This window comes from Scyliorhinus torazame, chromosome 30 (assembly GCF_047496885.1).
Source record: "Scyliorhinus torazame isolate Kashiwa2021f chromosome 30, sScyTor2.1, whole genome shotgun sequence".
Classification (NCBI taxonomy): Eukaryota; Metazoa; Chordata; class Chondrichthyes; order Carcharhiniformes; family Scyliorhinidae; genus Scyliorhinus; species Scyliorhinus torazame.
Window position 1 is genome coordinate 22,194,507 of NC_092736.1, and position 288,358 is coordinate 22,482,864.

Genomic DNA, 288,358 nt, shown 5'->3' on the forward strand with positions numbered 1-288,358 from the left:
ACACTATGCCATTATCATCCATGCTGCTTTATAGCAGCAATCACAGGATAGGGGTCAGGAATGTCTGAATTGTTTCTTGTGTGCAGCCAAGAGGCAATAATTCCATTCGTGACATCCTTACCAAACTGACTTTGTAACTTTCTAAACTGCAGCTTTATTCAATCCATTAATTTTCTTTTTTTTTAAAAATAAATTGAGTACCCAATTCATTTTTTCCAATTAAGGGGCAATTTAGTGTGGCCAATCCACTTACCCTGCATATCTTTGGGTTGTGGGGGCGAAACCCACGCGTACACTGGGGAGAATATGCAAACTCCACACGGACAGTGACCCAGAGCCGGGATCGAACCTGGGACCTTGGGTGCCGTGAGGCAGCAGTGCTAACCATTGCACCACCGTGCTGCCCTTAAATCCATAAAATAAAAGTGATATAAATGCTGTATGCGGCTAATGTTGCTCACAAACAAGTATTTATGTTCCACAAGTATCCCAAACTTCAGCAATCAGTTATATACTTAGCAGCCATTTTGTATACAGTATTGTCCTAACACTGAGATAGGTACAGTACCTATGTTGTTTATGCTGGTGTTTGCTGAGGGTGCAGCTCGTTCCTTTGCTACCAGTTTGTGGCCTCCAATTAATTTTGATAATTGCTGAGTGGAACCAACACTTTACCCATTGTTAATACTTGCAATATTTCTTGATAGGAGGTTTGACTTTATCTGCCAAATATTTCTGACTTGCTTAGTCACCCGGGAGCTGGAGTTTTAAGACGTTATGGATGTAGAACGAAAGGGAATTTGGGCATCTTTTGTTCAGTAAGAATCAAATTGTGTTGCAGATTCTCAGTGGGGATGTAATATTTTAAAAAAGTAGGATTTTTATTGGTTAGAAAGTGGTGATAAGTTAGGTAAGTCTTCTGCTCAAACCTTAACTACTGTTGTTACTACCGATTTCTTTGACTTGGTTTGACTATAACTTTCTCCAAGACCTAACAATGTCTTTATTTTGTTTACAGTAGTATTCCTCCTTTGAGTGGTACATCTCAGCAACCGTACTGCAGGCACCTCAGTCCAGGGCCTCTGTGGTGCTCCTGATGCCCCTCACCCATCAGTGAAGATCCCAGGTGGGCGAGGGAATGGAAGGGATCACACTCTTACAGCTCTCTTACACACAGTAAGCATATTTATTGTATTCTCTTGTGCAACGGTAGAATGCTGACCAGTGCTGATAATGGATACAGAAGAGGAGTGGCTTGTGATCTAGGAACTAAAGTGATGGTTCTGGCTGCTCCTGTAAAATTGAAGCAAGTTATAACGTTCAACTTGTAATGATGATGCACGCACAAAGAAAATTGCGTCGGCTTGTGGACAAATTTAATCATTGGTAATCATCTGACCGCTCCTGTGCGCCAAGTGTGGAATTCATGACTGGTTATTGTTTCAAATGCTGTCACACTTTGGGATGCTGTGGGAGTGGTGAAAGAGGACACTGAAGGTTCAGCGTCTTGTCTGCCTTTCCAAAATTTCTATGGCAGTGAGAAGTCTGGGAGTGGGTTTAAAAGTTATTGAATATTTGAGTGCATCCAGTTGCTCAGGAGAAGAGGCATTTCAGCAGTGTGAGGCTTACAGCAGTCTGTTCAAACCAGTTAATGTATTTAATCACTTCCAACTTCTGTTCTTCCCTTGCCCTCCCTGCTTCCAGCATTGGCAGTATTTTGCTTTTGTAAATATACAAAGATGTTGACTTTCTTGCACTGAGCTTTTGCAGAATCTGTTATGGTGGCAGTTTACAAGTGAAATAGCCACACGATTGCCTGTTGCAGAGATTATCTTGAACAGGAATTGTTAAGAGTGTTGCCCCTACGCCAACCTTTTCTTTTCTCCTGGGTGATGTGGCCGTGTCAATGGCAGATTGCATTGTCTAGCTAGAGGAAATGTACAGGAAGATGTTAAACCTTTCTATTTGAATGGCCATTTAAAAATTATTTAAAAAAATATTTCACGAATCTTGCAGCAGTGTTCTTTTTGGAAGCATATATTAAGGATACATTTAAATTCGTAACCGTGTGACAAATGTAGTAAGGGGAGTTAAAAGTTTCATGTTACAGTTTTTCTAAAGTTGAGCATCCTTAACATACAAGACAAAGCAAAATACTGCAATGCTGAAACCTTAGTTAAAAACAAAAAGGCTGGAAATAATCTGAGTAAGTGTTTTGGGTCAATCAGGACCTTCATTGGGGCTGGAAAATTCAGGTACAGAGCCCAGGGGAAGGAGTCCGAGAAAGAACAAAGAGGAATAATCTGATGCCAGAGTCTCTGCTCTTCATGGTCTCCATTGCTGCCTCGGGTGGACGGGGGAGCTGACTATCCCTAACACTACCTCTGCATTCCCATAGCAACCTACACCTTGGAACCTCTAGATTCCGCTCAAATTGCCCTGTACTAGATCCCACTTTGATAACTGGGTAACTGTTGACTTTGCATTTTTCAATTCATGTTGCCCCTTGGAAAATGAGTTTTCCCTGCTTTGTTGCTGAATTTTGTGTTGGAATTGCTGTGTGCAGGCACTCTGGCTGCCAATATAGTAAGCACGTGCTATCCAGTGCTTGCCTCGATGGTTTGTATACATGGGCTAATAAAGTTGCAGATTTAATTTCTGATCTATGCTGGGTTAACTGCTTGAGCAATGTCTGGGTTTTATAATACAGCATGCCTGGCCAGTTCTGATTTCTGCTGATACACAATGGATGGAAAGTTCTGCGCCTACGCTTTTCACAATCATACTTGTCAGTTTATTGTCTGATTAGGATTTGCTACCTCGGTTCACAAATGAAGAGAGACAATAGGATGAGTTATTGGAGGGGCTGCTGATCCACAATCCCGCAGAAGTGATTCTCCGCTTCATGTCTTGGCCCTTGCGGTTGAACCCGGATCAGAACTGGTCGAACCGCACGTCTTGAGCAGGTTTTCTGAGTTCACCGATTTGCACTAGGGTGTGCATCAGAGTTGGATCTCTGGAACAGCATTATCACATAGAAACGGGGAGGAGGACCTCTACATACAAGCAGAAGGAGAGCAGTGTCATTGTGAAATGGAGAGGATTGGAAGGGAAAAACGGCTATGGACCAAGACGGGAGGGCGGCTAATTAATTAGGTTTGCTCATGGCACACTCGCACATCTGCTAAAGTCTGCAATTCCTTGATGAGAAATGTATTTCGTTTCGAACTCGGTTCTCTGTCCATGAGCACTGTGATCAAGTAGTTCTCTGCGGGTTTTGTGTGTTTGCAGAGGTTGCTAAGCTGAACCATGGAAATTTCTGAGTACATTTCACATTTGGCTCCTTTTCTTCTTTGCAGGATGAGAAGCTAACTGTAACGCAAGAGCCACCGGCAAATGGAAAGCAACATATTGTCCATTTTCAATACAAGTTAACAGACTCCAAGGTCTCCAAATGGGATGCAGTTTTCTCCAATAAGAATCTCTTTGTGGAAATTCCTAATGGCGTTTTGGCAGAAGGAAGCAAAGAAGGGTGAGTTATTTGAATGGAAGCCTGTTGGCACGTCCACCCTTTCCTCGCCTTTGAATCAAACTGGTTTTTTAACCGCAAAATATAAATGTAACTTTCAGCATCGTCACATCTTTCCATCCTGCTTCATAAAGTGTAGACTAGTGAAGGGGTGGTCACAAACTTAATTATCTTAGTAATGTGATACAAACTTAATTACTGAGAGCAAGGTATGTGATGATTGCAGTAGGATTGGTGAAATGAACTGTTGGATCCAAATAATTTGACTGAAGAAGCATCATGTCTGGCAGAGGGAAAGGAGGCAAAGGACTGGGGAAAGACTGAGCAAATGGTCTTTTGGATTCTAATCGCCACCGAAACGCAGTGGGTTATGATTATAACATTCTTATTCTTGCTTCACACATCACAGTTGCACAGACTACAATTAAATGTCGGTATATGCTCTTTACACTTAAATGACTGCAATTGCATTTCGGTGACCATTAGAATACTCATCACGTAGGAAGCGTCAGGTGCACGGCGGTAAATGTTTTCCCAAGTTGCTGTACTGCGCGAAATACCAAGTTTCCCTGTTGCAGAATGTTCTTTCTGCCTCGTATTGGCCTTGCTTCAAAAGCTTATTTGGTCTTCCATCCTTTGGTGGTTTTCCCCTCGTGTCCAGACAAGCCTGAAGTTGTTAACCTGTAACTTCACTTATTGGGTTCCACCCTGCTCTTCACAAAGCTATTCTCGATCAAAATTAACCCTGTTGTTTCTTTATTGCTCTCGCCAACCCTCCCCACTTCCCACTGTGCTCCAACTTTAGCAAAGTAATGAATTAACTTGTGGATTATTTATATAGGGGAGTTGCAGGTCTTCTAGCTGAAATGAAATTTGACTCCGTGAGGTCCTCTGTGTGCAACTTCTTCTTTGATTACAACCTGGGCATCTGCCACTATTTTCCATGCCTTCAAGGTGACACTGGTGCCATCAGTGTAAAAGCATTCAACCATCTTATCTCCACACTCTCACTCAAATGCTATCTAATCTTCACTGTCTTAGGGGCTGGTTTAGCACACTGGGCTAAATCGCTGGCTTTTAAAGCAGACCAGCAGCACGGTTCGATTCCCGTACCAGCCTCCCCAAACTGGTGCTGGAATGTGGCGACTAGGGGCGTTTCTCACTAACTTCATTGAAGCCTACTTGTGACAATAAGCATTTTTCATTTCATCTTGCCGTAATATCAATTACCTCTTTAAAATCTTATCTCTCGGGTGGCACAGTGGTTAGCACTGCTACCTCACGGCGCCACGGACCCGAGTTTGATCCCAGCCCCGGGGTGTCCATGTGGAGTTGGCACATTCTCCCAGTGACTGCTTGGGTCCCCTCTCAACCTAAAAAGGATCTGCAGGGTAGGTGGATTGGCCATGCTAAATTGCCCTTGATTGGAAAAATGTAATTGGGTACTCTAAATTTAAATAAATAAATAAAATCTAGCTCTCTAGCCACTTAACTCTTGTTAAGTTTGGTTTTAGAAAGGTATGCACTGCTTGCCTCATTCTTTAGCTTTCACTAGTTTGATATAACCAGTTGGTTTGATTATATTGAGCTGCTGAATCAAATTCATTCAAGCTAATTTAGGGGTGAGGTGGTTCCACCAATAGTCTTTTATGTCACTGTGCCACATCCAATTAACTTCCATCTGTGCTTTAAGACATAGGAGCAGAATTAGACCACTCGGCCCAACGAGTCATCTCCGCCATTCAATCATGGCTGATATTTTTCTCAGCCCCATTCTCCTGCCTTCTCCCCATAACCCCTGATCCCCTTATTAATCAAAAACCTGTCGATCTCTGTCTCAAAGGCACTTAGTAACTTGGCCTCCATAGCCTTCTGCGGCAAAGAGTCCCACAGATTCACCACCCTCTGGCTGAAGAAATTCCTCCATCTCTGTTTTAAGGGATTGTCCTTTCAGTCTGAGGCTGTTCAGTCTGAGGTTGTTCCCTCGGGTTCTGTTTTTTCCGACTAGTGAAAACATTCTCTTCGCATCCACTCGAGGCCTCTCCGTATACTGTAAATTCAAATAAGATCCCCCCCCCCCCCCTCATCCTTCTAAACTCCGAGTCCTCAGCTACTCCTCATGTGACAAGCTCTTCATTCCAGGGATCATTCTTGTGAACCTTCTCTGGACCCTTTCCAAAGCCAGCACATCCTTCCTTGATACAGGGCTCAAAACTGCTTACAATACTTCCAAAGGGGGTCTGTGCAGAGCCTTGTATACAGCCTCCGAAGTACATCCTTCCTCTTTTATTTGAGCCCTCTCAACATGAACGCTTGCATTGCGTTTGCCTTCCTAATTGCTGACTTGCATGTTAACGTTGAGTTAATTCGCCTAAGTCCCTTTGTGCTTCTGATTTCCGAAGCCTTTTCCCATTTAGAAAATAGTCTATGCCTCCATTCTCCCACCGAAGTGCGTAACCTCACAATTTTCCACATAGCATCCCATCTGCCATTTTACCCACTCTCCTAGCCTGTCCGTCCTTTGCAGCCCCCCTGCTTCCTTAATACTTTAAAAAAAAAAAAAAATTAGAGTACCCAATTCATTTTTTCCACTTAAGGGGCAATTTAGCGTGGCCAACCCACCTACTTTGGGTTGTGGGGGTGAAACCCAGGAAAACACTGGGAGAATGTGTAAACTCCACACAGACAGTGACACAGAGCCGGGATCGAAACTGGGACCTCGGCGCTGAGGCAGAAGTGCTGACCACTGCGCCACCATGCTGCCCCCACTTCCTCAATACAATCTGTCCCTTTACAGATCTTTGTATCATCTGCAAACTTAGCAACAGTGCCCTCAGTTCCTTTATTTAAAAATGTTTTTATTCTCCATTTTCACATTTTCCTTCAAAATTTACACCCCACCCACAAACAGTAAACGATAACAAATACAAAATCAATTCCCTTAATACCAACGATCCCATCCTCCCACCATCCCAAACAACGGCCCACCTGTCAATATATGCCTCCAATAAAACAAACCCACGGTGGAAACAAAAAACAAAGGAGTCCGGGACCGCCCATGGTCACCATTGACCTGTAGAGTCTACTTCTCTCTTCTCTCTCCCCCCCCCCCCCCCCCCCAGTCTCCAACTCCTCCTGTCCACTGCCTCTTGTAAAACTCCTCCCCCAACCTTGGTTCCTTCCCCCCTGGCTAGACCACTCTGACCCTGTTCTGCCAGGCTCTGATGGCTGCAGCCCCTCCCCCCACCTCGCTCCCGTTCACTGGCCGGCTTAAACCGGCCAGCGTGGAGGCCCCCGCCCGGGTCCCTTTCCCCTTTGCCCGGCCCTAGGAAAGCCCAGAAATCCCCTTTCAGCAAATAAACCCTGCATATCCACATACACCCCAAAGAGCCTTCATTTCAAGTGAAAGTCCCATCACTTACCTTGTCCAAATATATACAACATTGGCTCCTTTAACCCATATACCCGCACACAGTGAAACAAAAAGAAGTAAATACTGTATGAGGTTACATCGGCACATGGCCATTTCTCAGTTCTGCCACAGTCCTTCTGCCTTCGCAAACTCCTCCGCTGCTTCCGCCATTCCAAAATAAAAAGTCCCTGAGCTTGTAAGTCGCCCTCAGCTTCGCTGGATATACAACGCCACACTGCACCTTGCTAATGTACAGTGCCCTCTTCACCCGGTTGAAGGCAGCCCGTCTCCTCGCCAGCTCCACCGTAAAGTCCTGGTATACACGTATACCAGCTCCAGCCCACTGCACCTCCCGCTTCTGCTTGGCCCAGCTCAGGGCCTTCTCCTTCGCACTGTACCTACGGAAGCACAGAGTCACTACCCTTGGCGGCTCACTCGCCGTTGGTACAGGCCTCCACGACTGATGAGCCCGATCCAGTTCATATCGGGAGGGATCCTCCCCCTCTCCCAATAGTTTAGCCAGCATCACGGCAAAATACTCAGTCGACTTTGGTCCTTCAACTCCTTCGGGCAGCCCCACAATCCTCAAATACTGTCGCCTGGATCTGTTTTCCAGGTCTTCCATTTTTCCTCTCAGATCCTTGTTAATGTCCATCACCTTCCGCATCTCCTTTCCCCCATCGAGGCAAGTTGATCACCGTGCTGCAATAACGTCTCCTCCACTTCCTTCCGCGCCTCCCCTTGCTCTCGCACCTCCGCCACTGTGCTCACCACCGCCTTCGTCGCCGGGGAAATCGCCTCCTCCACCACACACAACCTCTCCCCTCCATTTCATTTCCTTCCTCATTGTCTCCATGTATTTTGTAAACTGCCTTTCGAATTCCGCAGCTGTCACCTTAGTTATTTCTTCAGCCATAAGCAATGCGGCCTCCCCTGGTGCTCCAGCCTCCATTTTCTTTACTGACCCCGTGGTGACCTTTCCACTCCCCGACGGACTTTCAGCTGCTTTGTTCACGGCTGTTTTTTTGCTGGTCTTCGACATTTCCCTCCTGAGCTGTCTCCTGACTTTTACTGCCTTCGCTGGCCCTAGGACCGGGCGTTAACCCCCGACAATGCCGTTCCCGAACGGGAGCCCTCCAACGGGCGGCTGCCTCCCGCCCGCCGTCACTGGAAGTCTCCTCCGTTCCTTCTTCCAGATCGTTAATGTACATTGTGAAACTAGTGTGGTGTGTGATCATTTTAATATTGATCCTTTGTTCTCTGTGTGTAACTTGCAACAAGGCCAAATCATTTTCTGTTAATTCAAGCTCACTGTTGTTTTAATATGGCAGGTTAACTGCACTGTTAGAATTTGCTGAGGAGAAGATGCAGGTGGAATATGTATTTGTCTGCTTCTACAAGAACAGAGAGGATCGAGGTAAGAGCTTCCTGTACTGTTTGTAATCATACACACTGCAGTGTGACTGGGTTGTGATCACATGCTGGTCAAGTGAAATCCTACATCCTTTAGTTCTGACAACTGGGCAAGTAGGCATGTGTTCAATCCTCATGTCTGCTGCATGTGGTTTTGTGGATCCAGTTACAATCAAGACTGGATACAACTCTCTTTCGTAGAGTGTTCCTCACAAAGGTTGGGCTGATTAATGAAATAAAGCGTTGGGTTGTTGGAGTATTAATCTTGGGTGATGATTCAGTTCCAAGTGCAACCTTCAGTTGAAAAGAGAAATCTAGGACAGACACTTTTCCCTTGCTCTCTTTTCTAAATTGAAGCGTTATATTCAGGAAAGCCGCTTTCTTTTTAAACTTGAACTGGAGGGAACCCTGGCTCCTGCTCTGGTAAGCTACTGCAGTGCCCAATAGAAAGTGTGGCATAACTGCACGGCATCAGAAATTACACAAGTAGTGGAATTCAGCAGTTCGCCCTATTAAGTTATTTTTCAGGGCTGGCTGTATTTGAGGTGGTTTGATACATTTGCTGCTGATATGTGTCACTATCGAAGCCGAGTGAGGAAAAGAGGCCAAACTGCAGAATCAGCGATTGACCGTTGTTGTGTTAAACAAGAGAAGATGTATTGATATACACAGCAGGCAGTAATCTTCACTGCCTGCTCTTAAGTTTATAAATCCAAACATATAAAAATTAATTTTCAGTCACAAAGGTACTGGAAGAAGTTCAGTTTAAATTTTATTTACAATCCCCATACATTGTATGAAAATATAATGGCAAACAGGATGATGAATGCAATTAGTGGTTATCCATTGTAAATGAGGTGTGGATATGCACTGAACATGTTATATATTCTACGGTGATGGCATTTCACATTGGAAAACCACTAGTCAAAAAAATGGGTGGGTGGGGGGTTGGGTGGGTGTGTAACACCTGTCTATTTGACAAGTTGTTTTCTAAACACAAATGAGGCAAGGAAGATGAACTGAAACATGGTGTGAGGCGAGTGGAGGCAGTAGTGAAGGACAAGTACTGTGAAGTAGGTGAAGTCATTGGGATTGCAGAGTTCATTCTCTGGAGCTATTTTGTAAAGCCTCTGATAGCTATAGCTGATGCAGGTATCTTTTTTTTCCACTAATGTTGGATTGTTCTTTCCTTAACAGCCTTGCTTCTGAGGACATTCAGCTTCATGGGCTTTGAGATTGTGAGACCAGGCCATCCCTCTGTTCCAGCTCGGCCTGATGTCCTGTTCATGGCGTACTCCATTGATCAGTCGTTGTCTGAGGAGGAGTAGTCAGCCGCATCAAGGAACATTTTACTGTTTCCCACTTTTTATCGTAGTGCTATTGGGAGAGGGTAGTCCTTAGTATAAATGCTGTGTAATGCCATAGCTATGGCCTGTAAAAGGTGCAGATTTTCGTTGTATTTTGCGTAAGCAAAATTTGATCATCTTGCCTAGATGTTCTTTAGGCAATCTGGGCTGAATTCAGCTTGGATTGATACTGAGCAGGAATAGTTTTGTCTCGAATTACAAAATTGTCAAGATTTTCTTTTGTCATTTGTTTCTTGAACTGTGTGACTATTTGTCATTGCCGTTTACAGAAAATGTTTGAAAGCCTGTGAATTCCTTTCACATACTGTGGTTTTTATGTACCTTCTAGAAAGCTGTTTAAAAAATAAAATAAAAGTATTTCAAATTTACCTCCTGCGCTGTGAAACATTTGTCTTGAGGATAAAAATGCCTTTTTCTCCCAGTTTGACTGGTCAATACGCCACCCAGAGTCATGAGGTGGTTCTTCCCCGAAATTCCTGTCCAGGAACGTATTGAAAACCTCCATTTTGAAATGTCCGCTGGATGATAAGAATGTAGGTGACCAAAGACGTGCAGGCTAGGTGGATTGGCCATGCTAAGTTACCCCTAGTGTCCAAAGATGTGCAGGTTAGGTGGGGTTATGGGGAGGTGGAGTGGGCCTAGGTAGGGTGCTCTTTCAAAGGGTTCGTGCAGACTCTATGGACCGAAAGGCCTTCTTCTGCACTAGGGATTCTATGACAGAATTTTACAGTGCGGCAAGTGGCCATTTGGTCTGTTAGGCCTGTGCTGTTTCTCTGATCGTTGCTGTCCACTTAGTTGCTTACCCCTTTTAAATTTCGGGTAAAAGCGGGTGCTGGAGTCTGAAACACAAACAAAATGCTGGAAAATCTCAGCAGGTCTGACAGCATCTGTGGAGAGCGAAGGGAGCTAACGTTTCGAGTCTGGATGACGCGTTGTCAAAATTTCACTACTTCAAACAGGTATCAGATTATCTTTTAATAATCAGCACGGTTTCTGATCAGACATTCCATTTCCTAGCTGCGTTCTGCATTTATAAAAGTGGTGATAAGAGTGCCCAATTCATTTTTTCCAATTAAGGGGCAATTTAGCGCGGCCAATCCACCTACCCTGCACATCTTTGGGTTGTGGGGGCGAAACCCACGCAAACACGGAGAGAATATGCAAACTCCACACGGACAGTGAACCAGAGCCGGGATCGAACCTGGGACCTCGGTGCCGTGAGGCAGCAAAGCTAACCCACTGCGCCACCGTGTTGCCCTAAAAGTGGTGTTCTTAAAAATTCTTTGCCAATTGCTGAAACCAATGGATTACTGCATTGGAATGATTTACAGGGCGTTACATGCATGATGAATGCACTTTGAAATCTGACATTTAAAGATGCAAAATAAAAGACCGTAAATGGTTGTAGCAGCTGTATTTCTCATAACCTCAACTCAGACAGCGAGCAGAAGAAATGGGGAGATAAATCCATTGTATAAATTGAGGTTCTGAATGTAAATGTTTGTTGAGCAAAATCCTCTTAGCACGGCTGATGCAAGCGTATTTGACAAGGAAGGGAAATGTTTTAACTGCTGGTGTTTTTCTTGTGCATGTCTACAAAGAATGGCTGGTACAAAGAATGGCTGGTACCTTTCAGCATTTTTGGAGCCTCACTAGAGCCAAAAAGCACAGGAAATTGGGCTGAGGTCAAGATACAGGCTGCTGCGTTGACAGCACTGTAGCACTGTTGAGCGAGACTGTGTTAACCGCCAGCCTGAACTTTGTTGAAGGCTTAAAATTTGCAATAGTGCTGGATTGCATGAGTGCTGGCAGCTGTCCATATGAAATGAATACGTGTCTAAGTCTTCCCCCTCGGCTGAGTTGTATTGTGGAGGGCAATTGATGAATTTCTTTCTCCTCCTCCATGCATTCCTATGCTATTGTTTGTTGCTCCTGCTCCGTGAGCGAAGTCTGCATGTTCTCCCTGTGACTGCGTGGGTCTTCACAAGTCCCGAGAGACGTGCTTGTTGGGTCATTTGGACATTCTGAATTCTCCCTCTTGTGTACCTGAATAGGTGCCGGAATGTGGCGAGGGGGGTTTTTCACAGTAACTTCATCGCAGTGTTAATGTCAGCCTACTTATGACAAAGATTATTAGATTATTATTATTAAACTATCACCTTTAGGCTGCAAACTGGAGTGCCACAAAGACCAATGCTGTGGCCGTAACCATTTAGAATCTAAAATAAGGACTGACTATTGGAGACAAATTTGCAAATCTGAATGAGGTGCAAGGAGGATGCAAAGAGGTTATGTTGTTGTAGTGTCCGCATATGAATCACCAAATGTTGGCATTCTGGTAATTAAAAAGTCAAATTACATATTGAGCTTTATCGTAAGGGGATGGAGAAGGGAAGTCTTGCTACAACTGGTTTAGGTCGTTGGTGAGACTGCACCTAGAGTACTGTATATAATTTGGGGCTCCTTAAGGGATACTTGCATTAGATCAGTTCGGAGAACGCTCACTGGACTGATTCCTGGGATGAAGGGATCACCTTATGAGGACAGGTTGGACCTATACCCATTGGAGTTTTGCACAATGGGAGGTGATCTTATTGAAACATACCTGATTGAGGGGTCTTGATAGGGTAGATGCCCGGAGGATATTTTCCAGACCGTTGGAATTCTCTTCCCCAGAGTGTAGTGGAGACTGGGTCATTGAATATATTCAAGTTAAGATGGATTTTGGATCAACGAGGGTGTCTAGGGTTATGAAGGGAAGGTTAAAGCCCACATTCTGATCAGCCATTACCTTATTAAATGGTGGAATAGGATTGAAGGGCCAAATGGCCGACTCCTATTTATGATCATCTTTATCTTTTCAGTGATATAAATGTAAATTAATCCGGGTTCAACCTTTCCATCTATTTAAGCTAAGCTAAAACTTGTGACATTCTACAAATTAGGGACTGACCCTAATGGTTTGTCAGACTTTATTGTTGGGATGTGGACAAAACGGGTGAGGGTGCATTTATTACCCAGTGGGAAGGTGGCATTTTGTCTTCAACTTTTATTTCCCATTAAGGGGCAATTTAGTGTGACCAATCCACCTACCCTGCACATCTTTGGGTTGTGAGGGTGAGACCCACGCAGACATGGGGAGAATGTGCAAACTCCACCAGGACAGAGGCTGGGATCGAACCCAGATCCTCGGTGCTGTGAGGCAGCAGTGCACCACCATGCTGCCTGCATGTCTTAAACTGATGGCTTGCGATGCTTCCACCAAACTGGTGTTAGATGGGGAATTCCAGGATTCGGACGCGGTGACTGAAAAATTCCTGTCTGAATCAGGCTTGTGTGACTAGGCCTTGTGCAAGCTGGTCTTGCCTACAGACGACTCTAGATCCATAGCAAGGCCATCAGTTCCACAGCAATTCGGGATGGGCAACAAATGCTGGCTTTACTAGCAATGTCCGCATTCCATGAAATATTTTTTTAAAAACTTGGAGCCGATGGTATACCAAGCAGAGTCGCTGCTTTTGTAGTTGTAAACACAAACATCCTTGGTATGATTTGTGACCATTTATTGTACAAGCGACATGGAGAGTCGCCTTGGGCAGTGAACAACTCGCTGTCTTAAATACACTTGCCGCCTTGTGGTTACACAAAATTTACCTTGCGTGAGTGCGGTTACAATGAATTCAAGCCCCCAGTGCTCAAGATAGAATTTTGGCGATTATTTATTTACTACATAATAGCCTGTGTTCCAAGATCAACACATTATGATTCACAGTGACATCTGATTCCTCATCTGTGTTAGTAGTAACAGGGTTGCATAGTTAGCCCTTCTAATCACTTTACATGGCAGTGGTCAACAGATTTCTTTTGTCACATTCTTAATTTTTGTACATTAATCATGTTGAATTGTAATTCTTGTGCATTATGTAGTGTTGCTTTTTCCATCTTAACCCTACAATTCGTGCACTGCTGTTCTTGGTGACGAAGGTCATAAGGGAGGGGGGTTCACACAGTATATCCTGCAGGTGGTACTGCAGCTGTAATAAAACCAGTGGTCAACTGGTGAATATTGAGTCTAACCCTGTGTCAGGTAGGTTGAGCAAAGCTGGTGCTTTCCATTGTGCAGGTAAGTCACTACAAAGTGCCAATCTGCCGCTGATTATTTGTAATTTTCAAATCCCATGAAGGGTTCATAGATTATCATAGAATTTACAGTGCAGAAGGTACAATGGTTATTGAAGTGATTGTAGGACACCGTACAATTCTCGGCTCTGCTATTTTCAAACTTGACCAGCAACTGCATAACTCGATATTCAAAAGCTGCAACGATGCAAACCCAATGGTGATTAGCATTCAACTGCTCCTGTCTCTTAGTCACCCCCTTGGGGTTCATTTTGACCTTCAGACCTATGGTATTTCTGCTTCCAGGCTGTCGCTAATGGGCTTACTCCCTTTATGGGGTGAGTTGTGCTTCAAGCTGCAGATTGCACGAAAACCTAATGTCCCTGGAAAGTAAGAATAATGGATAGCCTGTTTGTAACTTTGCTTTTAAGGAAGAGTCTTGCAGACCTTCCTCAAGGAGAGGTCTGTGTTTTATTACAAGTATTGGATGGTGTGAAACATGCAACGTAGTGGCATTGCATTTGATCTTTTATTGTGCACTCTGTTCCAAATAAATCTCTCCGGATAAAGCTTAATTGGCATCATCCTCGAGTACATTGCAAATGACAGTAACTGTGCAGAATTTAAGATCCTTACTTGTGGTGTCACACGTTTTCCCTGGCCATGTGGATAGTTCAAAAGATTAATCTTACAGGCACTATCATTAACTTGGCTTGTGGAGATATGGAGAAACATTTCACTGGAGCAGAGAATCGCAGAGTGCTCGACCATAAGATCATTAGAGACTGCTGTGGTTAAGCTCGTGCTTTATATTCATGGAAAATCGTTTAAATGTCAGCAATTGGCCCAGAAGCCTCCGCTCATTCCATTGTCATCCAAATGCTCTTCCAATGCTTACTTGGTGAAACCTCGATAGCAGCACATCAAACAGGGAACAATTGGAGAATGGCTTATGTTTTTTTTTTAAGGAATTCTAAAGGTTACAGCCCTACAATCGTGCCAAAAGTACAGTTATTAAAAATAAGGTTGGGTTTCAAGTTTGAAAACTAGCACAGCAATCTCGGGAAGCCCAGACTAAGCATCAGCCACAGGTCCATGAGTAACACTTGTGGCAGAAGGCTACAGGGCCACAATCCCACTCCAGAGATTTCACAACCAAATCAGGGCTGACCCCACAGCTTGAGAGAGAGAGTGCATCTCTATCTGAGGCCAGATGTGATGCAGCCAGTCTGTTTCCTTTAACTATACCCACCGTCTGGTGACTCAGCGTGAGATTGTGAACAGCACCACGAGCTGCCCAAGCTGGGGTAGAAGCATCTGCAAAGGCAGCAACCATTTCCAGCGTCTCCGGAAGACCCAGGCGGAGGCCAAAAGGAAGGAATGGAGCAAAATCCCAGCTCTCCCCCCCCCCCCCCCCCCCCCCCCCCCCCCCCGCCTCATTAAACATTGCCTGTGGCCGAGTGTGTGGGTCCAGCATTGGCTTTTTAGTCACCTGGGGACTCCCAGAGTGGAAAAAAAAGTCGGCATCGGTTCCCAAGTGACTGCTGAAGAACATTGAACTTACTTTCACTTTGGTGAAAGGAATGGGTGGCCCGGTAGTTGGCACTGCTGCCTCAGTGCCAGGGGCCTGGGTTTGATTCTGGGTGACTGGAGTGGGCTTCCTCTGGGTGCTCCGGTTTCCTCCCACAGTCCAACGGTGCGCAGGTTAGGTGGATTGGCCAGGCTAAATTGCCCCTTCGTGTCCAAAGATGTGCTGGTTTGGTAGTGTTACAGGGATGGGGCAGGGGAGTGGGCCTAGGTTAGGGTGCTCTTTCAGAGGGTCGGTGCAGAATTGATGGACCGAATGGCCATCTTCTGCACTAGGAGTTCTATGGAATCGCCAATCTCAACTAGGTTGGAAGAATCAAGAAGGACAATAAGACATAATATTCTGGCTAGTAAAGATTTAGCTTTCGATCAGAGGAACCAATATGGACCTGTGGATTGGTGACTTCAGTCGGTGCACATTTTGTGCTGTTCGGTGAGATGCGGGAGTGGGGAGTGATCTTTCCCTTGACTGGTTCTTTTTGAAAACGCTAGCGGATTTCTTTATCAAAGCCCACACAGTGCCGTTTATAAATACTCTTGACATTATGTTGTAAGCATGATTATGTAACACATATCAGTTACTACAAGGAATTAACATGATATAACATGCAATGCTAATGGTGAGAATGTGAACGTGGCAGGATGCTTGTATCTCACTTCCAGAATAGTGGTGTGAAGCAGGAAGCTATCCATTTTGGAAGGACATATGCTGTATACAAGAATAGGTCCGTTCTTCCCTATAACTGAATTGAAAGTTACCTCAATCACTGAATGTCACAGATCTATTGCAAAGCAGAAGGATGTCATTTGGCCCATCGTATCTACACCAGCTCTCCGAATCAGCAATTCCCCAAGTGCCCTTCCCAAGCCTTCTATAACCCTGTACGTTCTTCCTTCCCAGATCCAATTCTCTTTTGAATGCCTCGATTGCATGTTCCTCCCCACGCGTGCGTGCGCACAAACTTGGGCAGTGCAATCCAGACTATAGCCACTCGCTGTGTGAAAAGTTTTTTTTTTCTCATGGTCGCTTTTGCCAGTTGCTTTAAAATGTGTGCCATCTCGTTCTTGATCCATTCATGGGTGGGATCAAAGTTTCTCCATATATCCACTCTGTCCAGACCCCCCCCCCTCCCAAGATAAACTGCACCACATCAGGTTCTTGGAGGCAACCAGCTGGGGATGGGCTTCATGCAGAGTCTTAAGAGGCTGGAATGCCGAGGGAGCCAGGGCTTCAATTAGCACGAACGCTATGAAGTTGGTACACATAATGTGGAAGTTTTTTTAAAAACCACCCTACAGTGATGCACCCATCTTGAGAGAATCTATTGTGAAATGTGTAAACAATGGCCTTTATTGTCTTCATGCTGTGAAATCTTTGCAAGCAGGTTAGCAAAAGGTTTGGGAAGCTGAACCAGTTGTTTGCATTGCTCCTGTACACCAGTTCAGATAGATGCCAAAGGCACTACTGTATTGCATTATTTACTGTATTGCATTGCACTTCGTTCATTCATAATGGTGTTGCCATCAGCCACATGGGTCCTCTGGGGTGGCAACAATTAACTTCCCCGTAAACCTTGTAGATTACGAACCCAACCCCCCCCCCCCCCCCCAACATGAAGGAGATGGGGAACTCTGAACAATGTATAGTTGAATTGTATATAAATTCGGCCAGCTTTGGCACCAACAGGAGACACCCAGTTGGAATCGACCATGTGATGTAAATAGGTTATTGGAATAAAGATGAGTTTCATTTTGAACTGCTCGGTGTGGACTTTACCGTTGCCTTAAAACTGGCGATGAGGATAAAACTAGATTGCTATTGACGCTGCTACACCGTTGGATAAGCCAGTTCCCTGACTCTTGGATAAACGTTGGATTTTTTTTTCATCATGCTCCTCTCCAGAAGGTTAGACGTGTGTGTGTGTGATGCCAGCTTGGACCGGTGTGGACTCCCGCGTGGCCTTATAAAAGATGTATTTTATTTTGCAGGTTATTTCAGCTCTGCGTGCACAATGCTGCACCGTACTTGCACGTTGTTTCCCCCCCCCCCCCCCCCGGGTGAGGAATGTCCTAAGAAATCTAACTCTGGCTTTAACATGGATTCCTATGGGAACCAACGATTCACTTAAAGTCATTCCACTTAAAGTTGCAATTTTCAGAAATTCAACCACCAACTTTAAGTGAGGACTCCACATATTCAAGAACAGCAGAAGTGGCTAAGCCAACATTCCTCCTTCAAACATTAACTGGCGGGATTGTGCTTTGTACAAATTGGCTACCGCATATGCTTGTATAATGTTCACTTCAAAGGTGTTTGGGGTGCCCTCAAGAGTATGAGAGATGCTGGATAAATGCATCTAATTAAACAGAAGGATTTACTCATTTTTTCATGAAGGCATTGATATGAGCAGCACTGTGTTTTCCTGTTATCGGATTAGCATTGGTTACTGCATCTCAGTGGAGTGCAGGGTTAATGTTGTTTGCAAAGGAAATGTTAATGCAAAGCTTGCACTCAGTTGCTCAGCCTCCAGCCAATGAGCGTGCAAAGAACACTAAGACATGCTAATCCCCCCCCCAAAAAAAAAACAGAGTCAAGAAACTGCTGCGAGCAACTTGTCTTTTCCTCGAACTTATCCTAACCATCAAGTGCAGCTGCCGGGCCTCTTGTAACCTCGCCTAACAACAGCTCTATAAATAGACAGGGCAGCTGAGTGGTAGAGAGGACGGGAGGCCTGACTGTGCTGTGCTTGTTAAACCATAGGGATGAAAATCATGTCTGGAACAGTGTCTACAGTCCACTGACTGATTTCTTTTCCTCGCTTGCACGCATGGATATAGATTGTAATTAAAGTGGTGCAGAGTGATCTGGTTTCTCTCGATTATCCCTTCCTCTGTTATGTAATGTGTAGGAGCCTTCATCCTGGTGATGCGAATGGTGGAATGCCCAAACCCCCTTTTAAAAGGGGCATTGTGAGGACCTTAACCCTAAGCCTGACCCTTAATGCCAACCCTTCCCTGGCTTTGAGGGCAGCACGGTGGCGCAGTGGGTTAGCCCTGCTGCCTCACGGCGCCGAGGTCCCAGGTTCGATCCCGGCTCTGGGTCACTGTCTGTGTGGAGTTTGCACATTCTCCCCGTGTTTGTGTGGGTTTCGCCCCCACAATACAAAAATGTGCAGGCTAGGTGGATTGAACATGCTAAATTGCCCCTTAATTGGAAAAAATGAATTGGGTAGTTTATATTTTTAAAAATCCTACCCGGACCCCACCCTCTAATGATCTTGGATCCTATGGACACTAATCCTGACTACCCCCGACCCTATCCTGGAAATGTATCTCTGTCTCCTAACCCTAATTCAAATTTCTACCCTAATGGGATGTCCAATCCTGAATCATAACTAACAGGGCGAGGTATCACTGAGGAGGCTGCTGATGTAACGGGTTTATTGGAAACAATACTGAGGTTTAACTATATACAGGAACGGAGGTATATCCTACAGGTCCTTACTCCTCGACTCCTGGATCCACACTGCTCGCAGGGCCCCGCGCTTTTTCCTCATTGGTCGGAGTTCGCGTGCTCCCAGGCGATAGGCCCCGAGCGGGTCACGTGGCCTGGGAAAGATTGCCCCTTAATGGGGCCACGCTACCACAATAACCCTGGCTCCAACCATAAACCCAAGGACCCCAGTGAAGCAAAGGCTTCACAATGACTGAAGCCATTGTCGAACAGGAGTCTCACGATCGCAAGCTCCTGGCATTCGGAGAGTGTCCATTGGAGAAGGAAATCTACCTGACTCCAGTCCCATAACAACAATTTAAGATAGAACCTTGAACGTAACGAAAGGTGCTTTGTGGGGGGAGACATATGACACCAATCTACAGACGGAGATATTAGGTCAGATGAAAATCTTGGTCAAAGAGATGGGGTTTAGAAGTGTCTTCTAAAGGAGGTAGAGGGATGGAGAAAAGAGTAGTGAGGGACGTCCGGAGCTTGGGGCCCAGGCATTGGAGGGCGTGGCCAAAAGTGATGGAGCAATTGTGATTAGGAATGCACAGGAGGCCAGAGTTGACCATTAACTGGTGGTGTTATGGGGATATGGTGGGGCAGTGGGCTTGGGTAGGGTGCTCTATCAAAAGGGTCGGTGCAGACTCAATGGGTTGAATGGCGTCCTTCAGCACTAGAAATTCTATAGTTAGTGCCTGACACTCACGTGGAGAGTGTCATTAATCAGCCCAAGATACCATGCTGTCCAAATCTTCTTGCCTGTGGACATGGACTACTTACGCCACTAGGGGCGGCACGGTAGCACAGTGGGTAGCACTGTTGCTTCACAGCGCCACGGTCCCAGGTTCGATTTCCAGCTTGGGTCACTGTCGGTGAGGATTCTGCACGTTCTCACCGTGTCTGCGAGGGTTTCCTCCGTGTGTTCCAGTTTCCTCCTACAAGTCCCAAAAGACGCACTGTTAGATAATTTGGACATTCTGAAATTCTCCCTCAGTGTATCCGAACTCGTGCCAGAATGTGGCGACTAGGGGCTTTTCACAGTAACTTCATTGCAGTGTTAATGTAAGCCTACTTGTGACAATAAAGATTATTATCATACAGAAGCTGAGGTCTGAGCTTAACCTACCGTGACCGCCCTGCTCTGTTTCATTAATCTTCTCACATCCCGAGAAAGAAACTCTCAGTTTTGATAAATGTCCCATCCAGTGGCATTAGCAACACTCCCATAACCAGACCCTTGCACCCTTGACGCTCGAGGCATCAGTTTTGCTTTGCGATCTGCTTTACTGGGCCGTGTGCGTGACTCAATGCAGAAACTTGAACCCGTGGCCCATCTATCAGTCCCAGGACAAAGGCACAGAAGATAAGGCAACGGCATCTCAGAAATCTGGCTGTTACAACAACATCCTGGAGCAGTCTGACCTGGCCCTGGGGAGAGCTTCCCTTTTACACTCAGCGCAAGCGGACTGTTGTCTGGCTCAGTATCCAAACAAAGGCAAACTCCAATTGTTAACAAGTCCTTTGAGTTCCTAGGGGTGGGAGAATAAATAATCAGATGTTCCGCACTTGACTCCAGTCTCAGCTTGGTGGTGACTACTGTGTTCCAAAGGAAAGACCGGCTTGCATTAATATGACGCCTTTCATTATCACCTCGGGGTGGCCTAAAGCATATCCCCCCGTGCTAGACATCACCATCCGAGGAAAAAGGCTCTCACTGTCCACCCTATCCAATCCTCTGATCATCTTGTACTTTTTTCCCCTTCCTTCCGATATTGTTCTTTAAAAACTAAAATGTTCTGCCCACTTCCATATGTCCTACAGTCGATTGTGTAACTTCTGTCGCTCCCAACCCCATTGCTCCTCTTTGATGGACGTCACTTGCAGATTTTCTCACTTCCTACTGAGGTTTCTGCAGGTTATTGATGTGAGTTATGAAGAGCAGCGGTTCTGGCAGCACGGTGGCGCAGTGGTTAGCACTGCAGCCTCACGGCGCCGAGGTCCCAGGTTCGATCGTGGCCCTGGGTCACTGTCCGTGTGGAGTTTGCACATTCTCCCCATGTTTGCGTGGGTTTTGCCCCCCCCCCCCCAGCCCAAAGATGTGCCAGGTAGGTGGATTGGCCGCACTAAATTGCCCCTTAATTGGAAAATAAATTAATTGGGTACTCTAAATTTATTTTTAAAAATAAGTAAATAAATAAATAAAGAGTAGCGGTCACAGCATTGAACCTTATGTACCCTAACCAGTAACCCCCCACCCCAATATCCCTCCTCTCCTCAATCTAACATTAGTCTTGTAACGAGTGCTATTGCTTGCACTTTTGGTCCAGTTTCATAGTTTACCCTGGGGATAATTTAGTGTGGCCAATTCATCTACCCTACACATCATAGAATTTACAGAGCAGAAGGAGGCCATTCGGCCCATCGAGTCTGCACAGGCTCTTGGAAAGAGCACCCTACCCAAGGTCAACACCTCCACCCTATCCCCATAACCCAGTAACCCCACCCAACACTAAGGGTAATTTTGGACACTAAGGGCAATTTATCATGGCCAATCCACCTAACCTGCACATCTTTCGACTGTGGGAGGAAACCAGAGCGCCCGGAGGAAACCCACGCACACACGGGGAGGATGTGCAGACTCCGCACAGACAGTGACTCAAGCCGGAATCGAACCTGGGACCCTGGAGCTGTGAAGCAATTGTGCTATCCACAATGCTACCATGCTGCCCTGGGTTGTGGGGGTGAGACCCACGCAGACAAGGATAGAATGTGCAAACTCCGCACATACAGTGACCTCAGCATCATGAGGCAGCAGTGCTAACCACTGCGCCACCATGCCGCCCATTATGCTTTAACTCTAATGCCAACAGATTATATGTAGTTTCTTAACCTTAACACACTAGTTCCCATTAAACAGCACTTTACCAGAATATGCAGCTTTCATGCCACTTACACAGGCAGACAAAAGCTCTACTTGCATTGACAAAGCAATTTTTCTTAGGGTCATTCTTTCTGAATCTTTTTTCCAAACCCTATCTTGACGGCATCTTTCATTTTTTAAATATAAATTTAGAGTACCCAATTATTTTTTTTCCAATTAAGGGGCATTTTAGCGTGGCCAATCCGCCTAACCAGCACATCTTTTGGGTTGTGGGGGGTGAAACCCATGCAGACATGGGGAGAATGTGCAAACTCCACACGGACAGTGACCCAGGGCCGGGATTCGAACCCAACCAATCAGGTACAGCAGCAGGCTTCCAGAATTGGGAAGGCCAATCAGCGCAGTCTAGGGGCAGGGCCTGGTGGTGATGGACGATGTCTGCCCATCAGAGTGGCAGTGACACCATGGCGGCTACTTCACTGGGAGGGGAGTGGCTGCCATTGCAACAGGGCAAGCTTTGGTGGGGCCATCAGTCTCCAGGAAGTGGCTGGATACATGGGAACAGAGTGGGCCATTCATCCCATCGAGCCTGCTCCTCCGTTCCATTAGATCATGACTAATCAGCTACCTCAACAACATTCCTGCTGCCCAGGACTTTGAATTACTGCCACCAGCTGGATTTAAATCCTAAAACAAGTCACAACTCAGAACAGCGAAACTGCCTCTAAACCATTTTCAGCTCCTGTGTGATGTTGGAGACATGTTCTTACAGCCTGGATAGCTGGAGATAAGTGGCTCCATGCCATTCTTAACTGGACGCTCAGCCTTGCTGAATGGGTCATAGAATCATAGAATTTACAGTGCAGAAGGAGGCCATTCGGCCCATCGAGTCTGCACCGGCTCCTGGAAAGAGCACCCTACCTAAGCCCACACCTCCACCCTATCCCCATAACCCAGTAACCCCACTCAACCAACAGTAAGGGCAATTTTGGACACTAAGGGCAATTTAGCACGGCCAATCCACCTAACCTGCACATCTTTGGACTGTGGGAGGAAACCGGAGCGCCCGGAGGAAACCCACGCAGACACGGGGAGAACGTGCAGAGTCCGCACAGACAGTGACCCAAGCCGGGAATCGAACCTGGGACCCTGGAGCTGTGAAGCAATTGCGCTAACCACTATGCTACCGTGCTGCCCTCACTGTTGAACCCTCCAGGAAAGGCATTCGGAGATGGAAATGTGTCGAGGCACTGAGCCGACATATTCCATTCCAGATTTCCTCACCGCCCTGCCTCTAAAGATGCTCCCCTGGGGCTGGGAAAATTTGGCCTAGCTTGCGGGCATGGCTGTATGAAATGAAAATGGCTTACTGTCACAAGTAGGCTTCAAATGAAGTTACTGTGAAAAGCCCCTCGTCGCCACATTCCGGCGCCTGTTCGGGGAGGCCGGTACAGGAATTGAACCGTGCTGCTGGCCTGCCTTGGTTTGCTTTCAAAGCCAGCGATTTAGCCCAGTGCTAATCCAGCCCCTATCACAGAAACCCGGAGTCTGGATTTTCCATTCTCGTCAGTTAAATGTGGTGAGTGGTGCCATTGAGAGAGTGGCGCCGAGTAGTTTCTTTGGGGTGGAGGACAGATGTGGGAGGTGCTCAGGAAGTCCGGCGAACCATGTCCATATGTTTTGGTCATGCCCGGCACTGGAGGGGAGTGGCGGGAACAGTATCTAAGGTGGTGAAAGTCCAGGTCAAGCCAAGCTGGGGCCTAGCACTATTTGGAGTAGTGGACGAGCCGGGAGTGCAGGAGGCGAAAGAGGCCGGTATTCTGGCCTTTGCGTCCCTAGTAGCCCGGCGAAGGATCGTGCTAATGTGGAAGGAGGCAAAGCCCCCCAGCGTGGAGGCCTGGATAAATGATATGGCAGGGATTATCAAGTTGGAGAGGATAAAGTTTGCCTTGAGAGGGTCTGTGCAGGGGTTCTACAGGCGGTGGCAACCGTTCCTAGACTATCTCGCGGAGCGTTAGATGAAGGTCGGACAGCAGCAACAGCAACCCTTGGGGGGGGGGGGGTTTCTGGGGGGCATTTGAGCAAGAAAACACAAGAACGATCCGGAAAACTGATATGTACGGGAGGAATCCAATGTACAAAGTTCTGTATCATATTGATTTGCCATGTTTATGTCTTGCTATGCGAGCATTCTTTCTTTGTTGTTACGGGGGGGGGGGGGGGTTTGTATGGTTGAAATTTTGTTAAACATATTTTTACAACAAAAAGAGAGTGGCGCCCACTCTGCCGAGTGTGGCAGCTAACAGAAACAGTGATGTGTACTTACGTTCCACCTTTGATGTAATAAGTAAAGTCGCCATAGTCCCAGATGACCAAAGGCTGCTTTCCCCTTTGAAAGAGGAAAGTTGACTGGCGGTTATTTCACTTGAGGATCACCAGACCTTTGGCAAGGTTGAGAAGGCCTCCATGGATAACCTCAGCCGTTACGAGAATTTCATAGAATTTACAGTGCAGAAGGAGGCCATTCGGCACATCGAGTCTGCACCGGCTCTTGGAAAGAGCACCCTACCCAAGCCCACACCCCCACCCTATCCCCATAACCCAGTAACCCCACCCAACACTAAGGGCAATTTTGGACACTAAGGGGAATTTATCATGGCCAATCCACCTAACCTGCACATCTTTGGACTGTGGGAGAAAACCGGGGCACCCGGAGGAAACCCACGCAGACACGGGGAGGATGTGCAGACTCCGCACAGACAGTGACCCAAGCCGGAATCGAACCTGGGACCCTGGAGCTGTGAAGCAACAGTGCTAACCACGGTGCTACCGTGCTGCCCTTGAACCCGCGCTGCTGGCCTCGCTCTGCATCATGAACCAGCCGTCCAGCCAACTGGGCTAAACCGGCCCCCGATGTAATAAACAGTGTGAGAAAACTTAATTAGACCCTGAACCACATAAGGCAGAATGAGGGGAGATCGCTAAAAGCTTGGTCAAGGAACTAAATCTTAAGGAGTGTCTTAAAGGAGAAAAATGAGATAGAGAGGTGGAGGCGTGTCGGGTGGAAATGTTAAAGCTTGGAGCCCAGGCGCGGCCACTAGTAATTAACATCAGGCATTTTCAGGGATGGAGGAGTGAAGATATCCTGGAGGATCGAGGGGCTGGAGATTTCAGAGATAGCCAGGGGGCGGGTATGGCCATGGAGGGATTTGAAAACAAGGATGAGAATTTTAAAATGACAGTGCTGCTTGTCGCAGGAGCGAATGTAGGTCAGCACGCCCAGGGGCGGATGTAAGTCAGCACGCCCAGGGGCGGATGGGACGTTTGTATATTAATAACCCAGGAGGCAGAGTTTTGGAGTCCTTTTCTTTTTTTTTCTTTTAAATTCAGAGTACCCAATTAATTTTTTTCCAATTAAGGGGCAATTTAGCATGGCCAATCCACCCACCCTGTTGGAGTCCTTTCCAGAGGATAGCACGTAGAACCCTGGTCAGGGAAGGCCATTCTCCCCGAAAAGGCCAAGAGGAACGTTTGACCTTGCCTGCCACCAGCTTTGGAGGGGTTTTGGTCAACCCGGAGTTAAGATGACGAGAGCTTTTCCCTTCGGTGTGACAGGGGGCAGCTATTTTGTCTCTGTCTCCACATTTGCCCGGGGACGGGGCACCTCTCTAGAACCAGAGGATTGTCGGTCAAAATGGCGTGAGGCGTGAATGGTTTGGGAATTCCCCACAACCAGTGCTGAGATTAAGGCAGGAGGGAGGTTGCATTGGAGAGGGTTTAGTTGGGAAATTCTTCAGTGAGCCGAATGGTAATTAGACTCGCAACCTAATTGTTCCATAATTGCTCAAAGTGCCAACCTTGGGGACCTTGGGCGAGCGGCATTTGGTACTGGTCCTTTATCCCTTCACCGTGAGGTCAGATTACCTGAAGGTGCTGGTGATATGGTTCGGAGCGGCTGGGGCGTGCACCAAAAGCTGGGAGGAGCGCATCGCCAAAATAAGACAGAAACCGGGCATGTGGGAGCAACGCTCCCTCTCCATTGTGGGCAAAACCCTGGTCATCAGGTGTGAGGCACTCTCGGTGTTACTGCACGTAGCGCAGGTCTGGCCCATTACCCGACCCTACGCCGCAGCAGTCACCCGGGCCATCTTCAAATTCATCTGGAGATCCAAGATGGACCGTGTCCGAAGGGACACCATGTACAAATCTCTGGATAAGGGAGGGAGAAACGTACCCCAACGTCTCCCTCTTGTGACAATAAGTGATTTTCATTTCATTTTCATTCATTCTCGAAGCACCTGCAGCACGTGGACAGCCTTGAGTTAAGTTCTGACCAGTTAAACATCGTCAAGTGGCCTTCATCTGGTGAACAGATTTTGAAACCCAGCACCTTGGCCAAAAAAACTAGGCCCTGTGCTTCACTTGAGAACATTACTTCAAAGTAATGAGTTGGCAGCGGTTCACTTACCCAAGGGCTTGTTACAGCAACATCATTCCTTTCCCTTTCTCCGTATCAGCGTGAGAGAATTGGACATAGGGAGGAGTAATGAGCTGGCCTGGGTTTGGAGGCGGTGCCATTATTTCAGCATGCAGTGAGGTAGCAGGCTGAGAATAACCATTGTGACTACTTGTTAAACCACATTAAACTGTGATGTTCCTTGGACTCAACATGAGCGGGCAGCTTTAATGAACTCGCCCAGCACTTTTATTTATTCATCCATGGGATGTGGGCGTCGTTGGCACGACCAGCACTTATTGCCCATCCCGAGTTGCCCCTCAGAAGGCCTTCTTGAACCGTAGGTACACCCACAGTGCTGTCAGGATGGGAATTCCTGTCCAGGTTGTTGACCCAGCTGACTGAAGCAGCTCCCAGGGGCTTGGAGGGGAAGTCGCGCCCACCTGTCTGCTGCCCTTGTGGTAGAGGTCAAGGGTTTGGAAGGTGCTGTCAAGGAGCATCCTTGCCTGTGGTAGACGCTGTGCATTGGCAAGGGGGGGGGGGAGTGAACGTTTGCCCGAGGAGGCACGTGCTTGCATTGGAAACAGTGCAGAGACGGTTCGCTAGGCCGATTCCTGGGATGAAGGGGTTGTCTCACGAGGAAAGATTGAGCGGTTTGGGCCTATACTCATTGGGGTTTCGGGGTGCAATCTACCGGTCACATCCCGCCCGAACCGTGTGCCAGGAGAAGCATCTTCTGGGATTTACCCGGATCGGCACGCCTCACAAGATCTAACGGGATCTCACAGGACTTTGCAATCTTGATCCTTCCCTATTTGGGAAATCTGCATATTAGAGTGAACAGCTAGTCTTACTCTAATATGCTCTCGCCTGATCTACCCGAGGCTTTGAAATCTAATCCCTTTGCTTCAGAGGCCTTAGGCGAGCGCGGTTCAGTACTGGTCCCCACAAATCTGGTAGAACGTCTCATCACCAGAACTTACAAACAAGCACCAAGACCTAGCTTGGCTGGTGGTGAGAAGGGCCCTCCCCGTCAGATTCTTCATGTACACCCGAAGGCTCAGCGCCGTTGCAGGCTGCCCTCGGAGTGGCTGTGGGGGAAATGAGACGGTCACCCACCTCCTTGTGGAATGTGCCTTTGCAAAGAAGGTCTGGAGAGAGATGCAGTGGTGTTTGTCAAGGTTCATCCCGAGCAGCTCTGTGACACAGGACTCTGTGCTCTACGGACTGTTTCCAGGGTGACACACCGAGACAAACATCAACTGCTGCTGGAAGGTCATCTACTCGGTGAAAGACGCTCTTTGGTCTGCCCAGAACTTGCTGATCTTCCAGTGCAAAGAGCTGTCCTCGACCGAGTGTTGCAGACTGGCACATTCCAAGGTCCAGGACTACGTGCTGAGGGACGCACTCAAGCTTGGGGCAGCTGCCGCCAAGGCGCAATGGGGGAAAGACCACTGTGTAAGGTCTTTCCAGCAAATGTGCACCGAAGGGCGGGTAACAGTGTAAACCCCCCTCGGTCTGGGCCACCAACACTCCAATGTATAAAAGAAACATGACAATGTAAATGTTTAAGAAGGAATTGTAACGTAAAGAGCGATTGTAACGTAAAGAGCGATATGTGTGTACGGTTAACAAAATTGAATGGAAGAAAGTCAAGGGAATGTGTAACTCTGATGGAAATGTGCAGTCAAGACAATTTGAAATGTTCTGTAATGTTTATGATAGATTTTATGAATAAAGTATATTTTTTGGAAAAAAAAAACCCCAAAAACTGGTCCCCACAAACAAGCAACAGGTGGGACGGGATTTGGGGGGGGGGGGGTGTCTCCCACAGGGTGGTTGGCCTCCGGTGCCACCTAGACACATTAGCACTGCCAGCCTGGTGCCCTGGCAGTGCCACATGAACATCCTGGCATGCCACCCGGGTGCCAGCCTGGCACTGTCTGGATGCCCAGGTGGTGCTGGCAGGGGTACTACCAGGGTGACAGACCGGCATTTCTGCCCGCGCCGAAGATCGGGCCGGGGGCTTCCCTGCCCTGGTGGGGTGTGGCGAAGCCTGATGATCCTCTTATATGTGGGTTGGGACATCGGGGGGGGGGGGGGGGGGTCTGGGGATCGCGAGATCGGGGAGGCCATTTAAAAATGGTGTCCCAATCTCCGCCTGCATTGACGAGTTCCGGCGATCGGAGCTCCTCAGTGCAGGAAATGGGACTGAGTGCGCACGGGGTGGGGGTGGGGGGGCGGGGGGGGGGGGGGGGGGGCGTTCCCTGCTGGGCCTGCAAAAAAAACCCAGAGTGCCGTTCGATAGCAGGGTCGTTCCCAGCGCTATGCGTCCAAACGAGCACCGTGACTTAGCACCATTCCCCTGTCTTTTCCCCGGACCCCTGCACACTGTTTCTATTCAAATGATCACGCAACGCCCTCCTGAATGCCTCGATTGAACCTGCCTCCACCTCACTTCTGTCATGATATTCAAATACACATCACAACACACACATCATGATAGACAGACCAATTAGCACACATAACACGACAGCCAATCACAGACAAGAGCAGACACAGTATAAGACAAGAAACACAACACCTCCTGGTCAGTCCATCTGGAGACAGGACAAGGCCAGGACCTCATTAACAAGACACTCACACAGTCACCACGTGCTGAGTCCCAAGTCAGATGTGTAAATAACTAGTTGGAATAAAACTGCGTTGTACCAATCGCAAACCGTGTTGGTTCGTCTGTACCTCAGAGCACCCAACACCACAACTTCCAGGCCGTGCATCCCAGACCCCAACAATTCATTGATTGGAAACGTTTTTTTCTCTTGTCACATTTGCTTCTTTTGCAAATCACTGTAGTGTAAGTCTGCGCCCCTCTCGTTCTCAATCCTTTTACAAGCGGGAACAGTTTCTCCCGATTTACTCTGTCCACCCTCTCATGGTTTTAATTATCTCTGTCACATCCCCTCTTAGCCGCCTTCTTTCCAAGGAGAGCCGGCCCCACCTCGCCAATTTATCCTCACAACCAGGATGAGAATTAGTGTCACATTATGGTTAGGAAGTGGGTTAAAATTATGGCTACAATTACACTTAGTGTCAGGATTTGGGTTCGGGCAACTTGTAGGATTACTTTGTGGTTAGGGCTAGGTTTTTGTAGTGTTACTGTTGGGCTTCGGGCCAGGGTTCAGGAGTGGAATTTGGGCAGCTGTTAAACCTTTCCCTCCGACATCATGTCCCATTCCTTGATTTTCATTCCACCAGACTCTGCCACTCTACTCAGCTCATTCTCTGTGTTGCTGCTTGCCCAGTTATTCCTGCCATTACCCATACCCATCTGGATTAATGTTGAACTTCAAGGCATGTATTAATTACTGTCATGGGAGTGTATCCGGTTGAAAGAACATTCACATCCAGGGCCGGGATTGGAAACACCGTTTTAAGGGTGAGAGTTTTAGTGAGAATTTTGGAGCATAGTGTGGAAGGTGTGGTAAATCTGTTTTATAATAATAATCTTTATTATTGTCACAACTAGAGGGTGGCATGTGGTGCAGTGGTTAGCACTGGGACTCCGGTGCTGAGGACCCGGGTTCGAATCCCGGATCTGGGCCACTGTCCGTGTGGAGTTTGCACATTCTCCCCATATCTGCGTGGGTTTCACCCCCACAACCCAAAGATGTGCAGGTTAGGTGAATTGGCCACGCTAAATTGCCCCTTAATTGGAAAAAAAATAATTGGGTGCTCGAAAAAAAAATTTTTTTTAATTATTGTCACAAGTAGGCTTACATTAACACTGCAATGAAGTTACTGTGAAAATCCCCTCGTCGCCACATTCCTGCGCCTGTTCGGGTACACAGAGGGAGAATTCAGAATGTCCAATTCACCTAACAAGCACGTCTTTCGGGACTTGTGGGAGGAAACCGGAGGAAACCCACGCAGACACGGGTAGAATATGCAGAATCCGCACAGACAGTGACCCAAGCCGGGAATCGAACCGGGACCCTGGAGCTGTGAAACAACAGTGCTAACCACTGTGCTGCCGTGTTTTCCAGGGCGTTATGAAGGTTATTCAGTGTGCTGAATAGGTCTATCTAGAGACACATTTAAAATTAAGATTAGAGATTGGCGTTAGGATCTAGTTACCTGTGTAGATTAGGGGCTATTAGATTGAAACTGTTAAGATTTGTCAGGGACAGTTCAGGCTATTAGGGGCGGGATTCTCCAATCTGCCAGCCGCGTGTTTCTCAGAGCCACGCCGTTCACTGGTGGCGGGATTCCCTCTTCCTGCCGCTTGAAGGCCTCCCGATGCCTTCAGGAAACCCAGCGGGGCTGCGCTGCCAGCGGGAAAGAGAATCCCGAAAGCCGGAGCATTCATTAGGAACATTTAGATGTAGTCCGTTAGAGTTTTCCGGGGTCTCTTAGGTTTAGGTTATTAAGGTTTTATTCGGAATTATTAGAGTCAGCCTATTAGGGTCTGTTAGGGACTCGCAGCATTCAGCTATTAAGGGTTTATGCGGAGCTATTTGGTTTAGCCCAGTAGGAATTGTTAGAAAAGGGCGGTACGGTAGCACAGTGGTTGGCATTGTTGCTTTATAGCGCCAAGGTCCTGGGTTCGATCCCCTGCTTGGGTCACTGTATGTGCGGAGTCTGCACGTTCTCCCCGTGTCTGTGTGGGTTTCCACCGGGGTGCTCCGGTTTCCTCCCACAAGACCCGAAAGATGTGCTTGTTAGGTGAATTGGACATTCTGAATTCTCCCTCTCTGTAGCCGAACAGGCACCAGGAATGTGGCGACGCGGGGATTTTCACAGTAACTTCATTGCAGTGTTAATGTAAGCCGACTTGTGCCAATAAAGATTATTATTAAGACTAACAGGATTAGGGATTCGGGTTAGGATTAGGATTAGAGACACATGTTTAGACCAGTGGCAGGCCACATGCGGCCCATCTGCATTCTGAGTGCGGTCCACAGGACATTTTGTTGACTATCTTAAAATATATATTTTTATTAAGGTATTTGAAAATTTTAATAAAAATAACAATAACAATGACATCGACATGGTATAATAAACATTTCGCCCGCCCCCCCCATCCCAATCTTCACACATCCCAACCATAAAATAACAATGCGCCCCCCCCCCCCCCCCCTGCCCCTTGGAATCCTACTTCTGCTGACATTTTAATTTTCCCCGAGAAAGTTGACGAACGGCTGCCACCTCCGGGTGAACCCTCCCATCGACCCTCTTAAGGCAAACTTTATTTTCTCGAGACTGAGAAACCCAGCCATGTCACTAACCCAGGTCTCCACACTCGGGGGCTTCGCGTCCCTCCCCAGTAACAAGATCCGTCTCCGGGCTACCAGGGAGGCAAAGGCCAGGATGTCGGCCTCTTTCGCCCCCTGAACTCCCAGATCATCTGACACTCCAAAGATCGCCACCTCCGGACCCGGAACCACCCGTGTTTTAGCACCGTGCACATTGCCTTAGCGAAACCCTGCCAAAACCCTCTAAGCTTCAGACATGCCCAAAACATGTGGACATGATTTGCTGGGCTTCCCGCGCACCTCGCACACCTGTCCTCTACCCTGACAAACGTACTCATCCGGGCCACTGTCATGTGTGCCCAGTGGACACTTTAAATTGTATCAGGCTAAGCCTGGCACATGATGAGGCGGTATTAACCCTGCTTGGGCATCCGCCCCATAGACCCGCCTCTATCTCTCCTCCTAGCTCATCCTCCCACTTGCCCTTAAGCTCCTCCACCGAGTTACCTCCGCCTCCGAAAGCTCCTGGTAAATATCTGATACCTTCCCCTCTCCCACCCAGGTACTGGAGACTGCTCTGTCCTGTATACCCCGTGGTGGCAGCAGCGGGAAGGCCGGAACCCGCCTTCTCAGGAAGTCTCGCACCTGCAGATACCTAAACCCATTCCCTGCTGGCAATTCAAATTTATCCTCCAAGGCTTTCAAGCTGGGGAAGCTCCAGTCTATAAATAGATCCCCCATCCTCCTAATTCCTCCCTTTGCCATCTCCGGAACCCACCGTCCAGCCTGCCCGGTACAAACCGATGATTATTATAAATCGGGGTCCAACCGATGCTCCCTCCACTCTCTTATATCTCCCCCACTGACCCCAGATTCTCAGAGCCGCCACTACCACCGGACTTGTGGAATATCGGGCCAGCGAGAATGGAAGAGGTGCCGTTATCAGTGCTCCCAAACTGGTGTCTTTGCATGACGCCGCTCCATCCGCTCCCATAACGACCCCATCCCCACTACCTAATCATGGCACTATTAGCCGCCCAATAGTAATTGCAGGGGTTCAGCAGAGCCAACCCACCCTCCCCCCGACTGCACTCCAGCAACACTTTCTTCACTCGCGGGGTTTTATTCGCCCACACAAAGTCTGAAATAACCTTATTCACCCCACTTGAAAAAGGCCCTCGGGATGAAGATGGGGAGGAGCTGAAAGACAAACAGAAATCTCTGGAGGACCGTCATTTTCACGGTCTGTATCCTCCCCGCCAGTGATAGCGGGAGCATGTCCCATCTCTTAAAGTCCCCTTCCATTTGTTCTACCAGCCGGGAAAGGTTTAACTTGTGCAGTGCCTCCCATTCCCAGGCCACTTGATTCCCAGATACCGAAAGCTCTTCCCTACCATTCTAAACGGCAGCTCTCCCAGTCTCTTCTCCTGCCCTCTTGCCTGGATCGCGAACATCTCGCTCTTCCCCATGTTCAATTTATACCCCGAAAAATTGCCAAATTCCCCAAGGATATGCATTACTTCCCCCGTCCCTTCCAACGGGTCTAAAATATACAAGAGCAGGTCATCTGCGTAAAGCGAGACCCGGTGCTCTCTCCCCCCCCCCCCCCCCCCCCCCCCCCCCCCACCGCCCCCCCTCGGAACCAGCCCTTTCCAGTTCCTAGAGACTCTTAATCCATGGTCAATGGCTCTATGGCCAGGGCAAACAGTAACGGGGAGTGGGGGCACCCTTGCCTCGATGTAGTTTAAAGTACCCCGACCTCAGCCGGTTCGTACGCACACTCGCTACTGGTGCCTGATAGAGCAACCGCACCCAGTCAATGAAGCCCTCACCAAACCCAAACCTTCCCAGCGCCTCCCACAGGTAATTCCACTCCACCCGACCAAAAGCCTTCTCCGCATCCATCGCTACTACCACCTCCACCTCCTCTCCTTCTGAGGGCATCATAATAATATTTAAAAGCCTTTGAACATTGGCCTTGAGTTGCCTGCCCTTTACAAATCCCGCCTGGTAGGAAAAAATCGATAACGACAGGAATCAGGGGAATGTGGCGATGCTGTATGTGGATAACAGTCAACAAAATAACTTCCGCTGGCGGCCATGGAGGAGTAGGTCGCACATTTGATAGCTCCCGCCGTGACGGACTTTCAGACCTTTTTCCCAGGTTTTTTCCAGATTTTATGAGATAAATCGGTGAAGAGTGAGACGGTGAGGAGAAATCCCCCTCCGGCGTATGGAGAATTGGACCAGAAGTGGCTGTGTGAGAAGACAAAGTCGTACAAGGAAGACGCGCGCAGAGCTGGCAACGCGGGAAAGCATGGCGGAGAGCAAGGGCCATGGGGGGACGACACAGTGGTCGACGGGGCAGCTGGTGACGTTTTTTTGAAGATTGCTTCACCAAGCTGAAGAAGGACACGCTGGACCCGATTAAGGCTTTGTTTGATCAAGTTGTGCAGAATCAAGAGACCCACGGGAGAGCGATGCAGGAGGTGGAGAAAAAGGTGTCGGAGCATGAGGAGTACATAACCATGCTGGAGACCAAGGTGGAGATGATGAACGACCGCCAGAAAAGAATGCAGGAGAAGCTGGAGGACCTGGAGAACAGGTCCAGGAGGCAGAATCTTAGAATTGTCGGCCTCCCTGAAGGCAGTGAGGTATCGGATGCGAGGACATATGTGACGGACATGTTGGAGAAGTTGATGGGGGCTGAGGCGTTCCCTCGGCCCCTGGAAGTGGATAGAGCGCACAGAGCCCTCGCGAAGAAGCCCCGAGCGAACGAGCCGCCGAGGGCGATGGTGGTACGCTTTCACCAATTCCTGGACAAGGAACACGTTCTGCAGTGGGCCACGAAGGAACGGAGCAGCAAGTGGGAGAATTGTGAGCTGCGCATTTATCAGGACCTGGGAGCGGATCTGGCCAAGAGGCGAGCTGGGTTCAATCGGGTAAAAACGGCCCTCTTTAAGAAGGGGGTGAAGTTTGGGATGTTGTACCCAGCCCGTCTGTGGGTCACGCATGAGGAACGGGACTTCTACTTTGCAACACCAGACGAAGTATGGACTTTTATTAAAGAAAAGAGGCTGGAGGTGAATTAAAAGACACTGAAGCCTTGGAGAGTATTGTGGCGGCGATTTGTTGTGCTGGGCGTATAAGTATAAGTAGTGCTATGTGTAATAAGGGGCTGTTTGGATGGCTTAAGGTAACTTTGCCTTGCAGGGAGCTGGTTAGAGGGGGGATGGTCTTTGGGGCTGGTTCTGCTTTTTGGGCGTGGCTGTTTCTTCACTGTTTTTGTTTTCTGATGTTTGTTCACTGGGGAATGTGATGCCTTTAATATGTTTGTCCAAATGGGGGAAGAGGGGAGAGAACAATGGGGAGACAGACTGCTTGGTGCCAGGGGCGGGCGCTGTCAAGTCAGCATGGGTCAGCTGACTCTCAGAAGCGCAGTGCGGGGTGGGCAGGTGTTAAGCTGGAGCTTCACTTGAGGGGTTGGGTTCCTGGTGTTGTTGCTAGGGGGACGGGGGGACGGGGGGGGGGGGGCTGCTTTGCTGACAGGGGGGGGGAACTCTTACCAGGGGACAAATGGGAAGTCGGGAACGGCGAATGCCCTAAGGGGGGATTTTCTCCTCTCGGTTTGACTGACGTGATTCGCCCGTAAAGCGAGGGCGAGTGAAGTGAGATGCGTGCTGATTGCTCACAACATTGACCGTGTGTGAGGTGGCACGGTGCCGCAGTGGTTAGCACTGCTGCCTCACGGCGCCGAAGTCCCAGGCTCGATCCCGGCCCCGGGTCACTGTCCGTGTGGAGTTTGCACATTCTCCCCGTGTTTGCGTGGGTCTCACCCCCGTAACCCAAAGATGTGCAGGGTAGGCGAATTGGCCACGCTAAATTGCCCCTTAATCGGAAAAAACATTGACCATGCGCTCCCATTCCATCCAATCAAATGTAAATATTTATTTTGTTTTTAACCACTTGGATTTGATGACAGGCCCATGGATATATGAATGATTAAGCGTTTTCTACAACTTGCTAAATATTCTGCGTGTGTTAAATGTATGCAATCTTACTCAAGGATCGTAGTTAGTGAAATGAAAACAGAAAATGCTGGACAAACTCAGCAGGTCCTGCAGCATCTGTCGCGAGAGAAACAGAGCTAATGTTTCACGTCCGTATGACGCTTCAAAATCTGCAGTATTATCCGTTTAATTACAGTGAACATGCCCAATTTCAATCTAGCGGCCCACTCACCAGTTTAGGCTGCTTGTTGTTGGTTTAGACTCTATGGGGTCGTCAGGAGCAACTAGGATTAGCCTAATTGCATTTTTGAGAGCTCTTAGGTTAACACCAACAAGTAGGGGCTGTGAGCATTCTGGTTACGATTAGGGTTAAGGTTTTGTAGGTGTTTTGGGTCTGGGTGGAGAATTCGCCTGTGGCATAAAGGAGAAGTTAAAGGGCAGCGCGGTGGCGCAGTGGTTAGCACTGCAGCTTCACGGCGCCGAGGTCCCAGGTTCGATCCCGGCTCTGGGTCACTGTCCGTGTGGAGTTTGCACATTCTCCCCGTGTTTGCGTGGGTTTCCCAAAGATGTGAAGGGTAGGTGGATTGGCTACACTGAATTGTCCCTTAATTGGAAAAATGAATTGGGTACTCTAAATTTATTTTAAAAAATAAAGAAGTAGTTAAAAGATTCTGGGCGGGACTCTCGCCAGAATCGGGAAACTCGATTGGGCGGATAATTTGGTGTCAGCCGCAAATCGAGGATGGCGCCGGGCGACAAACGGAAGGCCATTCTCCGGTCCCTTGATAGCGTGAATGCGTTCTCCGCCACACACTGGTGTGTAAAGTGTATAGCAAAGGCCGTTGGCATATCATTAACGGGCCCGACCCGGCATTTTATCCGGGCCTTACGCGATGCTCCGCCTCCGCCAGGAGGAATTACCAACAGCGGGATTCTCTCGTGGTATTTCAAATCAGGACACCGTGGCTGCTGGGGGTGCGGGAGTGGGTACAACCAGTGTGCAACATCGCTATGGTGTGCTGACAGTTGTGCTGCTGGCCGGGAGGCGTCTGCCAGGGCCGGGAAGGAGTAGCAGGGGGCGGCTAGGAGTTGGCCGGGCACGGACCCTCATTGCCGCAGCCTGCAAGGCAGCCATGTCTCCGCCGCCGACTGCCCACTGGGAACCCAGCGCCATGGGTCGTATGGTTGCCCCCCCCCGCCACAGATCGGATGGGTGCCCCCACCTCCACCCAGGCCACCCTCTAGGCTACCCTCTGGCTCCAGCCGACCCATCAACGGGATGGCCAGTGCCATCATCTCGGCTGGGACGAAGGTCGGCAGACATTGGAATTGCGCGAGTTCTACGGGGCGCCGGTGCTAGCCCATTAACGGGATCTCAATCTCTACGGGACCGGCACCGCTTTCGTCCACGTGGAACACTCGCAATTCAGTCCCGGCATCAGCACTTAGTCTCTCAGACGGAGAATTCGCCCCTGTGATGGTGGGATGCTCCCTATTAATCACAAACCTATCATGGAGGTGATATTTGAGTAGGTTCAAACCCCCTCTGATCAATCTAATCCTCTCTCCAGCCCATAGGTTCAATCAGTATTCCAGCTCAAAATGAGATCTCCTATATTTCACTGTCTGTGCGGTGTCTGCACGTTCTCCCCGTGAATGCGTGAGTTTCCACCGGGTGCTCCAGTTTCCTCCCACAAGTCCAGAAAGACGTGCAGGTTAGGCGAATTGGACATTCTGAATTCTCTCTCTGTGTACCCGAACAGGCGCTGGAATGTGACGACTAGGGGCTTTTCACAGCAGCTTCACTGCAGTGTTAATGTAAGCCTAATTGTGACAATATTATTATAAAAGAGCTCCGTCAGGGAGAATGCCTTCATGGTGCCCCTCGAAAATGCTGTAAATTCCAAAATAAGGCAGGCTGACCTCACCCATCTTAAATTTCATTAAAGATAATGTCATAATATACACCAGTATATCATGGTGCAGACACACACTGATGGACACACAGTGGGACCAATCAACACACACAACACCGCAGCCAATCACCAGTGAGAGCACACGCACTATAAAGACAGGGGACATCAGAGTTCCCGCTCATTCGAGTAGCTGCCAGCAAAGAGCACAGAGCTCGCAGCCTGCAACACAGACATTCACCATGTGCTGAGTGCATCACCTGGTTAGGACTAGGCAAAGGTCTATAGTTAAAGCTGGTATCGTATTTACCCACAGTTCAAGTATGTGTAAATAGTTAACCTTGTAATAAAATAGAGTTGCACCACTTCAAGTGTGACCTGTTTGTGATCCAGAACACCCAACACGTCATGGTACCACGAGTGGTTGCGTACTAGCACTTCGTAGACCTACCTGCAAGTGATCTGCCTTCCGCCAGCATTCCGTCATTCTGCAACATGGATAACATCAGCCCGCCGCCGCCGCTCCGCATCGCCGGCAACCTCGGGGCCAACTGGAAGATTTTCAAACAGCGCTTCCAGCTCTTCCTCAAAGCCACCGACAGGGAGGGTGCCTCGGATACCAGGAAGATTGCTCTTCTCCTCTTCACGGCCGGGGACCATGCCAACCACATCTTCAACTCTCTCACCTTTGCAGATGACGAAGTCAAGACGAAGTTTAAGTTCTCCTCAAATTTGACACGCACTTCAGTGTGGAGTTTTGAACGCTACGTGTTCCAGCAGCGTTTACAGGGTAAGGACGAGCCTTTCCAATCCTTTTTAACGCACCTCCGCATCCTTGCGCAATCCTGCAGCTACGGGCCCACCTCTGACTCCATGATACGCGACCAGATTGTTTTCGGTATTCAGTCGGACCCCCTACGTCAGCAGCTCCTCAAAGCTAAGCAACTCACCCCAGCGACCGCCATCGAGACCTGTGTCCTGCATGAAAATGCCACCAGTCGGTACTCCCACATACAAGCGGCTGAAACGGCGCGGCAAGGTCCCCACGAGGCAGAACGGGTCCAAGTGATTGAACACCTCCCGGGCCTCAGCCTGGATGAAGGCGGCCATTTTGCGCGCTTTTCACGGACTCCCCCGCTTGTACGCACCAAACGAGGGGACGGCGATGTGGAGGAACGTAATGCGCAGGCGCGCACCACGCACAACCGCACCGCGCATGCACGGTGGCGCAGCGAACGTGATGACGTCACGACGTGCGGCAACTGTGGCTCCGCCCATTTAAAGCGGCCTACGATGTGACAGACCTGGCCACTATGCTGCCTGCTGTCGAGCAGCTCAGCCCTCCACTTCACATCGCTTCAGCCAGCCTCGCAGGAATGTTCGGGCAATTCAACCCACGATCACCGAGTCCGATTCCGACCTCCCACACAGCAGTGACACCGAGGACGCGGAGGCGCCTTTTCGAGTCGGTGTCGTCACGAAAAACAGGCTGTTCCCAAATCAAAGATACCAGCCGCTGTCAGTGCACAGCATTGATCCAGACGATGAGTAGTGTGCCACCCTCACGGTCAACCGGTCCCAAATACGATTCCGCCTGGACACTAGTACCTCCACCAATCTCATGACGTGGTCTAACTTCCAAAGCCTTCGGGTTAAACCAACGATTCTCCCATCGGCCTGCCAGCTATTGGATTACAATGGCAACATCATTCCTGCTACCGGCTCATGTCAACTCGAAGTGACGCACAACTTCCTTTCGAGATCATGGGCTCCTCAAAGGACTCTCTGCTTGGCGCACAGGCGTGCAAACTGCTAAACCTCGTTCAAAGAGTTCACTCTCTCTCTCCCGGTGACACGTCCGCGGACTTCACGGCGCAACTCGATGCCATCATCGACCAGCACCGCGACGTTTTCGAAGGCGTGGGCACGCTCCCATATACTTACAAGATCACACTCAAACAAAACGCCACGCCTGTGGTGCATGCACCCCTTAAGGACCGCCTCAAGCAGCAGCTGCAGGACCTCCAAGATCAAGGAGTGATCTCCAGAGTCACAGAACCAACCGACTGGGTCAGTTCCATTGTGTGCGTCAAGAAGCCTTCTGGCGAGCTCAGAATCTCCATTGATCCAAAGGATCTGAATCGCAACATAATAAGGGAGCATTACCCAATCCCCAAGCGCGAAGAGATCACATGCGAGATGGCTCGGGCCAAGCTCTTCACCAAACTTGACACCTCGAAAAGATTCTGACAAATTCAACTAGACCGGTCCAGCAGAAACATGTGTACCTTTAACACCCCTTTTGGCAGATATTGTTACAAAAGGATGCCGTTTGGGATCATATCGGCGTCAGATGTATTCCACAGGATCATGGAACAGATAATGGAGGGCATTAAAGGTGTTCGCGTCTATGTTGACGACATAATCATTTGGTCCACCACCCCGCAGGAGCATATCAGTCAACTCCAGCGCGTTTTCAAACGCATACGGGAGCAGGGCCTACGCCTCAACAGAGCCAAATGCTCCTTTGGCCAGATGGAACTCAAGTTCCTAGGCGACCACATGTTGGGTGTGCGGCCGGATGCGGACAAGGTGGCTGCCATCACGGCCATGAAAAAGCCAGAGGACAAAGAAGGCGGTCCTCCGCTTTCTGGGCATGGTCAACTTCCTAGGGAAGTTCATCCCTAACCTCGCCTCCCATACCACAGCTCTCCGGAACCTGGTCAGGAAGACGACTGACTTCCAATGGCTTCCTGCCCATGAGCGCGAATGGAGAGAACTTAAAATCAATCTTACCACGGCCCCGGTATTGGCCTTTTACGATCCAGCGAAGGACACAAAGATTTTGACAGATGCCAGCCAATCTGGCATTGGGGCAGTGCTCCTGCAACGCGATGAGGCCTCATCATGGGGTCCCGTTGCATATGCGTCACGTGCCATGGCCCCCACGGTAAAGCGCTACGCACAGATAGAAAAGGATTGCCTGGGCCTGTTGACCGGTGTCGTCAAATTTCATGATTATGTGTACGGCCTTCCCCAATTCACCGTCGAGACCGGCCATCGCCCGCTGGTCAATATAATACAAAAAGACTTGAACGACATGACGCCTCGCCTCCAGCGCATTCTGCTCAAACTACGACGATACGACTTTCAGCTCGTATATACCCCGGGCAAAGACCTGATCATAGCCGACGCTCTGTCCAGGGCAGTCAACACCCCGTGTGACCCAGCGGGATTCGTCTGCCAGGTTGACGTCCATGTGGCCTTTGTGGCCTCCAATCTACCGGCCACGGATGAAAGCCTCATCCAAATTTTCCGCGAGACTGCGGCTGACCCCCTGCTACAGCGTGTCATGCGCCACCTGACAGACGGGTGTCTCAAGGGCCAATGCCCGCAGTTCTACATCAGAGACGATCTGGCGGTAGTCGATGGTGTCCTCCTGAAGCTGGACCGCATCGTCATCCCACACAGCATGCGCCAGTTCGTCTTGGAACACCTACACGAGGGCCATCTTGGCGTGGAGAAGTGCCGCCTACGGGCCCGAGAGGCAGTGTACTGGCCCGGCATCAATGACGACATTGCCAACAGTGCTCAACTGCCCCACCTGTCAGCGGTTCCAGCCGGCCCAACCACGTGAGACCCTACAGCCCCATGAGTTGGTCACGTCCCCTTGGTCCAAGGTCGGCATCAGCCTGTTCCATGCGCTCGGCAGGGACTATGTTCTGATTGTAGACTATTTTTCGATATACCCGGAGGTGGTACGCTTGCACGACACCCAACACATCAGATAAATTCTCACCTCACCTGCAAACTCAGCAATCTTATGGGCCATTGGAAAGTTTTGTGGATACACTTAATCAGCATTATAGTCTGCTTTTGTTTGTAAAAACAACACTGACATCTAGTGGCTCTGTGCAGTGACTATCGAGGATTTGTAAATAAATCTATTTTAAAATCTAGAAATAAATGGGGGTTTGAATGAAATTAACTTACTTCTCTGAGACCAATGACACTTGGATTCTAAACTCCCCAATTTTTCTTTCCATCACCCCATCCTCAGCTGGTGTTACCATTAAAGGTCAAGCTATGTAATTCTTACTTTCTAAAGAATGGTTGGAGTTAGTGCAAGGGTTAGGGCTAGGGATAGCATTGCGGTTAGGATTGGAGCTTGGGTTTGCGTTCGATTTAGACTTAGGGTTAGGGTAAGAGTTGAGGTTTAGGGTCACGGGTAGGTCAGAGGTAAGGCAGCATGGTGGTTAGTACTGCTGCCCCACAGCGCCAGGGACCCAGGTGCGATTCCGGCCCTGGGTGACTGTCTGCATGGAGTCTGCACGTTCTCCCCGTGTCCGCGTGGGTTTCCTCTGGGTGTTCCGGTTTCCTCCCATGTTTAGGGCTCGGTTATGGGCTGGGCTCTAATTAGTGTCAGGGGCTGTTTAGCACAGGGCTAAATCGCTGGCTTTGAAAGCTGACCAAGGCAAGCCAGCAGCACGGTTCAATTCCCGTACCAGCCTCCCCGAACAGGCACCGGAATGTGGCGACTAGGGGCTTTTCACAGTAACTTCATTTGAAGCCTACTTCTGACAATAAGCAATTTTCATTTCATAGTGTTAGGGTTAGCCTTAGATTCAGGGCTTTGGTGAGGGTTATGTCCAGCATTAGGCTTAGTTGTTAGCGTTCGTGTTCTGACTAGGTTTAACTTTAGGCATAATTGAATTTTAGGATTCAGGCTAGTGTTAGGGTAAGGACTAACATTAGAGTTTCGAATACTGTTCGGTTTATGGTTAGGGTGAACGTTAGTGTTACACTGAAGTTTCGGGTTTGGGCTCGGGGTGGTTATAAGTCTAGGACAATTGTTCAGGTCAGAGTTAAGGTTAGGGCCGAGTTATAATGAAGTTTTGGATCAGGTTTGGCGTTAGCAGTAGGTTTAGGATTAGTGGCATGGTTAGCTCTAGGGTTACGAATAGCAAAGGTTTAGGACTGAGGCTATGGTTTGGACTATGATTAGTGTTGGGGCTGACCTAAATTGAAAATCAATCTTCGCTTGGTCTTTAGCCTAATGAAAACTAACTCTTAGTCTATATGGCTGTGTCCCTTAGACCTGGGAGCCTCTAAACGCTTTCAACTAGTATATTCTCTTGAAAGTAATAATTATATGCCTTGTATTCATATCGAGAGGGCTAGGATACAAGAGCAGGGATGTACTTCTGAGGCTGTAGAAGGCTCTGGTCAGACCCCATTTGGAGTAGCGTGAACAGTTTTGCTCCCCATATCTAAGGAAGGGTCCAGAGGAGGTTCACAAGAGTGATCCCTGGAATGACGAGCTTGTCATATGAGGAATGGTTGAGGACTCTGGGTCTGTACGCGTGGGAGTTTAGAAGGATGAGGAAGGATCTTATTGAAACCTACAGGATACTCAGAGGCCTGGATAGAGTGGACGTGGAGGGGATGTTTCCACTAGTAAGAAAAACTAGAAGCAGAGGACACCATCTCAGACTGAAGAGACAATCCTTTAAAACAGAGATGAGGAGGAATTTCTTCAGCCAGAGGGTGGTGAATCTGTGGAACTCTTTGCCACAGAAGGTCAAATCACTGAGTGTCTTTAAGGCAGAGATAGATAGGTTCTTGATTGATAAGGGGATCGGGGGTTAACATAGAACATAAAACATAGAACATAGAAAATACAGCACAGAACAGGCCCTTCGGCCCACGATGTTGTGCCGAACCTTTGTCCTAGATTAATCATAGATTATCATTGAATTTACAGTGCAGAAGGAGGCCATTCGGCCCTTTGAGTCTGCACCGGCTCTTGGAAAGAGCACCCTACCCAAACTCAACACCTCCACCCAACACCAAGGGCAATTTTGGACATTAATGGCAATTTATCATTGGCCAATTCACCTAACCTGCACACCTTTGGACTGTGGGAGGAAACCGGAGCACCCGGAGGAAACCCACGCAGACACGGGGAGGACGTGCAGACTCCGCACAGACAGTGACCCAAGCCGGAATCGAACCTGGGACCCTGGAGCTGTGAAGCAATTGTGCTATCCACAATGCTACCGTGCTGCCCTTAAGAACAACTAAATCTACACTATATCATTTAACCGTAATCCATGTACCTATCCAATAGCTGCTTGAAGGTCCCTAATGTTTCCGACTCAACTACTTCCACAGGCAGTGCATTCCATGCCCCCACTACTCTCTGGGTAAAGAACCTACCTCTGATATCCCTCCTATATCTTCCACCTTTCACCTTAAATTTATGTCCCCTTGTAATGGTTTGTTCCACCCGGGGAAAAAGTCTCTGACTGTCTACTCTATCTATTCCCCTGATCATCTTATAAACCTCTATCAAGTCGCCCCTCATCCTTCTCCGTTCTAATGAGAAAAGGCCTAGCACCCTCAACCTTTCCTCGTAAGACCTACTCTCCATTCCAGGCAACATCCTGGTAACTCTTCTTTGCACCTTTTCCAAAGCTTCCACATCCTTCCTAAAATGAGGCGACCAGAACTGTACACAGTACTCCAAATGTGGCCTTACCAAAGTTTTGTATAGCTGCATCATTACCTCACGGCTCTTGAATTCAATCCCTCTGTTAATGAACGCTAGCACACCATAGGCCTTCTTCACAGCTCTATCCACTTGAGTGGCAACTTTCAAAGATGTATGAACATAGACCCCAAGATCTCTCTGCTCCTCCACATTGCCAAGAACTCTACCGTTAGCCCCGTATTCCGCATTCATATTTGTCCTTCCAAAATGGGCAACCTCACACTTTTCAGGGTTAAACTCCATTTGCCACGTCTCAGCCCAGCTCTGCATCCTATCTATGTCTCTTTGCAGCCGACAACAGCCCTCCTCACTATCCACAACTCCACCGATCTTCGTATCGTCCGCAAATTTACTGACCCACCCTTCAACTCCCTCATCCAAGTCATTAATGAAAATCACAAACAGCAGAGGACCCAGAACTGATCCCTGCGGTACGCCACTGGTAACTGGGATCCAGGCTGAATATTTGCCATCCACCACCACTCTCTGACTTCTATCGGTTAGCCAGTTCGTTATCCAACTGGCCAAATTTCCCACTATCCCATGCCTCCTTACTTTCTGCAGAAGCCTACCATGGGGAACCTTATCAAATGCCTTACTAAAATCCATGTACACTACATTCACTGCTTTACCTTCATCCACATGCTTTGTCACCTCCTCAAAGAATTCAATAAGACTTGTAAGGCAAGACCTACCCCTCACAAATCCGTGCTGACTATCCCTAATCAAGCAGTGTCTTTCCAGATGCTCAGAAATCCTATCCTTCAGTACCCTTTCCATGATTTTGCCTACCACCGAAGTAAGACTAACTGGCCTGTAATTCCCAGGGTTATCCCTAGTCCCTTTTTTGAACAGGGGCACGACATTCGCCACTCTCCAATCCCCTGATACCACCCCTGTTGACAGTGAGGACGAAAAGATCATTGCCAACGGCTCTGCAATTTCATCTCTTGCTTCCCATAGAGTCCTTGGATATATCCCGTCAGGCCCGGGGGACTTGTCTATCCTCAAGTTTTTCAAAATGCCCAACACATCTTCCTTCCTAACAAGTATTTCCTCGAGCTTACCAGTCTGTTTCATACTGTCCTCTCCAACAATATGGCTCCTCTCATTTGTAAATAAAGAAGAAAAGTACTCGTTCAAGACCTCTTCTATCTCTTCAGACTCAATACACAATCTCCCGCTACTGTCCTTGATCGGACCTACCCTCGCTCTAGTCATTGTCATATTTCTCACGTATGTGTAAAAGGCCTTGGGGTTTCCCTTGATCCTACCCGCCAAAGATTGTTCATGCCCTCTCTTAGCTCTCCTAATCCCTTTCTTAAGTTCCCTCCTGGCTATCTTGTATCCCTCCAACGCCCTGTCTGAACCTTGTTTCCTCAGCCTTACATAAGTCTCCTTTTTCCTCTTAACAAGACATTCAACCTCACTTGTCAACCATGGTTCCCTCACTCAACCATCTCTTCCCTGCCTGACAGGGGCATACATATCAAGGACACGTAGTACCTGTTCCTTGAACAAGTTCCACATTTCACTTGTGTCCTTCCCTGACAGCCTATGTTCCCAACTTATGCACTTCAATTCTTGTCTGACAACATCGTATTTATCCTTCCCCCAATTGTAAACCTTGCCCTGTTGCACGCACCTATCCCTCTCCATTACTAAAGTGAAAGTCACAGAATGGTGGTCACTATCTCCAAAATGCTCCCCACTAACAAATCTATCACTTGCCCTGGTTCCTTACCAAGTACTAAATCCAATATTGCCCCTCCTCTGGTCGGACAATCTACATACTGTGTTAGAAAATCTTGCTGGACATACTGCACAAACACCACCCCATCCAAACTATTTGATCTAAAGAGTTTCCACGCAATGTTTGGGAAGTTAATGTCACGAGGGAGGGGGGAGGGAGGGAGAGGGAGTGAGGGGGGCTGAGGCAGTGAGGGGTTGAGGGTGAGGGAGGTTTGAGGCGGTGAGGATGAGGCAGAGGGAGGGAGGGTGTGAGGATGAGGCGGTGAGGGAGGGTGTGAGGATGAGGCGGTGAGGGAGGGTGTGAGGATGAGGCGGTGAGGGAGGGTGTGAGGATGAGGCAGTGAGGGAGGGGGTGAGGATGAGGCGGTGAGGGAGGGGGTGAGGATGAGGCGGTGAGGGAGGGGGTGAGGATGAGGCGGTGAGGGAGGGTGTGAGGATGAGGCGGTGAGGGAGGGTGTGAGGATGAGGCGGTGAGGGAGGGTGTGAGGATGAGGCGGTGAGGGAGGGGGTGAGGATGAGGGGTTCAGGGAGGGAGGGAGGGGGATGAGGGGGGAGGGAGTGAGGGGGGCTTGAGGCAGTGAGGGAGGGAGGGTGTGAGGATGAGGCAGTGAGAAGGGGTGAGGGGGAATGAGGGAGAGTGGGGGTTGAGGCGGGGAGGGAGGTTGAGGCAGTGAGGGAGATTGAGGGGGAGGGAGGGTGTGAGGGTGAGGCAGTGAGGGAGATTGAGGGGGGAGGGAGGGAGTGAGGATGGGGGGAGGGAGGGAGTGAGGATGGGGGGAGGGAGGGAGTGAGGATGGGGAGGGGGGAGGGAGGGTGAGGCAGTGAGGGAGATTGAGGGGGGGAGGAAGTGAGGATGGGGAGGGGGGAGGGAGGGAGTGAGGATGAGGCAGTGAGGGAGATTGAGGGGGGAGGGAGTGAGGAGGGGGGAGGGAGGGAGTGAGGATGAGGCAGTGAGGGAGATTGAGGGGGGAGGGAGTGAGGAGGGGGGAGGGGGGAGGGAGGGAGTGAGGATGGGGGAGGGAGGGAGTGAGGAGGGAGGATGAGGCAGTGAGGGAGATTGAGGGGGGAGGGAGTGAGGAGGGGGGAGGGAGGGAGTGAGGATGAGGCAGTGAGGGAGATTGAGGGGGGAGGGAGTGAGGAGGGGGGAGGGGGGAGGGAGGGAGTGAGGATGGGGGAGGGAGGGAGTGAGGAGGGAGGATGAGGCAGTGAGGGAGATTGAGGCGGGGGGGAGGGAGGGAGGATGGGGAGGGGGCGGGGTTTGCCGTTGCCACTCCCCCCCGCTGTGGCGCATGCGCGCGGCGCCTCGCGGCAATGGAGCGCGGCTATGATCATCTCTTCAAACTGCTGCTGATCGGCGACAGCGGCGTCGGCAAAACCTGCCTCTTGTTCCGCTTCTGTGACGATGCCTTCAACACAACCTTCATCTCCACCATAGGTGAGGCAGCGGGGAGAGGTGAGGGAGCATTGGGGAAAGTTAGGCGGGGGGGGGGGGTTGTGTAGGGGAGAGGGGGCTGGGGGGGGGGTGTAGGGGAGAGGGGGCTGGGGGGGGGGTGTAGGGGAGAGGGGGCTGGGGGGGGGTGTAGGGGAGAGGGGGCTGGGGGGGGGGTGTAGGGGAGAGGGGGCTGGGGGGGGTGTAGGGGAGAGGGGGCTGGGGGGGGGGTTGTGTAGGGGAGAGGGGGCTGGGGGGGGGGTGTAGGGGAGAGGGGGCTGGGGGGGGGGTGTAGGGGAGAGGGGGCTGGGGGGGGGGTGTAGGGGAGAGGGGGCTGGGGGGGGGGTGTAGGGGAGAGGGGGCTGGGGGGGGGGTGTAGGGGAGAGGGGGCTGGGGGGGGGGTGTAGGGGAGAGGGGGCTGGGGGGGGGTGTAGGGGAGAGGGGGCTGGGGGGGGGTGTAGGGGAGAGGGGGCTGGGGGGGGGTGTAGGGGAGAGGGGGCTGGGGGGGGGGGTTGTGTAGGGGAGAGGGGGCTGGGGGGGGGGGTTGTGTAGGGGAGAGGGGGCTGGGGGGGGGTTGTGTAGGGGAGAGGGGGCTGGGGGGGGGTTGTGTAGGGGAGAGGGGGCTGGGGGGGGGGTTGTGTAGGGGCTGGGGGGGTGGTTGTGTAGGGGAGAGGGGGCTGGGGGGGGGGTTGTGTAGGGGAGAGGGGGCTGGGGGGGGGTTGTGTAGGGGAGAGGGGGCTGGGGGGGGGGGTTGTGTAGGGGAGAGGGGGCTGGGGGGGGGGGTTGTGTAGGGGAGAGGGGGCTGGGGGGGGTTGTGTAGGGGAGAGGGGGCTGGGGGGGGTTGTGTAGGGGAGAGGGGGCTGGGGGGGGTTGTGTAGGGGAGAGGGGGCTGGGGGGGGTTGTGTAGGGGAGAGGGGGCTGGGGGGGGTTGTGTAGGGGAGAGGGGGCTGGGGGGGGTTGTGTAGGGGAGAGGGGGCTGGGGGGGGGTTGTGTAGGGGAGAGGGGGCTGGGGGGGGTCGTGTAGGGGAGAGCGGGCTGGGGGGGGTCGTGTAGGGGAGAGGGGGCTGGGTGGGGGGGTCGTGTAGGGGAGAGGGGGCTGGGTGGGGGGGTCGTGTGGGGGAGAGGGGGCTGGGGGGAGGGGCAGGGAATGGTTATGTCCTGGCATCTGTGACGAGGATGCGGTCAAGATGGATGAGTCTGAGATGGATCATCCATTCGGCAGTTGGTTGCAAATGTTTCAGCACCTCCGTTTTGGTTATACCTGGTGGTCTTCCTGGCATCGACTCCTAATTGAACCGAGGTTTGTGAGGTGGCAGTGCCACACCAGATAATTGTGGGTGCACTCAGTGTGAAGATGGGTCTAGCCGCTAGCTATTAATGTAAGTGTCTTTCCAGGCTCAACTTAGCACGGTGTGCCTTTCTCCTCCGATGCCTGACTCGGTGTTGGGTGGTCCAACATCTTCTACAACTTTTCTGCAGAAGCTTGATTCAACAAAGTGGCTTTGCCAGACCATTTTGGAGGGCAGTTCTGTCAACCATGTTGCTGTGGGGCTGGAGTCACATGTAAGGCCAGACCAGCCAAGGACAGCAGATTTCCTTCCCTGAAGGACATTAATGAAGCAGATAGGGTTTTACAACCATCCAGTAGTTTCATGCTTATGATTACTGAAGTAGCTTTTTATTCCAAATGTATTAAATAATCCTGGAAATGAACTTGCGTTTCTGCAGCATTAGTCCAGGCCTCTGGATTCCTAGTTCCACTAATGTTGCTACCTTTTCAGAGAACAAAAACATTCAAAAACCATCCAAGGGCTGTTATTAAACAGTGAGCACACTGTACGAATGATGAAATTGATTTAATCTGCGTGGTAACAGAACCTTGTGGGTGAATTCTCTATATCTGTGCCCGATTAGAATTTCTGGTGTAATAATTTCTTTCAATTTCAATGCAGTATTTTATATTCCTATCAATCGAATGTGTTTGATGACTTCATTGGGATGGGGCTTTTATTTTGAACCGTAATGAACACCCACGAGTGTTGACACCTGCCAGTTCAGCGGAATGCCCCTGAACGATCTATCTTGAACAAGCTTGTGACATTTCCTAGAGCTGGATCTTACTGCACTTTAACGTCTTATAGATAGCCACATCTGTCTAACTGGTTAATATGCAACTTGGATGCCATATTAATTTGCAAAGAGCACAGAGCTAACACTAAGTTAGCTGACAGGGATGCAGGAAGCTGTGAACTCATCAGACCTGTGATTCTGGCTGCAAGTGCGACTTACCACTTCCTGTAGATGTAGCTACATTTCCAACTCCTTAACTCCACAAATCTAACAGAGCACACCTCGCTTGTCTGCAGTACGTGAACGCACATTTATAGACAAGGATTAACCACTTAAAACTGCACGAGTGCCAGGCAAGAAAATATCTGACCATCTCCCCATGAAATTCAATGGCATTACCATTGCTGAATTGTCCACTATTAACACAGTACTATCACACGCTGGGGGATTACTGTTGACCAGAAACTGAGTTGCCCGTTGTGCAGGCTGTTGGTTCACTCTAGCCAATGTTACTTGGTGTGCAGGAGGTTAAAGAACAGGGAGGAAGTGAAAGGGAGTGCTCGCTCCCCTTTATTGTTCATCATATGGCACAGTGGCTACGCTGCGAGTGCCCGCTTTGTGGCAGGAAACAAAACAACACCGTTCAAAATGCACAAGCAACCAGATTAGTACTGAGCCAATCAGTACTGTAATCAGTACTGTAATCAGTACTGAGCCAATCAGTACTGTAATCTGGTTGCTTGTGCATTTTGAAACGTGTTTTGTTTCCTGCCACAAAGCGGGCACTCGCAGCGTAGCCACTGTGCCATATGATGAACAATAAAGGGGAGCGAGCACTCCCTTTCACTAATCTCTAATTAAACGCAACCAGTTCACAATTTCCCATAGCAGCACAGTAGCACAGTGGTTAGCACAATTGCTTCACAGCTCCAGGGTCTCTGGTTCGATTCCGGCTTGGGTCATTGTCTGTGCGGAGTCTGCACATCCTCCCCATGTCTGCGTGGGTTTCCTCCGGGTGCTCCGGTTTCCTCCCACAGTCCAAAGATGTACAGCTTAGGTGGATTGGCCATGATAAATTGCCCTTAGTGTCCAAAATTGCCCTTAGTGTTGGGTGGGGTTACTGGGTTATGGGGATAGGGTGGAGGTGTTGACCTTGGATAGGGTGCTCTTTCCAAGAGCCAGTGCAGACTCGATGGGCCGAATGGCCTCCTTCTGCACTGTAAATTCTAAGATGATCATAAATTCTATGATGACATGCTTGTTAGGTGAATTGGGCATTCTGAAATCTCCCTCCGTGTACCCGAACAGGCGCTGGAGTGCGGTGACTAGGGGCTTTTCACAGTAACTTCATTGCAGTGTTAATGTAAGCCTACTTGTGACAATAAGAAAGATAATTTTGATTATTAGATTCTTGGGGCAGCATGGTGGCGTAGTGGTTAGCACTGCTGCCTCACGGAGCCGAGGTCCTAGGTTCGATCCCGACTCTGGGTCACGTGTGGAGTTTGCACATTCTCCCCGTGTTTGCATGGGTTTTGCCCCCACAACCCAAAAGATGTGCAGGGTAGGTGGATTGGTCATGCTAAATTGCTCCTTATTGGAAAAAAGATGAATTGAGCACTCTAAATTTATTTTTTAAAAACATGAGCCGAAAATTAACATTATAATCAGTAGCACATGTAGTCCTGGACAGATGGTTGAAGCAGCTGAAGATTGTTAGGCCGAGAAGACCACTGGAGGAACTTGTGCAGTGATGTCCTGAATTCAGATCATTGGCCTAGAACCACAAACATCTTCCTTCGTGCTGGTTATAAATTAACCGGTTCGCCATCTGATTCCCATTAACTTCAATTTTGCTCGTGCACACTGAGTCAAATGCTAGCTTGATGTCAAGGGCAGTCACCCTCGCCTCATGTCATGAGTTCAACTCTTTTGTCCATGTTTGGACCAGGGCTGTAATGAGGTCAGGAGCTGAGTGACCCTGGTGGAACCCAAACTGAGTGAGCAGGGTATTGCTGAGTAGGTGCCACTTGATAGCGCTGTCGACGACATCGTCCATCACTTTGATGATCGAGAGTAGACTGATGGGAGTGCCAATTGGCTGCATTGGATTTGTCCTATTTGTGGACAGGAGACAATTTTCAAATTGTCGGAGAGAGACAAGCGTTGTGGCTGCACTGGAACGACTTGGCAAAGGCGGGGCTAGTACTGGAGCACAAGTCTTCCGTATTACTGCTGGGATGTTATCGGGGCCCATAGCCTTCGCTGTATCCTGTACCATCGGCCATTTCATGATATTACATGGCGATAATCTATGATTAATCTAGGACAAAGGTTCGGCACAACATCGTGGGCCGAAGGGCCTGTTCTGTGCTGTATTTTCTATGTTCTATGTTGAAGTGAATTGGCTGAAGACCAGCATCAATAATGCTGGGGGTGATGGGAGAAGCCGAGTTAGAACATCCTCCTGGCATTTCCAGTTGAAAATGGCGCAAATGTTTTGGCCTTCTAATTTGCAGTGATGTGCTGGACTTGTGTAAACTCCTCCTCTGCCTTAGTTGCTTAATTGTTCACCATTCATGATTGAATATCGAACTTTAAAATCAATTTATTCAGTGGATGTGAGTGTCGCTGGCTGGGCCAGCATTTATTGCCTATCCCTACTTGTCCTTGAACTGAGTGCTTCGCTCGGTCACTTCAGAGGGTAGTTCAGAGTCAACCCATTGCTGTGGATCTGGAGTCACATATAGACCAGACCAGGTAAAGGATGACAGATTTTATCTCCCCTAAAGGGTTTTTGCAAAAAATAGACAATGGTTTCATGGTCATCCGGAGGGCAGCACGGTGGCGCAGTGGGTTTGCCTTGCTGCCTCACGGCGCCGAGGTCCCAGGATGGATCCCGGCTCTGAGTCACTGTCCGTGTGGAGTTTGCACTTTTCCCCGTGTTTACATGGGTTTCGCCCCCACAACCCAAAGATGTGCAAGGTAGCTGGATTGGCCACGCTAAATTGCCCCTTAATTGGAAAAATGAATTGGGTACTCTAAATTTATTTTTAAAAAGACATCCGGATTTGAAGAAAATTGATTTCAAACTTCATCTGCCATGTTTTTGGAGTATTGTGTGCAGTTCTGGTCACCTCATTATAGGAAGGATGTGGAAGCATTGGAAAGGGTGCAAAGGAGATTTACCAGGATACTGCCTGGTTTGCAGGATAGGTCTTATGAGGAAAGGTTGAGGGAGTTAGGGCTTTTCTCTTTGGAACGGAGGAGGATGAGCGGCGACTTAATAGAGGTTTATAAGATAATGAGGGGGATAGATAGAGTGGACGTTCAGAGACTATTTCCTCGGGTGGATGTAGCTGTTCAGGGTGGAGAGATATAGGAGGGATGTCCGAGGTAGGTTCTTTACTCAGAGAGTGGTTAGGGTGTGGAATGGACTGCCTGCTGTGATAGTGGAGTTGGACACTTTAGGAACTTCAAGCGGTTATTGGATAGGCACATGGAGCACACCAGAATGACAGGGAGTGGGATAGCTTGATCTTGGTTTCGGACAATGCTCGGCACAACATCGAGGGCCGAAGGGCCTGTTCTGTGCTGTTCTATGTTCTATGGTGGGATTCAAATGTGGGGTCCCCAGAGCAGGGTCTCAGGATTACTAATCCAGCGACAATACCACTGTGCCACCGTACTGGATCTGATGGTTGGATGTGGGATAGCTTTGTTCTCTCTGTGGCGGGCTGTTTATCCTCTTGGGCATGCGTGTAGTCTTGTGTTGTAGCTTCACCAGTTTGGCCCCTCGTGTTTGGGTATTCCTGGTGCTGCACCTGACGCTCCTCTGCCTATAAAAACAAATTCACCCGAGGAAGGAGCAGTGCTCCGAAAGCTAGTGATTTGAAACAAACTTGTTGGACTTTAACCTGGTGTTGTAAGACTTCTTACTGTATAAAAACAAAGAAAGCTGGAAAAATTCAGCAGGCTCCTTGGAGAGAAACAAGAGCTTGTGTTTCAGGTCGAAATGACCTTTCATCAGAACTGCAGAAAGATTGAAATGTATGGGTTTTTAAGCAGCAAGAACAAAAGAGGAGGCCTGTGATAAGGTGGAGAGCAGGGGAGATCAAATGGCAAGATTTCATGATGCAACAGTAAAGAGGGTGGTAAAGAAACAAAGGCTGTGTCCAAATGTGGCGTGATTGGCTATGTAAAACCATCCGAATACAATCTGAAGGGATAGAGAAAGAAATTAGACTAGACCAAGTCAGCAAAACAGAGGTTATGATCTAAAGTTGTTAAACTTGTTTTTTATTCGTTCATGGGACGTGGGTATCGCAGGCTGTGCCCGCATTTATTGCCCATCCCTAATTGCTCTTGAGGGGCAGTTAAGAGTCAACCACATTGCTGTGGGTGTGGAGTCACATGTAGGCCAGACCAGGTAAGGGCGGCAGATTTCCTTCCCTAAAGGGACACTAAAGGACATTAGTGAACCAGATGGGTTTTTACGACAATCAACAATGGTTTCATGGTCATCATTAGACTTTTAATTCCAGATTTTTATTGAATTCAAATTTCACCATCTGCAGTGACCCCAGAGTACTCTTATTAGTCCAGTGACAATACCACTACACCACCACCTCTAGAAGGCTGTAAAGTGGCAAGGGGGTGTTTGCTTTGAGCTTCACTGGAACACGAGCAGGCCATAGACAGAAAGGTGCGAATGGCAGCAAGGTGGAGAATTTAAATAACCAGCAACCAGAAGCTCGGGTCATTCTTGTGTACTGAACGGAGATGTTCCACAAAGCAGTCACCCAGTTTGCATTTGGCCATCCCAATGTAGAGGAGACCGGATTGTGAACAGCAAATACAATATAATTATAATAATCTTTGTTAGTGTCACAAGTAGGCTTACATTAACACTGCAATGAAGTTACTGTGAAAATCCCCTAGTCGTCATATTCCGGCGCCTGTTCGGGTACACGGAGAATTCAGAATGTCCAAATTACCTATCGGCACGTCTTTCGGGACTTGTGGGAGGAAACCGGGACACCCGGAGGAAACCCACGCAGACACTGGGAGAGCATGCAGACTCTGCACAGACGGTGACCCAAGCCGGGAATCGAACCTGGGAACCTGGCGCTGTGAAGCGACAGTGATAACCAAGTATACTCAAATCCCAAATTGAAACAGGAACGAGTAAATAATTTTACACTTGAAATTCGTTACCATGTATGGCACAGCCACAATGCTAAATGTGATAGATTTTGAACATATGTGGTCTTGGACGATGGGATGGGAGAATGTGAAAGGTTAGGTGTTGCATAAGCTTTGAAAAGTACGGGTTTTTACATAGCAAGTTTAAAAGAGGAGGCCTGTGATAGGGTGGAGAGATCAAATGGCTAAGTTTCATGATGCAACAACCGAAGAGAATGGTAAAGAAGGTCGTAAAGAAACACAGGCAGTGTCCAAATGTGGTGTGCATGGAAAGGTGCCACGGGGAAGGGAGGGAGTGGTTGAGGAGTAGGTCAGAAGGAATGGACCCTTCGGAATGCTGAAAGGGGAGGCCGGGTGGTTTGGTGGTTGTATCACGCTGGAGCTGGCGGAAAAGCGGAGGATGATCGGTTGAATACTGATGCTGGTGGGGTGGAAGGCGAGGACAAGGGGAACCTTATCATGGTTCTGGAAGGGAGGGGAAAGGGTGAGAGCAGAAATGTGCGGAATGGATTGGACACGGTGGAGGGTCCTGTCAACCACGGTGGATACTTGAGATAAAAGAATACGTAACGGAAGTGCTGCTGTGGGAGGGTGCATCATCAGAACAGATGTGACAGAGTTGGAAAAACTGGGAGATTGTAATGGATTCCATACAAAAAGCAGGATGTGAGGAATTGTAGTCAAGGTAACAGTGGGTGTCCGCGGGATTGTAATGCATGTTAGTTGATAGCCTATCTCCAGAAAGAGTTGAGCGGTTTCTACACTCATTGGTTATGATAATGTGTGGTGTCTGCTGTGCCATGGATTGTAATTGAATGCAATTCTGTTGCTTCTGATGATCCACACACACTACCTCATGGATGCCCAGTTTAAGCTGCTAGATCTGTTCAAAATATATCACATTTAGCATGGCGGCTGTGCCACACCAGGTAACCTAATTTATCCTTTGTGCAAGGATGGGTATTTTTCTCTACAAGGACTGCATGATCGTCATGCTTGCCAGTCATGGACAGATGTTTCTGCAGCAGGTATATTGATGAGTGTGAGACCAGATTGGTTTTCCCCACTTGTTGGTTCAATCATCACCTGCTGCTGGCTCAGTCTGATAGATATGTTTTTCAAGACCCTGCCAGCTTGGCCGGTTACGGTGCTACCAAGCCACTCACGGTGATGGCCTTTGAAGTCCCCCGCCCAGAGTGCATTCTGTGCCCTTTCCATGCTCAGTGCTTCTTTCAAGTGTTGCTCAACATGGAGGAATACGGATCCATAAGCTGATGGGGGTGGCAGGTGGTAACCAGCAGGTGATTTCCTTACCCGCATTTGACCTGACGGCATGAGACCTTGTGGGGTCTGAAATCGTGTTGAGGACTCCCAGGACATTTCCCTCCAGACTCTCTGCTGCCACCTCCACTGGGTATGTCTAGGACATTGGTTCTCATGAGTATGAATGATTATGTCAGCCTGTTGCTTGACGCGACAGTGCTCTCCATTTGGCACAGGTCCCTTGATGTTAATGAAGGAGGGATTTCCAGGGCCAACTGGGCTCAGTGTGCCCTAGGTTGACACCAGGTTGTCCATCCAGTTTTAATCCCTTTATACTTTTCTGTTGAGGTTTGCCATAATTGAGTGGCTTGCTGATCCATGTTAAGAGTCAATCACTTTGATGTGGTTCTGGACCCACATGTAGACCAGACCAGGTAAGGATGGCAAATTTCCTTCTCTGAAGAACATTTAGTGACCCAGAGTAGCTTTTATGAATATCCAATAGTTTCATGACCACCATTATTGAGCTCCAGAATTATTAATTAAATAAATTTAAATTCCACCAGCTGATGGGGGTGGCAGGTGGTAACCAGCAGGTGATTTCCTTACCCGTATTTGACCTGACGGCATGAGACCTCATGGGGTCTGAAATCGTGTTGAGGGCCCCCAGGAGTCCGTATTGGTCTTAGAGCATTAGCCTGGATTACTAATTCAGTATTATTACCACTACGCCACCATTCACATGAGTAGAAGGGTTTTGCACACTCAACTACAGTAAGTCCCAGCTTTAAGTAATTCCGATTTCACATTTATAGGACCAATAAATAAATAAAGTTTGCGTCTTGATCTCAGCATTAACATTTTTTTTAAAAAAAATAATTTTTATTGAGGTTTTCACAAAATATCAACAACAAAATGAAAAAGGAACCCAATAGAATTAAATACAGAACAAAATAAAACAACCTCCGTGCCCCCCTCCCCTATACATAAATAATAAATTAACACCCCGAATTAACACATAGCAAATATATACACCCCCTCAGATCTCCCAGTGAAAACAAACAAAAATAAAGTAGAACCCCTCCCCGGTTGCTGGTGCTGCTGACCATTGTCTACCGTTCTGCCAGGAAGTCCAAGAACGCTTGTCACTGCCTGAAAAACCCTTGCACCGATCCCCTTAAGGCAAATTTCACCCCCTCCAATTTAATAAACCCCGCCATATCGTTGATCCAGGATTCCACGCTTGGGGGCCTCGCTTCCTTCCACTGAAGAAGAATCCTTCGCCGGGTTACCAGGGACGCAAAAGCCAGAATAACGGATTATTTCGCCTCCTGCACTCCCGGCTCCCCAGCAACCCCAAATATTGCGAGCCCCCAGCCCGGTTTGACCCTGGATCCTACCACCCTCGACACCGTCCTCGCTACGCCCTTCCAAAATTCCTCCAGCGCTGTGCATGCCCAGAACATATGGGTGTGGTTTGCTGGGCTCCCTGAGCACCTAACACACCTGCCCTCACCCCCAAAAAACCGGCTCATCCTTGTCTCGGTCATGTGTGCCCTGTGCAGCACCTTAAACTGTATGAGGCTGATCCTCGCGCACGAAGAGGAAGAGTTCACCCTCCCTAGGGCATCTGCCCATGTCCCCTCCTCGATCTCCTCTCCCAACTCCTCCTCCCACTTACCTTTCAACTCCACCACCGAGGCCTCCTCCTCCTCCTGCATCACCTGGTAAGTTGCCGAGATCTTCCCCTCTCCAACCCACCCCCCTGAGAGCACCCTGTCCTGTACTGTGCATGGCAGCAGCCGCGGGAATTCCACCACCTGCCGCCTGGCAGATGCCCTTTACCTGTAAGTACCTGAAGGTGTTCCCCGGGGGGAGCCCGTACTTCTCCTCCAACTCACCCAGGCCCGCAAACTTCCTGTCCACCAACAGGTCTCCCAACCTTCGTATCCCTGCCCTGTGCCACCATGTAAACCCTCCAGCGTTTGATAAGGTTCCCCACGGTAGGCTATTGCAGAAAATACGGAGGCTGGGGATTGAGGGTGATTTAGAGATGTGGATCAGAAATTGGCTAGCTGAAAGAAGACAGAGGGTGGTGGTTGATGGGAAATGTTCAGAATGGAGTTCAGTCACAAGTGGAGTACCACAAGGATCTGTTCAGGGGCCGTTGCTGTTTGTCATTTTTATCAATGACCTAGAGGAAGGCGCAGAAGGGTGGGTGAGTAAATTTGCAGACGATACAGAAGTCGGTGGTGTTGTCGATAGTGTGGAAGGATGTAGCAGGTTACAGAGGGATATAGATAAGCTGCAGAGCTGGGCTGAGAGGTGGCAAATGGAGTTTAATGTAGAGAAGTGTGAGGTGATTCACTTTGGAAGGAATAACAGGAATGTGGAATATTTGGCTAATGGAAAAGTTCTTGAAAGTGTGGATGAGCAGAGGGATCTAGGTGTCCATGTACATAGATCCCTGAAAGTTGCCACCCAGGTTGATAGGGTGGTGAAGAAGGCCTATGGAGTGTTGGCCTTTATTGGTAGAGGGATTGAGTTCCGGAGTCAGGAGGTCATGTTGCAGCTGTACAGAACTCTGGTACGGCCGCATTTGGAGTATTGCGTACAGTTCTGGTCACCGCATTATAGGAAGGACGTGGAGGCTTTGGAACGGGTGCAGAGGAGATTTACCAGGATGTTGCCTGGTATGGAGGGAAAATCTTATGAGGAAAGGCTGATGGACTTGAGGTTGTTTTCGTTAGAGAGAAGAAGGTTAAGAGGAGACTTAATAGAGGCATACAAAATGATCAGAGGGTTAGATAGGGTGGACAGTGAGAGCCTTCTCCCGCGGATGGAAATGGCTAGCACGAGGGGACATAGCCTTAAACTGAGGGGTAATAGATATAGGACAGAGGTCAGAGGTAGGTTCTTTACGCAAAGAGTAGTGAGGCCGTGGAATGCCCTACCTGCAACAGTAGTGAACTCGCCAACATTGAGGGCATTTAAAAGTTTATTGGATAAACATATGGATGATAATGGTATAGTGTAGGTTAGATGGCTTTTGTTTCGGTGCAACATCGTGGGCCGAAGGGCCTGTACTGTGCTGTATTGTTCTATGTTCTATCTGTCCTCCCTGGGACGAACCGGTGGTTCCCCCCTTTTGGGGTCCACACCAAGGCCCCAACTTCCTCCCCACCCCCCCCCCCCCCGTGCCGCCTCCACTGCCCCAGATTTTGAGGGTAGCCGCCACCACCGGGCTTGTGGTATACCTCATTGGAGGGAGTGGCAGCGGCGCCATTGCCAGCGCCTCCAGACTCGTACCCTCACAAGACGCCGTCTCCAGCCTCTTCCATGCAGCCCCCTCCCCCTCCATCACCCACTTGCGCACCATCGCCACATTGGCGGCCCAGTAGTACCCACAGAGGTTGGGCAGTGCCAGCACCCCCCCATCCCTACTCTGCTCCAGGAACACCCTTCTCACCCTCTGAGTCCCTCGCGCCCACACAAACCCCATTATGCTCCTGTTGACCCGCCTAAAGAAGGCCTTTGGGATAAGAATGGGGAGGCACTGGAACAGGAACAAAAACCTTGGGAGCACCGTCATCTTAACTGACTGCACCCTACCCGCCAGGGAAAGCGGCAACGTGTCCCACCTCTTAAACTCCTCCTCCATTTGCTCCACTAGCCTCGTCAAATTAAGTCTATGCAGGGCCGCCCAGTTCCTGGCCACCTGAACCCCCAAATATCTGAAGCTCCTCTCCGCCCTTTTTAGTGGGAGCTCGCCAATCCCCCTCTCCTGGTCCCCTGGGTGAACCACGAACCTCCCACAAGTACCTCCACTCTACCCTATCGAAGGCCTTCTCAGTGTCCATCGCCACCACTATCTCTGCCTCCCCCTCCCTCGCCGGCATCATCATAACGTTCAGGAGCCTCGTCACATTCACGTTCAACTGCCTCCCCTTCACGAACCCCGTCTGGTCTTCGTGGATCACCTGCAGCACACAATCCTCAATTCTAGTGGCTAAGACCTTCGCCAACACCTTGGCATCTACGTTTAACAACGAATTCGGCCTGTAGGACCCGCACTGCAGGGGATCCTTGTCCCGCTTCAGGATCAAGGAGATCAGTGCCCGAGACATCGTCGGGGGCAAAGCCCCCCCCCCCCCCTTGCCTCATTGAAGGTCCTAACCAGCAACGGGCCCAACAGGGCCACAGATTATTTGTAGGATTCGATCGGGAAACCGCCCGGCCCCGCCCGCATGCTCCCTATCCCTTTGGCCAGCTCCTCCAGCCCAATCGGGGGCCCCTAATCCCGCCACCAGTCACTCCACCTTCGGAAACCTCAATTGGTCCAGAAAGCGGCCCATCCCTCCCTCCCTCCAGTGGGGGCTCGGACCGATACAGTTTCTCATAAAAGACCCTGAAGACCCCATTGATGCCAACCCCACTCCGCACCGCACTCCCTCCCCTATCCTTAACTCCCCCGATCTCCCTAGCTGCATCCCGCTTCCGAAGCTGATGCGCCAGCATCCGGCTTGCCTTTTCCCCATATTCATAAGTCGCCCCTGGGCCTTCCTCCACTGCGCCTCCGCCATCCTGGTGGTCAATAGGTCGAATTCGGCCTGGAGGCTACGCCACTCCCCCAACAGTCCCTCCGCATACCTCCTGTCTACCCTCACCATCTCCCGGACCAGCCTCTCCCTCTGCTCTCTCCTCTCCTTGTGGGCCCTTATGGAGATCAACTCTCCCCTAACCACCACCTTCAGCACCTCCCAGACCATCCCCACTCGGACCTCCCCATTATCGTTCGCCTCCAGGTATCTCCCTATGCTTCCTCGGACCCGCTCACTCACCTCCTCGTCTGCCAACAGCCCCACCTCCAAGCGCCACAACGGGCGCTGGTCCCTCTCCTCCCCCAGCTCCAGGTCTACCTAATGCGGGGCTTGATCCGAAATGGCTATCGCCGAGTACTCGGTATCCTCTGCTCTCGCTGTCACCGTCCTACTCATAATAAAAAAGTCGATCCGGGAATAAGCCTTATGATCTTGCGAGAAGAATGAAAATTCCCTAGCCCCCGGCCTTGCAAATCTCCAAGGGTCCACCCCTGCCATCTGGTCCATAAACCCCCTCAGCACTTTAGCCGCAGCCGGCTTCCTACTCATCCTAGACCTGGAGCGATCCAGTGCCAGATCCAACACCGTGTTAAAGTTTCCCCCCCCCCCCCCCCCCCCCCCCCCATTATCAGGCCCCCCACTTCCAAGTCCGGGATCCGACCCAACATGAAATGAAATGAAAATCGCTTATTGTCACAAGTAGGCTTCAAATGAAGTTACTGTGAAAAGCCCCTAGTCGCCACATTCCGGCGCCTGTTCGGGGAGGCTTTTACGGGAATCGAACCGTGCTGCTGGCCTGCCTTGGTCAGCTTTCAAAGCCAGCAATTTAGCCCTGTGCTAAACAGCCCCATGCGCCGCATAAACATGCGCCGCATAAAACCCGCATCGTCCCAGTTCGGGACGTACACGTTGACCAGTACCACCCTCTCCCCTTGCAACTTGCCACTTACCATTACATACCTGCCGCCATTGTCTGTCACCATGCTCGACGCCTCGAACGACACCCTCTTACCCACCAAGATCGCCACCGCCCGATTTTTGGCATCCAGCCTCCTAATGGAACACCCCTTCCTCAATCTTACCTTGTCTGCCACCTTCAGGTGTGTCTCCTGGTGCATGACCACATCCGCCTTCAGCCCCTTCAGGTGCGCGAACACCCATGCCCGCTTGACCGGACCGTTCAGTCCCCTTGCATTCCAGGTTATCAGCCGGATCAGGGGGCTACCCTCCTCCCCCCCCCCGACTAGCCATAACCCCGCCTCGGCCAGTCACGTGCCCGCACCCCACGCCCGGCCCGTTGCCCACGGCGGCAGACCCCCGTCCCAACCCCCTCTACTCGCTCCAGCTCCCCCTTGACCATACCAGCAGCAACCCGGTTCCCCCCCAAACCCCACCTCCCCCCAGCTAGGACCCCTCCTAGTTGCTTTGCCCCCCCCCCCCATTGCACTCCCGCAAGTCAGCTGACTCCTGCTGACCCCGGCCACTCCAGCCTCTCTTTCGACTCCTCCCATTGTGGGACATATCCTCCTCCTCCATTACTCATCAGCAGGCTCTCCGCCTCCCCCTTCCATCCCAAGCGCGGGAAACAACCCTCGCTTCCCCGCCCCAGCCCCACCCCCTCCAGCCTTCAGCGTGGAAAAAATCCCGCACTTTCCACCTGCCCGGCCCCGCAGCTCCTTTTACAGGCCCAGACCAGATCCAGCAGAGGGCAGTAGAGCAGAGCTGCTGATTGGCTGTTGCAAGGGAAATTTGCATACCTCCATTGTGGTCACCCTAACTTGAAGGTGTACCTGAGCTAGAGACCCTAGCTGTTCAAGTGAAGACAAGCATCCAGCAGAGGGCAGTAGAGCGGAGCTGCTGATTGGTTGTTGCTAGGGAAATTTGCATACCTCCGTTGTGATCACCCTAACTTGAAGGTGGTTTGTGGAGGAGCTGTTGCCAAGTGACACTTAAACCCAAAACACTTCCCTCCCTACCTCCTCCTCTAACCAAAAAAAAAAACAACCACTGTAAAGATCAAGAGGAAGGCTCGAGGTCAGGTAGAAGTAGAAAGAAGTTGAACCGTGACGCCACAGCCTGCAGGTAAGGGATTGGCTGGTGACTGGTAAGTAGTTTTTCTTTTATTTTCCCTCAGGTGTTATCGTGCAGGGCGCAGAGGTTGCTGAGTGAGTGCTTGCTGAGAAGGGGAGTGAATAACAGGTATGGCAGGAAAGGTATGAATGTTTGAGGTGAGGGATGCCGACAGTGTCCCTGCTGATTTCATCTGTGGGAAGTGCACCCATCTCCAGCTCCTCAGAAACCGCGTTAGGGAACTGGAGCTGGAGCTGAATGAACTTCGGATCATTCGGGAGGCAGAGGTGGTCATAGATAGAAGCTTCAGGGATGTAGTTACTCCGAAGGGTAAAGATAGATGGGTGACGGTGAGAGTGGCTGGGAGGAAGCAGTCAGTACAGGGATCCCCTGTGGTCGTTCCCCTTAGTAACATGTATACCGTTTTGGATACTGCTGGGGGGGGACGGACTTACCAGGGGTAAGCCTTGGGGTGCAGGTCTCTGGCACAGAGTCTGTCCCTGTTGCTCAGAAAGGAAGGGGGGAGAGGAGTAGAGCATTAGTCATTGGAGACTCCATAGTTAGGGGGATAGGAGATTCTGTGGGAACGAGAGAGACTCGCGGTTGGTGTGTTGCCTCCCAGGTGCCAGGGTGCGTGATGTCTCGGATCGTGTTTTCGGGATCCTTGAGGGGGAGGGGGACCAGCCCCAAGCCGTGGTCCACATAGGTACCAACGACATAGGTAGGAAAAGGGATAGTGATGTAAGGCAGGAATTCAGGGAGCTAGGGTGGAAACTTAGATCTAGAACAAACAGAGTTATTATCTCTGGGTTGTTACCTGTCCCACGTGATAGCGAGACGAGGTATAGGGAAAGAGAGGAGTTGAACACGTGGCTACAGGGATGGTGCAGGAGGGAGGGTTTCAGATTTCTGGACAATTGGGGCTCATTTTGGGGTCGGTGGGACCTCTACAAACGGGATGGTCTACACCTGGACCAGAGGGGTACCAATATCCTGGGAGGGGGGGGGGGGGGTGTTTGCTAATGCTCTTCGGGAGGGTTTAAACTGGTTCAGCAGGGGCTTGGGAGCCAGAATTGTAGCTCCAGTATACAGGAGGTTGAAAGTAGTGAGGTCATGAATAAGGTTTTAAAGTTGCAGGAGTGTACTGGCAGGCAGGAAGGTGGTTTAAAGTGTGTCTTCTTCAATGCCAGGAGCATCCGGAATAAGGTGGGTGAACTTGCAGCATGGGTTTGTACCTGGGACTTCGATGTTGTGGCCATTTCGGAGACATGGATAGAGCAGGGACAGGAATGGTTGTTGCAGATGCCAGGGTTTAGATATTTCAGTAAGCTCAGGGAAGGTGGTAAAAGAGGGGGAGGGGTAGCATTGTTAGTCAAGGACAGTATTACGGTGGCAGAAAGGACGTTTGATGAGGACTCGTCTACTGAGGTAGTATGGGCTGAGGTTAGAAACAGGAAAGGAGAGGTCACCCAGTTAGGGGTTTTCTATAGGCCTCCGAAAAGTTCCAGAGATGTAGAGGAAAGGATTGCAAAGATGATTCTGGATAGGAACAAAAGCAACAGGGTAGTTGTTATGGGGGACTTTAACTTTCCAAATATTGACTGGAAACATTATAGTTTGAGTACTTTAGATGGGTCCGTTTTTGTCCATTGTGTGCAGGAGGGTTTCCTGACACAGTATGTCGATAGGCCAATGAGAGGCGAGGCCGTATTGGATTTGGTACTGGGTAATGAACCAGGACAGGTGTTAGATTTGGAGGTAGGTGAGCACTTTGGTGATAGTGACCACAATTCGATTACGTTTACTTTAGTGATGGAAAGGGATAGGTATATACTGCAGGGCAAGAGTTATATCTGGGGGGAAGGCAATTATTATGCGATGAGGCAAGACTTAGGATGCATCGGATGGAGAGGAAGACTGCAGGGGATGGGCACAATGGAAATGTGGAGCTACTGCGTGTCCTTGATAAGTATGTACCTGTCAGGCAGGGAGAAAGTGGTCGAGCAAGGGAACCGTGGTTTACTAAGGCAGTCAAAATCTGTCAAGAGGAAGAAGGAGGCTTATGTAAAGATGAGACATGAAGGTTCAGTTAGGGCACTCGAGAGTTACAGGTTAGCTAGGAAGGACCTAAAGAGAGAGCTAAGAAGAGCCAGGAGGGGACATGAGAAGTCTTTGGCGGGTAGGATCAAGGATAACCCTAAAGTTTTCTATAGATATATCAGGAATAAAAGAATGACTAGGGTAAGAGTAGGGCCAGTCAAGGACAGCAGTGGGAAGTTGTGCGTGGAGTCCGAGGAGATGGGAGAGGTGCTAAATGAATCTTTTTCGTCAGTATTCACACAGGAAAAAGACAATGTTGTCGAGGAGAATGCTGAGATTCAGGCTACTAAACTAGAAGGGCTGGAGGTTCATAAGGAAGAGGTGTTAACAATTCTGGAAAGTGTGAAAATAGATAAGTCCCCTGGGTTGGATGGGATTTATCCTAGGATTCTCTGGGAAGCTAGGGAGGAGATTGCTGAACCTTTGGCTTTGATCTTTAAGTCATCTTTGTCTACAGGAATAGTGCCAGAAGACTGGAGGATAGCAAATGTTGTCCTCTTGTTCAAGAAGGGGAGTAGAGACAACCCACGGTAGCCATACACCAGTGAGCCTTACTTCTGTTGTGGGCAAAATCTTGGAAAGGTTTATAAGAGATAGGGTGTATAATCATCTGGAAAGGAATAATTTGATTAGACATAGTCAACACGGTTTTGTGAAGGGTAGGTCGTGCCTCACAAACCTTATTGAGTTCTTTGAGAAGGTGACCAAACAGGTGGATGAGGGTAAAGCAGTTGATGTGGTGTATATGGATTTCAGTAAAGCGTCTGATAAGTTTCCCCACGGTAGGCTACTGCAGAAAATACGGAAGCATGGGATTCAGGGAGATTTAGCAGTTTGGATCAGAAATTGGCTGGCTGGAAGAAGACAAAGGGCGGTGGTTGATGGGAAGTGTTCAGACTGAAGTCCAGTTACTAGTGGTGTACCACAAGGATCTGTTTTGGTGCCACTGCTGTTTGTCATTTTTATAAATGACCTGGAGGAGGGCGTAGAAGGATGGGTGAGTAAATTTGCAGATGACGCTAAAGTCGGTGGAGTTGTGGACAGTGCGGAAGGATGTTACAAGTTACAGAGGGACATAGTTAACTGCAGCGCTGGGCTGAGAGGTGGCAAATGGAGTTTAGTGCAGAAAAGTGTGAGGTGATTCATTTTGGAAGGAATAACAGGAAGACTACTGGGCTAACAGGTGACTACTGGGCTAATGGTAAGATTCTTGGCAGTGTGGATGAGCAGAGAGATCTCGGTGTCCATGTACATAGATCCCTGAAAGTTGTCACTCAGGTTGAGAGGGTTGTTAAGAAGGCGTACGGTGTGTTAGCTTTGATTGGTAGAGGGTTTGAGTTTCAGAGCCATGATATCATATTGCAACTGTACAAAACTCTGGTTGGGCCGCATTTGGAGTATTGCGTGCAATTCTGGTCGCCGCATTATAGGAAGGATGTGGAAGCATTGGTAAGGGTGCAGAGGAGATTTACCAGAATGTTGCCTGGTATGGAGGGAAGATCTTATGAGGAAAGGCTGAGGGACTTGAGGCTGTTTTTGTTAGAGAGAAGAAGGTTAAGAGGTGACATAATTGAGGCATACAAGATGATCAGAGGATTGGATAGGATGGACAGTGAGAGCCTTTTTCCTTGGATGGTGATGTCTAGCATGATGGGAGATAGATATAAGACAGATGTCAGAGGTAGGTTCTTTATTCAGAGAGTAGTAAGAGCGTGGAATGCCCTGCCTGCAACAGTAGTGGACTCGCCAACACTAAGGGCATTCAAATGGTCATTGGATAGACATATGGACGATAAGGGAATAGTGTAGATGGGCTTTAGAGTAGTTTCACAGATCGGCGCAACATCGAGGGCCGAAGGGCCTGTACTGCGCTGTAATGTTCTATGTTCAGTCCCCTTACCCCCGACTCGGGCCTCACCCTCCCCCGCGGGGCCCATCCCCCCCCTACCGGCCATCCACCCCTACTCCATTTACTTACCCACCCTCCAAGAGCCCACCCGACAGACCCAATCAAAACAGTGCCCAACCCACCCTAACCACCCACACTGAACCAAAAAGAAACAAGAGCAAACCCCCCCCCCCACCTCAAAATGTAACACACCAACAGCAATCCCCGACCACCCATCCCGACCCTCAGTTTGTGTCCAACCTCTCGGCCTGCACAAAGGCCCACGCCTCCTCCGGGGACTCAAAATGATGGTGCCGGTCCTTGTAGGTGACCGACAGTTGCGCCGGCTGCAGCATGCCAAACTTCACCCCCTTCCTGTGCAGCACCGCCTTCGCCCGGTTGTACCCGGCCCTCTTCTTCGCCACCTCCGCACTCCAGTCCTGATATATTTGAACCTCCGCGTTCTCCCACCAGCTGCTCCTCTCTTTCTTGGCCCACCTGAGCACGCACTCCCAATCAGCGAACCGATGAAACCGCACCAGCACCGCCCGCGGCGGCTCGTTAGCCTTGGGCCTCCTCGCCAGCACTCTATGGGCCCCTTCGAGCTCCAGGGCCCCCTGGAAGGACCCCGCTCCCATCAGCGAATTTAACATGGTGACCACATAGGCCCCCACGTCCGACCCCTCCAGCCCCTCCGGGAGGCTCAGGATCCGCAGATTCTTTCGCCTTGACTGATTCTCCATCTCCTTGAACCGTTCCTGCCATTTCTTGTGGAGCGCCTCATGCGCCTCCACCTTTACCGCAAGGCCTAAGATCTCATCCTCGCTGTCGGAGATCTTTTGTCGGACCTCGCGGATCGCCACCCGCTGGGCCGTCTGGGTCTCCAGCAGCTTATCGATAGAAGCCTTCATCGGCTCCAGCAGGTCCGCTTTGAGCTCCCTGAAGCAGCGCTGGATAACCTCCTGCTGCTCCTGCGCCCACTGCATCCACGCTGCCTGGTCCCCGCCCGCTGCCATCTTGCTCGTCCCTCACACTTTCATAGAATCATAGAAGTTTACAGCATGGAAACAGGCCCTTCGGCCCAACCAGTCCATGCCGCCCAGTTTTTACCATTAAGCTAGTCCCAGTTGCCCGCACTTGGCCCATAACCCTCTATACCCATCTTACCCATGTAACTATCTAAATGCTTTTTAAAAGACACAATTGTACCCGCCTCTACTACTACCTCTGGCAGCACATTCCAGACACTCACTACCCTCTGAGTGAAGAAATTGCCCCTCTGGGCCCTTCTGAATCTCTCCCCTCTCACCTTAAACCTATGCCCTCTAGTTTTAGACTCCCCTACCTTTGGGAAAAGATGTTGACTATCTACCTTATCTATGCCCCTCATTATTTTATAGACCTCTATAAGATCACCCCTAAGCCTCCTACGCTCCAGGGAAAAAAGTCCCAGTCTATCCAGCCTCTCCTTATAACTCAAACCATCAAGTCCCGGCAACATCCTAGTAAATCTTTTCTGCACTCTTTCTAGTTTAATAATATCCTTTCTATAATAGGGTGACCAGAACTGCACACAGTATTCCAAGTGTGGCCGTACCAATGTCTTGTACAACTTCAACAAGACGTCCCAACTCCTATATTCAATGTTCTGACCAATGAAACCAAGCATGCCGAATGCCTTCTTCACCACCCTGTCCACCTGCGACTCCACCTTCAAGGAGCTATGAACCTGTACTCCTAGATCTCTTTGTTCTATAACTCTCCCCAACGCCATACCATTAACTGAGTAGGTCCTGGCCTGATTCGATCTGCCAAAATGCATCACCTCACATTTATCTAAATTAAACTCCATCTGCCATTCGTCGGCCCACTGGCCTAATTGATCAAGATCCCGTTGCAATCCTAGATAACCTTCTTCACTATCCACTATGCCACCAATCTTGGTGTCATCTGCAAACTTACTAACCATGCCTCCTAAATTCTCATCCAAATCATTAATATAAATCACAAATAACAGTGGACCCAGCACCGATCCCTGAGGCACACCACTGGTCACAGGCCTCCAGTTTGAAAAACAACCCTCTACAACCACCCTCTGCCTTCTGTCGTCCAGCCAATTTTGAATCCAATTGGCAACCTCACCCTGGATCCCGTGAGCTTTAACCTTCTGCAACAACCTACCATGCGGTACCTTGTCAAAGGCTTTGCTAAAGTCCATGTAGACAACGTCTACTGCACTGCCCTCATCTACCTTCTTGGTCACCCCCTCAAAAAACTCAATCAAATTTGTGAGACATGATTTTCCACGCACAAAGCCATGCTGACTGCCCCGAATCAGTCCTTGCCTCTCTAAATGCTTGTAGATCCTGTCTCTCAGAATACCTTCTAGCAACTTACCTACTACAGACATTAGGCTCACCGGTCTGTAGTTCCCAGGCTTTTCCCTGCTGCCCTTCTTAAACTAGGGCACAACATTCGCCACTCTCCAATCTTCAGGCACCTCACCTGTGGCTGCCGATGATTCAAATATCTCTGTTAGGGGACCCGCAATTTCCTCCCTAGCCTCCCACAACATCCTGGGATACATTTCATCAGGTCCCGGGGATTTATCTACCTTGATGCGCTTTAAGACTTCCCGCACCTCCTCTGTAATATGCACACTTCTCAAGACATCACTATTTATTTCCCTTAGTTTCCTAACATCCATGCCTTTCTCCACCGTGAATACCGATGAGAAATATTCATTCAGGATCTCACCCAACTCTTGTGGCTCTGCACATAGATGTCCTTGTTGATCCTTAAGAGGCCCGACTCTGTCCCGAGTTACTCTTTTCCCCTTTATGTATCTGTAGAATCTCTTTGGATTCTCCCTTGCATTATTTGCCAAAGCAATTTCATGTCCCCTTTTTGCCCTCCTGATTTCCCTCTTAACTCTATTTCGACAATCTCTATACTCTTCAAGGGACCCACTTGATCCCAGTTGCTTATGTACGTCATATGCCTCCTTCTTTTTGACCAGAGTCTCAATATCTCGAGTCATCCAGGGTTCCCTACTTCTACCAGCCTTGCCCTTCACTCTAAAGGGAATGTGCTTACCCTGCACCCTAGTTAACACATTTTTAAAAGCCTCCCATTTACCAGCCGTCCCTTTGCCTGCCAACAGTCTCCCCCAATCTACTTCTGCAAGTTCCTGTCTGATACCATCAAAATTGGCCTTGCCCCAATTAAGAATTTTAACTCTTGGGCCAGACCTATCATTCTCCATAGCTATCTTAAAACTAATGGAGTTATGGTCACTTGTCCCAAAGTGATCCCTCACTAGCACTTCTGTCACTTGCCCTTCCTTATTTCCCAAGACGAGGTCAGGTTTTGCCCCCTCTCTAGTCGGTCCATCCACATACTGAATGAGAAATTCCTCCTGAATACACTCAACAAATTTCCCTCCATCCAAGCCCCTAATGCTATGGCTGTCCCAGTCAATGTTGGGAAAGTTAAAGTCCCCTACTCCTACCACCCTATTATTCTTGCAGCTATCTGTAATCTCCTTACATATTTGCTCCTCAATTTCCCGCTGACTATTTGGGGGCCTGTAGTACAGTCCTACCAAGGTGATCTCTCCCTTCTTTGGGTTCACCACTTTTTTAGTCACCCTGCTCCTGGTCCAAGCCATACACTGTCGGGGGAATGTTGCAGTCTTCTTCCCACACCGGAAAATGTCAAAGAAATGCCGTTGGAGGCCCTGAAAAGAGCCCAAAAGTCCGTTCCAAGTGGGAGCTGCCGAACGTGCAACTTAGCTCTGCATAGCCGCAACCGGAAGTCTGCATTAACACCATTTTAGAACATGGAATAGAATGCAGAGTTCCTATAGTGCCGAAGGAGGCCCATCGGTTCTGAAAGAGCACCCTACCAGGCTCCGTAACCCCACCTAAGCTTTATACACTAAGGGGCAATTTACCACGGCCAATCCACGTAACCTGCCCATCTTTGGACTGTGGGAGGAAACCGGAGCACCCGGAGGAAATCGAAGCAGACACTGGGAGAAAGTGCAACCTCCACAGAGGCAATCACACCTGAGGCCGGAATTGAACATTGGTCTCTGGCGCTGTGAGGCAGCAGTGCTGACCACTGTGTCACCGTGCCGAGCCAGGTGTGATGTTGTGTGACCCCAATCGGCACCATTTTGGAGATACTGCAAGGAGAGGTGCTCGATCCCACTCAGTGATTTTATTTTTCCTCCCTAAACCTCTTCACAGTACTGTGTGAGGCATATCCGAACTAAATTAAGTTGAACATAAGAACATAAGAACTAGGAGCAGGAGTAGGCCATCTGGCCCCTCGAGCCTGCTCTGCCATTCAATGAGATCATGGCTGATCTTTTGTGGACTCAGCTCCACTTTCCGGCCCGAACACCATAACCCTTAATCCCTTTATTCTTCAAAAAACTATCTATCTTTATCTTAAAAACATTTAATGAAGGGGCCTCTACTGCTTCACTGGGCAAGGAATTCCATAGATTCACAACCCTTTGGGTGAAGAAGTTTCTCCTAAACTCAGTCCTAAATCTACTTCCCCTTATTTTGAGGCTATGCCCCCTAGTTCTGCTTTCACCCGCCAGTGGAAACAACCTGCCCGCATCTATCCTATCTATTCCCTTCATAATCTTATATGTTTCTATAAGATCCCCCCTCATCCTTCTAAATTCCAACGAGTACAGTCCCAGTCTACTCAACCTCTCCTCGTAATCCAACCCCTTCAGCTCTGGGATTAACCTAGTGAATCTCCTCTGCACACCCTCCAGTGCCAGTACGTCCTTTCTCAAGTAAGGAGACCAAAACTGAACACAATACTCCAGGTGTGGCCTCACTAACACCTTATGCAATTGCAGCATAACCTCCCTAGTCTTAAACTCCATCCCTCTAGCAATGAAGGACAAAATTCCATTTGCCTTCTTAATCACCTGTTGCACCTGAAAACCAACTTTCTGCGACTCATGCACGAGCACACCCAGATCTCTCTGCACAGCAGCATGTTTTAATTTTTTATCATTTAAATAATAATCCCTTTTGCCGTTATTCTTACCAAAATGGATAACCTCATATTTGTCAACATTGTATTCCATCTGCCAGACCCTAGCCCATTCACTTAGCCTGTCCAAATCCCTCTGCAGACTTCCAGTATCCTCTGCACCTTTTGCTTTACCACTTATCTTAGTGTCGTCTGCAAACTTGGACACATTGCCCTTGGTCCCCAACTCCAAATCATCTATGTAAATTGTGAACAGTTGTGGGCCCAACACTGATCCCTGAGGGACACCACTAGCTACTGATTGCCAACCAGAGAAACACCCATTAATCCCCACTCTTTGCTTTCTATTAATTAACCAATCCTTTATCCATGCTCCTACTTTCCCCTTAATGCCATGCATCTTTATCTTATGCAACAACCTTTTGTGTGGCACCTTGTCAAAGGCTTTCTGGAAATCCAGATATACCACATCCATTGGCTCCCCGTTGTCTACCGCACTGTTAATGTCCCCAAAAAATTCCACTAAATTAGTTAGGCACGACCTGCCCTTTATGAACCCATGCTGCGTCTGTCCAATGGGACAAATTCCATCCAGATGCCTCGCTATTTCTTCCTTGATGATAGATTCCAGCATCTTCCCTACTACCGAAGTTAAGCTCACTGGCCTATAATTACCCACTTTCTGCCTACCTCCTTTTTTAAACAGTGGTGTCACGTTTGCTAATTTCCAATCCGCCGGGACCACCCCAGAGTCTAGTGAATTTTGGTAAATTATCACTAGTGCATTTGCAATTTCCCTAGCCATCTCTTTTAGCACTCTGGGATGCATTCCATCAGGTCCAGGAGACTTGTCTACCTTTAGCCCCATTAGCTTGCCCATCACTACCTCCTTGGTGATATCAATCCTCTCAAGGTCCTCACCTGTCATAGCCTCATTTCCATCAGTCACTGGCATGTTATTTGTGTCTTCCACTGTGAAGACCGACCCAAAAAACCTGTTCAGTTCCTCAGCCATTTCCTCATCTCCCATTATTAAATCTCCCTTCTCATCCTCTAAAGGACCAATATTTACCTTAGCCACTCTTTTTTGTTTTATGTATTTGTAGAAACTTTTACTATCTGTTTTTATATTCTGAGCAAGTTTACTCTCATAATCTATCTTACTCTTCTTTATAGTTTTTTTAGTAGCTTTCTGTTGCCCCCTAAAGATTTCCCAGTCCTCTAGTCTCCCACTGATCTTTGCTACTTTGTATGTTTTTTCCTTCAATTTGATACTCTCCCTTATTTCCTTAGATATCCACGGTCGATTTTCCCTCTTTTTACCGTCCTTCCTTTTTGTTGGTATAAACCTTTGCTGAGCACTGTGAAAAATCACTTGGAAGGTTCTCCACTGTTCCTCAACTGTTTCACCATAAAGTCTTTGCTCCCAGTCTACCTTAGCTAGTTCTTCTCTCATCCCATTGTAATCTCCTTTGTTTAAGCACAAAACACTAGTGCTTGATTTTACCTTCTCACCCTCCATCTGTATTTTAAATTCCACCATATTGTGATCGCTCCTTCCGAGAGGATCCCTAACTATGAGATCCTGAATCAATCCTGTCTCATTACACAGGACCAGATCTAGGACCGCTTGTTCCCTCGTAGGTTCCATTACATACTGTTCGAGGAAACTATCGCTGATACATTCTATAAACTCCTCCTCAAGGCTGCCTTGACCGACCTGGTTAAACCAATCAACATGTAGATTAAAATCCCCCATGATAACTGCTGTACCAATTCTACATGCATCTGTTATTTCTTTGTTTATTGCCTGCCCCACCATAATGTTACTATTTGGTGGCCTATAGATTACTCCTATCAGTGACTTTTTCGCCTTACTATTCCTGATTTCCACCCAAATGGATTCAACCTTATCCTCCATAGCACCGATGTCATCCCTTACTGTTGCCCGGATGTCATCCTTAAATAACAGAGCTACACCACCTCCCTTACCATCCACTCTGTCCTTCCGAAAAGTTTGATACCCTCGGATATTTAACTCCCAGTCGTGACCATCCTTTAACCATGTTTCAGTAATGGCCACTAAATCATAGTCATTCACGATGATTTGCGCCATCAACTCATTTACCTTATTCCGAATACTACGAGCATTCAGGTAAAGTACACTTATGTTGGCTTTTTTACCTCTGTTCTGAATCTTAACACCTCGATCAGTAACCTCTCCTAAGTTATATTTCCTCTTAACCTTTCTCCTAATTTTCCTTGTCGTCGAACCCACATCTTCCTGTAACAACCTGCCGCATCGCTTACCATTAATGTTTTCACTTCCCATTTTATTTCTTTTAATATTCCTGGTCCTATTCACTGAGCTCCCCTCAGTCACTGTACCTTGTACTGTCGCCCTTTTTGATTTTTGACTATGGCTTCTCTGCCTTACACTTTCCCCCTTACTGCCTTTTATTTCTGTCCCTGTTTTACTACCTTCCAACTTCCTGCATCGGTTCCCATCCCCCTGCCACATTAGTTTAAACTCTCCCCAACAGCTCTAGCAAACACCCCCCCTAGGACATCGGTTCCAGTCCTGCCCAGGTGCAGACCGTCCGGTTTGTACTGGTCCCACCTCCCCCAGAATCGGTTCCAATGTCCCAGGAATTTGAATCCCTCCCTCTTGCACCATCTCTCGAGCCACATATTCATCCTCTCTATCCTGACATTCCTACTCTGACTAGCTCGTGGCACTGGTAGCAATCCTGAGATTACTACCTTTGAGGTCCTACTTTTTAGTTTAACTCCTAGCTCCCTAAATTCAGCTTGTAGGACCTCGTCCCGTTTTTTACCTATATCGTTGGTGCCTATGTGCACCACGACAGCTGGCTGTTCACCCCCCCCCCCCCCCCCCCCCCCCCCAGAATGTCCTGCAGCCGCTCCTTGACCCTTGCACCAGGGAGGCAACATACCATCCTGGAGTCTTGATTTTGTCCGCAGAACCGCCTGTCTATTCCCCTTACAATTGAGTCCCCTATCACTATAGCCCTGCCATTCTTCTTCCTGCCCAGCTGCGCAGCAGAGCCAGCCACGGTGCCATGAACCTGGCAGCTGCCGCCTTCCCCTGGTGAGCCATCTCCCTCAACAGTATCCAAAGCGGTATATCTGTTTTGCAGGGAGCTGACCGCAGAGGACACCTGCACTGCCTTCCTACTCTTGCTCTGTCTTTTGGTCACCCATTTACTATCTCCCTCAGTACCTTTCACCTGCGGTGTGACCAACTCGCTAAACGTGCTATCCACGACGTCCTCAGCATCGCGGACGCTCTAAAATGAGTCCATCCGCAGCTCCAGAGCCGTCAAGCGGTCTAACAGGAGCTGCAACTGGACACACTTCATGCACATGAAGGAGCCAGGGACAGTGGACGTGTCCCTGAGCTCCCACATCGCACACGAGGAGCATGACACGGGTCTGAGATCTCCTGCCATGTCTTAAACCTTCGGTTAACTTCAACAATTTCAATTTCCCCCAAAAAAAATTTAAATAAACAAATAAACAATGAAGAAAAAAATAAATAAATATACCAATGAAAAGAAACAGAAACACTACTTACCAGTCACTTACCAGGGATAAAAAGCACTTCCTCCCCACCCAGCTTTGAATTCCCACCTCGATTCAAATTCCCAAACTCACTCTTTGCTGTGTCTCACTCCTGGCTCTGTCTTCTCTCTGGCTCACTGGGAGAACTTGAAGTCTGGATTGCTCCCTTATTTGCAGAACAGGTCCATCTTTTGCCCCTACAAGCCAGTTTTAATTTTGAGATCCCAGGTATGCCTGCTGTGGGGCTCTTTATCGGGTGAGGCAAAGAGGCCATTTTAAAGTCTGTGCGAGAGAAGCATTTGCTCCTGTGCAAAGCTAAAATTGCTTTCCTTGTCTCGGGGCTTGTTTGGGTGAAAAATACAGGGTGAGTACTCTCCCTTCAGGAGCCTGACTCTGTAATCTATTGATTGATCAAGACCTGGGTTTATTGGGAAACCAAAACAGAGCGCAAAGTGCCAAAATGAACACTGGCATCAGCTGCTACAAGTAGATCTACCGCCAGGAAAAAAAACTTGTCCCCTTGACAAAGACATTGATGATGATAAATCTTAATTGTCGCCAACTTAGCCTTTGGCTGACTGAGGACGCGAACCTTTGAGGACCAGGATCTCAAACCCAAGGTTAAGTTCATTGCTTCACCAGACAGCAGTGATCTCCGCACTCCTCCCTTTGTGTTTCTGAGACTTGGAAAGCCTGCAGCAGCCACCTCGAAGCACCGACAGCACTTTGTAAGGTTCTCTAAATCCAGTGGCAGGAAAGGGGGCTCAACAGGGTTTCTACCCAAGCCAACATGCCCAGCATTCAAGGCACTAATCACGCAAAGCCACCTCCACTGAAATACTTTAGGCATAATCCTAAATCCATGAAGACAATAAGCTTCTCCTAATAATAAAACCCATTGGTGTGAGGTAAGTACCATATTTTATTATTGTTATTAATATTTTTTTTATATAAAAAAATGTAATTTAGTTGTTAGCCAGATCTTGGTAGAAAGTTAGAGGAATGGCAGGGAAGGGAGTGCACTGTTCCTCCTGCAGGATGTTTGAGGTGAGGGATGCCGTTAGTGTCCCTGCTGATTTTACCTGCAGGAAGTGCTGCCATCTCCAGCTCCTCCAAGACCGAGTTAGGGAACTGGAGCTGGAGTTGGAAGAACTTCGGATCATTCGGGAGGCAGAGGGGGTCATAGATAGCAGCTTCAGGGAATTAGTTACACCAAAGATTGGAGATAGATGGGTAACTGTAAGAGGGACTGGGAAAAAACAGTCAGTGCAGGGATCCCCTGCGGTCGTTCCCCTGAGAAACAAGTATACCGCTTTGGATACTTGTGGGGGGGACGACTTACCAGGGGAAAGCCATTGGGTACGGGCCTCTGGCACGGAGTCTGTCCCTGTTGCTCAGAAGGGAAGGGGGGAGAGGAGCAGAGCATTAGTAATTGGGGACTCGATAGTCAGGGGCACAGATAGGAGATTTTGTGGGAGCGTGAGAGACTCACGTTTGGTATGTTGCCTCCCAGGTGCAAGGGTACGTGATGTCTCGGATCGTGTTTTCCGGGTCCTTAAGGGGGAGGGGGAGCAGCCCCAAGTCGTGGTCCACATTGGCACTAACGACATAGGTAGGAAAGGGGATAAGGATGTCAGGCAGGCTTTCAGGGAGCTAGGATGGAAGCTCAGAACTAGAACAAACAGAGTTGTTATCTCTGGGTTGTTGCCCGTGCCACGTACTGTGAGATGTGAGATGAGGAATAGGGAGAGGGAGCAATTAAACACGTGGCTACAGGGATGGTGCAGGCGGGAGGGATTCAGATTTCTGGATAACTGGGGCTCTTTCTGGGGAAGGTGGGACCTCTACAGACAGGATGGGCTACATCTGAACCTGCGGGGCACAAATATCCTGGGGGGGGAGATTTGTTAGTGCTCTTTGGGGGGGTTTAAACTAATGCAGCAGGGGCATGGGAACCTGGATTGTAGTTTTAGGGTAAGGGAGAATGAGAGTATAGAGGTCAGGAGCTCAGATTTGACGTCGCAGGAGGGGGCCAGTGTTCAGGTAGGTGGTTTGAAGTGTGTCTACTTCAATGCCAGGAGTATACGAAATAAGGTAGGGGAACTGGCAGCATGGGTTGGTACCTGGGACTTCGATGTTGTGGCCATTTCGGAGACATGGATAGAGCAGGGACAGGAATGGATGTTGCAGGTTCCGGGGTTTAGGTGTTTTAGTAAGCTCAGAAAAGGAGGCAAAAGAGGGGGAGGTGTGGCGCTGCTAGTCAAGAGCAGTATTACGGTGGCGGAGAGGATGCTAGATGGGGATTCATCTTCCGAGGTAGTATGGGCTGAGGTTAGAAACATGAAAGGAGAGGTCACACTGTTGGGAGTCTTCTATAGGCCTCCAAATAGTTCTAGGGATGTAGAGGAAAGGATGGCGAGGATGATCCTGGATAAGAGCGAAAGTAACAGGGTAGTTATGGGAGACTTTAACTTTCCAAATATTGACTGGAAAAGATATAGTTCGAGTACATTAGATGGGTCGTTTTTTGTACAGTGTGTGCAGGAGGGTTTCCTGACACAGTTTGTTGACAGGCCAACAAGAGGCGAGGCCACATTGGATTTGGTTTTGGGTAATGAACCAGGCCAGGTGTTGGATTTGGAGGTAGGTGAGCACTTTGGGGACAGTGACCACAATTCGGTGACGTTTACGTTAAGGATGGAAAGGGATAAGTATACACCGCAGGGCAAGAGTTATAGCTGGGGGAAGGGAAATTATGATGCCATTAGACGTGACTTGGGGGGGATAAGGTGGAGAAGGAGGCTGCAAGTGTTGGACACACTGGATAAGTGGAGCTTGTTCAAGGATCAGCTACTGCGTGTTCTTGATAAGTATGTACCGGTCAGGCAGGGAGGAAGGTGCCGAGCGAGGCAACCGTGGTTTACCAAAGAAGTGGAATCTCTTGTTAAGAGGAAGAAGGAGGCCTATGTGAAGATGAGGTGTGAAGTTTCAGTTGGGGCGATGGATAGTTACAAGGTAGCGAGGAAGGATCTAAAGAGAGAGCTAAGACGAGCAAGGAGGGGACATGAGAAGTATTTGGCAGGAAGGATCAAGGAAAACCCAAAAGCTTTCTATAGGTATGTCAGGAATAAGCGAATGACTAGGGAAAGAGTAGGACCAGTCAAGAACAGGGATGGGAAGTTGTGTGTAGAGTCTGAAGAGATAGGCGAGATACTAAATGAATATTTTTCATCAGTATTCACTCAGGAAAAAGATAATGTTGTGGAGGAGAATGCTGAGCTCCAGGTAAATAGATTAGATGGCATTGAGGTACGTAGGGAAGAGGTGTTGGCAATTCTGGACAGGCTGAAAATAGATAAGTCCCCGGGACCTGATGGGATTTATCCTAGGATTCTCGGGGAGGCCAGGGAAGAGATTGCTGGACCATTGGCTTTGATTTTTATGTCATCATTGGCTACAGGAATAGTGCCAGAGGACTGGAGGATAGCAAATGTGGTCCCTTTGTTCAAAAAGGGGAGCAGAGACAACCCCGGCAACTATAGACCGGTGAGCCTCACGTCTGTAGTGGGTAAAGTCTTGGAGGGGATTATAAGAGACAAGATTTATAATCATCTAGATAGGAATAATATGATCAGGGATAGTCAGCATGGCTTTGTGAACGGTAGGTCATGCCTCACAAACCTTATCGAGTTCTTTGAGAAGGTGACTGAACAGGTAGACGAGGGTAGAGCAGTTGATGTGGTGTATATGGATTTCAGCAAAGCGTTTGATAAGGTTCCCCACGGTAGGCTTTTGCGCAGAAAATACGGAGGCTGGGGATTGAGGGTGATTTAGAGATGTGGATCAGAAATTGGCTAGCTGAAAGAAGACAGAGGGTGGTGGTTGATGGGAAATGTTCAGAATGGAGTACAGTCACAAGTGGAGTACCACAAGGATCTGTTCTGGGGCCGTTGCTGTTTGTCATTTTTATCAATGACCTAGAGGAAGGCGCAGAAGGGTGGGTGAGTAAATTTGCAGACGATACTAAAGCCGGTGGTGTTGTCGATAGTGTGGAAGGAAGTAGCAGGTTACAGAGGGATATAGATAAGCTGCAGTGCTGGGCTGAGAGGTGGCAAATGGAGTTTAATGTAGAGAAGTGTGAGGTGATTCACTTTGGAAGGAATAACAGGAATGTGGAATATTTGGCTAATGGAAAAGTTCTTGAAAGTGTGGATGAGCAGAGGAATCTAGGCGTCCATGTACATAGATCCCTGAAAGTTGCCACCCAGGTTGATAGGGTGGTGAAGAAGGCCTATGGAGTGTTGGCCTTTATTGGTAGAGGGATTGAGTTCCGGAGTCAGGAGGTCATGTTGCAGCTGTACAGAACTCTGCATTTGGAGTATTGCGTACAGTTCTGGTCACCGCATTATAGGAAGGACGTGGAGGCTTTGGAACGGGTGCAGAGGAGATTTACCAGGATGTTGCCTGGTATGGAGGGAAAATCTTATGAGGAAAGGCTGATGGACTTGAGGTTGTTTTCGTTAGAGAGAAGGTTAAGAGGAGACGTAATAGAGGCATACAAAATATCAGAGGGTTAGATAGGGTGGACATTGAGAGCCTTCTCCCGCGGATGGAATGGCTAGCACGAGGGGACATAGCCTTAAACTGAGGGGTAATAGATATAGGACAGAGGTCAGAGGTAGGTTCTTTACGCAAAGAGTAGTGAGGCCGTGGAATGCCCTACCTGCTACAGTAGTGAACTCGCCAACATTGAGGGCATTTAAAAGTTTATTGGATAAACATATGGATGATAATGGTATAGTGTAGGTTAGATGGCTTTTGTTTCGGTGCAACATCGTGGGCCCAAGGGCCTGTACTGCGCTGTATTGTTCTATGTTCTCCACTGACTCATGGCGACCAACCAAAATGGGAGATGGTTCACTTGAGAAGGCACCAAACACCACAGAGACTTTGTTTGGGAATGTATATGCAGAGGGGTGAAGTCAAGGTGATGGAGAGAGTACACCAACTCTTCTGTCTGATCCTTCAAGCAACACCTATCCCGCATGCATGGTACCAGAGTCTGCACGTCAAATCCTATGTAAACTCCTGATTCCAGAGGAACACAGATACTGACTTTAAGTGAAAGGTTACTGTAGTACATTGGGTTAATAAAATAGTTATACTAAAGAGGTAAATCATGATATAATGGTGACATTGGTAGTCATGTGCTTAGAGACTCATGAGGCACACACCCACTATAACTTATCTTGTGCATAATGTTGTTAAATCGGTTGAAAGCAGCTACCCGAGTCAGGACATTTTTACTCTAGATAAAATAGGCCATGCAATCATGCAACATGCTAGCTAGCGGTTAGCACTGCTGACTCACACTGCCAGGGACCCAGGTTCAATTTTGGCCTTGGGTGACTGTGTGGGGTTTGCACATTCTCCCCGTGTCTATGTCGGTTTCCTCCGGGTGATCCGGTTTCTTCTCCTCAGTCCAAAGATGTGCAGGTTAGGTGGATTGGTGATGCTAAATTGCCCCTTACTATCCAGAAGGTTAGGTGGTGTTACGGGGATAGGGTGGGGCATGGGCTTAGGTAGGGTGCTCTTTCCAAAGGTGGGTGTAGACTCGATGGGCCCAATGGCCTCTTTCGGCACTAGAGATTCTATTAAACAATTATACTGAAAAAGCACCAAGATTTATTTGCTATGGAATGGATCGTGTTGCCAGGTTGTCCAGCAAGGATCTTTTTTGTGAGACTACGGGTGTGATTGAACCAAATGGGAACTATGTCCCATAGCGAGATCGTTTACCTATGTGTTTCCCGGCACTTGTAGCGCCAAGAAACACAACGCTATCTGATGTGACTGCGGTTAGATACGGGGCCTCAGCATGGAATGCGTGGCCGAGGCCGCACTTAGTCCCGTTTCCTGCACTGAGGCGCCCCGCTTGCCAAAACCTCTCCGTGCAGGGAGAGATTGGGACACCAATTTTAAATGGCGCCCCAATCTCACGAACCCCCGAAGACCACAACTCGCATATAAGGGGGCCTCAGGAGGGGGGGTACACCCATGCAAGGCATGCCCCACCCTGACCCCCACTGTGCAAAAAATGCCATCTCTACACTGCCAGCTTGGCACCTTAGCAGTGCCAGTGTCACCTGGGCAATGCCAGGCTGGCACCAGCTGTGCCAGGGCATCACCCTGCCCAGAGAGTAGCACCTGGGCATCTCCAATCCTCTGGGAGACCCCCAAAAGTGCTGTTCCGTCAGGTCCCCTTTTGTGGGGACCAATACTGAATAGCGGTTGCCTGAGGTCTCCAAGGCGAAGGGGATAGATCCCAATGGGAACTGCATATTAGAGTGAGACTAGCTGTCTCCCTAATATGCAGATTTGCCAAAAAGTATTCCTGCCCATAATGGGGGCCTCCCACCCATGGCGCGCTGCTTTTCAGGCGTAGCGTGACCTATAGATTGCGCTCTTATATGTGCAGAGATTCTGTTCAAGCAACTGGAGAGTATTGGGTTTTTTTGGGTTTTTTTTAATATAAATTTAGATTACCCAATTTTATTGTTTTTCCAATTAAGGGGCAATTTAATGTGGCCAATCTACCTAACCTGCACATCTTTGGGTTGTGGGGGTGAAACCCACGCAGACACGGGGAGAATGTGCAAACTCCACACGGACAGTGACTCAGGGCCGGGATTCGAACCCGGGTCCTCAGCGCCGCAGTCCCAGTGCTATCCACTGCGCCACATGCCGCCCTATGTAAGAGTATTGTTAATAAGTTTTGAAAACATATACATTTAAAGGTTCAATGTAAAATAGCTTACATTTTCTACTAATTTAACACACTTCCTATTTTACAGGAATTGATTTTAAAATAAAAACAGTGGAATTTGACGGGAAGAAAATAAAGTTACAGATATGGTGAGTACGAATGGTTCACCTCCAGCTTAAATTTTGCTCGGTAAGGTTTACCTGATGCAGGATTTACTGATCTAAATATATCTATATAACTAAGCTATACAATCTTAGATAACTACAGAACAAAGGAGCAAAAGTAGGCCATTTAGCCCCCGGAGTCGACTCCACCATTCAATGAGATGATGCCTGATCTGCGACACAATTCTTTACTCCTCGAAACCTTGGTAGCGAAATCTATGAATCTCCATTTCAAAACGAACGATTCATCTAGCATCTGAGAGATGAAGAGGTTGAAGGTTTTACCTGTGTTTGTAAAAGTGTATACTGATTTCACCCCTGAAAGGTCTGGCTTTTGTGGCCATTGTTCTCTCTCTCCTCCACCCCCCCACCCCATCTCCTCCCGAAGTGCTCTCCGTAGTCCAGGTGCGGGCTGACCTGAGTTTGGTCTGACCTGGGTTTGGTCTGACTGCAGGTGTTCTAAACCCCTGTATTCTAGTCCTCTAGATATGAAGGCCAGCATTCCATTAGCCTTTTTGATTATTTTCTCTGCCGGTTAATGAACTGTGTACCCAAATTGCTGCACCTTGCTGGTTTCTACCTTTTCACAGATCAGAAAGTCTCCTGTTTTACCCTTTTTGGATCCAAATAGTGGAAATTTCCATCAGGTCAGACAACATCTGTGCAGAAAGGAATGAAGTTAATGTTTCATGTCAATAACTTTTCAGCATTCTGATAGATTTGCTCTTGATTTTTAAGAAGTAATAATGAATTTATACACGAGCTGGGGATTTCTCAGCTATCCTAGGGTTTGTCAAAAATTATAATACGGCCAGATTGCAATAATTGCAAAGCCCTTGCATACTCATTTGTGATGAATAGAATAAATTATCATCCTTTGCAGTTTGTATTTTTGCAGTAATATTATTAAAACCTAGGTTAAAATGTTTGCAGACAATATGTCTGCTAGAGCCGTGATTAAACGTGAGGTAATCAGTGATTCTTGCAGGGGAAGTGTTTTGCTAATAGATATTAAAAGCCATTTTACCTGTTGGCAAAGAGAGAACTTGGGTAATGTTTTAACATTTTGAGCCTGGCTAAACAATTTGAGGCACGTTGTAATGAGAGACAAAAGAATGCTGTGTGCTTCGAGTGCTGGTAGGGCTAGTCAGGGGTGGGGGGGGGAGGGTGGGGGGTTCACAGGTCTATCTGGACAAAGGAGTTGCTTCCAGAGCTCAAAGCTGAGCAGAAGGTTTTCAGCTTGGTCCTAAAAAAAGGTGTCTCCGGGGATTCTGCACCAAGTAAAGCCTGGTTGTTAACTTTATACGCAAGTGGTATTTGAAATATGTGTTGCTGAATTGGAACGTAGAGTCAGGTTTCGGGAAGAAAGTTAAGATGGTGTACCTGTTAACTGTAAGGCAATCTCTTTGTTGCTAATGTGCTTAATTTTGTGTTCAAATTAAAGTTTGTTTTAATATAAAAGCGGTTTACTGGTCAGTGATATAATTCCTGTGGTCCATTAACATTTCCTCACAGTTTTACCAAATGCAGATAGTTCTAGTCCGGGATCGTAACCAAAGTTGGGGTTCTGGTCTGGACCCATTGTCTGTAACAAAAATAATGTCAAATTTAATGTTGATTACCCTGACTAAACCTATTCAATCTAATTTACTCTAGTATTCATATAAGATTTTATTATTTGAAGAACTTTTGTCCATTTCAGTTGCTTCTTGACAAAGGCCGAGTGTGTTCCTCGCGAACATCGCCACTGATGTTTTGAGATTTTATTTGCAAAGCGAGAGAGTGGCAGTCTTGGCCTCAATGTTTTTTTTTCATTCATGCGGACGTGGGAATGTTGTGAGTTTGGAACCCTCTTCCTCAAAAGACAGTTGAAGCAGAGTCTTTGATCAATTTAAAGGCATAGCTCAAATAGCTTCACACACCTGGCTTATCAAAATCACTTTGACAAAGGGTCATCTGTACTCGAAACGTTAACTCTTTTCTCTCCCTACAGATGCTGCCAGACCTGCTGAGATTTTCCAACATTTTCTCTTTGATATAAATCTGACCCCATTTCCAGTTCTCTCTAGCTTTGACAAAGAGTCATCCAGACTTAATGTTGGCTCCCTTCTCTCTCCACATATGCTGTCAGGCCTGCTGTGATTGTCCAGTATTTTCTGTTTTGTTTCAGATTCCAGCATCTGCAGTAATTTGCTTTTATTTGGATATTAAGAGTCGGAAATAGCTGCCTTTGTCCATCGCTGACTGGGACAGACAAACTCTCTCCTGGGCTGGAATTCTGCTGTCGGAATGCATAAAGGGTTGATGTATTAATCTGGAATTTGATTGTCAGGAGTCACAGAGGGCATTAACCCCTCCGTGCAGGTTTTGAGGCTATGATGGTTTGGAATTCCTTTGCTATGAGCCATGGCAAGTCATGGAGCCTTGTCCATTTAAAAACAAATAATTTGTATTGAGTAGTCCAGGTGACGAAGATATGTATTTATTTTCCGTCCCATTGCAGCTGGACACTATGCTCCTCCTTTTCTACTGCTTTGATACCCTCTCGAGAACAGCAAAACCGTTATTGTGCGAGGCCTATTTCCATTACTGCGCTGATCTCTTTTGTGTAGCCGCATAAGTGTAGCAACTTAACGGGAGCCAAGACCTGTGCAGGAACTTCGCTTAGAGGGTAAATTTCTCCCAGCTATTTGATAATGAGTCGATCTGCAGAGAACTTTTACAAGTTAGCAAACAGAATGCCACTATTCAAGAAAAGAGGAAGAGAAAAAATTTAATTATAGGCCAGTTAGCCTGACATCAGTTGTTGGAGGAACCCTGGAGTCTATTATTAAGGAAGTCGCACCTGGAGTCTATTATTAAGGAAGTCGCAACAATGCAGTTAGGAGGTTATCGTACAATCAGACAAATTCAACATGGTTTTATGGAATGGAACTTGTGTTTGAGAAATTTATTAGAATTATTTGAGGATGTAGCTAATAAGGTAGATAAAGGCGAGCCGGTTGATGTAGTATACTTGGATCTCCAAACGGCATTTGATAAGCTGCTACAGAAAACTATTATGCAAGACAAGGGTTTATGGAATTGGAAGTAAGGTATTAGCATGGTATGGAGAATAGGAAACAGGATAGAGATAAATGGGGCATTTTCAAGTTGGCAACTAGTGGAGTGCCACAAGGATCAGTGTTGGGGTTCAGCTATTTACGATTATATTAATGACTTGGACAAAGAGACTGTGTGTAATGGACTCCAAACCCCACGAGAGTGGCACAATGTAACAGTGGTTAGCACTGCTGCCTCAGCGCAAGGAACCCAGGTTCAATTCCGACCTTGGGTGACTGTCTGTGTGGAGTTCGCACGTTCTCCCCATGTCTGCGTGGATTTCGTCCAGATGCTCCGGTTCCCTCCCACAGTCCAAAAAAGCGCGCAGATTAGGTGAATTGGCCATGCTAAAATTGCCACGTGGTCCAAAGATGTGCAGGTTAGGTGGGGTTACGGGGATGGGGTGGGGGAGTGGGCCTACCTAGGGTGCCCTTTCAGAGGGTTGGTGCAGACACGATGGCCTCCTTCTGCACTGTAGAGATTCTATGGTCTATGGATACAATGATATTGAAAAGTGATATCGACGGGATAGGTGAGTGGGCTACAAGGTGGCAAATGGAATATATTGTGAGGTATTCCACAAGGTAGGAAGAATATAAAAACAATATTTTTTAAAAGGCACAAATTTCTAAACGTTAATGTTCAGAGATACTCGGGTATACACGGAATCTTGAAAGTTAACATGCAGAATCAGTAAACATGAAGGCAAATAGCATGTTGGCCTTTATTGCAAGAGGATTGGCGTGTAAGAATAATTGTACAGGGTTTTGGTGAAACCACACTTTTAGCAATGTGCGCAGTTTGATCTTCATACCCAAGGAAGAATATAATTACGTTGAAGCTGGTACAACAAAGGTTCACTAGCTTGGTCTCTATGATTTTTAAAAAAATATAGAGTACCCAATTCATTTTTTTCAAATTAAGGGGCAATTTAGCGTGGCTAATCCAACTACCCTGGACATCTTTGGGTTGTGGGGGCGAAACCCACGCAGACAGAGGAAGAATGTGCAAACTCCTCACAGAGAGTGACCCAGAGCCGGGATCGAACCTGGCACCTCGGCGCCGTGATGCAGCAGTGCTAACCATTGTGCTGCCCTTCTTTGTCCCTATGATGAGAGGCTGAGTAAATTGGGCTTGTACTCTCTGGAGTTTACAAGAATACGAGGTAACCTCATTGAAGTATACAAGATTTTAAAGGGGTTTGATAGAAGAGACACCGAGATTGTTTCACTTGGTTGGGGAATCTGGATTATGGAAGCAGAGAGAAAGGGTTGACTATTTGGTGCTGAGCCACGTTCTTCACTCAGTAATTTGTGAATCTTTGGAATTGTCTATCCCAGAGACTGTTAATGCTCCATCATTGAGTATGTTTAAAGTTGAAGTAGACTGCTCTTTCGTCACTCGGGATCGAGGAGTGAGCGGGTACGTGGAGTTTAAAAAATATATATTTTCATTCTCCTTTTTCACATTTTCTCCCAGATTTACACCCACCAACAATAAACAATAATCAGTGACAAATATGTCAATCCCCATATAAATAACAACGATCCCAATCTCCCACCAAACCCCAAACATTAGCCCGCATGTTCACATAAACAAATGACAAAAAGGAATCAGGAATCACCCATAGTCGCCATTAACACACACAGCCCCCCTCCCCTCCAATCCTCCCAACACCCTCCCCCCCCCCCAAACTAATGTTCAATGTTATCCAGTTCTCGAAAGTGCATAATGAATAATGCCCATGAATTGTAGAACCCCTCCATCCTTCCCCTCAGTTCAAACTTAACCTTCTCAAGAGTCAAGAATTTCAACAGGTTCCCCCCTCCACGCCAGGGCACAGGGCGGTGAGGTTGATCTCTAACCCATCAGGATCCACCTTTGGGCGATCAACGAGGCGAAGGCTACAACATCTGCCTCCGCACCCGTTTCCAACCCCGGCTGGTCCGACACCCCGAATATGGCCTCCCGAGGGCCCGGGTCCAGTTTCACGTGCACCACTTTAGAGATTACTCTAAAATCCTCCTTCCAGTAATCCTCCAGCTTTGGACAGGACCAAACCTCACCCCCACAACGTTCACACACACCCACTCCTTCAAAGAATCGGCTCATCCTCGCCCACGTGAGATGTGCTCTGTGTACCACCTTCAGCTGTATCAGCCCCAACCTCATGCACGAGGTGGAGGCATTCACTCTCTGGAGCAGCTCACACCAGAACCCCTCCTCCATATCCTCTCTCAACTCTTCCTCCCACTTTGCTTTGATCCCTTCCAGTGGCGCCTTCTCTTCCAAAATAGCTCTGTAAACCGCCGACACTACCCCCTTCTCCAGTCCCCCTGTCGTCAGCACCTCCTCCAGCAATGTGGATGCCGGCTCCACCAGGAAGCTCTGTATCTCCTTTCTGGCAAAATCTCGAACCTGCATGTATCTAAACATTTCCCCCTGCTGCAGCCCATACTTCACTTCCAACTCCTTCAATCCTGCAAACCGACTCCTAAGAAACAAATCTTTCAGTGTCTTAATCCCCTTTTCCCATTTTGAAAATTTCCATCCCACCTCCCTGGCTCAAATCTGTGGTTTCCCCGAATCGGCATTTCCCTTGATCCTGCCCCCAACCTGAAGTGTTGGCAAAACAGCCTCCAAATTCTCAGTGAAGCTATTATTACCGGACTCCCTGAGTATTTCCCCGGGGCCATCGGGAGAGGCTATTGCTAGTGCCTTCAATCCCGACCACCTGCACAAACTCTCCTCTATTCTGACCCACTGGGAATCAACCCCTCTGACCCAGCTCCATACCTTCTCCGCCCAGTAATAATACATCAGATTCAGAAGACCCAAACCCCCTGCCTGCCTGCCTTCCCCTCTGTAGCAGCACCTTTTTAACTCTGGCCACCTACCCTCCCCATATGAACAAAGTAATCATTCCTTTAATCTTTCTGAAAAATGCCTTTGGCAGGAAAATCGGCAAGCATTGGAAAATAAACAGAAATCGCTGCAATACATTCATTTTAACCGCCTGTACCCGACCCGCCAGTGACAGAGGGAGACCATCCCACCTTGCCAGATCAGCTTTCACTTTCCCCATCAAACTAGAAATGTTGTACCTGCGGACCCGCCCCCACTCCCGGGCAACCTGCACCCTCAGATATCTAAAGTGAATCCCTGCCCTACGGAATGGCAGCCCCCCCCCACCCCTGCCCCAACCCCGGCCGAGACACCACAAAATACTCACTCTTGTTTAGATTTAGTTTGTACCCCGAGAAAGACCCAAACACTCGAAGCAGCTCCAATATTCCCCCTATTGACACACTCGGTTCCGACACGTATAACAGCAAGTCATCGGCATATAAGGTTCGCTCTCTCTCTTTCCCCCCCCCGCACTATTCCTTTCCATAGCCCCGAACTTCTTAATGCGATGGCCAATGGCTCAATCGCGAGTGCAAACAGCAGGGGGGACATAGGACATCCCTGCCTAGTCCCACGGTGGAGAGAAAAGTATCTCAAGCTGATGTTATTTGTGTGGACACTTGCCCTCGGCTTCTTACATAGTAGCTTTACCCAGGACACAAATCTTGGTCCAATCCCAAACCGCTCCAGAACTGCCATCAAGTACCCCCATTGTACGCGGTCAAATGCCTTCTCAGCGTCTAATGCCACAACCACCTGTTTCCTTCCCCTCCGCCGGTGCCATAACCACGTTCAATACCTTCTAACTTTTGAAAAGAGTTGCCTCCCTCTCACGAACCCCATCTGACCTTCACCTATCACCTTCGGGAGGCACTCCTCCAGCCTACCCACCAGTACCTTCGCCAATCCTTTTGCGTCCACGTTTAAAAGTGATATGGGCCTATACGACCCACACTCCGTCGGATCCATATCTTTTTTAAGCAACAGGGAAATCGATGCCTGCCCCAAAGTTTGTGGCAACACCCCCTTCCCTATCACCTCTTCAAACATCCCCACCATCAGGGGTGTCAGCTTATCCTTGAATTTTTTATAATATTCCACAAGAAACACATCCGGTCCTATCACCTTCCCCGATTGCATCCTCCCAATCACATCTTTTATCTCCTGCTCCCCTATCGCTCCTTCTAATAGTAGCCCTGTCCCCCTCCCCTAACCTTGGGTATTCCAACCCATCTAGAAATTCCTGCATCTCCTGGTCTCTCCCCGGTGGCTCTGACCTGTACAACCTCTCATAGAATTCCTCAAAGACCTTGTTAATCAGATCCGGAGCCACCACCAACTTCCCTGCCCTGTCACTCACCTGAACAATTTCCCTTACCGCTGCCTCCCTCCGAAGCTGACCTGCTAACATACTTATCTCCATGCTCGTAAACTGCACCCTTTGCTCGCCTCAGTTGGTGCACTGCCTTCCTGATAGATAATCGGTCAAAGCTCGCCTGCAGTTCCTTCCTCTTTTCCAACTTCACTGGGTCCCCATCCTCTGCATACCTCCTATCTACCTCAACATCACATCTATTACCCTCTGCCGCTCCAACCTCTCATCTTTGTCCACCCTGGCCTTTAACGAGATCACCTCACCCCTCACCACCGCCTTTAGAGCCTCCCAGACAACTGCCTTCGACACCTCACCCATACAGTTGAAACCGGGAACGTGGAGTTGAGGCAGAAACTCAACCATGATCATATTGAGTGATGGAAATAGCCTCGGGGGCAATATGGTCTACTCCTATTTCTTTATTATGTTCAGAGTGTAGATGTTGAGTTGGAGCAAGTCACGGTTAACTACTCATTCAGGAAACAATCAATCTGAGCTTAACCTTTTGGGATCATGTACATACTTCACTTATCACTCTGCATGCACTTTTGGAACTCCTTTATTTATGAGACTTCTTATGTTGGATGAGCAGATATTTCTAATTCCATGAAATGCGTCCAATGGAAGAATGACCCTTATTCAGGCTCATTTACAAGCCTGCTGAGCAGAGACAAACTCCTCCAGCTCTTTCCTCACCCAGTACACCAGGCCTCCAGTGCTGGCTGACTCTTCCTTACAGTTACCAAACCAATATCCAACACCTCTTCAGCTTCAAGTACTGGCTGTTAAATAAAACCTATTAGATGCTAACCATTTCCTCCAGTTAAATATTGGGTATTCGTTCCGCTACAAACTCTATTCTCTAGCCTTGGCAACCGACTGAGGCTCAATCAGGCTGGTTACAAACTTGGTGTCATATTTACCTCGTCTCTGCCTCAAGGGACCCATTTTTACTTTCACTACTCTTTTTATCTTTTTATACATTTATAAAAACTCCTACAATATTTCCTAGTTTACCCTCCGCTTCTATTCTCAGCCATACTGCTTTTTTTGGCAACATTATAAGCTGCTTCTTATAATCTTAATTAGTGTCACAAGTAGGCTTATATTAACACTGCAATGAAGTTACTGTAAAAATCCCCATGTCACCACATTCTGGCGCCTGTACACGGAGGGAGAATTCAGATTGTCCAATTCACCTAATAAGCACGTCTTTCGGGACTTGTGGGAGGAAACCATATCAACCCATCAAAAATGGAGAACCCATGTGGTTCAGAATGGCCTGGCTGGGAAATGTCCCGGTAAAAAATGTCCCTGCAGTTACGCCTGTAGCTGTGTTCTGTGCAAAATGCCAATGTGTTCAGATCCTGAGGCCGCTAGGCCAGCTACAAAGTTCTCCTCCACCCAGACTGGAGAGCACCCGAGACTCAAAAGACACCACTACTTGCCCGACTGGGAACTGAGTCCGGGTGCCAGACTAGAAAGACCATCACCCTGATAGGTGAAGACAATGTCAGTCTTCTAGTAGAGCCCGGGTGGGCTGCCCACCAACAGAAGTGATCTATGTGGCAACGCAAACCGTCTATAATAAATATCCAAATTCCCTCAATGGAACGGAGACTAAGTCTGATGAAGTCGGCGAAATGTCACGCTGTGAAACATCTGACATGGCCACCTACATTTGAAGGGGTCACAATTGAGCCAACACCAGATAGAACTTCATGATCATACTGTATCATGTTGTCTTGCCTTAAGGGCAGCACGGTGGCACAGTGGCTAGCACTGCTGCTTCAGGGCGCTGAGGACCCGGGTTCGATCCTGGGTCACTGTCTGTGTGGAGTTTGCACATTCCCCCCATGTCTGGGTGGGTCTTACCCCCACATCCCAAAAAGATGTGCAGGGTAGGCAGATTTGCCATGCTATAAATTGCCCCTTAATTGGAATAAAAAGAATTGGGTACTTAAATTTAAAAAAAAAAAAAAATACTGTCTTGCCTTATCAACAGCTTGCTACTTCAATGTAATCTGTGTCCTGTGTGGTCGACCCATGCAGGGGCTGGCCATATGCTGTCAAATCCTGTTGGAGATGCGAGGCTCCAAACCAAACTCTCACCTACGTTTCTGGTTGTAGACCGTTTGTTTGAAATGTGAGAATTACGCATCATAACAAGATCCTGGAGCAGCTCATCAGTATGTTGCCAAGTACGGCTGGACTTCATAGATGGAGCCAAGGCTTATAGCCAAATATGGCTTTGTATGCAAACCTGATGTCATGTTCAAGAAAGATTCAAAGTCGCAATGGTCGATGTCGCAGTTCGCTATGCGGATGATAACAAAGTGCTTGAAAAGGCTTGGGGAGTAAAAAGGCACAAGTATGAACATCTGGGGCAGCGCAGTGGATATCACTGCTGCCTCACGGCACCCAGGTCCCAGCTCTGGGTCACTGTCCGTGTGGGGTTTGCACATTCTCCCCGTGTTTGCGTGGGTTTCGTCCCCACAACCCAAAGATGTGCAGGGTAGGTGGATTGGCCACGCTAAATTACCCCTTAATTGGAAAAAATGAATTGAGTACTCTAAATTTATTTTTAAAAAGTATGAACATCTGGGAGTTGACAGGAGGCTCTGAGCCGAAATACTTTAGCTTTGTACTTGACGCAAGAGCAAAATAGCTTGAAGGAAAAGAACATCCGAATGCAATTCCTCATCATTGAGGTACAAATCATTCGCCCAGCAGATTTTCAGACTTGCGATATCCTGACACTCGCAATGCTGCAAATCTTCAGCGACAGGTGAGTAGGTGGAATTCCACCAATCCTGGATGGCTGCATCCTGACCAGCCGCCGCCTCTGATGCTGCCCGCTGTTGTTGACCAGCTAGAACCCTTGTCTGGGCACATCCTCTCCTCCTGAGGGTGCAGGAATATTGTGTGTATGAGATCCATAGGCGTTACAGCGATTGAACTGTGTGAAGAGGGCAGACTGTGAAATGAGAGCATGTGTGTGTGCATGGATGTTATCAATAGAACTGCTGAACAGTGAGATTTGCAACTCCTTCCATCGTCCATAACTTCATGCACCACACATTTGTCTCCTCACACTTCAACCTCCATTCCTCAAACTGTATGTGCTTTTGCAGTCATTGCAAAAATAAACATTGTACGGTTTGTGCTAAAACCTGTTAGCCTGCACCACCCTCCCGTCACCTTCACTCTTGATCCTCCCAACATCTCCTTGGTGCCTTCCCACTATAACCCTTCAACCTGCCCATCCTATTGTCACCATCCACTTGGAAATGCCACCCTCCCTGCCCCCGTTCCAGTCGACGTTCCCCCTCTGATCCTATACCCTCCCTGCATCGTCCTTAAAATTTTTGTTGTGACCTGTCCTACAAGACGTTTTGGTCATACCAACCAACCTCAAGACTGGAACCTGCTCCTAAACCAAATTGACTTCCCCATTATGACTGTGAACATTCCCCCTCTGCCAGCCAACACCCTGAGATTGGCCCAAAAATGGACAGTACTGAACCTGCACATTAGGCCCCTCATTTTCTTACCTTGATTGACCGTCTGCACCACCCCCTGCAGGATGCCAGACCCTTCCCTTCATGTCCCCCCATCCCACCTACAGTCCTCCCTTGGATACCCCAACCACTCTCCCCCTGTTCCCCGGCCGTGAGCCTCTATTCAAGTTGCCATTCTCCTGCTCCCCTCCCTTGTGCTGCGGAGTTAGACAAAGAATACGGCTGACCTCCGACACAACTGCACAAAGATGCCTATTGCTTGTCATCTTTAAGCGAGCACCGATCGGGTGCCACGGGATTCCCGTGTGCCGTTCTTGAAGGTAGGACTTAATTATAAAACGTATCGGTGACTTGCAAAAAAATTACAAATAAAGTCCCATCACGGGGGGCGCGAGGCATGACCCACTACTGCCACACTGCCAACTTAATCTCGGCATCTCAACCTGCCATTGGTAAACCAAAATTCCAGCTCTGGCCAAATGAAGTCGCTCCATCACCCCGCCCACCTTGTTTCTTGTCCTGCTGACCCCATAAAATTCCCCCCATCGTTTCTGTAACGGCTGATAACTCTATTCTCATTTTATCATTTCAGGGACACAGCAGGTCATGAAAGATTCCGTACCATCACATCAGCATACTACAGAGGAGCCATGGTAAAAACATAGTCTGCTGTGTTATAAGTTGGCTTCTCCCCACAAAACTGACATTTCAAATTCACGTTTATTTTCATTTTAATCTGATGGCATACGTTCAATAACTTTCAGTTGCCTGGTTATTATTTTAAAGTGTTACCTATCCCATTCGGAGTGTCCAGCGAGCTGTGTCGCACTGCACGACAGCGCTGAGGCTCTGCCGAAGAGATTTGAAGCGTTAACTCTGTTTCGCTCTCCACAGATGCTGCCAAGACCTGCTGAATTTATCCAGCACTTCTCCGTTTTTATTAGCGCCAAGGTTTATTCTTGATCAGTAAAGGAATCAAAGGTTTTGGGGGAAAGGGCAGGAAAGTGGACGTGAGGAATGTCCAATCCTATTGAATGGAGAGAGGTCCAAGGGGCCGAATGGCCCACGTCTGTGCCTATTCTAGTCCATAAAATTGCCCTGAATAGTCTGTACTGATCATCGGTAGACTGTAGCTATCAGCGTTTCAAGGCAGAACAAGGCGATGTTACTCAATGTTCAGCTATGTTTGCAACTATTCCCTCCCTAAACCTCCCCCATCTTTCTATGTTTCCTGCTTTGCAATGTCTCTTAAAACCTACCTCTCTGACCAAGCTTTTGATCACCCTTAAAATGTGGCTCGTTGTCGAATCTCGTTTGCCAATTCTCCTGTGAAACGCAGACATTTTACTGTGTTCAAATCTTTATACAATTACAAGTGTTTGTGTGATCATTTTGATGGAAGAGGCAATATAAAAATGTACTGAGTACAATCTGTGCCATTTCATTTGTTATGCGTTTCCAGGGAATAATGTTGGTGTATGACATCACACAGGAGAAGTCTTTTGACAACGTAAAGAACTGGATACGGGATATTGAAGAGGTGAGTAATGGGCTTTGTTAATGCCTGCTATCTACCGATATTAGCCAGAAGGTTAATGCCTACTGTACCTTTCCGCTGGTCACTTAGCGCTGCAATAGTGGGTTCTGATTCGTTGCGACACATTTTGCACAATTGTATTGAATCTTATTTTGATGCTGTTATGAAGAGTCCTTGTCACCGGATATTTTTTTTGTACGGTGAGTGTTTTAAAGTGACGGGCACCGTGAGGAGCATGCTGTTATTTTCAGCTTTGATTCCCAGGTTTGTACTGATTGAGCGATGCACCACGTCTTTCATGAAAACGCTTGCTCGGGTTTGAGAGCTCACTGCACAGAACGGGGAAGCAGATTTTCATTTTCGCTTATGACAGCGGCAGCTGGTGCAAAAGATTCCCAGTGATGGGCCTGCCATGCTAAGGCGAAGGCTGGCAGGAGCTTTACTTTATTTTGTTTATGGTGATTTTTCTTTTACGCCGAAATGTTGCAAATTTGAGGGGCGGGATTATCTGGCTTCCCAACCCCGTGTTCCCGGAGGCGGGAGGTAGCGTGCCGCCCACTGGCAGCAGGATTCTCTGTTCCTGCCACTTAATGGGAATTCCCATTGACACCACCCCGCGGCACCAGGAAACCCAGGGCGGGGGTGCGCTGCCGATGGGTCCAGAGAACACTACTGCCAGTGAACAGCTGTACAATTCCGGCCATGATCTCCAGAATTGTGTTTTTTTTTAAAAAACACACAATTTTACATTATTTGGTGGTGCAGAACTTGAGTATTGCCAAAAAGAGGGGCATGCTGTCAAAGCTTTTCCTTTTGCACTCGTCAGGACAAATGCAAGTATACCAAATTTCAAACCATGTCAGCTAAAATCTATACTGCAGGAGGAAAGGCTGCTGATTGGTGGGCAAGTCAAATCTGGTCATGGCGTTGTCGTGGAGAAAGCAATGCAGAGCCCTGGGGGAGCCTTTAGATCACCTTCTGAATGCAAATCAGCACCTTCGACCATTTTCCCTTTCCTCGATATTTGCTAAGTTGTCTGAAGATGAGATATAATAGACGGTTGTATTTTCCGTAGATCCAGAATTAATAAAGTATTCTTTAGTACATTGTGCAGTTGTTAATTTTAGTTCCAGCTGGAAATTCAGTCTTTCCTCAGTTCAGCTTGATTCAGACAAGGGCCAAGTGCCCAAGCAAATGTAACATTGCACATCCCAGTGCTCACGTAGACTCCACTTTCACAAAATGCATTTACAAGACGCAAATCAGTTGCAAACATAATTCTGTTCAGTGCTTCATATTCCCTGCACCCACATAACATTTGGAAATATTGATGGAAGAGCATTACTGTGTTCTCCCTGCTTGCTGCATTCAGCCATAGGGCGTGATTCTCTGGCCACGTTGTGCTCAAGTGAGAGCGCAATGCGTCCGGGGAATCCCGGGAGAGCTCTCCCGCAGGCTTCCCGGCAGCCTCCGCGCCTAGCAGGATTCACCCAAGCCCCGCGAGGCGCCGGACGAGACCAAACGGCAGGCACTAAAGTAGGTCTTAAACCTACTTAAGGTCTACCTACCCGGGATCCACCAGCCTCCATCGATTCACTGGCTTCCCCAGGGAGGCTGCTCTAATCGCTGGAAGGGGCTAGAGAGAGAGAGAATTAATTGTTGTCCAATGCACCCAACCTGTGCAGTGCCACTAATATGCCTCTTGTGGTTCAAATCTGCAAGAGTTGGACAAGTCACCTCTTCAGTTACTTTAGATTTTGCACAGAAGGAGCTGAGATACAGCGGGAACTGTTCCTCACGGCGGAGGTGGGCGGGGAGGGGAAGGTGGCTTAATGAAACAAAAAAAACCAATATTTTCAAATTACATATTTATTCTGAAATAGGAAGTTGAACGTTCTTAAGTTGCCAACATGTGACCTTACCCCACTTTGAATCTGAGCAGATTGAGGTTTCAAATTGAGCTGGTTAAATTGTTGTTTACCAAGATTAATAGCAAGGTGTCTTTATACCTCCTTAGCATGCATCTACAGATGTGGAAAGGATGATTCTGGGCAACAAGTGTGATGTGAATGAGAAAAGGAAGGTGCCAAAAGAGCGGGGAGAGAAGGTACGGCTATAAGAAATTGTTCACCTTTAGTTTAAGGCTGAGCACTGTGGCTCAGGTATAAATTGACCTTATTTCTGCTGGATGCTTATCATTATTATTGTTATTTTTCCAGTTAGCAATCGATTATGGGATTAAGTTCTTGGAGACCAGTGCAAAATCCAGTTTAAATGTTGAAGAGGTAAGAAATATGAGGAAATATTTGCATACTGATATGCGTACTGACAGATTTGCACACTTGTTATACAGCCTGAACGAAGCCAACCACTTTAAATTCCACAAAATGCAAACCCTGAAATTCTGATGTGTAGCGACAATGTGACAGGTTTACGTAGGCCGTTTCCATTCTAAATATAGACACACAATGAAAAATTAACAGTGCATGCACATTTTTATTGTAAATATGGATAATTCTGTTCGTTTTTTTAAATTTTGTTTAGGGGATGTGGGTGTCGCCGGCTGGGCCAGCATTTGTTGCCCATCCCTAATTGCTCTTCAACTGAGTGGCTTTGCTAGGCCATTTCAGAGGGCTGTTTTAAAAAATAAACATTTTATTGAAGTATTTTCGGTATAGTAACAACAAGATAAATAATATACATGAAACCATAAACATAGTGCAAAAGCCATTTACCTCTCATACAGGTCCCACCATTATTGACCCCCTACTCTAATCTAAACTACTGCCTCCCCCCCGCCCCGCCCCGTCTGCTAGCGATTAATTTCCCCGCAAAGAAGTTGACGAACGGTTGCCACCTCCGGGTGAACCCTAACAGTGACCCTCTCAAGGCGAACTTGATTTTCTCCAAACAGAGAAAGCTAGCCATGTCCGATAGCCAGGTCTCCGACTTCGGGGGCTTTGAGAACCTCCATGCTTATAGTATCCGTCTCCGGGCTACCAGGGAAGCAAAGGCCAGAACGTCTGCCTTTCTTCTCCAATTCCCTGGTCGGCCTCTTTCTCCTCCTGGATTCCCGGGTCTTCCGACACCCCGAAAATCGCCACCTCTGGACTCAGCGCCACCCTTGACTTTAACGCCGTGGACATGACATCTGCAAACCCCAGCCAAAATCCCCTAAGATTTGGACATATCCAAAACATGTGGACATGGTTCGCCGGTCCTACCGCACATTTTGCGCACCTGTCTTCCACCCCAAAGAATCTGCTCATCCGGGCACGGACATGTGAGCCCAGTGAACAACCTTAAATTGAATCAGGCTGAACCTGGCACATGTTGCAGACGTGTTGACTACTCAACGCGTCCGCCCATAGACGATCCTCTATCTCACCTCCCAGCTCCTCCTCCCACTTGCGCTTCAGCTCCTCAGTCTGCGTCTCCTCTGACCCTAGAAGTTCTTTGTAAATGTCCGAGACGCTCCCTTCTCCTACCCACCCTCTGTAAACTACCCTGTCCTGAATCCCCCTTAGCAGTAGGAGCGGGAAGGTTGACACCTGCTTACGTAGGAAGTCCAGCACCTGCAGATGCCTGAATTTGTTTCCCCTCGCCAACCCAAACTTCTCCTCCAGCGCCCTCATACTCGGAAAGCTCCCCTCTATAAACATATCCCCCATCCTCTCAATCCCCGCTCTCCCCCATAACCGGAACCCCCCGTCCATACTCCCCGGGGCAAACCGGTGATTATCACAGATTGGGGCCCCGACCGATGCTCCCACATGCCGCCTCCACTGGCCCCAAGCTCTCAGGGCCGCCACCACCACTGGACTGGTGGAGTACCATGCCGGCAGGAAAGGTAGAGGCGCAGTTACCAACGCCCCCAAACTGGTGCCCTTAAATGAAGCCGCCTCCATGCACACCCATGCCGACCCCTCCCCCACCATCACTTCCTGATCATGGCTATATTTGCCGCCCAGTAATAGTTGCTAAAATGTGGCAGCGCCAGCCTGCCCTCTCCCCGACCCCGCTCAAGCATTACCTTCCTTACTCGCGGGGTCTTGCCCACCCAGACAAAGCCCATGATCACTCTGTTGACCCGCTTAAAAAAGGACCGGAGAATAAAAATGGGGAGACACTGAAATACAAATAGGAATCTTGGGGGGACCGTCATCTTCACTGTTTGCACCCTCCCAGCCAGAGACAACGGAAGCGCATCCCATTTCCGAAAATCGTCCTTCATTTGGTCCACCAGCCGGGCCAGATTCAATTTATGCAGCTGGTCCCATTCTCGTGCCACTTGGATACCTAGGTACCTAAAGCTTTCAGAGGGCATTTAAGAGTCAACCACATTGTTGGTGGTCTGGAGCCTCATGTAGGCCAGACCGGGTAAGGACGGCAGATTTCCTTCCCTTTTTAAAATAAATTTAGAGTACCCAATTATTATTTTTTTCCCATTAAGGACCAATTTAGCGTGGCCAATCCACCTACACTGCAATGTGGGTTATGGGGGGTGAAACCCACGCAAACACGAGGAGAATGTGCAAACCACACAGACAGTGACTCAGGGCCGTGATCGAACCCGGGTCCTCAGCGTCATAGGCAGCAGTGCTAACCACTGCGCCACCGTGCCGCCCTGATTTCCTCCCCAAAAGGAACCGAGCATAGCCTTTGCAGTATCCAGTGCCTTCAGCCGTTTCTTGGTATCACGTGGAGTGATTCAAATTGGCTGAACACTGACGGGTTTCGGACAATGCTCGGCACAACATCGAGGGCCGAAGGGCCTGTTCTGTGCTGTACTGTTCTATGTTCAATGTCTGTGATGCTGGGGACCTCAGGAGGAGGCTGAGGTGGATCATCCACTCGGCACTTTTGGCTGAAGTTAGCTGCAAACGCTTCATTCAGCCTTGTCTTTTTCACTAAGGTACTGGGCTCCCAATGAGGATATTTGTGGAGCCTCCTCCTCCGTTTAGTTGTCCACCACCATTTGTGACTGGATGTGGCAAGACTGCAGAGCTTAGATCTGATCCGTTGCTTGTGGGATCGTTTAACTGTCGGCCGCATGTTGCTTCTGCTGTTTGACACACAAGTCTGGTCCTGTCTGGTAGCTTCACCAGCTTCCTACTTCATTTTTATGTATGCCTGGTGCTGTTCCTGGCAGGTACACCTGCAGCCTTCGTTGAACTTCTGTGTTCTTCCTACCAGAATGAAACAATTTGCACTTCTCTGCATGAAATTCATTCTGCCATATATCTACCCATTCCCCCAGCCTGTCCGTGGTCTTTTGCAGTTCAACACTATCCTCCTCACAGTCCTCGTTGTTCCCATGTTTCGGATCATCTGCAAATTTTGAAAAGGTGTCCAGTACACCAAGGTCGAGATCATTATATGGCAGGAAGAGTAGGGGTCCTAGCGCCAACACCCAGGGAACTGCACCGAAACAAAAACTTGCCTCCAGTCTAGAAAACATCCATTAACCACCAGCCTTGATTCCCGTCATTGAGCTAATTTTGTATCCATGTTGCTACTTTTATTCCATCAACTCTACTCACAAAGTTGTGCAGCACTGTATCAAATGCCCTTTGGAAGTCCATATGCAAACACATTGGGATACGTCGAAGGCTATGGGGCCCGGACAACATTCAGGACATAGCACTGAAGACTTGGGACTACAAAATGAGCCACGCTCCGAGCCAAGCTGTTCCAGAACAGCTACCAGGAATGTCCTGCCCACTCAAAGCAGGCCATGTCTTGAGCGGAGGAGGATGAGAGGTGACTTAATAAGAGGTTTATAAGATAATGAGGGGGATAGATAGAGTGGACGTTCAGAGACTATTTCCTCGGGTGGATGTAGCTGTTACAAGGGGGCATAACTATAAGATTCAGGGTGGGAGATATAGGAGGGATGTCCAAGGTAGGTTCTTTACTCAGAGTGGTTAGGGTGTGGAATGGACTGCCTGCTGTGAGAGTGGAGTCGGACACTTTGGGAACTTTCAAGCGGTTATTGGATAGGCACATGGAGCACACCAGAATGACAGGGAGTGGGATAACTTGATCTTGGTTTCGGACAATGCTCGGCACATCGAGGGTCGAAGGACCTGTTCTCTGTTGTACTGTTCTATGTCAAAGCAGTCAATTACCATCCCATTAATCCATTCTTGATCATCAGGAAAGTGTCAACAGTTCTATTAAGTGGCATTTACTCAGCAATAACGTGCTCGCTGATGCTCAGTTTGGGTTTCGCTCGGGCTACTCGGTTCACTCAAGAAGTGAGTAGAGTGCCTTGTCTTGACATGGCCGCGTGCGGCATCAAGGAGCCCGAGCAAAACTGGTGTCAATGAGGTTGGGTGGGAAAAATACCCACTGGTTGGGGACATGTCTAGCACGATAGCACAGTGGTTAGCACAGTTGCTTCACAGCTCCAGGGTCCCAGGTTCGATTCCCGGCTTGGGTTGCAGTCTGTGCGGAGTCTGCACATTCTCCCCATGTCTGCGTGGGTTTCCTCCGGGTGCTCTGGTTTCCTCCCACAGTCCAAAAGTGTGCAGGATAGGTGGATTGGCCATGATAAATTGCCCTTAGTGTCCAAAAAGGTTAGGTGGGGTTACGGGGATAGGGTGGAGGCGTGGGCTTAAATAGGGTGCTCTTTCCAGGAGCGGGTACAGACCCGATGGGCGGAATGGCCTCCTTCTGCAATGTAAACTATGATGGTTGTGGTTGCTGGTGGTCAATCATCTCAGTATCAGGACGTTGCTTCAGGAATACTTCAGTGTCCTAGGCCCAACCATCTTTAGCAGCTTCATCAATGACCTCTCCCACCACCACCCCATCATAAGTGGGATGTTTCATTGGTGACTGTACAATGTTCAACACCATTCGCAACTCCTCAGATAATGAAGCAGTCCATATGCAGCAAAACCTGCGATATATTCAGGTTTGGGCTGAGAAGTGGCAAGTTACATATGCGTCACACAAGTGCCAGGAAATGACCATCTCCGACAAGAGAGGATCGAACCATCGCCCCATGACATTCAATGGCATTACCATTGCTGAATCCCCCACAATCAACATCCTGGGGGTTACCATTGATTGGAAACTGAACTGGACTAGCCACATTAATACTGTGGCTACCAGGGCAGGTCAAAGGCTAGGATTCCTACAGCAAGTAACTTACCTCCTGTGCCCCCCCCCCCCCCCCCCCAACCACCACACACACACACACACACACACAAAAGCCTGTCCACCATCTACAAAGCACAAGTCAGGAGTGTAATGGAAAATTCTCCACTTGCCTGGATGAGTGCAGCTCCAACAACACTCAAGAAGCTCGACACTATCTGGGGTTCGTCTCCAAGTCACTCACTGACTTGGAAATATGTCGCAGTTCCTTCACTGTCGCTGGGGAAACATCCTGGAACTCCCTCTCTAGCAGTGTGTTTCCCTAGACCTCAAGGACTCCAGCGGTTCTAGAAGGCAGCTCACCACCGCCTTCTGAAGGGCAACGAGGGATGGGCAATGAATGCTGGTTAACCAGCGACGCCCACATCCCGGAAATGAATTCTTAAAAAATACCACCATCCCCATTCTTCCAATTGCTGGTCTCGTTGGCTTGTAACTTTTATAAAAAATTAATTTATATTAAAATTCATTTAGGGTGGCACAGTGGTTAGCACTGCTGCTGTCTCACAGCGGCAGGGACCCGGGACCAATTCCAGCCTTGGGTGACTGTGTGGAGTTTTCATAGTCTCCCCGTGTCTACATGGGTTTCCTCCGGGCGCTCCAGTTTCCTCCCACTGTCCAAACGTGTACAGGTTGGGTGGGTTGACCATGCTAAATTGTCCCTTGGTGTCCAAAGATGTTCAGGTTAGGTGGGGTTACGGGGATAGGGCAGGAAGTTGAGTCTGGAGAAGGGGGTGTAGATAGCCTGGGTCACATTGTGATCCAAAAAGACGAGGTGTTGGGTGTCTTAAAAAATATTAAGGTAGATAAGTCCCCAGGGCCTGATGGGATCTACCCCAGAATACTGAAGGAGGCTGGAGAGGAAATTGCTGAGGCCTTGACAGAAATCTTTGGATCCTCGCTGTCTTCAGGGGATGTCCCGGAGGACTGGAGAATAGCCAATGTTGTTCCTCTGTTTAAGAAGGGTAGCAAGGATAATCCCGGGAACTACAGGCCGGTGAGCCTTACTTCAGTGGTAGGGAAATTACTGGAGAGAATTCTTCGAGACAGGATCTACTCCCATTTGGAAGCAAATGGATGTATTAGTGAGAGGCAGCACGGTTTTGTGAAGGGGAGGTCGTGTCTCACTAACTTGATAGAGTTTTTCGAGGAGGTCACTAAGATGATTGATGCAGGTAGGGCAGTAGATGTTGTCTATATGGACTTCAGTAAGGCCTTTGACAAGGTCCCTCATGGTAGACTAGTACAAAAGGTGAAGTCACACGGGATCAGGGGTGAACTGGCAAGGTGGATACAGAACTGGCTAGGCCATAGAAGGCAGAGGGTAGCAATGGAGGGATGCTTTTCTAATTGGAGGGCTGTGACCAGTGGTGTTCCACAGGGATCAGTGCTGGGACCTTTGCTGTTTGTAGTATATATAAATGATTTGGAGGAAAATGTAACTGGTCTGATTAGTAAGTTTGCAGACGACACAAAGGTTGGTGGAATTGCGGATAGCGATGAGGACTGTCTGAGGATACAGCAGGATTTAGATTGTCTGGAGACTTGGGCGGAGAGATGGCAGATGGAGTTTAATCCGGACAAATGTGAGGTAATGCATTTTGGAAGGGCTAATGCAGGTAGGGAATATACAGTGAATGGTAGAACCCTCAAGAGTATTGAAAGTCAAAGAGATCTAGGAGTACAGGTCCACAGGTCATTGAAAGGGGCAACACAGGTGGAGAAGGTAGTCAAGAAGGCATACGGCATGCTTGCCTTCATTGGCCGGGGCATTGAGTATAAGAATTGGCAAGTCATGTTGCAGCTGTATAGAACCTTAGTTAGGCCACACTTGGAGTATAGTGTTCAATTCTGGTCGCCACACTACCAGAAGGATGTGGAGGCTTTAGAGAGGGTGCAGAAGAGATTTACCAGAATGTTGCCTGGTATGGAGGGCATAAGCTATGAGGAGCGATTGAATAAACTCGGTTTGTTCTCACTGGAACGAAGGAGGTTGAGGGGCGACCTGATAGAGGTATACAAAATTATGAGGGGCATAGACAGAGTGGATAGTCAGAGGCTTTTCCCCAGGGTAGAGGGGTCAATTACTAGGGGGCATAGGTTTAAGGTGAGAGGGGCAAGGTTTAGAGTAGATGTACGAGGCAAGTTTTTTACGCAGAGGGTAGTGGGTGCCTGGAACTCACTACCGGAGGAGGTAGTGGAAGCAGGGACGATAGGGACATTTAAGGGGCATCTTGACAAATATATGAATAGGATGGGAATAGAAGGATACGGACCCAGGAAGTGTAGAAGATTGTAGTTTAGTCGGGCAGTATGGTCGGCACGGGCTTGGAGGGCCGAAGGGCCTGTTCCTGTGCTGTACATTTCTTTGTTCTTTGTTCTTTGAAAGTGGGATTAGGTAGGGTGCTCTTTCAGAGAGTCGGTGCAGACTCGGTGGGGCGAATTGCTTCCTTCTACACTGTAGGTATCCTATGATTCAACCAGAGGATTTCAAAATTTAACTGAGAGATTAATGACCTTGAACTACGCAAACTTTCCTCCAAAATTGCAAACCTTTGAGGCTTTTGACAGAAACTAATGGAACCCATTGGGTAAAATCAAAGGGTTTCTGAATAACTGGGACTGCATTGTCACAGAATCACTGGTTACAGCGGAGAAGGAGGTGCTGTGTCTCTGCTAGCTTCCCAAAGGAGCAGTTCACCCAGTGCTGCCACACACACACACACACACACAAGCACACTCGCCCCTCCCTTCTCCCCGTAGCTCGGAGCATCCATCCGGCTCCGATAATGGTTCCGAAACAATTTTCCATCTACATTTGAACATGCTGCCAGGCGTGCCTCTGAATTCTTTGTATGTTCAGAACACTTCAATCAAACATTTCCTGCTCAGTAAAGTTTGTGTTTTGCAAGGGAGAAACTAAATTTGTATCAAAATGTGAACACCAGCCTATCGTATCTGCGCGGCTCTCCAAATGAGCAACTCGCCCCGTAACCCCTGTATGTTCTTCCTTTTCAGGCAACAATCAAATTCACTTTTGAAAGCCTCAGTTGAACCTACACCCTCCAAGGCAGTGCATTCCAGATCCCTAACCACTTGTTGCGTGGTCAAGATTTTCCTCCTGGCGCTTTTGCTTCTTTTGCCAAATGCTTTAAATCTGCTCCTCCTTTGTTCTCAATCATTTCATGAATGGAAACAGTTTCTTGCCATCTGCCCAGACCCTTCATTAGTTTGAAGACCTCTATCCCCCGTTGTGCCAGATTAGGGCTCGTGGGTTTGCCGGGTAATACATCAGTATGGATTGAGGATGCGTAACACTTCTCACGTTAGTTTGTACACTTGTATAAAATCACACAACTCATGTGAAATTGTCCATTTTGCCCCTCATCACCCGCAGACGGAATGAGCTTTCATGGATGTATCCCACTTTTGGGAAATCACTGCAGACTCTGTTCTTCCTTGTTTTTCTGGGTGGGAAGTGTGGATAGCTCATATCAGAATACTTGGTGAACTGCCATGAAACTGTATCTTGGCTTTTTTGGGGGGAGCGGGGGGGGGGGGGGGGGTTGTGGTATTAAACATGCACCCTGACTCCATTTCCTGAACGACGGGTGCGTTGCAAAAATTGTTACATGCTTCTGAATGATTTATTCTTTTCTTCTTCCAGGCGTTTAGTACACTTACACGAGATATCATGACAAAACACAAAATGAAAATGGTACGTAAATGTTTCTAAAACAGCACAGTAACGTTTTTTACAACTTGGTATTCCGGTTTGGGTTGAAATGCTGGGAACCGACTGTATCCGCTTGGAGTGTGAAACAGCAATGATCCGATTTCACCAGAATGTTTTTTTTGCCCCACTGACATAACTCTCATTTCCACAATTGAAGGTCTCCAGACTTGTCTCTAGCTTTGTATTCCAGATTTATTCTTTGAATTCAAATTCCACCAGCTACTATGGTGGGATTTGAACCCGGGTTCCCAGAGCATTAATCTGGCCCTCCTGGATTACTAGTCCAGTGACAAAACCGTTGTACCAGCTTCTCCTAGATAATGGGTAGGTACGCCTCACAAGAGACGGGACAGAGCCCCCTCCAATTCCACTGAATGACATCGCGGACACCTTCAGACGTTTCACTGCTGCTTTTGGTCCTGCGTGAAGAATGTACAGAGTTTTCCTTTTGTTGTTGTACTGCTGTCTGGTCTGGCAAAGGCAGCACGGTAGCACAGTGGTTAGCACAGTTGCTTCACAGCTCCAGGGTCCCAGGTTTGATTCCTAGCTTGGGTTACTATCTGTGCGGAGTCTGTACGTTCTCCCCGTGTCTGCGTGGGTTTCCTCCGGGTGCTCCGGTTTCTCCCACAAGTCCCGAAAGACGTGCTTGTTAGGTGAATTGGACATTCTGAATTCTTCCTCAGTGTACCCGAACAGGTGCCGGAATGTAGCGACTAGGGGCTTTTCACAGTAACTGGAAGCTTACTTGTGACAATAATAAAGATTATTATTATTGGCAGATGATGGGATTTGAATTCAATAAAATTCTGGCATTAAAAAGTCTGTAATGATGACCATGAAACCATTGCCAATTTAAAAAAAACATCTGGTTCACTAATTTCCTTTAGGGAAGGAAATCTGCCAACCTTACCTGTTCCGCCTACATGTGACTCCAGACACACAGCGATATGGTTGACTCTTAAGTGCCCTCTGAAATGGCCTAGCAACCATTCCAGTAATCAAGGACAATTAGGGATGGGCGATAAATGCTGGCCCTGCCAGCGACACCTGTATCCCATGAAAGCAGAAAAAGATATTTTAACTGAGGCAGCTGGTGACATGGAGTGGTATCTGTCTCAATAGCTGCTGCTTTCAACTTTAACAGCTTGCGTTACTAACTATTATAGCTATTTAACATCCGTCCAAATGAGAGCAACGATAGCCGTCACGTTGCAGTGCTGAAAGCTGCCGTGCCCAAGTGTCCTTTGGAAGGAGTAGGAAGAAGCAAGGGTGTCACGCCCAATCTGCTGCACAAACCTGCTTGTGCAAAGTCTCCATTCTTCTGTTTAACAACCACAGTAAACTCAATGTCTGCTGTTTCCCACATGAGGGCTTGCCAACACCCACAGGAAAAGTAGCTTTTGCCTCACCTTGGTGCTTTTACGATAGAAAGCTTGCCCATAAAGCTGTAATAATCTTTATTAGTGTCACAAGTAGGCTTACATTAACACTGCATGGTCGCACAGTGGTTATCGCTGTTGCTTCACAGCGCCAGGGTCCCAGGTTCGATTCCCGGCTTGGGTCACTGTCTGTGCGGAGTCTGCACGTTCTCCCCGTGCCTGCGTGGGTTTCCTCTGGGAGCTCCGGTTTCGTCCCACAAATCCCGAAAGACGTGCTTGTTAGGTGATTGGACATTCTGAATTCTCCCTCGGTGTACCCGAACAGGCGCCGGAGTGTGGCGACTAGGGGATTTTCACAGTAGCTTCATTGCAGTGTTAATGTAAGCCTACTTGTGACACTAATAAAGATTAAGATTATTATTACTGTGAAAATACTGCCGTCTTTGAGAACCTTGTACAACCGCATAGCACATGATTGCTACACACCTGGGACATTTGTTTTGAAGCACCGTGTCGGGCTTAAGTTTCTTGGATATCACTTCCTAAGTTCTAGCCGTCCGCCAGGTTTCCAGATATAAAGCCTTTACTGAAAAGGCAGAACATAATCCACACAGACATGGGGAGAATGTGCAAACTCCACACACCCTAGGCCAGAATTGAACCCAGGTCCCTGGCGCTGTGAGGCAGCAGTGCTAACTTGTTGCCCTTGTAGCGACTTGCCCCAAGATTCCACATCAGCCCCGGATCAAAAAGCAGTGACTTGACGCAGCTTGTATTTATGACCATCAACAATCTATCTCTCACACCTGAATAAGTGATAACAATCGTGGAGATTATGCTGAAAGTTTCAAACCGTGTCTCCCAAGCTTTAAGGTGCATGGAAATTCCTTGGCTGGCCACATTGTACGCCAATATGGGAATATACAATATGGGGAATTAATCATTTGAAAGATTGAGAACTGTTAGTAAAATGTAACTGCCAAACTCCATTATGAATGAAGGTCTAGATTTTTAACAATTTAAAGGGTTTTGCTTGGCATTTAACAGGACTTCTTAAAAGCTGCTCTCAATTGGAATTTTTTTAATATCATGTAATCTTTTGAAATCTAAACTATTATTTTTTTTTTAAATATGTTTTATTGAAATTTTTCTCACAAACAACAATTTTTCCCCTCTTACAAAGCAAACGCAACAATAATACAGAAAATTTTAACAATACACAAGTAACAAAACCCCTTTATCTTTGACCTAAACTAAACTAACCCCCCCCCCCCCCGCTTCCCCCTGGGTTGCTGCTGCTGGTCATCTGTCTTCCCTCTAACGTTCCCCTAGGTAGTCATGAAATGGCTGCCACCGCCTGGTGAACCCTTGAGCCGATCCTCTCAGGGCAAACTTTATCTGCTCCAGTTTAATGAACCCCGCCATATCGCTTACCCAGGCCTCCAGTCCGGGGGGTTTCGCCTCCTTCCACATGAGTAGGATCCTGCGCCGGGCTACTAGGGACGCAAAGGCCACATCGTCGGCCTCTTTCGCCTCCTGCACTCCCGGCTCTTCCGCAACTCCAAATAGAGCTAACCCCCAGCCTGGTTTGACACGGGCCTTCACCACCCGCAAAATCACTCCCGTCACTCCCTTCCAATACCCTTCCAGTGCCGGGCACGCCCAAAACATATGTGCGTGGTTTATGTGTGCTCTATGTAGCACCTTAAATTGAATCAGGCTAAGCCTGGCGCATGAGGAAGAGGAATTTACCCTGCTTAGGGCATCAGCCCACATACCCTCCTCTATCTCCTCCCCTAATTCTTCTTCCCACTTTCCTTTTAGTTCGCCCACCGACTCCTCCCCCTCTTCCCTCATCTCTCGGTAAATCTCTGACACCTTGCCCTCTCCGACCCACACCCCTGAAAGCACCCTGTCCTGTATCCCCTGTGTCGGGAGCAACGGAAATTCCCTCACCTGTTGTCTAATAAACGCCCTCACCTGCATATATCTCAAGAAATTTCCCCGGGGCAACTTATACTTTTCCTCCAATGCTCCCAAGCTCGCAAAAGTCCCATCTATAAATAAATCTCCCACCCTCCTAATTGAAATCTAAACTATTATGTTACAAGTGGTGATGTTTAAATGATTATGCTTTAGGATTGCACCGTTTTGTGAATAAGATTATGCCGGTTTGAGCACTATAGTTTAAATTTGGGATAGTTTTAAACAAGTCCGACAGGTTTATGAGACGGGCCTGGAGCTGCAGGTCAAAGGGGAAGTCCTGTTGTGTTGCTGGGATGGTTCACCTGAGGAAGGAGCAGCGCTCCGAAAGCTAGTGATATCGAAACAAACCTGTTGGACTTTAACCTGGTGTGGTAAGACTTCTTGCTGGGATGGTGGTGCGAGAGGTATTCACACCTAAGGTAATTCTGGCCTCTGAATATCTCTTAAGGAAACAGTCTGTCTGAGGGGAATTTGGGTGGAGCACGTGGAGGCCAAGCGTAAACTGGAAAGAGAGCGCAGAATCCAGAGCCTCCTGGTTGTGGGGGGTGTAGAAGAGGGAGGAGTGTTTTGGCATTGAGACAAAAATGGGTCATTGGATGGAGGGGAAAGGTCACTGTCTATAGCCGTTGAACTCAATGTTGATGTGAAGGTAATGGGTAAGCAAGAAAGGTTTTAAGTATCCATATACTTCTCAGATCAGAGGGAAAGTTTAAAGATAAAGATAATTTATTTTAATTTCTATCTGAAAACAAGCCCCATGTGTCACAGAGATGGTTTGAGAGTGGAAGGTTCCTTTGTTTGAATATATTTCTGCTGTTTTCACCGTCTGTAAGGCAGTCCGCCTGGGAGCAGTCTGTGAGAAGGCAGCCAGTGACTGGAGCAGCTTGAAGCAGGCTGAGAGGGAAGCTGGGTCTGGAGCAGCAGAGAGATGGGGCTTTTCTGTGGGAGACTACGTAACCCTGTGGGGGGGGGGGGGGGGGGGGGGGCAGGCTTGGATTGAAAAGCCCAAACTTATGAGAAACTAAAAGGGTACAAGATCTCCCAGTGAAGCTAGTGTAAGAGATCGACCGAGGAATCGAGAGTGTTCTCTGAAAGTCTTAATTGCTCGGCTGGGAAACTGAGGAAGATCAGTGTGAATCGACAAGAGCCCACAAGAGCTGAGACACTTCAGTTTGGTTCCAGGAAAATTGAATTGACGCTGAAGAAACTGTATTGTGAAAAGGGAAAATTTTGAACTTTTAAGCAGGGTGACCAAGTCTTTGGATGGGGGGGCAATTTTAGGACACTTTGGCGTGGAACCATATGAGCAGACAAAGATTGCTGGTGTATCTGTGCACGCTGCTTGGGCAGCCGGGGTCACGCACATACTGTGCATGCACAAAATTTAAATTCCTGAAATATCTTGGGCTGGATTCTCCGTTGCCCGACGCCGATATCGTAATCCGTGATCGGGTGGAGAATCCCTTTTTATGACCGGATCGGGGGCGGCGCCCTCCAAGACAGCACCATCAGAGAGTACGCTGCACCCCGTTGGGACGTCCTCGGGCCGTTACCTGAAGGCCCTCCCCCGATGCTCCACCCCCGATGGGCTGAGTTCACAATAGCGCGGATCACTTGTGCTCTCAGTTTTTGTCAACCTCACGTGGCAGCTGCCGCCACAGAAGGGGGGGGAAGTGAGAGGGGGATCCAGGGGGAAACTATCCGGCAGGTCGGGTCCACGCTCAGCCGGCACCATGTTGTACGGCGCGACCACTGCAGGTCGTCGCTGAGCGCATGCGCGGCCACAGACCCAGCCATTCTCTGGCCGTTGACACGGGAGCCGGGAGTTTTACCCGGCCCCGCTGCTAACCCCTCACCAGTTCCGGAATAGGTGAGGGTTCGGTGCAGATTTTGGCATCGTAAAACGCCACAATTCCCACGCCGGCGTCGGCACTTAGCCGCAGAATCGGAGAATCCAGCCCCCTGTACATAGAAAACAGCATCCCTGTAAGTTTCAAGCCGAGACAGAGGTCACACTGATTATAAGTACAAAGGGGTGAACCATTTTGTTCGGAAGCTTTGGTTTAAAGTTTAATTGTGTACAAGATATGGTGTCCAGTTTATGCTTTTTTTTCAGTGAGTAAACATTTCCTCCTCAAACATGAGATTGCGTTGTCCTTGCCATCATTAACTGAAAGTTAAAATATCTCTTTAAATTGTTATCGGTCTCCGCGTAAATGTTAATGGTTATTACATCTGATGGTACTGATGCCAGAAGTGGAAAATGGAGAGATAACATCAGTGACTTGTTGCAGATTCCACAGTGGTGGAATGATTTGCTTCCTATCCTTGTGTGGTATAGCTAATAAAATTACCGAGACAAGATTATCCACTGGTTTCGTATTACCCAGGAGACTGCAATTTTCATTCCAAAAATCATTTGGCCGTATGATCTACCTCTGTTCCTATTTCTCGTGTTCTTCCCGCCAACATTAATGGAAGAACGGACGTTGGGATAAACAGAGCAGTGTACACATTCTAATCTTTTTTTAACATAATCTTTATTGTCACAAGTAGGCTTACATTAACACCGCAATAAAGTTACTGTGAAAATCCCCTAGTCGCCACACTCCTGTTCGGAAATCCCCTAGTCGCCTGTTTGGGTATCCCCTAGTCGCCTGTTCGGGTACACAGAGGGAGAATTCAGAATGTCCAATTCACCTAACAAGTAAGTCTTTTGGGACTTGTGGGAGGAAACCGGAGCACCCGGAGGAAAACCGCGCAGACACTGGGAAAACGTGCAGACTCCGCCCAGCCAGTGACCCTAGCTGGGAATCGAACCTGGTGCTGTGAAGCAACAGTGCTAACCACTGTGTTACCATGAGACTGCTACAGAACCTTGTACTTTGCTGTCCTTGCGGATAGGGGGGGGGTGGGAGAGAGTGCAAGGTTGCAGAATGAGAGCAGGAGTTGAGATTACACCTGATTTACGATGACCACAATCTATCAGTAAGGTCTTTGGTTAACAAAAGGTGTTCAGGGATATGGGCCGGTGGCATTCATGGGCAATTAGGTGGCATATCAGCCATGATCTCATTGAATGACGGAACAGGCTCGATGGGTTAAACACCCGACTCTGTTCCATATGCCTGCACATAACCAACTTTTTATGTTTTTATGACGGTCATTTATTGTTTTCTTTTTTAAGAATGAAAAAAGTTCTCCGGGAAACAGTGAGAAAGTTAAAATCACCGCGAAGAGGCAGTCAAAGAGAAGAAGCTCATTCAGATGTATGCTGCTCTGATGGACTTGGAGTAACAGACTGCAGCAACCTTTTTATTTGCTTTTCTGGAAGAGCAGTGCTGATCAGCCTCTGAAATCAATTCTGCTGCTGTGAGCTGGCTGTTTGCAGGCGGCCCCGCTGGTTTCTGCCCATTGGGCTGTGCGGGTACACAAGCGGGTGTGTACCCAACCCCCTCCGCCCGCACCTGCTCCAACTGGCTTGTATTCACCGTCGCGCAATGAAAATGGAAGTCGCTGAAATGGAGCAACAACAGCTTGTATTTAGCACATTAATGTAGTCGCATGAGCCAAGACACCTGGCAGAAGCGTTATCAGACAAACCGGACGGCGCGCCACGGGATGTCTGGGTCGGTGACCAAAGGCTTGACAGGTGAGGTGGGCGTTAATGAGCATCAAAAGGGAGGAAGGCAAGGCGGAATGATATAGGGGATTCCAGGGCTCTGGACTTGGTAGCAGAAGACGCACAGCCAGAAAAGGTGGAACAATTAAACTCAAGAGGCCAGAATTGGAGGAGTACAGGTCTCCCAGAGGATTGTAGGACTGGAGGACATGACAGGGATGGGGTGGACTCTGGCACTAAGGGACTTGAAACCAAGGAAGAGAATTTTAAAATTGCGTCGCTCCTTTATCTGGAGCAAGTGAGGGTTTCAGCTGAGCTAAGGGAGGACAGAGGCGTGCCATGTCATGGATGAAAAATTTAGTCCAAAGATGTGCAGCTGGGTGGATTGGCCATGCTAAATTTCCCCATTGTGTCCAAAGGTTAGGGGAGGTTAGAGGGATAGGGAGGAGGGAGTGTGCCCGGGTTAGGGTGCTCTTTTGGAGGGTCAGTGCAGATTTGATGGGCCGAATGGTGGCCTTCTGCACTCTTAGGGCCCTAGTGATGGCAGGAATATGTGGTTGGAAACTGAGCTCCCAGTCAAGTTTAGACACCAAATGTCCAAACAGCCTGGTTCAGCCGTGGACACTAGTCAGGAGGGGGTGAAAGAGTGAGTGAGTTGATAACTACCGAGTTTATGGTGGGGATTGAAGACAATGGCTTCGGTCGTCCCAATAGTTGGAAGGAATTTCTGTTCATCCAGTAACGGAAGTCGGGCGAGGGGTCATGACGGTTTTGCAGCAGTGGAGAGGTCGAGAGGAGGGGGTGTTTGAAATGGAGCGCGATGCCGTCAACAAACCTGTGGGAATTGATTTTGCGGAGAGATAGCATGTCGGTGAGAATTGAAGATGGACTAATCCATGTAGATTTCGGTTTAACCTCACTGCTGCCTCACGGCGCCGAGGACCCAGGTTCGATCCCGGCCCCAGGTCACTGTCCGTGTGGAGTTTGCACATTCTCCCCATGTCTGCGTGTGTCTCACCTCCACAACCCAAAAAAGATGTGCAGGGGAGGTAGATTGGCCACGCTAAATTGCTCAATTGGAAACAATAATGAATTGGGTACTCTAAATTTTTTTTTTTTAAACATGAACATAAAATTAATATAATTAGTAGCACATTGGTCCAGGACAGATGGAGCTTCTCTATGTATTTACCAAGTATCCATCCCTCCCCACCCCACCTCCCCTCACACCCTCTTCCATTTAGAAACTATGAGGGCTCCTCGGGGACAAGACCAGTTAGAATATTAGTGCGGGGCTCCTTGTAGTCAAATAGCCCGATTTGGCTGTCCAGGGCGCACAGCTGAACAATGGCTACTTTGGTGATCGGGCCCAGCATGCCCGTGGGCCCATATCCCACCAAATGAGGTGTGGCTGGCTTTTGAGCATTAACTTGAGTGCAAGTTCTCCCCCTAGTTCTGATTCCCTCTTTTTGAAACCCCATTCGAGAGACCACACCATTTCATTTCATTTTTGTGCGGGTGGAACTACATGCGTGTCCTCTTGAGCTGCCTCGTGACATCTTTCCACAGGACCTTTGAAACCCCATCATCCCATTGGTAAGCAAATTTAATTGACAGCCCCTCCAGTGTACTTTTTCACTGCCTCAGATACTAACTTTGACCCTAGCTCTCCTGATGCATTGTCAACTACATAACCAGGTCCAAGTGGCTTGTTCTTCGTGCCAAGATGAGTGTGCACTGACCGCTAAGAGGGTTAACGTGATGACTGCTTCTTTTCGCTGTAGCTTTATGCATTGTGTGGTGGTAGGAGAGTACCTCTGGCCTGTTTTTACATTCCAGACTGTGCAGTAGCGCACAATGGACTGTCTTCTACAATTTCAAAGTGTGTTCAAGGATGCTTGACTGATTTCTTTATATTAAATCTTTTTTATTAAATAAACAAGCTGGTTATTATCTGAAAATGTTACATTTTAGTTGCAACTCTGGTGTCTTCGAAGCTATTGCAATAATCTATCCACGGCAGTATTGATAGGAGCGGCATTACACAGCCCAAGTCCTGTATTCACATTGAGAATAATATTAATTGTGTTATGTGGCACTATCATCGTGCTAAATGAGATAATGCGGAACTTGAGACCACAAGAAGAGAGTAGTCGAATGTGTTGTTTAAAAGAAGGAACTTTCTACAAATAAATAACAAAGTTTTACAATAAGTGATTCAGCAGAACAGTAATAACTATGAAAGCAGGAACTCTAGTAAAATAGGTCATGCTCACCGGTCACCCTCTTGCAGACTGAAAAGGCCTGCTCAAAGTTCGCACATGCTCCAAACCCCCAACAGCGGCCTTCTAAGAACACTTTGTACGCAAAATGACACTCTGTAACAGATAAGCTCGGAACAGCATTAATAACACACATCTGGGTGCCTTGTGCCATCAGCAGGAACAGAATTGTATTCCACCACAGTCTGGTTGGCACCTCACTCTACCCTTACCATCAACCCAGGACACCAACCCTGGTTCAGTTTGGTTTGTGGGAGACTGAGGTGCCAACCTAGTGAACCAGAACTACTTAAATGCTGAACGGCAGGCGCAACATGCGATAGACTGAGCTAAACGATGTCACCATCAGCGGATCAGATGAAAGTTCTTAAGTCCTGTTATTCCTGAATGGTGGTGAGTAATTGACATGAATGGTGGTGGGCAATTGAACTGATAGGAGGTGGAGGCTCCGTCCCCAATAATGGCAGGGCTCAGCACATCGATACAAAAGACTGGATTGAAGTGTTTGCACTTCTGGCAGAAGGTGGCAGCAGAGTATAAAGTCCACCTCCGTCTTCACCCCAGATCCCCAGCATCACGGATTCCAGTCTTCAGCCAATTTGATTCACTCGACACGATATCAAGAAATAGTTGAGCGTGCTGGACATCACAAAGGCAATGGGCCCCAACAACATAACTGAATTGAAGCCTTGTGCTCCAGAATTAGGTGTGCCGCTCGCCAGGTTGTTCCAGAAGAGCTAAAACACTGACAAAGTAGAACATTACATGGGTATCACATTAGGTGATACATGGGTATCTCCTATGCCCACAAAACGCAGAACAAATCCAATCCAGCCCGTTATGCACTCAATCATCGGCAAAGTGATGGACGATGTTATTGACAATGCGAGCAAGTGGCATTTACTCGCTAATGACCTGCTCACTGAGGTTCTGTTTCAGTTCCACCGGGACCACTCCGCTCCAGACCTCCATCAGGAGCTTAGTCCAAACATAGGAAAAAGGACTAAATTGCAGAGGTGAGGTGGGAGTGACTGCTCTTTACATCAAGGCAGCATTTGACCGAGGGTGGAACCAAGGGGTCTTAGTAAAATTGAAGTCAATGGGCATCAGGGGGAAAACTCTCCACTAGTTGGAGTCATAACAAACACGATGGTTGTTGGAGGCCAATAATCTCAGTCCCAGGATGTCGCGGCAGGGGTTCCTATAGGGAATTCCCTCGGCCCCAACCACATTCAGCTGCTACATCAATGACATTCCAGCCACCTTAAGGTCAGGAGTGGGGGATATACTATTCCCACAAGGTAAGTGCTACTCCAAAAAAGAGAATTTAAGCATCTCCCTTAAACATTTCATAGCATTACTATCACAGCATTTTGTTTTTTCGTTAATGGGACATTAGTGTCGTTGGCTGAACTAGCATTTCTTTCCCATTCATAGTTCCCTTGAGGGGACAGTTAAGAGTCAATCACATTGCTGTGGGTCTGGAGTCGCATGTAGGCCAGACCAGGTAAGGATGGCAGATTTCCTTCCCAGTCCAGTGACAATACCACTCTGCCATCGCCTCCCCGGAATCCCCTACAATCAACATCCTGAGATAACCATTGATCAGAAACATAACTGTGAGTACAAGAGCAGGTCAGAGATGGGTGAGTAACTCACTACCTGACTCCACAAAGCCTGTCCCCCATCCACAAGGCAGGAATGTGGTGGAATGCTCTCCACTTGCCTGGATGAGTGCAGTAGAGTTGAAGCTCAACGTCATCCACAACAAAGCACCCCGTTTCCCCCACCCATTCACTCCTTCCACCCAAGTAGCAGCAGCGGGCACCATCTACCAGATGCCCTGCAGTGACTCATCAAGTCTCCTCCGACAGCACCTGTCAAACCTATGACCGCTAAAGTCAAGGGGCAAGAGGTGTATGGGAGCTCCATCACGAAGTTTCCCTCAGCGTCACACACCACCCAGACTTGCAACTATATAGTTCTCCCTTCAACGTCGCTGGGTCAAAATCCTCTTCTTTGCTTGGGTCACTGTCTGTGCGGAGTCTGCACATTCTCCCTGTGTCTGTGGGTTTCCTCCCACAAGTCCCGACAGAGGTGCTTGTTAGGTGAATTGGACATTCTGAATTCTCCCTCTGTGTACCCGAACAGGCGCCGGAATGTGGCAACTAGGGGTTTTCACAGTAACTTCACTGCAGTGTTAATGTAAGCCTACTTGTGACAATGATAAAGATTATTATTAACAGCACCTACAGTGTAAACTGCAAACAGTTTAAGAATGTGGCTCACCACCACATTTTCAATGGTATTAAACACCAGCCTTGCTACTGATGTGCCCTTGGAACAACAAAGCAAAAACCTGTTCAATTCCAGATAGGAAAAGCATCATGTTGTTATTTTCCATGGCCTCGTAAATAGTTTGTTGAAGATGCTTAACGTAGATTATTGTTCTTTTAGTCCGTTGTATTCACAGGTAAATCACATCACCCTCCCTTCCTGCTTGCCCCTTTCAAGTTGCAGCTTTTTAAATTCTTCCGAGGGATGGGGGCATCCCTGGCGAGAGCAGTATTCGATGCCCATCCCCGGCGAGAGCAGTATTCGATGCCCATCCCCGGCGAGAGCAGTATTCGATGCCCATCCCCGGCGAGAGCAGTATTCGATGCCCATCCCCGGCGAGAGCAGTATTCGATGCCCATCCCCGGCGAGAGCAGTATTCGATGCCCATCCCCGTCGAGAGCAGTATTTGATGCCCATCCCTGGCGAGAGCAGTATTTGATGCCCATCCCCAAGTGAATGAGTTGGGTTCCTATAACAAGTGTTTTAATCTTTGAATTGTATTAATTCATATGCACCGATGTAAATTTGGGTTTTATTATTCCAAATGGACTTCTGTTTTTTTAAAATAAATTTTAGAGTACCCAATTGGTTTTTACCAATTGAGGGGCAATTTAGCGTGGTCAATCAACCCAACCTGCACATCTTTGGGTTGTGGGGGTGAAACCCACGCAGACACGGGGAGAATGCAAACTCCACACAGACAGTGACCCGGGGCCAGGATCGAACCTGGGTCCTCAGTGCCGTGAGGCAATAGTGCTAACCATTGCACCACCGTGCTACCCAGACTTCTGTTTAATGATCCTGAAACAAATATTAAATAGCAAAAAAATTAGCACTGCGGTCTTTAGATGGCAGCAACGTTATGGCCAGGCGGCTGATTTGTTTCAAGGTGCTACTGCACCAGGAGATCCGACCTGATGTGAACCCACTGTGAAAACATCTATCTGGATGATTTCTGGAACCCTGAACACCACTTTGTGCATCATAGAATTTACGGTGCACAAGGAGGCCATTCGGCCCATCGAGTCAGCACCAGCTCTTGGAAAGAGCACCCTACCCAAGCCCCTACCCTATCCCCATAACCTAGTAACCCCACCCAACACTAAGGGCAATTTTAGACACTAAGGACAATTTAGCATGGGCAATCCACCTAACCTGCACATCTTTGGACTGTGGGAGGAAACCGGAGCACCCGGAGGAAACCCACGCAAACACGGGGAGAACGTGCAGACTCCGCACAGACAGTGACCCAAGCCAGGAATCGAACCTGGGACCCTGGGGCTGTGAAGCAATTGTGCTAACCACTATGCTACCGTGCTGCCCTCATCAGTGTGAGCATCAGAACAGGAGGAGTCCATTCAACTCATTAATTAATCATGTTTGGTCTGTGTCCTAACTATCTACCTAGCTCAGTTCCTTAAGCCCTAATACCGTTCTTAACAAAAACCTTATCAATTCAGTTTTGAAATTTTCAATTGATACTCGGCGTCAATGGCTGTCTTTTGGGGTGGGGCTATCTTTGGGAGTGAGGGGGGGATTTTAGTTGTCCTGTGTTCCTACTGTATTTCTGGTCTCTTATAAATCCCTGATAATCCTTAAACTGCAAAGGCACTAAGCTCTGAAACCCCTCTGCCCTCCACCTCTCATATGAACATTTGAGTTAGGGATAGGCCACTAGAGCCCCTCGAGCTTGCTCCGCCATTCAATAATCTGATTGTAACCTCAACCCTACATTCCCACCTGCTCCTGATAACCTTTCACCCCCTTGTTAATCAAGAATCCATGAGACATAGGAGCAGAATTAGGCCACTCGGCCCATCGAGTCTGCTCCGTCATTCAATCATGGCTGATATTTGTTTCATCCCCAATCCCCCAATCTTCTGCCTTCTCCCCATAACCCCTGATCCCCTTAGTAATCCAGAACCAATCTAGCTCTGTCTTAAAGACACTCAGTGATTTTCTCCCCTATAAAGTAAGTATTCAAAGACTCTGCTTCCGCCGCATATTGAGGAAGAGAGTTCCAGAGGCCCTGATTTGGTTTTCTCATGAAAAGGTGGATTATTTTGTTGCTGTGAGAAGCTCCAAGCAAAGGTAGTGATGCAGTATTGAGACTTGAACTAGTTGAAGGTTTGGGATTACTGTGACAAAACCGTACATGGTGGCATAGTGGTTAGCACTGTTGCCTCACAGTATGAGGGACCCGGGTTCAATTCTGGCCTTGGATGACAAGTCTGTGCGGAGTTTGCACGTTCGCCCCCTGTTTGCGTGGGTTTCCTCCGGTTTTCTCCCTCAGTCCATAGATATGCAGGTTAGGTGGATTGGCCATGTAAAATTGCCCTTAGTGCCCAGCGGTTAGGTGGGGTTATGGGGGATAGGGCGGAGAAGTGAGCCTGGGTGGGATGCTGTTTCGGAGGGTCGGTGCAGACTCGATGGGCCAAAAGGCCTCATTCTGCACTGCAGGTATTCTATGATTCACGACCCTCAGAAAAATTCTCATCTCCACCTTAAGTGAGCAATCCCTTATTTTCCAACATTGACCCCCTCTTTCTAGATCGTCCCACAAGAGGAAACATCTTTTCCACATCCACCCTGTCTAAACCCTTCAGGATCTTAAAGGCTTCAATCAAGTCGCCACTTAACCTTCTAACCTCTAGTAGATACAGAACCTAACCTCTCCAACCTTTGCTTATAAGACAACCCGCCCATTCCTGGTATTAGTCTAGGGAACCTTCTAAACTCTTTAAAATCTACCTCATTGACCAGGTTTTTGGTCATCTGTCTTAATACCTCGTTATATGAATCAGTGCTGAGATTGATTTATTGATCTCCCTCTTGTTAAATCTCTCTGAATGGTTTGTTACAGTAAGGTTGAATATAAATTCAGATTGTTGTTGAGGAAGTACGAATTGATGTCACTGCTGAATATCCTAGCTCCAATTTTAACATCGGCCGGCCTTATTCTGGTCTCCCCGTCAGAAGGAATTTCGCTACTAAATTCTTGGACTTCTTTCGCCATCAAGACTATGTTACTACACTCACCTGTAGTGTAAGACTCAGCTCCATCTCTGGACACAGCAGTACGGTTTCTGCTCGTTTTTCAGTCTGTTCCTGACCAGAAATTCACTCTTGTCACTTTCTGATATTATCGTGACCACCAACTTGTCCATCTTTCTGGTCAAATGATTCTGTACACTTGCTGGATCTTCATTCTCATGAAAGTACCTCCGTTGGTGTATCCTCCAATACTCTACCCTCAAGTAGATTCTAGACATCACACCTGCCACCGACCTTGGACAAGAGGTCAATACCACTATAGCTATGTTTTTTTAAGATTCATCTATGGGATGTGGCCGTCGCTGGTTAGGCCAGCATTTATTGCCCATCCTTAGTTGCCCTTCAGAAGGTGGTGTAGAGCTGCTGCCTTCAACTCTGCAGTCCCTGTAGGTGCACCCACTGTGCTGTTAGGGAGGGAGTTCCAGGATTTTGCCCCAGCGACAGTGAAGGAACGGTCGATATATTTCTAAGTCAGGGTGGTGAGTGAGTTGGAGGGGAATCTCCTGGTTGTGGGGTTCCAGGATACTGTGAGGCCTGGATAGAGTTGACCTGGAGAGGATGTTTCCACTTGTAGGAAAAACTAGAACCAGAGGGCACAACCTCAGACTGAAGGGACGATCCTTTAGAACTGAGATGAGGAGGAATTTCTTCTGCCAGAGGGTGGTGAATCTGTGGAACTCTTTGCCGCAGAAGGCTGTGGAGGCCAAATCACGAGTGTCCTTAAGACAGAGATAGATAGGTTCCTGATTAATAAGGGGATCAGGGGTTATGGGTAGAAGGCAAGAGAATGGGGATGAGCAACATAGCCATGATTAAATGGCGGAGCAGACTCGATGGGCCGTGTGGCCTAATTCTGCTCCTATGTCTTGTGGTCTTATCCTGAACCACTTTGTGTTACTTTTTGAGTTTGACTGACTCCTGTTTATTAAAAAAAATTCTAGTTTGGAACTGGGAGGAAGGGGTGTTTTGTAAGATAAAAGAAGACTGACAAACAGCACCTTTCTTGAGAATTGTAGATCCAGAAAAGGCATTCTACCTTGAGAGCGGCTGGCACCGGGCACTGCGTTATTACAGGAGGTCCTGAACCGCCAAAGGACTTCTATTTGCACCCACCTTCTTGGGGATGAGGGAGCATGTTAAAAGCACAATGGCTGAATGAGTCCCGGTTGGCCACAAGTATGGCACACCAGTAGGAGCCACGTTAATGCTCAACCGAAGGAACATGAGGCTGAAGAGTGGAATCCACCCAGGGAGGAAAGATAGTTGCGTAGAAGAAGATGGTTTATATCCTCTTGACTCCATGTTCACTGACTGAATATTTAGCCATCTGGTGCTACGGCACAGAAGGCCCATCGTGTCCGCACCGGCATTTGAGGGTTTCAGCTGGGAATCCTTTGATTTTAGCCCCATTGTTGACTGCAATTCTCGAAGCCATTTAATGGTCAGCGGGGTCAGAGTTGTGTTCCCACCGTAAAGGTCCACCCTCAGACAAAGCCCAGAGAAGGCTGGTCAATCACCCAAGAAAAGGAACCAGCAGAAGGGATTCCCTTGCCCCCCCAGGTGTCAAGGGGGTACAATCCAATGAGGTAGTGTTCCAATCGGTTTTAAAAGGCCAGCAAAGAGGAACCCTAATAGAGGGTCCCTTTGGGGCTATGTGTGCGTCAGTCAAATGAAGGCTGTTGTTTGAAGTGGACAAATGGGCGTACGGCAGGGATACATACAGGTACAAGGCTGGGCTTAGGTGGGGTGCTCTTTCCAAGGGTCGGTGCAGACTCGATGGGCCGAATGGCCTCCTTCTGCACTGTAAATTCTATAAGGCCAAAACGCCCCCAGAGCTGAAAGGGTTTACAGTAAAATAGAGGAAGTAGGATATTAGCCCCTTTTGTGAGAGGCAAGAGATTATTGCAAAAATTGCCTAGTCTTGTGCAGCTAATAACACCAGCGTCCACAAGCAAAAGGCCATTTGGGTGACACCAGACTGCCTTCTACCTATGTGTCTAAATTGATTGAATTGCCCACGACATGTAGAGGGAGAAATGTTGCCATGCACTGATCGATCTCTTCTCTAAATGGCTGGAAAACACCGCCCTAGCAACTGCCACCCGAGCAACTGCCAGGGTATCAGTGAAAGAGTTAACCCCGAGAGAGGGGTGGCCAACCGAGCTGGACCATGACCATGACCACGGTGCTCATTACAGGGCTCGGGCTATGCAAGCTACCCGGACTTTACTGCGGAATGAAAGAGAAAAGTGTGGGCATTCTCACAATATTCAATTGCCTAGGATTGCAGAAAGAATGAATTGGAATTTAAAGAAGTTAAGGAAGGAAGTGTAGGATTGGGGTAAGAGCACCCATTGGTGCTGGTGGACATTCAATCCAACTCTAACCAGGGAATGGGTAACCATTTGGTGATCTGACCTATCATTTCCCTCAGTGGCTCATTGCACTGCCTTGTTTTATAATTGCCCCAGTGAGGGCGGCGCGGTGATTAGCCCTGCTGCCTCACGGCGCCGAGGACCCGGATTCCATCCCAGCCGTGGCTCACTGTCCGTGTGGAGTCCGTGCGGACACAACCGACAGAGTACCCTTCGTCGTCCAATATATTCCTGGAGCGGAGAAACTACAACATCATCTTCGCAGCCTTCAACACGTCATCGATGAAGATGAACATCTTGCCAAGGTCATCCCCACGCCCCCTCTACCTGCCTTCAAACAACCGCGCAACCTCAAACAAACCATTGTTTGCAGCCTTCAGAACAGTGACCACGACACCACACAACCGTGCCATGGCAATCTCTGCAAGACGTGCCAGATCATCGACATGGATACCACCATTACACATGAGAACACCACCCACCAGGTACGCGGTACATACTCGTGCGACTTGGCCAACGTTGTCTACCTCATACGCTGCAGGAAAGGATGTCCCGAAGAGTGGTACATTGGCGAGACCATGCAGACGCTGCGACAACGAATGAACGGACATCGCGCGACAATCACCAGGCAGGAATGTTCCCTTCCAGCCGGGGAACACTTCAGCAGTCAAAGGAATTCAGCCTCTGATCTCCGGGTAAGCGGAGCAGAATCGCCGAGCAGAAACTTATAGCCAAGTTCCGCACACGAGTGTGGCCTCAACTGGGACCTGGGATTCATTTTTTTTTTTCAAAAAATATACTTTATTCATAAAATCTATCATAAACATTACAGAACATTTCGAATTGTCTTCACTGTACATTTCCGCCAGAGTTAGACATTCCCTTGACTTTCTTCCATTCAATTTTGATAACATTACACACATATCGCTCTTTACGTTACAATTCCTTCTTAAACATTTACATTGTCATGTTTCTTTTATACATTGGAGTGTTAATGACCCAGATCGAGGGGGGTCATTAAGACATGAAGACTCTGACAGGAAGGGCCCTTCTCACCACCAGCCAAGCTAGGTCTTGGTGCTTGTTTGTAAGTTCTGGTGATGAGGCGTTCTGCCAGATGACTCTGACAGTCTGCTCAGGGGACCGTCCAACGTCCTCCAGTCACCTTTTCCCTGAGGGCCTCGAGGACATTACGTGCTGACCACTGCGTCATTGCCTTGTGGTCAAAGGTGTTTTTCTTCAAAATCTTTTCCACGAGAGACAGGTGGTACGGCACGGTCCAACTACTTGGAGCGTTCCACGGCAATGAGGCCAGGCCTATCCTTCGTAATACCGGGGACAGGTAGAATCTCCGTATGTAGTGACACTTGGTGTTTGCATACTGGGGGTCCACGCACAGCTTGATGCAGCTGGACACAAAGGTTGTCATCAGGATGAGGGAGATGTTGGATACATTTTTCCCTCCCTTATCCAGAGGTTTGTACATGGTGTCCCTTTGGACACGGTCCATCTTGGATCTCCAGATGAATTTGAAGATGGCCTGGGTGACTGCTGCGGCGTAGGGTCGGGTAATGGGCCAGACCTGCGCTACGTGCAGTAACACCGAGGGTGCCTCACACCTGATGACCAGGGTTTTGCCCGCAATGGAGAGGGAGCGTTGCTCCCACCAGCCCAGTTTCTGTCTTACCTTGGCGATGTGCTCCTCCCAGTTTTTGGTGCACGCCCCGGCCGCTCCGAACCATATCCCCAGCATCTTCAGGTAATCTGATCTGACAGTGAAGGGGACAAAGGACCGGTCGGCCCAGTTCCCAAAGAACATGGCCTCGCTCTTGCCGCGGTTTACCTTGGCTCCCGAGGCTAGTTCAAATTGGTCGCAGGCATTCAAGAGCCTGCGTACAGACATGGGATCCGAGCAGAAGACGGCGACGTCGTCCATAATACAGGGAGGCCTTAACTTGCCTGGGATCGTCACTCCTCTTGTACCCGGATCCTTCCTGATGGACTCGGCAAGAGGTTCTATGCAGTACACAAACAGGGCAGAGGAGAGGGCAGCGCTGCCTGATTCCTGATTTGATCTGGAACTTTTCTGTTTCCCACCCCTTGATTGAGACTGCGCTATAGATGTCTGTGTAGAGCAGTTTGATCCAATTGCGAATTCCCTCCCCAAACCCCATTTTGGAGAGCACATCCATCATGTAGGTGTGCGATATTCTGTCAAAAGCCTTCTCCTGGTCAAGGCTGATGAGGCAGGTGTTCACCTTCCTGTCCTGCACCTAGGCGATCGTATCCCTGAGTAGCGCGAGGCTATCAGAGATCTTCCCGCCGGGTACAGCACAGGTCTGGTCAGGGTGGATCACCGACTCCAGAGCAGACCTGACCTGATTGGCGATGAGCTTGGCTAGAACTTTATAATCCACATTCAACAGTGAAATGGGGCGCCAATTTCGAATTTCTTCCCTTTCCCCCTTCTGCTGGTAGATGAGGGTGATGATGCCTTTCCTCATGGATTCAGTCATGCTGCCGTCCAGAGGCATACTCTCGTACACTTCCAGCAGGTCTGGGCCCATCCCGTCCCACCGAGCCGAATACAACTCAGCCGGTAAGCCGTCGCTTCCGGGAGGTTTGCTTGTCTCAAAGGACCTGGGATTGATGTCGCATTACACCCACCATCTGGCCTGGGCCTGCGAAATCCTACCAACTATCCTGGCCTGAGACAATTCACACCTCTTTAACCTGATACCCCTATCTCCGGATCTGTAAAGACTTAATTACCTGCTAATGGTCGCATTCCAAGCATTGTCCGGCATCTTTGAATCTGTCGATATACATGTTTCTGGAACAAACCTCTTCATTCACCTGAGGAAGGAGCAGCGCTCCGAAAGCTCGTGTTTGAAACAAACCTGTTGGACTTTAACCTGGTGCAAGACTTCTTACTGCGCTCACCCCAGTCCAACGCCGATCTCCACATCGTGTGGGGTTTGGAGCGGAGTTGGCGGGAGTTAGTTTGTGGGGGGGGGGGAATGGCGCCGGAGGGGGCGGGGTCTGTGCCGCGAGGGGCGGGGTCGGCACCGGGAGGGGCGGGGTCTGTGCTGCGAGGGGCGGGGCCGGGGTCTGTGCCGCGAGGGGCGGGGCCGGGAGGGGGCGGGGTCGGCGGCCTGTGGCTGGGTGTTGGCCGCGGTTGGTGGTTGGGGCGGGGCGGGGTCTGTGCCGCGAGGGGCGGGGCCGGGAGAGGGCGGGGTTGGCGGCCTGTGGCTGGGTGTTGGCCGCGGTTTGGGGGCGGGGTCGGCGCCGGGAGGGGGCGGGGCCGGCGGCCTGTGGCTGGGTGTTGGCCGCGGTTTGGGGGCGGGGTCGGCGCCGGGAGGGGGCGGGGTCGGCGCCGGGAGGGGGCGGGGTCGGCGCCGGGAGGGGGCGGGGCCGGCGGCCTGTGGCTGGGTGTTGGTCTCGGTTTGGGTGCGGGGCCGGGAGGCGGCGCGATGCCCGGGGCTGTGTTCTGCGGCTGCACTTTGATCGCCTTCGGGCCCGCGCTCTGCCTCTTCCTCATCACCATCGCCCCGGAGCCGCTGAGGGTGATTCTCCTGATCGGAGGGTGAGGACCCCGCCCGGGGGAGACGGAGACCCCCCCCCCCTGGTGCATCTCCCATCCCCCCCCCCCCCCCCGTCCATCTCCCCCACCCCCGTCCATCTCCCCCCACCCCCCCGTCCATCTCCCCCCACCCCCGTCCATCTCCCCCCACCCCCGTCCATCTCCCCCCACCCCCGTCCATCTCCCTCTTTCCCCCCCCCTCCCATCCATCTCCCCCCACCCCCGTCCATCTCCCCCCACCCCGTTCCTCTCCCCCCACCCCGTTCCTCTCCCCCCCCGTCCATCTCCCCCCACCCCCGTCCATCTCCCCCCACCCCCCCCGTCCATCTCCCCCACCCCCCGTCCATCTCCCCCCACACCCCCGTCCATCTCCCCCCAACCCCCGTCCATCTCCCCCACCCCCCCGTCCATCTCCCCCACCCCCCCGTCCATCTCCCCCCACCCCCCCGTCCATCTCCCCCCACACCCCCGTCCATCTCCCCCCACCCCCGTCCATCTCCCCCACCCCGTCCATCTCCCCCCACCCCCGTCCATCTCCCCCACCCCCGTCCATCTCCCCCCACCCCCGTCCATCTCCCCCCCCCCCCCCCCGTCCATCTCCCCCCCCCCCGTCCATCTCCCCCCACCCCCGTCCATCTCCCCCCACCCCCGTCCATCTCCCCCACCCCGTTCCTCTCCCCCCCCCGTCCATCTCCCCCCACCCCCCCGTCCATCTCCCCCACCCCCCCCGTCCATCTCCCCCACCCCCGTCCATCTCCCCCACCCCCGTCCATCTCCCCCCACCCCCGTTCCTCTTCCCCCCCCCCGTCCATCTCCCTCTTTCCCCCCCCCCCCCATCCATCTCCCCCCACCCCCGTCCATCTCCCCCCACCCCGTTCCTCTCCCCCCCCCGTTCCTCTCCCCCCCCCCCCCCGTCCGTCTCCCCCCGTCCATCTCCCCCCCACCCCCCCGTCCATCTCCCCCACCCCCCCGTCCATCTCCCCCACCCCCCCGTCCATCTCCCCCACCCCCCCGTCCATCTCCCCCACCCCCCCGTCCATCTCCCCCCACCCCCCCGTCCATCTCCCCCACCCCCCCGTCCATCTCCCCCCACCCCCCCGTCCATCTCCCCCACCCCCCCGTCCATCTCCCCCCACCCCCGTCCATCTCCCCCATCCCTGTCCACTCCCCCATCCCTGTCCATCTCCCCCACCCCCGTCCATCTCCCCCCACCCCCGTCCATCTCCCCCCACCCCCGTCCATCTCCCCCCACCCCCGTCCATCTCCCCCCACCCCCGTCCATCTCCCCCACCCCCGTCCATCTCCCCCCACCCCCGTCCATCTCCCCCCACCCCCGTCCATCTCCCCCCACCCCCGTCCATCTCCCCCCACCCCCGTCCATCTCCCCCCACCCCCGTCCATCTCCCCCCACCCCCGTCCATCTCCCCCCAGGCAGGCAGGCAGGAGTAGACAGAGGCTCGTCTGCAAATCCATAGCTGCAGCAGCTCTTTCCAGTGGTTTTGAAGGTAGCATTGGTGCATCTACACTAGCCAGACCGTCACAAGCAGCGTTAAGGAAGTCAGATGAAATCCTTGAACAGGAGCTGGAATCTGCCTGGAAGAAGAAAGATTATTGAAAGACTTTGTGACTGAGACTGATGACTTGTATGCTGAATGGATTGCCGAGCCGCTTCATAAGATCTGCCTCAGTTGTATCTGGCATTTAATGTGTAATTCATAGTTTATCAACTGCGCTTTGCCTGTTGAGCCCCACCACAGTAGACCATCTTAATCAGCGGCAAAGCTCTGGGATACAATGCCAATGCACCTGAAATCATCAACAGTGATGAAAAAATAGTCACCTTGTATGGAACAACAAGGATCACTTTGGCTGTAACAATTACCGAGCATCTCCTCCTTCAGTGTTGTGGGGAAGATCCTTGCTCGCATTGCACTGACCTGATTGCAGACTTGGCATCGTGCATCTACCTTGAGTTCCTAATATGGCATCAGAGCTGGCACAGACGAAATGGTTTGACTCTTGATTGCCTTCAGAGATCTCACCGAGGCCTTGTCAGCAGAGGTGGACTCTTGAAACTACGGAAAATAGGCCGTCAGCCTGGGCGTCATTACCTGTTTCAATGGGAACGTGCACAGTTCCATTAATTCTAATGGAACAATATCAGACCCTGTCAAGATCAGCGGCGGGGTAAAGCAGGGCGTAATGTCCTAGTCCGTGAGTTGCTGCCCCTGATGATGGCATCCCATACGGCCGTTCATTTACAACCCGCTTGTAAATTAGTTCCCCCGCGAAGTGACAGTCAGAAAGACCAAAGCTCTGGGCCGGGTGTAGAGACTCCACTTTAGCATCGACAACCATAACCTGGAGTTCGTCAACACCTTCATATATGTTGGATCATCAATTACCGTCAACCTGTCCCTTGATGCTGAAATAAGTACCATGACTGCCAAGGCCGCAGCTGCCGTGTCGAAGTTGAGTGCGGACCGACAGCAAGCTAACTAGAAATACAAAGTTCCGTGTGTACCAGGCTTGTATTCTCAGCATCCTCCTTTTCAGTACCGAAGCCTGGACAACTTACTGGAGACAAGGAAAGCAGCCGGATACCTTCTACAGGCTGCCTCAGACGGATATTGGGAATCTCCAGGAACGATAGATGGGTGAATTCTCCGCTGGCGGCATTCATGGCGGAGTGGGGTGCCTAGTCCCATTGGCCAGGGTTGGGAATGGAGAATCCCACTGCCAGCGACGGCGTGTCGCAGAGAGACAGAGGGCTGGGGAGGCGGAGAATTCACCCCCAGAGTGCTAAATATGGAAGTACACCAGTGTGCACAAATCCCCAGCATGCTAGCCCTCTTGGATCAGTATCGACCTCTCTGGCTGGCTCATTGACCTGAATAGATGATGACCACATTTCCATGATGAATCCGCTATCGCCACAAGATCAAAAGGTCATCCATGTCTGTGATACAAGGATTTCTGCAAGCGAGGCTTCACATTGACTGGGATCAGAGTTGACCTGTGGGAAGTCCTTGCTACTGACAGAAGAGCCCAGCGACCAGCAGGGCCCAGCGACCAGCAGGGCCCAGCGACCAGCAGAGCCCAGCGACCAGCAGGGCCCAGCGACCAGCAGGGCCCAGCGACCAGCAGAGCCCAGCGACCAGCAGTCAGAAAGGACGTGGAGAAAGCAGAGGATGATAGATGACCAGATGACAGAAAAGGGTGCCCACCACTCGAAGACTTTTCTTTGAATCATGTTGGACTTGAAACCCTGTTTCTCACTCCACGACGGGATTTTCCAGCATTTTCTGTTTCTCTTTCCACTTTCCAGCATCCACAGTATTTTTCATTCTGCAGCGCCTTTAAAGCAGTAAATGTCCCATTACCCTTTCACGGGGTTAAAATGACCAGAGATGAGATTATTAAGACAGGTTTCTAGAAGTCCCATCATAAAGGCTGCTGTTGCCGAGGGTCTTAAAGGTGGAGGAGAAAGTGTTGAAATGAAAATCGCTTATTGTCACAAGTAGGCTTCAATGAAGTTACTGTGAAAAGCCCCTAGTCGCCACATTCCGGCGTCTGTTCGGGGAGGCTGGTACGGGAATCGAACCGTGCTGCTGGCCTGCCTTGGTCTGCTTTAAAAGCCAGCGATTTAGCCCAGTGTGCTAAACCAGGGTTCGGGAATTCCAGAGATTTGGGTTAAAGACCAGGGGCTGGATTATGCGGGCCCCCATCGCGTGTCTCGAGACGGCGCCCCGTTCGCTGGCGGCGGAGGTTTTAGAGAGATTGAGGGTGGAGGCCCTGAAGAGATTCGAAAGTGGGAAAGAAAATTTGAAACACTGGGGAACCGCCACAAGCCAGTGTGAGCACAGGGGCAAGTGAGGGACTAAACATCAAAATCTGTATCTGCGCAACTCAGCGATACATGAGAAACATGTTGGTTTTAGAGGTGAACAGCAATCTGCTGGCTCTGGAAGTGCTGAATGTAAGACTGTGGATTGATTTATGAATCTGTTTGCTCCTCAGGGCCTTCTTCTGGCTGCTTTCCCTGCTGTTGTCGTCAATTGTGTGGGTTGTTGCTGTGCAGCTAAGTGACAAGGACAATGAGGCGATGCAGAAAGGACTCCTCATCTTCGGTGTCATTTTCTCAGTGCTGCTCCAAGAGCTCATTCGATTTGGTTACTATAAGCTATTAAAGTAAGGAACAAAATCAGCTCAAAATGTTCAAAGCAAAATACTTGACTTCTAATAGCCCAGGTTACTTTTGCGGTCCGTAGTGTTGGCATTTAGCAAGTCCGTTTGGCAAATCATTGAGAATCCCTACAGTGCAGAACGAGGCCATTTGGCCCATCGAGTCTGCACCGCTCCACTCCGCCCGACACCTGTAACCTAACCTGCACATCTCTGGAAACTATGGGGCAATTTTGCGTGGCCAATCCACCTAACCCGCACCTAATCTTTGGACTGTGCAAACTCCCATACAGTCAGTCACCCAAGGCCGGAATTGAGCCTGGGTCCCTGGCGCTGTGAGGCAGCAGTGCTAACCACCGTGCCGCCAGTAATGGCTGGAATATTCCAGGGTTAAGGAGTTTAGCCACTTGAGCCTTGGACGATTGTAAGTATCAGTCGAAGGAAACACGTTTTGTAGGATGCGTACTTTTTGTCAGCAATCGTTACTCCCCGTTGTCACAGGTTTTGCTTTCCTGTTTACAGTGCAAGTTGCCATGTCAACTTCCAAGATGTAACAGCAGGTTCAGAAAACTGGGTGGCTCTATGGAGTGGCTTTCTCTAGAGAGCCGGCAATCTCTCCCTCTGGCATAATCTCTCCCTGTGCATAAACTAGGCCCCTCTTAGTTACATCTCATGCCTGGTATTCCAGCGGCTCGGACTAATGATCCAGAGGCACATTTTCAAATCCTACCACGGCAGGTATGGATTTTAAATGTAATCGATTAAGTAAATCTGGAATAAAGAGCTGTGACGGGAGTCTCCTGTCCCCTAGCCGCGTGTTTCTCAGCAACTCACTGGCGGCTGGGCCCGCTACCCCGCCGCTCGTCAGTGGGTTGAAGCCACGCCATGCCGCCGGCAAACCGGGGCGTGCTGCCGGCGGGAAGAGAGAATCCCAATGGCCGGAGAATTCTGGCCCTGGTGTCAATAATGTGCCCATAAAATTACTCCTCCCTTTGGGGTAGAAATTCTGCCCCACCCCCCACACTTAACGTGTTTTGGCTGATAGGCAACTTCAGTGGTGATTGATGTGGAACTACCTCTGAAATGGTCTGGCCAGCGACAGAGTTGTATCAAAATGCCACACTCGCAGTGGGCAGAGGAAGTGGCTCACCTCACCCCCGCCTGCAGGTAGTTGGTGATGCCCAATAAACGCTCTGCCCACACCCTTCGAATAAAATCCCTTCCCTGTGCATTCAACAACCGACTGTGGGGAAAATGCCGCAGGCACTTTAAATTCTTTTATAAAAGTTTCAACCTGATAACTTTTGCAAGTGTTTATGTTTCTCACCAAGGGAGAGGCTGGAGTCACCAGTGTCTGACGTACGTTTTTCATTGTCGATAGGTTAACCCCCCCCCCCTGCCTGGAATCAGCTAGGGAATTCCCACTCTAGCCTTGAAATAGAATACTGAGCAAAATCTAAAATGCAAACCTGCCGTTGCAGCAATTGGAAGCTACCCTTGGGTGTGCTCCTGCGATTGCTGCCATTACGTTTAGAAATACTCTTTCCGGGCAGCACGGCGGCGCAGTGGTTAGCACTGCTACCTCACGACGCCGAGGCCCCGGGTTCGATCCCAGCTCTGGGTCACTGTCCCTGTGTGGAGTTTGCACATTCTCCCCGTGTTTGTGTGGGATTCGCTCCTACAATGCAAGGATGTGCAGGCTAGGTGGATTGGCCACGCTAAATTGCCCCTTAATTGGAAAAAAATGAATTGGGTACTCTAAATTTATTAAAAAAATAAGAAATACTCTTTCTATTTGAGGCAAAAACAGTAATTGAGACTCGGAGCACACGGGAAGCCATGCAGCCCATCTAGCCCCTGTTCTCTCACGGATAGTGCAAAGCTAATTCCTGCCTTTGGTGCTGTGTCCATTTTGTTCTTCTCTTCGCCACTGGCCACCTCCTGAGGTGAGGTTCCTCAGGTACCATCGGCCCCTCCAGTGCCTCACCCATGTGACCATCGTTCATGTGTGAGATTAGGTGATGTGCGCTGGCAGACTATCCAACTGTGGAAGGCATTACATCCAAGCCTTGCACTGGTTTGTAATCGGGTGGCTCAGGCCAGCTAACGTGGAATTGAGCCAGGCCCTTCCGGCCTGCACAGCTTAATAACACAGCAATGGTTTTATTCAACAAGGAAACCTCGATTTAATGGATTCTGGGCTTTGTTTTGTTCAGTATGTTGTTAGCGAAAAAAGTTCCAAATTTATACAATTGATGCAATGCCTCATGTTACGCCTAATTTAGTTTACATCTAGTTATAATCTTGATGTTTACCATGAACTATTGCGGATACCTCTGGGTAATTTTTGGATTCTGTTGCTGAAACTTTCAGGAAGGCGAATGAAGGTTTACTGTCAATAACTCAAGAGGAGGTAGTGCCCATTTCAATTAGACAGCTGGCTTATGGTAAGATTCTGTAATGGAACTCAACCCATTATCAGCTGATTTGCGGCTGAAATCTTCATCCATATCTTTGTTGCCTCCAGACTAAACTATTCCAGTACACTCCTGGAAGGCGCCCTCCATAAACCTGGCACTCCCTGGTGCTCGCTAACTTACATTGGCTGCCACCTGGCACTGTCTTGACTTTAGAATGATCCTTCCTTGTCTTCCGGTTCTCCCCCCCCCCCCCCCCCCCCCCCCCACTCCCCCGACCAATCTCGGTAACTTTACTTCCGAAGCCTCTAGAGCCTCCAAACTCTCTGCACTGCTCACTAATAAGATTAGTAACCCAGCACATTAAATCAAAGAACCATGGAATAGAATCCTTACAGTGCAGAAGGAGGCAGTTCGGCCCATTGAGTCCGCACCAACCCTCTGAAAGAGCACTCTACCTGGGTCCACTCCCCCACCCTATCCCAGTAACCGCACCTAACCTGCACATCTTTGGACATTAAAGGGCAATCTAGCATGGCCAATCCACCTAACCTGCACATCTTTGGACTGCGGGAGGAAACGGGAGCACCCGGAGGAAACCCACGCAGATACAGGGAGAAGGTGCAAACTCCATCACCCAATGTCGGAATTGAACCCGGGCGCTGTGAGGCAGCAGTGCTAACCACTGTGCTGCCATGCCGACATCAGCATAGGAACAAGCGAACGACATTTAGCCCCTTGAGCTCGTTCCCCCATTCGGTGAAATCCTAGCTGACCTGTAACCTGACTCCATTTACAGTGGGCTGTTTGTGGAGAGCGTTCCACACTATCAGCCCCCTTCTGTCAGAGGAGGATATTGCTTCAAAGAACAAAATAGTTTCTCTAACTGACAAGGATCATGACTAAATTAACCAACACGATTTTTTTTTAAAATGCACCGTGCTTCTTTCATACACATGGCTCAGTGGAATGTAGCGTGTCGGGTGTGTTGCTGTTACAGTAATGGTGCTGTACTGGAGGTTTGGGTCACCAATCAATCGTGATACATCCTCGTGATACCATCACATTAGAATATGATTTAACCGTTGACATGTGGCCGTTTGCTGCCTACATCTCGTCCCAACATCTGTGCATGTCACTGGCACTCGGTGACACTACCCAGGTGGTCAGTCTCCATGGCTGGGGCCGAGAATTGCCGGGCTGTGCAGACGGGGAAGGTGGCAGCCAAGACCCAGCCTGCCTTCCCACAACACTATCCACGTGTGGCACTCTCCGGCAGCCACCATAAGCGGCGCCCCCAGACTGGGCACAAGGGGATCAATTATTGTTGCCCCATCAGTGGTGGCAATCAGCACAAATCAGGGACTTCCATGGCTATGATGGTTGAGAAACGTGGAGGTCCCAGCGGTAAAGGAGCGTCCCGTTTGTGGTGTGACTCGTCCTCCTCTGCAGCAATCTTGACAATAGGATTCGACTTGCATTTCAAATAAAGGTTTGCGTTTTTGCACAGTTTCAGGCCTGGGATTTGGTATTATGAGCGGAGCCTTCTCTGCTGTAAATATCCTCACGGATTCCCTGGGTCCAGGTACGGTCGGCATTCACGGGGATTCATCGGTCTATTTCCTTCTGTCAGGTAAGCGAATTCCGATCTGGTCAACAAAATGACGGGTCTGTTGACCGTTGCCCGAGTAAGGAGGAGGGGTGGGTTTCTCACCTGAAGTGTTGCAAGCGGGTTGTTTGGGAGGCAGTTTCAACACAGCATGGCTGGAGTCAGGCAGCCCTGGAACCATAGCAGCTGAGCACCTGGATAGGCAACAGGTACAGAGTTTAATACTAAGAGGAATGGCAATTTTCGGTGCCTTATTGTCGAAGGCAAAGACTCACAGCAATAATCCCGGTGATGAAAAATCATTGTTCTGATGAAAGAACAGTTTCCACTGGGGCAGTGAAGACCCAAAGTAGTTATTTTCTTAATGATTGAGGATTTGGGCGGGATGAAATAGGAAAGACTAGTACTGCTGGTCGAGGAATTGGTGCAGAGAGGTCATCCGTTTTAAAGTTCCACCACATGAAGAGTGAGATTAGCAGAACTTTCTTTGTCATAGAATCCCTACAGTGCAGAAGGAGGCCATTCGGCCTATCGGCGCTGCGCCGACCCTCCGAAAGAGCACCCTGCCCAAGTCCACTCCGTCGCCCACCACGCTCTATCCCCGTAACCTAACTTGTACACCCCCTAAGGGGCAATTTGGCACGACCGATCTACCTAACCTGCACATCTTTGCATGGTGGGAGGAAACCGGAGCACCCGGAGGAAACCCACACCGACACAGAGAGAATGTGCAAACTCCGCATCGACAGACACCCGAGTTCAGAATCGAACCCAGGTCCTCTAGCACTGTGAGGCAGCAGTGCCAACCACTGAGCAGCTCACAGATCTGCTTTGGAGTTTGTGGATATGTTGGCCAGGCTCATTTCAGTGACGCCTTTTTGTTCCCCACTGAAGAGCTTCTTTTACTGTGATCCTGAGAGGTGCTGCTGTTGGGGAGATGTCATTTTATGTGATATTTTGGGGGTAAATTAATAATTTGTTTAGGATAAACCTTCCGTTACGAGATCTTGCTCCAGTTAACTTAAGCATGTTTGCTGGGTGAAGTTTCTATTCTTTGATAATAAATACACAGCATTTTGTGAATATTTTGATCTGGCAGCATCTGTGGGGAGAAAGGTTGTAAAGGTTTCAAGCCAATCCAAACTCATTGACCTGAAACATTAGCGCTTTCTCTTTCCACAGAGGCTGCCAGACCTGATGAACATTTGCGGTATTTTCTGTTTTTCGAACCGTCGTATTGTGCTTTTTTTGTTCTTGGGTATTTCGGATGTTAGATTTTTTTTTTAAAAAGGACAGTTAACGTATCTGATCTAACTAGATCGAGAACCTGCATACAAAGCATTCGGCCTTCAAATGTCAGCAGGAATAAAATAGTTTGCCTTTTCTGCAAACTCCACACGGACAGTGACCCAGGGCCGGGATCGAACCTGGGTCCTCAGCGGCGTAGGCAGCAGTGCTAACCGGCGCGCCGCCGTGCTGCCCTCCAGGCCGTTGTCACATGGACGTTTGTGGGAACTTGCTGTGCGAAACTTAGTTGTGAATTTCCGACGAGACACCAGTGACTATAGTTCAGAGATGTTCCGTGGGCTGTAAAGTGTTTTGGGGTGTTTTGGATGTGGGGCGGTGGCGAGAGGCGCTCTATAAATGACACATCCTCTCCTTGTCTGCAGCGTTCATGACACTGGCCATAATCCTGCTGCACGTGTTCTGGGGGATCGTCTCCTTTGATGCCTGTGAGAAGGACAACTGGTGGGCGTTGGTGGCAGTCGTACTGAGCCACCTCGTGGTATCCAGCGTGGTACGTGTTGATGTCCTGTGCTTAATGTAGCTCAAAATAACCCCGCCTCTGGTGCGATAAAATCCTCTGACGTCCATGTATTTGCAGCTTGTCTGTGCACTGCTCAGCTTTGATCCTGCATTTTAAATGGGCGGAATTTGCCATGCTTTAACGTAAGTAAATCATAAGGCTCCTTTTTTAAATAAAACCCTGATTCCTAGTTGTTCCTTTGCAGTCATTGATACTCTACCTAAAGTTGGTTACTCTTGTAACCTGTTTGACCATGCGAGGCATCGCATCGGAAACTCACCTTGTCTTCAGCCAGTTCCGTAGGGCGGGGAGTCACTTGCCTTGCAACTGGGAGGGGCTGAGGCAGAGGAAATTTCCTCTTTTTTAAATAATCTTTATTGTCACAAGTAGGCTTACATTAACACTCCAACGATGTTACCGTGTAAATCTCCCATTCGCCACAAGCCAGCGCCTGTTCGGGTACACGGAGGGAGAATTCAGAATGTCCAATTCACCTAAAAAGCACGTCTTTTGGGACTTGTGGGAGGAAACCGGAGCACCTGGTGGAAACCCACGCAGACACTGGGAGAACGTGCAGACTCCGCGCAGACAGTGACCCAAGCTGGGAATCAAACCTGAGACCCTGGCGCTATGCAGCAACTATGCTAACCACTGTGCTACCGTGTCGCCCGAAGTAAAAATTGGATTTGATTGGAGGATAAACCAGTTGCCGTGTGGAATCCGCATGCAAGCTTGGGATTCCCAATTACTCCTCCCCCCCCCCCCCCCCCCACCACCACCACCACCACCACCACCACCACCACCACCACCAATCAACCTACCCCTCATCCCCTCCACCACATGCATTCTGTACAAGCGCGGAACTGCGGGATTTGGATTAGTCTAGCAAGGGGCCAACACCGATACGATGAGCAGAATGGGCAGTGCAAACACTTCCACTGTTCTGCTGGGTTTTTTTTTCAAGAGGTTGACTGCTTTCCGCAATGTGTTTTGCACTTCGATTTTATTTTAAACTGAAACCATAATTAGTAATTTTTCACGTTAATAAACTGGAGGTTTGCGTTATGAAGCGCAGTTGGTTAATAATTTAGGCCATTCGTCCGAATCGAAAGTTAGATGGGAAAATTAGTGGCCTGTGTATTCCACCTGCCTTCGAACAGAAACTGGAGGTATCCTGGTTTCTCGGTGTGCTGTTGCTTCAGAATAATTCTTTCTCCCTGTGTTGTGCTTTCTCCTCTCTCGATTACAGACGTTTGCGAATCCTCAGTACGGAGCGAGCCTGATTCCAGTCTACATCATCACGCTGACCATGGGCGCCTGGGCGTTCCTCACTGCTGGTGGCACGGTGCGGAACCTCAAACTTTGTGTCCTGTGCAGGGATAAAGATTTTCTTCTGGCCAACCACCAACCCAGATAACGCTCGGTGACCTGGATGCTCTTCCAGCGTCACCTGACTGCCCGCGGTGAAGCGGAATGGTGTCGAGTGCGAACCCGTGTTCCCTCCACCTTGCCTTCTCACTAAGCATAAAGGTCTTTTTTTTTTTTAAAAAAGGAAAGCACTTGACTTAAATAATTGCTGTAATTTTCATCTTAACTCAGGGCATACTGCAGATTCAGTAAAAGTCTTACCTGTTGAGCATTCGAATTGCCTCCGACCAACATAGGTTGTGAGCTTGGTTGATTGGCCAGCCTGCCGGATCGATGCAAATGCTGTTTCTTTCAGTGGCTTTGTGCAATGGTTACACGGGCCATCTGTGAAGCGATGGCAATAAGAATCTATTCTGATCAGCTCGGAAGTAGCGAAGCTAAGAGACGCAGCTCTGTCCTGAACGGGGCTTTGTAGCTCTGAAGCAGATACCTCACTTGTTCGTAGGGTTGCCAACTCTGCCGGGTTTTCCCAGGAAGCGAAGATTAATCGTCAGGACGTTCACGCAATTCTGATCGGAAAACTAGGGCTAGATGTTGTGTCGTTTCCATTTTCCGTTTGTTTATTAATTGGAAAAAAATGAGGGGAGGAAAATTCAGTTTCGCAAACCGTCACGGTCGATCCATGAGGTTGCAACGTGTCTGTTCTTTTTCTGATTGGCCGTTGGCAGGCCGTGCGTCGGGGGGATGGGCCAATGGTGGGAGTGGGAGGGGATGGCAAGTCGTGTCCATTTCCAGGAATACACCCAACCAGAGCTGTCGTCCCTGTCTTGTTTGTGCAGTTTTCTTAACTGCTGTATAAATACTTTGGGGGATGGGGGGGGGGAATATGGGACTGGATTCTCCGGTCCCCCAGCCGCCTGTTTCTCAGCGGCACACCGTTCGCTGCCGGCGGGATTCTCTCTTCCTGACGCTTGTCAGTAGGATTTTCCATTGAAGCCATCCCGCGTCACTGGGAAACCCGCAGGGGGCGGTGGGAACAGCGAATCCCGACGGCCGTAGAATCTGTCTATGTGGAGTCTGCACGTTCTCCCCGTGTCTGCGTGGGTTTCCTCCCGCAGTCCAAAGATGCGCAGGTTAGGTGGATTGGCTACACTAAATTGCCGATAGTGTTCAAAACGGTGAGGTTGGGTTGTGGGGCTAGGGTGGAGGTGGGTTGGTCTTTCCGGTGCTGACTCGATGGGCCCAATGGCCTCCTTCTGCACTGTAAATTCTATGAATCCCGGCCATGATTTGCACATCAGTTCTTCAGGAAAACCAATGCTAAGTGTTATAATTTTTTCTTTATTAATGTCAATGAGCTAGTCATGTCAAATTGAATCTCAGCCGATTAATTTCTGTGAAGTTTATTTTGCCTGAACAGCCATTCCTTTGTTCGCCCATCATATCCTAGATCTTAATTACCTTGCTGTTAGCGGCCCATATTTTATCACCGTTTACTAAAAAAACTGCCTTGCTGTGCGGTAACGATGCATAAGTTAATAACAAGTACAGTGTGCTTAATAAATCTCAGTTTCCTTAAAACTAAACTAATTTTACTACATACCTGCCTCTGATTTTTCTTCTAACCCCAGTTTGGTTGTAGAGTCTAGGGAAATGAAATCTGAACTGGCTAATGAGCTTCCCGAGGTGGAAACCCCCTGGCAGTGAGGAATTGGCACTGGTGGTAAGTAACTGCAAATGCTCTTAAACCAACAGCTCTTAACCACTGGGGACTTTGCACCAGGTTACCCCTGTGATTGTTTACTTTAACCATGCAGTCAACTTGCTGAAGTAGTGATTTGAGTTTTCGTTAAGAACATAAACATAGAACATACAGTGCAGAAGGAAGCCATTCAGCCCATCGAGTCTGCACCGATCCACTTAAGCCCTCACTTCCACCCTATCCCCGTAACCCAATAACCCCTCCTAACCTTTTTGGAGACGAAGGGCAATTTATCACGGCCAATCCACCTAATCTGCACGTCTTTGGACTGTGGGAGGAAACCGGAGCACCCAGAGGAAACCCACGCAGACACGGGGTAAACGTACAGACGCCGCATATGTTCTATTAACCCCCAGCGCGATCCCTTTGAAACACCACTAGTTTGGCAACCTGAAAAAGACCCATTTATCCCTGCTCTCGGTTTCCTGTTAACTAACTAATCTTTATTGTCACATCCATCATCAACCCTTCTTTTCTGTTGTAATCTTTGATGTGGCAACTTATCAAATGCCTTTAGAAAATAGAAGTACATTACATCTACAGGTTCTCCTTTATCCACTTTGCTTGTTACTACCTCATAAAACTCTAATAAATTAGTTAAACTCACAAAACCATATTGATTTTGGCTTGATCTCATTATGATTTTCTAAATATCGTCCTATAATCCCCTTAATAATGGATTCCAGCAAATTCCCTGTGCCATATGTGCTAATAAAAATAATCTTTATTGTCACAAGTAGGCTTACATTAACACTGCAATGAAGTTACTGTGAAAATCCCCTCGTCGCCACATTCCTGCGCCTGTTCGGGTACACGGAGGGAGAATTCAGAATGTCCAAATTACCTAACAGCACATCTTTCGGGACTTGTGGGAGGAAACCGGAGCACCCGGAGGAAACACATGCAAACACGGGGAGAACGTGCAGACAGGCAGTGACCCAAGCCAGGAATCGAACCTGTGACCCTGGCGCTGTGAAGCAACAGTGCTAGCCACTTGTGCTACCATGCCACCTAACTGGCTTAAAGCTTTCTGCTTTCTGTCTCTCCTTTCTTGCAAGCTTAGCCACAAATGCTAATGCAATTGTATAAATCCCAGCACCAACACTGGAACAGTTCACATAGACACCCATCCCAATACTAAAATGAGTGGTTGAAACAATCGATTACCTTCAGACAGAATCAATACAACATCATAGGAGGCCATTCAGCCTCTCAGGTCTGTGCCAGCTCTCCGAATGCTATTCTCTTGTCCTTGCCCTGTATCCCAGTGCATTCTTCCTTTTCAGAAAATACAATTCACCCTTGAAAGCCTCGATTGGTCTTGCCTCCACCGTGTTCTCAGGCAGTGTATTCCACATCCTTATCACTCGCTGTGGGAAAAAGTGTCTCCTCCTGTAAACATTGCTTCTTTTACCTCGAGTCTGTGTTCTCACATTCTCGAAAACACTACCATACTCCCCAACTACCCTCCACCTTCACAGATGGTTTATACCCCCAGCAACTCCCTCAAATATAACACCCCTGACCCACCCACCCCCGCCTGAGCCGTCCAAGCACCCACACCCCACCCCTTGACCCGTCCTAGCACCCACACCCCATCCCCCGACCTGTCCTCCTTGTCCAGCACAGGGCTAAATCGCTGGCTTTGAAAGCAGACCAAGGCAGGCCAGCAGCATGGTTCAATTCCCGTAACAGCCTCCCCGAACAGGCGCCGGAATGTGGCGACTAGGGGCTTTTCACAGTAACTTCATTTGAAGCCTACTTGTGACAATAAGCGATATTCATTCATTCATTTCATTCCTAGCGCCCACACCCCATCCCGCCCCCTGACTAGCATCTACACCCACCACCAATCCGTCCTCCCGCCCTTTTCCTGCCCATGTACCTTATGCACTCACCTTCATCCTGGCTTCCCACATTGGCTAGACCTTTAAACCTATCCACTCCATGACAGCTAGAACTAGAAAAATGGAATGTGACTTCACCCCCCCCCCCACCCAAACACACACACACACTTGCTGTGGGTGGGAGGCCCACTTCATAGACTTAAGCACAACAGTCAATCCATTGTTGCACTAAAGGGGGGCCGCGCTGAAGGAGGGCTGTGCTGGAGGCGGGCCGCGCTGGAGGAGGGCCGCGCTGGAGGGGGGCCGCGCTGGAGGAGGGCCACACTGTTGGAGGAGCCATGTTTTGGATGAAATGTTAATCCAAGGCCATATTGCTCCCCACTCCCAGATGGAAATAAATGATCCCATGTGCCATGTGAGAGTACCTTTAAGAAATGGATGTTTAAGCAATGTACCTTTAAGAAATGGAGCTGATCATATTACTGAAGTGATGTCAGAGGTTGGGGGCTCGAGCTCACTTCTGCTTTTGGTTTCAGTTTGAGAGAGCAGCTTGGGTGTGTCTGTGTGTTTTGCTGAGAGCAGCTGAAAAGTGCTTGACTGGTTTGCTGAGAGTTGCTTGAAAGGAGAAAGCCAGTTTGAGGAGAAAGCTGGGTGTGTCTGGGTGTTTTGCAAAGTGTTGCAGGAAGAAAAACACAGAGCTGGTCTGTGGATGTCTGCAAACCCGAAGACTATAAGTATATTGAATGTAACCTCATGTCTGTTGTTAAAGGGGAAGTCTTTGGAGGTTTGAAGGAACATTTTGAGGGATTATTTAGTGTTGTATTATTTTCGGGGTTATCTTTGAAGTAAGGGGTGTTAAGTGATCCAATGTTTATTTAAAAGGTTAAGTTGAGTTCATGAAATAAACATTGTTTTGTTTAAAAACCCACGTGTCCATAATTGTAATACCACACCTGGGGAACAAGCCGTGTGCTTCAAAAGCAGCAATCCATTAAAGGGGGAGGTTGGTTGAACTCCATGATACATTTTGGGGTTCTGAAAACACCTCACCCATAACACATGACACTGTTTTGAAAAGGGTCAGATGAATTCGAACCAATGTTAAAAACAGATTGTTTGTGGAACCTTGCTGTGCACTAATTTTCTGTTACATTTACATTATTAATAGGAGCTGATGTGAACTATGTGGCCCCTTGGCCGCTCCCACTCTTTGGTACGAACGTGACTGATCTTAACCTGGCCTTAATCCACTTTCCTGCCTCCCTTCGATTACCTTCGATCTCGAGGTCAAAAATCTAGTTCAGCCTTAAACATGTTCAATGTCCCTCACAGCGCCAGGGACCCGGTTTCGATTCCGGCCTCGGGTGACTGTGTGGAGTTTGCACGTTCTCCCCGTGTCTGTGTGGGTTTCCTCCGGGTGCTCCCGTTTCCTCCCACAGCCCAAAGATGTGCAGTTTAGGTGGATTGGCCATGTTGGGGGTAGGGCCGGGGGATTGGGCCTAGGTAGGGTGCTCTTTCGGAGGGTTGGTGCAGAACCGATGGGCCAAATGGCCTCCTTATGCACTGTAAGGATTCTATGATTCTAAACTTCCAACAAGTTTGGGCCAACCTGCTCAACCTTTCTGCATAAGACAACACTGTCAGCCAGGAATCAGTCTCTAAACAGGTAAATCACTCCTGGAGACCAAACTAGACAGATTGCTGTCGGTGCAATCTCACAATGCCCTGAACTGTTGTAGCAAGACTTTCCTCCTCCTATGCTCCATTACCCCCTTAGAGAGGTCAACGTTCCATTTGTCTTCCTAATTACTTGCTGTGCCTGCTTTGTGATTCAGGAGGGCAGCCGGAGCCCTCTGTGACACAGCGTTCTGTAATTCCTTTCTGTTTAAATAATCTGCCTTTTTATTCTTCCTACCAAAGTGGACGCCTTCACACGTCCCCATATTGCACTCCATCTGTTGATTGTTCGCCCCCCCATTTATCGGTAAGCTTCTGCGGGCCGTTTTATATTCTCCTCTCAACCCGCTCTTCCACGTCCTTTTGCATTGTCAACAAATGTGGCCACAGTGCGCGCCGCCCCTTCATTGAAGTCATTACTACAGATGGTAGCAGTTGAGGCCGCAGCACTGCTTCCCACGGCACCCCGCGACTTAATAGTTTGACGACCTGAAAACGACCTGTTTGTCCCGACCCATCCCCACCCACCCCCCACTTACTACCTCTTCCGATTGGATGGCCAATCCGCTATCCCTCTCACCCACCACCCGATACCACAACTCTCACCTTTCGGAGGAAAGATGGGAGGAGGCTCTAAACGTGGGGCATAAACACCGGCGTGGACTAGTTAGGCTGACTGGGTAAGCGGCACAGAACCATGTGAGCTACCGTAAAACGCCATCATCCTCTGTCAACATAACCTTTTCTCTCTCTCGTGAGGCTATCTACCTTCACCTCTGAGCACACCAACCAGGCCTGAAGCTTTTCAAAGAATGAAGTAAGATTGTGATCGTCTCGAAAATGCAAAGAAGAGTCGTCGAAAGATGCCGAGGAGTCTGGTCAGGTACAATGACAAAGAAGACGTAAAAAGCAATGTTTTTTTTTATAAATTAAAAGTACAAAATAGGCAGCAAAATATAGATGAGCATTGGGAAAAGTTGGGGGGGGGGGAAACTAAAGCTGCAAAAAGGTGAATGGAATATGAGGATTGTGGGGGAAGGATGATAATAGAAGGTTTATCCCAATCAGAAGACAATCAAAGATTGTACTGGACCATCGGACAATTCTTAAATTCATTCGCGGGATGTGGGCATCGTTGTCCGGGCCAGTATTTATTGACCAGTCTTAATTGCCCTTGAACTGAGGGCTTTTAAAAGTCTGCCACATTGCTGTGGGCCTGGAGTCACATGTAGGCCAGACCAGTTAAGGAAGGCAGATTTCCTTCCCTAAAAGGCATTAGTGAACCAGATGTTTTTTTTTACAACAATTGGCAATGGTTTCATCATTGCTGTTTAATCCAGATTTTCTTTTAATTGAATTTAAATTTCACTATCTGCCGTGCGGGTGCGAACCCTGGGTCTCTGGATTGAAAATGGAAGTGAAAGTCGCCATGGACCCCTTTTGAGGGGAAGAGCTGACTGGTGGTGGTTTAACCCGAGGAGTCACCACACCTCAGGCGAGGGGCAAGGTTGAGAATGCGGGGCCTTCATGGATAACCCCAGCCGGCACGGGGATTGAACCCGCCCTGCTAGCCTTGTTCAGCACCTCAATCCAGCTGTCTAGCCCGCTGAGCTAAACCGGCCTTCCACTCTAACCGACTCTGGATTACCAATCCAGTGACCATACCACTACACCGCCCCCTCCCCTTGATGCTGAGGGGCAGGCCACATTCTTAATAAATGACAGAGAAACGGAATAAAGACTTTTCATCAGTTTTCGTTCTTGAAGACATTGTTCAGTTGATTGAATTAAGCGGCGCCGTCAACAGTAATGTCAGTATTAAAATGGAAAAGAATCTTGTCTTTGAAGGATGAGATTTAAAATGGATCGGGCTGCCGATCCAGCCGAGGGCTCTTCAGGAGTTGGGACAATTCTTGTGTATGCCCCGGGCCTTTTTATTTCAATTACAGGCTCACGGAGGGGAGGAACTGTTTCCTTAGGCCAGAAGGAGAACAAGGTAGCCATGTGACTGAGAATTTGGCCAGGAGGAGTAGTGAGTGAGAGAAGGTACAGTCATCACCGCAATTTCTCTTGCGTTGCAAACAAGCGAATCGTCCGGAGGCAGACAGCGATTGACGGGCTGGAAAGACAGGCAGTAAAATCTTCGCACTGTAGGGAGACATAAAATAACATGTGGGATTCGGAGCCAGAGAACAAAATGAATAAATAAAACACACTGGGCTCAGAAATTCCTCTGGATTTCAGCTCAAACTCCAGTGAGAGACCCAACAGATGCCACTGGGACAGGGCCGTGTCGAGTCTCTGCCATGCTATAAGGAACTGACCCACACCCTCCCTCTGCCCTTCTCGAGACAAATGTCATTGAGCTTGCCAACCACACAGGAATGATCTGGAGCCTTCAGGGACTGAGGATAAATCTTCAAGACTCTGCCGAGGGCAATATTCAGCACCGAGGTGCCAGGTTCGATCCCAGTCCCGGGTCACTGTCCGTGTGCAGTTTGCACATTCTCCCCGTGTCTGCGCGGGTCTCACCCTCACAACCCAAAAAGACGTGCAGGGTGGGTGGATTGGCCACGCTAAATTGCCCCTTAATTGGGGAAAAAAAGAATTGGGCACTCTAAATGTAATTTTTAAATTGTCATTAAAACATAACATTTGGATATTCTTCAGCAAAGTGCTCGGGTTATACACCAGGCGGCTAGCTGCTACATTGTGAGGCAGCTGTACTCACCACTTCTCTAAACTATTTCCAGAATCCAGTTGGAGGCTCATGCTTGTGAAAGCCCGTCTTCTTTACTGGCCGCCGGTTTGTAAATCACCCCTCTGTTTTCAGTCCCTTTGTCAGCTCTGCAAAAACAGCAAATGTGGGAGGTTTAAGAAACAAAATACATCCCTTAAGCAGCAAACAGTAAAACGATGGCGATGGTCAGAGTTGTTATCAATCTGACCCCACGATTTTCATGCCTCCCCCAAAAGTCATTAAAACAGAGCAAAAGCCAACTCCAGCGAATAGCAGTGATTAGCACTGTTGCTTCACAGCTCCAGGGTCCCAGGTTCGACTCCCGGCTTGGGTCACTGTGCGGAGTCTGTATGTTCTCCCCGTGTCTGCGTGGGTTTCCTCCGGGCGCTCTGGTTTCCTCCCACAAGTCCCGAATAAGACGTGCCTGTTAGGTGAATGGGACATTCTGAATTCCCCCCCCCCGTGTACCCAAACAGGCGCCGCAATGTGGCGACTCAGGGCTTTTCACAGTAACTTCAGCAATGTTAATGTAAGCCTGCTTGTCACAATAAAGATTATTATTAGTTGTGAGGGGCTTTGTTGTTTGAAAGATGACTTGATAAAGATCATTCAAAGAAGGAAGAGCAATCTATCCTTAATGCACCGCAAGAGCTGGACTAAAGGATTAAAAATTGAAGAGGGAATGAGGACCCTGCCCACCAAACCTTAACATGTAGCCAAACCCAATCTACAGGTGGTCTTGGGGAAATGGTGCTGTAGTGGTAATGTGCACCCCAGAGTAGTAGTAATTCAGAGGCACACGCAGGCCTGGGTTAACTGCATTCAGCATTGCATGGGCTTTTCCTCTGGCTCCATCACATATACAACTACAGGCATCAACGCGTACACTACCAAGGTTTTAGCAGTATACTTTCCCCGATGCTCAGCTTTGACTGACAGGAGAACCAATTGGGAATTTGGGCCTCCCACCAGCCCTAGCAGCTGAAACTCAGCGTTCGTGCTCAAAGGCTCCGTTGGGAAAACATATTCTGTTTTCCCACCTGCGCTGGTTCAGTCCAATTAGTTCCAGTCCCCTCCCCATAATCCTGCAAAAACATTCCCCTTATCAAATTCCCTTTTGAAAATGCAAAGACTCTGAGGAAGCTCGCGGTAAATGAACAGAGCTTTTATTGTCTATTTACCAAGTCCCTCTCAAGGCAGCATGTCAATCCCAGTACAGTCCTTGCTGGGTGGACTCGACAACACCAGGCCCTGCTTGGGGCCGGCTTTAACCTTGGTTCACACCGAGCCCCAGGTGGTTAGCCCCCGCCCCCCCTATCTGGGAAGCTTGAGCTCCACGAGTCCCGGGAGAGGTCAATGATGGTTTCCTCTTGAGTTCTTGTGGGGGGTTATGACAGAAAGTTAGTATTGAATCTGCTTGTACCACCCTCTTGGGTGGCACCATCCAGACCAGCTTGTTGCGTAAAAAAAAGTTTTTTTTATTCATTGTGGGCATTGCCGACTGGACCAACATTTATTGCCCATCCCTAATTGCCCTTGAGCTGAGTGGCTCTGCTAGGGCAATTCACAGGGCTTTTTAAGAATCAACCACATTGTTGTTGGTCTGAGGTCACATGTAGGCCAGACAGGCTAAGTGCGGCAGATTTCCTTCCCGAAAGGGCGTTAGTGAACCAGGTGGCTTTTTACAACAATCAACAATGGGTTTCAGGATTGAAGATTTTAATTGGATTTAAGATTTCACCATCGGCCACGGCGGGATTCGAACCTCTGGATTGCAAGCCCAGTGTCAATACCACTATGCCACCGCCTCCCCTTATTCATATCCCCTGGTTCTTTTCCTGACTATCTGGCCTTGCCAGTGACGCCCATGAACCTTGGTCGGAATTCTCCGGCCATTGGGATTCCCAGTTCCTGCCGGCAGCCCACTCCCGCTCGTGGGTTTCCCAGTGGGGGTGCCTTAAATGGGAAATCACATTGACAATAAAAATAATAATCTTTATTAATGTCATAAGTAGGCTTACATTAACACTGCAATGAAGTTACTGTGAAAATCCCCTAGTCGCCACATTCCGGCGCCTGTTCGGGTACACAGAGGGAGAATTCAGAATGTCCAATTCACCTAACAGCACGTGTCTCGGGACACGTGGGAGGAAACCGGAACAATCCCACTCCCTCTGGTCACTCCACGAGACTGAGGTACCTGCCACCATCCCTCCAATAAATCTCTGCACTTTCATGGAATTTAGTGTAGAAGGAGGCCATTCGGCCCATTGAGTCTGCACCAGCCAAGCCCACACCTCTACCCTACCCAGTAACCCCACCCAACCTTTTTTGACACTAAGGGACAATTTAGCATGGCCAATCCACCTAACCTGCACATCTTTGGACTGTGGGAGGAAACCGGAGCGCCCGGAGGAAACCCACGCACACACGGGGAGGATGTGCAGACTCCGCACAGACAGTGACCCAAGCCGGCATCTCCAGATTGACTTCATTTTAACCTTGACCATTAGATTTCCACACTATAATCGTGGCTTTCATCGCTCTCTCAAGGTCTAAAGGCAGCCAATTAAAACAGCTAAAGAGGTTTAACTTTTTGTGGGGTTGCTTGAAGAGAAATGTTTCAGTCGGGGTTCGATCTCCTGATCCCAGCCACAGCATGCGTTGATACAGACCCATGTACGCAGTAAAACACCCACCCCAGGGCATTTCATACCAATCGCGAGCCGAGTAAGGTCAGCATAAACCTGGTCAGAGTGAAAACTAAGGAGCATCCTAAAAGGAAGAGCAGGGAATAGAGGTCCAGGAGCAGATTTCAGAGCTCGGGGCACAAGTAACTAAAGGCATGGCTCCAGTGGTGAAGCGATTCAATTAGGGGAGGTGCAAAATGCCAGAATTATCCAATTTCTTCAGCCAGAGGGTGGTGAATCTGTGGAACTCTTTGCCGCAGAAGGCTGTGGAGGCCAAATCACTGAGTGTCTTTAAGACCGAGATAGATAGGTTCTTGATTAATAAGGGGATCAGGGGTTATGGGGAGAAGGCAGGAGAATGGGGATGAGAATGATTGAATGGTGGAGCAAACTCAATGGGCCGAATGGTCTAATTCTGCACCTATGTCTTGTGGTCTTATCACCCCGATGCTCGCTATCCCTGGCTCATGGTCCGCCAGAACTTTGATTTTAAAATTTCCAAATTTCAAATCCTTGCATGGCCTTTTCCCCCCCACCCCCTCCCCATCTCTATAATCCAGTGTTCTTCAAACTCGGGGGCGCGACCCGCAGGCAGGTGTCGGGAGGGTCGCGGAGCGTTCTTCATGGCACTCCCGATCGCGCAAATCCCCGCGCAGCTGCCGGCTTTTAATAACGCCGGCTGCAAGCGGCCTTTGAAATGGCCATGAACATGTAAAAAAAAATCGGCCGCAGTGCAGCCGCTATTTTTTTTAACGGTCGCAGCTTTTTGTTTTACAAGTTTGGGGGGGTTTTACTCATTTATTTTGTTCATTTAATTTTTATTTTTTTCATTTATTTTCTTTTTTTTTTTTTACAAGTTTGAGTTTTTTAAATTCATTTATCTTACTCTTTATTTTATTTTCATTTATTTTATTCATTTTTTTTTTTACAAGTTCGGGTGGGTTTTATTTAATAAAATTTTACGGAAAGAAATGCAGAACTTTGGACAGATGGAGTCTCCATACTTTCCGACACCGGAAGGCTTCACCTTCATCCAACAGGTTCTATTGGAGGAGCATGTACGAGGGCCAAAGGGACCCCAAACCATTTCCTCCATTTCTATCAGCAGCAAACAAGGTAAAAGAAAATAGTGGGTCGCTCAGGTCGGCCGGCGTGGGTCGCGAAGGTCGGCTGGCGTGGGTAGCTAAGGTCGGCTGGTGTGGGTCACTCAGATCGGCTGGCGTGGGTCGCGAAGGTCGGCCGGCGTGGGTCGCGAAGATCGGCCGGCGTGGGTCGCGAAGATCGGCCGGCGTGGGTCGCGAAGGTCAGCCGGCGTGGGTCGCGAAGGTCGGCCGGCGTGGGTCGCGAAGGTTGGCCGGTTGGTAAAAATGGGCCCCCGGAAAAAAAGTTTGAAGAACACTGCTATAATCCCCCCCCCCCCCCCCCCCCCCCCCCCCCCCCCAGTCCCTGCCAACGTATCTGCACTCCTCTAGGTCTGACCTCTTGTACATCCGCTATTTTAATTGTTACTCCAATGATGACTGTACCTTCAGGTACCTGGATCCCAGGCTTTGGAATTCCCACTCTGCACCGCTCCACATTGCTACCTCTTTAACAATGTCCCTTAAACCAGCCCCTTTGACCAGGAACGTGTAGTAATAGCTTCTATGTAGCTTGATGTTAACTTGTGTCTGATTGCACTACTGGGTTCATTTTAGTGGCGAAAAGGTGATACGTAAACGGAAGTAGTTTTTGTTTTGTGGCATGAGGAAAGAATGATTTCCACAGGGTCCTTTGAACAGGGAGTTTGATCGAAAGGCTCAAAGACTGAGTGTTAAGCTCTTACCTATTCCTGAGAAAGAAGTAGCTCAGGGCTAAAGCGACCATAACACACAACACTGAACACAAAGCAATGGCCAGAACTACACCTGCATAGAAAACAGATCACTGTTAATACAGACTGACACCTGTACTGTTTTCATCAAGTACCACACTGTTTTTAATTTAGAGTACCCACGTAATTTTTTCCAATTAAGGGGCAATTTAGTGTGCCCAATCCACCCATCATGCACATCTTTGGGTTGTGGGGGCGAAACCCACGCAAACACGGGGAGAATGTGCAAACTCCACAAGGACAGTGACCCAGAGCCGGGATCGAACCTGGGACCCCGGTGCCGTGAGGCAGCAGTGCTAACCACTGCGCCACCGTGCTGCCCATACCACACTCTTTAAGCAAATGTTTAGTTATTGCCCCTTAGTTCCAAAAGGTTAAGTGGGGATGGGATGGAGGAGCGGGCTTAAGTAGGGTGCTCTTTCAGTGGGTCAGTGCAGACTCGGTGGGATGAATGGCCCCCTTCTACACTGTTAATTCTGTGATTCTAGCAGGTAACATGAGGGGATGGGAGTGGACGGTGGTCTTGATGCGCCGTGGGTTAGTGTCCCTGTCTCTTGAGCCAGGAGCTCTGGGTTCGAGTCAAGGAGGGTACGTTCCTAACGTGGCCAAACAGGTTTAGTATTAAGCAGTGGTTAATACTGTAAATTCTTCCAGTGGCAGGCGGTAAGAGATTCCTGCTCAGCTATTTGATGGGAAAGAAAGTTGACGCCTCTACCGTCACCATCCGTAGCTCCAGACCACAACATGCTTGTAAAAGTGCAGTGTTGCCACAACACCTCTGACTCCCCGAGTCCCCCACCGCCAGCTGGCTTCCACCATTCACTTCTCCTGGCCCTAAACTGGGTGTACATCTCAATGTTAAATGGGCAGAACATTAACCTTGGTGCACCTGTGAGTGCGAAGCGACCGACCTCTGCACGAAATCCCAAAGACACAGGGTCTCTGATAACTGTGAGTGCAATCCCAGCAAGTTTGGAAGTGCTTCAGAGAGCCAGGTATGTTTACACCGTGACACTTCCCGCATCAAATTCCAGACAATTCCTGGTATTTGGACGTGCTTGCAAGGCCCATTGGGGGAAGTCATGGCTTCGGGAGGCCCTGTTGAAGTGAGCTTGGTGAGTTGCTGCATTGTATCCTGTGGATGGTACGCACTGTAGCAGTGGCAGAGCGAGTGGATATCGATTCAAGTGACAGAGGCATAAATCAACTGGGTGACTTGTGCAATTTGTTGAGGGGGGGGGGGGGGGGGGAATTGGTTCCAGCTCCCACAGAAACCCTTCCCATTATTTTATTTGCACATTCTCTCCGTGTCTGCATGGGTTTCCTCCCACAGTCCAAAGATGTGCAGGTTAGATAGATTGGCCATGCTGAATTGCCCTTTAGTGTCCAAAGATGTGCAGGTTAGGTGAGGTTACGGGGATAGGACGGGGGAATGGGCCCAGGTCGGGTGCTCTTTCAGAGACTCGGTGCAGACTCGATGGGCCTAATGGCCTCCTTCTGCACTGTAGGAATTCGATGGATGCGCATGGTGCATCCAGGTAACGTCTTCCAATAGCCGCTGTCCCATTGGCCTTGTGACTTGTGTTGGCCTGTTGTGTGCTGGCAAGGCCTGCGGAGGGCAGTGTCTGTCAAATCGGATTCCGAGATGCCCCAGTGTACAGAACAGACAGTGCAGAAGGAGGCCATTCGGCCCATCGAGTCTGCACTGACCCACTTAAGCCCTCACTTCCACCTTATCCCCGACTGCGAACGTGACCAGAGAGCAGAAAAACACAGCTGAGCTTGGCGCCGATAAGCCGCACGTTTTTGTCTTTAGGTGGGTGGGGGGGGTGAAATCTCCATCCATTTGTTCACGAGGGGCGCAGTGGGATTCCCTCTGAGAATGGTGCACCTTTGGCTTGGTGCGGGTGTGAATGCGGCCTGCTTGCGCCAATATGCCCTTGTCATTTGCTGCACGGTTCCAGCAAGGATGTTTTGGGGACCACTGGGAAGAGGTCAGCAGACCAGATTGGCAGCAACATTTTTTCCTAATGAGGACGAGAATAAGGCAGACACGAGTGTAATGAATTCTGCAGTGCACAGTTCCAAAGTTGAGGATTCTATCTGTAACGCACTTTGTGATAAAACACTTAAATATTTTATACTATCAAATAGGGAAATAGAAGGGCAGCACGGTGGCGCAGTGGTTAGCACTGCTGCCTCACAGTGCCGAGGTTCCAGGTTCGATCCCGGCTCCGGGTCACTGTCCGTGTGGAGTTTGCACATTCTCCCCATGTTTGCGTGGGTTTCGCCCCCACAACCCAAAGATGTGCAGGTCAGGCGGATTGGCCATGCTAAATTGCCCCTTAATTAGAAAAAATTAATTGGGTACTCTAAATATATTTTTTAAAATAGGGAAATATAATACATGTTAACTTTGTTATCAGACCTAGGTATAAAGACACTGATAGTAAATAGGGTGGCACAACGGTTAACACTGCTGCCTCACAGCTCCAGGGAGCCGGGTTTGATTCTGGCCTCGGGTGACTGCGTGGGTTTCCTTCGGGTGCTCCGGTTTCCTCCCAGAGTCCAAAGATGTGCAGGTTAGGGCGGGTTACGGGGATAGGGCAGGGGTGTGGGCCTTGGTAGAGTGCTCTTTCAGAGCGTCGGTGCAGACCTAATGGGCCAAATGGCCGCCTTGTGCGCTGTAGGGACTCTGGAAGTGGACCACACACCCTGCAACACAACGTACCGAGAGTCAGCTTGTGTTCAGCATTTTGAACGTCTGAAAGAAAAACAAAATTGTATTAACCTGTAGCACCAGATATGCAACAATTTCTACCTGATTCATATTTCTTACATTTTGCAAAACTATATTTTTACATTTGCAATGCTCCAGAGGGCTATACTTATAGTTTTATATTTATATTTTTGTATTTGCAGCATGCCCTCAACCTCACCAACACCCTCAACCTCACCAACACCCTCTACACACAAGGCCTTGATCACAATTAAGGCCATCTCTTCCTCGTATCCCTCAGCACCTACATCCCCCTCCCACTTATGCTTCCTCTGCGGCTTAACCCAGGTGGAAGCTCAAATGTAATCAATCTCCCGGGATAAAACTATTCTTCCGCATCTTTCTGTCACCTCGGTGCAGTTTTTTGACATGTTACACGGAACGCACCAACCTCCCCTTCATCGTCCGACCTCCAACTCCTTTGAACTTCCGTTGCCTTGTTCGACTCCAACCCAGCCGATCGTGGCCCAGGAATCTCCTGCATGGTTTCTCTTTCCATGTCTGTGCGGTTAACGCTGGAATCACTCAATCCTTGACTGCGCCTCTCCTTCTATAAGAGCCTCTTCAAACCCCAATTCTATAAGCAAGCCGCTATAATAATAATAACCTTTATTATTGTCACAATGTAGGCTTACATTAACACTGCATGAAGTTACTGTGAAAATCCCCTCGTCGCCACATTCTGGCACCTGTTTGGGTACACGGAGGGAGAATTCAGAATGTCCAATTCACCTAACAGCATGTCTTTTGGGACTTGTGGGAGGAAACCGGAGCACCCGGAGGAAACCCACGCAGACACGGGGAGAACGTGCAGACTCCGCACAGACAGTGACCCAAGCCAGGAATTGAACCCGGGACCCTGGCGCTGTGAAGCAACAGTGCGGTGGCCTCCTATTCAACTTGGCATCTACTAAAGGCTGGACACGCCTCTCTGAAGCGGACATTGCTCTATGTTACAAGGCGCTAAAGAGATGCAAATGGACTTTACAGAGTTCAGCACCGCTTGCTATAGATGGTGTGGTCTACACCTGCTCCGTTTTCTTACATTCTTTCTTCTGGATTAAAATTGAGAAGGAAACGCATTGCGCCATTGTGTGTGACTGCCCTTTGCACTGTGGTCGTACAGTACAGCCATGGCCACTGGTGTGAAGACGGGGTGAGAACATTGAGATGTTGGGTGGACTGGCCATGCTGAAATTGCCCCTTAGGTGTCCAAAGATGTGCTTGATAGGTGGTTGTTAGGGGGCTAGGGAGGGGGAAGGGCCCAGCTAGGGTGATCTTTCAGACCTGATGGACCGAATGGCCTCCTTCTGCACTGTAGGGATTCTATCAATATGAAGAACATGGAAAGGCACTCACAAGATCTGGCTAATTGGATTTCATACTTGAGCCGGAATATTTCGGCCGTTCCCACCGGCAGAATCTTCCTGTCCTGCCAAGGGTGAACCCCCGCCCCGGATTTCCCGCCAGTTTGGGAATGTGCATAACTGGAAACATGGTTCATCGCGGCATGATGAGAAGATCCCACCACCGGCCAATGGGGGTCCGCCTCCTCCAGTGCAAAACACACATTGGGGTGGCGGGGGTCAGATAAAATCCCACCCGAGGATTCTCAACTCTGGTTCAACCATATTTTTTTAAAAAACATTTGTTCACGGGATGTGGGTGTCGCTGGCTGATTCAGCGTTTAGACCTCACCCCTAATTGCCCTTGAGAAAGTGGTGGTGAGCCGCTTCCTTGAACCGCTGCAGTCCCTGTGGTGTAGGTACACCCACAGTGCTGTTAGGGAGGGAGTTCCAGGATTCTGACCCAGCCGCAGTGAAGGAGCGGCTGACCTATTTCCAAATTGGGATGGTGCGTAACTTGGAGGGGAGCTTCCAGGTGGCAGGGCTCCCATGTGTCCACTGCCCTTGGCCTTCTAGATGGTCATTTTTACAGATGCACCATAGAAAGCATCCTATCGGGCTGCATCACAGCCTGGTGTGGAAACTGTTCGGCCCAAGACCGCAAGAAACATCAGAGAGTCGTGAACACCGCTCCGTCCTTCATGCGAACCCACCTCCCATCCATTGACTCTGTCTACACCTCCCGCTGCCTGGGGAAAGTGGGCAGCATAATCAAAGATCCCTCCCACCCGGGTTATTCCCTCTTCCAACCTCCTCCATCAGGTAGGGGATACAAAAGTCTGAGAACGCACTAATATGTCCAAAAACAGCTTCTTCCCCGCTGTTACCAGTCTCCTGAATGACACTCTTAAGGACTGACCTGGGGCGGGATTCTCCAATGGGGCTATGTCCCCTCGCCGGCGAGAAAACCGGCAGCAACCACTCCGGCGTCAACGGCCCCCAAAAGTGAGGAATTCTCAACTTTCTAGGGCGCTAGGTTGCCGCCGGAGTGGTCCCCGCAGCTCCAGCCGGCGTGAACGGCCCGCGTGAGTCCACGCACGCGTGTTGCAGCCGGCGTATTTCCGCGCATGCGCGGGGGTTCCCTTCTCCGCACCAGCCCCCTGGGCAATATGGCGGAGCTCTACAGGGGCCCGGCGCGGAGTAAAGTAGGCCCCCACGGAACCAGCCCGCCCGCCGATCGGTAGGCCCAGATCACGGGCCAGGCCACCGTGGGGGCCCCCCCCCAGGGTCAGATCCCCCCTCCAGGACGGCCCCCACACTCACCTTGCATGTCCCGCCGTGTGGGAGGTGAATAATCCACGCCGGCGGGACTCGGCCAAACCTGTCGGCCACTCGGGGGCCGGAGAATCGCCGGGGGGGGCCGCTGTCAACGGCCCCCGTCCAGGCGCCGGAGGATGGGGAAGCCGGCGGCGGGGCATAATTCTCGCCCCCCCCTCCCCACCGAGGATTCTCCGACCCGGCGCCGGAGAATCCTGGCCCTGATCGCTTCACAACCTTCTCTACTGAGTCGTGCTGCATTCCGTATGCTTCACCCAATGTCTGAGTCTATGTTTTTACATTGTGTAACTATCGTGTGTCCTATGTTTTTCATGTGTGGAACGATCTGCTTGGACTTTTCACTGTATCTCGGTACGTGACAATAAATCTAAATCTGATCAAATCGAAGTGGAGCTCCACTCTACTCGAGAGCAAGAGGTTGGTGAAGCTCGGTGACCAAGTGGCAGAATGGGTTTCTTGGATCGTAAAACGTTATATTACCGTGACTTGCCTTAAAAACAGGCGGCACGTGGCGCAGTGGTTAGCACTGGGACTACGGCACTGAGAAACCATTGTTTGCAGCAAACTACCCAGTCTTCAGAACAGTGACCACGACACCACACAACCCTGCCATGGCAATCTCTGCAAGACGTGCCAGATCATCGACATGGATACCACTATTACACGTGAGAACACCACCCACCAGGTACGCGGTACATACTCGTGCGACTCGGCCAACGTTGTCTACCTCATACGCTGCAAGAAAGGACGTCCCGAAGCGTGGTACATTGGCGAGACCATGCAGACGCTGCGACAACGAATGAACGGACATTGTGCGACAATCACCAGGCAGGAATGTTCCCTTCCAGTCGGGGAACACTTCAGCAGTCAAGGGCATTCAGCCTCTGATCTCCGGGTAAGCGTTCTCCAAGGCGGCCTTCAGGACGCGCGACAATGCAGAATCGCCGAGCAGAAACTTATAGCCAAGTTCCGCACACATGAGTGCGGCCTCAACCGGGACCTGGGATTCATGTCGCATTACATTCAGCGACACCCACATCCCGTGAACAATTCACACCTCTTTAACCTGGGGTTACCCCATCTCTGGATCTGTAAAGAATTAATCACCTGCTAATGCTCGCATTCCAAGCAATGTCTGGCATCTTTGAATCTGTCTATATATATGTTTCTGGAACATACCTCTTCATTCACCTGAGGAAGGAGCAGCGCTCCGAAAGCTAGTGACATCGAAACAAACCTGTTGGACATTAACCTGGTGTTGTAAAACTTCTTACAAAGATGTGTAGGTTAGGTGGATTGGCCACGCTAAATTACCCCTTAATTGGAAAAAAAAATAATTGGGTACTCTAAATTTTTTTTAAAAACAGGGTTAAATTTTACGTTGAAACTGGCACCGTTCCCATTTGAATAAAGAAAATTGAGCAACTGTTCCTTAAATAGCTCTAATTACAGGTTCCGTCAGTAACCACAGAAATGCTCTGTTGTCTCATTTGTAGAACGTGTCACCTCGAAACCTTGTGCTGCTATATTTCCTGACTTCCTACGCTGAACCGCCTTATTCAATGGTAATCGAAACTTGTGAGCTTCAGTTGGTTTATTTGTTCCTGGGTTTTGAGTAATACTGACTGACAAGTTTGGGCTGATTGGCCTTTAACCGTTCTCGCCACAGTATCAAGAGCCAACCCGACAATGCGGGATTAGACTTGATCCAAACGCTGCTCGACCCAGACAGTTTCCCCGTTCCTGAAGAGGGCCAGTTAGGGGTATTTTTCAATGCGATTCGGCAGTTGCCATGGTTACTCTTCCATTGCGAACCCCTAAAATTATCACCCTCGCAAAATTCATAACTCCCGCCCCCACCCACAACTGCCAGCCTCCACCGATCCCCGGGGATGTGACTGCCACAGACTAAAAGATCCTCCGAGAACACAGTCCTCCCAATCCCAGTCTTGAATGGGAGACCCCTCATTTGGGCAAGGTGGTTAGCACTGCTGCCTCACAACGCCGGGGACCCAGATTCGATTCCGGCCTCGGGTCACTGTCTGTGCGGAGTCTGCGCCTTCTCCCCGTGTCTGTATGGGTCTCCTCTCCGGGTGCTCCGGTTTCCTCCCACAGTCCAAAGAAGTGCGGGTTAGGCGGATTGGCAACGCTGAATCGCCCCTTAGTGTCCAAAGGTTTCGTGGAGTTAGGGGGTTGCAGGGATGGAGTGGGGGCCTGGGCGGCGGTGCTCTTTCAGAGGGTCGGTGCAGACTTGATGGGCTGAATGGCCTCCTTCTGCACTGTATGGATTCCATGATTCCTTCTGGAAACTTGCAGGATTTGGAGGGGGCTTGACAGGTTAGATGCTGTTGGGATGTTGCCTCTGGTGGGCGGTCAAGTTTAAAAATAGGGGGTCTCCTACTTAAGGTGGAGATTTGGAGAATATATTTTCTCTCAGGAGGGTCATTAAGTCTTTGGAATTCTCGTCCCCAGTGGGGGCTGTGTCATTGAATATATTTAAGGCCATGTTAGATTATTTTTATTGACAAAGGAGTCGAGGGTTATGGCAGGGCGGACAGGAAAGTGGAGTTAAGGTCACAATCAAATCAGCCATGGGCTGGAATTCTCCCGACCAGGGATTCTCCTTTCCCACCGGCAGCGCATCGGGGTTTCCCAGCGACGTAGGGTGGCATCAATGGGAGATAGGCTCGACGGGTCGAATGGCCTGCTTGGCCTCAAGGTGACTGGCCTGTAACCTCTGACAGTCTTCACTCCCTTGAAACCCAGCCAGCTCGTTCCGGCTTGTACTGCTTTGCAATCTGGTCCCCTGTGTTGCTCCGTCTGCACCCCTTCGTCTTTTACACACCAGTCACGCGGCATCGCCTCACAGACACGGCGGATAATCTCTCTCTTCCGACAACAAAATTCCGATTTGTCTGAACACATCCTGCTCGCCACATGCTGCCCGGGGAGGGTGCAGTGACGAGGAAGTACACCGCACAGTCCCCAGCTGAAGATAATTACGCCAAGGAAGGGGGGCGGATCCAGTGGGCGGAAATGGAAACGCAAATTGCAATTTTCAAACTCGTCATTCAAGTCCCAACTTGAAGAACCGCAGCAGTAAATCCAGCCCCACACTTCCCTGCAAAATGACACCCCGAAGCTCCTTCGAGCAAGCAAAGTACTTTTCTCCTGGGCAGTCATTCCTGCAGTGTAGGTAACACAGCCGCCAATTTGTGCCCTCACAAACAACAATGTGACAATGAACAAATAATCTGGTTATAGTGATGTTGCTTGAGGGGTAAATATCGGCCTGACTATAGGGAGTTTCTCCCCTGCTCTTCTTCATCTTGTGCTATGTCATCTTTACCATCCACCCAAGAGATCGGGTTTTGCATCTCGTCTGAAAGACGGCATCATCAAGAGAGTGGCACTCTCCAGCTGTCAGCTGGAACTGCGTTCTCGAGTCCCTCCAGCGCAGTGACGGGCAACCTGGGCCAGTGAGTGGGCAGCATGAGTGACCCTTCTTCATCTCAGTGGGCCGCAAGATTGAAATCGGGGCTTGTTCGCTAACCATGACTCAGATTAAATACATTTAATACACGCCGAATATTTCATAACGAGTTATAGAAAATACTGAATCATTTATATGTTAATAGAACTGTCATTAACTTCAAATGGCAAAAACAAAACGAATATTTAAATTTGAACGTAGAGGGATGCATAGCTCGATGTGTTTTTTAAAATTGACTTGGAGTACCCAATTCATTTTTTCCAATTAAGGGGCATTTTAGCGTGGCCAATCCACCTAGCCCGCACATCTTTGGGTTGTGGGGGCGAAACCCACACAAACACGGGGAGGATGTGCAAACTCCACACGGACAGTGACCCAGAGCCGGGATCGAACCTGGGACCTCGGCGCCGTGAGGCAGCAGGGTTAACCTACTGCGCCACCGAGCTGCGCCCTCACAGTCAATGTTGTGAGCAATCAGCACGCGCCTCGCTTCACTCGCCCTCGCTTTACGTGCGAATCACTTCAGTCAAACCGGTAAGAAAAAAACTACAGGGACGGGAATCAGCGGAATGTGGCGACCCTGCGCGTGGGCAACGGTCAACAGAATGTCTCGTGGGGGCCGAACGTGGCCCCCCCCGGGTCGCAGATTGCCTGCCCCTGGTCCAGTGGGATTGAGACACAAATATCTGAGGGAAGAGGGGAGATCGTGCTGCTGAGCCGCCACAGCTAAAGACAGGAAATCTCAACGTTTCCTGGACACCCCCTCCCCCTCACACACACACACTTCAGCACCCACAATCCCGTTCTTCCTTCCCCCACTGCTGTGAACTGGCCGGGAACTTCCTCAGCGGCAAATCTCCCAGCCTTTGTCAACTTGGAAGATTTCCTCTCTCCCAGAGAGACCTACTGTGTGTGTGTGGGGGGGTGGGGGGGGAAGAGAGACCACAGGAGGGGGGGGCATCCATCCGGAACAACCCTAAACCTCCCTCCGTTCCAGGATTATAACCTTGATATTTCCCCAGGAAGTCCACTCGGAATGTTGATGATTCAGTGGGGGCAATTCTGACTTTGAAATTTAGTGTAAAACTTGATATTTACCTGACCTTGTATACCTGACCTGGATGGTAATGTCATTTGGGGGCAATGTTTAACAGGAGGAGAGAGCGGATATTGTTCAGATTATGCCCCAGTTCATGAAAAACAGTCAGTAGTTGCTTTTCACTCGTTTGCATCTGCATGCCCATCCCCAATACAGTGGGCTAAACAGCTGGCTTGTAATGCAGAACAAGGCCAGCAGCGCGGGTTCAATTCCCGTACCGGCCTCCCCGAACAGGCGCCGGAATGTGGCGACTAGGGGCTTTTCACAGTCACTTCGTTGAAGCCCACTTGTGACAACAAGAGATTATTATTATTATCTTTGACAGTTTTACAGATTTATGTTCTCCGCTTCCAATCCCATCATTAGTGACCGAGGTGCCAGCCACAGGGCCCGACCCTGAACCGTGCTACGGTGCTCACCTTCATGAAACGACACAAACACTCTTCTCTTCCAAAGCTTCTGAACGTGCCTGTAATTATTCACCATCTCTGTTAGATTGCCTTCATCCCCTTGCGAGGTGAACAAGTCTCTTTGTAACTCTGACAGCTGGTGACAGATCAAAGCAGTTTCTGTTACTGGTGCACCCGACCGAAAAAGACCCTCATAGCAAGTCCACACTTCACAACGCCTAACTTTGTTTCCTGACTATTGTCCCAACTCATTTTTCTGGGTTCCCTTTGCTGGGTGAGGGGGAATGGGGCGAGCAGCGGGGTGGTGCTGGTGATGGAGGGGGAAAGTCCTAGAGTCCAACAAGAGTGACATGACTAGTAGTCAACCTTATTGCTCCTACCCAGCACTGCAGGAGCCAGGAGGATCTGTTGACAAGTACACGGGGGGGGGGTTCCAGAATGAGAAGTACCTTTTTCTCTTGAACAGGCCCACCATCATCACCACAGCAACCGAAGTCTCCAAAGCCTGCGATGGTAGGCCGCTTAGCCTTTCAGGGGCAATTTACCTTCGCGCTCCAATTCAAAAAGGATTGTAGCCTCCACAGAGCAAAAGAGGAAGACGTGATGCATCTTGCACCACATTTTATTTTTAAATGTGGCCGTTTCTCTCGATTGAGATGTCTGGAATCGATGGCCATAGGCCGTTTAAATGGATGATAAATCTAAAAACGGTGGCCTCAAGTAAAGCCTATATTAATAAAATCTAGGAAATTAGCTCAGGGAGTGGGAGGGAACCCAGATAGGGGAGTTAAAGCCCAAGTGGGAAGATGAGCTGGGTAAGGAGTTAGAGGCGGGTCTGTGGGAGGATGCTCTGAGTAGAGTCAACACGTGCACATCATGTGCCAGGCTCAGCCTGATACAATTTAAGGTGGTCCACCGGGCACACCTGACGGTGGCCCGGATGAGCAGGTTCTTTGAAGGGGCGGAGGACAGGTGTGGGCGGTGTGCGGGAGGGCCCGCAAATCATGTCCACATGTTCTGGGCATGTCCGAAGCTTAGGGGATTCTGGTAGGGATTTGCCGATGTCATGTCCACGGTTTTAAAGGCAAGGGTGGCGCCCAGTCCAGAGGTAGCAATTTTTGGAGTGTCGGAAGACCCGGGAGTCCAGGGGACGAGAGAGGCTGACATTTTTGGCCTTTGCCTCCCTGGTAGCATGAAGACAGATCTTATTGGCGTGGAGGGACTCGGTGCCCCCGAAATCAGGGGTATGGGTTAGTGACAAGGCCGGGTTTCTCAGGCTTGAGAAGATCAAGTTCGCCCTGAGTGGATCGACGTTAGGGTTCGTCCAGGGGTGGCATCTGTTTAGCGACTTCGGGGATAACTAAACTGTCAGCAGATACAATGTTGTGGGGGGGGGGATAAGGGGAGATAGTTCAGTTTAGTTTAGGCGGGATCAGCAAGAGGAGGGGGTGGGACTGGAAAATTGTGTGTATAAGCCATGTTGGCTGGGTATGGTTGTCAATTGGGGGGGGGGGGGGGTTATTTCCTGAGTTATGTTTACATTTGTATTTGTTATTAGAAAATCATAGATTCCTCATGTTTTCCAAAAAAATGTATGAAATTTGCACAAAGGAAACTCCCATTTAAAGCAACATGGTAACGACCAAATAACCTGACAACCAAGGTTTTATTCTCGGGTCTCCAGACTGAAATCGGAGTAACCCGTGAGCTGACACCGCAGATGTGCTCAGATTTCCCCAAATTACGGGCATCGCTAGCGAGGCCAGCATTTATTCCCTATCCCAAATTCACCTTAAATTGCGTGGATCATTTCAGAGCGCAGTTAAGAGTCAACCACATTGCTGTGGGCACAGAGTCACACGTAGGCCAGACCAGGGAAGGATGGCAGATTTCCTTCCCTAAAGGAGATTAGTGACCCCAATGGGTTTTTACAACAATCGGCATTGGTTTCGTGGTCATTATTAAATTCCGGATTTTTATTGAATTCAAGTAGCACTATCTGTCGTGGTGGGGTTTGGACCCGCATTTCCCTGGGTCTCTGGATTGCTAGACCAGTGACAATACCAGTATGCCACCGCCTTCCCATATCTCACACACACTTCAGAGATTTGTGAAATACCAATCTGTAAGATGTGCTTCATTAGTGTTGTGACAGAGCTGAAAATGGTAAACCACATACAGCGGGCGCAGTTGAACATCCTCGTCACGCCTGACTCGATGATGCGTCGAGACCGTTAAACCTCTCGAGTGGCCTCTCGCGAGATTCGCGATGCTCGGAATGATACGCGGGATTTAGCGAGACGTTGCGATCTGGATCTCGCCCTCGCTGGGCAAGGGCCAGACTAACGCAATGGCTCATTTAAAGATGTCTGCCCCCGGTCACCCCGAGGCCTGGATATTAAAGGCCTTGCCTCGGAAACCTCGCCATGGCGCTGTTTAGCACAGATCCACACGAACGTGGATCGGGTGCGACGGCACCTGGGTGGGGGGGGGGAGGTCTCCTAGGCCATCGGAGGCCCAGGGGTGGTCGGGCTCAGAGAATGGCGGTACCCTGGCACTCCCGCTGCCACCCGGTGACAGGTTGCCCGGGCCCATGGATCCTCCTCAACCCTGTGGGCGCAGAGACACACCTCGCTATTCGCTGCCAAAACAGGACTCTGTTTTTTCCCCGCTCAATCGAGCCCGGTGTCTCAAACCCTACTATCCTAAAGCCAGTGATGCCTGAAAGCCAGACATTTGTTTAAAGCTACCGTAACTGAATCTTAACCACCCGGTTCATTTGGCACTGGTGGGTTGCTGCGGAACCTTTTGATCAGCTTTGCTCACCTGTTTTTCCCGGCCCTCAGTGGCCCAAGCGAATCTTTTTTTTTGTTCGAAATACCATTTTTATTTCCTTCCCTTTGAATAATCTTTTTGTTTTAAGTATATTTTATTCCAAACGCAACAAAAAAAAACACTCACTCATCCAAAAGCCACAGCCAAAGTACAAACTTTTTTGTCATTTATTCCCCCTTTTAAACCTGGACTGACATAATCTGCCCCCAGAAAGCCCCAGGCGAATCTTCACCCGACCCCAACCACATGGCCTGAAAACCGGCGAGATCCAAAATCCAGCAGGGACTCCGTCTCGAGGCTGCCGGGTTTGAGACACTGGACCAGCCTATCAATTTTCAAATTGCTTTCGGAGTCTGGGAAAGAATGCGCAATCTGCCTACACGTGGGAGTGGGGCCTGCCTTTTGTTTTACTTCGTGGCCCGTGAGCAATCACTCATTGTGCCAAGATGGTTTGATCGGATAGCTGAGGCCCGAAGCTGTGTTGACACGAGTCAGGTTGTCATGGTGAGAAAGGATAAAAATCGCCTTTTCCCAAGCACCAAAACTAATTTTATTTTAGGGCAACACGGTGGCACAGTGGTTAGCACTGCTGCCTCACGGCATCGAGGACCCGGGTTCGATCCCGGCTCTGGGCCACTGTCCGTGTGGAGTTTGCACATTACCCCCGTGTCTGCGTGGGTCTCACCCCCCACAATCCAAAGATGTGCAGGTTAGGTGGATTGGTCACGCTAAATTGCCCCTTAAAAGAACAAAAAAATTATTTTATTTTAAGTTCCTCAAACAATTTCCCAATGTAACTTTGGCAAAAAAACATTTATACGTCAACGGGATTCGTGCCAAACCATCACAGGATCGCTGTACGAAGGCACAAAACCCTCTGCCCATTCAGCGGAAGGAAGCATTGTTTTCATGAGGTTTTTGAAAGGACAATTTAGCACTCATCACTGAGCTGTCAGTGACCTCCTCTTCCTGGTGGCCATTAAAACAGGCAAGAAACTCTCAACAGCCTCACTAAAGAATATTCCAACAATCTCATGAGATTGGCCTCACCAATACCCTATTGTAGCAAAATATCCTTATTCCTATACTCAAATCCTCTCGCAATGAAGGCCAACATACCATTTGCCTACTTTACTGCCTGCTGTACCTGCTCACTTACTTTCAGTGACTGATGCACGAGGACACCAATGTCTCGCTGAGTATCCACCTCTCTCAGTCTACACCCATTCAAATATTAATCTGCCTTCACTTTTTTGCTATCAAAATGGATAACGTCACATTTATCCACATTATACTGCATCTGCCTTGCATGCACCCACTCACTCAGCCTGTCTCAATCCCGCTGAAGCATCTCTGCATCCTCCTCACAGCTCACCCTCCCATGCAACTTTCGATCATCTGCAAATTTGGAAATACTACATTTAGTTCCCTCGTCCAAATCATTAATATTTAATGTGAACATTTGGGGGTCCTAGCACAGATCCCTGCGATACCCCACTAGTCACTGCCTACCAATCGAAAAAAGATCCATTTGTTCCAACCTTTTACTTCCTGACTGCTGACTAACTTTCTATCCATTTCAAGACACTACATATAATCCAATTCGCTTTAACTTTCCATAGTAATCTGTGTGCGACCTTGTCACAAGCCTTCTGAAAGTCTAAATAAACCACATCCATCGGGTCTCCCTGGTCAGCTATCCTAGTTACAGCTTCAAAGAATTCCAGTAGAGCAATCATGGGAATCAGAACATTCACCAATTTCATTTTTGAGATGGTAGCATTGCTGCCAAGGGCCAGCATTTATTGCCCATCCCTGATTGCTCGGGCATTTCAGGGGGCAGATTTAAGGGTCAACCACATTGCTGTTGGTCTGGAGTCACAGGTAGGCCAGGCCAGGTAAGGGTGTCAGATTTGGAGGACATGTTAGTGACATACATTTCATGGGCATCATTAATTCCAGATTTTCCTTGAATTTAAATGTCACCACCTGAGGTGGAAGGTTCAGACGTGGCGATAACTTCAACACGTTTATTAAACTATTTACACTACTATTAATCGGGTTCGACACTACTACAAATCCTACTATAGCTACCCAGACTGACTAACCAGTTGCTGCAATCCACGTGGTGGGTGTAATATTGAATCAACCATGTGTCTGTTCTCACTGACTGCCTCCACTGGAAAGAGGCAGATTATGTGTGTGGTGTCCTTTATATGTGGGTTGGTGTAATACCCCCCTGTGGTCGTGTCACCTCCTTGTGTATCGTGAATGTCCATTGGTCGTCTCCTATCTAACTGATCTATTGGTTGAGTGTGTGTGTGTGATGTTTCTGGTGCTCCCTCTAGTGTCTAGCTAGCCTACATGTATTTACATTGATGCACACCACCACACCCTTAACTACTGTTCAGCCTGTCCACAAAACTCTGGTGTTCATCTGCTCTCGGTTACTTTGCACGGAACAACACCTTCAGGTCACGGGGAAACAACAGGTGGCCTATGGAAGTGAGTTTTCACATTCGAGGTTCAAGAGAAAAGTGGAGGAAACACACTTTTTAAGAAATAGGTTTTTCTGCTTCGCAGAACTTACCTGATCTTTCGAAATTTGCACAGGTTCCCTGAAAACAGTCCATGTCACACTGGGGTAACAAGGTGGGGTGGTCAAGGATCCATTATAGCGGTAATATTCGTCCAATTGTTGAGGGAGGAGCTCGTTAATGTTAAAACCAGGCACCTTGATCTCTTTATCTGTAAAAACATAATGAAGCCTCCTCAGGAACAGAGGGCAAGGACCGGAAAGATTTGGGAACTGCCACAATGAACCACGACCCCGGGCATCGTGAGAGTAACTCTGCATTTCTCCAGCACCGTCCACATTCTCACAATGTCCCCATAAATTCTTTGCAGCCAATGACGTACCTCTGAATGTATTGGGGAGCTGTAGGAAAACATGGTAGGTGTCGTAATTATTATTACTGTGAAAATAATAAAAACCTCCGGGACTGGTGAGGGGCTAGCACCGGCGCGGACTGAAGCTCCCGCCTCCCACGCCGAAAACGGACGAAGAATGGCCGGGTCCTGGACCGTGAATATGCACGGCCTGCAGCGGTCGCGCCGTACAACATGGCACCAAGCCTGTCCGCACCCAACCCGCCATCCACAACCCCACAGCCCCCCTCACCTCCACCAGTTCCCCCCCAGCCCTCACCGAAGCCCCCCCCCGGCCAGCGGCACAGATCCCAGCCGAGTGAGGTGGTGCTGGACACAGTCTGCAGCCACCACACCGGGTTCACGATTTGTGTGGCCACACGTGTCCCGCGCCACCGGGAACTCGCCCCATCGGGGGCGGAGCATCGTGGGTAGGCCGACCAATGAGGCTGCAACGGCACGCTTCCTGATGACGCCGCTTTACAGGGCGGAGCATCGCAAACCGGAGCCTGTCCCAGATCCGGCTGCGGGAGTCCATTCTCTGCCCGATCTCTAATCCCGGCATCAGGCTACGGAGAATCCTGCCCATTGTCTTTTGAGCCAGGGTTCCATTCTAGGATCTCTCCGCACAGTTATAACATCAACTGGGATGGTAACAATATCCTTATTCTCAGGTGCTCCAAAACAAACTCGCCCCCTTTTCCTAATCCCCCTCTTCGACCAGACATTCTGCCAACTCCCAAACTCTGTTCGTCTGCTGGTTTGTCTTTGCGAAGGATGCTTTCGCGTTTGCGGCTCCATTACGTGCTCATCTTTTAAAACATTTATCCAATTAAGGGGCAATTTAGCGTGCCCAATCCACCTACCCTGCACATCTTTGGGTTGTGGGGTTGATGACCCACGCAGACACGGAGCCAAGTACCATCTTGTGAGACTCCCCCCCCCCCCCCCTTTGTCAAATCTCAGTGCCACTCACCTTTAAATCGAATTTCTGTCAAATGAGAAAATATCTTCTCATAAGCTGGATTGAAGAGCCCAGTCTGAAACGGAGAAAAGGTGTTGGTTTTGGGAGCTGACGTCATAGACACGCGCAACATGTGAATGAATGCTCAAGTGTATCGAAATGATTACCTGAAGAAGAATGCCCAGGACAGCCAGCCCATCGACCTTGTCGAGTGCCATGGAAATATTGTTGTACTTCTCGGAGTTATAGTGGACGATATGGAGCTGAATTGACAAAGTGGAGATGGAAGGTCACTGTACTTAATTAGTTTTGATAATCTCAATTGTATCGTTCCATTCTCTGCAATGCTTCAATCGATCGAAATAAAACCAAAATACTGCGGTTGCCGGAAAAAAAAGATTTAAAATTTTGAGTACCATTTTTTTGCAATTAAGGGGCAATTCAGCGTGTCCAATTCACCTATCCCGTTCATCTTTGGGTTGTGGAAGTGAAACCCACGCGCAGATACGGGGAGAATGTGCAAACTCCGCACGGACAGTGATCCAGAGCCGGGGTTGAACCTGGGACCTCAGCGTCGTGCGGCAGCAGTGCTAACCAATGTGTCACCGAAAATCTGAAGTTAGAAGCAGGATGGGGTGGAAAAGCTCGGCAGGTCTGACAGCTTTTAGAGGGAGGAACAGAGTTAATGCTTCAAAGTCCAATGTGACTTTTCTTCGGGGCGGTTCAGGAGGGGGGTCAAGGGCGATTCAAAACGTTGGACGGAATCTTCCGTCCTGAATTGTACGTTCGGTGGCAGGCGCGTAAGAGAGGATGGTTTCCGCTGCGGTGGGGGGGGGGACAGCTGACCACGCCCAATCTTGTACGAATCGGCGAGGAAATTGGCCATCGTGGCGGAAGCGGGCGGGGAATCACTTTCCCGAGCATTACCTCGGGGGGGGGGGGGGGGATCCAAGCCCCATATTTAAAGGGCACCTGGGCAGCACACACTCTCTGATCCACCTCTGCCCAATCACTGCTCCACCTTCGTTGGTCATCCCCCACACGGCCTGCACAGCCACCTTCTCAGTCTCAAGCACAGGCTGGCATTTCCACACACGCCCCGGAGAGGACAATGCAGCGGCCACTCTCCGTGGATCATGGAGGACGTCAAGCTGCTCTCCACCCACGTGCAGTTGCGAATGCGAACGTTCTAATTTCTCACTGGCGGGAAACTTAACTTGGAGGGGAGCTCAATTCTGGTGAGCTGGCCTTTTAAGGAGCTTGCATAATTTGTTAATTTATGCAACAGGGTTTCCTGACATTGTTCGCTGTAATAACCCTCACGAGACCTCCAGAGACACCCAAATTGATCTCCCTGTAGGGCTGGTGGTACACGAGATTCCCCTGTTTAGTGGGCGGAGGTCCATCAGCGGGGACTCGGGGAAACCGACTTATAAATGCCGGTTCCAACTGGGACCGGCTTAAACGGTAATCCTGTTTGGGACCTTGGTGCTGAAAGGTCGCCCGCTAACTCTGCTTCTCTCGGGCAGGATGGCGGCGCAGTGGTTAGCACTGCTGCCTCATCGTGTTGAGGATCCGGGTTCGACCCCGGCCCCGGGTTACTGTCCGTGTGGAGTTTGCACATTCTCCCCGTGTCTGCGAGGGTCTCACACCCACAACCCAAAAGGATGTGCAGGGTAGGTGGATTGGCCACGCTAAATTGCCCCTTAATTGGGCAAAAAAAGAATTGGGTACTATAAATTTTAAAAAACTCTGCTTCCCTCGTCACAGATGCTGCCAGAACCTGCTGCGTGTTTTTCAACGCATTCTGCCATGAACGTCACCACATCTTTTGTTGAAAATCGTATTTCCTTAAAACAAGAAGTAGCCAAGCAAACAATGTTTTAGGAGAGATTTTCCAAAGTAAAATAATATAGCAGTCGTAACACTTCCACAGTACAGGCATTCAATCTCTGCATTGGTCTGCCCTGGCTGTTGGCACCTTTGTGCAAGTACATCTCATGACAACAGTATGAAGTCTTACAACACCAGTTTAAAGTCCAACAGGTTTGTTTCGATGTTGGTCTCCACATCATCTCATGACAAGAAATGGTGTGTGTGAAGAAAACTCCCTTATTCTTACCCGCACTCTCTTGGCGACCATTTTAAATTGGCTTACTTCCCAAGCAGAACCCAATTCACTCTTTCAAAATCCTCAACTCGTTCTCCTCTCTGCCTTCTCTTCTCTTCTTCAGAAAATGTCCCAGGTCCACAAGGGTCTGCTCAGAACTGTGGCTTCCCATCTCTGGCGTGACCCTGGTGAACCACACTGTTTTCTAGAACAGGGTGTAGTTGCACTTTGCGAATTAATCTTCTTTGGTAACTCGAGGAAACCAGCGATAGTGGAACAAGGATTTATTGAACTATGTGCAAGACTCTGCCCACGGCAGTGGCCCTCCCCCAATCCAGTCCTTGTTGGGACAAGGGGCAATTTAGCGCGGCCAATCCACCTACCCTGCACATCTTTTGGTTGTGGGGACAAAACCCACGCAAACACGGGGACAATGTGCAAATTCCGCACAGACAGTGACCCAGAGCCAGGACTTGAAGTCAAATGTAGGCCAGACCAAAAGGGACATTAATGAACCAGACGGGTTTTTACAACAGTCGATAATGGGTTTCATGGTCATCATTAGATTTTTAATTCCACATTTCACCATCTGCGGTGATGGGATTCGAACCCTGGTCCCCAGATCTTGCTCTAGGTCTCTGGATTACTAGTCTAGTGGCAATACCATCTGCCTATCCCATGACCAGCCTGTGCCGTCCTCCAAGTCTTTTGCCAAGATTGTTGTGCCAGCCATAAATGTTGAGACTGTGCTCAAAACCAAACGATCTGCACGTGGACCCAGTCACAAGCCTCTGCGGAAGAATACTTCTCGAATCTGTTCAGCACCAGTCTTCCCAAGACACTCCTTGGTTGTAAAGCCGTATATGTCATTGTCACTTCCTTAAGAATCGTCGATAAAATGGAACCTGCAATTTCTCCTCCAGGCCACAAAGCATCCTGCACTGAAACTGAATCACTGTTCCTTCACTGTCGCCGGGTCAAAATCCCGAAACTCCCTCCTTCTCAGTGTAGTGATCTTTACATGGGTATGTACATAAGGGGTTAATGGGAAATTGAAAGATCACTAGGGGGCAGCACTGGCGGGTATAAAAGCAAACGCAAGCGGCTCTCTGCCTCTCTGGATGATTAGACTGTGATGAGAGCAGGAGCATAGATCTAGCTCAGGGCTACTAGTGTGGTCAGACATAGCAACTGTCTATAAACGTAACCTTTCTACTGGTATTGATCTTAAAATAAGAACTCACGCAGTTGTTAAATTCTGTTAATAAACCTTTCAATACCTCTGGACGACTTTGAACCTTCTTTATCAAGGGGCAGAAAGCTTCTGCAGCAACTGGATTAGGTAACGCATGTTGCAGTAGTGCTACCAAACACACTACAATAAGGTAACAAAAGATTCAGCACTCGGTGTGCCTACGCCACACGGACTGCAGCAGTTCAAGAAGACATTATGGGAGGGATGTGATAGCACTGGAAAGGGTGCAGAGGAGATTTGCCAGGATGTTGCCTGGACTGGAGAGCTTTATGAAGAGAGATTGGATAGGCTTGGATTGTTTTCCTTGGAGCAGAGGAGTCCTGAGGTGGGGCGTGATTGAGGTGTATAAAATTATGGGGGGCATAGATAGAGTAGACAGGAAGAAACATTTCCCCTTGGTGGAAGGATCAATAGCCAGGGGGCATGGAAGAAAGGTGAGGGGCACGCCAGCCTGTATGGCTAAGACCACCGTGCCAGTGAATAACAGCAGGAAAGGAACCAACAAAAGTTGCCATAATCCTCGAGGGCCATAGGCTGCTCTTCCCCTTTGAGGGAGAGAGCTGACGGGTGTTGATTTAACCGGAGGGTCACCACACCTCAGGCGACAGTTGAGAAGGCCTCAGCCGGTGGGGGAATTGAACCCGCGCAGTTGGCAACTCTCGGATCACGAGCTCGCCGTCCAGCCAACTGAGCTAACTAACCCCTAATCACCATTTAAAAAACACTTCCTCATCAGAGATTCCACAGCCCGCCCACCTGGCTTCAACGGGCCACGCCAACACTGGGCACCCCTCAAGTGCACTGTGCAACATAATGGCACAGCCAGGGCCTTGCAGGGAACCTGGACTGGAGCTGTGGTGCTCCCCAATCAATGACTCATATCAGTGACGGCTGCCCCTTGTCGGAATTCAGCAAAGGGGGGGGGGCTGCTCAAAGAGCTCCATTCGGCCACTGCGGAAGCTACGGCCTCGTTTGGTGATCACTGCAGACGCTATAGCCTGGATGGTGATCACTGAGGATGCTAAAGCCTGGCTTGGTGATCACTGTGGTCACTATGGTCTGGCTTGGTGATCACTGCGGAAGCTATGGTCTGGCTTGGTGATCACTGTGGTCACTATGGTCTGGCTTGGTGATCACTGCGGAAGCTATGGTCTGGCCTGGTGATCACTGTGGTCACTATGGCCTGGCTTGGTGATCACTGCGGGAGCTATGGTCTGGCTTGGTGATCACTGTGGTCACTATGGTCTGGCTTGGTGATCACTGTGGTCACTATGGTCTGGCTTGGTGATCACTGTGGTCACTATGGTCTGGCTTGGTGATCACTGCGGGAGCTATGGCCTGGCTTGGTGATCACTGTGGTCACTATGGTCTGGCTTGGTGATCACTGTGGTCACTATGGTCTGGCTTGGTGATCACTGTGGTCACTATGGTCTGGCTTGGTGATCACTGCGGGAGCTATGGCCTGGCTTGGTGATCACTGTGGTCACTATGGTCTGGCTTGGTGATCACTGTGGTCACTATGGTCTGGCTTGGTGATCACTGTGGTCACTATGGTCTGGCTTGGTGATCACTGTGGTCACTATGACCTGGCTTGGTGATCACTGCGGGAGCTATGGTCTGGCTTGGTGATCACTGTGGACACTATGGTCTGGCTTGGTGATCACTGTGGTCACTATGGTCTGGCTTGGTGATCACTGCGGGAGCTATGGTCTGGCGTGGTGATCACTGTGGTCACTATGGTCTGGCTTGGTGATCACTGTGGTCACTATGACCTGGCTTAGTGATCACTGCGGGAGCTATGGTCTGGCTTGGTGATCACTGTGGTCACTATGGCCTGGCTTGGTGATCACTGCGGGAGCTATGGTCTGGCTTGGTGATCACTGTGGTCACTATGGTCTGGCTTGGTGATCACTGTGGTCACTATGGTCTGGCTTGGTGATTACTGTGGTCACTATGGTCTGGCTTGGTGATCACTGTGGTCACTATGACCTGGCTTGGTGATCACTGCGGGAGCTATGGCCTGGCTTGGTGATCACTGTGGTCACTATGGTCTGACTTGGTGATCACTGTGGACACTATGGTCTGGCTTGGTGATCACTGTGGTCACTATGGCCTGGCTTGGTGATCACTGTGGTCACTATGGTCTGGCTTGGTGATCACTATGGTCACTATGGTCTGACTTGGTGATCACTGTGGACACTATGGTCTGGCTTGGTGATCACTGTGGTCACTATGGTCTGGCTTGATCACTGTGGTCACTATGGTCTGGCTTGGTGATCACTGTGGACACTATGGTCTGACTTGGTGATCACTGTGGACACTATGGTCTGGCTTGATCACTGTGGTCACTATGGTCTGGCTTGGTGATCACTGTGGACACTATGGTCTGGCTTGGTGATCACTGTGGACACTATGGTCTGGCTTGATCACTGTGGTCACTATGGTCTGGCTTGGTGATCACTGTGGTCACTGTGGTCACTATGGTCTGGCTTGGTGATCACTGTGGTCACTATGGTCTGGCTTGATGATCACTGTGGACACTATGGTCTGGCTTGGTGATCACTGTGGACACTATGGTCTGGCTTGATCACTGTGGTCACTATGGTCTGGCTTGGTGATCACTGTGGTCACTATGGTCTGGCTTGATCACTGTGGTCACTATGGTCTGGCTTGGTGATCACTGCGGGAGCTATGGTCTGGCTTGGTGATCACTGTGGACACTACAGCCTGGCTTAGTGATCACTTACATAGTGAGCAGCCAAATCCAAGCAGATGTGGAGCTGGAGCTCTCGTGAACAAAGCCTCGCATGTCTGTATGTCTGCCGTTGTTCCATTCAGTCCTGAATTCCAGGGAGTCATAAAGCAAATTGAAAATAAAAAAAGATCACAGCAGCGATTAGTGGGGCAGCTTTTCCTCCGGAAGAGTTCAATTTGGCGCAGCTGGAGGAGATCTGTCAGACAGACAAGTGTAGCCCTAAGCTGTGATCAGCCTGTGTTGTAATTATCCTGTCTTCTCAGGGGGTGTTGGGGGGGAGGGAGGGGGGGGGGGGGGGGCGGTTGTCAGTGCGGAGGGCGGAAGCCACTTCCATTTTATTTCCATCTGCAGGTCAGACACAGCCTCACACACAGACGTGAACTCATTGCCTCCTGCCAGAGATTGCCCAGTCTCTCTGTGTGTCTGCTCCCATAAATACTCCGCCATGCCCTCCACGTTCAACATACTCCTTCAGCTGCTGAAACCGCCGACATTAACACAGTGGCCCCCAATTTGCTCGATTAGCCGTCAGAGCTCCGGGTTCAGTGAAGTCCTCTTGCCTACGAGCAGCGTCCAACCATTGTGAGCTGCAGGCGGAGGTGAAAGCAGGTCAGAGCCAACCGTCTCACCCTCTCACCCACCCAGAACAACTTTCTCCGTGGGCAACACGGTGGCGAGTGGTTAGCAATTGGAACTACAGCGCTGAGGAGCCGGGTTCGAATCCCGGCTCTGGGTCTCTGTCCGTGTGGAGTTTGCACATTCTCCCCGTGTCTGCGTGGGTCTCACCCCCACAACCCAAAGGTGTGCAGTGTAGGTGGATTGGCCACCTTGAATTGCCCCTTAATTGGGAAAAAAATAATTGGGTACTCTTTTTAAAAGAGAGTTTCACATTCACATATCCCCCCCCCCCCCCCCCCCCCCCCCCAAATAATCTTGGATTCTTGTTGGGCAAGGGGATCAATCTATCTCCCCCTTCAAAATATTCAGTGACCCCCGGCCTCCACAGTCCTCTGAGACAGGGCGTTCCCAAGTCGCACAATCCTCGGAGAGAAAAACATTCTCCTCATCTCTGTCCTGAAAGGGAGAGCCTTAATTTCAAAACTATTCCCCCTCATTGTCAAACACTAGAGGACACATCCTCTCCCCGTCCACCTTGTCAATACTATTCAAGATCTTATAAACTTCAATCAAGTCACCTTCTAACCTCCAGTGGAAACAAGTCTGTCCAACCTTTCCTTCGAGAACAAGCCGCTCATTCCAGGTATCAACCCAGTAAACCTCTAAAGCTCCACCAACGCATTTCCATCCTTCCCTAAATAAGGTGACCAAAACTGCACACATTAATAGGCGAATTGAATAGAAAGGAAGGACATCCTAAATCACCATTTAGGCCCAGGTTGTGTCCAATTCTGGGTATTTCACTTTAAGAAGGACGTCAATTATTATTATTATTATTATTAAGATCCATTGAAGGGCAGCACGGTAGCATTGTGGGTAGCACAATTGCTTCACAGCTCCAGGGTCCCAGGTTCGATTCCGGCTTGGGTCACTGTCTGTGCGGAGTCTGCACATCCTCCCCGTGTGTGCGTGGGTTTCCTCCGGGTGCTCCGGTTTCCTCCCACAGTCCAAAGATGGATTGGCCATGATAAATTGCCCTTAATGTCCAAAATTGCCCTTAGTGTTGGGTGGGGTTACTGGGTTATGGGGATAGGATGGAGGTGTTGACCTAGGATAAGGTGCTCTTTACAAGAGCCGGTGCAGACTCGATGGGCCGAATGGCCTCCTTCTGCGCTGTAAATTCTATGAAATTCTATGAAATGGTGCGGTCAAAATTTATCAGAATGGTACATGGGGTGAGGGACTTCAGTGATGGGGAGCAGCTGGAGAGGGGAATTAGAGTGGGTATGGAGAAAATGAAATGAAATGAAAATCGCTTATTGTCACAAGTAGGCTTCAAACAAAGTTACTGTGAAAAGCCCCTAGTCGCCACATTCCGGCGCCTGTTCGGGGAGGCTGGTACGGGAATTGAACCACCCTGCTGGCCTGCCTTGGTCTGCTTTCAAAGCCAGCTCTTTAGCCCTGTGCTAAACCCGCCCTTGAGAGCGGGACAGACAGAGAGTGAGGGAGGGGGAAGGGAGAGAGTCGGAATGGGAGAGGCAGAGAATGAGGGACGGGGCAGGAGAAAACGAAGAGAGACAGTGGGAGGGACAGAATGAGGGATGGGGAGGGAGACAGAGGGACAGAATGAGTGATGGGGAGGGAGAGAGAGGGAGTGGGAGGGACAGAATGAGGGATGGGGAGGGAGTGGGAGGGACAGAATGAGCGATGGGGAGGGAGAGAGAGGGAGTGGGAGGGACAGAATGAGCGATGGGGAGGGAGTGGGAGGGACAGAATGAGGGAGCGGGAGGGACAGAATGAGGGATGGGGAGGGAGAGAGAGGGAGTGGGAGGGGCAAAATGAGGGATGGAGAGGGAGTGAGAGGGACAGAATGAGGGATGGGGAGGGGGAGTGGGAGGGACAAAATGAGGGATGGGGAGAGAGAGGCAGTGGGAGGGACAGAATGAGGGATGGGGAGGGGGAGAGAGGAAGTGGGAGGGACAGAATGAGGGATGGAGAGGGAGTAGGAGGGACAGAATGAGGGATGGATAGGGAGTGGGAGGGACAGAATGAGGGATGGGGAGAGAGAGAGAGGGAGTGGGAGGGACAGAATGAGGGATGGAGAGGGAGTGGGAGGGACAGAATGAGCGATGGGGAGGGAGAGAGAGGGAGTGGGAGGGACAGAATGAGGGAGCGGGAGGGACAGAATGAGGGATGGGGAGGGAGAGAGAGGGAGTGGGAGGGACAGAATGAGGGATGGAGAGGGAGTGGGAGGGACAGAATGAAGGATGGAGAGGCAGTGGGAGGGACAGAATGAGGGATGGGGAGGGGGAGAGAGGGAGTGGGAGGGACAGAATGAGGGATGGAGAGGGAGTGGGAGGGACAGAATGAGGGATAGAGAGGGAGTGGGAGGGACAGAATGAGGGATGGGGAGGGGGAGAGAGGGAGTGGGAGGGACAGAATGAGGGATGGAGAGGGAGTGGGAGGGACAGAATGAGGGATAGAGAGGGAGTGGAAGGGACAGAATGAGGGATAGAGAGGGAGTGGGAGGGACAGAATGACGGATGGGGAGGGGGAGAGAGGGAGTGGGAGGGACAGGGTGAGGGATGGGGAGGGAGAGAGGGAGTGGGAGGGACAGAATGAGGGATAGAGAGGGAGTGGGAGGGACAGAATGAGGGCTGGAGAGGGAGTGGGAGGGACAGAATGAGGGATAGAGAGGGAGTGGGAGGGACAGATTGAGGGAGAGAGAGAGTGGGAGGGACAGAATGAGGGATGGAGAGGGAGTGGGAGGGACAGAATGAGGGATGGGGAGGGAGAGAGGGAGTGGGAGGGACAGAATGAGGGATAGAGAGGGAGTGGGAGGGACAGAATGACGGATGGGGAGGGGGAGAGAGGGAGTGGGAGGGACAGGGTGCGGGATGGGGAGGGAGAGAGGGAGTGGGAGGGACAGAATGAGGGATGGAGAGGGAGTGGGAGGGACAGAATGAGGGATGGAGAGGGAGTGGGAGGGACAGAATGAGCGATGGGGAGGGAGAGAGAGGGAGTGGGAGGGACAGAATGAGGGAGCGGGAGGGACAGAATGAGGGAGCGGGAGGGACAGAATGAGGGATGGGGAGGGAGAGAGAGGGAGTGGGAGGGACAGAATGAGGGATGGAGAGGGAGTGGGAGGGACAGAATGAAGGATGGAGAGGCAGTGGGAGGGACAGAATGAGGGATGGGGAGGGGCAGAGAGGGAGTGGGAGGGACAGAATGAGGGATGGAGAGGGAGTGGGAGGGACAGAATGAGGGAGGGAGTGGGAGGGACAGAATGAGGGAGAGAGAGTGGGAGGGACAGAATGAGGGATAGAGAGGGAGTGGGAGGGACAGAATGAGGGATGGGGAGGGGGAGAGAGGGAGTGGGAGGGACAGAATGAGGGATGGAGAGGGAGTGGGAGGGACAGAATGAGGGAGGGAGTGGGAGGGACAGAATGAGGGATAGAGAGGGAGTGGGAGGGACAGAATGAGGGATGGAGAGGGAGTGGGAGGGACAGAATGAGGGATAGAGAGGGAGTGGGAGGGACAGAATGAGGGATAGAGAGGGAGTGGGAGGGACAGAATGACGGATGGGGAGGGGGAGAGAGGGAGTGGGAGGGACAGAATGAGGGATGGAGAGGGAGTGGGAGGGACAGAATGAAGGATGGAGAGGCAGTGGGAGGGACAGAATGAGGGATGGGGAGGGGGAGAGAGGGAGTGGGAGGGACAGAATGAGGGATGGAGAGGGAGTGGGAGGGACAGAATGAGGGAGGGAGTGGGAGGGACAGAATGAGGGAGAGAGAGTGGGAGGGACAGAATGAGGGATAGAGAGGGAGTGGGAGGGACAGAATGAGGGATGGGGAGGGGGAGAGAGGGAGTGGGAGGGACAGAATGAGGGATGGAGAGGGAGTGGGAGGGACAGAATGAGGGAGGGAGTGGGAGGGACAGAATGAGGGATAGAGAGGGAGTGGGAGGGACAGAATGAGGGATGGAGAGGGAGTGGGAGGGACAGAATGAGGGATGGAGAGGGAGTGGGAGGGACAGAATGAGGGATGGAGAGGGAGTGGGAGGGACAGAATGAGGGATGGAGAGGGAGTGGGAGGGACAGAATGAGGGATGGGGAGGGAGAGAGGGAGTGGGAGGGACAGAATGAGGGATAGAGAGGGAGTGGGAGGGACAGAATGAGGGATAGAGAGGGAGTGGGAGGGACAGAATGACGGATGGGGAGGGGGAGAGAGGGAGTGGGAGGGACAGGGTGAGGGATGGGGAGGGAGAGAGGGAGTGGGAGGGACAGAATGAGGGATAGAGAGGGAGTGGGAGGGACAGAATGACGGATGGAGAGGGAGTGGGAGGGACAGAATGAGGGATGGAGAGGGAGTGGGAGGGACAGAATGAGGGATGGAGAGGGAGTGGGAGGGACAGAATGAGGGATGGGGAGGGGGAGAGAGGGAGTGGGAGGGACAGAATGAGGGAGGGAGTGGGAGGGACAGAATGAGGGATAGAGAGGGAGTGGGAGGGACAGAATGAGGGATGGAGAGGGAGTGGGAGGGACAGAATGAGCGATGGGGAGGGAGAGAGGGAGTAGGAGGGACAGAATGAGGAAGTGGGAGGGACAGAATGAGGGATGGAGAGGGAGTGGGAGGGACAGATTGAGGGAGAGAGAGTGGGAGGGACAGAATGAGGGATGGAGAGGGAGTGGGAGGGACAGAATGAGGGATGGGGAGGGAGAGAGGGAGTGGGAGGGACAGAATGAGGGATAGAGAGGGAGTGGGAGGGACAGAATGACGGATGGGGAGGGGGAGAGAGGGAGTGGGAGGGACAGGGTGAGGGATGTGGAGGGAGAGAGGGAGTGGGAGGGACAGGGTGAGGGAGGGGAATGGAGAGGAGAAAGGAGGGAGTGGGGTGGACCAAGGAGGGGAGAGAAGGGGTGGAGAGAGAGAGACGGAGAGCAAGGGAGGGGAATGAGAGGGAGTGGGAGGGAGGGAGGGAGCAAAAGGAAAGAGAGAGAAGTGTGAGGGACACAGAGACATTTCCATTGTAAGCACTAGCTATAAGCCTGGGGATTTGCTCATACACCAAATCCCCGGAACACCCTCGGCAGTGCCTGTGATCACCCATTTATTCAAACTATGGCCTCGGTGTGGAGAGGTATTGGCTGATGGATAAGATTTCCTTCCAATTCCGTTTGTCATCTCATCCCTTAAACTGTCTCAAGCCTGAACTGAACTGGTTCCATTTCATTTAGAAAGAAAACTGCTCCTGGAAAGATGGACCTGCCAAAAATAAACTGAACCCGGCATCACCAACAGGAACTTCCTAAATGGAGGATAACCCTCACTGACTCAGGGAACAGCCGTTCCTGACTCTGCTGGAATGTGTGTGTGGATGAGAGGTACGGCGATACTCGAGAATTCCACAGCTTGTTTGGGAGCGTCACTCAGAACATAGGAACATTAGGACAGGAAGGAGGCCATTCAGGCCCTCAAACCTGATCCGCCCACCGTTCAGCTAGTTCCTGCCTGATCATCTATCTCGACCCCAATTTTCCTCCCACAATCTCCATATCCCTTGCTGTCATTACCATGCCAAAATAGATTTCGGTCTTGAACACGCTCAACGATGGAGCTCCCAGAGACCCTCTGGGGGTGGAGAATCCCATGAAAGAAAAAAAGCACCTCGAGACCCTGAGGTAGTAAACGGAGCTATATAAATGCAAGTCTTTCTTTTTTGTTCCAGTGAGAAGGCTTTGAAAGAGCCAAGGCTGGGTTGAATGACCTTACCTCTGATGGATAATGTCTCCCCCTGATGGTGTGTTCAGAGCCCAAAGCCTCAGTCTCACTCCCCCAGTGTAGATGGAGTTGCACTGCCGTGTAGCGATGAGACATACTGATCATTTGCACGCTGGGGGGCAAGGTCAGCTTTACTGCAACATAAGGTAAGCAGTCAGTGAAATCCAGATAACATCTCACACGAGATTCCCCCATTCACACTTCAACCTTGAACCACAGGCAACTGCTCCTTATGATCGATTGGACGCAGGCTGTGGTGTACTTTGTGTTACGAAATTCAAATTGGTGTAGTGTTCAAAAAGAGCACAACATAGCTTGAACTTGAACAAAGCTATAAATTTATTAACACTACTCATTTGGATTCAACACATACTCCTAAATAATACACAATTGACAATTAACATATAATCTACACTCACCTGCAACTAATCTCTACACTATAATAAACTATGATCTGCTCTCACTCACACTATCTTTCCTTCAGTCTGTACTCTAGCCATCTCCTTCACTTCTCTCCCCCACAAGGCTTAGCATCAATGTTTTATATACTTGTAACTCTTGCTCCCTCTAGTGGCTGATCTAGACATTTCATTAACCCTTGCAGTTCTTACATTTACGATAATACCACACAGGCGACTTGTCACAGCCAACGCTGAAGACAGCAGTTGCCTTGGTGGTGTAGCAGTCTCGCCCGGGTCAGAAGGTGGTGAGATCAAATCCCACTCCGGAGATTCGAGCACGGAAATCCAAGGCTGACGATACTCCCGCACGGTACTGAGGGGATGCTGTGCTGTCAGAAGTGCCACCTATTGGTTAAGACATTACCCCCCGGCACTCTGGGGTGACGTCAAAGATCTTGTAACGCTACTTTGAAGCAGAGCGGGGGGAGGTTTCTTTGTGTCCTGCCTGATATATACCACACAACCAACATCACAAGAGAGGACCATCTGGTCATAATTACATTGCCGTGCACAGTAAGATCCCACAAGCAACCTGGCTGCTGAGTTCCATAATTCACAACAGTGAATATACCCTTCAAAGGTGTTTCATTGGCCACAAAGCATTTTGGGACATCGTAAGGTTAGAAAAGGTGCTATATAAATACAATCCTGTTTTAGAAAAAGAATCACATGGCATCAGGGAGAGAACACGATCATAGAAATCATAGAATCCCTGTAGTGCGGAAGGAGGCCCATTGGGTCCGAAAGACCCCCCCTACCCTGGCCCACTCCCACCCCCTGCTACCCACTGTGTCAACGTGCCGCCCTGATGACCAAACAGGTCTTGCAAATTTAATTGGGAGGGAATGGGCTCCTCGTGTCGGATTTTGTTTCGGTTCGGGTAGGATAGAGCGAATGGAATCGAACTGATCACCCTGGCATTACGAGGGTACATTATTAAACGGCCAACCGGCGTAGTGGATCAGCTGTAGGAATTGTGGGCATTGCCCAGAATGAATGGTCGAAACCAGGGAGAATCTATAATGGGTACATCTTTAGAGATGGTGGGCCTTAACCTTCGAGCTCCCCAGTGCCGTATGGGGTGGGGATTCCCCAAAGGTGCATTGGGGAATCCTCTTCAGATGTTTCCAGGTAAGGATTGCATGGCAATTGCCCAGGAGTGACAGCTCCCCCGGGGTAATTGCCCTGCACTGCAAGCCATCCGAAAACACAGTTTAAAAGGCAAAGTTCAGATCGTTCTGATTGTGTTACGTCAATAGTTGCCCAGAAGAAGTTAGAAGAATTAAAACCTCTAATATCTGGGTAGCTATCGCAAACACCCAGACCAACCCCCCCACGATTTTCTCTCTCCCAATCCCCCCCCCCCCCAACCTTTCAGGGGACTCTCCCCTCCCGCCCCCCACCCCGTCGATCCTTCAAGGGTCTCTCCCACCCTCCGCTGAGTGCCTCCCCCACAGGATTTCCACTCCCACTCCCCCCGCGGGAGCCTCCCACTCTCCCTGCCCACGGGATTCCCCCACACCTGCATTGGACTCCACCCTCCCCCTTCCGCAACCCCCCCCCCAAGCACACCCAACTGTCACTCCCAATGGCCCCTAGCCTGACTGGGCCCTTTCCACCGACCCATTGCCCCCCCCCCACCCCCCTCATCTTCAATTCCACCCCGCCCGAGGCTACCTGGCACATATATACCCAATACTGATTGAATCATCATAGAATTTACAGTGCAGAAGGAGGCCATTCAGCCCATCGAATCTGCATCCGCTCTTGGAAAGAGCACCCTACCCAAGCCCACACCCCCACCCTTTCCCCCTAAACCAATAGCCCCACCCAACACTAAGGGCAATTTTGGACACTAAGGGCAATTTATCATGGCCAATCCACCTAACCTGCACATCTTTCGACTGTGGGAGGAAACCGGAGCACCCAGAGGAAACCCACGCACACACGGGGAGGATGTGCAGACTCCGCACAGGCAGTGACCCAAGCCGGAATCGAACCTGGGACCCTGGAGCTGTGAAGCAATTGTGCTAACCACTGTGCTACCGTGCTGCCCTTTTGCCGCTGCAAAGCCCTAATGTCTCAACGTCGTAGGTGTCTGGCAAATTGCAACCCTGTCAGTAAAGTAATTAGCTGGTTGAGATACAAATGGCAGGTTTAAAATGTGTTCCAAACCGTACTCGATTGGCCCAACATCTCTTTGTTTTAATTGGCGGATTTTGCTCAGGTTTCTAGTTCTACATTCTGATTGGTCGAGGGAACACGTGTGTCAATACTGCCTCCTACCTGGGCGGCACGGTGGCGCAGTGGTTAGCACTGCTGCCTCCCGGCGCCAGGGACCTGGGTTTGATCCGCGGCGCCAAGTAGCCGGGTTCGATCCCGGCCCCGGGTCACTGTCCGTGTGGAGTTTGCACATTCTCCCCGTGTCTGCGTGGGTCTCACCCCCACAACCCAAAGATGTGCAGGGTAGGTGGATTGGCCGCGCTAACTTGCCCCTTAATTGGGAAAAAAATAATAAGGTACTCTAAATTTTAAAAAAAATAATGCCTCTTACCTGCATGTCCGTTATTGGTTAAGGATAGGGTCTCTGTTGCTGATAGGTTGTAGCCTAGCAACTGGATGGGCTCCAAGGATGGGTCGTAGATACTAGTGTGGAAGTCTATTGGAGACTGCTGATGATTTCCACATTCTGGATAGCTTGATGCCCAGTGATCTTCACCATGGGGCCCTGAAAATGGAAACACCACCCTTAACCCATTGCTCAGACACAAGTTGGCACACGTCAAACAGAATTAAGACCTGGGATTTTGCGGCTATTTATCACAATTGTTGATATCACGCCGTGGTTTAGGAGATCTCCTCATAATTCCTTCCGTTCCTCTCCATTAAAAGTAAAATGTGGCCTTAACAAGTTGTCTTTGCGTAACATTAACCAGAAACTCTTATCTCTACATAATAATACAATAATCTTTATTGTCACAAGTAGGCTTGTGAATGAAGTTACTGTGAAAATCCCCTCGAGGCCACATTCCGGCGCCTGTTCGGGTACACCGAGGGAGAATTCAGAATGTCCAATCCACCTAACAGCACGTCTTTCGGGACTTGTGGGAGGAAACTGGAGCACCCGGAGGAAACCCACGCAGACACGGGGAGAAGGTGCAAACTCCGCACAGACAGTGACCCAAGCCGGGAATCGAACCTGGGACCCTGGAGCTGTGAAGCAACAGTGCTAACCACTGTGCTACCGCGCTGCCCACAGAGAAGCAGCATTTAAAACAATAAAGAAATAAATGAAAGTCGCCATAGTCCCCGAGGACCATAGGCTGCTCTCCCCCTTTGAGAGAGAGAGCTGACCGATGGTGATTTAACCTGATGATCACCACGCTTCAGGCAAGGGACCAGGTTGAGAAGGTGGGGCCTTCATGAATAACCTCAGCCAGTATGAGGTGGCACAGTGGTTAGCACTGCTGCCTCGCAGCTCCTGGGTACAATTCCGGCCTTGGGTGACTGTCTGGGTGGGATTCTTCGGCCGTGCCCGCCGGGCTATCGGACATTCCCGCCCGAGGTCAATGGACATTTACATGGTTCGCGTCCCGTCCGTGCCAATCTGGCGGCGGGCACGGCCGAAGAATCCAGCCCTCTGTGTGGAGTGTGCACGTTTTCCCCGTGTCTGCGGGGGTTTCCTCCGGGTGCTCCGGTTTCCTCCCACAGTCCAAAGGTGGGCAGACTACGTGGACTGGCCGTGCTAAATTGCCCCTTAGTTTCCAGGGATGTGCGGGTAAGGGGATAGGGCCGGGGGGGAGTGGGCTTGGGTGGAAAGCTCTGTCAGAGGCTCGGTCCTGACTCGATGGGTTGAATGGCCTCCTTGCGCACTGTAGGGATTCTATGAGTACGGGAATTGAATCAAACGCAGTTGCTGTTGCTCTGCACAAACCAGCTGCCCAGCCAACTGAGCTAACCAACCTCCCTGGGGAGATCTCTTCTGCTCGCCCTCAAATGGTGACGTGAGACCTTTTATGCCTCCCCAAGAGGGCAAATGGGACATCTTACCCGAAAGACAGGAAAAAGAAAAATACGCAAACTTCGTAGATGCACAGGCGCCGGACTGGCATTCTCACAAACTCTCGATGTACTGCAGACTGTCACAAAGCCCGACATTACGGAAGGAAAGACGTTCGGAGCCCAAATGGATGAAAGAGAAAGAGAGAAGATTTCAACCATGAAAAGTTGGTTCAAAGAGGTGGGCCGAGAGTCCCAGAGGGAAGGACTCTAAATAAGTGAATCAATGAATTGTGAGCGGTTTTGCTCCTCTTCCCGAAGGAAAGATATACTGGTATTGGAAGCCGTCCAGAGAAGGTTCATAAGGTTGATCCCGGGTATGGAGGAATTTTCTTATGAGGAGAGGTTGAGTAGGTTGGGCCTGTACCCATTGGAGTTATAAATTTAGAGTACCCAATTCATTTTTTCAATTAAGGGGCAATTTAGCGTGGCCAATCCACCTACCCTGCACATCTTTGGGGTTGTGGGGGCGAAACTCACGCAAACACGGGGAGAATGTGCAAACTCCACACGGACAGTGACCCGGAGCCGGGATCGAACCTGGGACCTCGGCGCCGTGAGGCAGCAGGGCTAACCCACTGCGCCACCGTGCTGCCAAAGTTCACCTCCCATTGACTGACTATTTTCCAGTCGGATGCTCAGATTGAAAAGCGCAGGGGCTGCTAAAACCCGAAGCCTCAGACGCGAGAACCAGGGCCCTTCAACGACTGTTGCAGGCACGACTAGCCGATTCCCAGTGAAGCTGCATCAGCCCCCTGCCCTTCGCCAGACACAGCCTTCCCGCCGAGCGCTCCACGGGCTGGCGGAGTTGGTCGTTTGTCCGCATGCGGGCGAATACAGGCTGCACTCCACGATCGGTCCAGTTCCCCTTAAACCCCCTTTCAGTTCGAAACTACCAAAAAGAAAGCTAATTGATCAAAGGAACCGCCCACAAAAGTGGCTTTCATCCTCTGGCGCAGCCACTACCCGCTTCTCAATGGAAACTCAGACAGGCATAAAGGCCGTGTGTTTAATACAATGCTCCGCACTGGGAGACTGGTGCATGACTGAATCAGCCTGGTTTATACATAGTCTCCGTTCTACCTCACCCAGCCGGCCCTTTTGCAGGTAGTCTCTGCCTCAGCCACGGTAAGCTACTGTCAAGCGGATAGAAGTTTCTAACTCCTTTCCGCAAACAGCAATTGACGCTGGAGCAGTTGTTCATTTTGATCGATTTTTATTAACCAAAGGTATCAGCGTGCTGGGAGTCTCCTTTGACCAGAAACTTAACTGGACCAACCATATAAATACTGTGGCTACAAGAGCAGGTCAGGGGCTGGCAATCCTGCAGAGAGTAACTCACCTCCTGCCCACCCACCCCCCCCCCCACCCCCCCCCCCACCCCACCCCCCCACACACAATATCTGCCCACCATCTTCCAGGTACAAGTCAGGAGTGTAACGGGAATACTCTAGGGTGGTGCAGTGGTTAGCACTGCTACCTCACGGCGCCGAGGACCCGGGTTCGACCCCGGCCCCAGGTCACTGTCCTTGTGGAGTTTGCACATTCTCCCCGTGTCTGTGTGGGTCTCACCCCCACAACCCAAAGATGAACAGGGTAGGCGGATTGGCCATGCTAAATTGCCCCTTAATTGGAAAAACAATGAATTGGGTACTCTAAATTTGTGTTAAAAAAAGGAATACTCTCCTCTTGTCTGGATGAGTGCGGCTCCAACAATACACAAGCTCACCACCATCCAGGACAAAGCAACCCAGCTTGATTGCCACCCTATCCACCATTTTAATATCCACTCGTTCCGCCACCAATGATCAGTGGCAGCCGTGTGTACCATCTACAAGATGCACTGCGGCAGCTCACCAAGACTCCTTCAACAGCCCCTCCAAACCCATCACCTCTACCAATTAGAAGGCCGAGGGCAGCAGACACATAGGAGCACCATCACCTGGAGGCTCCCCTCCAAGTCTCTCACCACCCTGACTCGGAAATATTTCGCCTCTCCTCCACTGTCTGTGGGTCAAAATCCTGGAAGTTCCTCCCTAACAGCACTATGGGTGTACCTGCACCTCGAGGAGTCAGCAGTTCAAGACTTTACCTCACCATTACCTTCCCAACGGCAATAAATGTCAGCCTTGGTAATGATACATCAGTAAGAAAAAACAATGGGCAAAGGTAGGTGTATGGAATTGGGTCAAAGCTTAGCCCTGATCACGGAACAGTCTCGAGGGGGCTAAATGGCCTACTCCAGAACCATCTCTACATTGAATCTAGTCTCTGGGTAGGGTCAGAGACTGCAGACAGCAGCACTACGTGACATCCGTCAGCACAATTAAACCTCTTGCGCGTCTAGGATTTTGAACAACAGGCACACCAGGAAGCTGTTTGCAGAGATCCACAAATACATCTACAACAGAAAACCAAGCGGAAGTCATGGTTCCCTGTTCCTCTATTCTCAAACAGACATTCCTCTCACACGCAGCTTGAACCAGCAAGGTAGAACATAGAACATACAGCGCAGAAGGAGGACATTCGGCCCATCGAGTCTGCACCGACCCACTTAAGCCCTCACTTCCACACCATCCCCGTAACCCAATAAAGGCCAAGGACCCGGGTTCGACCCCGGCCCCGGGTCACTGTCCTTGTGGAGTTTGCACATTCTCCCCGTGTCTGTGTGGGTCTCACAACCTCACCTTTGAGGACCTTTTTGGACACCAAGGGCAATTTATCATGGCCAATCCACCTAACCTGCACGTCAGTTCCGCAGGACTGGAACCGATGTCCTGGGGGGGTGTTTGCTAGAGCTGTTGGGGAGAGTTTAAACTAATGTGGCAGGGGGATGGGAACCGATGCAGGAAGTTGGAAGGTAGTAAAACAGGGACAGAAATAAAAGGCAGTAAGGGGGAAAGTGTAAGGCAGAGAAGCCATAGTCAAAAATCAAAAAGGGCGACAGTACAAGGTACAGTGACTGAGGGGAGCTCAGTGAATAGGACCAGGAATACTAAAAGAAATAAAACGGGAAGTGAAAACATTAATGGTAAGCGACGCGGCAGGTTGTTACAGGAAGATGTGGGTTCAACGACAAGGAAAATGAGGAGAAAGGTTAAGAGGAAATATAACTTAGGAGAGGTTACTGATCGAGGTGTTAAGATTCAGAACAGAGGTAAAAAAGCCAACATAAGTGTACTTTACCTGAATGCTCGTAGTGTTCGGAATAAGGTAAATGAGTTGATGGCGCAAATCATCGTGAATTACTATGATTTAGTGGCCATTACTGAAACATGGTTAAAGGTTGGTCACGACTGGGAGTTAAATATCCGAGGGTATCAAACTTTTCGGAAGGACAGAGTGGATGGTAAGGGAGGTGGTGTAGCTCTGTTATTTAAGGATGACATCCGGGCAACAGTAAGGGATGACATCGGTGCTATGGAGGATAAGGTTGAATCCATTTGGATGGAAATCAGGAATAGTAAGGCGAAAAAGTCACTGCTAGGAGTAATCTATAGGCCACCAAATAGTAACATTATGGTGGGGCAGGCAATAAACAAAGAAATAACAGATGCATGTAGAAGGTAATGTACAGCAGTTATCATGGGGGATTTTAATCTACATGTTGATTGGTTTAACCAGGTCGGTCAAGGCAGCCTTGAGGAGGAGTTTATAGAATGTATCAGCGATAGTTTCCGAGAACAGTATGTAATGGAACCTACAAGGGAACAAGCGGTCCTAGATCTGGTCCTGTGTAATGAGACAGGATTGATTCAGGATCTCATAGTTAGGGATCCTCTCGGAAGGAGCGATCGCAATATGGTGGAATTTAAAATACAGATGGAGGGTGAGAAGGTAAAATCAAGCACTAGTGTTTTGTGCTTAAACAAAGGAGATTACAATGGGATGAGAGAAGAACTAGCTAAGGTAGACTGGGAGCAAAGACTTTATAGTGAAACAGTTGAGGAACAGTGGAGAACCTTCCAAGTGATTTTTCACAGTGCTCAGCAAAGGTTTATACCAACAAAAAGGAAGGACGGTAAAAAGAGGGAAAATCGACCGTGGATATCTAAGGAAATAAGGGAGAGTATCAAATTGAAGGAAAAAACATACAAAGTAGCAAAGATCAGTGGGAGACTAGAGGACTGGGAAATCTTTAGGGGGCAACAGAAAGCTACTAAAAAAGCTATAAAGAAGAGTAAGATAGATTATGGGAGTAAACTTGCTCAGAATATAAAAACAGATAGTAAAAGTTTCTACAAATACATAAAACAAAAAAGAGTGGCTAAGGTAAATATTGGTCCTTTAGAGGATGAGAAGGGAGATTTAATAATGGGAGATGAGGAGATGGCTGAGGAACTGAACAGGTTTTTTGGGTCGGTCTTCACAGTGGAAGACACAAATAACATGCCAGTGACTGATGGAAATGAGGCTATGACAGGTGAGGACCTTGAGAGGATTGTTATCACCAAGGAGGTAGTGATGGGCAAGCTAATGGGGCTAAAGGTAGACAAGTCTCCTGGACCTGATGGAATGCATCCCAGAGTGCTAAAAGAGATGGCTAGGGAAATTGCAAATGCACTAGTGATAATTTACCAAAATTCACTAGACTCTGGGGTGGTCCCGGCGGATTGGAAATTAGCAAACGTGACACCACTGTTTAAAAAAGGAGGTAGGCAGAAAGCGGGTAATTATAGGCCAGTGAGCTTAACTTCGGTAGTAGGGAAGATGCTGGAATCTATCATCAAGGAAGAAATAGTGAGGCATCTGGATGGAAATTGTCCCATTGGACAGACGCAGCATGGGTTCATAAAGGGCAGGTCGTGCCTAACTAATTTAGTGGAATTTTTTGAGGACATTAACAGTGCGGTAGACAACGGGGAGCCAATGGATGTGGTATATCTGGATTTCCAGAAAGCCTTTGACAAGGTGCCACACAAAAGGTTGTTGCATAAGATAAAGATGCATGACAGTAAGGGGAAAGTAGTAGCATGGATAGAGGATTGGTTAATTAATAGAAAGCAAAGAGTGGGAATTAATGGGTGTTTCTCTGGTTGGCAATCAGTAGCTAGTGGTGCCCCTCAGGGATCAGTGTTGGGCCCACAATTGTTCACAATTTACATAGATGATTTGGAGTTGGGGACCAAGGGCAATGTGTCCAAGTTTGCAGACGACACTAAGATAAGTGGTAAAGCAAAAAGTGCAGAGGATACTGGAAGTCTGCAGAGGGATTTGGATAGGCTAAGTGAATGGGCTAGGGTCTGGCAGATGGAATACAATGTTGACAAATGTGAGGTTATCCATTTTGGTAGGAATAACAGCAAAAGGGATTTTTATTTAAATGATAAAATATTAAAACATGCTGCTGTGCAGAGAGACCTGGGTGTGCTAGTGCATGAGTCGCAAAAAGTTGGTTTACAGGTGCAACAGGTGATTAAGAAGGCAAATGGAATTTTGTCCTTCATTGCTAGAGGGATGGAGTTTAAGACTAGGGAGGTTCTGCTGCAATTGTATAAGGTGTTAGTGAGGCCACACCTGGAGTATTGTGTTCAGTTTTTGTCTCCTTACTTGAGAAAGGACGTACTGGCGCTGGAGGGTGTGCAGAGGAGATTCACTAGGTCAATCCCAGAGCTGAAGGGGTTGGATTACGAGGAGAGGTTGAGCAGACTGGGACTGTACTCGTTGGAATTTAGAAGGATGAGGGGGGATCTTATAGAAACATATAAGATTATGAAGGGAATAGATAGGATAGATGCGGGCAGGTTGTTTCCACTGGCGGGTGAAAGCAGGACTAGGGGGCATAGCCTCAAAATAAGGGGAAGTAGATTTAGGACTGAGTTTAGGAGGAACTTCTTCACCCAAAGGGTTGTGAATCTATGGAATTCCTTGCCCAGTGAAGCAGTAGAGGCTCCTTCATTAAATGTTTTTAAGATAAAGATAGATAGTTCTTTGAAGAATAAAGGGATTAAGGGTTATGGTGTTCGGGCCGGAAAGTGGAGCTGAGTCCACAAAAGATCAGCCATGATCTCATTGAATGGTGGAGCAGGCTCGAGGGGCCAGATGGCCTGCTCCTGCTCCTAGTTCTTATGTTCTTATGTTCTTTGGACTGTGGGAGGAAACTGGAGCAATCGGAGGAAAGCCACGCAGACACGGGGAGAACGTGCAGACTCCGCACAGACAGTGACCCAGCGGGGAATCGAATCTGGGACCCTGGCGCTGTGAAGCCACAGTGCTAACTACTTGAGCTACCGTGCTGCCCATAGGCCACCGTGCTGCCCATAGGTAAAAAATCCCCCCACCGATCCACGGGGAACTGCCAGCCAATCCAAGATCAGCAGCCGTGCATGCCTTTCTTCAAACTGGCACCATCTTGGTTCACCACAAGATTTGGTCAAGACCAAATTGCCATTTGTGGGATCTTGGTGTGCGTAAATATAGCTGAAGCCTTTCCTACAATACGACAGCGACTAGAATTCAAAAGTGCTTGGTTAGCTGCGGAACACTTTGGGGTGTTACGGGAAGGCGCCATTTCAATACAGGAGGGTCTTTCTTGCTGGGAGACCAGGCAAAAGATTCGAAAGAACCCCTCCTAGATTGGCATCTTGGGGCCATCTCAAAAACATGGCGCTTTGTCACTGACCGACGACATGTGCATCTCAGGTTTGCGTGGGCACAGGTGCATTGTGTGGAGGCGGAGCTGAAAGCAGGTGCCAGCTTCTTGATCCCAATAAACTGTCTTGCGCGCTCAATGCCCAGAGGGATCGGAGCTGGTGACACCGTCAGACGGAAGAGTTGGACGTGCCACGACCCACCCCCATTCTTCACAAGACGGACAACTCCCTCGGAGTCACGTTTAGCACAGGGCTAAATCGCTGGCTTTGAAGGCAGGCCAGCAGCATGATTCGATTCCCGTACCAGCCTCTCCGAACAGGCGCCGGAATGTGGCGACTAGGGGCTTTTCACGGTAACTTGATTTGAAGCCTACTTGTGACAATAAGCGATTTTCATTTCATTTCATTTCATCTCCAGGCCAAGGCTGTACCCCAGTAAACCCAAGCCCATTGGTCAAAATTCCTCTCCAGCCCCCCTTAAGCGATTGGTCCAGGAGATCCCATTGGAATTTGAGTTATGATGCAGAAGATTTAATTCTTGTCGTAGATGGACTCTGATCAAACTAATTCCAGTGCTTCATTGAAGGAATTCAGTGAATCTGTGCTGACTGCACAATCTGGCAGCCTGCCCCATAGACCCCTGCGTAATATACAATCTAATACTGCCCTTATGTAACTGGTAGCAGGAACTCCTGGTTAAACTACGCAGTTGAAAGAATTGATGCAGATAAGTAAGTAAAGTCGCCATAGTCCCAGGTGACCATAGGCTGCTTTCCCCTTTGGGGGGGAGGGGGGGGGTGTGGGAGAGCTGACTGGTGGTGGTTTAACCTGAGGGTCACCACACCTCAGGCGAGGGGCAAGGTTGAGAAGGTGGGGCCTACATGGATAAACTCAGCCGTTACGGGAATTGAACCCGCGCTGCTGGCCTCGCTCTGTATCAGCAGATAGACACAATAGAGTCCCATCATTTTATAAACCTACATCAATTCAACCCCAAGTTAATGAGGATGGTTTTCACTGCAAACTAATCTAATGGCCCTCCTACGCACACTTTTAATAGTCACAATATCCATCCCCCCAGTATGCAAGGAGAGCAAATCTGGTCTAACTCAAAAGCCATCCAAAGTCAAGGACAAAATTCTTTGTTTCCACGGAGAATTAACCTGTGACTACAGCCTCAAACCCTGTTGACTTTAGCAATCACTTCACGTCATTGGCCATGAACCATCTGTGTGTGGTGCACCGTAACACCCACATCTTTCATCAAAGGCTGCTTGCTCCCTGCAGGGTTTATGCACACTCAGACATGCCCACATGCAGAACGCAACTTTCTTCCAAGAAAGACATCCTTTTCCAAACACAGGCGCAACCACCCCCCGGCCCAGGCCTTCCAGATTTACTGGAAGCCGCTTGATGTCATTTACTGATAATTACGTGCTGCACAATTCCTATAGTGAGTAATAGCTATTGGACAAGGTTTATTTTCCCCACTGGCACAGCAGCGACCTGGTGAATACAGGGAACGTTGGCGCAATCGAGCTCAGGAAGCACAGTCAAGAGGTGGTGCTGTACGGGGGTGGAGCGTTGCTCTCTCAGGCGAACCTGACACAATGCCAATTTTAAGAGTGTAAGTCAACCAAGTCCGAAAAACAGGATGAGCCAGCAACAGCGAGATCGACAGTCACCCAGTTCTAACACAATCGGAACATTCAAGCCAATGTAAAAGACCAAGATTCTTGGAAAAGCAGAGGGAAGGTAAAGCAAGTGGAATCTGAGCAAGCAGAGAGCTGGAACACACCTGATGGTGCACCAACACAAATGGGCCCTTGTTCTCCACACATGGCATCCGGGTCAGAGCATGCCAGAATAATTATTGAACAGGAGGGCTCCCAAGTCAGCTACACCACAGAAACCTCAAGTGCCCATCAGGAAGCATCCGAGATTATTCCCAGGCCCTGTGGTCACTGCCACAAGAAACAGACAGTCTCTGACAGGACGCCTTCCCAACCTTGAGGCCTTATGCAGTCAGAGCAGATCGGAGAGGAAGGTCGATTCTTTCCTCTTTGTTCAGCCCTCACTCAGTGGGTGGCACTCTTGCCTCTTTGAGTCACAGAGTTCTGGGTCCGTGTGCCACTCCCGAGACTTGAGAGCAAAACCTGGGTTTGCACTCCTACTGCAGTACCGAGGGAGTGCTGCACTGCCGGAGGCGCCATCTTTCAGATGAGAAATTAAACTGAGCCTGCCCTCTCAGAGGGATGCAAAAAATCCATGCCGCTATTTAAAGAGTATGATGGGAGTTATCCCCAGTACCTTGGCCAATATTATCCTTCAACCAATATCTTTTTTAAAAAAACAATTAATGTTCACCATCACATTGCCGTTGCTTGTTAGGGGCAGCATGGTGGCTCAGTGGGTTAGCACTGCTGCTTCACGGCGCCAAGGTCCCAGGTTCGATCCCGGCTCTGGGTCACTGTTCGTATGGAGTTTGCACATTCTCCCCGTGTTTGCGTGGGTTTCACCCCCACAACCCAAAGATGTGCAGGGTAGGTGGATTGGCCACGCTAAAGTGCCCCTTAATTGGAAAAAATGAATTGGGTACACTAAATTTATTTGAAAAAAAGAAATTGCTTGTTAGTGTGCGTACATTAAGGGTGGTGGTATTGTCACTGGACTGGTAACCCAGAGACTCAGGATAATGCTCTGGGGTCCTGGGTTCAAATCCCTGCCATGGCAGATTGGATTGGATTGGATTTGTTTATTGTCACGTGTACCGAGGTACAGTGAAAAGTATTTTTCTGCGAGCAGCTCAACAGATCATTAAGTACATGGGAAGAAAAGGGAAGAAAAGAAAATACATAATAGGGCAACATAACATATACAATGTTACTACATAAGCATTGGCATCGGATGAAGCATACAGGGTGTAGTGTTAATGAGGTCAGTCCATAAGAGGGTCATTTAGGAGTCTGGTGACAGTGGGGAAGAAGATGGTGGAATTTGAATTCAATGAAAATCTGAGGCGGGATTCTCCTCCAACGCCGGAATCGGGAAATCGGAATTGGGCGGAGAATCGGTCCCGACGCCAAAATCGCGTTGGGCGCCAATTTCACGCCAAATCACAATTCTCCATCGCCTCGACGGCGGTGTGAATGCGTTCTAGAACGCAGGTGCAGTAAACGCCATTGGCATATCATTAGCGCGCCTGACCCAGTATTCTACGGGGTCTCCACGAATTCCCCGATAGTGCGGCTCACTTGTGCTTTTAAAAATCATGTAACTGGTGCCAGGGCTGCTGAGGGAGAGAGAGGGGGTACGGAAATTGTCCAACATCGCCACAGTTTGCTGACAGTTATGCCGCCGGCCGTGGGGGGACTTCAGCCAGGGATGGGGGGGGGGGGGGGGGGGGGGGGGAGTAGCGGGGGGGTGGCTAGGAGGTGGGCTGTGAGGTCGGGGTGTATGGGCACGAAACACCATTGTCGCAGCCTGCAAGGCACCCATTTAACTGCGCACGCCGCTAACTGCCCACTGTGAAGCTAGAGCCACGGGTCTAATGGGTCCCCCCCCTGGGTGCTCTCTGGGCCCAGCCGACCCATCAGCTGTATGGGTGCGTTCCTGCGCCACAAGTGCCACCTTGTTGGCCCAGATGGTGTGTGTGTGTATGCAAATACAGCTTATCGCCTTCCTGAGTGTCAATCGCGAATCCGGCACCGTTTCTCATTGGAATCGATTGTGTTCCACGTGACGCCGGTGCCAGCCCCTCCACAGTCGCTGAATTGGTGCAGGTTTGGCGCCAGTTTTGCTATCGTGAAACTCCATGAACCCTGCCCTGGCATCAACACTTAGTCTCAGGAACGGGGGAATCCAGCCCCTGGAATGAAAAGTCCAACGATGACCATGAAACCATTATCAATTGTCGCAAAAATGCATCTGGTTCACTAATGCCCACGAGGGAAGGAAATCTGCCATTCTAACCGGTCTGGCCTACATGTGACTCCAGGCGCTCAGCAATCTGGTTGACTCTTAAATGCCCATTTCCTCTGAATTGTCCCAGCAGACCACTCATTCAGTGGCAACAAATGCTGTCTCAGCCAGCGACATCCACACCCCATGAAATAGAAAACAAAAATTAATTGGTCCCAACAGTGACCACTGAGCATTGACAAAGATATGTCAATGGCAGTAAGGTGCCTTCGAAAGTCCTGAGGCTATGATTGGGGCTATATTAATACGAAACCCCAAGATTCCCACCTACACTGGGCGTGCTCGGAAACAATCGGAAAATTGATACTTTAACAAAGTTGGTGACAAAAGAGTTTTTTTTAAATCACCATCAGCGGGCTCTGCCTTTTTAATCCCTCTCCAAAGTCAAACCAAGTTGAAATGAAATTAAAAATCGCTTATTGTCACAAGTAGGCTTCAAATGAAGTTACTGTGAAAAGCCCCTAGTCGCCACATTCCGGCGCCTGTTCGGGGAGGCTGGTACGGGAATTGAACCGTGCTGCTGGCCTGCCTTGGTCTGCTTTCAAAGCCAGCGATTTAGCCCTGTGCCAAACAGCCCCTAAGTTGAAACTTAGCTTTGTTGTAACGCACTGACTGGCAACCGGGTTCATTAGGAGGAACTATTATTTGACTGGAATGTACCCCCAATAGAGCTGTCAAACGTGGATGAATTAATTTCGACGCAAAAGAGTAACGCAGTGACATGGAAACCTCTCACTCTCGTAAATCCTCTTGTGCTAGCCCTGGACTAACACCGCCCACTGTAACCTTTACTAGCAATGATCTGTGATTATATTGAAAGTTCTGGGACTGAATGGGGTGGTATCCAGGTCTATTCTTTATTCAGCTGCCTCGAGAAACAAAATAAATGATTTCATTTCTATAGCGCCATTTACGGCCTCAGGACACTCCGAAACATGTCACTGCCAAAGGCACGTCTCCAACTGTTTTAGTTTAGCAAATGCAGCAAATGCACAGATGCTGTGAGATAATGATCCGAGCATCTGTACTTGGGAGGTGCTTGTTGAGTGACAAGGGAGCGCGGCATTGCCAGAGGAGCCAACCTCTGGATGAGATGTCAAAACGAGCTCCCGCCTGCCCTCCAGGGGGGGGGGGGGGGGGCGTGTAACTAATTTGAAGAAGAATATGCGAGCTCTCCAGGCCTTTTCTCTGGCCTGGGTTTTTTTTTTGCCTCTTCCCAAGAAATCACAATACAGCGGTTGCTATTGTTATGGGCGAGGCGTTTTCAGAACCCCAAAATGGATCATGGAGTTCAACCAACCTCTCCCTTTAATGTATTGTTGCTTTTCCGAGCACATGGCTTGTTCTCCAGGTGTGAGATTACAATTATGGACACGTGGGTTTTTAAGCGCAAAACAATGTTTATTCTATGAACTCAACTTAACCCTTTTAAATAAACATTGGATCTCTTAACACCCCTTACTTCAAAGATAACCCCGAAAATATTACAACACTAAATAATCTTTCAGTTATTCCTTTCAACATCCAAGAGACTTAACACCTTTAAACAGAAACACATCAGGTTAAAGGCATTACTTTTATGAGTTTAAATCACCAAATGATCCAGAGATAGTCTTTCATGGCAGAGATCACAGCAGATCCAGCTCACTGCAAAAGACAGACACACCCCAGCTCTTTTCAACCTAAACCTGCAAAATGGTTGATCTAAAGCCCAGCTCCACCCACACTCTGACATCACTGCATTTCTTAAAGGTACATTGCTTAAACATCCATTTCTTAAAGGCACTCTCACATGACACTGTATAATAATAATCTTTATTGTCACAAGTAGGCTTACATTAGCGCTGCAATGAAGTTACTGTGACAATCCCCTAGTCACCACGCTCCGGCGCCTGTTCGGGTACTCGGAGGGAGAATTCAGAATGTCCATTTCACATAACAAGCACGTCTTCCGGGACTTGTGTGGGAGGATCCGGAGGAAACCCACGCAGACACAGGGAGAACGTGCAGACTCCACGCAGACAGTGACCCAAGCGGGAATCGAACCTGGGACCCTGGCGCTGTGAACAGTGACACCCGCTTTCGGGTCCACTTTTGAGTTGGCAGGCTGCAATTAATGAGACAGTGCGGAGCTTCAGCTAATTACAATCCGTAAGCATATTTGGAAAGGGAGTATAATATATAAGTCAAAGAGCTAGGTTGGAAAGCTAGTTATGCAGAAGACATAACGGGATAAAGAAAGGTGAAATGATTGGGTAAAAAGGAGGCAGAGGCAGATGGAGCATAATTGGTGGGAACCATAGACCAGCAGATAAACTTTAAAAAAAAAGATCTATCAAATGTTGGCATTGAGGGGGCAAGTAGGTGTCCTTGTTACAAAATTAACATGCAGGTACAGCAAGCAATTAGGAGGACCAACCATATGCTAGCCTTTATTGCCAAGGGTTTTGAGTACAAGAGTAAGTTGTCTAACCAAAATGATATAGAACCGTGGTGAAGCCACACCTGGAGAACAGGGTGCAGGTCTCACCTCGGAGGGGCTGCAACTCTCGAGTGATTTCTGGGATGCGAGACCCAGTAGAATGGGCCAACGGTCTCCAGAGTTTAGAAGGGCAGAGGAGCTCCCATTGAAGTTGAATACAATTCTTGAAAAGGATTTGCCCATAGGAGCTGAGGGGCTACTTACTCTGGCTGGAGAGTCTAGAACTAGAGTAAGGGGGTCGGACTGAGATAAGGAGAACCATTCGGCCCACTGTGGGAATCGTTTTTCCCTCTCTACTCGGTCCAGACCCCCTCAAGATTTTCAACGCCTCGACCCAAATCTCCTCTCGACCTTCTCTCCTCCAAGAAAAACAGTGGCAACATCGCCAACCTATTTAAGTAACTGAAGGGCAATTAGGCCAGCGTTGGGACTCCCGTGTGAACAAGGCCAACAGGAGGGCAGGAATCCTGCCTTCTGTGAGCTACTCCCCCACTCAGAGGGTTGTGAACCTTCAGAATTCTGTATCCCAAGAGAGGGTGCTTGATTTTAGACTCTAAGAGAATCTAAGCAACTGGACAGGAAAGTGAAATTGATGCAGGTCAAGCATGATGTTACTGAATGAACGGGGCTGTCTCGAGGGGCCTTATGGACTACCCCCACTTCGATTTATACCTTTTATTCATCTATTTGCAGGTTAACACTGACAATAATTCATTACAGATTCACAGAAGATTCACAGAATTTACAGTGCAGAAGGAGGCCATTCGGCCCATCGAGTCTGCACCAGCCCTTGGAAAGAGCACCCCACCTAAGCCCCCACCCCCATCCTATCCCCACACTTCCTCCTATCCCCGTAACCCTACCGTACCTTATTTGTTTGGACACTATGGGGCAATTTATCATGGCCAGTCCACCTACCCTTGCACATCTTTGGACTGGAGCACCCGGAGGAAACCCACGCAGACACGGGGAGAACGGGCAGACTCCACACAGACAGTGACCCAAGCTGGGAATCGAACCTGGGACCCTGGTGCTGTGAAGCCATTGTGCTAACCACTATGCTACCGCGCTGCCTCATGTGCAACCTCAGACAGTATTCATTTGTGTTACATCCTCTACAAGAGGAGGCAAGAGCTGGATTTGATTATGATACTAATGTTAACTGAAATTTCAAAGTGATGTGCCAATAAGCTTGCTGTGCAAGCTCATTACTGATTCTTGCTATGGCCAGCATGATTCACACATCCATGGCAAATTCCATGAGAGCCCTTGCTTTTCAAGCCGCGTTCCGACACAAAGCCTCAGATGCATTTTGATGAAATATTATTGTTGTAATGATACGTAGACAGACATGGAACTAAAGGGTTAATCACAACACCTAGCTGTAACACTACCACTAGAGGGCATTGCTAGGTCCACTATATAACTGAGTTCCCAGAAGCTCTACCTCTCTTTCCGTGCAGGAGTTACCAGATAACAGCAGTATAGCAGAGTTAGATCACAGCCTAGACACCACGTGTAGCTCAGATACAGTTTGTACAGTTACTTATTCATACTTTATTGCTAGAGTTATTTCAGTGTCAAACTCATTTATTAGTTTTATCGTTACTTAATAAATTCTTTCAGATTACTTTGAAGATTCAAGTGTTCTTCGACATCATCTACAGTTAGTAACGACATATATTACTTAAACCCAGTAATATAACATGGTACCAAAGTGGCTACTGAATCTACCTAGTTAAATTTAGTGAGTACAGAGAGAAGAATAGACAGCTATTCGGCAACAGAAGCATCGCCTTCTGATGATTCCCGGCACGATGGACAGGCCACAAGTTCCTTGTCACCTCAGGTAACCTTCATGTTAACTGGCGGTTGCTTAGACAACAATTCCAACTGTATTTAGATGTGTCTGACTTAACAAGCACGCCAGATGCTCTTGTGACCGTCCTTAACGCTATTTAGCTTCTTCTTAAGGTCATTGGACAACCAGCTGGAGAAAGACGAGACGGACTTTTACCTAGCAAGGTAGGTAAAGTCGCCATGGTCCCAGATGACCATAGGCTGCTTTCCCCTTTGAGGAGGGGGGAGCTGACTGGTGGTGAATTCGGCAGCCGGAGGTGGCGGGAGTCACGCCGCCCCCTGGGCGATTCTCGACCCGGCGGGGGTCGGAGAATCCCGTCCCTGATTTCCCGCCTTTTCTAAGTCAGATGATGATATGATGATTCAGAACAGTGAACAAGCAAGACATGGCATAGCTAGAGTGAGAGAAGTTAGAACTAGTTTAATATAATAGTGTATAGTTATATAGTTATCTGTGTTGTACTTTAATTCTTTATTGTTAGTTTAGTATGAAGTAAAAGGACTCACAGTTTATTATTTTATTACTCATTAAATAGTTCATCTTTCAACAAGAAGACTATTGGTCATTTTATCAGCCTGGTGGATTCAAGAGTAATATATATATTTTAGATAAGTCATTATTTAAAATATAACACTAGCCATATAAATACTGTGGCCATAAGAGTAGGTCAAAAGCTAGGAATCCTGCGGCAAGTAACTCACCTCCTGACCCCCTAAAGCCTGTCCACCATCTAAGACCATAAGACATAAGAGCAGAATTAGGCCATTCGGCCCATCGAGTCTGCTCCGCCATTCACTCATGGCTGATATTTTTCTCATCCCCATTCTCCTGCCTTCGCCCCGTAAACCCTGATCCGCTTTGTATATTGAAGAATCTGAAAAAAAGGATGAGAATTTATTGGGGATAAACAAGGCATACATCAGGAATGTGATGGGACACTCTCCACTTGCCTGGATGAGTGCAGTTGCATCAACACTCAAGAAGCTCGACACCGTCCATGACAAAGCTGCCCCGCTTAATTAGCTCCCCATCTGCCGCCTTCACCATTCACTCCCTCCACTATCGACACACAGTGCTTAGCAGCATGCACCATCTACAAGATGCACTGCAGCAACCAAGGCTCCTTTGACAGCACCTTACAAACCGGCAACCTTGCCCAGCTGGAAGGACAAGAGCAGCAGACTCATAGGAACACTATCAGCTGCAGGTTCCCTTCCCAAGCTACTCACCATCCTGACTTGGAAATAGATCGGCCTTTCCTTCACTGTCGGTGGGCCAAAATCCTGGAACTCCCTCCCTAACAGCACGGAGGGTGTACCTACATCAAAGGGACCGCAGCGGTTCAAGAAGGCAGCTCAAGAATGGGCAATAAAAAATGTTGGCTGAGCAAATGACGCCCAAGCCGCGTGAAAGAATTGTTGCGAATGACAAGATGATCCATTTTTATATAAATTTAGAGTGCCCAATTATTTTTTTCCAATTAAGGGGCAATTTAGCGTGGCCAATCCACCTATCCTGCGCCTCTTTGGGTTTTGGGGGTGAGACCCACGCAGACACGGGGAGAATGTGCAAACTCCACACGCACAGTGACCCGGGACCAGGATCGAACCTGGGACCTCGGCGCTGTGGGGCAGCAGTGCTAACCACTGGGCCACCCCATATAATCTATTATTTAGCAACCTTGGTTTAAGAATAAATATCGGTCAGAGATTCTGTTCTCTATAAAAACTGTCATGGGATCTTTTACATCCTTCTAATAGAGTTAACATCTCATCCGATAGATGTCACCTCTGAGGGAGGGCTGCATTGAACGCCAGTTTGAATCTTACGGCGAATTGTCTGGGGTGGGACTTAAACCTACAACTTAACTCAACAGGTGAGCCTGCCCCCAATTACGCAATGGGTGGCACCAATGTAGTTGACGCTGTCAGACCTGGCAGAGCGGGTACTCTGAGGTAACTAAGCCACTGAGTGTTGTTGGGGAAGAGGACTGTACCTGCTCAACACCAAATGCCACAAGATGGCACCACCGCTGACCCACCACTGTAGTCCCGCCCCCAACACCTTAACCCCCCCCCCCCCCAATGCAATCCCCAAATCTTCGTCCTTGTCCCTCCAACGCACTTAGCCATCTGCCCCCCGGAATGCCCGCTAGCTCTGCACCCCAAATACTGTGAGCGGCCCCTGGTTGCCCTGGATAAGTAAGCTATCCCTAACCGAGGCCTCAGCCAGCCTCCGGCTGCGTCCTTTCCCAGTCGACCGGTGCAGAATATTTTGACTTGAAAATGCTGGCCCGTCATGTTTCAGTCAGTTTTGCATAGATTAGTTATCAGCCAGAGCAAAGGGACGGAGCTCACCCTGGCTGCCGTGCAGCATGAGGGCAATTAGAAAGTGGGCACAGTGCTCCTTGCTCAGTTTCGAGGTCACGATCAGCCACAGCCTTAAAAGACAAGCTCAGGGTGGTCCATTGCTAGTTATTCCCAGCAGCTGGGGGAAGCCCTGGCATGTCTCGGTGTCCTACCTGAACCAAGGTCCCACACCGGCCTTGATTTTGGAGTCTGAACCGCAACGTTCACGACTGGCTTCGCCCTGAGCCGCCCAACTCCCCAGTGCATCTCAGCCCCATCCGCGCCTCTCCACCTGACTGTTTCACCCCACTCCCGACTGGCCCTCCCTCACAGCAGTGTAAACAACAGAATAGAGATCTTCACCACACCAACTGCAGGGGACACAAGAGTGCACAAGGAAATGTTGGATGATTAAAGACGAATTTACGCTTATGTAGCAGCCTCGGGGTGGGGGGGGGGGGGGGGGGGGGGAGGAAGTACTTTCAAAGTGTGGCAACGGTTGTAATGTCGGAAACGCGGCAGGCAATCCGTGCACAGCAAGCTCCCACTGACGGCAATGGGAGGATGGCCCGATGCTCTGTTGTGGTTACAGAGCACCTTTAATGCAATCAAATGTCCCAAGGTGCTCCATGAGGAGGTGTACAAAACAAAATGAAGATACCCGCCCACAAAGATAGTAGGACGGGTGGCCAAAGCTTTGTCAAAGAGGTAGATTTCCAGGAGCGTCTTAAAGTAAGGAAGGGAGGTGGAGCTGTTTAGATCAGTGACGGGCAACCTGGGATAGAGAGTGGGCAACCTGGGCTAGTGAGTGGGCAACCTGGGCTAGTGAGTGGGCAACCTGGGCTAGAGAGTGGGCAACCTGGGCTAGTGAGTGGGCAACCTGGGCTAGAGAGTGGGAAACCTGGGCCAGTGAGTGGGCCACCTGGGCCAGTGAGTGGGCAACCTGGGCTAGAGAGTGGGCAACCTGGGCTAGTGCGTGGGCAACCTGGGCCAGTGGGTGGGCAACCTGGGCTAGCGAGTGGGCAACCTGGGCTAGAGAGTGGGCAACCTGGGCTAGTGAGTGGGCAACCTGGGCTAGAGAGTGGGCAACCTGGGCTAGTGCGTGGGCAACCTGGGCCAGTGAGTGGGCAACCTGGGCTAGCGAGTGGGCAACCTGGGCTAGAGAGTGGGCAACCTGGGCTAGTGAGTGGGCAACCTGGGCTAGAGAGTGGGAAACCTGGGCCAATGAGTGGGCAACCTGGGCTAGAGAGTGGGCAGCCTGGGCTAGAGAGTGGGCAACCTGGGCTAGAGAGTGGGAAACCTGGGCCAGTGAGTGGGCACCCTGGGCTAGAGAGTGGGCAGCCTGGGCTAGAGAGTGGGCAACCTGGGCTAGTGAGTGGGCAACCTGGGCTAGAGAGTGGACAACCTGGGCTAGAGAGTGGTCAACCTGGGCTAGTGAGTGGGCAACCTGGGCTAGTGAGTGGGCAACCTGGGCTAGAGAGTGGGCAACCTGGGCTTGTGAGTGGGCAATCTGGGCTAGAGAGTGGGAAACCTGGGCCAGTGAGTGGGCCACCTGGGCCAGTGAGTGGGCAACCTTGGCCAAAGAGTGGGCAACCTGGGCTAGTGCGTGGGCAACCTGGGCCAGTGAGTGGGCAACCTGGGCTAGCGAGTGGGCAACCTGGGCTAGAGAGTGGGCAACCTGGGCTAGTGTGTGGGCAACCTGGGCTAGAGAGTGGGAAACCTGGGCCAGTGAGTGGGCAACCTGGGCTAGAGAGTGGGCAGCCTGGGCTAGAGAGTCGGCAACCTGGGCTCGAGAGTGGGAAACCTGGGCCAGTGAGTGGGCACCCTGGGCTAGAGAGTGGGCAGCCTGGGCTAGAGAGTGGGCAACCTGGGCTAGTGAGTGGGCAACCTGGGCTAGAGAGTGGACAACCTGGGCTAGAGAGTGGGCAACCTGGGCTAGTGAGTGGGCAACCTGGGCTAGTGAGTGGGCAGTCTGGGCTAGAGAATGGGCCGCATGAGTGACCCTCCTTCATCTCAGTGGGCCGCAAGACTGAAATCGGGGCTTGTTCACTAACCGTGACCCCATGAATAAGATTAAATACATTTAAAACTCGCCAAATATTTCATAACGAGTTATAGAAAATGCTGAATCATTTGTATATTAATAGAACTGTCATCAACTTCAGACAGTAAAAACAAAATAAATATTTAACTTTGGAAGCAGAGGGAGCGCCCGGCTCTCACAGTCAACGTTGTGAGCAATCAGCACGCTCCTCGCTTCACTCGCCCTCGCTTTACGTGCGAATCACTTCGGTCACACCAGTAAGAAAAAAACTACAGGGACGGGAATCAGCGGAATGGGGCAACCCTGCGCGTGGGCAGCGGTGAACAGACTATCTCGTGGGGCAGCAGCCAGAACCCAGATAGGCCGCAGACTGCCCGCTACTGGGTTAGAGGGAGGGTATTCCAGAGCTTGGGGCCGCGTCAGCAGTTGGCACAGCCTCCAACGGTGGAATAATTAAACTCAGAGATTCTCTAGGGGCCAGAATTGACGGAGTGAGGAGATCCCGGGGAGTTGCTGGGTCGGAGGAGATTACAAAGCAAGGAAGGATGACAGATTTAATACTGAATATCGGCCTGCAAAGCAGCGGGTTGGCTCTCCCTGAAATAATGCCGTGGGATCTTTTGCATTTCCTCCAGAGGATCACTCGGGCCTTGGTTTAAACATCAAAACACAGCCACTGTTGTAATGCAAGAAACACAGCAGCCATTTTGCACAACTCTGACAGTACAGCGCTCCCTCAGTACTGACACTCTGACAGTGCTGCACTCCCTCAGTACTGACACTCTGACAGTGCGGCACTCCCTCAGTACTGACCCTCTGACAGTGCAGCACTCCCTCAGTACTGACACTCTGACAGTGCTGCACTCCCTCGGTATTGACCCTCTGACAGTGTGGCACTCCCTCAGTACTGACCCTCTGACAGTACGGCACTCCCTCAGTACTGACTCTCTGACAGTGCGGCGCTCCCTTAGTACTGACACTCTGACAGTGCTGCACTCCCTCGGTACTGACCCTCTGACAGTGCGGCACTCCCTCAGTACTGACCCACTGACAGTGTGGCGCTCCCTCAGTACTGACCCTCTGACAGTGCAGCACTCCCTCAGTACTGACCCTCTGACAGTGCGGCACTCCCTCAGTACTGACCCTCTGACAGTGCAGCACTCCCTCGGTACTGACCCTCTGACAGTGCAGCACTCCCTCAGTACTGACCCTCTGACAGTACAGCACTCCCTCATTACTGACCCTCTGACAGTGCAGCGCTCCCTCAGTACTGACCCTCTGACAGTGCAGCGCTCCCTCAGTACTGACCCTCTGACAGTGCGGCACTCCCTCAGTACTGACCCTCTGACAGTGCGGCACTCCCTCAGTACTGACCCTCTGACAGTGCATCACTCCCTCAGTACTGACCCTCTGACAGTGCAGCGCTCCCTCAGTACTGACCCTCTGACAGTACGGCACTCCCTCAGTATTGACCCTCTGACAGTGCAGCGCTCCCTCAGTACTGACACTCTGACAGTGCGGCACTCCCTCAGTACTGACCCTCTGACAGTGCGGCACTCCCTCAGTACTGACCCTCTGACAGTGCAGCGCTCCCTCAGTACTGACCCTCTGACAGTGCGGCACTCCCTCAGTACTAACCCTCTGACAGTGCGGCACTCCCTCAGTACTGACCGTCTGACAGTGCAGCAATCCCTCAGTACTGACCCTCTGACAGTGCGGCACTCCCTCAGTACTGACCCTCTGACAGTGCGGCACTCCCTCAGTACTGACCCACTGACAGTGCGGCGCTCCCTCAGTACTGACCCTCTGACAGTACAGCGCTCCCTCAGTACTGACCCTCTGACAGTGCAGCACTCCCTCAGTACTGACCCTCTGACAGTGCAGCGCTCCCTCAGTACTGACCCTCTGACAGTGCGGCACTCCCTCAGTACTGACCCTCTGACAGTGCAGCGCTCCCTCAGTACTGACCCTCTGACAGTGCGGCACTCCCTCAGTACTAACCCTCTGACAGTGCGGCACTCCCTCAGTACTGACCCTCTGACAGTGCAGCGCTCCCTCAGTACTGACCCTCTGACAGTACGGCACTCCCTCAGTACTGACCCTCTGACAGTGCAGCGCTCCCTCAGTACTGACCCTCTGACAGTGCGGCACTCCCTCAGTACTAACCCTCTGACAGTGCGGCACTCCCTCAGTACTGACCCTCTGACAGTGCAGCACTCCCTCAGTACTGACCCTCTGACAGTGCGGCACTCCCTCAGTACTGGCCCACTGACAGTGCGGCGCTCCCTCAGTACTGACCCTCTGACAGTGCGGCACTCCCTCAGTACTGACCCTCTGACAGTGCAGCGCTCCCTCAGTACTGACCCTCTGACAGTGCGGCACTCCCTCAGTACTGACCCTCTGACAGTGCGGCACTCCCTCAGTACTGACCCTCTGACAGTGCAGCACTCCCTCAGTACTGACCCTCTGACAGTGCAGCGCTCCCTCAGTACTGACCCTCTGACAGTACGGCACTCCCTCAGTACTGACCCTCTGACAGTGCGGCACTCCCTCAGTACTGACCCTCTGACAGTGCGGCACTCCCTCAGTACTGACCCTCTGACAGTGCGGCACTCCCTCAGTACTGACCCTCTGACAGTGCAGCACTCCCTCAGTACTGACCCTCTGACAGTGCGGCACTCCCTCAGTACTGACCCTCTGACAGTGCGGCACTCCCTCAGTACTGACCCTCTGACAGTGCAGCACTCCCTCAGTACTGACCCTCTGACAGTGCGGCACTCCCTCAGTGCTGACCCTCTGACAGTGGAGCACTCTGACCCTCTGACAGTGCAGCATTCCCCCAGTACTGACCCTCTGACCGTGTAGCACTCCCTCAGTACTGACCCTCTATGACCTCAGTGTCCTGTGGCCTCACCTGAGTACGATCTACTGAGATGAGGAAGCCTCTGGGACGTAAATACTCCGGCCGGTGGGGAGGGAGTGCTACGCGGATTGAGCAAAATGTTCCTGGGGCTAAAAGGGTCAAATTATGAGGAAAAACAGCATTGATTGTCTATATTGCCTTGAATCTTTGGCTTTAGGGTGATCCAATCTGAAAAGTGCTAAAATGATTCCTTGTGGTAAATCTCTGCCCGCATAAGGGTTAGGGTCATGGGGGCATAACCTTGACAGGTGAGTCAGAATAATTAGGAATGAAATCAGGAAACATTTCTTCAACACACAAGGGAGTGGTAATCTGGAAATCCCCCCCCCCCCCCCCCCCCCCCCATGGGGGTCTCACAAGACATTGAGTAATAGATTTTAGTTAGATAAAATCATTTTAAAAAAAAATTTAGAGTACGCAATTCTTTTTTCCAATTAAGGGACAATTTAGTGTGGCCAATTCACCTAACCTGCACATCTTTGGGTTGTGGGGGTGAGACCCACGCAGACACGGGGAGAATGTGCAAACTCCACACGGACAGTGATCCAGAGCCGGGATCGGACCCGTGAGAGACTGCAGTGCTAACCACTGCGCCACCCGAGTACCGAGATCAGTGAGAGGCCTGTGACGCTGTGGTAGTGTCCTTACCTCTGGTCCAGAAGATCTGGGTTCGGGTCGCCTTGGAAGGTGCGTCTGTAACCTTGTCAAACGCTAAGTGCTTCCAATATACCTGATGGCAGGTGGGGTAAGAGTGGGAGAGCTTTCTGGTCAGTCATACTGCAGAAGTCAATGGAAAACCACTGCAATACGTTGCCCGACCAATCCAATGGAAATCCATGGTTGTCAAAGCCCTCTGAAGGAGCGTATTGAGAGATAAGACCATAAGACCATAAGACATAGGAGCAGAATTAGGCCACTTGGCCCATCAAGTCTGCTCCACCTAACAACCATGGCTGATATGTTTCTCATCCCCATTTTCCTGCCTTCTCCCCATAAACCCTGATCCCCTTATTAATCAAGAACCTATCTATCTCTGTCTTAAAGACACTTAGTGATTTAGCCTCCACAGCCTTCTGCGGCAAAGAGCTCCACAGATTCACCACCCTCTGGCTGAAGAAATTCCTCCTCATCTCTGTTTTAAAGAATCGTCCCTCAGTCTGAGATGGTGTCCTCTGGTTCTAGTTTTTCCTACTAATGGAAACATCCTCTCCACGTCCACTCTATCCAGGCCTCTCAGTATCGTGTAAGTTTCAATAAGATCCCTCCTCGTCCAACAAGTACAGACCCAGAGTCCTCAACCGTTCCTCATACGACAAGCTCTTCATTCCAGGGATCATTCTTGTGAACTTCCTCTGGACCCTTTCCAAGGCCAGCACATCCTTCCTTAGATACGGGGCCCAAGACAGCTCACAATACTCCAAATGGCGTCTGACCAGAGCCTTATACAGCCTCAGAAGTACATCCCTGCTCTTGTATTCTAGCCCTCTCGACATGAATGCTAACATTGCATTTGCCTTCCTAACTGCCGACTGAACCTTAAGAGAATCTTGAACAAGGACTCCCAAGTCTCTTTGTGCTTCTGATTTCCCAAGCATTTCCCCATTTAGAAAATAGCCTATGCCTCCATTCCTCCTTCCAAAGTGCATAACCTCACAATTTGCCATTGACGTTGGGAGTATGTTTTCTGAAAGGTTGGCTTCAGCGGTTGTTTACAAAACAAGAAGGTCAACGAGAACAAATTGTGAGAGCATCCCCCAGATTCTGGGAGGTTGAAACAATGACCAGGTTTAGGCCTACATGACAGGCCTCAGGCAATTGATTTGTGCTCGTTCTTTAGGATCAAATTCCGAAGATTGTCCGAGAAAGTATTGATCACTGGTCAAAGCCCCTTCCTTACTCCAAATGTTAACTATATATAAAGCTGAAGAATGTTTGAAGGGAAGAGTGCCTTGATCAATCACTAGCAAGACTACATTCAAAGTGGGTTTGACACTTGTAGGTATTGTGTCTGTATATGTGCTCAATGGATGGGGAGTTTGCCAAGCTTTGACAGTGTAACTTATACATCCCAATAGACAGTTGTGATCTGACTTCTGCCTGACGGGTTTAGTCATGTCTTTAGTGAAGCTTGGCCAGGTATTTCCAGTCCCTGACAGGCGTATTAACCTGTTCCAGAATCGGGCCACCTCCACTCCCAGTGCAGGGCCTGCCCTCGAGGGCGGCAGGCCAAATGAGGAATAATTTTTATGTTATTCATTCCCGCGTGCCGAGTCTTGCCTAAGCTAATGTAAAGTCTGAGGCAAACGACCACTCGGAAGCGATGACTGTCGAAAGTTAGATTTATTTCCTTATATATTTGCACCTCCTACTCCCCAAAGGGTCTCCCGCGCCCGGCCCACATTTGGCCCGGGGTATTTATGTCCCGGAAGTCCCTGGTTTAAGTGGGTGACTCCGCCCCCTCATCTAGTTAGGTCGTACTCAGGTGAGGCCACAGGGACTCTGAAGTTGTAGACCCCCTGGGTCCCCTGTCGGGTTGTAACAGTTTACTTCTCTCTTGCTAACGTTTGATTCGGTAGCTTTGCTCAAACCAATTTGTGTTCCTGCATGGAACTGGCTTGAACCAGTTGAGATGATGTAGTGTAACCAAATTCTGATAAGACCAGGGCGTGTGATTTTGAGACTGGTAGATTTGGCCAGAGATTACATGAAAAGAGGCCACAAAATAGAATGTGCAGAAGGGAGGAGGGAGGCTGGAAGGGGGTGGGGGGGGGGGGGGGAACAAGCCCCCAAGAAGCAACGCAGGAAGGAGGGTTGGCACAAGCCAAGGGCGTGAGAGCAGTAGAAGATCCAGAAGGATCCCTGGGAAGTTCTAATTCCTGGCAGGCCGATGATGGAGGGGGGGACTGCGAAGGGGGGATTGGTCCCACCTCCCGATTCCTGCCTCCAACATGAGATTCAATTTGGAGACCTCCTGTTGGTTAGTCAAACAATGGGATTGGCCACAATTTGGACTTTCCCTCGTTCATACATTGGGACGGATTCCTCCCCCTGCCCGCCCCCCCCCCCTCCCCCGGCCCCCGCAGTGTGTTTTGTGGTAGTGGGGGCAGCCCGCCATTGGGCAGCGGCAGAATCTTCCAGTCCCGCCGGTGTCAACAGGGCTTCCTGTTGTTTACACAACTCCGCAGTGGGTAGGGGGAGCGGGTGGGGGTTGGGGGAGTGGGGGGGGGGTGGGGGTCACAGTTAACAGGACCACAAGATCCCACTGGTGGAAACAGCCAGAAAGATTCCCGTAACAGCCTCCCCGAACAGGCGCCGGAATGTGGCGACTAGGGGCTTTTCACAGTAACTTCATTGAAGCCTACTTGTGACAATAAGCGATTTTCATTTCATTTCATTTCTCGTGTCCCCTCAACTGGAGGCTTCACGAGAAAGAGAGACTCCCTCGGGTCGGATTTTTGCAGCCTCTCCTGCCAAGGGCATCTTCCGCTCCGGACGAAATCAATGGGCTTCTGGCTGGTTTGCCGCATTTGCACACGGTGGGACCCGCCACGCCGCTATCAGAACCTGTGGGTGTGATTTGGGATCCCCCCCCCCCCCCCCCCCCCCCCACCACCACCACCACCACCGCCCCATTTTTGCAGCGGCAAAGGTAGCCTTCCCATCCCTCCGCTATCAATGGGGTTACCCATGATTTGCAGCCCCCCCCCCCGCCCCCGGCGAGAAAACCCCCATTGGGAGGCGGGTAGGGTTACCACCGACGGGACTGGAAAATCCTAGAATTTCTGGGAGCAGTCAGAAAATCCCACCCTGTATCTTTGTCTGTTGCCAATCTGGATTAACATGCTCAGGTTTAACCATTGACTCCAGTTGGGCAATGCCTACAGGGTGAAACCTGTTTACAGCAGAATAGAAGGAAGTAAAATAATTAAACTCACTATTACATTCAAGTATCCACCCTTACGCAACATTACAGTGTAATGCCCAACCCATTGGTGAAGGTATTGCATTCATGTTGATAACTGCACTGTAGCAATTTTGTGTAAGGTGTACAGAAATAAATGGCTATGTTGTAACTCTCTATACCATGGAAGTAAATTATATAAACCGAAATGGGAGAAAGCAAAGTTATAGGCAGGACGATGATAGATAGAAAGGATGTAAAACAGATTAGCATTACTGAATGTCGGAAAATCATCTGGTCAAGAGGAAAGGTGGATAGGGATGGAAATGTTTTGTGTAACATGTTTATGAGCGGTTATCATTATTAATTTAAAAATTACAAATAACCTAATAAAATGATTTTTTTTTTTAAAAGAGGAAAGGTTGATGAAAGAAAGAGAGGTATAAGAAGGAGAGGCGGGCTCGCTGTCTCTCAATCCTCATTGGATCCGGGAGTATTTCTGAAACGTTTGAGGGCTCCCAATATTACTCCACTGTTCAAAAGAAGGGAGGGAAACAAACCAGCAAAACCTAATATCAGTGGTGAGGAAGTTACAGGAAACCATTGTGAGGTCAGAATCCGGGGCGGCACAGTGGGTTAGCACTGCTGCCTCACGGCGCCGAGGACCCGGGATCGATCCCGGCCCCGGGTCACTGTCCGTGTGGAGTTTGCACATTCTCCCCGTGTCTGCGAGGGTCTCACCCCCCACAACCTAAAGATGAACAGGGTAGGTGGATTGGCCACGTTAAATTGCCCCTTAATTGGCAAAAGAAATTTACATTAAGAAATAATATCAAAGCCCATGGAATTAAGTGGAAAGTTGAAGTACAGGTATAATGTTTTCTCAGCGGCGTTGGGGGATGGAAGTTTTCAGACTGGGGGGGCGGGGGGGTCGGGGGGTGGGGGAGTCGAAATGCTGCGTTAGGCCCATTTATCTTTGTGTTTTTACTAACAGCTTACCACTCTGGCGCGTGGATGCAGCGTTATCAATGTTTCCTGGGTGACACCAAACTTGCCTCGTACAGAGTGACGAGCATAGTCGCAGACTTTGGGGTGGTGGAATGGGGAGAGGTCTGACGGCTGGGAGTTCGCCCTGGAGACGTGTGATGCGGTGTGGACCGTAACCGGCTCGATTTTGGAAAGTGTAGGTGAGCAGAGTGTTCTCCAGATAGACGAATCCTTAAAAAAGGTGGCAGAGTAAGTTGATGTGGAGGTTAGAACGCACATGCGAACACATTCAAATTACTCAGGATTGGTAGAGGCGCCTCTACCAGAATCAACATTCCAACAAATTAGCACTCTTCCCTTACAGTATAAAGTTGTTGATTCCCCTGACATTGGTATTCTTACGATTTTCCTGATGAGTGCAAAATGAAAAGCTTTGACAAAATGTATTTTTTCAGCGATAACTTGCAATTGTTAACTTTCAGTGCCAGGGAGGCTGATTTGCAAAAATTGATTATAGAATCGTAGAATCGCTACAATGCAAAAGGAGGCCATTCAGTCCATTGAGTCTGCACTGACGGCTACCTAGGCCCATTCCCCACCCTATCCCCGCAACCTAACCTCCTAACCTGCACATCTTTGGACTGTGGGAGGAAACCGGAGCACCCGGAGGAAACCCACGCAGACACGGGGGAGAACGTACAAACACCGCACAGACAGTCACCCGAGCCGGGAATCGAACCAGGGTCCCTGGCGCTGTGATGCAGCAGTGCTAACCACTGTGCCGCTAACCTCAGCACGCTTTTGAAAGCAATCACCAGGCCAATAATTTATGCAAAGCAGCAGCGGCTGGAGCCAGTTTGTTCCCGTATGAAACCCTGTCGTTACAGCGTCAGATATGCATCACTGTAAATACACAAGGGGTTAATGCAAATACACTAAGACTAGATAAACACTAGAGGGAGCACCAGAGACATCATGACACATAGACATTCAACCAATAGGTCAGTAAGATAGGACACGACCAATGGGCAGTCACGACACACCCAGACGTGACACTACCACAGGGGGGCATTACACCAACCCATATAAAAGGACACAGAACACATGCTCAGTCTCTTTCCAGTGGAGACACTCAGTGAGTACAGACACAGGGTTGATTGAAACACATCACACCCACCACGTGGATTGTAGCAGACTGGTTCGTCAGTCCGAGTAGCTATAGCAGGATTAACAGGAGGTCGAATCCAAGTAGGAGAATTGTTAATAGTTTAATAAACGTGTTAAAGCTATCTCCAAGTCTGAACCTTCCTTTGTCAGAGTGCACATCAAGGAAGCAACTTATGCTACGACCAGAGCATAGCAAAACAGCCTCCAAACCAACCCTGCCAGCTGCCAGCATTAATGACCACGCAAGATTCGAGTCACTTCGATTCGAAATGGATATCTGCAGGTTTCAAAATCCATTTCAGTGAGAATGTTACGAAACTAAAACGTGGGTGAAGGCGAGAAATGCAAACGTTTCTGTCAGAGTTAGATCATATCCAGGGAGGCAAGTGCAGACAAAGATTTTAAATCGCGTTCCGCCCCGAGCTAAAACTTGAAAACGAACCAATTTTTGGGTGTTGGATGGCAACAGAGCATTTGGGCTGCTTTAAAGATAAACATGTCTCAAATGACCGGCATAGTCTCGATGGGCTGAATGGCCTTTTCTGTGCTGAATGGCTCTATGGCTGTGGGACGCATTTCCATTTGCAGATTTAATAAATGGCCTATTCAGTGGGGAATGAAGAAAGGCGCCCACACTTCACTGCTGTAGCCCGGCTGGCGTCTGTTTCCACCTCAAACCAATGTCATGGTTATAATAATAATAATCTTTATTGTCACAAGTTGGTGTTCATTAACACTGCAATGAAGTTACTGTAAAAAGCCCCTAGTCGCCACATTCCGGCACCTGTTCGGGTACACAGAGGGAGAATTCCGAATGTCCAATTCACCTGACAGCACGTCTTTCGGGTCTTGTGGGAGGGAACCGGAGCGCCCGGAGGAATCCCACGCAGACACGGGGAGAACGTGCAGACTCCGCACAGACAGTGACCCAAGCCGGGAATCGAACCTGGGACTTTGGAGCTGTGAAGCAACAGTGCTAACCACTGCACCAGCACGTTAAGAAAGATCGAACCTCTGTAGGTCTCTGCTCAAAATGTGGCCAGATATCCGTTTTCACCAAGCGAGCTGAAACAAATCGCGAGCGAGGCAGTGTGGGGAGGTACGGGGCTTTACTCTGCACCATTCAACCCCACTGACTGCCTGACAGACACTTTGGTCCAAAAGTGATATCAAATATGCGATCAGGAGACACTTACCTTTGTAAGTCCAGTCCGATGCTGCAAAGAAAAAAAAGGAACACCTTAATGAAAGCAAACCGTGAAGCACAGAATATTCACCCTCGCACGTACTCAAACACAACTGACCAGATCTTGCTGGAGATGTACCGGGCAGTTATTGATGCTCAAGTTGGTCAGTAAATTCGGGAGGGGGGGGGGTGAGACATTCCAGGAGTTGCGAATCTCCAGAACTTGCTCCCTGATTAACTCTGCTCAACTCGTTGCAAAAAGCATTTCAGCCTCACTCTCCATATTATTATATTTTTTAAAGTTTCCAATTAAGGGGCAATTTAGTGTGGCAAATCCACCTACCCTGCACATCTTTTGTGTTGTGGGGGTGAGACCCACGCAGACACGGGGAGAATGTGCAAACTCCACATGGACAGTGACCCAGAGCCGGGATCGAACCTGGGACCTCGGCGCCGTGATGGCTTCCATATTATTTTGAAGAAAATGCCGAACCTTCACATGAATTCCACATTAAACTTTTTTAATTTAATAATCTTTATTGTCACAAGTAGGCTTACATTAACATTGCAATGAAGGGGCAGCACGGTGGCGCAGTGGGTTAGCCCTGCTGCCTCACGGCGCCGAGATCCCAGGTTCGATCCCGGCTCTGGGGCACTGTCTGTGTGGAGTTTGCACATTCTCCCAGTGTTTGCGTGGGTCTCGCCCCCACAACACAAAGATGTGCAGGTTAGGTGGATTGGCCGCGCTAAATTGCCCCTTAATTGGAAAAAATGAATTGGGTATTCTAAATTTATAACAAAAAAAATTGCAATGAAGTTACTGTGAAAAGCCCCTGGTTGCCACATTCCGGCACCTGTTCGGGTACACTGAGGGAGAATTCAGAATTACCTGACCTAAATTTGCAGCCGCAGAATGTCAGGGCTGGTAATTAACAGGGCAAGTAGCGTTTGTACAACTTGTTGATGCAGTGGCCAGCAACTTCTGACCCCCAGATAAAAAGGGACCAGCTTAACTTGCTCAATTATTATTGGAGATTTGCAATTCTATTTTTTTCTTACTTTTCCTTCCTCTCTCTTTTGCCCCCCACTCCTCGCTCTCTCAGTCTAATCTTTCCTTTCCTCCCTGTCTGCCCCTGATCCCATCCTTCTAAAAGGTGAAGTGATAACAGACAACTGGACGGCTGAAAATGTTCCACTCCTGTTCAAAGAAAGGAAGTGTGAGGGATGCAGGGCAATCAACCTGTAGGGGGGAAAATTCGAAATATATTAATCTGGATATTAATTGCCACTTGGGAAAAGCATGGACGAATAAATTAAAGCCTTGGTCAATTTGTTGAAAGGTAAATCATGTTTCACTTGACTGAGTTCTTTGATGCAGGAACAGAGAGTGCTAGAGGGTTTCTTGAATAAGTCTTTGAAGATGGCAGTCCAGGTTGAGTGGGCCATTAAAACAACCTCCACGGTCCATGACTTTATAAGCAGAAGTATAAAATGACAAAAACAAGGACACTATTCTGGTTCGTTGTCAGCTGGAATATTGTGTACTGTTCTGGGTGCTACACTATAGGAAGGATGTGAACACGTTGGACAGAGTGCAGAAGAGGTTTACAAGAATGGTTCCAGGGATCAGAAACTTCAGTTGTGAGGAGAGATTGGAGAGGTTGGGACTGTTCCCCTTGGCGAGACGAAGGCCAAGAGGGTATTCCCACACTGAAACCCACCCAGCGAGGACCCTCACACTGAAACCCACCCAGCGAGGACCCTCACACTGAAACCCACCCACCCAGCGAGGACCCTCACACTGAAACCCACCCAGCCAGCGAGGACCCTCACACTGAAACCCAGCCAGCGAGGACCCTCACACTGAAACCCACCCAGCCAGCGAGGACCCTCACACTGAAACCCAGCCAGCGAGGACCCTCACACTGAAACCCACCCAGCGAGGACCCACTCACTGAAACCCACCCAGCGAGGACCCTCACACTGAAACCCACCCAGCGAGGACCCTCACACTGAAACCCACCCAGCGAGGACCCTCACACTGAAACCCACCCACCCAGCGAGGACCCTCACACTGAAACCCACCCACCCAGCGAGGACCCTCACACTGAAACCCAGCGAGGACCCTCACACTGAAACCCACCCAGCGAGGACCCTCACACTGAAACCCACCCAGCGAGGACCCTCACACTGAAACCCAGCCAGCGAGGACCCTCACACTGAAACCCAGCCAGCGAGGACCCTCACACTGAAACCCACCCAGGGAGGACCCTCACACTGAAACCCACCCAGCGAGGACCCTCACACTGAAACCCACCCAGCGAGGACCCTCACACTGAAACCCACCCACCCAGCGAGGACCCTCACACTGAAACCCACCCAGCGAGGACCCTCACACTGAAACTCACCCAGCGAGGACCCTCACACTGAAACCCACCCAGCGAGGACTCTTACACTGAAACCCACCCACCCAGCGACGACCCTCACACTGAAACCCACCCAGCGAGGACCCTCACACTGAAACCCACCCAGCGAGGACCCTCACACTGAAACCCACCCACCCAGCGACGACCCTCACACTGAAACCCACCCAGCAGGCGAGGACCCAGACACCATATTCACCCATCGAGCGTGGACCCCCCCCATATCGAAACACCTCCAGTCTGAGTGAACCACAGTGAAATTAAATGAAGAGCCTGAATAAACCCCCTACTCCGGATAAAGAAGAGACCTGGGGTGAGGGTGACTAAAGACTCTGGAACACACCTCCATCCTCCCCCGCCCCCTCCTCCTTATTCCTCCTCAGGATAAGTAAAGACCCTCTTGAGATCCCTCACTGACCTCCAGAATCCAGGACTCGGCTCCCTAGCCCCAGCAGCTGGTAGATGAGAAAAACTGAGCCCCTCATCCGCGATCCTCTCCCCTGGGACATGGTGCAGACTCTGTGCTGATCCTCCCTCTCTCTCTCTCTCTGTGTGAATGTGGCTCTGTTCCTGGGCTGTTTATAGCGAGTTCTGCTGGAGGCTGTCCCACTCATGGGCGTCACTGTGTAAGAGATGCTGGACAGTGTGGAACCAGTCTGGCTGGTTCAAAACCCAGGGCATTCATCAGAAACTCCACCCCCAGTGAATGGGGTCCCAGAGTCACTCACTCACTCACTCACTCACTCCCCCTCCTCGTCTGAGGGAGTCCAAACACACATTAATCTCTCTCACACCGTCATCTCTGGGAACATTTAGTGGGGAAAAACCCTCAATTTCCAGCGTCAATATCTCAGCAAAAAATAAAAGGAGATGGACTTGTAAAATTCGGACCAATCTGGGACTACGGCGCCGAGGACCCGGGTTCGAATCCCGGCCCTGAGTCACTGTCCGTGTGGAGTTTGCACATTCTCCCCGTGTCTGCGTGGGTTTCACCCCCACAACCCAAAGATGTGCTGGTTAGGTGGATTGGCCATATCTTTTTATTAAAACAGTAAAAAATAAAGGCCAAATGGTACAAACACTAATTTTGTGTTGGAGAAACAGGGCACCCTCCCCTCAGTACCAATGTACGGGGAGTGGGGGGGCGGTGGATACTCTGATTATTAAAACAGATCACAACACGTTTCTACAAAAAACAAATGGTACAAGCACTAAACTTTGCGCTCGAGAGACCAGGGGTGAGATTCTCCGACCCCCCGCTGGGTCAGAGAATCGCCAGGGGCTGGCGTGAATCCCGCCCCCGCCGGTTGCCGAATTCTCCGGCACCGGATATTCGGCGGGGGCGGGAATCGTGCCGCGCCGGTTGGCGGCCCCCCCCCCCCGCGATTCTCTGGCCCAGATGGGCCGAAGTCCCGCCGCTAAAATGCCTGTCCCGCCGGTGTAGATTAAACCACCTACCTTACAAGGCGGCGCTGGCGGGCTCCGGGGTCCTGGGGGGGGGCGCGGGGCGATCTGGCCCCAGGGGCCCACCGATCCGCAGGTGGGCCTGTGCCATGGAGGCACTCTTTCCCTTCCTCCTTCGCCACGGTCTCCACCATGGCGGAGGCGGAAGAGACTCCCTCCACTGCGCATGCGTGGGAATGTGGTCAGCGGCCGCTAACGCTCCCGCGCATGCGCCTCCCGGAGATGTCATTTCCGCGCCAGCTGGCGGGGCACCAAAGGCCTTTTCCGCCAGCTGGCGGGGCGGAAATTCATCCGGCGCGGGCCTAGCCCCTTAAGGTTGGGGCTCGGCCCCCAAAGATGCGGAGCCTTCCGCACCTTTAGGGCGGCGCAATGCCCAACTGATTTGCGCCGTTTTGGGTGCCAGTCGGCGGACATTGCGCCGATACCGGAGAATTTCGCCCCAGATACCCTCACCTCTGTACCAACAGAAGGGAAAGGAAGGGGGGGGGGTGGGGAGAGGGGGGAAAGGAGGGTGGTGGGGAGGGAGGGAGTCGGGGTGTTGGTGAAGGGGATGGGGAAATAGGGCACTGCCTGAACTATCTACGGAGGCAGAAAAACAAAAGAACCTTCACGCTAAATTGCCCCTTAATTGGAAAAGAAAAATAATTGGCTACTCTAAAAAAAAATTCAGACGAAGAACTGAAACAATTAAATAGCCCGAGGTTCATTTGAAGTTTGGACCATTCAGTGTAAGAAGCAAGCGGCCGCTTGTCACACGCACACATTAGACGAACATATAAAAGACAAACCAGAGTTTACAATGGAACCCAGCCCCCTCATTATTGCAAAGTTTTAAATTACTCCCAACCATGTGGAGTTAAATCTGGGATATGTTAAACAAAAGAGAAGGGGGGAAGGGAGAAGATTCAAACACACAAAAGATTTATGGGTCACCCAATCCCCCACCCACCCATCACACTGTGCAGTGAAATGAATCATTAGTTCGAACCTGGCCTTCAAATGAGTGAGAATATCTCACACAATAAGTGTCTTAAAGACGAGTTAAACTTGCGACGTCTTGGACATTTCCAGTCTTCAATTAACAGCTAAAGCAGGTTTTTTTGTCTTTTAAAAAAAAATGAGTGATGCTTTTAATCAGGGACTGCGAATGTGACAAAGGTTGAGACTGAGTCAGGAGAGCGAGTGGTGTTGTCACTGGACTGGTCATGCAGAGACCCCCGGGGAATGCGTCATCAACCGAACCCCACCACATCAGATGGCAAAATTTGTAATTCTTTTTTTAAAATAAATTTAGAGTACCCAATTCATTTTATTCCAATTAAGGGGCAATTTAGCGCGGCCAATCCACATACCCTGCACATCTTTGGCTTGTGGAGGTGAGACCCACGCAGACACGAGGAGAATGTGCAAACTCCACACGGACAGTGACCCGTGGCCAGGATCAAACCTGGGACCTCGGCGCCGTGAGGCAGCAGTGCTAACCACTGCGTCACCATGCTGCCCGCTGTAATTCACTAAAAATCTGGAATTAAAAGTCTAATGATAACCGTGAAACCAGTGGCGGTTGTCGTTAAAATCCGTCTGGAAATCTGCCGCCCTTACCCGGTCTGGTCTACAGGTGACTCCTACACCCACAGCAATGTGGCTGACTCTTAATTGCCCTCAGGGATGGGCAATTAATGCTGGACCTGTCTGGTGGATGGCACGGTGGCCCAGTGGTTAGCTCTGCTGCCTCATGGCCCCGAGGTCCCAGGTTCGATCCCGGCCTTGGGTCACTGTCCACGTGGAGTTTGCACATTCTCCTCGTGCCTGCGTGGGTTTCACCGCCACAGATGTGCAGGGTAGGTGGACTGGCCACGCTACATTGCCCTATTATTTAAAAAAACGCTGGACGAGTCTCAAAATGTCTCAGTGCATCTCAGTCACTGTGACTCAGTCACTGTGTCTCAATCACTGTGTCTCAGTGTCTCCCAGACACTGTGTCTCAGTCACAGTGTCTCAATTGCCAGTATTGGTCATGTGATCAAAACCAACTTGAGATAACCGGTTTTATCAAAAGAGAGGCCAGGACAGACTGCAGAAAAACACCAACTCGACAACAGGGGCATAGAAAGGCTCTGCCACCTTTACCTTTTTGGAACCATCGGTCATCAACCAGTCAGACAACCTGACTCTGAAACTAGCTACAACTCATCAAGCAGCCAAACTATTTCACCTGTTCCAGTTTCAACGTTCACCTGAGAATCAACCTCTTAGCTTATCGAATATAAGATACCTTGCAACCTTCTGTAGCCACCTGGCCTGGCCACTTCCCGACTTTAAAATGGAAATCCGCTAAGAATGCTGGGAAATTCAGTCAAACGCAGGAAAAACAAGCAGCTGCAAAGTTTCCTGTGTATCAGAACTTGCAGGAACCCAGACAGCACTGAAACTAACAACCATCTACATATTGATGAGCGATCCCCGGGAACAATTGGAAACAGTTAAGGTAAACAAGGCCAAGCCAGACTCCTCGGCGCCAGCAGGAGCCAAGACAAAGGAAGGCCAACGGACACTTAGGGACCGCCCAGCGATCAGGGAACAGCTCCAGTATTGGAGAAATCGATCCAAGTGATCAGAACTTAGTCCAATCACTTGGAACCAGGTACGGGGTCCGCCCAAAAGGGCGCAAAGCCCCTGGAGACTACAAAATAGAGTCCCCAAGTTCAATTTGTCCTTCTTGGTGGGGTCTCTCAGCAGCTCAAAACAACCCTTGACCGTGACCCGCCTAGTAGCTGCACCAAACAAGTAAGTCTCCAGTCAACGCTCGCTACGAGATAGGCGCTCCTAGCTACCAGTCCATACCAGCTTTGAAGCCTGCAGACTCAGAATCGAACGAAAGGCCATTTGTTCCCCTGACCTGGTGGGCCAGTTCCAAAGCTAAGTATAGGCCTTTTAGTGTTAGAGATAGTCTAGTAAGTAGAGTTTTATACATATATTTACATAGAATTTACATGTAGTGATTGACTGTGTATAATAAATGTGTTTTGATTTGAAACGTACTAACTGGTGTATTGAGTTATTGATCAGGACCTGAACTTGCACCTCGTGGTGGTATCATAAAGATACCTGGCGACTCTAGAGCAAAGGTTATAGAAACAGAGCAAATTAAGTAAAGACACAACAAGCAACATTTAAGAGCCAACCAAAAGTTAGCAACAGTTCAACACATCCTTCACTTTGCAGGACCCTCACTTCAACTTTAAATCACTAAAGAAACCACAGGCCTGCCATGTGGGAGACCAGAAATAGTAAATCAGAGACGGGATTAACTGTGATCTAGGGCGGCACGGCGGCGCGGTGATTAGCACTGCTGTATCACGGCGCCGAGGACCCGGGTTCGATCCCGGCCCCGGGTCACTGTCCATGTGGAGTTTGCACATTCTCCCCATGTCTGCGTGGGTCTCACCCCCACAACCCAAAACGATGTGCAGGTTAGGTGGATCGGCCGTGTTAAATTGCCCCTTAATCGAACAAAAATAACTGTGATCTATAAAATATATATCGTACCGGCTCAGGCCAACAGCGACCCCCCCACGCCCCCCATCCGGATTCCCTGGCAGCAGGGGCTGAATAGAATGGGAAACTCCGGTGATCACCAGATCCTGCCACTGGCAAATGGTGGACTGCCTCCACTGCCCTGAAATGCACCGCTCGGGGGGGGGGGGAACGTGGTAAATTCTGCCGTATGTGTTTGTGGGACAGTGGGTGGCGTGTGTGAGTGTGTGTGGGCTCTGTATTTTCCTGTGTGTTGTTGTTGCATCAAGTGTGCCTGAGTACATGCCGTTGCCTTAATTTCGGATAAGCGTGTGGGAAGAAATAATCTTTTCATTTCAAACTCGCGAAAGCTTGCTGCCAAACGTACTGATAACAGTTGATTCTGCCCATCAAACCTTTAGGGTGGATAAATGTTAGCATTTTTACCAGGGGTGCAGACATCGGCGGGTAGAGCTGAGGGTGTGAATGAATGGCACAAATATCACGGCGATAATCTGTCGGTTGCTCAAACCTTGGGTTAGAGAATCTCCTGGAGCAAGGTCCAGTGACGTAGTAACCAAAAATGGATCAGATTGCGAGAACATCGGGCCTGTTAATTCAGATTGCCCGTGTGAGAGGAACACTCTAAGATGGCACACTGGACATTTAGCAACTTGAGTTCCAATCCACCACTTTCACCAAGTCTTTAAAAAAAATGTTTTAATAACAATAATAATCTTTATTATTGTTACAAGTAGGCTTACATTAACACTGCAATGAAGTTACTGTGAAAAGCCCCTAGTCGCCACATTCCGGCGCCTGTTCGGGTACACAGGGAGAATTCAGAATGTCCAATTCACCGAACAAGCCCGTCTTTCGGGACTTGTGGGAGGAAACCGGAGCGCCCGGAGGAAACCCACGCCGACACGGGGAGAACGTGCAGACTCCGCACAGACAGCGACCCGAAGCCGGGAATCGAACCTGGGACCCTGGCGCTCTGAAGCAACAGCGCTAACCACCTGTGCTACCGTGCCGTCCAATTAAGGGGCAATTTAGCGTGGCCAATCCACCCATGCTGCACCCTGGGGGTGAGACCCACACAGACACGGGGAGAATGTGCAAACTCCACACGCACTGAACCCAGGTCCTCGGCACGTGAGGCAGCAGTGCTGACCACTGCGCCACCGTGCTGATCCCACCAAATCATTTTGCCACCCACGTTAAACCCATTCTGGAAGATTTCCTTCTGAATAACCGTTTGTTCAAAGCTGACATCGCCAGCTTGGATCTCGCTCGACATGAAAGGGGTTTAGCACAAATCTTCCTAATTCTAAAAGGGTTTGAGAGAGAGGATGATGAAAGATTATTTTCACTGGTCGATGATTCGGCGACAAGGGGCATTAATTTTGGGATTAGAACTGTACAGATGAAAGGTCAGCTGCAGGGTTAGTAAGCAGTCATTTCCGACCATCTCATGATTGCTCAGGAACTAAAGATTCATCTTGAGGGCAGGACCAGCGAGAGAAATCAGAGGATCAGGAGGCTGGAAAAAGTTAACGTTCATCTCGAGGATATTGTACAATTAAATTGTTGGTCTTTAAGATCTTTGGGCTGGGGGGGGGCGGCACGTTGGCGCAGTGGGTTAGCACTGCTGCCTCACGGCGCCGAGGTCCCAGGTTCGATCCCGGCTCTGGGTCACTGTGCGTGTGGAGTTTGCACATTCTCCCTGTGTTTGCGTGGATCTCGCCCTCACAACCCAAAGATGTGCAGGGTAGGTGGATTGGCCACGCTAAAACTGCCCCTCAATTGGAAAAAATGAATTGAGCTCTCTAAACTTACAGAAAAAGAGGGAGTGTGAAGAAAAACTCTGTAAATGTTGGGACACTGAGAATATAGGCCTCATAGTCAGGACCAGGAAGGACAGACTCTGATTGAAGGTATCATATGGTTTAAATAAGTTGAGTGATAGGCGCCAAAGTGCCAATCGAACCCTCGCCACACTGGATAGTTGGACAAAATGAATCTTCCTCTCTGACCTTTGCTTGTGCCTCAGCTTGAAGGTGTACCTGTGCCAGAGACCCTAGCTGTTCAAGTGAAGGCAAGCATCCAGCAGAGGGCAGTAGAGCAGAGCTGCTGATTGGATGTTGCTGGGGAATTTGCATACGTGCATTGTCGTCACCGTAACTTGAAGGTGGTTTGTGGAGGAGCTGTTGTCAAGTGACACTTCAACCCAAAACACTTCTTCAGTGTTTCCCTCCCTACCCCCTCCTCTAACCAAAAAAAACCAACCGCTGTAAGTATCCCAGCCGAGAGGAAGGCTCGAGGGCAGGTAGAAGTAGAAAGAAGTTGAACCGTGATGTCACAGCCTGCAGGTAAGTGATTGACTGATGACTGGTAAGTAGTTTTTCTTTTCCCTGAGGTGTTATCGTGCGGGGCGCAGTGGTTGCTGAGTGGGTGCTTGCTGAGAAGGGGAGTACATTTTTTAAAAACTTACTGTAGGGAGTTTCCAGCTGAATCCAGTCGGAGTGAGGACAGAGTGACTGCTGGGTAAGTAGTAAAGATTCAAATTGTTAAAACAGCTGATTGCTGTTTTTGTGTGGGGCGCAGTGGTTGCTGGTTAAGTGATTTATTTTTACCTGTATTTTAGTTGGGCAGTTTCTAAACCCTAGACACTACACTTGTAGTGTCCCCCACCCTTTCACCTCCTTTAACCGAAGGGGTAGAGTGAATAACAGGTAAGTTCTTTCTTTCTTTTTCTTTTTTTATCTAGAGGGGATGGCAGGGAAGGTAGTGCAATGTTCCTCCTGCAGAATGTTTGAGGTGAGGGAGGCCGTCAGTGTCCCTGCTGATTTCATCTGTGGGAAGTGCACCCATCTCCAGCTCCTCAGAAACCGCGTTAGGGAACTGGAGCTGGAGCTGGATGAACTTCGGATCATTCGGGAGGCAGAGGTGGTTATAGATAGAAGCTTCAGGGATGTAGTTACTCCAAAGAATAAAGATAGATGGGTGACGGTGAGAGGGGCTGGGAGGAAGCAGTCAGTACAGGGCTCCCCTGTGGTCGTTCCCCTTAGTAACAAGTATACTGCTTTGGATACTTTTGGTGGGGGGGGGACTTACCAGGAGTAAGCCATGGGGTACAGGTCGCTGGCACAGAGTCTGTCCCTGTTGCTCAGAAGGGAAGGGGGGAGAGAAGTAGAGCATTAGTCATTGGCGACTCCATAGTTAGGGGGATAGATAGGAGATTCTGTGGGAACAAGAGAGACTCACGGTTGGTGTGTTGCCTCCCAGGTGCCAGGGTGTGTGATGTCTCGGATTTTGTTTTCGGGATCCTTAAGGGGGAGGGGGTGCAGCCCCAAGTCGTGGTCCACATAGGTACCAACGACATAGATAGGAAAAGGGATAGGGATGTAAGGCAGCAATTCAGGGAGCTAGGGTGGAAACTTAGATCTAGGACAAGCAGAGTTATTATCTCTGGGTTGTTACCCATGCCACGTGCTAGCGAGACGAGGAATAGGGACAGAGAAGAATTGAACACATGGCTACAGGGATGGTGCAGGAGGGAGGGTTTCAGATTTCTACATAATTGGGGCTCATTCTGGGGTCAGTGGGACCTCTACAAACGGGATGGTCTACACCTGGACCAGAGGGCTACCAATATCCTGGGGGGGAAATTTGCTAATGCTCTTCGGGAGGGTTTAAACTAGTTCAGCAGTGGATTGGGAACCTGAATTGTAGCTCTAGTAGACAGGAGGTTGAGAGTAGTGAGGTCATGAGTAAGGTTTTAAAGTTATAGGAGTGTACCGGCAGGCAGGAAGGTGGTTTAAAGTGTGTCTTCTTCAATGCCAGGAGTATCCGGAACAAGGTGGTGAACTTGCGGCATGGGTTGGTACCTGGGACTTCGATGTTGTGGCCATTTCGGAGACATGGATAGAGCAGGGACAGGAATGGTTGTTGCAGGTGCCGGGGTTTAGGTATTTCAGTAAGCTCAGGGAAGGTGGTGAAAGAGGGGGAGGGGTGGCATTGTTAGTCAAGGACAGTATTACGGTGGCAGAAAGGATGTTTGATGAGGACTCGTCTACTGAGGTAGTATGGGCTGAGGTTAGAAACAGGAAAGGAGAGGTCACCCTGTTAGGGGTTTCCTATAGGCCTCCGAAAAGTTCCAGGGATGTAGAGGAAAGGATTGCAAAGATGATTCTGGATAGGAGCGAAAGCAACAGGGTAATTGTTATGGGGGACTTTACCTTTCCAAATATTGACTGGAAACGCTATAGTTCGAGTACTTTAGATGGTCCCATTTTTGTCCAATGTGTGCAGGAGGGTTTCCTGACACAGTATGTAGATAGGCCAATGAGAGGCGAGGCCATATTGGATTTGGTACTGGGTAATGAACCAGGACAGGTGTTAGATTTGGAGGTAGGTGAGCACTTTGGTGATAGTGACCACAATTCGATTATGTTTACTTTAGTGATGGAAAGGGATAGGTATATACCGCAGGGCAAGAGTTATATCTGGGGGAAAGGCAATTATGATGCGATGAGGCAAGACTTAGGATGCATCGGATGGAGAGGAAAACTGCAGAGGATGGGCACAATGGAAATGTGGAGCTTGTTCAAGGAACAGCTACTGCGTGTCCTTGATAAGTATATACCTGTCAGGCAGGGAGGAAGTGGTCGAGCGAGGGAACCGCGGTTTACTAAAGCAGTCAAAACACTTGTCAAGAGGAAGAAGGAGGCTTATGTAAAGATGAGACATGAAGGTTCAGTTAGGACGCTCGAGAGTTACAAGTTAGCTAGGAAGGACCTAAAGAGAGAGCTAAGAAGAGCCAGGAGGGGACATGAGAAGTCTTTGGCAGGTAGGATCGAGGATAACCCTAAAGCTTTCTATAGATATGTCAGGAATAAAAGAATGACTAGGGTAAGAGTAGGGCCAGTCAAGGACAGTAGTGGGAAGTTGTGCGTGGAGTCCGAGGAGATGGGAGAGGTGCTAAATGAATATATTTTGTCAGTATTCACACAGGAAAAAGACAATGTTGTCGAGGAGAATACTGAGATTCAGGCAACTAGACTAGAAGGGCTTGAGGTTCATAAGGGGGAGGTGTTAGCAATTCTGGAAAGTGTGAAAATAGATAAGTCCACTGGGCCAGATGGGATTTATTCTAGGATTCTCTGGAAAGCTAGGGAGGAGATTGCTGAGCCTTTGGCTTTGATCTTTAACATAGAACATAGAACATAGAACGATACAGCGCAGTACAGGCCCTTCGGCCCACGATGTTGCACTGAAACAAAAGCCATCTAACCTACACTATGCCATTATCATCCATATGTTTATCCAATAAACTTTTAAATGCCCTCAATGTTGGCGAGTTCACTACTGTAGCAGGTAGGGCATTCCACGGCCTCACTACTCTTTGCGTAAAGAACCTACCTCTTACCTCTGTCCTATATCTATTACCCCTCAGTTTAAAGCTATGTCCCCTCATGCCAGCCATTTCCATCTGCGGGAGAAGGCTCTCACTGTCCACCCTATCTAACCCCCTGATCATTTTGTTTGCCTCTATTAAGTCTCCTCTTAACCTTCTTCTCTCTGACGAAAACAACCTCAAGTCCATCAGCCTTTCCTCATAAGATTTTCCCTCCATACCAGGCAACATCCTGGTAAATCTCCTCTGCACCCGTTCCAAAGCCTCCACGCCCTTCCTATAATGTGGTGACCAGAACTGTACGCAATACTCCAAATGCGGCCGTACCAGAGTTCTGTACAGCTGCAACATGACCTCCCGACTCCGGAACTCAATCCCTCTACCAATAAAGGCCAACACTCCATAGGCCTTCTTCACAACCCTATCAACCTGGGTGGCAACTTTCAGGGATCTATGTACATGGACACCTAGATCCCTCTGCTCATCCACACTTCCAAGAACTTTACCATTAGCCAAATATTCCGCATTCCTGTTATTCCTTCCAAAGTGAATCACCTCACACTTCTCTACATTAAACTCCATTTGCCACCTCTCAGCCCAGCTCTGCAGCTTATCTATATCCCTCTGTAACCTGCTACATCCTTCCACACTATCGACAACACCACCGACTTTAGTATCGTCTGCAAATTTACTCACCCACCCTTCTGCGCCTTCCTCTAGGTCATTGATAAAAATGACAAACAGCAACGGCCCCAGAACAGATCCTTGTGGTACGCCACTTGTAACTGAACTCCATTCTGAACATTTCCCATCAACCACCACCCTCTGTCTTCTTTCAGCTAGCCAATTTCTGATCCACATCTCTAAATCACCCTTTAACATCTTTAGGTCATCTTTGTCTACAGGAATAGTGCCAGAAGACTGGAGGATAGCAAATGTTGTCCCCTTGTTCAAGTAGGGGAGTAGAGGCAACCCCGGTAACTATAGACCAGTGAGCCTTACTTCTGTTGTGGGCAAAGTCTTGGAATGGTTTATAAGAGATACGGGGCGAAATTCTCCGGTATCGGCTCGATGTCCGCCGACCGGTACCAAAACCGGCGCAAATCAGTCGGGCATCGCGCCGCCCCAAAGGTGCGGAATCCTCCGCATCTTGGGGGGCCCAACCTTAACCTTGAGGGGCTAGGCCCGCGCCAGACTGATTTCCGCCCTGCCAGCTGGCGGAAAAGGCCTTTGGTGCCCCGCCAGCTGGTGCGGAAATGACATTGCTGGGCGGTGCATGCGCGGGAGCGTTAGCGGCCGCTCACGGCATCCCCGCGCATGCGCTGTGGAGGGAGTCTCTTCCGCCTCCACCATGGTGGAGACCGTGGCGAAGGCGGAAGGAAAAGAGTGCCCCCAAGGCACAGGCCCGCCCGCGGATCGGTGGGCCCTGATCGCGGGCCAGGCCACCTTGGGGGCACCCCCAGGGGCCAGATCGCCCCGTGCCTCCCCCAGGACCCCAGAGCCCACCCGCGCCGCCTTGTCCCGCCGGTAAGAGAGGTGGTTTAATCCACGCCGGCGGGACAGGCATCCTAGCAGCGGGACTTCGGCCCATTCGGGCCGGAGAATCGCGGGGGGGGGGCACCAACCGGCGCAGCGCGATTCCCGCCCCCGCCGAATCTCCGGTGCCGGAGAATTCGGCAACCAGCGGGGGCGGGATTCACGCCAGCCCCTGGCGATTTTCCGACCCGGCGGGTGGTTGGAGAATCTCACCCAGGATGTATAATCATCTGGAAAGGAATAATTTGATTAGAGATAGTCTACACGGTTTTGTGAAGGGTGGGTCGTGCCTCACAAACCTTATTGAGTTCTTTGAGAAGGTGACCAAACAGGTGGATGAGGGTAAAGCAGTTGATGTGGTGTATATGGGTTTCAGTAAAGCGTTTGATAAGGTTCCCCACGGAATGCTACTGCAGAAATTACGGAGTCATGGGATTCAGGGTGATTTAGCAGTTTGGATCAGAAATTGGCTAGCTGGAAGAAGTCAAAGGGTGGTGGTTGATGGGAAATGTTCAGACTGGAGTCCAGTTACTAGTGGTGTACCAAAAGGATCTGTTTTGGGGCCACTGCTGTTTGTCATTTTTATAAATGACCTGGAGGAGGGCGTAGAAGGATGGGTGAGTAAATTTGCAGATGACACTAAAGTCGGTGGAGTTGTGGACAGTGCGGAAGGATGTTACAAGTTTCAGAGGGACATAGATAAGCTGCAGCGCTGGGCTGAGAGATGGCAAATACAGTTTAATGCAGAAAAGTGTGAGATGATTCATTTTGGAAGGAATAACAGGAAGACAGAGTACTGGGCTAATGGTAAGATTCTTGGCAGTGTGGATGAGCAGAGAGACCTCGGTGTCCATGTACATAGATCCCTGAAAGTTGCCACCCAGGTTGAGAGGGTTGTTAAGAAGGCGTACGGTGTGTTAGCTTTTATTGGTAGAGGGATTGAGTTTCGGAGCCATGTGGTCATGTTGCAGCTGTACAAAACTCTGGTGCGGCCGCATTTGGAGTATTGCGTGCAATTCTGGTCGCCGCGTTATAGGAAGGATGTGGAAGCATTGGAAAGGGTGCAGAGGAGATTTACCAGAATGTTGCCTGGTATGGAGGGAAGATCTTATGAGGACAGGCTGAGGGACTTGAGGCTGTTTTCGTTGGAGAGAAGAAGGTTAAGAGGTGACTAAATTGAGGCATACAAGATGATCAGAGGATTGGATAGGGTGGACAGTGAGAGCCTTTTTCCTCGGATAGTGATGGCTAGCACGAGAGGACATAGCTTTAAATTGAGGGGAGATAGATATAGGACAGATGTCAGAGGTAGGTTCTTTACTCAGAGAGTAGTAAGGGCGTGGAATGCCCTGCCTGCAACAGTAGTGGACTCGCCAACACTAAGGGCATTCAAATGGTCATTGGATAGACATATGGACAATAAGGGAATAGTGTAGATGGGCTTTAGAGTGGTCTCATAGATCGGCGCAACATCGAGGGCCGAAGGGCCTGCACTGCGCTGTAATGTTCTATGTTCAGCCAGCAGACACGGGAGCAGGTCTGGGCCCGGGAGTCGAAGAGGAGCCTGAAGAAGATTCACCAAGGGAGAGGTCGAACAAGGAGATGTTCCAAGAGATATTGAAAACGTTCAGTGACTAGTTCTGAGGCTGCTTTGACCGTGTGGGAGCGATTGGAGACAGAGACCTATTGAGGTAGCTGGTCCTGGTTCGGAGTGGACGTGGACACCCGGAGCGTAATGCGAGGGCCCAGCAGTGGAGAAAGAAGCCACGATTGCATGGTTACAAGGCACAGAGTCATTCCCATTGCGTAGCAGCTCTGCACAGAGTGATGGCACCATTCGATTGGCTGCACATCTCTAAATTGACTCGGGGGAGGGGGGTGGGGTTCTGCCCTGGGAAGGAGAGGAGGTGCTGCTGGGGGGTGAGGGGGAAGGAGCTGCTGCCAGAGGGTGGGGGAGATGCTGCATGGAGTGTTGGGGTAGTGATGGGGGTGGCTGAGACTTATCAGCGCGTTGTGGGTTGCGAAGGGGGCGGGGGGCTGCTGCCGGGGTGGAATGGGGCGTACTAGCCACTTGTGGGTGGAGGTTGAATCAGGGGAGGGGGGTGGTAGGGCTGCTGGTGGGTGCGGTGGAGAGTTGCCAGTGAGATGTGGGGGTTGGGGGGTGTGGGCTGCTGCCAGAGTGGGATAGGACGTACTGGCTTCTTGTGGGTGGAGGTGTGGGAAGCGGAAAACTGAGGCCGCCAGCAGGGGGAGAATGACCAAGGTCAGTTGTGGTGAATGTATTATACCAATAATCCACCACTGTATCAGTACCAGGCTTTGCCTTTGTATTTGCATCGATGCTATGCTGTTGCCCTTGTGGGCTCCACCTCTGGGCCATTGTATGGCATCATCCATAGGGGGGGGGGGGAGGTCAATGCAGGGATTGGTTAAAAAGAAAAAATAAATTAAAAAAAAAACTAAAAGGACCTGGGAATATTTTTTTACAATGTCACCGGAGGCGGGGCCCAATCAGAGTGGAAAAGGGGAAAAACAAAACTCAAAGTGCGTTCCAGCCAAAACGAAGCAGTTTTGAAATGAAGTCAATGCCAGGAAACATGGCAGTCAGTCTGCGCACAGAAAGATCCCACAAAGAGTGATATGTTGACGGTCAGGTAGGCTAGTGATGTTGGGGGAGGGGGAGGCACTGATTTGTGAGTCTGTCTGTTTGGAGGGCAGTGTCAGGGGTTTGAGGATCTGTCCGTTCTGTTGGGATGAAATAAACACACCCGGGCTGTGGTCCCGCCAAATGTGAATAGTTAATCGAGGACCTTTCAGGCTGGACAAAAGCATTCTTCATGCTCGTGAGTGAGGACAAAGCCTGAGTCAGTGAGTGACTGCACAGAGATGGGATGCGGGCTGTGGTGGTATGTATTAGGGGTGATACGGTACACCATGAATGCCAAGGAGCTATTGGAGGACAGATGCTGGGTCCCGATTGGATCTGCCGCCTACTGGGCTCCACCCAGATAGGTGGGGTATAAGAACCCGGTTTACTCCCCGCAGCTGCATTCTGTGACTGAGCTGCTGGGGAACAAGTCTGAACAAGTCTGCTCAATAAAGCCTCGATTGAAGTTCTCTACATCTCGCCTCGTGTGTGATCGATGGTGCTACACGGGCAGACTCCAGGATGATGAAGTGTTGGATTTCATTCATTCAGAGATAAGGAAGGTCGGTCAGTATTTCTGGATGCAGAGGGGGATAATTATCTTAGGCTCCCTGTACGTGCCTCAAATTCCGGAGAGGATTAGCACCCGGACAGGGTGTGGGTGAGGAGTGAGGGCTTTGCTGCAGTTTTAAAGACGGGAGTAGAATCACAGGGAGTAGACAATCCGGAAACTTTTACTGGTGGCGATGAAGTTACTAATGAGGAGTAAACATGGTCGGGGCAGCACAGTGGTCAGCACTGCTGCCTCGCGGCACCGGGGATCCGGGTTCGATCCCGGCCCCGGGTAACAGTCTGTGTGGAGTTTTCACTTGCTCCCCGTGTCTGCGTGGGTTTCTTCCGGGTGCTCCGGTTTCCTCCCTCAAGTCCCGAAAGACGTGCTTGTTGGGTGAATTGGACATTCTGAATTCTCCCTCAGTGTACCCGAACAGGCGCCGGAATGTGGCGACAAGGGGATTTTCACAGTAACTTCTTTGCAGTGTTAATGTAAGCCTACTTCTGACACTAATAAAGATTATTATTCTTCTTAATTGCTCGAGAGAGAGAGAGAGAAAGAGAGAGAGTGGTGAAGGCTCACTAGACTAGTTTCTGGGTTGAGGGGATTGTTTCGTGAGGAGATATTGACACATCTGCTCCCTGGAGAAGGATGACAGGTGATCTCATCGAAATACATAGAATTCGGAAGTGAATTAACGGGGTAGAAACTGAGGCAATGTTTCCCCAGGCCAGGGAGTCTAGAAGATGGGGAGGACAATCTCAGGATAAGGGGTCAATCATTGAGGAGTGAGGTGAGATTTTTCTTCATTCAGAGAGGATGGTGAGTGTTTGGAGTTCGTCTGAATGTTCACTCACTGAGTATTTTCATTTTTGTTTTTCAAATTTTTTCCCATAAATTTAGAGTACCCAATTATTTTTTTCCAATTAAGGGGCAATTTAGCCCGGCCAATCCACCTACAAAACAAAGAACAAAGAAAAGTACAGCACAGGAACAGGCCCTTCGGCCCTTCAAGCCCATGCCGACCATGCTGCCCGACTAAACTACAATCTTCTGCACTTCCTGGGTCCGTATCCCTCTATTCGTTCTATGTTCTATTCCCATCCTATTCATGTATTTGTCAAGATGCCCCTTAAACGTCACTATCGTCCCTGCTTCCACCACCTCCTCCGGCAGCGAGTTCCAGGCACCCACTACCCTGTGTGTAAAACACTTGCCTCGTACGTCTACTCTAAACCTTGCCCCTCGCACCTTAAACCTATGCCCCCTAGTAATTGACCCCTCTACCCTGGGGAAAAGCCTCTGACTATCCACTCTGTCTATGCCCCTCATAATTTTGTAGACCTACCCTGCACATCTTTGGGTTGTGGGGGCGAAACCCACGCAGACACGGGGAGAATGTGTAAACTCCACACGGACAGTGACCCAAAGCCGGGATTCGATCCCGGGTCCTCGGCGCCGTGAGGCAGCAGTGCTAAATACTGTGCCACCATGCTGCCCACGATTTTTAAAAAAATATAAATTTAGAGTACCCAATTAATTTTTCCAATTAAGGGGCAATTTAGTGGGGCCAATCCACCTACCCTGCACATCTTTGGGTTGTGGGGGGTGAAATCCATGCAAACACGGGGAGAATGTGCAAACTCCATACGGACAGTGACCCAGGGCTGGGATCGAACCTGGGACCTCGGCGCCGTGAGGCAGCAGTGCTAAATACTGCGCCACCGTGCTGACTTGTTTTTCGATTTTTGAATAATCAGATAATTAAGAGATATGAGCGGTAACTTTCAGGCCATTCCCGCGGGTGGGATCTTTAAGCCATAGAATCCCTCCACGCAGAAGGAGGCCATTCAGCCCATCGAGTCTGCACCGACCCTCCGAAAGAGCACCCCACCTGGCCCACTCCCCCACCCAACCCCCTTAACCCTACCCAACCTGCACATCGCTGGACAGTAAGGGGCAGTTTTAGCCACCTAAACTGTCCCATCAACGCCAACCCCACCCCCCTTCCCCAGCCGCGTGTTCCCTGGCAGCAGAGGGTAAGGTGAAGGTAAAGTCACCAGGGTCCCAGATGACCATTGGCTGTTTTCCCCTTTGAGGGGGGAGAGCTGACTGGTGCCGATTTAACCTGAGGGTCACCACCCCTCAGGCGAGGGGCAAGGTTGAGAAGGTTGAATAACCTCAGCCGCTAAGGGTCCACTCTCTCTTCCCGATGCTGCAGCCCTCAATCAGACACTGAACCTCCGACACTGAAGCCCCCAGTGACTCCCCCCCCCCCCCTTCCCCCTCCCCATGCTGCCCCCGCCCATAATCAAACATGACAGAGTTTGCTTTTCGGGCTTTCCCATGTTGTGAGTCCTCCTGCCCGCTGCAGAGTCAGGATGACGCCATTAAATGAGAATTAATTGCCCCCTTAAGGGCCTCGATTGACGGTGGAAGTCTGTCCATAGGACTTCCTACCAAGACTTAATTGGGACCGGGGCAGAAAGCTAGCAGGTTCCCAACCCTGTAACCTCACGCTCAATTAAATTTCTCCGCCCCCCCCCCCCCCTCACATCCCCCCACCGCCCTCGCCCCCGCCTCCAAACCCGTCTTGGGGAAAGGGCATTGAATTCACCCAATATTCCTTCATCTGACTTGGCGCCTGTCGCATTGTAAGCGCTGATCATATTGTGATCCTGCCCCCTTCCGTTGCGAGCGGTGAATCAAGTGTGCGACAAATGGTTGAGCCTCTGTGAGTTATTCCCAGTCCGAAACACAGCAATGCCACCTTTTGTTTTATAATGTTCCTGTGGAGTGCTTTGTTTACCACATTAAAGGCCCATATGTGGATAGGTTGTCGCTGCCCTTTGTATTTTAAATCTGAGGCTTTAAATCTGGAGCAATAGTCAGTGTAGATCAGCGACATGGTGAAAAAATTACACAGCACCGTAAAACAAGTGGTCGGTGGGTTGGGATCAAGTACAACTACGATTCCTCATGTGGCCGAACAGCCCCTTGCTGCTGTTGCAATCCCTGTGCAAATAAAGATCTCTTGGGGAGGTGCGACTCATAAAACTGATTCTCCCTCCCCTTAAATGTCTTCCGAAAAGAGGAGAACAGGTAACAACAGGTCGGGGTTCGTTCACCTCCAAAACAATTACTCTGAACTCATCTAATTCCACTTCTTATATTTTCTGTCTCTGCTCACTCTTCTGCTGTCGGGCAGTCTTGCAGCCCCAGGCAGAGGGTGTCACCAGGTGGCTGAACAGTGAATTGCAGCACATGTTTCGGGGAGACGGTGGAACAAAGGTAGTGTGGCTGGACTGATAATCCAGTGCTAACCACTGCGCCCCCTTGCCGCCCTGGGTATTGTTCATTTACGTGACCAACCAATACCGATTTCAACCCCCTCGTGTCTCACCTCTGAAACACTAACCTCTGCAGCGTACCCCCCCCACTCCCCAAAGGTCGTAACAAAAATAAAGATGTGTATTTCTATAGCGCCTGTCACAACCTCAGAAAATCCTCAGCTTTCCCAACCAATGAAATACCCTTTGAGTCCTTTGAGTTCAGTTCCGGGGCAGCACAATGGTGCAGTGGTTAGCACTGCTGCGTCACGGCGGCAAGGACCTGGGTTTGATCCCCGTGTCTGCGTGGGTTTCACCCCCACAACCCAAAGAAGCGCATTGGGTGGATCAGCCACACTAAATTGCCCCTTAGTGTCCAACGAAGTGTGGGTTCACGGCGCCGAGGACCCAGGTTCGATCCCGGTCCCGGGTCACTGGAGTTTGCACATTCTCCCCGTGTTTGCGTGGGTCTCGAGATGTGCAGGTTGTGGGTGGGGGTGCGGGGCCTGGGTAGGGGGCTCTTTTGGAGGGTCGGGGCAGACTCGATGGACCAATGACCTCCTTCTGCACTCTAGGGATTCGATGATTCCATGGCTCTTCTTTAGAACTGAACTATTATTATAAATTTAGAGTACCCAATTCTTTTTTTCCAATTAAGGGGCAATTTAGCGTGGCCAATCCACCTACCCTGCACATCTTTGGACTGTGGGAGGAAACCGGAGTACCCGGAGGAAACCCACGCAGACGCGTGGGAGAAAGTGCAGACTCCACACAGAAAGTGGAATTGAACTTGGGACCCCAGTGCTGTGACGCAGCAGTGCCAACCACTGTGGCTGACGAATGTGATATAAAATAGTTACTTTAGAGATATTAGTTACTGTAATGTAAACAAAGGCCTGTCTGATTCTGTTAGTTCACAGACAAAGGGTTTCAGAACGCATGGCAAAGCAAGGGGCAGGGGTGTCCAGATAAGGAGGAGAAAAGGATGCTGGGTAATAGGAGGCTAGAGGAAGGGATGAGAAGGGAGCCAATCAGGATGTATGGCCAGGTCAGGAGGGGTATAGGATGACCTATGGGAATCGTGTATGTGAAACTTGATGCCATTTGAATGTATTTGCAGAAATCCCTTTGTCTCCTTCTTCATTCATTTCCCGGGGTCTAGGAGCCTAGTTGTGTCCTGTGCCTGTGTGAAATGAATCAGACTTGCAAGTCAAATAAAATAACTAATGCTATACCTGCAAATCCATCTCGACTTTTATTGAGGCCAGACTGACGGGTAAAGAAATTTATGGTTTGTCATTTGGTGCCCGAAACCCGGGATTTCTCAAGACGGTTCTGACCAACCGCGAAATCAGAATTAGACTGATTATGAACATGGAGAGTGGGAAAACGGGCCCACAATGTACAGCTGGAAAATGACCGCGCATTGCTTTTTCCCCTCTTCTTATCGTCTGATTAGTCTGGTCACTCGCGGTTGGTACGGAAAGATCGTCTCGACGAAATTAAAGGTCAGTCTGGGGATTAGAAATGTAATTGATGGGATTTCATATTGTTGATTTGGCTTTGGGATAGGTTTTGGATTGATGTAACATCTAAACAGAGATGATTCAATTCCATATGTGAGTGTTTTGAATAACTGATGTGACCTCAGGATGAGGGTTCAGTTCAATGAGTGTTTTAAATCTATAGTTGATTAAGCTAAAATTGTATCCTTGGACTGAAATGGCGAGAAACGATAAATTTTAAAACAAACTGGATGCTGCATGTTAGTTAAAGCAGAAGTCTCTCAAAGGGTTAACAGCAGCCAAAGTTAAAGTCTACAGACAGTGCTTCTCACACGGGCCTTGAGATAACAGCAGCAGCCTGTGGTGTAATCGGATACCTTTCTTTCGAGTCAGTGAACTCCAGCAAAGTTACGTTTTGAATTAATTAAAGGAAACCAGTGGGTTTCTCCACCTCTTTTTAAAAAAAAATATATTTTATTCAAATTTTTTTTTCGGCCAAACAAAACAGTACAAAAATGTTTCCCTTTTACAACAATAAAACAATATAAATAATAGTGACCGTTTTTAACAAATAAATAAATAATATATAAACTAAATGGCAACTGCCATAACAAAATATTAACTGTCCCAAATAATAAAGTCAAACAAGTCAATATACATATCCAAGTAAAAATATCCATACAAAAACACCCCTGAGGACCCACTCGAGCCCGAGCCCCCCCCCCCCCCTCCCCCCCTGGGTTGCTGTTGCTACTTCCCCAGTTCCTTTATCGTTCTGCGAGATAGTCAATGAACGTTTGCCACCGCCTGGTGAACCCTTGAGCCGAACCTCTTAGTGCGAACTTTATCCGTTCCAGTTTTATAAACCCTGCCATGTCGTTTATCCAGGCCTCCACGCCCGGGGGTTTAGCTTCCTTCCACATTAACAGTATCCTTCGCCGGGCTACTAGGGACGCAAAGGCCAAAACATCAGCCTCTCTCGCCTCCTGCACTCCCGGCTCTTCTGCAACCCCAAATATAGCCAACCCCCAGCTTGGCTCGACCCGGACCCCCACCACCTTCAAAAGCACATTTGCCACCCCCACCCAGAACCCATGCAGTGCCAAGCATGGCCAGAACATGTGGGTGTGGTTCGCTGGGCTTCTCGCGCATCTCCCGCACCTATCCTCTACCCCGAAATATTTACTGAGCCTTGCTCCGGTCATGTGCGCCCTGTGCAAAACCTTGAATTGTATCAGGCTAAGGCTAGCGCACGAGGATGAAGAGTTTACCCTGCGTAGGGCATCTGCCCACAGCCTCTCTTCGATCTCTTCCCCCAGCTCTTCTTCCCATTTTCCCTTCAGCTCATCCACCATGATCTCCCCCTCGTCTCTCATTTCCCTGTATATATCTGACACCCTACCATCCCCCACCCATGTCCCCGAAATCACTCTATCCTGAATCTCCTGCGTCGGGAGCTGCGGGAATTCCCTCACCTGTTGCCTCACAAAAGCCCTCAATTGCATATACCGAAATACATTCCCCTGGGGCAACCCGTATTTTTCCGTCAGCGCTCCCAGACTCGCAAACGTCCCGTCTAGGAACAGATCCCTCAGTTGCACAAACCCTGCTCTCTGCCATGTTCTAAATCCCCCATCTATTCTCCCCGGGACAAACCTATGATTATTCCTTATCGGGGACCGCACCGAGGCTCCCGTCATTCCCCTATGCCGTCTCCACTGCCCCCAAATTTTCAGCGTTGCCACCACCACTGGACTTGTGGTGTATTTCTTCGGGGAAAACGGCAATGGCGCCGTCGCCAATGCTTGTAGGCTGGTTCCTTTGCAGGACGCCATCTCCAATCTCTTCCACGCCGCTCCCTCCCCTTCTCCCATCCACTTACACACCATTGAGATATTGGCGGCCCAATAATAATCACTTAAGCTCGGCAGTGCCAGTCCCCCGCTATCCCTGCTACGCTGCAAAACCCCCCTCCTCACTCTCGGGGTCTTCCCAGCCCACACAACGCTCATAACACTCTTCTCAATTTTTTTGAAAAAAGCCCTCGTAACCATCACCGGGAGGCACTGGAACACAAAAAGAAATCTCGGGAGGACTATCATTTTGACCGCCTGCACCCTGCCCACCAGTGACAGGGACACCATGTCCCATCTCTTAAAATCCTCCTCCATCTGTTCCACCAATCGTGTTAAATTAAGCCTATGTAAGGTTCCCCAGTTCCTGGCTATGTGGATCCCTAAGTACCGGATATCTCTTGTTACCCTCCTCAGCGGTAAATCATCTATTCCCCTGCTCTGCTCCCCCGGATGCACCACGAACAACTCACTCTTCCCCATATTCAATTTGTACCCCGAAAATTCCCCAAACTCCCTGAGTGTCCACATTATCTCAGGCATCCCCTCCACTGGGTCCGCAACATACAACAATAAATCATCTGCATACAATGATACCCGGTGTTCTTCTCCTCCCCTGGGTACTCCCCTCCACTTCCTAGAGCCCCTCAGTGCTATGGCCAGCGGCTCAATTGCCAATGCAAACAGTAACGGAGACAGTGGATACCCTGTCTTGTCCCTCTATAAAGACGGAAGTAGTCGGACCTCTGCCTGTTCGTGATCACACTCGCCACCGGGGCCCTATATAGCAGCTGTACCCATCCGATAAACCCTTCTCCAAAACCAAATCTCTTCAACACTTCCCATAGGTAGTCCCACTCCACTCTGTCAAATGCTTTCTCAGCAACCATCGCCACCACTATCTCCGCCTCCCCCTCCGGCGGGGGCATCATCATCACCCCTAGCAGCCTCCGTATATTCGTGTTCAGCTGTCTCCCCTTAACGAACCCAGTTTGATCCTCATGGACCACCCCCGGGACACAATCCTCTATCCTTGTCGCCATCACCTTGGCCAGGAGCTTAGCATCCACGTTCAGGAGGGGAATAGGCCTGTAAGACCCGCACTGCAGCGGGTCTTTTTCCTTCTTTAAGAGTAACAATATCGTCGCCTCCGACATAGTCGGGGGCAACTTCCCCCTTTCCCTGGCCTCATTAAAGGTTCTCGTCAAAAGCGGGGCCAGTAGGTCCATGTATTTCCTATAAAATTCCACCGGGAACCCATCCAGTCCCGGGGCCTTCCCCGCCTGCATGCTCCCAATCCCCTTTACCACCTCCTCCACCTCAATCCGTGCTCCCAGTCCCGCCCTCTCCTGCTCCTCCACCTTCGGGAATTCCAGCCGATCTAGGAAATGCATCATTCCCTCCTTCCCTTCAGGGGGCTGAGCCTTATACAGCCTCTCGTAGAATGCCTTAAGCACCCCGTTCACCCTCTCCGCTCCCCGTTCCATCTCACCTTCCTCATCCCTCACCCCACCTATCTCCCTCGTCGCTCCCCTCTTCCTCAGTTGTTGGGCCAGTAACCGGCTCGCCTTCTCTCCATACTCATACTGTACTCCCTGTGCCCTCCTCCACTGTGCTTCTGCCTTGCCCGTGGTCAGCAGGGCAAATTCCATATGTAGCCTTTGTCTTTCCCTGTACAGTCCCTCCTCCGGTGCCTCTGCATATTGCCTGTCTACCCTCAGAAGTTCTCTCAACAGTCGCTCCCTTTCTTTACTCTCTTGCTTCCCTTTATGCGCCCTTATGGATATCAGTTCCCCTCTGACCACCGCCTTCAGCGCCTCCCAGACCACTCCCACCTGGACCTCTCCGTTATCATTAAGCTCCAGGTACCTTTTGATACAGCCCCTCACCCTTAGACATACCCCCTCATCCGCCAACAACCCCATATCCAATCTCCAGAGTGGGTGCTGCTCCTTTTCCTCTCCTACCTCCAGATCTACCCAATGTGGAGCGTGGTCCGAAATGGCTATGGCCATGTACTCCGTCCCTGTCACCTTCGGAATCAGTGCCCTTCCCAGGACAAAAAAGTCGATCCGTGAATACACCTTGTGAACATGGGAGAAAAATGAAATCTCCTTACTCCTAGGCCTAATAAATCTCCAGGGGTCTACTCCTCCCATCTGCTCCATGAAGTCCTTAAGCACCTTGGCCGCTGCCGGCCTCCTCCCGGTCTTAGACCTAGACCAGTCCAGCCCTGGATCAAGCACCGTATTGAAGTCTCCCCCCATTACCAGCTTTTCCGCCTCCAGGTCCGGGATACGCCCCAGCATACGCTTCATGAAGTTTACATCATCCCAGTTCGGGGCGTATACGTTCACCAGAACCACCACCTCCACTTGCAATCTGCCACTCACCATCACGTATCTACCCCCACTGTCCGCCGCTATGGTCTTTGCCTCAAACAGTACCCGTTTCCCCACTAAGATAGCCACCCCCCTATTCTTCGCATCTAAGCCCGAATGGAACACCTGCCCCACCCATCCTTTACGTAGTCTGACCTGATCTGCCAGTTTCAGGTGCGTCTCCTGCAACATGATCACATCTGCCTTTAAGTTCTTCAGGTATGCGAGTACCCGTGCCCTTTTAATCGGCCCATTCAGCCCTCTCACGTTCCACATGATCAACCGGGTTGGGGGGCTCTTTACCCCCCCCCCCCATGTCGACTAGCCATCCCCTTTTCTAACCCAGCTCCTCACCCGGTTCCCACGTACCCATATATCCCACCGACGGTGCTCTCCCGTCCCAACCACCCCGCCCCATAACAGCTCCCCCTTCCCCTTAGCAGCAGCAACCCAGTTAACTCCACCCCCCCCCCCCTCCGCTAGATCCCTTTCTAGTGTAGTTGCACCCCCCATGTTGCTCCCAGAAGTCAGCAAACTCTGGCTGACCTCAGCTTCCCCCGTTTGTCCTCAGCCCCTCTTTGTGCGAGGCCCCCTCCTTCCTGCGTCCCCGTTCCCGCCACAATTACCATAGCGCGGGAGCAAAGCCCGTGTTTCCCACTCGGCCCCGCCCCTGATGGCGCAGTTCCCTTCTCCTTCCCCTTTCCTTCCCACCGGCGCCCACAGTTCCCCATACTCCCCCCCCCCCACCCCCCGCCCCCCCCACGCGGGGAAAAGAGAAAAGTTACAAAATTGAAAAATTGAAATAATTCCCCCCCCCTTCCCCTTCCTCGTCCCACATAATCACCCCACCACTTTATTACAGAAGCTTTTTCTCTCGCCAGACTATTCCAGCTTCTCGTCCACAATGAATGTCCACGCCTCTTCTGCCGTCTCAAAGGAGTGGGGCTTCCCTTGGTGTGTGACCCACAGTCTCGCCGGCTGCAACATTCCAAATTTAACCTTCTTTTTGTGGAGCACCGCCTTGGCCCGGTTGAAACTTGCCCTCCTTCTCGCCACCTCCGCACTCCAATCCTGGTACACGCGGATCACCGCGTTCTCCCACCTGCAGCTCCGAGTTTTCTTCGCCCACCTTAGAACCATCTCTCTGTCATTGTAGCGGTGAAACCTCACCACTATGGCTCGAGGTATTTCTCCTGCCTTTGGTCTTCGCGCCAGAACTCGATAAGCTCCCTCCACCTCCAAAGGGCCCGTCGGGGCCTCCGATCCCATTAGCGAGTGAAGCATCGTGCTCACATATGCCCCGACGTCTGCCCCCTCTGTGCCTTCGGGAAGACCCAAGACTCTTAAATTCTTCCTCCTCGAGTTATTCTCCAGGGCTTCCAACCTCTCCACACACCTTTTGTGCTGTGCCTCGTGCGTCTCTGTCTTCACCACCAGGCCCTGTATTTCATCCTCATTCTCCGCAGCCTTTGCCTTCACGACCCGAAGCTCCAACTCCTGGGTCCTCTGCGCCTCCTTTAGCCCTTCAATCGCCTGTAGCATCGGGGCCAACACCTCCTTCTTCAGCTCTTCCACACAGCGCCGCAGGAACTCTTGTTGCTCCGGGCCCCATACCAAACAGCCACCTTCCAACGCCATCTTGCTTCGAGCTTCCCTTCCTTGCCGCTGCTCCAGTGGATCCACTGCAATCCGGCCGCTATCCTCTCCTTTCTCCATATTTATCCGGGGGGATTCCCTCCTATTTCACCGCACAATGATTTTGGCCGTTAAAAATTGCCGTTGGGGCTCCTAACAAGAGCCCAAAAGTCCGTTTCAACGGGAGGCGCCGAAACGTGCGACTTAGCTGGTCATCGCCGCACCCGGAAGTCCGTTTCTCCACCTCTTTGATAAAAGTTTATTATTTTCGAAAGCAATTGATTGAAATTGCCAGAATCTTAAGTTTTACTTACTTGAAATAATGTCAATCTAATTTTATTTGTGAATTAATAGAAACTTAAAGAAACTCATTGACACCATTTTAAAAAGTGTAAATCTGGAAATGACAGCTGACTTTGCTCCGGTATAAATCACCGCAGCTAACTGTTCCCTCATTGATAGCAGCCAACATTTTGTGAATGTAAGAAAAACTTGTTGAAAGAAAATTGAAAAAGGAATGTGCATTCAAAAAACGCGCAAGTAAAGACAGGGAAGGCTCGGGTCAAACAAAAGATGGGCTACGTAGTTCAATGGCTGGCCTTGAATTGACAGAATATGACGAATTGGACAATTTGACCACATCGGCTAGGATTCCGACTACACCTGTAGCACAGTCTGCTCTAATTCCAGAACCACCAGAGTATAGTAATTTATATCCAGTCACTGCTCCCCAGATTCAAATCATGCCAGCCCCTACAGCCCCTTTGGTACCATCTTCACTGTCTGAGAGAGAAGGGGGGCTCTGTTCCACAAGCCCAATTAGCTCTAGGACCCGATCTCGGACAGCGAGAGAAGGGCCTGATCCTATCCAGAAACAATCAAGCATACCACCTAAATCCCTTCAGACCAATAAGACCAAAAACAGAAAACTCCGAGAACAAAGGGAGAAGAAAGGGATGGTTCTGAGGAGAAGGAGCTCCCTCTAGTGACAGGGAGGGATGTCGAAGTCTTGGAAGAGCCAGAGGAAATAGCTAGAGTGCCCCCTGGTGAGACTCAGAGACAGTTGCCGATTAGGAAAATACCAAACCCTGACGCTGTGACGGCTGGGGCCCAGCCCACGATAGACATTTATTTCCCATGGAGACCCAGTGAGATGTTGGCTATTATGGCTACAATCCCAGACAGAAAAAAATCTCCTGCTGGATTACCTGAGAACTACCATCTCAATTTATCAAGCTGATTCTAGGGACCTCTGGGCCCTAGTCCAGCAGGTTTTAACCCCAGCAGAGTACCGCAATCATCTTAATCACTTGAATTATGCTAGCCACGCCGCACTTCAGCAAGCCCATGCGTTGGCCGACGATAGACGGATACAAATCCTGAATGCGTTGAATAGCACATTTCAAAAGCCCATAAATATTTCTGCTATCTTAGACCTCAAACCTAAAAAGATTGAAGAGCCAGAGGAATTTCTGGAACGTTTTAATGAAATCTACCGTGGGTAGTCAGGCGACTTGCCATATCAAAATGGTCAGAATTCCCCTCAATATTGTGCTATGTTAATGCATTGCCTACCACCTTCCGTGGCTCCTGCCGTGAAATGTAATAACATGAATTGGACAGAGAACGACCCTTCCCAGATGGCAAGGGCAGTCAGATTTTATTGGAAGGAGGGTGTAGGCCAGGAAGGAGGCTCAGTTACAAAGGTTAAGACTGAGTATGTAATGAAAAAGGATGATCTGAGACCCCAACCAGCGGCAGAAACGGTAGCTTACCAGCTGGAACCCCAATATTGTGACTTTGGGTGGGTGGATCAGCGAGGGGGAGGATATCCACCCCACCAAATGGACCCTCAGCTCCTCTTTATGGCCCACCGTATGCACCAACAGCTTTACAACCGCCGCCCCCTCTGAGGGGCCATTGGTCTACTGGGAGAAGAGGACGGGGCAGATATAGAGGGAACAATTCATGTTTTATTTGCGGCCGTGCAGATCACTGGCAACAGGAATGCCCCATTAAAAGACAGGCAGCAGAAGGAGACTACCCGACCCAAAGGAGGGGGTACCCACCAAGGGGAGGACAGACGAGATACACTGACCTCTCCCAGGCAAACCCTTTCCCAACACAGGATTGACTAGCTAATTTAGTCATAAGGACTCTCCAATTGGACAGGGAACCTATTATTTCTCTGCAGATCGGAGATCAACACTGCCCATTTGTAATCGACCCTGGGGCAGCCATGTCTTCGGTACAATCAGAACTTCGCCTACCACTATCCGACCACACCCAGCATTTGTCGGGGTCCCAAGGACAGGTGTGTGAATATCCTATCTCTGAACCTGTGACAGTCACTTACGAGAATAAGTCTGCAGATCATCAGTTTGTAGTGACTACTGGATTGGACTGTAACTTGTTGGCCCGAGATTTACTGTGTATCTTCCAGCTACAGCTAGAGTGCAGAGACGAAGGGGTAACGGTTAAATCATGGAGGATGAGACAACAGTGCTATCTTTCTATCACCCCCCAGTGGTGGATGTTAGACATTGAACATTCATTGCATCACGTTACCCTGGCCTATGACAGAACCGGACAAAACAGGGAGTTGGAGGACAAATACTGGCCATTTATTGGGACCGAATGGCCAGTCAAACTTACAGCCACAGTCACGGGAAAAGAAGGTACAGCCGATTTTGTTACAATACCACCACATTTATGGCCACAGTCAGCTTCGGTAAGCCCTCATATTACACGTCAGGTCCACGACCAGTACCATGCCAGGGAACTGGGGCCTATGGTAAGGAGGGCAGTGGATCATTCAGATCCAACAGAGTACGCACTTCAAGTCACGCCAGACGGCACTGCCATAAAATATTTTGACGTCCCTGAAACGATTAACACTCGACTGCAGCATCACTGGGGACATGATGTTTTGGAATATGTCAATCCACAGGTCTGGGCGGAATACCCATCACAAGTGGGAAAGACAAATGTTACACCTATTAAGGTAACGATTAAGGACCATGTAAAGCTGCCTTCCATTCGGCAATACCCCCTGAAACCCCAAGCTGCTCCGTCTATAGTCAAATTAATCCGAGAGCTGTTGCAACAGGGTATTTTGGTACCATGCCAATCAGAATGTAACACCCCCATACTTGCTGTGCCTAAACCAGCCAAACCAGACCAGTACCGATTAGTACAGGATTTACGTTCAATCAATGCCATCGCATAGCCATTACATGCTCTCACTCTCCAACAGGATATTACGGTGTATAGCTCCCACTCGGTCATCGCACTACTGAGGCAACTGCAGACTCAGCATCTTACCGCAGCTCGTCAGAATAGGTATGAGATATACCTTTTGAACAATCCACGTCTGACATTTAAACACTGTACCACTATCAATCCAGCCTGTTTTCTTAGTGGTCTCCCTGTCCATGAAGACACACCTGGCCACGACTGTTTAGCCTTGATTCAGGAAACCATCACAATAAGGGACGATTTGAGTGATATTTCGTCAGAACAACCTGACATGATTATGTGTGGTCAAATATCCCACCGGGGTTTAGTTAATGACCTACTGCAGGCCCTCCTTATGCCCGCGCAGATTTCCGTCATTAAATGCGCTGCCCATACAAATGGTAAGACCTCAGTTGACGTTGGTAATGAACGAGCAGATTGTGCAGCGCGGACAGCCGCGCAAATTCAGCAAGTGATGGTGCCTAAAATGTTAAGTCAGACTAAACGATCTACTATAAATATGTCTGCTTCTGACAAGCCAATGCCAACCATCCAAGACGTCATAAGGTTACAGGAGGACGCTCCTGAGAGTGATAAACAAATGTGGAAACGGTTAGGTTGTACATATGATTCTGTTTCCTCTTTATGGACCACGCCAGCACATCAGACTTGTATGTCTGATGTACTGGCTTTATGGGTCACTGAATGTGTACACTTTGCAGCTCATTGTTGGGCTCGGGGGACTAGTGATTTGTTGCTGGACACTTGGTGGCACCCTAAAATGCAGGGGTTGGCTCAGAGTATCAGCACTCGGTGTTTGATTTGTCAGCAATATAACATCGGCAAAGGTATCCCTTGTGGTATGAGGCAAACCCCGTTGCCCAGTGGTCCCTTTGAGACGCTCCAAATGGATTACATTGAGTTCGAAAGATGTCAATGTTATAAATATGTTTTGGTCATTGTGGATGTGTTCAGCAGATGGGTTGAGGCGTATCCGACTATCGATAATAAAGCTGCTACTGTGGTTAAAGTTCTGATGCGGGAAATCATTCCCCAGTACAGAATACCAGCTCAGTTGAGTTCTGATAACGGGCCTCATTTTCTTGGACAGATTAACCTGCCTCCCTTCCCCAGTGCTATTTTACAGGTATGGAGCATGATGGAGTGGCTACGCACCTCCTGTGTGATCTTCGGCCTCACCTCGCTTGGAGTGACATCGGCGATGGACATGGAAAAGGGAAATATTATCTATATTTGTAACCCCAACCAAACTACAAGGACATTTCGGTTATGCAGAGGTGATGTTCTTCGCTGCCCCCATATACGAGGACATGGTATCGACTCATGGAAGGTCATCAGGTTAACGGACAATGCAGGACTCATGAAGCAATTGCACCGGTCCCGGCGATGGGAAGGGAACATTACATGGACATTGCCTTGTTTTTGGAGTACATTTAAAATTGATTTTGGATGTGTTAAGATTGGTGCGATAAAGGTAAAATCAGACCGTCAGGAGAGGGTAGGAAGAGGTTGTGAGAGAGAGAGGGGGATTAGAGAGAGGACGGGGCGTGTAAGGAGGGGAGTACAACTAGAACGTAGGTTATCAGGAGATATACTTAATTAATTTAGGGCCCAGGCTGAGGAAAACCCGGGTAGTATGAATCTCTTCTACCAGATTTACCACCGCTTGTATGGCCAGGGACGGACGGGTTGTCTGCTACCCGAACCCCGCAGCGGTGTCTAGGTTATTTTCTGTTTCACCGCTTTGGGGCACTCCCCAAACGGTGGTTCATTGTCAGCGTTCCGAGCCACCGCCCGAGCAAGTCACTCTTCCTTACGATCCGGGTTCAGCACCACCGGCTATTTGCCTTCCCCTTCCTCGGGATAATTCCCACTCACAGTATGATAGGCTGCAACGGTGGAGGGCGTACATACCTAGCCACTTCACTCCCAATAGGGATTCCCGGTCGTACGAGAATTGTTTCAGCAGTGAAGGATACGGCTGTTTGCTGGTAGAGGTGGAAACGAATATTACATGTCTGTTCCCCACCTGTACGGACAGGAGGTGTCATATCACCCAGGCGTCTGGCCAATGCGTTTGTTATAACACCACCTGCGTTCCATTGAACGCCAGCCTCCAGCTCCTTTGTGGCTGGGCGAATGTCTCTCATATCACTGCTGGGACTCGGGCTTTCCGCATTGCTAGGTGGCCCGAATGGGCGTTTCAAAGCTGGATAAACTGGGCTACTGGGGGTTCCCTGCGCAACCGATATACTGATTGTGATGCTAGCCTGCACACGGAGCAAGGATACTACTTTTTATTTAATGGCACAGCGACCAATGTTTTGTCACCCCCATTTCCACGCCAAATTGCTATTGGGACTCTAGTCCCTACCACAGTCCCCTGCCCCTCGGCGTGGATGCTGCATACTCAGTTAACCCGCCGGGCAGTCTCAGCTGAATTCTGCGAGAACTGGAAACAACCTCAGGTTCTCGCACCCAACCGGGGCCACTCAGCCGGGTGGGGAATTCTGAGCGTCTTGTAGCTGCGGTTGTTTGCAATGCAGAACCGGTATGCTCTTGACTATCTTCTGGTCCGTGAGGGTGGGGCATGCGCCATAGTACAGGGCAAGTGTATCATGGCAGTTCAAGACTTAACCGCCAACATCACTAAATTTATAGATCGCATACGGGATCACCTGGACGGAATGCAGGATCCTGGCTCTTGGGGTAACTGGGGATTTGGAGGTTGGAAGGACTGGTTGATAAATATGGCCATGTATTTAGTGGTGGCTATTGGCTGCATCTTTGTGGGCCTGGCCATCCTTAAATGTGTGATGGGTAGAATGCGGGGTGCACTGGAACAGATCAACGCCCCTAGAATCTTGGCTGGTAAAATCCACGAGAGTGCAGAGGATGAAGGGGGCTACTACAGGAATTGGAAATGCAGTGACAAATCTTTTTAGATGAGGGACCGTAGCTATGGGTTGAATAGTTCGGTTATCATGAAATGATAAAAGGAGGGAATGACGAATGTGATATAAAATAGTTACTTTAGAGATATTAGTTACTGTAATGTAAACATAGGCCGATCTGATTCTGTTAGTTCACAGACAAAGGATTTCAGAACGCATGGCAAAGCAAGGGGCAGGGGTGTCCAGATAAGGAGGAGAAAAGGATGCTGGGTAATAGGAGGCCAGAGGAAGGGATGAGAAGTGAGCCAATCAGGATGTATGGCCAGGTCAGGAGGGGTATAGGATGACCTATGGGAATCGTGTATGTGAAACTTGATGCCATTTGAATGTATTTGCAGAAAGCCCTTTGTCTCCTTCTTCATTCGTTTCCCGGGGTCTAGGAGACTAGTTGTGTCCTGTGCCTGTGTGAAATGAATCAGACTTGCAAGTCAAATAAAATAACTAATGCTATAACTGCAAATCCATCTCGACTTTTATTGAGGCCAGACTGACGGGTAAAGAAATTTATGGTTTGTCATGGCATTTGGGCTCAAAGTGGTGACTCTATTTCTCTCTCCACGGGCCTGCTGCGCTTTTCCAGAACATTCTGTTTTTTATTTACTGATGTACCGTCAATTACCACGAGACGAGAATGGTGAAACAATCGAGGCTTAATTGCACAAGATGTTGTGCCTCCTGCAGCTGGAACCAGAATGGGAGCAGCGCAGGAGAGCACACACTTTTATACGCCGCCTGGTGGGAGGAGCCAGCAGGCTGTGATTTACTGTGGTACCTGTAATACAGTGGCAGTACCGTAACACATGCAATGTGTTACCAGTGGTGTTTACCACATTCACCCACTGTTTAAAAAAATGTATGGCGTGGGTGAAGAAAACATTACAGATTAAGTCTGTCAGGGGCTTTGACCCTCCGCTGCGATCGCCTCAGTCCTAGTGGTGATGTGGGCGCCGATGTGGTCACCTGTGACTCCCGGAGCGTGTTGACCTCTCCGTCGTCACCCCTTCATGGATCTAGTGGGGGGACGGATCCTGCTGGGGTGGGGGCAGCGGTGAGGTCCGCTGGTGGGAGGGTGGGTAGCGCAGGGGTGAATGAGGCAACCGGCGGGGGGGGGGGGGGGGGGGAGGAGGAGGAGCGGTATCAGGTCGGGGGTTGTGGGTGGGGACCCAGCGGGTGCCAGGTCCCGGAGGGAGACTGTGTCCTGTCGCCCGTCGGGGTGTGCCACGTAGGCATACTGCGGGTTTGCGTGGAGGAGGTGGACTCTCTCAATCAAGGAATCCGATTTATGGCTCCGCACATGCTTCAGGAGGAGGACGGGTCCAGGAACTGTCAGCCATTATCATAGAATTTACAGTGCAGAAGGAGGCCATTCGGCCCATCGAGTCTGCACCGGCTGTTGGAAGGAGCACCCTACCCAAGGTCAACACCTCCACCCTATCCCCATAACCCAGTAACCCCACCCAACACTAAGGGCAATTTTGGACACTAAGGGCAATTTATCCTGGCCAATCCACCTAACCTGCACATCTTTGGACTGTGGGAGGAAACCGGAGCACCCGGAGGAAACCCACGCACACACGGGGAGAACGTGCAGACTCCGCACAGACAGTGACCCAAGCCGGAATCGAACCTGGGACCCTGGAGCTGTGAAGCAATTGTGCTATCCACAATGCAACCGTGCTGCCCACGTTGGGAGCGAGACCCCGGAGGTGGACTTCCTGGAAATACACGTTCGTGAGGGGTCTCATTAGTAGCAGTGCACAGGAGCGACCGGGTGGAGTGGAGCACGTCGGGGAGGACTGCCTGCCAGCGGGAGACTGGGAGATTTCTAGACCGCAGGGCCAGCAGGATGGCCTTCCAGACTGTCCTGTTCTCCCTCTCCACCTGCCCGTTTCCCCGGGGGGTGTAGCTGGCCGTCCTGCTCGAGACGATGCCCTTGCTGAGCAGGAACTGACGCAGCTCATCGCTCATGAAGGAGGATCCCGATCGCTGTGGATGTAGGTGGGGAAACCGAATATGGTGAAGGTGCTAAGCAGGGCCTTGATGACCGTGGCAGAAGTCATGTCGGGGCGTGGGATGGCGAAAGGGAACCAGGAGTACTCATCAATTACGTTGAGGAAGTACACGTTGCAGTCGGTGGAGGGGAGGGGCCCATTGAAGTCCACGCTGAGGCGCTCAAAGGGGCGGGAGGCCTTCACCAGATGCGCTCTATCTGGCCGGTAGAAGTGCGGCTTGCACTCTGCGCAGACTTGGCAGTCTCTGGTGACGGTCCTGACCTCCTCAATGGAGTAGGGCAGGTTGCGGACCTGGACAAAATGGAAGAACCGGGTGACCCCCGGGTGGCAGAGGTCATTGTGGAGAACCCGGAGTGGGTCCACTTGTGCGCTGGCACATGTACCACGGGACAGGGCATCTGAGGGCTCATTGAGCTTCCGCGGGCGATACAAGATCTCATAGTTGTAGGTGGAGAGCTCGATCCTCCACCTCAAGATCTTGTCGTTTTTGATCTTGCCCCGCTGTGTGTTGTTAAACATGAAAGCAACCGACCGTTGGTCAGTGAGGAGAGTGAATCTCCTGCCGGCCAGGTAATGCCTCCAATGTCGCACAGCTTCCACAATGGCTTGGGCCTCCTTTTCGACAGAGGAGTGTCGAATCTCGGAGGCATGGAGGGTACGGGAGAAGAAAGCCATGGGCCTGCCCGCCTGGTTGAGGGTGGCGGCCAGAGCCACGTCCGATGCATCGCTCTCCACCTGGAAGGGGAGGGACTCGTCGACTGCGTGCATCGTGGCCTTGGCGATGTCTGCCTTGATGTGGTTGAAGGCCTGGCGGGCCTCAGCCGTCAGGGGAAAAACTGTGGACTTGATGAGTGGGCGGGCCTCGTCCGCATAATTAGGGACCCACTGGGCTTAATATGAGAAAAACCCCAGGCATCGTTTCAGGGCCTTGGGGCAGTGGGGAAGAGGGTGTTCTAGGAGGGGGCGCATGCGGTCGGGGTCGGGCCCGAGGACTCCATTTTCCACAACGTAGCCAAGGGTGGCTAAGCGGTTGGTGCGGAACACGCATTTCTCCTTATTGTAGGTGAGGTTAAGGAGTTTGGCGGTATGGAGGAATTTTTGGAGGTTTGCGTCGTCGTCCTGCTGGTCGTGGCCGCAGGTGGTGACATTATCTAGGTACGGGAAGGTGGCCCGCAGCCTGTACTGGTCAACCATTCGGTCCATCTCTTGCTGGAAGACCGAGACCCCTTTGGTAACGCCAAAGGGAACTCTAAGGAAATGATAGAGGCGGCCATCTGCCTCTAAGGCAGTGTATTGGCAGTCCTCCGGGCGGATAGGGAGCTGGTGGTAGGCGGACTGTGCAAGTCTACTGTGGAGAAGACTCGATACTGCGCAATGTGATTGACCATGTCAGATATGCGTGGGAGGGGGTACGCGTCGAGCTGCATGTACCGATTGATGGTCTGACTGTAGTCAATGACCCCAGTCTTCACTACTACCTGGTGGGAGGAGCCAGCAGGCTGTGGTTTACCGTGGTACCTGTAATACAGGGGCAGTACCGTAACACATGCAATGTGTTACTAGTGGTGTTTACCACATTTACGTACCTTACCTCGTCGTTGGGAGGTAGGGAACATGGCAACCGAACTGTGCCCACCAAGATTCCACAAACAGCAATGTGATAATGCCCAGGCTAATGATGTGGGATGAATATTGGCCAGGGCACTGAGAGAACTCCACCCTGCTCCCACTACATTGTTCATACATTGAGCAGATTTTTCCTGGGCCTGGGACGACAGGCTGAAAGGTGGGGTAGCGTTGGGGGGAGGGGGGAGAGGCAGAGATGCAGAGCGGCCCCACTCTCCCATTCTAACCTCCCCCTCTCTCTCTCTCTCTCTCTCCCCCCCCACCTCTGAATTGTAATTTTAAAACTACTGCTCCGAGGACAGCGCCACCTCAAGGCGCCCTCTGGATCGCCGACCTCCGATCATCCAATTCCTCAGGGGGAGCCGCTTCCTTGCTCCTGCCGAGGGCCAGACAGCAAAATGGAGGTAAGGCCACAGCCAGATTAGCCATGATCTTAGTGAATGGTTGGAGCAGGCTCGAGGGGCCTACTCCTGCTCGTTAATCCCGTACTGCTATATTCACCCGTCTGACTTCCAGTTACAGGAAACACGGGCGGGATTCTCCGACCCCACGCCGGGTTGGCGAATCGCCGGGGGCTGGCATGAATCCCGCCCCCGCCGTGTCCCGAAGTCTCCGCCACCAGAGATTCGGCAGGGGCGGGAATCACACCGCGCCGGTCGGCGGGCCCACCCCCGCCGATTCTCCGGCCCGCGATGGGCCGAAGTCCTGCTGCTGGAATGCCTGTCCCGCCAGCGTGGATTAAACCACCTTTTGAACGGCGGGACAAGGCGACGCGGGCAGGCTCCGGGGTCCTGGGGGGGGGGGGGGGCGCGGGGTGATCTGGCCCCGGGGGGTGCCCCCACGGTGGCCTGGCCCGCGATCGGGGCCCACCAGTCCGCGGGCGGGCCTGTGCCGTGGGGGCACTCTTTTTCTTCCGCCTCCGCCATGGTCTTCACTATGGCAGAGGCGGAAGAGACCCCCTCCCCTGCGCATGCGCGGGGATGACGTCAGCAGCCACTGACGCTCCCACGCATGCGCCGAAGCGCGTCGCCCGGCGAAGACCTTTCGGCCCCGGCTGGCGTGGCGCCAAAGGCCTTTCCACGCCAGCCGGTGGAGCGCAAACCACTCTGGCGTGGGCCTAGCCCCTCAAGGTGAGGGCTTGGCCCCTCAAGGTGCGGAGACTTCCGCACCTTTGGGGCGGCCCGACGCTGGAGTGGTTCCCGTCACTCCATCCCGCCGGGACCCCCCGCCCCGCCGGGTAGGGGAGAATCCCGCCCCACATTAGAGATGAGAGTCGAACTCTACCAAAACACTCTTCACCCTTATCACGTCACATAATAGCGACATGGAATTTTACGGCAACAGGCCATTTGGCCCATCATCTCTGCGCTGGCTTTTTTTTTTTATTTCTCCGTTTTAACATTTTTTTCAATTCCAAATATTCCCCACTTCTCCTTTAAGATTCTGATTCCTCAGGCATTGCTGGAGACCTATCGAATTGGACAAAAAACATACAATCAATACGGAGAACTGAACTCACTTGGTTTATGTCAGCCTCAAACATATATCCCTGTACACCTGGGTGATAGTTTTTTTTTTAAATTTAGTGTACCCAATTCATTTTTGCCAATTAAGGGGCAATTTAGCATGGCCAATCCACCTACTCTGCACATATTTGGGTTGTGGGGGCAAAACCCACGCAAACACGGGGAGAATGTGCAAACTCCACACGGACAGTGACCCAGAGCCATGATCGAACCTGGGACCTCAGCGCTGTGAGACTGCAGTGCGCCTGGGTGATAGTTTACCCTCATAGCTCACACCTGCCACGCTGTGACCTCTGCGGAAATGACAAATGGTGTCAAATGGAAGACATTGTTGGATTTCTTTCCTGTTTTCAACTTTCTCCGAGGTCACCCAGGTGAGGGAAACCCCGCCCCCAATTACTGGGGGGGGGGGTGGAGTTCATACTCAGCTGTGTAAGGGGGGAATCAGCTGTGCAATGGGGGAATCATACTCAGCTGTGCAAGGGGCTGGTTTAGCTCACTGGGCTAAATCGCTGGCTTTTAAAGCAGACCAAGGCAGGCCAGCAGCACGGTTCAATTCCCGTACCAGCCTCCCCGAACAGGTGCTGGAATGTGGTGACTAGGGGCTTTTCACAGTAACTTATTTGAAGACTACTTGTGACAATAAGTGATTTTCATTTCGTATAGAGCACTGTCCTTGGCCCCCAAAGGGGGTCTTAACAGAGGCCATTAGCCTATCAAGTCTGCACCGACCCTCTGAAAGAGCGGCCCACTTAGGCCCACTCCCCCACCATATCTCCGTAACCTTTCCTAGACACTAATAAACAATTTAACATGGCCAATCCACCTAACATATACATCTTTGGACTGTGGGAGGAAGCAGACGCAGACTCGGGGAGAACATACAAACTTTTAAAAAATTTGTTCATAGGGCAGCACGGTGGCGCAGAGGGTTAGCCCTGTTGCCTCACGGCGCCGAAGATCCATGTCATCATTAGACTTTTTTTTTTCTTTTTAAAAAATAAATTTAGAGCACCCAATTCATTTTTTCCAATTATGGGGCAATTTAGCGTGGCGCATCCACCCTGCACATCTTTGGGTTGTGGGGGCGAAACCCACGCAAACAGGGGGGAGAATGTGCAAACTCCACACGGACAGTGACCCAGAGCCGGGATCGAACCTGGGACCTCGGCGCCGTGAGGCAGCAGTGCTAACCACTGCGCCACCGTGCTGCCCAATCATTCGACTTTTAGTTCCAGATTTCTTTTTATTGAATTCAAATTTCGCCATCTGCAGGTGCAGGATTTGAACCTGGATCCCAGAAGCATTACTCTGGGTCTCTGGTTTACTAGACCATTATGCCACCGGCTCCCCTTGCTCCACATGGACAGTCATCCGTGGTCGGAATCAAACCTGGGTCCCTAGCACTGTGAAGCAGCAGTGCTAGCCACTGTGAAATGTGCCCACCCCCGTAGAATCCTAATGGCTGGTTGGCAGAAGAGACTTTCAATACTTCATGTTTTCAGGGACAGTGGATGGTACATCTGAGGATGAGGGTGCAGAGGCAGAGGAGCAGGTTTACGATTCACTGCCATTGACAATCCGGCCCAGGAAGACATCCATTCCCAGCGACAGATACCCCTCAGTTAATTGTCCAATTAGATTTTTAAAATGAGGCACAAGGGAAGAAAGCATTGGTAGTCACCACTAGCAGTATTACATGTATTACGGTAAGGCATGTAGAGTACATGGGTAAATCCCTGCCTGCTGGCTCCGCCCAGTAGGCGGGGTATAAATGTGTGTGCTCGCCGGTGCTGCAGCCATTCTGGTTCCAGCTATAGGAGGCACAACATCTTTGCTCAATGAAGCCTCGATTATTCCACTACTCTCGGCTTTGTGGTAATTGATAGTGCATCAAAGCAGCAACATATGGTGAATGGTAAGGGAATGGTAATAGAGAGAAAAGTTACTGAACTTGTATGTGAGAATCCTGGCCTAATGGTGTGGGCACCTGCATTCAAACCCCACCATGGCTGCTTGGGGGAGTTTAAATTCAATTAAATCATAAAAATTGGATGAAAGTGCTTAAAGTCTTATTAATAATGGTCATAAAACCACTGAAATTTTGTAAAAACCCAACTGGTTTGTTAGCTTCAAGCTGCTGTTGAGTAAAGTGTCAAGAGTTCAGTTCCTCGCTGAGGGGATTTTGGCTGTGGTTTGCTGACGTCATGACCAAGGTATTAAATACAAGGGTGGCGCTGAGTCCAGAGGTGGCGATTTTCGGGGGTGTCGCGGGATCCGGGAATCCAGGAGGAGAAAGAGGCAGACGTTCTGGCCTTTGCTTCCCTGGTAGCCCGGATATTATTAGCATGGAGGGACTCCAGGCCCCCGAAGTCGGAGACCTGGCTATCTGACATGGCTAGCTTTCTCTGTTTGGAGAAAATTAAGTTCGCCTTGAGAGGGTCACTGTTAGGGTTCGCCCGGAGGTGGCAACCGTTCATCAACTTCTTCGTGGAGAATTAATTGTCAGCGGGAGGGGGGGGGGGAGGGGGTTAGGTTAGCGTAGATTAGGGGGTTAATTAATGGTGGGACCTGTGGGGGAAGGAGGTGGTATTTGCACTAAGTTTATATTTTTATGTACATTATTTATATTGCTGCTGTTACAATGCCAAAAAATACCTCAATAAAATGTTTATTAAATGTTCCTTTCCCAAACACCTTTATTTTCCTTGAATACACTCTATACAAAACTCTATCACCGCACCAAATGCCACCTGCAACCCCTTTACGTATCAGTGTCAATTATTGGAAACTTAACATCAATTTGACATGTAATTGGAATGTCTCTCAACCCATTCGTAACATGGTTCACTGATGCCCTTTAAGGAAGGAAATCTGCCGTCCTTACCTGGCCTGGCCTACTTGTGACTCCAGACCCACAGAAATGTGGTTGACTCTTCACTGCCCCCTCTGAAATGGCCCAGCACCCCCTCGGCAGTCAGGGGAAGGCAACAAATGCTGGTCAGACCCCAAGAAGGGGCAAAACAAAATGGAGTTTTTTCAGGACGGAGGATGGTAGACAGTGGAGTTCCTCCGCTGGCTCAGGGCCGAGACCAAAGCCTTTTCCGATCCGTGTTAGGGGAGGTGGTGGCGTAGTGGCATTGTCACTGGACTAGTAATCCAGAGACCCAGCATAATGCTCTGGGGACCCAGGTTCGAATCCCACCACAGCAAATGATGAAATTGAAAGAGAAATATGGAATTAAAACTCTAATGATGATTATGAAATCATTGTCGTAAAAACACAACTGGTTCACTAACATCCTGCTGGAACGGAAATCTGCTATCTTTACCTGGTCTGGCCTACTCTACAGAAATTTGGTAATGGGCAATTAGGGATGGGCAATAAATGCTGGCACAGATAGCAAGGCCCATATCAATTGTTAGAGTCTTTCCATTTGTTCCCATTTCTTTTATTTGATTATTTCTGGTCTATGGGCCCATAATCGGAATGTGCCTTTAAGCAGAAGACTCAACCTGAAGCATCCTGCTAGTCAGGACAGCGTGTTCCAGGATTTGTTTTTTTTGGGGGGGAGGAGAAAACAGACTTGTCGGCGCTTTGGAGAAAGTCGGTTCATAGAAGACTTCATAGAATTTACAGTGCAGAAGGAGGCCATTCGGCCCATCGAGTCTGCACCGGCTCTTGGAAAGAGCACCCTACCCAAGGTCAACACCTCCACCCTATCCCCATAACCCCACCCAACACTAAGGGCAATTTTGGAGACTAAGGGCAATTTATCGTGGCCAATCCACCTAACCTGCACATCTTTGGACTGTGGGAGGAAACCGGAGCACCCGGAGGAAACCCACGCACACACGGGGAGGATGTGCAGACTCCGCACAGACAGTGACCCAAGCCGGAATCGAACCTGGGACCCTGGAGCTGTGAAGCAATTGTGCTAACCACTATGCTACCGTGCTGCCCATTGGCAACCTGTGGATTGGCAAGGGACAGTGCTCTGACTGACAACAGCCCGTGATTGGCTCCTATATGATGCTTCTGAGAGAGGTGGGCAGAAGTGATTAGACCTTGGAAACAGACGGAACAGTCTCTCTGTCTCTCGTTGCTGAAGTAAAGAACTGCTTTATTGTTCTAAAACCAGTGATTGCCTGGCACATCTTTACTATATATTTGAAATTATCTTTAATCTACAGAGAAAGCAGGCAGTCTTGCCAGAGAAAACCAACTCAAGCCCAGGAGGAAGAAGTATTGAAACAGTAGCTTGAACTCCTGAAAGACTTTAACTGGATTGGATTGGATTTGTTATTGTCACGTGTACCGAGATACAGTGAAAAGTATTGTTCTGCGTACAGTTCAGACAAATCATTCCGTACATGAAAATAAAATACATAGGGCAAACATGAAATACACAATGTAAATTCATAGACACCGGCATCGGGTGAAGCTTACAGGAGTGTAGTACTACTCAGTAGAGAAGATGTGTGAAGAGATCAGATCAGTCCATCCGAGTGCATCAGAGATCCTTTTTCGTCTTATTTTATCATTCTGTCCTTCCCTCTCCACCACCCTTTCTGTGTGCTTGTGTGTGTGTATGTGTAGAGTGGGGCGAGTGGAAAGGTGGGTGTAGGGAAAGGGATATTGGGTAGTCAGTTTAATTATTATATTCAATAATAATAGGTTATTTGTGTTAAATTTGGTGACTGCAGTTTATTGGACTCAGCCAAGGTCCTCGGGTATTTGTAAATTGCATCTCATTTCACTTGTGTTGTGACTCTGGGTCAGTGGGGCTGGAATTGACCACCCCGTAGCCTCGGGGGTTGTGGCATCATGAAAGAATTTAAAAAGTATATAAATGTGGGTTTCACCCCCACAACCCAAAAGGTTAGGTGGATTGGCCACACTAAATTGCCCCTTAATTGGAAAAAAATAATTGGGTACTCTAAATTTAAAAAGATATATATATATAAATGACCTAGGGATTGGATGACAGAGCAAAATGTCAACATTTGCTGATGATACCAAGCTTGAAGGTGCGGCAAACAGTGAGGGCGATGCTAATCGATTGCAACAGTGGATAGATAGGCTAGCAGAACGGGCGGACAAGTATCCCCAGAGCATTATCCTGGGTCTCTGGTTTACTAGTCCGGTGACAATATCACTACGCCACTGCCTCCCCCATAGAAACACAGAAAATAGAAGCAGGAGGAGGCCATTCGGCCCTTTGAGCCCGCTTCCATATTCATTGTCATCATGTCTGATCATACTCAATACCCTGATCGCGCCTACCCACCCCCGCCATATGCTTTGACCCCTCTCGCCCCCAAGTGCTCTATCTAACTGTTACTTGAAAACACACAATGCTTAAGCCTCAACTGCTTTTCGCGGTAGCGAATTCCAGAGGCCGAACACTCTCCGGGTGTGGTCCCTACTTGGAGGGACTGGCGAGATGTCAGCCAATCAGGTTGTCTGGCAGCTCTCCAAGGCAGGTCCTCCTCCCGGGTGAGGGCAAAGGTCCAGCTTATGCCAATAAGCGCAGGTCAGGGCCTAATACAGCATTGGGGCTTCTGGAGTTGGCAGGGCCCCACCCCCGCCCCGCCCCCACGACCCGCCATCCTAAAAATACAGGCCCGAAAGTGTCCTCATCAATAACAATAGCTGGAGATGGGGTGCTTTTTGCATTACCTCCAGGAGAGGGTTCAACACCCACATCCTCCAATTGTTGTTGAAACCCAAGTGGTTCACCAATGGTCGGGCCTACACACAACGCCATGTATGGAGATCGGAAAGCTTCCTGTCACATCCAAATCCGATCCTGACCCCTAGTGGAAATTGGTCACATTGCATTCCATGGCACTGTTCCATTTGGGAGAGGCAGTAGCACAGTGACTACGGCACTGGACTAGTCACAGAGATTTTACAGCACGGAGAGAGGCTCTTCTACCCATCGTGTCCGTGCCGGCCATCAAACACCTATCTATTCTCATCCCATTTTCCGGCACTAAGTCTCTAGCCTTGTGCGCTACGGTGTTTCAAGTGCTCACCGAAATGCTTCTTAAATGTCCCCCCCTCTACCACCCTATCAGGCAGCGAGTTCCAGATTCCTCAGATCCCCTCTACAACTCCTGACCATTACCTCAACCATAAAAGCTGAGGCAACGCGAGAAGGTGAATCCAAACGATCATTTATTTTCAGCCAAAACAAAAGGCCGCAACACGGAATACAGCACAAAGGTCCCAACGGGGACTACCGATCATGCCTGTCCCAATCCGGGCCGGCTTCTCTGAGGTGATTCCTATGAACTCCAGCTGAGGAGCTTCCGCCCATTATCAGGGGAATTTCTAGTCCACGAGTCCCATGGGGAGGTCAATTGGGTCGTCCTTGTGGGTCTCCTGAGGGTTAGCATATCAACTAAAGGGAAATGTTTCTTCCTATCTACCCCAATCTGGATCCCTCATAATTTTGAACACCTCAATCAGGTGCCCCCCTCAGCCCTCTCTGCTCTAAGGAGAACAACCCCAGCCTCTCTTCAGAGTTGAAACGCTCCAGCTCGGGTAACTTCCTGGTAAATCTCCTCTGCCCCCTCTCTAGTGCAGTCACATCCTTAGAATGGTGTGGTGACCAGAACTGCACACAGTGTTCGAGCTGTGGCCTAATGAATGTTTTATACAACTCCGTCATAACCTCCCTGCTCTTATATTCTATGTCTCAGCTAATAAAGGCAAGTGTTGTGGGAAAAATCAATATGTTGTGGGAAAAATCAATATGTTGTGGGAAAAATCAACCAGTTCAAGAGTCAGACTTGCTGTGTTCAAATAAGTGCAGTTTATTGTTACACGAAGCGTCAGGAGAAAGCGTACGTACCCCGCGATGCAGTAGCCAGCCTTTCTCGTGATTTGAATGGCAGTCATTCATTTCATACTTTGGGTTCACAATGGGCCCAGATACAAAACAATTATCACCTTGTTATCTTTAAACATTTTATAGATTGTACATCGCTATTTGTAAGCGTTTTGCCATTTACACATGGTTATAGTTAAATAGGTTTTACAGGTTACAGGTAGCAGCAGGAAAGCAGTATCGATTGTCCCTTTGTTTTAGGAAATGGCCCAAGACATTCGTATTAGCATATCATTGTGTACACCTTGGCTGAAGTCGGCTTTATTGAAGTGGTGTCCCGCATTTATGTATTTCTTAATCTTCCTGTCTGGCTCCCTTTGTCCTGGATCTGTTCCTATCTGTCCTACTGGCACCCCGCTGGGCTCCAGGCATCAGTTATGTCTGCTTTATTCTCTGTGTCTCCATCTTGTGTGTCAGGCAGCCATCTTCTGTGCCAAGTGCCCTTCTGAACCATTTCCCACTTCAGCAAGTATCCCATATGCCTTTTTTTTATCTACCTGTCCTGCAGCTTTCAGGGACCTGTGGACATGTAACCTGAGGTATCTCTGGTCTTCTATACTTAAAATGCATCACCTCACATGGACACGGGGAGAATGTGCAAACTCCACACGGACATTGACCCAGGGCCGGTATCGAACCCGGGTCCTCGATGATGTGAGACAGCAGTGCTAACCACTGCACCACCATGCCTCCTCCCCCACCCCCATGGGCTCTTACTTTTTGATCAGTCTTCCATGTGTTATGGGCCAGGGTTTAGAGAACCCCAAAGTGTATCATGGAGTTCACCTGACCCTAAACTTTTACTAGATTATGGTATGGGGAGCACACGGCCCACTCGACAGGTGTGGTACAGCAGAAATGGAAAAGTATTTTTTGAAGTAAAACAATGTTTATTCTATGAACTCAAGTTAACCTTTTCAAAACATACAGTGAACATCTTAGCAACCATCAATTCAAATACAACCCCCAAAGAATACAACACTAAGTAATCCTTACCAAATTCCCAAACAACATTCAGCAGACAAAAGACCCTTTTAACACAAAGATCAGGTTTAAATTCGCTATTGAGAACAGTTACCATGTTGAAATCAGCAAATGGACACTCATAAGCTTGCAGAGATTCACACACATCCTGCTGTGATTGCAGCTTCTCCAAAACTAAAATGAAACCCAAACCCACCCTGCAGCAAAAAGCCTAAAGCGAAAGTAAAAAGCTGACAGACAGCCCAGCTCCTCCCACTCTCTGACATCACTGCAGTAATAAGCACCCATTTCTTAAAGGTACACTCACATGACTCATGCGAGACCTTGTCAAAAGCTTACTGAAGTCCATGTAGACTAGATCAACGGGCTGTCCTCATCTACACACCTAGGGCGCTGGCCACGCTGTGCCCGGAATGCAGCACGGCATGGCGCAACGTGGCCGGTAAATGCCGGGAGACACCACTCCCAGGATCTACCTGGCTCACCATGCCTTGTGAGATCTAACGCAATCTCGCGAGTCATCACAATGTGAAGCCCGCCCATTGTGGATGGGATCACTTTTTGGCGAATCTGCATATTAGAGCAAGACAGCTAGACTCACTATAATATGCAGTCCACTGAGGTCACCAAGGCATTGGGATCTATCCCCTTCACCTTAGAGACCTCAGGCGAGCACCGTTCACTACTGGTCCTTATAAACGGTGGCCGGGTGGAATTGCACTCATGGGGGTCTCCCAGTGGTATGGAGGCCCCCAGATACGTGGCCCCTGGGCAGAGTGGCACCCTGGCACTGCCAAGGTGTGCAGATGGCACTTCCAGGTGGCAGGGACATTGCTAGGGTGCCAGGCTGGCACTACTAAGGGTATAGGGGGGTGCAGGGACCCCAAGGATGCCCTTATAGTGAGTTGGGGCTTGGGGTATTTGGGCTCTCGATTGGTTGGGACACCATTTTAAAATGTTGTCCCGATCTCTCCCTGCACTGTGGAGTTTCGGCGAATGAGGTTCCTCGGCGCAGGGAACGTGACCAAGTACGGTCAACAAAGAGGAGGGGTCTGGTGGGTGATACTTGATCTCCCCACTCTTTCTTTTCCAATGCTGCTCTCCCAGACAGCGTAGCTGCGCCCAACTCAAACGTTAAGATCCCCCAGTGGGATCAATTTGTCTTGTTTTGGAATGGCCGCCAGAATCCAGATCTGCATAGAAGAGCTGCTTGGTCCCATTTGGCGAATTGAGTCGAGAACGTAGTCATTGGTTCTGGTGGCCCATTGGTTGCAATGACATTAAAGGCCTTGGGTCAGGAGCTGTTTGTTAATGCCAAAAGAAAGTTCTGCTTACTCCCTCAGCTATCCCTCCGCAGGGTGTCACATTTCATTGAGAGTAGCAATGTTGCTCTTTTTGGTCCTTTCAGGGCAGTCACTGTTCTGATTGTCCATAAGGTCATTGTTTTATCCTTCACTTTTCTTTAACATAAATTTAAAATATCCAATTCTTATTTTTCCAATCAAGGGGCAATTTAGTGTGGCAAAACCACCTACCCTGCACATCTTTGGGATGTGGGGGTGAGACCCAGGCAGACTCAGGGAGAATGTGCAAACTCCACACGGACAGTGACCCGGGGCCGGGATTGAACCCGGGTCCTCGGCGCTGTGAGGAAGCAGTGCTAACCACTGTGCCCCCGTGCCACCCTATAACACCAAGCGTGTCACAACCAGATGTACAGTTATGACTAATATTATTACTGTATTATGTAGCTATTGGTAATAATGGTTCACATTGCATCCACATGGCGTCCTTTGGCGATATCGGGCCACATATTCCCATTTTTGCATAGCTGAGGTGGGAAAACTGGCTGTGTTTGCCAGCCAAATTTTATCGCATTTTGCAAAAAATAAATCTGGGGGAGGGTGTTGGGGGATGGTTTTCGCTATCACTGGGGTGGGGCAGGGCCTGATAAAGGCAGCAATGCTGACTCCACAGAGATTGGGGCGCTATCTTTATGGCACCCCGATCTGCATTGGAAATAATCCCCCCAGCATCCCCAACAACACCAGGGACCCACGTACATGCAACAAGGGTGCCCCCCCTCCCCCCACAAACATTGGGATGTCATCCTTTCCCCCCCCCCCCACACAACAAGCAATGGCCCCCCCCCCCACCACCGCAAAGCATTGAGGTGCACCCCCCCACTACGCAAACATCGTAGCCCCCACCCCCTCACCACACAAGCATCAGATAGAACCCCCCCCCCCCCACGCTGGCAACCACAAAAGCATATGGAAACCCCGCTACACTACAGAGCCCCTCCCCAACAGGCATCGGGCCTATCCCCACACGCAAGCGTCGGGCATACTCCTCCCACTGGTAGCGAGGTGATCCCCTTCACCCCATACAAGAATCAACCTCCCTCATCACACAAAAGTGGAACATTCCCAACCCGTGCCGGGGTAATACCAGGGCAGAGCCCGGGCATACCCCTCTCCTCCCGGGCGCTATATTTACCTTGGCGCCCCGGTGAGTTCCCCTCGACTGTTTCCCCTTTTTATACCTGTTGTAAATGAATCCTCAGTGAGGGGGGACAATCTGGCTGGGAAGTCCTTTCATCAGATTCAAATTAAGAACAGGAACCTCGTTAGGTCACTGGTGAAGGGCCTGGAAAATTGGGAAACGAGATCTCACCGGCGTAAATCTCGTTTCCTGACTCTCGTGGAATTTTGGACCCACATCGCTGTTGACGCTGACGGCTAACGCGGGCTCAAAGTTCCGCCTAGCCTCTGAAAGTAATGAGTTATCATGCCCGTTGTCTCCCGGCCAAGCAATATCTTGATTTTAAAATGATCATCCTTGTGCATGAATCCCTCGCCCTCTCCCTATCTCTACAATCTCCTCCAGCCCTCCAACCCTCCGTGATGTCTGCGCTGGTCTAATTCTGGCCTTTTGTGCATCCTCAATTATAAATCGGTCCACCATTGAAGGCCTTGCCTTCAGCTGGCTGGGCCTTCAACTCCAAAATACCCTCACTAAATCTCTCTGCCTTTCGGCCTGGCTTTCCTCAAAACCTACCTCTTTGACCAGGCCCTTGCCATCTGACCTAATATTGCCCTGCCTGGCTCCTCTGAAGCAGCTCCGGATGTTTAATTTTGTTCAAGGTACCGCAGAAATATACTTTTTCTTTTGTCATGTGCCGTCTGTTTATGGTCCTGTCTTTCTTTCGGGTTTTGTTCTCTCCACAAGTGGGAACAATGTCTCTACATCCACCTTAACAAACAATTTCAGGATTTTGAAGACCTCCATCAGGTCTTCCCTCAGCTTTGGCAGGGATTCTCTGGCCCCGCCCGCGGGTTTCCCGCTGGCCTTGGGTGGCTTCAAAGGGTGTTTCCATCGACACCAGCCGGGGGGGGGGGCAGAGAATCCCGCTGCCAGCAAACAGAGCGCCGCTTCCCCCTGCCAAGAAACACGCGGCTGGGAGGATGGGGAGCTAACCCATTATTTTTAAATGTTGTTCAGCTTCTTCCCCTGCTGTGTTAATGGTAGGTGACTGACAACGCAAAGCTTTAAAATTAATGTAATTTCTTTAGCTTCACAAACACCCAGTCCAGTCCATCACACAAAACCGCTTCCCATCCATTGACTCTGTCTACACCTCCCGCTGCCTTGGGAAAGCGGGTAGCATAATCAAAGACACCCCCCCCCCCACCCGGGTTATTCTCTCTTCTAACTTCTTCCATCGGGCAGGAGATACAGAAGTCTGAGAACACGCACTAGCAGGGTCAAAAACAGCTTCCTCCCCGCTGTTACCAGACACCTGAATGACCCTCTTATGGACTGAACTGATCTCGCCACACATCTTCTCTACTGAGTATCACTACACTCCGTATACTTCACCCGATCTCTGTCTCTATGTACCTGCATTGTGTATTTATGTATCTTCTATGTTTTTAATGTATGGAACGAACTGCCCGAACTGTACATTGCACCTCGATAAATCAAATCCAAATATAAAATAATAATCACATAATCTTTTATTAGTGTCACAAGTAGGCTTACATTAACACTGCAAAGAAGTTACTGTGAAAAGCCCCCAGTCACAACACTCCGGCGCCTGTTCGGGTACACTGAGGGAGAATTCAGAGTTTCCAAATGACCTAACAAACACGTCTTTCGGGACCTGTGGGAGGAAACCGGAGCACCCGGAGGAAGCCCACGCAGACACGGGGAGAACGTGCAGACTGCGCACAGGCAGTGACCAAGCAGGAGTCGAACCCTGGACCCTGGCGCTGAGAAGCAACGGTGCTAGCCACTGTGCTACCGTGCCGCCCACAAGCCGAAAGTATGAATGTACAAAGCCTGTGAAGTAATGTTTGAAAAGAAAAAGAATAATGTAAATGGTTCATGTCCATAGCATGTGTTTCTGTGTAATGCATGCAGTTTTTATAAAATAGTGTGGCCAATTCACCTACCTTGCACATCTTTTTGGGTTGTGGGGGTGAGTCCCACACAGGCACGGGGAGAATGTGCAAACTCCACACGGACAGTGACCCAAAGCCGGGATCGAACCCAGGTCCTCGGTGCCGTGTGGTAGTGCTAACCAGCGCGCCACCGGCCTAACCATCACCGTCTCAGGGGCAATACGATATGGGTAATAAATGCTGGCCTAGCCAGAGACATCACATCCCATGAATTAATATAAAATAAAGGAAAGGTCTACATCTGTTGTCTTGGCTCTTAGACAAGGGGTTGAAAGGTTATTGGGGGTAGGTGGGAATGTGGGGTTAAGGTTACAATCAGATCAACCATGATCTTACTGAATAGTGGAGCAGGCTCGATGGGCCGAGTGGCCTATTCCTGCTCCTAATTCATATGTACTTGGATTTCATCAATATTTTTTCCATTGGTGATAACAATGCCCCTTAAAGCAGGTACATCAACAAGGCCCTCACCCACTCCTCGAAATCCTAATTAAACCTGGCCACATCCAATGTTCTCCAAGGCCTGGTTACCCTTGGCCATAGCCAGGCTGTCTGAGGCCTGGGCCTTCGCAGGCCCGGCTTGTTCATGTGCTAACCAAGGCCCAGAAAAGCTCTCTCTGAGCCTTGCTGTAGGAGACCAGATAGTCATGGTCAGCTCCAGCACACCCCTCGTCTCAACACTGCTCAGGTTCCAAGACTCTTCCATGGTCTCAAATATCTAGGCGCATCGCGCGACAGTCGCCAGGCAGGAATGTTCCCTTCCAGTCGGGGAACACTTCAGTAGTCAAGGGCATTCAGCCTCTGATCTCCGGGTAAGCGTTCTCCAAGGCGGCCTTCAAGACGCGCAACAACGCAGAATCGCCGAGCAGAAACTTATAGCCAAGTTCCGTACACATGAGTACGGCCTCAACCGGGACCTTGGATTCATGTCGCATTACATTCATCCCCCACCATCTGGCCTGGGCTTGTGTAATCCTACCAACTGTCCTGGCTTGAGACAATTCACACCTCTTTAACCTGTGATTATCCCTCTCTCATTTCATTTCTCCAGTAGCTCCGTCTGGACCTGTAAAGACTTAATTACCTGCAAAGACTCGCATTCAAAGTATTGCCTTGCACCTTTGAATCTGTCTATATATATATTTCTGGAACCTACCTCTTCATTCACCTGAGGAAGGAGCTGCGCTCCGAAAGCTAGTGATTCGAAACAAACCTGTTGCACTTTAACCTGGTGTTGTAAGACTTCTTACTGTGCCCACCCCAGTCCAACATCAGCATCTCCACATCATAGACACAGCAGGTCAGAGGTAGGCTCCCAAAAGCTCAGGCACAGTTCCAGGCTATCTCTGGGCCATATACCACACAATCTGATTGACCTCCCAAGTCAGCTTACCCCAGTTACCCTCCAACCCTGAACCCCTGGCTACCCCATGACCCTCTGGCCTGGACCTCAGATTTACCCCGTCATGACCCTGAACATGATTCATGTCTTTCAGTAATTGTTTGACACAAATACATGTTTCTTGCTTTTGGAAATCGGCCAATATCCGGTTGCTGAGAGGTTACGGCCTGCTGAGCTCAATGATTCCCCAGCTGACATTTTACATCGATAGTTATTACATAGAATTTACAGTGCATAAGGAGGCCATTCGGCCCATCGAGTCTGCACCGGCTCTTGGAAAGAGCACCCTACCCAAGGTCCACACCTCCACCCTATCCCCATAACCCAGTAACCCACCTAATCCCCATAACCCAGTAACCCCACCCAAAACTAAGGGCAATTTTGGACACTATGGGCAATTTATCATGGCCAATCCACCTAACCTGCACATCTTTGGACTGTGGGAGGAAACCGGAGCTCCCGGAGGAAACCCACGCACACATAGGGAGAATGTGCAGACTCCGCACAGGAAGTGACCCAAGCTGGGAATTGAACCTGGGACCCTGGAGCTGTGAAGCAATTGTGCTATCCACAATGCTACCGTGCTGCCCAGTGCTTCGAGCAAAATATGTCTTTTAGATCCTCTCGTTCCACATATTGATCAGTTACCGTTTGCCTATCAACCTCTTAAGTGAGTGGGTGATGCTGTTCTGACCTTGGTCTAATTGATCCAACAGCACGTTGATCGATTAAGCAACTCCGCTTGTACTACCTTTGCTGATTCTCTCCAGCCTTTGATACCTTCTTTTTCTTACATTTTTACAACTAAGGGCAATTTTGCATGGCTAATCCACCTACCCTGCAAATCTTTGGGTTATACCCACGCAGACACGGGGCGAATGTGCAAACTCCACACAGACAGTTACCCGGGGCCGGGATCGAACCTGGGTTGTCAGCAACAGTGCTACCCACTGCGCCACTGTGCCGCCCTTCAAGTAGGCTTACATTAACACTGCAATGAATTACTGTGAAAATACCCTAGTCACCACACTCCGGCGCCTGTTCGGGTACACTGAGGGAGAATCCAGAATGTCCAATCCACCTAACCTGCACATCTTTGGACTGTGAGGGGAAACCGGAGCACCCGGAGGAAACCCACGCAGACACGGGGAGAACGTGCAGGCTCCGCACAGACAGTGACCCAAACCAGGAATCAAACCTGGATCCCTGGCGCTGTGAAGCCACAGTGCTAGCCACTATGCTACCATGCAGCTTATTATGGGCTCGGGTTTAGAGAACCCCAAAGTGTATCATGGAGTTCACCTGACCCACAACGTTTAATAGATTTTGGTCATGGGAAGCACAAGGGCCAATCTACAAGTATGATGCAACAGAGATCTAAAGTACTTTTAAAACAAAACACTGTTTATTCTATGAATCCAGTTAACATTTTATAAACACACAGTAAACATCTTAGCAACTATCAGCTCAAATACTTCTCTCAAAGAATACAGTACTCTATAAGTAACCCTTAATCTTTCCTAGCAACATCCATAAGACAAATACCCTCTGTAACAAAGACATCAGGTTTAAATTCTCTACTGAGAGCAGTTAGCACTTTTAAATTAGCAAGTGATCTGAAGACAGTCTTCTCCTGCAGAGAGAGATCAAAATTACACCTTGTTTGGCTGGATGCAGCTCCAACTCTGAAAACGAAACTAAACACACTGTAGCTGCCAGCTCAAAAATGAAAAAGCAGACAGGCTTCCCAGCTCCACCCACTTTGACATCACTGCAGCTATTTGATAAACACCCAATTCTTAAAGATACATCCACTACAGCTATTTGATAAACACCCACTTCTTAAAGGTACATCCACTTCAGCTATTTGATAAACACCCACTTCTTAAAGGTACATTCACTACAGCTATTTGATAAACACCCATTTCTTAAAGGTGGTCTCACATGACAAGCTGAATTGGACGGAACGGTGTACAGATGTGGTAATCAAAGGAGATACGCCATTATGCTGCCCGTGACGATGATCTAATTAATGGTGTAAGAGACCTTTCTGTCTTATTTCCTTTGCTCCCATTTCATTTTTTTTTATTGTTTTGGTCCGTGGATCAATAATTGGGACCTGCCTTTACGTAGAGAGGAGAAAGCAGAAGAATCAATGTTTAAAACAGCTTGCTTGGCAGGATTTTGTATTCTCAGGCTTTGTGTTTGGGACAAGGAGAAGCCAGACTCTCCCGCACTGAGTAGGTGGGAGGAACCGGTTTTGGAGGGAATCAGTTTGATTGGCTAACTGGCAATCAATGGGTTGGCCAGGGAGTGTTCTGCCTGACACCAGTCAGTGATTGGTTCCTGCTGGGTGATGTTTCTGAGAGGACCTTCCGGAAGTGACCAGAACTCAGAGGTGAGGGGTGCTGTTTTCAGTCTCTGCCGTCTGCAGATGGAAGCTGAAGACCCTTTTATCAAACACCAGCAGCTTGTTGCTCTTCAGCGACTGAAGTAAAATAACTGATGATCTATTGTCTTGAAAGCAGTGAGTGTAGAGCATACCCTTTGCTGTGAATGTGAAGTAATGCTGCGTCTGCAGGGATGGTAGACAACCTTGCGAAAGATCATACCAAGCCTGGAAAAAAGGAAGTACCAAACAGGAAGCCTGAACTTTATCAAGACATTGACTGGAAGTCATCACTTGAATCAAAGATCCCTAGCTTTTAATTTTACGAATATTTTCTTTCTCTTTCCACCACCTTCTCCCCTCTTTGTGGTTTGTCTGTCTGTGTGTAAAGAGTTGGGCAAGCTTTTTTTTCTTTCTATAAATTTAGAGTCCCCAATTCATTTTTTCCAATTAAGGGCCAATTTAGCGTGGGCAATCCTTGCCCATCTTTGGGTTGTGGGGGTGAAACCCATGCAAAGACGGGGAGAATGTGCAAACTCCACACAGACAGTGCCATTGGCAGCAGTGCTAACCACTGCACCACCCCGTCAGTTTTGCTGTCGGGAAAGTATACAAATCCTACGTCAGCGTCAACACTTAATCTCAGAAATAGAGAATCCCTCCCTCGATCTTCAAAAGTGAAGCTGTAAAACCCTTCATGAAGGCGACGAAGGAGTTTTAACAAACGTTTGCGACTCAGTGATCTCTGATGTCTGGGTGGGTTGCTGAGCAATTTGTGGGATCTGTCTGGGTCACATCTGCCATTTAATGTGCTCTGTGGTGTGTTTGATCTCGGTTTTCCTATTAATTCAAATTTACATAACCTTAATTCTGAATATAAGCTTCTTAGATATTGTAGATTGTCTTAATTTTGTGACATTTTAGTTGATATTTGATTAAAATTACAGAATCTTTATTGTGTTCATGAGTGCTTGGGATCTCGGTGAAATCCTGCTCTTGAAGAATTTTGACACAATAGTGAGAATTGCCCTCCTAACCCCTGGGGCCATCCCCCTGGTTACCCCTTGGGACATCATCTTGGTTATCCCTGGGGTCTTCCCTCCCCCCCCGCCCCGTTACCCTAGTACATCCCTCTAAAAATCAACTTCCCGTTACCCCTTAGCACATCCCCCTGGGGTAATCCCCCCATTACCCCTTAGCACATCCCGTTGTGACATCGCCCAACACCTGGGGTCATTCCCCCCCCCTCCGCCCCCGGGTTGCCCCCCAGTTACTCTTGGGTCATTCCCCCAGTTACCACTTTGGTCACCCCCCCCCCCCCAATCCCTGGCGTCAGCCCCCTGGGTACCCTTGGGACATCCTCGGTTACACTTGGTTTACACCCTCTGGTTTACCCCTGGGGTCACCCCCCCTCCCCCGTTACCCCATAGCACATCCCCCTGGGGTCATACCCCCCCCGTTACCCCATAGCACATCCCCCTGGTTACCCCTTGAGACATCCCCCCTAACACCTGGGTCATCCTCTTTCCCCCCCCCCCCCCGGTTTCACCTTGTGTCATTCCTCCAGTTACCCCTTTGGTCATCCCCCCTAACGTCAGCCCCCTGGTTACCCTTGGGGTCTCCCTCCTATTTACCCCTGGGGTCATCTCCCCTCGCTACTCCTTAGCACATCCCACTGGGGTCATTCCCCCTGACACCTTGGTACCCTCCCCCCCCCTCACCCCGTGTTGATATTCAATCCTCTCAGGCATTGTGACGTCACACGGACTCCCTCCCCCTTAGACAATCCCTATGGTAACGGGGGGATGGGGGGGCGGTGAGACAGTGACCTGTCTCTGAACCCCTCCCCCCCCCCCCCCGGGGGACAATGGTCGCCATGGAGACCGTCGGGGCGGCCGTTACCGGGGTGCTGGCTCCACTGGTCCCAACCGTCGGCCCATCCCCATCCCTCCCGGTGGAGAGCAGCACCCTCCGGCCGGGCCTGGGGGCGGAATCCTCCCGGGGGTGATCAGTGGCTTCTCTCTGCCTCCCTCCCCGGCGGGGCCAGGGCGGGATGCGCTGAGCGAAGGCCTCAGACCGCGCTCCGACCCGACTAGGCCCCAACACAAGATGGCGGCGGAGTGACTGAGAGAGAGAGCGCGGCCCAACCCGCCCAGTTCCGCATTATCCTCCCTCCCCTTCCTCCCCCTCGGCACCTGTCCCGTCCCCTCCCGCACAACCCGAGCCTGTTTCTCCCCGACGCACATACACATTGAGTGAGTGTGAGAGACACACAGCGCTGCTGCTGCTGCCGCCTCCGGCTCCAGGCCCGACCCTCCTCCTCCTCCTCTCCCAGCCCCCCGATCGCCTCTCCCAGCCCCCCGGACATGGAGTGTCCCCACTTGAACAGCAGCGTCTGCATCGTGCCCGACTCCACCAGGTTCCCGAACGGCTCGCCCTCCTCCTGGTGCTGTGCCGGTGAGTTGCTCTCTGCACAACTTGGACACACACACACACACTGTCTCTCTCTCTCTCTCTCTCTCTCCTCCAGTTCTTTCCACCTCCTCCCCTATTATATATTTGTGAATCCATCTCCCTCTTCTCCACTCGTGCGCCTCACCGGGGGGCTATACAACAGCAGGAGAGCTCCTCCCTCCATCTACGTTCTCCTTCCATCTCGCTTCTCTTTCCCCCCCCCCCCCCCCCCCATCACCCCCTCTCCCCCCATCACCCCCTCTCCCCCCCATCACCCCCTCTCCCCCCCCATCACCCCCTCTCCCCCCCCATCACCCCCTCTCCCCCCCCATCACCCCCTCTCCCCCCCATCACCCCCTCTCTTCCCCCCCCCATCACCCCCTCTCCCCCCCCATCACCCCCTCTCTTCCCCCCCCCATCACCCCCTCTCCCCCCCATCACCCCCTCTCCCCCCCATCACCCCCTCTCCCCCCCCCATCACCCCCTCTCCCCCCCCCATCACCCCCTCTCCCCCCCATCACCCCCTCTCCCCCCCATCACCCCCTCTCCCCCCCCATCACCCCCTCTCCCCCCCCATCACCCCATCACCCCCTCTCCTCCCCCCCATCACCCCCTCTCCCCCCCATCACCCCCTCTCCTCCCCCCCATCACCCCCTCTCCCCCCCCCATCACCCCCTCTCCCCCCCCCATCACCCCCTCTCCCCCCCCCTCCCCCCATCACCCCCTCTCCCCCCCCATCACCCCCTCTCCCCCCCCATCACCCCCTCTCCCCCCCCATCACCCCCTCTCCCCCATCACCCCCTCTCCCCCATCACCCCCTCTCCCCCATCACCCCCTCTCCCCCCCATCACCCCCTCTCCCCCCCATCACCCCCTCTCCCCCCCATCACCCCCTCTCCCCCCCATCACCCCCTCTCCCCCCCCATCACCCCCTCTCCCCCCCCATCACCCCCTCTTCCCCCCCCATCACCCCCTCTCCCCCCCATCACCCCCTCTCCCCCCCCATCACCCCCTCTCCCCCCCCATCACCCCCTCTCCCCCCCATCACCCCCTCTCCCCCCCCATCACCCCCTCTCCCCCCCCATCACCCCCTCTCCCCCCCCATCACCCCCTCTCCCCCCCATCACCCCCTCTCCCCCCCATCACCCCCTCTTCCCCCCATCACCCCCTCTTCCCCCCATCACCCCCTCTCCCCCCATCACCTCCTCTTCCCCCCCATCACCCCCTCTTCCCCCCATCACCCCCTCTCCCCCTCTTCCCCCCCATCACCCCCTCTCCCCCCCATCACCCTCTCCCCCCCATCACCCCCTCCCCCCCCATCACCCCCTCCCCCCCCCATCACCCCCTCCCCCCCCATCACCCCCTCCCCCCCCATCACCCCCTCTTCCCCCCCATCACCCCTCTTTCCCCCCCATCACCCCCTCTTTCCCCCCCCATCACCCCCTCTTCCTCCCCCATCACCCCCTCTTCCTCCCCCATCACCCCCTCTTCCTCCCCATCACCCCCTCTTCCCCCCCATCACCCCCTCTTCCCCCCCCATCACCCCCTCTTCCCCCCCCATCACCCCCTCTTCCCCCCCCATCACCCCCTCTTCCCCCCCCATCACCCCCTCTTCCCCCCCCATCACCCCCTCTTCCCCCCCCCATCACCCCCTCTTCCCCCCCATCACCCCCTCTCCCCCCCCATCACCCCCTCTCCCCCCCATCACCCCCTCTCCCCCCCATCACCCCCTCTCCCCCCCATCACCCCCTCTCCCCCCCATCACCCCCTCTCCCCCCCATCACCCCCTCTCCCCCCCCATCACCCCCTCTCCCCCTCCCCCCCTCTCCCCCCATCACCCCTTTCCCCCCATCACCCCTTTCCCCCCATCACCCCTTTCCCCCCATCACCCCTTTCCCCCCATCACCCCTTTCCCCCCATCACCCCTTTCCCCCCATCACCCCTTTCCCCCCATCACCCCTTTCCCCCCATCACCCCTTTCCCCCATCACCCCTTTCCCCCCATCACCCCTTTCCCCCATCACCCCTTTCCCCCATCACCCCTTTCCCCCATCACCCCTTTCCCCCATCACCCCTTTCCCCCATCACCCCTTTCCCCCATCACCCCTTTCCCCCATCACCCCTTTCCCCCATCACCCCTTTCCCCCATCACCCCTTTCCCCCATCACCCCTTTCCCCCATCACCCCTTTCCCCCATCACCCCTTTCCCCCATCACCCCTTTCCCCCATCACCCCTTTCCCCCATCACCCCTTTCCCCCCATCACCCCTTCCCCCCATCACCCCTTCCCCCATCACCCCTTTCCCCCCATCACCCCTTTCCCCCAACACCCCTTTCCCCCCATCACCCCTTTCCCCCCATCACCCCTTTCCCCCATCACCCCTTTCCCCCCATCACCCCTTTCCCCTCCATCACCCCTTTCCCCTCCATCACCCCTTTCCCCTCCATCACCCCTTTCCCCTCCATCACCCCTTTCCCCTCCATCACCCCTTTCCCCTCCATCACCCCTTTCCCCTCCATCACCCCTTTCCCCTCCATCACCCCTTTCCCCTCCATCACCCCTTTCCCCTCCATCACCCCTTTCCCCTCCATCACCCCTTTCCCCTCCATCACCCCTTTCCCCTCCATCACCCCTTTCCCCTCCATCACCCCTTTCCCCTCCATCACCCCCCTCCCCCCCCATCACCATCATCACCCCCACCTTGACCCCCCTCCCCCCATCACAATCACCACCCCCCCATCGCCATCATCACCCCCCCCATCGCCATCATCACCCCCCCCATCGCCATCATCACTCCCCCCATCGCCATCATCACCCCCCCCATCGCCATCATCACCCCCCCATCGCCATCATCACCCCCCCATCGCCATCATCACCCCCCCATCGCCATCATCACCCCCCCATCGCCATCATCACCCCCCCATCGCCATCATCACCCCCCCATCGCCATCATCACCCCCCCATCGCCATCATCACCCCCCCATCGCCATCATCACCCCCCCATCGCCATCATCACCCCCCATCGCCATCATCACCCCCCATCGCCATCATCACCCCCCATCGCCATCATCACCCCCCCATCGCCATCATCACCCCCCCATCGCCATCATCACCCCCCCATCGCCATCATCACCCCCCCATCGCCATCATCACCCACCCATCGCCATCATCACCCACCCATCGCCATCATCACCCCCCCATCGCCATCATCACCCCCATCGCCATCATCACCCCCATCGCCATCATCACCCCCATCGCCATCATCACCCCCATCGCCATCATCACCCCCATCGCCATCATCACCCCCATCGCCATCATCACCCCCCATCGCCATCATCACCCCCCATCGCCATCATCACCCCCCATCGCCATCATCACCCCCCATCGCCATCATCACCCCCCATCGCCATCATCACCCCCCCATCGCCATCATCAGCCCCCCCCATCGCCATCATCAGCCCCCCCCATCGCCATCATCACCCCCCCCCCCCCATCGCCATCATCAGCCCCCCACCCATCACAATTCAAGGCCTGCTGATGTAGACATTGAAACAAAATAATGGGGGAACGAGAGGGGGATTATGAAACTTAATTTGCACAGGTTGAGCCCCCCCCCCTTCTCTCCAGCTCCTGGATTTTGATGTGTTTAGCACACTGGGCTAAATCGCTGGCTTTGAATGCAGACCAAGGCAGGCCAGCGGCGGTTCAATTCCTGTACCAGCCTCCCCGTACAGGCACTGGAATGTGGTGACTAGGGGCTTTTCACAGTAACTTCATTAGAAGCCTACTTGTGACAATAAGCAATTTTCATTTCATTTCATTTGAAGAGGCTGGAGGGGAGGGGAGGGCTCAGATTTCACTCGGAACAACATTTTTTCCCCCTGTAAACTTGCAGACAAATCGAAGGATTTCAACCCCCTCCCTGCCTTTTTAATCGGATGCATTCTTGGACAATTTTTTCCTGAGCGAAACGAGGGAGACCGATTGGATAGAAACTTACCTCGAAGCTGCGTTTAATTAATAGAGGCGAAGGTTTTGTTTATAAAAAAAAGTGTTATACCAGGGTGTATTTTGTCAAGCACCCCCCACCTCTTTTTTCCCCCCTTGTCTATTGCCATTTTTGCCACGTCCGAGTCATGCAGTCTGGATGTATCGGCAAGCATTTAATTTCCAGTTTATCCCAAGGATGCAAGATTTTTCTTGCAAAAACAAACGGAGCACAAACTCTGTTTACTGTGCCCAGTGAGACTTTCGAGTGACTTTTCTTTGTGGAAGGCGTGCTCGGAGTCGGAACGCACTGGCTTATTTTGCTAAAATGTTAGGCCTTGTATTGTTTCCATTGTCTGGGCTGCCCCAGTGCAAATGTCTGATCGAAACTTCTTCTCCCAGGCTTTCACAGGGCATGGGCCCCCATGAACTCCAGCCTCCCTATCGCAAAAACAAAAAACCCCTGGCATTTCATGCAGTTTCAGACGACCTTGCACATGGAATTTTTGCACAATGATAAAACTCACACCGAGGAGACGGGGATGTGGGTCTGTAATCTGATTAACCTTGTCTCAGTACAACAGGGGGGCGAAAAATACGAATGGATTTTGCGATTTAAGTGATGTAAAGTTTTTCTGTGTAAATTGTGAGCAGCTTTAATGGCAGATTACCGAAACCCAGAATTTTAAAAACACTTTCTTGTCTAGAAGTGTCAAATGTCTACATTGTATATATGTGTATAAGAGATGCTGTGTCATCGGGATTATTTTGTAGGTTAGTTTTTATCCCCACCCCCTCCAAAATAATTTTGTACAATGATAGTTGAAGTGCCTTTGTTGCAAATCTGATGTGAGGACATTGGGAGCAACCTCTGGGATTTCGTAACTTCCGACTGGCAGCATTCCCTTCCCTTTGTCTTCCGTGCCAAATGTTTAAAAGTTTTGAAAACGATTTTAGGCCTGCAGCAGGATTTACCCCCGTCTGAATTGTAATCGAGTGAAAAGCCCATGTGAAAGAAATCGAGCTAATGCGTGTGAAAGTGTACTTAAATGGAAACGCTGATTGTGCGCGTTCAGGGTGTGTTTAAAAAAAACACATTTTTCAATGTGCAACAGATTGTTGCAGCCTGGAGTCTTATTTTACTGGTGTCTTGCAATTGCAGTGTTGATCTGAAATTTTAATCCCATTTGGCTCCACATGTGGGTGTTCCCCGGACATGCGTGTCACCTGACTCGTCTGGTAAAGCGCACACCAGGAACTGGTGAATGTTTGTTCAAGGTGTTAATGCCAGTGGAGCAGTATGTATGGTACCATAAATTCAGCCCAGCACTTTACTTCCTGACTGGGGCACGCCAGACTGTTAAAGATGAGCGGAGTTGTCATTTGCAATCCTTAATGCTACATTTAGATATTTCCCAGCGATGCAATGTCATTGTGATTTTCGAAGCAGCTTCACAACAGGCCTGTGCTGTGACATTGTGAATGGGAATAGTAAACTGGAGCTGTCTTCATTCATCCCGCTGGACACAACATCCAAGGTCGCAAGATCATAAGAGTTTTTACAGCACAAACAGAGGCCCTTTGGCCCATTGTGTCTGCATCGGCCATCAAGCACTTCTCTAATCTAATCCCAACTTCCAGCACTTGGTGCATAGCCTTGTATGCGTGATTCTCTTGTCTACTCTTTCAGACAGTGAGTTCCAGATTCCCACCACCCTCTGGCTGAAAAAGCTTTTCCTCAAATTCTCTCTAAATTTCCACCCATTACAGTATATATGGTGGGTGACACGGTAGCACAGTGGTTAACACTGTTGCTTCACAGCACCAAGGTTCTGGGTTTGATTCCCGGCTCGGGTCATTGTCTGTGCGGAGTCTGCACGTTCTCCCTGTGTTTGCATGGATTTCCTCCGGGTGCTCCAGTTTCCTTCCACAAGTCCCGAAAGACGTGCTGTTAGGTAATTTGGACATTCTGAATTCTCCCTCTGTGTACCCGAACAGGTGCCGGAATGTGGCGACTAGGGGCTTTTCACTGTAACTTCATTGCAGTGTTAATGTAAGCTTACTTGTGACAAAGATTATTATTATATCTGTGCCCCCTGGTTATTGAGCCCTCAGCTAAGAAGAAACATTTCTTCCTAACCCCACCCTATTTATGTCCTTCATAATTTTGTAGACTCTATCAGGTGCCCCCCCCCACCCCCTCCCTCCCCTCCCCCTGGTGAATCTCTCCTGTACCCCCTCTAGTGCATTCACATCCTTCCTATGTTGTGGCAACAGAACTGTACACAGTACTCTAGCTGTGGCCTAATGAGCAATTTATAATCTCCATCATAACCTCCCTGATCTTATACTCTATGTCTCTGCTAATAAAGACAAGTATCCCAGATGCCGCCTTAACCGCCTCATCTAACTGTCCTGCTGCTGCCAGGGAGTGTGGACATAATTATGGGTGGGATCCACATGGGTTAATTCATCTCAAAATATTCCAAATGCTCTTCATGCAGTATAATTTTCAGATATTCACCTCCAGCCTTTTACCTTGGTGTCCAATCATAGGCTCATACATCACTGAAGAAGGCCATTTGGGCCCACCATTCCTATACTAGCTCTTTGAATGAGCTATCCACTTCACTGCTCTCCTGTAACCCTCTACACTATTTTATTTAGTTCCCTATTTAATGTTACTAATGAAGCTGCTTCCACTAATTTTGGAGACAGGATTGCAATGATTTAAAAAGAAAATCTCACCTGGCCTCTGGCTTGTTTGCCAATTATGTTAAATCTGTCTTTTCTAGTTACTGCTAGTGGAAACAGTCCGTGCCTAAAAACTCCACCCTTCATGACTTCTATATTGGCTGCTCTTTGTTTAAAAAAAAAAAGAGCTTCCTGATATCAGTCTAAGTTGATTCCATGTCCCCCCACTCTTGCAATTTAATATAAATACTTTTTCAAATTTACCCTCATACCACGGGGGGGGTGGGGGGGGGAGGGCGCAGTCATTTTCACTAGTCAAAAATTGCCCTTGATTTGGTTTCCGCAAATGTTATTGCTCGGGGTCTTTTTCACCAGCCTTAATACCAACTGAAATCAGTAGTCTGCTTGATCAGGATCCCATCCATCACACCCCCCCACGATCAATGTGCAGTGGCTACAGTATGTACCATAGGGCGGCTCGGTAGCACAGCGGTTAGCACTGTTGCTTCACAGCATCAGGGTCCCAGGTTCGATTCGAACTTGGTTCATTGTCTGTGCGGAGTCTGAACGTTCTCCCCGTGTCTCCGTGGGTTTCCACCGGCCGCTCCAGTTTCCTCCCACAAGTCCCGAAAGACGAGCTTGTTAGGTGAATTGAACATTCTAATTCTCCCTCTGTGTACCCGAAAGGCACTGGAGTGTGGCGCCAAGGGCCTTTTCATCGTAACTTCATTGCAGTGTTATTGTAAGCCTACTTCTGGCACTAATAAAGATTATTATATTCAAGATGCTGTGCAGCAATTTGCCAGGGCAGGTTCAACAGCACCTTCCAAGCCCATGCCCCCCCCCCAAACCACCACCACATACAAACACAAGCCACACCATGCTGACTTACGACTATATTGCGTTCCTTAACTGTCACTGGGTTAAAATCCTGGAACTCCCTAACAGCACTGTGGATGTCAGATGAATTGCAATGGGTCAAAAAGGTGGCTGATCACCTTCTGGAGGACAATTAGGGGTGGGCAATAAGTGTTGGCCTTGCAAGTGATGCCCACATCCCACAAATGAAAATCAAAACAAATAAAAATTGAGCACATGTGTTGAACCCGTGATATTTGTCTGAGCGATGAATGAGTGAGTGAGCTACACTCCTGTTTTGAAATGAGCATCAAGGTTTATTACAAAACGTGGAGCTAAATCATGAGTGTATAAAATTGATGTCTTCACGTCTCTTTCTTAAAATGACTTGTGTGGTTAAGGGAGTTAATTTGTCTTGGTGATCTAATTGCTGTGAACAATTACTTCATTGTATGAATTTACAGGAAAGCTGAAATATTGAACTAGTAAAAGGCTTCAACAGATTTCATTGTGGGTTTTTTTGCCAGATGTTAGGATACGGCCAATTCCATAATCTTGTGCATGTCACAATGGCATTAGTAGGGGATATTGAGAGTGGAAATGTGATTTTTAAACAATAGCTTTGTGAGGAATGAAGCAATCTTGGAACTATTTACTTTGCTTTGAAGAGGCCTGTTTCCTGCTGCTGGTAGTGTTTGCGAGAGGAAGTGGAAAGGACAGTGTGATATCTGATTAAGGGTGTTTCTCATCAATGCGTTACTGGGTAGTCAGGTATTGATCCAGAATTGGCGGGCTGTGACCTCTTTAATCTGGTACCTTAAACTGGTCAGTTCGATCTGGGGAGGGCACACTGAGAACTTCGAAAAGCTCGATGAGCAAGTTACCCAAAATACATTTGGAAAGGCAGAGGGGGAATTAATTTTGTCAGTAAGCCCGTTGTGAAAGGGGAAAGCTGAGGGCTAAAATTTAAAAGGACAAATGAGGAAAGGAGAGCTGCTTTCCTCTTTCCCCCTCTCTAACCCACTCTTGTTCTCTCCATTTTGAGGTTACTGCTGATATCCGTCTAGGTAAACCTGAATCTCCAAATAGTAATCCGATCTCATCCTTTTGGTTCTTTTATATTTCTGCAGATCTGCTTGAAACATTAGCAAAGTGAAAGCAGGGTGGGTAGTAATGTCTGTGATGTAAGGGCTCCACTGATCAAATAGCTGGAACTAATATGATCCAGAACTCAGGCAGGCAGTTAGTTCATTTCTAGTTTTTACAAAATCTCGGCAGGTTCGTGCCTCAGTTATATTGCTAAATTAAATCAAATCTAATTTAAGTAAAATATTTTAGTTCCATCACTCCTACGGTCAGTTTAAAATGCAATTTTACCTATAAATCTAACCTATGTAGATGACCATAGCATGTTGTTTGTAGGGTGGCGCAGTAGTTAGCTCTGATGCCTCACGGAGCCAAGGACCCGGGTTCGATCCCGGCCCTGGGTTACTGTCCGTGTGGAGTTTGCACATTCTCCCCGTGTCTGTGTGGGTCTCATCCCCACAACCCAAGGATGTACAGGGTAGGTGGATTGGCCACGCTAAATTGCCCCTTAATTGGAAAACAAATTGGGCACTTTTAAAAAGAAATAGCTAAAAAAAAAGAAGAATTTTCTTGTAAATCATGATGACCAGCAACATTCACTATATAGATTTTAAATTATTTGTTCATGGATTGTGGGCGATGCTGGCAAGGCCAGCTTGAAGTGCCCTTGAGGAGGCGGGGGTGAGCATACCACACGTTTTAATTTGGGGAGTGTGCGAAATGTTGGTTTGGCTTAAAACGGGACAAATGGGAATAAGAGTGCAGGAAGCCTCCATTACATCTGCCTGATGGTGCCTGAATGAGGGCCATGTAGGCACTATTCCTAAAAGTAGAGAACCTGAGGAAATGGACAGACATTCACTCAAAGTATTAATGAAACATAATTTGGACAACAATTAAACATGTATGCATATTGCCACAAAGGCTGAGCTGCTGGAGGTCAGCTCTCGTGTAACACATAGCCAGAGTTGTTAGTGTGTGCAAATTAATTTTTGCTAAAAATTGTGGCAATTGAAACATTTTATGAGGAATTATTGGCAAAAAAATCAGTCCAGTAACCTAAACATAACTGAAATTGCATCCATGTCTTGTGCACTTGATTCCGTGAAGATATCAACTTGAAGCACTAATAATTTCTGGGGTCTCGACATTTAAAATCTGCAGTGTGAGCATCTGTGAAATTCAAGTTGCTTAGCCCCTTGATTGAGATAAGATTTCTGAAAAAGAGCGTTGATTGGGCTCTCATTGTGTGGGTTTTGAAGTTTGAAATTGGAGCTGAAGTTATTCCGCTGATGATTTTTAATTACCTAGAATGCATTTGTGCTCGGATCGAATTCCACTCACCGTTTGTCCCACAGGAATTGATTCCTGCAATCCAAATGGCAGTAGCTGAAAATATGTATATAATGAAAAAAAAACAGTCAAATGCTCTAATCTCTTGGGAGTGAAATATTGCCAGTAAATATTTAAAGGCTATTACATTTCTGCAATACTTAATCAGCACCCAAGGGCCTGCTGTTGAAAGTTTAGCTATTATCCAGACATAACCTTTACCAAGCATTAACTACCTGGATATCCTCTTACTGGTTATGTTCCCACTCAACTCTCACCCTTCAATAAAAACAAAAAATGCCGAAAATGCTCAGCAGTGTCTGTGAAGAGAGATGTTTCGGGTCGCTGACCTTTCATCGGAACTGGAAATAGCTGAAGTGTGACAGGTTCTAAGCAAGGAAAAGGGATGAATGATGGGGTGGAAGGTAGGATTGGTAAAATGGCATGTGTTTGTATAAACCCAGGTTCACATTGTTGCTGGGGGGAGGGGGGTGGGGGGGGGGGGTGGTGGCATTGTGCGTGAAGAACCTTCCTTTAGCATAAGTCTTTATGTTTGGTGGAGCTTTCTCCATTCCTGCTGCAAGTGGCCACTCTGCAAATTGATGGGAAGGAAGCAAAAATTAGTCAGGTTTCCGATTGCTTTCCAGCGGGTAAATATGGATATTGGGTGTGGATGGGATTTGCTTTGGCTGTGGTGGTGTCCACAGGGTCAGATTCTTGGTCAGCAGACTGCCTACACGTTCGAGCAACTTGCCAGGCAGCAGTCAGTGCATGTGTCAACTTCAAAACGGGTGAACACTGCAGGAGAAATCCTTCCAACACCTGACTCTGGCCACTGTTTGAAATGTATTTTAAAAAGAAAAAGAATTTTGCAACGGTACAGTTTCTAGCCAACTTATTGTTCGTAAATATTTTGCTCTTTCATCCTCTCCCATCCAAGCTTTGTGACTAGGTCAGTTTAATTTAAATAAAATGTGATTGTTTCTAACCTTGCTCTTGTCGCTCCTTGTGAAAGAAACTGCCCCCTCAATTGAAGCGAGAGGAGTTCTGAGAGTGGGGACCCATTTGTGACTAATTTTTGTTTCATTATGAACACTTGGATGTAACAGCAGAGTTGAGATTGCACAAGAATGCAGAAAATCAGCTTTGGTTGGATGTCAAGTTCAATGGTGGCAGTGTAACCAAGGAGATTAACTAAAGCCCCGACATGCCAGACCACCGAGGGACCATCTCCAAGCTGTTTTAAATTCAAAAGTGCATTAAAAAAAAAAAACAGCCTCCATTTATGACTTTGCAGTCTCATATATTTTGCGCAAGAGTGGACACGTCTTTTTATCCTGTCTTTAGTACATTGAATGTTGAAGTTTTATGATAAATCGATTCCACTTCAGTTATTGCTGCAGTGAAATAAATACAAAAGGATTATTTTGGTCGCATTTCTGGGGGCTATGGAATGTGTTTCCACTTTAAAGGTGCTGTGTAAAATATCCAGGATTCAACCGCAACAGGATAACAAGAATGTTCACTGATATGTCACCATCCCATCATGAGCTGACTCTTGACCATTGCCAGAAGTGACTCTCTGCCCTCAATGGGGATTAGGCACTGGATTATATTTACACAGCTGTCCCTTTGGGCCAGCTATTGTTATCAGCATTGAGTCTGTGAGCCACAGTGCAGTTCAGTGTCGCGGCAAAATGTTTCAATACCTCCTAAAAGCGACTGTTGGATTCTATAAGGAAATGAAGGGCAGTGCTTGCTGTCTGAATTCCACGCTGTGGTCTGTAAGTTTGTACCGCAGCTTTGAATATTGCATATTGACCACATTTACAGGGGAAGAGAGATTTGTGCTTCTATAAGTGCTTAGTGTGCAGTAGGCAATGTTTTAAAAAGAAAATATATGCTCAAAGAGAAATAAACACCTCTTGTCGACGATTTTGTGAAACCCTGAAGGTAAAACAATTGTCTCCATTCTGTTTTGCAGTTTGTCGCTCCAACAAGAGTCCATGGGTCTGTCTAATGTGTTCAAGTGTTCACTGCGGAAGGTATGGTAAAATTATGCTGAGTCTCCAACTGTCATAAAGATAAACCCAGACTCTCATTGTAGCACTTAATTCATTAGTTCTTTAGTGATTGCGTTATATAAAGGCTGGCAGGTGTGTAGCTTCTTCACCTCTTCGCTTGAAGTGTGACGCACTTAATAGCAGATTGGAAGCCCAGCATGATTTTTAGCTTATTGTAAAATGTTTCTGTTGTTATTTTAAAAAATATTGTTTACCTTCTGACAAAGCTGTGCTGCTTGTTTCATACAGAATGGCCTGGGAACATTGCGGTATAACTCCCATAGTATAAATATGATAGGTCAATATTTAATTTCATAGAATTTACAGTGCAGAAGGAGGCCATTCGGCCCATCGAGTCTGCGGGTCTTGGAAAGAGCACCCTACCCAAGCCCACACTTCCACCCTATCCCCATAACCCAGTAACCCCACCCAACACTAAGGGCAATTTTGGACACTAAGGGCAATTTAGCGTGGCCAATCCACCTAACCTGCACATCTTTGGACTGTGGGAGGAAACCGGAGCACCCAGAGGAAACCCACGCACACACGGGGAGAACGTGCAGACTCTGCACAGACAGTGACCCAAGCCGGGAATCGAACCTGGGACCCTGGAGCTGTGAAGCAATTGTGCTAACCACTATGCTACTGTGCTGCCTCTTGGATGGAGTAGACTGTTAATGGAGTAGAATGTTGTAAAAAAAAAATTTTTTTAATCCCAGGACCTGATGGCCTGCGCCCTAAGGGTCTGAAGAAGGTAATTCCAAAATTCTCTAGGTTGTAGGATACTCCCAGCGAATCAAAAGTTAGCAAATGTAACATTTATCCCTCCCTCGTTTCTTGAATAGCAAGCAGAGCCACCATAGGCCAGTCAGTTGTTGGGAAAATTCTGAAATCTGTTATTAAGGAAATCTTTAAAACAAACAAAAAAAAATTTAGAGTACCCGATTCTTATTTTTTTCCAATTAAGGGGCAATTTAGCGTGGCCAATTCACCTAACAGGCACATCTTTGGGTTGTGGGGGTGAGTCCCACGCAGACACGGGGAGAATGTGCAAACTCCACGCGGACAGCGACCCGGGAATGGGATCGAACCTGGGTCCTCGGCACCGTGAAGCAGCAGTGTTAACCACTGCCCTGCCGTGCCATCCTTTATTAAGGAATTCTTAACAATGCACTTAAATCATAGTGTGATCAGCCAATTTTTTTGTGAAAGGGAAACCTGTTCGACAAATTCATTGGAATGTTTTGAGGATGTAACTTGGAGGGTAGATAAAGGGGAGCCAATGGATCCTGTACACTTGGATTTCCAAAAGGCATTCAATGTGGTGCCGCACAAAAGCTTAAGAGTTGGGCGTAATATTTAGCAAGGATAGAGGGTTGGTTAATGGGCAAGACAGAGTAAGGGTAAATAGGCATTTGCAAGTTGGCGGAGTTGGGGTAAATGGTTATTTGTAAGTTGGCTGTGTAGCTGCTGGAGTGATACAAGGATCATTGCTGGGGTCTCCTCTGTTTACAATCAATGTTAATTCTACTCTGAGACCAAGAGTAATTTATCCAAGTTTGCTTGGATAAATGTAAGCAGAATGTAAGCTCTGAGGAGGATACAGAGGCTGCAGTGAGATATGGACAGGTTAAGTGAATGGGCAGATGGAGTATAATGTTTTAAAAAAAATTTAGAGTACCCAATTATTTTATTGTTTTCAATTAAGGGGCAATTTAGTGTGGCCGATGCACCTAATCTGCACATCTTTGGGTTGTGGGGGTGAAACTCACGCAGACACGAGGAGAATGTGCAAACTCCACACAGACAGTGACCCAGAGCTGGGATTCGAACCCGGGTCCTCAGTGCCGCACTCACAGTGCTAACCACTGCGCTATGTGCCGCCCTTAGATGGAGTATATTGTTGAGGTTATTCACTTGGTGGTAAGATTAGAAAAAGCAGAATATATTTTTAAAAAGACGTGAAACCTAGACTGTCGAGAAGCAGTGGCAAACATTTAAGGAGATAACTGAAACAAAGATATATTCCATTGAGAAAGACTATGAGAAGGATACATCACCTGTGGGTAAGGAAGTTAAGGATGGTTTCAAATTGAAAGAAAACACAAAGAATGATAAATAAATTGAAAGCAAATTACTGCAAATCTGAAACAAAAACCGAATACGCTGGACAATCCCAGCAGGTCTGACAGCGTCTGTGGAGAGAGAACCGAGCGAACGTTTCAAATCTGGATGACTTTGTCAAAGCTGGGGAGGTAAATGGTAGGCCAGAAGAGTGGGGAAAATTTCAGAAACCAGCAAAGTGTGAGTTAAAAAATGTAAAGGGGAAGAAATTGGAGTTTGAGAGAAAATGAGTAAGAAATCTGAAACAAAGTGAAAACTTCTGCAAAAAGGGATAGAGCGGTTAAAGTGAGCGTTGATCTGTTTGAGGTTGAGACTGGGAAATAACATACAATACTTGTTCAAAGTCTCTGTCTTCTCAGTAGACGACTCCAAAAGTATCCCAAGAATAGTAAGCAGGCAGGGGGCAGAAAAGCAGGGAAGAACCTCAAAGAAGCAGAAGAACAGAATACTATGCAAACTAATGGGACTAAAAGCTGACTAGTCTCTTGGACCTCATGGCTGGCATCCTAGGGTTTGGAAAGAAGTGGCGTAACAATAGTGGATACGTTGGTTGTAATCTTCTAAAATGCCCTCTATCCAGAAAGGCCCCAGTGAATTTTCAAACTGTAAATGTGACACCATCATTCAAGAAAGCAGAAAACTACAGGCCAGTTAGCCTACATCTGTCAATGGGAAAATGCTTCTTTTTTTCAAAATACATTTAGAGTACCCAATTACATTTTTTTTTTCTCCAATAAAGGGCTATTTAGCGTGGCCAATCCACCTAACCTGCACATCTTTGGGTTCTGTGGGTGAATCCCACGCAGACTTGGGGAGAATGTGCAAACTCAACAGACATGGGGAGAATGTGCAAACTCCATCATTGCCTTCATTGGCCGGGGCATTGAGTATAAGAATTGGCAGTCATGTTGCAGCTGTATAGAACCTTACTTAGGCCACACTTGGAGTATAGTGTTTAATTCTGGTCGCCACACTACCAGAAGGATGTGGAGGCTTTAGAGAGGGTGAAGAAGAGATTTACCAGAATGTTGCCTGGTATGGAGGGCATTAGCTATGAGGAGCGGTTGAATAAACTTGGTTTGTTCTCACTGGAACGACAGAGGTTGAGGGGCGACTTGATAGAGGTCTACAAAATTATGAGGGGCATAGACAGAGTGGATAGTCAGAGGCTTTTCCCCAGGGTAGAGGGGTCAATTACTAGGGGGCATAGGTTTAAGGTGCAAGGGACAAGGTTTAGAGTAGTTTTACGAGGCAAGTTTTTTACACAGAGGGTAGTCGGTGCCTGGAACTCGCTGCCGGAGGAGGTGGTGGAAGCAGGGACGATAGTGACATTTAAGGGGCATCTTGACAAATACATGAATAGGATGGGAATAGAGGGAATCGGACCCAGGAAGTGTAGAAGATTGTAGTTTAGTCGGGCAGCATGGTCGGCGAGGGCTGAAGGGCCTGTTCCTGTGCTGTACTTTTCTCTGTTCTTTGTTCCACACGGACAGAGACCCAGGGCCGGGATTTGGGTCCTCAGCGCCGCAGTCCCAGTGCTATCCACTGCGCCACATGCCGCCCTGGGAAAATGCTTTTTTTCTTATTATTTTTAATATAAATTTAGCGTACCCAATTATTTTTTTTTCCAATTAAGGGGCAATTTCGTTTGGCCATTCCATCTAACCTGCACATCTTTGGGTTGTGGGGGTGAAACCCACGCAGACATGGGGAGAATGTGCAAACTCCACACGGACAATGACTCAGGGCCGGGATTCGAACCCGGGTCCTCAGCGCCACAGTCCCAGTGCTATCCACTGCGCCACATGCCGCCCTGGGAAAATGCTTCTTGATATGATAGTTGTTGAGGTAGTAGCAGGACATTTAGAAAATCCTAATACACTCCGACTGAGACTACATGGTTTTGTGGGGACAGCACGGTGGCGCAGTGGTTATCACTGCTGCCTCACGGTGCCGAGGTCCCAGGTTCGATCCCGGCCCTGGGTCACTGTCCTGTTGGAGTTTGCACATTCTCCCTGTGTTTGCATGGGTTTCACCCCCACAACCCAAAGGTGTGCAGGGTAGGTGGATCGGCCATGCTAATTTGTCCCTTAATTGGAAAAAATGAATTGGGTACTCTAAATTTAAAAAAAAATCATGGTTTTGTGAAATAGAAATCACACTTGACAAACATGTTCGAGTTATTTGAGGATGTAACAAACAAATAGAGGTACCAGTAGATGTAGTGCATTTGGATCTCCAAAAGGCGTTCAAAATAGTGCCACATAAAAGATTACTGCACAAGCCAAGGGCTCGTGCTATTGAGGATGTGATTAACCTGGTTAAAGAATTTTGACTAAGGAAACAGGGTCAGGATAAATGAACAAATTTTAGGCTGGCAAACTTTACTGAGTGGCACTCCACAGGGGTCGGTGCTGGGGCCTCAACTATTT

At 49.6% G+C, this 288,358-nt stretch overlaps 5 protein-coding genes across 8 annotated transcripts in view; 4 read left to right on the forward strand and 1 right to left on the reverse strand.

Annotated features, from left to right (window-relative positions):
* LOC140404267 (ornithine decarboxylase antizyme 2-like) overlaps window positions 1–10,089 on the forward strand; it is a 19,365-nt gene extending 9,276 nt beyond the window's left edge. Inside the window, 5 exon segments of the mRNA XM_072492600.1 lie at window positions 1,019–1,094; window positions 1,096–1,176; window positions 3,360–3,532; window positions 8,273–8,358; window positions 9,552–10,089. Of these exon segments, the coding sequence (XP_072348701.1) occupies window positions 1,019–1,094; window positions 1,096–1,176; window positions 3,360–3,532; window positions 8,273–8,358; window positions 9,552–9,682 (547 nt within the window). The 3' untranslated portion in view covers window positions 9,683–10,089.
* A 36,948-nt stretch (window positions 10,090–47,037) lies between these two features.
* On the forward strand, window positions 47,038–114,210 carry LOC140404424 (ras-related protein Rab-8-like). 2 transcript variants are annotated; one of them, XM_072492947.1, is made up of 8 exons: window positions 47,038–47,184; window positions 81,837–81,897; window positions 93,410–93,470; window positions 94,280–94,357; window positions 96,372–96,461; window positions 96,574–96,639; window positions 105,189–105,239; window positions 111,810–114,210. In XM_072492947.1, the coding sequence occupies exons 1-8, from the start codon at window positions 47,061–47,063 to the stop codon at window positions 111,903–111,905; spliced, it is 627 nt and encodes a 208-aa protein (XP_072349048.1). In that variant the 5' UTR covers window positions 47,038–47,060; the 3' UTR covers window positions 111,906–114,210. The 2 variants fall into 2 exon arrangements, with proteins under 2 accessions (XP_072349048.1, XP_072349049.1); XM_072492948.1 differs by lacking the exons at window positions 105,189–105,239; window positions 111,810–114,210 and adding an exon at window positions 104,540–105,068.
* Window positions 114,211–125,701: 11,491 nt separating this feature from the next.
* On the forward strand, window positions 125,702–141,794 carry LOC140404426 (gamma-secretase subunit Aph-1b-like). 2 transcript variants are annotated; one of them, XM_072492953.1, is made up of 6 exons: window positions 125,702–125,878; window positions 129,896–130,066; window positions 132,434–132,507; window positions 133,988–134,110; window positions 135,757–135,884; window positions 137,143–141,794. In XM_072492953.1, exons 1-6 carry the CDS (start codon window positions 125,766–125,768, stop codon window positions 137,308–137,310), a joined length of 777 nt encoding a protein of 258 aa, XP_072349054.1. In that variant the 5' UTR covers window positions 125,702–125,765; the 3' UTR covers window positions 137,311–141,794. The 2 variants fall into 2 exon arrangements, with proteins under 2 accessions (XP_072349054.1, XP_072349053.1); XM_072492952.1 differs by lacking the exon at window positions 125,702–125,878 and adding an exon at window positions 129,101–129,242.
* A 1,361-nt stretch (window positions 141,795–143,155) lies between these two features.
* ca12 (carbonic anhydrase XII) lies at window positions 143,156–216,525 on the reverse strand. 2 transcript variants are annotated; one of them, XM_072492949.1, is made up of 12 exons: window positions 216,395–216,525; window positions 213,564–213,584; window positions 182,576–182,749; window positions 179,552–179,694; window positions 167,210–167,305; window positions 167,055–167,118; window positions 165,741–165,898; window positions 160,325–160,451; window positions 152,507–152,614; window positions 149,803–149,884; window positions 145,279–145,394; window positions 143,156–144,695 (listed from the first exon to the last, which is right to left on the reverse strand). In XM_072492949.1, the coding sequence occupies exons 1-11, from the start codon at window positions 216,483–216,485 to the stop codon at window positions 145,316–145,318; spliced, it is 1,143 nt and encodes a 380-aa protein (XP_072349050.1). In that variant the 5' UTR covers window positions 216,486–216,525; the 3' UTR covers window positions 143,156–144,695; window positions 145,279–145,315. The 2 variants fall into 2 exon arrangements, with proteins under 2 accessions (XP_072349050.1, XP_072349051.1); XM_072492950.1 differs by having other exon boundaries at window positions 143,158–144,695; window positions 152,582–152,614.
* Window positions 216,526–271,180: 54,655 nt separating this feature from the next.
* Window positions 271,181–288,358, forward strand: part of usp3 (ubiquitin specific peptidase 3) — a 134,308-nt gene continuing 117,130 nt past the window's right edge. The window contains exons 1-2 of the mRNA XM_072492954.1: window positions 271,181–271,787; window positions 283,724–283,784. Coding sequence (XP_072349055.1) covers window positions 271,697–271,787; window positions 283,724–283,784 — 152 coding nt within the window. The 5' untranslated portion in view covers window positions 271,181–271,696. The remainder of the gene's footprint in view (window positions 271,788–283,723; window positions 283,785–288,358) is intronic.

Excerpts from the sequence above, each read along its gene's own strand:
- ca12 (XM_072492949.1), bottom strand. The coding sequence starts at position 216,485 with ATGTCCCAGGGGAGAGGATCGCGGATGAGGGGCTCAGTTTTTCTCATC. Across the intron at positions 179,695-182,575 it reads AACCAATAACGGACATGCAG|TAAAGCTGACCTTGCCCCCC; the intron begins GTAAGAGGCATT and ends CTTATGTTGCAG. Across the intron at positions 149,885-152,506 it reads GCGGCCATTTGGCCCATTAG|GTGTAGTTCTGGCCATTGCT; the intron begins GTCTGCACCGAC and ends TTTTCTATGCAG.
- LOC140404424 (XM_072492947.1), top strand. The coding sequence starts at position 47,061 with ATGGAGCGCGGCTATGATCATCTCTTCAAACTGCTGCTGATCGGCGAC. Across the intron at positions 94,358-96,371 it reads GGATACGGGATATTGAAGAG|CATGCATCTACAGATGTGGA; the intron begins GTGAGTAATGGG and ends ATACCTCCTTAG. Across the intron at positions 96,462-96,573 it reads CAAAAGAGCGGGGAGAGAAG|TTAGCAATCGATTATGGGAT; the intron begins GTACGGCTATAA and ends TTATTTTTCCAG.
- LOC140404426 (XM_072492952.1), top strand. The coding sequence starts at position 129,127 with ATGTTGGACTTGAAACCCTGTTTCTCACTCCACGACGGGATTTTCCAG. Across the intron at positions 130,067-132,433 it reads GGTTACTATAAGCTATTAAA|GAAGGCGAATGAAGGTTTAC; the intron begins GTAAGGAACAAA and ends TGAAACTTTCAG. Across the intron at positions 132,508-133,987 it reads AATTAGACAGCTGGCTTATG|TTTCAGGCCTGGGATTTGGT; the intron begins GTAAGATTCTGT and ends GTTTTTGCACAG.